This window comes from Pungitius pungitius, chromosome 10, assembly GCF_949316345.1.
Source record: "Pungitius pungitius chromosome 10, fPunPun2.1, whole genome shotgun sequence".
NCBI lineage: Eukaryota > Metazoa > Chordata > Actinopteri > Perciformes > Gasterosteidae > Pungitius > Pungitius pungitius.
In genome coordinates, this window is record NC_084909.1 from 10,891,496 (window position 1) to 11,131,741 (window position 240,246).

Sequence of the window (240,246 nt, forward strand, 5' to 3'; positions counted from 1 at the left end):
TATTTTACAACTACTAAAGTACTTTTGTCTGATCTGAAGTAGCATTTTTAAAACTGTCAATCAAACCGATTTGGTTAAAAATGTATTTATAATCTGTCTTTATGTTTCTTAAATGCTGTAATTGTCATTATACAAGTTTACCCAATTTCAGAACCTAATAATAAAACCTTACTTGAGCACAATTTTGAAAGCAAGGTTCCTTTTTTCAGTAGACATCATATATCCACACACATAAATAGAGGAATATTAATATTTTGATGAATGAAACACTTAAAAATAATTTTTAAAAACCTATTTTTGTCCCTATATGTCGCACACATTCTTTGAACCAGAAACACACTCTCCTGCTCAATTGAAAACCTTGCTCATAATTATACTTTCATAATAATGTAGCTGTGATTGATTTTTGCTCGATGTACAATATGTACAGAGTTTCATGTACATATTGACAAAATGCACTGCATGTTGCACTGCACACTGGGGAAAAAATGTCTTTCCTCCCACATCAGGATCAATCAACACAGCAACAAAGCATTTCCAAAGGTTGCATTTTGCACTGAGTATCAGAACAGAGCATATTCTAAGTAGATTACAGTAAATAAACACAGTACAAATAATTTCTGGAGAAAAAAGAATGTGTGGATTACGATTCACTCCGTCTTCTTTTTAAACAAGACCTTTGCTGTTCTGTCTGGCCACCGTTTCCTTTATTGAATTAACATTCCGGTCGACGAGACAACAATCAAGCAGCCCGATGGTTGTCCAGACGGGAAAATGTATTGCTCAGTTTTTCCGTGGCGGTGACAATTTAAATAGCAAAAAAGTGATGTAACAAAGTTTCTTATGAGGAGGACTATGAGCTGAACGTTGGCTCTCTAAGTATTTTGTGTTTTCTCCTCAACAATATTAATGTTAAATCCATATTTCACACACATGGAACCAAAGGACATGTATGTGGGATGTATGTGGGATGATTCATTTCACTAATATAGTAATTATGTTCTACTATGCAATATTTAACGCAGAAATTTGACTGCCAACCAATAATAAAGTGTTTTACAGTGAAAGGAAATTGCTTTGACCGTGAATTTCATGTTCTTATCAAATACAGGTAACTGTAATTTTAAATATTAACAATTTGGATAATTGTACATGTACACGAGTTGCCGTATTAAGTGTAAGTAGATACGCTTGTTGTTTTGTTGTCCTTTGTTATCATATAATATATCATCTAATTTTCTGCATAGTGTGAGTGTATGCTATGCTCTGCTATGTTTTGTCCATCTAAAAGAGATTCATGTGATTATGTTTGTTAAGTTCAGTGTCTTGCATGTCCTTGCTTTGGATGAACAGACTATAAGGGAGACTGATATTTGCTGTCTCTCCTCCTCTGGAAGTGTGACCCTCTCATCCTCTATCTTCCCTCATCCGCTATTCTCCTCCTCACCTCCGGCTGCTGAGCACAGGTATTTGTTTAGGAATCTCTCAGTGGAAATTATACTCCATCTCGGGCGCTCCCTATCAACACACAATTATCATGGGCAATCATGCAGAACAGTGCCGAATTCAGCTGGGAGTCTGATGACATTACTGACTGCAAGGCCCGGCTTCTTCTGGAGGTACTCTGCACCACACCTGCATAAAACCTCCCTATTTCTCTCTCTCTCTCTCTCTCTCTCTCTGTGCTCCATCACTCCCTCTTAATATCTCCCTCTCTCACATACTCTTACTTGGATTGAGATGTTGTTATCTTATTAAGACTTCATTTAAACCAGAACGTCCATTAGACAAGATCTTTTTTCACTGGGGTACTTTGTTAAAAGGACCTCGCCAATCAGACCCAAGACAAATCTAAATCGTTATCTCGTAATTTATTGATATAAGCAAACCCCTTTTGGCCATCTAATGACTTGTAGTTGTTTCCCTCGGTGTGGCTTCCCATGTGACTCAAGTGAAATTTGAGGCAGCTTCTCTTAGACTTCTCTTAGACTGCAGACAGATACTTGAAATTTCAGGAATTTGGAAGTGTGAATCTTGTTCCTAAGTGTCCTCTGTGAAGGTAAAGTCAATCTCACACAAGTAATCAATGCCTTACATTGTGTCGCACCCCCTGCATTCTGTGGCAAACCACAGATGCATTTCCTTATGTATGATAAGCATATTATAAAGCTGGAAAGGCACATAGTTGATACAGACACATGAGAATTGACACGGCAGTCCATTCAGATACTGATCAAATGCTCCATTCATGAGTGAAATTACCATGCGTCTGTCAACCAAGGTGTGAATTATTTCATCTACAGAACCTAACTCTGAAATTGTGATTAAATGCATAACGCCACATACTCCCCTGACAGACTCGATAAGCAGAATAGGAATTCTGCCTCTAAACTGAACCTTAAGTAAGACAGTACTGCCCTCTTGTGTTATATTTGCTGAATGTTTTGTGATTCCAGACCTTTGTTACAGTGATCGCATTTCATTGCATAAATACCAACAATAATTAATTTATCACATGTATAAAATGCGTCCCTTTGATTGGTCACTACTCTGACTTAATTCAGTCAATAGAATTGAATGGTCTTAAAAACTGTTGATACTGTTTCCTGTTGCACCAAGAAACCTCTTCCACTCACTTCAATAGAACTCTTGATTTTGGATGGACGACGTACCTGAAGCCTCCACTCAGGAGTGCACAATTCTCGGCTTTGGTCAAGTAAGAAAAGTTAGGACCTTTTTAAGCCAAAGCTTTTTAATTAGCAAACAGAAAACAAAACCAAAAAACATTTAGGTGGACAGACATGGTGAATTATTTCAGAGCCCTCACAACACACTTAACAGCACATGTAGATGACAAATCAGGCAACATGGATATAGCAGTTACATACATGAAAATAAATAATGCTTCAAACTCGATTTCTAAATAGAATAAGATGTACAATTCACATACTGGTTGAACAATAAAAAAGAAAAAATATATATTGATATGGACAAACTCCAATGATAGTAGAGCATACCTTTGCACTTCATACTGAGTTACTCACCTGATGAAAAGTGTTTGGTGCCGCTGACCACCACGCTGGCATCGATGACTCCGATTAGCAAAACAAAATACAGAAGGCAGAGGGTTTTTTACATTACAACAGGGCGATAATGAGTTGAGTCATGCCTTTCTTTCACGCTGACACCGCGTTGTGCACAAAGTACTGAGTTGAGACAAATGTGCTGTCCTACTGTGGTAAATAGTCACCAGAATATGAAACCAGGACAAGGCCACAGCTAAAAGTAGTCCCTCAACAAATGCACTGTCCTGTTTGAAAAATAACTATAGTGCCCGGACGTTTGAGGAATTATTTATTTATTTATTTATTATATTAAACTACTAGTTTGGATCTTGTCTCTTCCCGAGATTTGTGGAAAAAAACAAAAATGTAGAATATCAAGCATTTAAATGTTCTCCAAAAACTGTGGCCAACAAAAAAAAAACCTTAAGCAATTTCAGAACTTTTTACATTTTTCTGAACATACACTCATAACCTCCACAACCACCAACACATAAATTAAAGACACGTGTTACGCACCACACATATTGATGCTGTTGGTGCAGGTATACTGAGAATAGCAGACAACTGTGTGTACTATGACATAGCTCAAATAAAAGTAGCTCAGGCTGTAGTGATGATGTTACTCAGCAGTGAGTGGTCACAATGATTTCACCCTGGAACAAACTAAAAACACTCCAACCACCTCCAGCCCCCACCCTACTGTAACCTGCTGCTGCTCAGGAAGAAATCTGGACGGTCCGGCCAATGAGGAGGAAAAGAAGGCCGGCCAGGAGGCAGAAGAAGATGCCGATGGGGGCGAACATGAAGGACAAACCATAGTTGAGGGACAGATGGAAGTCTCGACCCCGAGTAGAGCGCTGGTGTTCTATGTAGACATCGACCACATCCAACACCTGCACCCACAGCACGTACATCACCACCACGCAGAGCAGGAAAAGACCTGGTGCAGAGAAGGGTGGCACGGAGAGGGATTTTTATACCAACCGATGAATCCCAAACAGGCCACAAAAATAATTATTCACCAGTAGTGGGAGAGGAATTTGGATCCTTACAGTAAGTAGGACTACCAACACATACAATTACAAGTAACAGTCTGGATAATCTCAGTTTTATTCATGGTACTGCTGCAAATAGCGACTACAGGTCATTTTTTATTATACATGACATCATTATGTTGATAGTACACCTGCATCAATGGCTGAGCAGAATTTCACTGTTGCTGGTCGAGGTGCAGTTGGTTCTAGCAAAAAGTCCAATGATAAGGCGTCGTGAAATGAAGTCTTTTCTGCAGCATAATTTCGAATTTTGGAATATTATACGTGGAATAACTTTTACTGTTAGTAAACCATCTGAGGATCCTACATAGGGAAATGTGTCTTTTGTAGAACTTCATACTTCAAATAGATAGTGTCAGAAATCTAAAGAAGAAGGAACCACCGGTGTACTACTAAACAATGCAATGGATAGAATTTAAAAAACTTGTTGTTTGTCAAAAAACTTTTTGGAAAATAAACTAGTTCCTAACTAAAATTATAAAATTAGGAAGAAATCTAAGTACCTCAAAATTCAAACAAGTGCACTTGGTTACTTAAAGAATTTAAGAGCCTTACCTGACGTCAGGAAGAGGCCGCCCCCTGCTTTATACAAGCGGCCGCTGGCGAACGGAGCAGCACAGATGATGAAGAACCCACCCAGCACTACAGCTGCAACACCAATCAGCATAAAAATGCTCCAGAAGCCTCTGTAGACTGGACAACCGAAATGTTAGTCAATTGTATCACTGAGGATAAATAACTCAATCTGTACAAATCTAAGTAGATGAACACTTACTGATTGCCGAATTGTGATCCGTGGCATTGTGTGTCTGCTGAGACACAGGGAATGGGAAGAGGTAGGCGTGCATGCAAACTTTTGAGTGAGGCTGATTGGCTGAAGAGAGATGGAAGAAATCCATGCAGAAAATAAATCAAATTTAAACACTGTCAATTTGCTTTGTTAGAGAAGACCAAGATTAGGATCATTTAGGGGGGACTGGAGGGTCTCACTGGTCTATTACACTGCAGAAACACTTGTAAGGTCACAATGTAAGATAACATACTTAACCCATACATCATAAAATGCTTCTTAATAAGGTATCAACAATGATCCATGTTGTTATTCTTATTTATAATAGTAAGAGATGTAACATCTTGCTATACCACTTCAATGCTGTGTGTTTTGAGATAACAGCGGGCCAACGAGGGTTAACCGTTGTGTCACTTACTGAACCAGAGATTCCACATCAGGTTGTCGTCACCTGCGTTACCTCGAAACGAACACTTCCAGAAAAAGCCTTCATGGTACAGAGTGATGTTACTACTGCCTTCCTGCAACAACAAAGAATTAATAATACTTTATCACATAATACATCTGGACTTGATTTGTACATGCAGATTCACAAATGGACCTCTAGCTCATCTGTGGATGTGATCAAAGACCAAGAGCTGTCACCATACCACGTGAGGCAGGTGTACAGTGTGTCACCACAGTGGCAAAGAGCAGCTGCTTAGTGAGGTCAAGGGTCGAGCTGAGCAAGCTCGTCCAACCTCATGTAGGTTTGGGATGGTGCAGAGCGAGCGTGCAACGGATCACTGGTGGTGACCTTTTTTGCACGGGAGCCCAAATTGCCGGTTATGTCTTTCATTCAACTCCTCTCAGGGTAGTAAAAGCAGAGGCTCCAGCCATGATGACATTGGACCTTAGTTTCACTAGTCAAGGTTATCAATCATATTCAGATTTGACTTATTTTTGAATTTTTGAAACCCAGTTGAACGAGGACATTTTTAAGATAAACTAAAGAGGTAAAAAAATTCTTACAATATAACGAATATTTTTTTTTTCTTTTGGTTATAGATATCTGAACAAAATAATTTAAGAGAAATTCACATAATTTAATTGTATATATAAAAAGAAAAAAAGTTGAGGACCAGTACTGCATGATGCGAATAATCGTACTAACCTGAACCTTTTTATGTAATTGCACAAAAAAAATGCTTTTGTTAATTGGCTAAAAAAACAAACAGATCTTCATATCGTATTAAAACTGTATACGTGCTACTTTTATTGTGGTGATATCATGTCTTATTTCCAGTTTCAGTTCCACTATGAAAAGCTAGGTATGTTTAGTCTGTGATATTTAATACAGTGTCATACCACTGGGACTACTGGAATTTGCATCTCGATCTCAGGGGCACAAGTTATTGCTCAATCACTGCAGAGCTGCACACACATTACATTTAACAACGTCTGATTACATGAAGACATCCTACAGGATAATTGGAGCAACTGATTACAGTTTCTATGAGAAGAAGTGACGGATACTATAGTTACCTTGAGAGTTTAATAATGCGTCTTCAAAACGTACACTAATGCTTATGTACTATACAAAATAGCACTGTGAACTAATATCAGTTCATGGGGTTACAAATACACTCACGCAAACTAATACTCTAGACATAAAACAAATTATAACACCCACCTGCACGGTCCCATCGCCAACAGATCCCTCCGAGCAAGTCTCTGAGGCAAGCAGCCAGTAATCAGTTCCAAACGAGAGCAGGATGAACACGGCTGCCAACGCCCCGAAGAGCCCTGCGAAGAACAACGCAACGCTAAGCTTCATGGTCCGGGGAGGACCAGCCACTCGGCTGCTGGGTGCACACGCTTGGACTGACTTTCTTCTTCAGCTACAATGAGAACGTGAGAAAAGCAGAGGTGGAAACTCGTGGTTCACCCACTGAGGTGATTGTTTATGCTGATAATGGATCTTGACTCTTCTCCTGTCTCTCTGTCTGTGTTGTGGGAGGACAAGGCTGAGCACATGACTCCTCTGGACCCTACCCGGGTCTGTGGTCGGCCCCTCAACCCCCACCCCCCGCGCCTCCACTCCCACCCACACCCTGGGGGCTATTTTTGGGGTCTGACTGAAGGCGGCTGCTTCACCCCCAACAAACCCCACTGTGGGGCTGAGTGTGTGAAGCAGTTGGGGACCGTGAAGGGAGGGGATCAACGCAGAAATAACTGGTGGCAACTGGACACCCATCGTCCGCACGGGAATGTCAGGGCAGGGCGAGACTGAAAGGACAGAAAAAGACACACATTTAAACACATATTTCAGATTAATTTCCAGTAAATGGGGGAGGATGACCGTTACTGTAAATGTTCCCTTACTTATTTTCAGTTGCATCGTACTCTATAAAAACATAGTTAATCATCATTTGGTACTTTATGAACAGTTAAATTGATCATTTTAGATATAATACTATAATTATTTCTTTAAAATGACTTGATGAACAACAGAAAAAACTTGTTTAGAAAGTAAAGTAACAGTAAACACTTTATTGTCTTTGACAGCAAAAAATATTTGGGACACAATGGGACTACAATTTTTGCTTTTCAAGTTGGTAAATGACGGTTTTTATTATTATGAAATCATAGTAATATATTGGTTCCTAGTTTTAACTCCATTGCACTCATTCACCGTATATAGCTGTTAAAATGTGAAACTCGGGTTGTGGAACTTTACTATTTGAGGTGCTTCATAAACTACAGTAAAGTGGCTGCAGGTACTTATACTTATCTTTTTTTACTTAACGCTAGAATGTGTAATTTTTCTGTAACAGTCAAATGTTCTCAATGGCAAACTTCTTGCCAGTAAGTCTTCAACATCATCCTTAAATCTTTGCTAGTGCAGATTATAATGGGTTGGACATCCAACATCGTCCAGTAGGTGGTAGAAAAGCGTCGTATCTCAGTTTATGTCAGTGCTCAAAATTAAAAAATAATTATGAACTTAATAGTATTTAACCTAAAACTGGTAATTTGTTTCGTGCTTATCACACACACACACACACACACACACACGTAGATGTTTATACATGTTTGTTTAGCCTTTCCGGCATAATACTAACGTATTAATTGACCGTATGTGCTTAGTCTTTGAATCTAAATTCACTGTTTTAATTCTAAATAGGAACCCTAAGTAAAAAAAACCCTTCTCAGCTGTTAATGAACCCTGGCTGCTCCATGTCCCTGAGCAAGCACCCAACCCCTAACTGCTCCCCGGGCAGGCCTTACCGCTGCACACGGTGCACAATGTTTTCAAAAAAAGAGAAAAAAAAAAAAGGTTAGAAATGCAAGGTAATTCGCGTTGGATAAGAGAGCTAAATGGCACGTATTAACCGATTCACTAGTGTGACGTCAGTGGGCGATACCAGCTGGCAGAACAGCCACGGGGAGATCGTAAAAAACTCCACGGAAGTTCAACACCTGAGAGAATAACTGCGCGTCGAATTGTCGGTGTCATTCCAAAATGTCACTATCTCTCTGAGACCCGCCATATTTCACAGCTGTGACATTCGGGCACACATTTAGCAGCGAGCCGTGTCTCCTCACTTCCTGCCCGGGACACCTCCGCCTGGAAAGGAGAGGAGCTCGCTACCGTGTCTGGATAAATCTGAGCGGAGCTTCCCTTCCGGCTCCAGCCGTGCTGTCACATCGGGAGGATGAACGACCAGAAATGTAGCGCCTTATTTCAGAAACCAAGGGGACGGACGCGGATTATACAATGCATCTATGTGGTGGGCTTCATGGTGAGTAGCTGGTGGAGACGTCACAAGGGATTTCAGGCTATGTTTCCATAACTCAGAGACGTGATGTAAAACAACAAACAAAAACGTTTCATTATTCACTTATTGGAAATATGCAGTTATACATGGGTGTTTTCAGGGGATTAAGAATGTATTGATGTCTTAAAGGTTGTGTACTATTCCTTTTAACCTTATTCTTACCCTTGCACATATGAAGGAATCCCTAAACACTCACCTGTAATACATAGCTGCAGTACTATTTCAAATCTTCATGCATGGTTTGCAGTTTTTGTATTAAGTTAACTATGTTACCTGGTGACAAACGTTTTCTATCTGTAATAATAATGTAATATATAAAAAAGTCCACTGGTGGCAACAAAACACCATGGTTGATCATGTACTGTTGTATTTTTTCCTTTAAAGATGTGTCAAACATATTTTTAGGGTACTATAAATTACATTGAATGCTATTCATGTTTTCATATCGATTCGGTTTGCACATGCAGTTTGAATGATATCACCTCATCAGGTCGGGAGCTACTAAATAAGGTATCTTATTTATCATGGCGGCATTCTTTTCAGAGGTTTTTTACAGTGAAATTATCATCTAATTAAAGGTAACTCCAGGCGGCTCTGGTTTTTGGCCGACACCAACCACTGAGTTAACAATAATGCCTGTGACAGTTAGGCAATTGGTTAATGAGCAGTTCCAGAACTCTGTATGAACTGCTGTGTGGCTTCAATAAAGAGTTTGGCAAGAGTTGCCCTCATCTCAGCAAAAGATCCTAGGTACCGGTTATACATGTTTTTCTTCTTCTGTTCAGAGGCGTCTGGTGTGATGGCCTCATTTCTGATTTCTTTCTGTTTAACTTCCTTGTTTGCTTTAGGACCTGTTTGGCGTGAGTATGATCATACCTCTGCTGAGCCATCACGTGAAGGCCCTTGGAGCAAGCCCCACTGTGGCTGGTATTGTAGGTAAATTGTAATTTATCCAGTTAAAATTTTAAGTTATAATTGGGAAGACAAGCTGAAAATGATCGACTTGACAGAGTCAAAATGGACAGAGAGGCAGATAATCAAAGGTTTGGTCAAAATGTTTCTCAAAAAAGTCACAATGTAGTGCAAACAAGTATCTCTGAAACCTTAGCAGAAACATTAGGGAGAACAACCGGAGACGGATTCCTAATGAGAGAGTTGATGTCATGTATTAAATTAGAAGGAAAACTCAATGATTTATGATATTATTTGATGATGGAAAATAATAATTGGTTTGAGACGAAATAAAAACAACATAGTGTTCCTAAGCTTTAGTGAGGTTTGACTTGAAGTTTGAGTGTGTGTGTGTGTGTGTGTGTGTGTGTGTGTGTGTGTGTGTGTGTGTGTGTGTGTGTGTGTGTGTGTGTGTGTGTGTGTGTGTGTGTGTGTGTGTGTGTGTAATAACCGATAATGTCCTCTTTTCCTGTTCTTTAAATGTAGATATTTTATTGTTGCACATTGTCTTCGAGTGGAAATTCAAACAAATTCTGTAACTCCTGCAGGAGCTACGTATGGGATCTTACAGCTCTTCTCAAGCACAATAGTTGTAAGTATTGACTTTGTTTTTTTCCGGAAAGTCTCTAACCCCCATTCAGCCTCTCCTCATGGACAAGGCATGCTCACTGTTAGTTGCCAAGTGGTTGCATTCCATGTCATCTCTGGCATTTTGTGAAAACAATAAACACTGACTGGTAACAAACCGCTCTCTGCACATTCACACAACCGACACCTGGTTAGCAGCAGACAAAAAAGCATCCCTCTATCACAGGAATATATATTTTTATCCTTCCTCTGACTGGACACGGTGGATTTGTTCCTCTCGGCGTTAATCCGTTTTTTCAAATGTTGGATGAAGTCGAAGCCTTGATGATTGAAACCTTGTCCCAACTGTTAAGTCGTCCAAAAAATGCAGCCAATGTACTTTACAACAAGCACAGCATCTGACACAAGATGCTCTCAGCTTTCCACGTCTTTCTCCTGCTGCCTGAAATTGGGTTAATTCTCGGGGGTCATGCGACCAATTAGACAGATAAGCAGTCAACTGTTGTTTCCCGCGTGCAGACCGGCTGAATCCTGATAAACGTAGCGATACATGAACAGCAGGGACTCAATGATAATCCCACCAGGCTACACCCAGAACACAGCAAACTCAATTGGTCCTAATTTCATTATTTCATCAGGTGCGCGTGTGTGTACGTGTGTGTGTGTTTGACAAAGAGAGAGATGGCAGGGTGCATCCTTCCACTAGATGTTTTTTTTACCGAATGAAAAATGTAGTTTGTGTTAGTGTGGCGATTATCTTTTATGCTGTGTGAAAGTTCTGGTGTGGCCACACAATATTCATAAGATGCAATTCCAACTTTGCATAGATGTATCACATTAAACCTCACTGTTAGTAACAATAAACTGCACCCGAGTCAGAGAGGACACTGTGATGTCAGATGAGATATTCCTTTATTAGTCCCACAATGGGGAAATTCACAGCATCGCGGCAGCAAAGTGGACAGTGCACACACAGATACTTGGTAAAAAAAAGAGCAGCAGTAATAAGTAAGTAGGTAAAGAAATTTATTATAATGATAGACAAAAATAAAAAAGAAGTGCGACCACAATAACTAAATATACTAGGACCTAAATAAAGTTTATGTAGACGTAGTATACCCCAGTGGATATTGCACATTGTGGTTCTTATTGCACATGTATTTCAGTGTTCTTGGTAATGTCCTGTGGTTCACTGGGTGCACACTTGGTTGTGCAACCTGACAGCAGCAGGAAGGAAGGACCTGCCATGCGTCTCCTTCACACACCGGGGGTGAAGGAGCTGTATAGAGCTTCCAGGGTGGTGTTGCTCATAGCTGATAGCTTAGCCATCATCCTCTTGTCACCCACCACCTCCATCGTGTCCAGTGGGCACCCTAGCACACTGCTGGACTTCTTGATGAGCTTATTGAGTCTTTTCCCGTTGGCCGCCGGCATGCTGCTGCCCCAGCAGACCACTGCATATAAGATGGCAGATGCCACGACAACAGAGTCAAAGAAGGACTTCAGGAAAAGCTTTGAACTTCTTCTGCACAGTAGCGTCCTCTGATGTTGATTTCCTGTGTGATTGTCAGGGGAGCTGGAGCGATGTGGTGGGCCGGCGCTACTCACTGCTCACCTGTCTCCTGCTGAGCGCTCTGGGCTACGGGCTGCTCGGCATGTCCACCAGCATCGCTTTGTTTGTCCTCGCACGGATTCCCGTGGGTGAGTCTCAGACTAGTGGAGATATTTTGTGATGTCGCAGTGGGAAAATTATTAGTTATTCACTTATATTCATTATTAGTTATTCCTGGGCTTTTTCCGAATACTTTGACATGACAAAATGGGTTCTGTGTAAATGTTCGATCTGTGATTAACACCTTCTGCTGCCTCAACCAGGGGTTTTTCACAAAAAACTTAGCATAAATCCAAATTAGAATATTTATTTGACCTTGTATGTTTTCATTACTGTCCATCCATTGTTGTTAAGTGCAACAGTTTGTAATTTGCGTTTATAAATAGACCTTTAAATAAAAATTCATTTTGTTGCTAATTTCTCATTCAAGTTATAGGAGGGAAAAAAAAACAATGTTACAGAGGACCTCGTTCTTTGCTCCTGGTAACAACACAATCTTAATTAGTGTTCTGAGAATGTACTGTGTCCAAAATCAGCGCATTCTCATCATTTTCACAAAGCCACAACCTCCATCTGTAAGGCGAGGTCAGTCACTCACTGTGCGTCGACTGTTTTCTGTCTCAGGGCTGTTTAAGCACTCCCTGTCCATCTGCAGAGCTCTGCTGTCCGACCTGGTCTCAGAGTCAGAGCGTCCTCTGGTGATGGGACACTTCAATGCAGCCTCCAGTGTTGGCTTCATTCTGGGTCCTGTGGTGGGCGGCTACCTCACGGAGCACGAAGGCGGCTTTTATACTTCCTCCTTTACCTGTGCAATCATCTTCCTCACTAATGCAGGTGGGTAGATTTAGGAGAGAAATAACAGGTTTATTGCATTTGAAGTCTTTATCTCAGATTATGTGTGTACCCTTACAGGGCTTGTTTGGATGATACCATGGAGCGAGACGCTAATTTACCTGAATGGCAATCACTCCAGGACCAACGCAAGTAAAGGTTGTCATGACAACAACTGCAGTAAGTCGGTTTGCAATGGCTCTCATTCAAATAGTCACGGCCGAACGTCGGCAGCGGAGACGGACCCGGACGCCAGAGCTCCGGAGACACGTGGAGTTGACCCCGGGGGGAGCAAGGCATCCCCGTTCCAGCGTGCCTGGAGACTGCTGTCCTCGGTGGGCTCCAGGATCCACATGGTGGCCTCCTCTGACATGTGGGACCTCTTCCTCATGCGTCTTCTGATGGCTTTAGCCATCATGCTTTACCACAGTAACTTCTCTCTGGCGATGGAGGAGCGTTTCTCACTCAAACCCAAGGTGACGGGTTATCTGATCAGCTACAGCAGCACCTTAGGGGCCCTGGCGGGTTTCCTGGTGGGGCCCGTCACCCAGCTGTACGGCAACAACATGCCTGCTCTGCTTCTCCACTCCACAATTCTCACCTGTTCGCTCATTTTACTGTACGCCGCGGCGCCCAGTGTGTCGCAGGTGCTGCTCACGTCCACATTCTTTGCCATTTCCACCACTATCGGACGGACATGCATCACGGACCTGGAACTGCATAGAGGAGGGGTCCAGGCCAGCGGGACTCTGATCGGGGCTGGGCAGTCTGTGACAGCCGTCGGCCGAGTCCTCGCCCCTCTCCTCTCTGGTCTGGCCCAGGAGTTCAGTCCTTGTGGCCCCCCCAGCGTGGGGGTGATCTTAGCTCTTGCAGCTGTAGGTTTAATGCTCATTCGGATCCCCAAATGGGACAGGAGAGGGATGACAAAAGAAAGCCGAACTGACTGAATTCATTCAAAATCATAGCAGATCTATCCCACAGAGATGTGCTCCTATTGAGGAGGCAGACCAATCAGAGGTTTTCTGCGGATAAATAGCAGAGTCGAAGTGGGAATGACGCGTCCTGTCCCGATGGACCTGGCCGTCTGTAGATGCAACCACATCACTCTCTAAATGGCTTGTCACCACCAGCACTGCAGCACATCGCTCAGGAAAAGCAGTTTCAAAACATTAGGGCCTGGTGTTAGCACATAGTGCTCCGGACCCCTTTGAAACAATGCACACTTTATTTTGAATGTAATTCTCTAAGCACTACCTTGTACAAAGTACTTGGAGTTACCTGTAGCGGTAGATCACACTGTTGTGTTTTGTTGAAAACACCTTACCTCAATGCCAGTTGTTTTTTATGAATGCACTGCTTCCAAATGGTTCCTACGGTGGTATGTGACCAAATCTTTGTTCCATAGATTTGTTCATTCTTAGGATATTTTTAAATTGTACAAATGCTAATATGCAGGCTTACTAGTGTACTGGTTTCCACTGGAACATTTTTTTCATGTGCTTATGTTCAAATATATATAATATCCTAATATACCTTTAGTCACCCTCTGTCTGAAAAGGTCCTTTTCAGGGCTTTCTTTAAGTCCTCCCCCACCTCACAAAAAAGCTGAATGGCTTTTTGCATTGTTTTCTGATCTAAGACCAACTGACTGGGTTGTCTTATTTTACGGTTAAAGGTTTAATAATCTGTCCCCTTTAAGTTAAATTTCAACTGTACTGAGACCCGCTCTTGTTAACTATATACATTTCTGTAAACCTGTCAGTGAAACCATGAAATACATGTCACATCCAGTACTAAACTTTTTGTATCAGAGTCTTGTTGTAAATTAAACTGATATAAATGCTTCATACCTCTGTGTAATATGACCTACTTACTTCCCATATCCTCTTGCTCTGTGGGCAGTGTCACATATTTTGACTTTAAGAATGCTTGATATCAGCTTCCAACAACATCATGTTTATTACAGAAACAAAAAACTAATAACAAAGTGGGCCCAAACTTGTGAGGTCCATCAATGTAATAGACTGACAAGGCCTCCAGTTTGTCCCAACAGGACTTTGTACTGCACCACAATAGTTCCTCATGTTCAGTTCATATAAAAACGTGTATCCTCAATCATACTCAAACACACATAGTATTACATTCATACCGTATAATATTTACATAGGAAAATGGATATAATTACTCCAAATAAAATTTCGTAGTCTATAAAATTCTACAGGAAGTTAAAGTTTTGAAAATCACATTAATGTGAATTGGTGAATTAACGGCAGCAGGCGAATTTGGCAGAATGGGTCACTGGTGATGGTTCATATTCTGTTGCTTCACTAGCGTGTTCTGTGCTTGTGCTTCTTGTGCGGTTGACACCTGACTTGAAGACATTACTATCCATTTTACAGGGTGGGTCACCTCTGACAAAGAATGAATGGACCTCCAGTCATCTATTCAGATGTTACATGGAGACCCTGGAGCTGCTTCACACCCGGAGTCTGTGGCGGTCCAGATGTTTTTATTTCTTCGGGTTCCACTGAGGCCGCCTGAGCAGAGGGTTTTGTGTGTTTTCTCGGGGTTCAGCAGCCCAGCTTGGAGGTGAGGACAAAGGCTGCAGCTCCTCCTCCTCCTCCTCCTCTTCGTCGTCTTCATGATGCCCTCTTCTAAAGTTATCAGCGTTGTCAGCCAAGGAGTGCTGACGGTGAGGAGCAGGAATGTGGGAATCTCTGGAGGAGGAGGAGCTTGTTCTGGAGGTTCCCCGACCCGCCCTGCGTCTGTCCCCCACTGTGCTCTCGTCCACCATGTCGACAGACTGCACCTCTGTGAGGGTGTCCAGCCTGCGTAGGGGCATCATGGCTCGGGAGGAGGAGGAGCGTGCGGGCTGGACGAAGCGAGAGCGCCTGGATGGTGATGCCACCTTCGACATTGTTTCCTCATCATCTGCGACATGGGAAGATCATAGCCAAATTATAAAAAAACCTCAGAAGTGAATTCAGGGAACGGCAAATAAATGTGGGCACAGAGATTTACCTCAATAATAAAGCTCATTAAGATGCGGTCAGTCATCACCAACGCATGTTGTGCAGCCAAACATCATTAAAAAGCTAAACGTCAGCATGCAGCAATGCAGCTCAGGCTGATGGGAATGTGGTTAATTTTTTGCTGATAATTAGTCATCAAAGAATCTTGTGGTTAGACGAGGATCTCTGTAAATGTCATTGGCGGCCTGTTAATCACACATCTAGATGGGCTGAGCCTCAGGTTTTATCATTTTAGTCTTAACGTATACAGTGGCTTAAACGAAAAGCTCGACCAAGCTGATAAACACAAATACATGATCAAGTTTCATTTTCTGAGAGACTGAGAAAACCGAACAAGAGAATTTTGCATTTAAAAAGATTAATAAAAACCAAGTAGGAGGTCTTTAACAGGGAAATCTGGACCTTAACTCACCTGCATAGCTCGGCCTCCTCGGAGGGAATTTTGAGTCCAGGCTTTTCCCAGCAGGAAGAGAGAAGTATTTATGGGATTTGGGTACCACCTGATAACATGGGAATCAAGAATTGAAAGACAAAAAGACAGACAGAAGAATTTTAGAAACTTGTTTCATTTGGGACGCTTGATCTCAGGGTAGCAGAGAGATAAACAACCTCACAAGGGTAAATTCGGCCCTCCCTGGCCTCTCTTCCCTACTTGAACTCATGCAATACCTCAAGTGGATCTCCCCACAGTCACAGAGCTGCTTACCGAGGACTGAAAGCTGCCCGGTCGGAGGCTGCGGCGGATGCTGGCGTGGCGTCTTATCAATATCTCCTTGCTCTGGCTTTCGTTGGGCAGTGCATGCTTAGTGGTGTACGCCACCGTCTGGTTAAAGAAAACAAAAAAGCACAACATTCAACATTATTTCACAGCAGATTTAAACCTTTCCGCTCACAGATTTTGATCAAGTTGGACGCGCCCATCTCAAACACATTTACAAGCGAGCCACAAGGATTTCCCATAGACCCAACTTCAACTAACAGACAAATGCAGTGTTAAAATTCTTTCAGAGGGGTGGGCCTTCCTAATAGCTCGGATTACTCGACCAAAACCGGCCACACCTGAACTGAAAGGGTCCGTGTCTTTGTTTGGTATTGGCAACCTGCCACTCCTTTGCTGCGTAAACTTCTGTCAGCATAGATCTTTTGGACCTGCAGCTGTTAGTTAGACCGAGAACTGACGAAACATGAGACGAACAGGGTCTTATTAGGACAAGATCAGAAGCACATGGTCCCCTATGTTTGTGTACACATCAAGGCGTCTCCGTGGGTGATGTCATTTCACTGATGGAAAAGTACTGGAGGCCCCGGTATGTGGTTATGCAAAACAGCGCTGACTGTCGGGACAAACACATTGGGTGCTATTAAGGCGTCACGGAAAGTCTACTGATCCAGTGAGACGTAAATAAAAATGTGTTCACCTGATAACAGACAAACGTGTCCAACCAACAGCGTTCTCAGCATTTTAGGTCAAATAGTTTGATGTGATATTCTTTCGTGACAATTTTTGTGCCACAACTCGATTTTCACGTAAAGAAAAAACAAAATGATTTAACTATAGAATATGGAATATTTGGAGCTTGGCTGAGGAGCACATTGATTTGTTGATCCATGCAGGTAGAACATCTGCATCTACTATGTGAGCAGCTGGAAGCTCACTACACAACAACAGCAAATGCGAGACTGGTGGCCTTTACTTTATCCAACAGCCCAATCGAGCAAAGTGGTTCTACTTTGTGTGTGTTGTTTGTGTTCACTGTAGTAACTGCTGCATTAGTGAAAGTCAGATTTCTTACATGAGGTAAAGGATCAACACAACATTTTTAAAATGAGCCATTACAATCCCCCCAACACAGCTAAAATATTCTGCAGTAATGTGACTTTTTGCAATGAAATTATCCATGAAGATGCATCGAAGTGTAATCAGGTGAACAGAGGAACTTGGACGTTTCTATTAATTACTATGAAATATTGGATTGTTTTACCTCTTTAAGATCCTTAAGCTGTTACTGAAGCCATTTGAAAAAAATGGCTTTGTGGAACTGGTAACAAATTAGACCCCAGGTGTAGACAAAGTAACCATTGGATTAATCTCTAACAATGTGCTCTATTTATCTCATCTCATCATTTGCTTTATTAAACATCTAATTACCTCACAGATGCATGGAGGACTATAATAAATATGCAACATAGCAAAGTACAAATAGATATTTTCAAGGAGAGGAAGAAGAGATGCACAATGCGTTGCACACTATTACACTATATTATTCAAAAGCTCACCCGTTGCCTGATTTGGTACATGTTCTTGGACAGGATGTCATGCATGTTCTTCAGGTCAGCAGCCAGGAACTTCTTCTTCGGTTTAGCCGAGCCCTTCTGTTTCTCACTAAAAGACACGTAGAAAGAAAAAAAAGACATTTCCTCTTGCACGTTGATCTGTAATGACGGTACAAACCACTGGTGTTATCACCAGAGCAACAGAGAGACGTGGAGACGGCTTCATACGAGGGAGAGACAAAGGATGTAGCAGAGCTGATGGACACATCGTCCAGGATCTCCATGGCGTTCTGCAGTTCCAGCTTCTTGTAGAGCGCCACAATACTGGACTCAGCGCGGTTGTCTCTGATCAGGATCTTCCGCAGTATTTTATTGTTGAACTTCATGAACCTGATCCAGAGAGAAAGGTGATGCCGTTGGTCAGCATGGACAGATATCGGTAAACGCCCTCTCGCAGGATGATGGTCAAAGAATTAGGTTTGTGTGGTTAATACAAACACAAGAGAAGGGAGAAAGTAACAGGAGGTAACAAAAGGTTTTAAAATATGAGTCCAATAGAAACAAAATCTGTATTGCAACTTGTTATCCTTATTTATTTGTTATTTGTGACTTGTTTTGTCTTGGTTTTCATGTTGACATTTTTATAATTACCAAGCCTTTAATGAGTTACTCTTCAATATTATGCGTCTGTTCTTGTTATTCTGCTGCTGTGACAAAGCATGGAATTATGATCTTCTCTTTAAATATTTCCCTGTTCTCTCTCCTGTTGATGTTGTGTCAGTACCCTAAATCCTAAAATTAGTTCAACGTAGCAGAGTATAACATATATGTATTGTATACTGTATGTGTATACTGTATATTTAGAGTGAAAACTACTTTTGAAAAAAGGTAAAACTCAAAAAAATACATTTACAGAAAACCATAAAGCAATACTTACAGCTAATAGTTAATGCAGGTAACTACTATGCCCTCAAACCCTCATTAAATGAAGTAAAGACGTAACATAAGATTTAAGAAACATAAAAAGGCCGGCACTACTCATGGCGGACGCTGAACCTTTCCCACACAGTCCAGGAGTGAACAATAGCATTGTCAAACTCAAGGAGGAAACTAAGAGCAGGTAAATATAACCGCCACCTCTCTTCCAGTTTCACTGCAGATTATTTTCTTTGAGTGTCATGACAGGAAGCTATGACTTCTTTAACACTATAAATAGGATATGTGGTAATAAAAGCTTCTTGTTCTAGTAGCAGAATGAGCACAATGCAGAGGGAAAGCTCTTACTTGTCCTTCCAGTAGAAGTGGCTCCACTGCCCACAGAGGTCCTCTATGCCAGCTATGGTGTGATCCATGAGCTGAGAGCAAAATGAGACCAGTCAACACTGTGCACAGAATAGTAGACAGCTCACCACGTTCACAACAATCACGATGTGTAGCGTACTCTGCGGTGAATCTCCACATTGATGGTGTCAAGATTGCGGTTGGTTCTGCGGACGTTGATGAACTCAATCAAAGGTCGGATACTGATGCCCTGTGGAGGAGGAAGGAGAAATTCAGCATTAGACAGTAAAATAGAAATTAGAGGACTTTGAAAATCCAAACTGACTCTCCAAATTAATTAATATTATTTATTAAAATGAATTAAGATATAGAAAGTCTCTAATGGAGCAAAAAAATTTTCTGGTTCTTTTGAGAGAGAAAGACTTGTATTTCTGAACTGGTCTGGAATTGAGTTGCATACGAGAGCATTGAAATCACAAACCCACAAAAATTGATTAAAGTCATTCTTATTTGAAATTCAAATTGTGGCATTTTCCAAGCTTCACATAAAACTGGCCAGTCTGTTTCTCTCTGACTGAGAGTATTTATTCAATTAGATCCAATACCGACAATATGTCATCTATAAAATGACAACAGCCTTGTCTGTTTGAGTAGCTGGCTGAAAGTAAAGAAGTAGTAGGCTTACCTTTACCTTTTATTAGTAACCTAACTGTTAGGGTTCATTATTTCTGAAATAAGGGGCCTGACTGCTTTGTTCACTTAAAAATAAAATATTAATAAAATACTGCACTGTTTGGCAATGTTGTTTTTCAGTAAAATAAAACATTTGCATAAAAGCAAGCCAATCCCCTTTTCCATGTTGATAAGAGCATTAAAATCAAAATAAAATATGGAAAAAAGGGAAAGGAAGGGACATTTAGAATAGATACAAATTTGTGATTAATTCTGATTAAATATTTGAATCGTTTGACAGCACTAATGCATATATACACACCAAAGTTAAAAATAAAAATGATTTACAGCCAACATCAGTGTAAAATGCTTATTACCTGGAGAAAGACAGTGAAGAGGATGACAGCGATGGTGGCAGTGACAAACAGCTGCTTGCGGCCGATGGTATCGGGGAGAGTGAAGACCAAGGCAAAAGAAATTGCACCTCGCAGACCACCGTAGGCCAAACCAAATTGATCCTTAAAGTTAAATGGAATGGTGCGAAAAGGGTTGATGATCTGAGTCAGCACCAAGACACCTGAGATGGCATGAAAAGCAATTTTGGGATGTTATTTTAATCTGAACTCATTTACTGATTATACGGTATAACAATGCAGCTTGTTTCACAAAAATATAAGGTATAAAACAACAAACAAATCTATTAATGGAGCTTTACACGAGCAACTTATAGCTAAAAAAAACGTTTTGCTGTCCTTCATGGCCTCAAGCCTGATTCAGGGTGCTTTGTTGCATCCCTGTAACAAGGCGAGGTTTAGCCAAAAAATGAGTGACCTTAATTAACTATTTTTATATTTTATTTTTCTACTCATAGCTACTAAGACAAACCGTTAAAAGAGGCCCTGTGGAGTTTTAATATGCACAAACTATCTCAGGGCTACATTCAGTGTTATTGACTGAAATAGTGTAGTATAGATTTGATGCCTGAAGAAGCACTTGAGTAGAATTTACACTTCATAATACATTTGCAAAGCTATTTTTAAAAATATTTAAAATCGTATACCCTTCAAAAACATTTTGTCTTCTTTTTTCTTGTCCTTATTGCAAATTGTGATTAGTACAGTAGGACCGACAGATGCCAAGACAAGCAATAACGCCCCCTGCCCTCTCCTTACCCAGACCCCTCCATACGAAAGCAAACAGCAGTGTGAGCAGGATGTAGCCCCAGTTCCACTCGTGATCTGTTGTTATGGTGACGACCCCCAGGAAGAAGAAGATGAGGGTCTCGGCGATGGAGCCAAGCATCTTGACCACATGGCGAATGGTTGTGCAGGAACGCTGGGAGACGTTTTCTTCCACGTAGTACTTCATGGTGAGCGCACAGGTCACAATGCTGCAGAAAAACATGAAGCTGCGTTTTCTGCAGGATTCTCGCATTGTGCCCAGAGAAACAGTAAGAAAATGTATTTCTACTCACGCCATGATGGACGAGAGGGTGAAGAGTTCGGCCACCAGATAGGCCAGGTAGCTGTACATGAATACGAACAGCGGCTCGATTTCTCGGACCTTGGAGGTGAACCTTGTGGTGAAGGCGGCCGCGAAGCCAAACAAGACGCCGAAACCCATCCCGCCGAGCCCGACCACGAAGAACCGCGCCACCCCGAGGAAAACATCCACCGGCTCCACCACCGGCATCTCCGCCACGAAGTTGAACATGTTGTACAGCACCTGATAAAAGATGTGCACACAGGCACGTTGAAGCACTCATGCACGCCAGCAACGTTTCACGTGCAGCTTTGCATGCGTGCAAACACGTGCACGAACATGCGAGGTCTCGGGCGGTGTCAGGGGCTGCGGCCTCTTAACGACGCAGTTGAAGATAACAGTGATTTTCTGGAATATTTACTCTGCGCTGTTTACATTTTGATAATCTCATTTCACCACACACACACACACACCAAATGACTCGGTGGTAGTGGAGATTTTTTGCCAGCGCAACCGGCTTCATTTCTCTCCTCCTGTTCTGACAAAGAACAAGGGCCACTCACTTCTTTTTCATGCTGTTGTAGTATTTTAAAATATGCAGTCAGGACAGAGCGAATATATTTGTGGACTTTTCTTTAAAAAGAGCTAAAGAAAATACTGCATGTGGGATGGTCTTTACAATAAGCAATACTAGTACATGTATTTAAGTACCAATGGAGGAACATGCTACAATTTGGCTCAGTGAAGCGTTTTACCAGTTTTTGGATCACATGTGAGCTGAATAGCACTTAAGGGATAGGCTCTATGACTATACACGGACGGTGAGGTCTAATGAAGAGAAATACAGAATATCAGACCCGCTCTGGGACGAGCCTGTCAAACCGGAGGGTTAACACGGTCAACATTCATCAAAGGTACATCTGCAGGTAGAAAACTTGATGTGATTTTCCGGCACTCACAATCAAGGGCGTAGCAATAGTAACTCTGGGACCTCAATATTTTATAAAAAGGAACCTATTGCAATGTCCGTGTGCCACACACCATTAAGCCCCTGTAACTTTTTGGAAGTATTTGTAATTTTGGCAAACAGTACAAGTTGATTCATGGGTACAGGTCTTCAAAAAGGTGTCTCGACAAATGTGTGTAACTGGGTCAATGTGTTTCTTCACCATCTGCATCTGCTACTGTGTATTTAACAAAAGGAGAGCCACGCCAAAGCTAAGAGTGGATGTGTGTGTGTGTGTGTGTGTTTCTGTTTGAATGCAACAACAAGAGGATGAAGGGGGAAATTTGAGCATGAACTCACTTCATTGAAGTTTCAGACAAAAGTCTGTCAGAGTTAACTCCTCCCTCACAGCCAAATGTTAGCAACCTCAAAAACAGGTTTGGCTGCATCTGAGCAAACAAGCATCCAACATGACACTGCTCTAGTTTTCCTTGTCCCTTATATCACTTCCAGTTTTTTGTTATTTATCTGTTCAGCAATCTTGCCTGTGCACAGACACCCTTTATGTTCTCATTTAGGCATATTAACCCTTAAAAGTAAGTGAACTAATCGTACGCTATCTTGAAAAACCTGAGCTGAGTCGCTAGAGAAAGAACAACAACATGATCTTTGCTCAGTGTTTTCATAACAAGGAGTAGTCCTGAGGACAGTGGGACACATGTGGCAGAAAGTCACAGAGTTAGAGAACTTTTGTTTGCATTGTTTTGTTTTTTTTAAAACCCACTAAGCAAAACTTTTTAAGCCTCTGCCTCGAGGCGCTCACCACAGTGACAGCATCGTTGAAGAGGCATTCCCCAAACACCACGATGTAGAGCTGCTCGTTCACAGACACGTCCTCAAACACGCTCAGCACGGCCACGGGGTCCACGGCCGAGATGATGGCGGCAAACAGCAGGTTCTCCTGGAGGTTGATGTCCTGCACACCAAACGCCTCGATCTGGCATATGGCATACAGGGACATGCCAATGCCGATGCTGTTCCACAGAGTCCCCACCACTGCAAACCACAGCACCTGCAGACACATGCAGGGGGGAGGGGGTCAAATGGCTTCAGAGGAGAAGGAAACATTCAATCCGGCTTGGTGAATCTGTGGCTGCTTGGTAACGGACCGTGCCAATGTTCTCAAAAAAAGGCCTGGTGGGCATGAAGTAGCCCGAGTCGAGGACAATCGGGGGCAGCAGGTAGAGGAAGAAGACGTTGCTGCGGAGGACAGCAGGTGGCTCCTCGTGGACAGAGTGCATGATGCCGCCCACGATCAGACCAATGGTGATAAGGAGGCAGGACTCTGGCACCCAGACGGTGATCTTTTTGTACACATGGAAACCTGAGAAAAAGAGATATGGTTAAAAAAAACAAGGCGACAAAAAAAAAATCCATCAGCAGCAAATGTTAAGGTTATTCACCAATTTTTGCGAATGAAGCCAGAAGCACCCAAAGAGTGATCTCAAATGGTATCTGTATTCTTGAGTAATTCATTGTAAACATTGGCATATTCTCCTTTTCGGCATCTGGATACGCCTGGGGGCCGCTGTCAGGCTTAATCGGTGGCAGAATTGTGACCCCGCCGGTTGGTCTGCCTGGGATTTCTCCCCTGGAGCCATGCACGAGACTTGAACATGTGAAAATGAAGAGTAAAATTCCTCTTTGTCTTGTTATGCTTAAATCCATTGTGGCCAAATCCATAGCCAATACACAGCCGTCCAACTGTATACTGATCAATTTATCTAAATTTGGTGTTGATAAAAGAGGGGGGGAAAATTGTGTGAAGAAACTTAGCTTCTCCTTTTAAAATTGATGACTTGAATGTTTCCCTGCTCTCACTCCGTCTTCAACCAAGCGAAGCCTTGATGGACTTCTTTTCGGAGCTCAAGGTAGCGTGGTCCGGGTAGGTCTCCTTCAAACTGCGGTACAACACACCTGTGGTTTACCTGCTGCGCGTCCTCGACTTCCGACACAGTCTGGGCGCGCCCCCGAGCCCCGCTCTGATTGGCTGTCACCTTGCGGCAGATTAAACGGGTGAGGCGCTGTGTTTCATTCAGGGACCACTTTTGAGTTTCGGTGACACTAGAATCCTGAAGAACACGAGTTTCAACTTTGTCTTGTAACTCAAAAAGCTTCAGAGATACCCGAAGTGGTTCAGACCCCAATTCATGCAACTGCCTCCCTATAATGCGAATAACTAAATGCATTTATCTTGAGTTCAATGCTCAACACAACATAGATTAAATCAGTGGTCAGAGATGAAAATATGTGTAGCATACACAGTATATCATAATCTAAAATTAATATCTAAACCATTTATGGTTTTATTGTTATCTTGACAACTTTTCAATACGTTTTGTGTCTCAGATCTTCAATTAGGAATCTCATGATTTATCTTCAGGGCCAGTATTTATCATACAATTACTAATATGTGGACTGGTGTTGAATTTGCTTTTTATCATTATGACAAACAATACTTCTTTACAAAAAACGAAATCATTCAAACAATTAAGCGAGATCCACGGGGACTCGCGCTAAGTATTTATCTATTATTCGCATTTTTCGTAACTTGTGCCTCCCTGATAATCGAATGACACATACGTTTCTATTTGGCTGTGTGTGAAAATACCAACGCTGTCCCCATGAACGCATACCCATAGTACCACGTGAGTTCATCTGAGGTGGGACGGTGGCAGCCCGACGGCGCCCCCCCGTGGAGAGCAGCGGGATGTGCTCACGGCGGAGATGTTACGTCTCGATGTGTCAGAGGGAGTCAGGGCGAGTCTCGACTGCAGACATCGTCGAGTAGCAGCCAGGACGCCCATCAATATGAAAAGAGAACATCGCATTTCTCCCAACGGTATGACATATTCATATTTGCGTGTGTTTCTCGTGTGACCTCTGGTTATTTAAAGGTTCGTCGATGCCGTTTGTGCGTATCGGTAGATGCTGTGTTAAAGGAGGGGACAGCAGCTCGCAGCAGCAGCGGAATAATACATGTTTACACACCATGGCGAGAACTCAAATGTCCATCTTTCTGTTTCTACTCATATTCATGGTATGTTTATTGTGCTGTAGGATCTGCAGCACCATGCGGCAGCCTCACCGAATGAGCATCAGCAGATATCATGACGCAATAGCTGTTATTGTCTTAGTGTCAGAGGATCATTTTGTATCCACTTGAGAAATGTATAATAATGTATTATTATTATAATATATATTTGGCCAACGCTGCCATAAATAGATTCCCATTCGGACAGCTCTAGTGCACAAATAGGCTCCTGAGAAGCCCGGATGACGCCCTGTTTCACGTGTAGTGTTGATGTAGGATTATGAGGGGAAATGTCACATACATGTTGGTTTTATTGGACATACACATTACATCTTAAACCGGATGTGTTGCTGACGAAGCAACGCATCGCCCTATTGCAGGCCGCCCAGCTGTCCCCAACAGAGCGGAAAGGATTATATTTGATCTGTTGACTCATTGTTTCAATCTTTTCATAACAGAGAGGGAATTAAATGGAGATTTGTGATCACCTCTTACAGCTTCCTCAGTTTGTCTGTCTCTCACCTCTGCGTGGGCTGTTTGTGTGTGTGTGTGTGTGTGTCTCCTGATACCTCGAGTAAAGACCTACTGTACAACCATGCACGTGGGATCCTATAGCATCATCCTGCAATTCATTCACCATTCATCATAATCAAAGGTTTCTCAGCGTACCGTTGTCTTGGTAACAACAGTGATGTTTCCTCCTCACGCTTTCGTTCGCATCTCATGTTTCTCCGTGTGGATAAATGTTTTCCTTTGGGAGTAAACACGTTTGCATATTCCATGCCTCTTTAATCAATCCAAGCTATTCATATATGTGTGGTTGTGTAGTTGGTTGTCTGCATGCTTACTACATCAAGGAGACAATTGTAGATCAGAGGCAGCTAAGCTCAGCTCTGGACCGGAACAAAATCAATAGATTGAAATTGAGAGGGAAACCATGGCTACGGTGGGGGGAAGGGGGGGGGGAGTCACAGGAAAGGAAGACGGCCGGAGAATAAAATGACAGAAAACGTGGAGAATGATGACAGAGCAGATGAAGGGGCATTCGGGAGAGATGTAAAGGGATGAGAAGGGGTTGTGTTAAGGACTTCTGAGAGAGGAGCACTGCAGTGTAGCCGGTACTGACAACATCGCCAGCCTCACTAAGTGGGTCTGTCTCCACTGTGTGCCTAATTTTACTACATAACTCGCACCCTTTATTTGTGTATTCTATCTCTTCTTCTTATTCTTCTTTCATTGAAGCTGGAAAACCAGAGTTGTCCCTCTCCCATTGAACTGTTTTGCCTATCTGGGGTTAAAGGTCACCTAGAGAGCAGCAGCTGTGGAACTGGTCAGTATTCAGCGTTTTGCCCAGATGCGCTTCCTCAGTGTGGCTGCCTGGTGCCCTTATTCAGAAATCTACATCAACGAATCTGAATCTGTCAACAAGAGCTGAATCGTTTTCACACCGTCCCTAATTATAGTTTTAGTCTTTTTTCAAGCAAGAGTAAACACATTATTTGGTTCCAGTTTCTCATGAATAAAAATGGGCTGCTCTTTACTGCATTAGATCATAATCATTTGAATATCATCCCCTTTGGGACTGTTTGTCAAATAAAACGAGCACCTTGAGGAATTCTTCACTTTTTTGGGGCATTTTCTAGACCAATTGATTAGTCAAGACAATAATAAACACTTTTTAATGAATACAAAAGAAACCATAACATTTTTACATTTTTACTTCATGGTTTATCAATATGATTATTTAATAACTCATTTATTCTCTAGAATGCCACAGGATGTCTCCACATGTTTTTAACGGTCTGACGTCCATCTATAGTGATGTAAAACAAATGAAAACAATCCCAGTATCTTTGTAAGGTGGAACCAGAGAATAATATTTCCATCCAATGATCAATTGATCGAGAGGAGGGTTCAGCTCCGCTCCCGGGCCTTTTGTCCATCATCAAGTAGACTTCATGCAGCGGACAGATGTGACGGCGATGATGATCTGAGGCTCCCTGTGGTTTTCCATTAGATCCACGATGGGTTTCCTAGAGAGCTTCCCAAGGCAGATTGCAGCATTTCAAAAGGCAGCTCCCATTGACAATGACTCCCACACAGCGTAATGAGGCAGAGCGTCAGCGGCGTAATTGTGATCGGTTATGGTCTCCCACGGAGGTGCCGAAACAGAGATTACACTGGCAGAGAGCCTCGCGCTCACACTCTGGACTTAGTGTGTGTGACTATGCAGACGCAGGGCCGGGTCTAGACAGGCATGTATGAGGGGGCAGCCACAAATCTTGAGGGGGCATTGTGCTTAGTTTATGTGCTTAGTAGATTTAGTTTGAGGGGGCACAACATTTATTTGCCCCTGCCTAGACCCGGCCCTGTGCAGACGACTTTGAGTTCGCCTGCGCGTGGCATGTGACGTCAAAACCCATCCACAGCGTTTAAAAATAGACCTCCGGTGCACAAGTCCTCGCGCGTGAACGTGTTTGTTCCCCTTTTGTCGGTGTAATGACGAATGGACCGAAAAATCACTGCAGCAGATGCTCTCAATCCACCAGGAATATGTATGTTACAGCGCAGAGGAGGAGAAATGTATGCCACGTCATTAATCTGAGCAAAGGCAAGTGTGTATTTGTGTGGCACACAGACACAAGCACCGAGGAGGAAACGTTAACTGAGCACTGAAAACAGTTCAATTTGAAGCACCTTTCAGTTCAAGTTAGTCATCACACAACCGCCTGCATCTTTTTTTTGTATTTCTTTTTAACCTTTCACATTTTCTTCACACACCAATGTTCCCCCACTTCCTGTGTGTGTGTGTGTGTGTGTGTTACTCCTCCTCTGATTCCCACTTGTGCTCATCTGAGGAAAAGAAAATCCAAATATCCTCACACTTACTGCACAGCGGTGTTTTCACCGTGTTCCACACTTGGCAGAGTCTCAGTTTCCTCTTCTCCCGCTGTTGAGCATAAGTTTGGCAAGAGCCGTGTTAATCAGGTACGAACACGAGCAGCTCTTAACGCCGCGCGCCCAGCAGAGGCATTAAAATGAGCATCGGACTAATTACTGTTACATAAGGCCTGTGTGGGTAAAGTGAGGTGTTTGTACCTGGTCCTCGCTCTGTTTATACGATACAAAACGGTATGTATGTAATCGTATGTTATTCACTACTTGTTTCAGAGCAGCATTTAACAAAACTGCAGATTAGTATCGAGTTTGCTATTTATATTCGTGGTCGGCGATCTCGGTGACCCGCTGTCTGTCCTCTTGTGTTCCACCACTGGCGGGTCAGAACATCATAATATGATCAGTAGTCCATGACAGAATATTATGGGTTATTAATGTGACATTTTTTTCTCACAAAAAATTAATTAAAGAATGACTTACTATTATCTTTCAGAGAAGAACCAACATATACTGTACATTGATTGTCATATCTTCATATCTTTTGGACACAAAAATCATCGTAAACAGAGACAAGATAAAAAAATACTTTATTATAAGTTAAGACTTACACTATCATAAAATATTATGTCGGGTGCAGATCCATTTAATGCAGAAAGTGCATACACTTACCCATTTAAATATCTGTCTTATACTGTTTTTTAATTAGTCAGTCAGAAAGGTGAAAAAGACACCAGTAAAGCACAAATAGCGACTGTAAAAAGAAGGTGAAGATTCAGTGTGCTGCAACACCCGATCCTGTGTGAAAAGTCACACTTTCCCCCCACTGGGCTCCTTGTATTATCACAGTAAGAAACTATTCCACTTTCAATCGTGCTCATCTCAGAACGGAGCATCATGCCAACACATCCAACCTCCCGTTAGTTATTCTTTGCATAAACACTGGAGACTGCATTGTTTGTACCTTCTTGGGAACAAGTCACTGTTGTGCAAGTCACAAGTAAGTCTCAAGTCATTGCCCTCGAGTCCCGAGTCAAGTCGAGTCAAAGACGAAGCAAGTCCCAAGTCGAGTCACAAGTCAAAGCCAACAAGTCTCAAGTCGAGTCACAAGTCGTACCATTTTAGTTTCGAGTCATTTCGAGTCATTTTATTATAGTGGGGACGGGGAACCCTGGGTGATGGTGCGCTGCCTCACAGACCTAGACTACGAAGGGAAGGGTAATGGTGGATCGACTGTGACTGTGTTATAGTACTGTAACGCTCACCCCAATGCTGTAGCGTAAATAAGGAGGCGATGACTGGCTTGCAACTCCGCTGCATTTATTTATATAAAACAACTCAACTTCGGTCACTGTTGGCCGTCACCACGCCGAACGAACACTTCCGCATACACGGCCCCCCAAAACTCGGGCTGTCTCGCGTAACTACAGCTGGTAACGGAGCATAACGTGAACACATGCAACATCTGCATAACTGATTAACTAATAACTTTAACTCAGCTCATTACACTACTTTAAAACGGACGTTGACATAATGTTGGCGAGGATTTCCATCGGAGTCTGAATCGGGGTTCAAAAATCCCGATTTTTGTAACCATGAACGAGCTGTCTCGTTGATTCGGTAAAATGGACTGCAGTGATTGGATGTTGTGCAGGCAGCGCGCGCTCTCTGCATACAGGTGGCGCACATTTTTTTGACAGATGCAGATAAACAGAGCGGCGCGGTGGTGTGAAAATGTTTTCCCCCAGTTTTCATGGGAAGTAGCAAGTCTTCTCGAGTCAAAAGGCTCGAGTCCAAGTCAAGTCACGAGTCATCGGTGTTCAAGTCCAAGTCGAGTTGCAAGTCTTTGTACGTATTGTCGAGTCGAGTCTGAAGTCATCAAATTCATGACTCGAGTCTGACTCGAGTCCAAGTCACATGACTCGAGTCCACACCTCTGGTAATTGCAGCGGTTTTCATAATTCTGTCTTACTGCTCTGAGCTCAGCTGCCATATGAATGAAAGGATGAACTAGATGAATCTGCCCGGTCCGTCTGTGGGGGACAGCAGATGATCACTCTGTGGTTTTCTTCTTTCAGATCTACCGTTACACGTAATAAACGCGTGAGCGTTTCAAAGAACTGACGGACAGAGTTTTGCGTTCCAATACTTCAGCCCTTTTCTCCTCAAATCCATCCTCGGCCCCCGCCGCCCACCCAACATGTCCGGCAAGGAGCGAAGCCCCCGCCATCGGCCGTGGTCGGTCTACCGGGCCAACACGTTTGATCTCTCGGCTGAGATGATGGGGCTGGCTCTCTCGGGTAACTAAGTAACTGCTACCATGGTAACCAGTGTACCTCATTGGTGATGAAAGGACAGGCCGTTATAAAGAGCTTCCTCTCCTCCTTTCATTCTATCCAACAGGCAACAGTCAGGATCCGGACGAGCCTGTGCTGGAGTTCAGTGTGGGTAAGTTCAAGGAGATGAGTACAAGGTAACACACACAAACACTTTGTCTCCTTTGTGGTGCATGGGCACAAATTCCAAAGCAAAAAGTAAATTAACACACAGACCTATCACCTCTGACTGATCATCTACTAGTGTTAAGAAAATGGACGCAATATTTTCAGGCCTTTTTTTCCCTTTCAGAATAAAATTGAGGAAGAAGCAACACATGCATTGCTGCTGAACTTCCACCTTATATGGACTGCTTCATTTACACCAGTAGGCCTAATGAGCTGAGGTAGTTGAGCGTACTCAAATCTCATGAACAGAACTGATCCTAGTTACTACACAGGAAAGCCCTCTTTGTTGGTGCTCCACACAGATACACATGAATGAGTAACACTGCACCGTTCATTCGTTATGATTTATTTTTATTTATTTACTCTGGTGTTTATTTTGAGCAATAATAGCCAAATAAACCAAATTTATCAGAGTAGTTGGCGGAGATCTAAACAGAGAGCAAATATTTGATTTACATTCAAACCTATGCTTAACTCCAAATGAAAGATCATGGTGTCCCATGTTTTTTTACAACTGCTGGCCAACATGTTCACCACATTAGTTTAAATTGGTAATTTATCCATGTTTACAGTTGCCCATAATCAGGCAGCTTCGGATGATCTTGACACATGATCGTTTATTAGCCAAAGCGACAACTTTCTTTGTGTGCAACGCCATGTTGTTTTGATCCATTGTTCAACCTAAAAGCATTACTGTAAACAGCAACTCACAATCACAGCATCCCGCTCCTCACACAGATAAGTGACGATCCCTCCATCAAATCCCACTGTCTGTCATCTCTTCCCATGTCTCTACGTTGCTGCAGCCTGCAGCGAGCTGGTCACGCCCTCTCTGGACCGCAAGCCAACCAGCTTCGTTGCTGTCAGCTGCACCACCCCGCCGCAGGCCTTCTGGACCAAGCATGCCCAAACTGAAATCATAGAGGTACAAGGCTCTCCGCTTCCCCTTGCCCCCTAACTGCCGTTGGAGACTTCCAAACCAATTTGTCTCTCTCCCTCCTTCTGTCTTCAGGGCACCAGTAACCCAATCTTTTTGAGCAGCGTGGCGTTCTTTCAGGACTCTCTGATCACTCAGCAGACTCAGGTCAAGCTTTCTGTCTACGACGTGAAGGACCGCACACAGGGCACGGTAAGGCCGCCGCCGCGAGGACCACGTCTCACAAGACCATCCTGTTAGGATGGGAGTACAATTCTTATCCAACAAATGCTTAAATAGTCTACGCTTATCTTGATGGAAATTCTATGAATCATGTGTGTGTGTGTGTGTGTGTGTGTGACAGATGTACATGCTCGGTTCAGCCATGTTTTCTGTGAAAGAGCTACTGCAGGACCAACACCACAGACTGCACCTGACTCTCAGGTAAGAGGCTGACACCACACACTGAGAACCGTTTCTTCCAAGGGTGACGAGATGCTACTCAGGTTCGGGGAAGTTTCATTTGGTCAACGTCCCTGTGGGTCAGGTCGGCGGAGAGCAACCGCGTGGGGAACATCACCGTCATCGCCTGGCAGATCGAGGAGAAGCGAGAGCAGAGAGCTCCCGTTGCAAGATTACAGAGAGGAGACACCGTCAATGGAAGGGTGAGCGGAAGTTTTACGAGTATTGTCTGCTGTTTGTACTTAACATTAAACTGAATGACATCAACGTTACATCAAAATGAAGAAGAGAAGAAGGCAATAGTTAATTGATGAATATAAAAGTTACAGATCTAGAAAATCTATTCATCCTCACTTTATTCTGCGCGTCTCAGTAGCAGCAGCCCCAACCTCTTTCTAGTTGAATCGCGGGTTGATAACATTGTTTTTTTATGTGTCAGATGGTTCTCCCTGTTGACGAAAGCCTGACTGAATCCATGGGCATCAAATCCAAGTCTTTGTCTCTGTGCAAAGACCCGTTGCTGAAGGCTGGTGAGTGTGTGTCTATTTGAACTGTAGATATCCTGTCAGTGGGAGTTCAGTGACAGTCTGATGCCACGTGATGGTTTTATTTCGGTCTGCTTCAGTGTTCGGGGGCGTCATGTCTCGAATGTACCGGCTCCCCACCACCGACGGCAACCACCTTCGGGTCCTGGAGCAGATGGCGGAGAGTGTTCTCTCCCTGCATATTCCTCGACAGTTTGTCAAGCTGCTGCTGGAGGAAGATGCTGTCAGGTAAACTATCGCTGTATTACCCATCAGAGGCGTTATCATCTTTGCAGAGGAGCAGCAGGTTGTTGTAGCGCAGTGACCCTTTTATGCAAAGCAATGTCAATTTTCATGTATCACGCATATCCTTTTTCTAGTTTTCCATTAATTGTCTTGTAAAAAACACAAATTTGTGGTGTATGTCATTTGAAAAGAAAAAGTCTATTCAAATTTATACGAGAACATTACGCTGCCATTCTCACCGATGGTTTATTGTAATGTGGGCGACTTGAGAAGTCGAACCTGCTGAGCAGACCTTCACTGAACAAGCAGTACTAACATCAAACAGCTGTGACATCATCGGCGCTGGGTGTCCTGATGGTAAAGGCGTGTGTGTGTGTGTGTGTGTGTTGCAGGGTGTGTGAGCTAGAGGAACTAGGAGAGCTGTCCCCATGTTGGGAGAACCTCAGGAGGCAGATCATCACTCATTATCAGACCATCATCCTCACCTACCAGGAGACCATAAGTGACCTGCATGAATACAAAGGTCAGAAACACAATGAATCAGTCACAGCGAGTACACGTAGACATACACACGCCGTTCTCCTCAGAGGGGATCCTTTCCACAGGACCCTACCTCAGTAAAACCAGCGCGTTGTGGAGCTTACGTTCTGGTTTTACATTCCTTCATGTTGGAATTTCACATTGAGCTTCTGTTAACGCACAATCACAAAAAGCTCTTTTTAAAGCAAAGACCCTCTCGTTATGTGGATGTGAAGGGCTCATTTTAAGCTGAGGAAAACACAATAATTATTAGTTTCAGGTGCTTATACACCGATTGCAGGGCGTTATATTACATTTGTGTCACAGGGTCCCCGATCTTTTAAACACTTTCAATCAATCATTTTTAAGAAAGGGCAACAAAATTGTTGAGTTCCCCTGGAACATCTTACACACATTATGTAGAACGTGTTACTTTATTCATAGATACAAAGCAAATCTTCCCTTTCTGCTCTCTCTCAGGTCCTTCTTTTAAGTCTAGTACCTTGAAAGCTGAGAGGAAGTTGGAGTTTATTCCTACTAATCTGCACATCCAGAGGATAAGAGTGCAGGGAGAGTCTGGCTATGGTAGGTTTATATACTGCAAACATATGGTTCTCTCAGGTTTTTATAACATTATTCGTCCAGTCTCTTATTGCGTCTTCTTCATTGTGTCCTCTGATCAGACCGGACGTACGACGTTGTGACTATTGGTGCACCTGCAGCACATTATCAAGGCTTTAAAGGCTGCGGCCTCCGAAAACTGCTGCATCGGCTCGAAGAAGCCAGGAAACAGTGAGTAGAGCAAAAAAAGGAAAACACAAAAGCGTCATGGTCGTGTTTGATTTAACGAGTTGTAATTCAACTTCCTTTGTTATTTGTTTTGCTTCAATCAATCAGCAAATACGAGGAGGAAAGGTGAGGTGACAAGTAGTGTACTGTAACATTATTCTGTGTTTTCATGTTGTTGCCATGTCTTTGATACTCATCTTCTTTGTCTTTCACACCCGCTTTATCACACACCCAAAGCTCTGCTGGTTCTGGCTCCAAAGGAATGGCATACCAGCCCCAGGATGTAGTGAAATCAAAAGAGCTCATCGGTCAAATAAACACTCTGAAGACACAAGTGTGTTACTACGCCGAACGCCTGTCGCGAGCCGCCAAGGAGCGCTCAGCCAACGCTCTGGAGAGAACCCTGGCTATCCTGTCCGAGAAGGTACGATGCTGTGAGCACAACTGCATCCCGTTAATCTAGTGCTGAAGTGTAGATTATTTTACTTCTTCATCTCCCTCTGCTTCTGTAAAAGAAAATGACTTATAAAATAGATGCAAATTCACAGAAGCATTGACCCCTTAACTGAATTGTGTCTGTGGATATATGTGATATATGTGATATATGTATAATAATAATAAAGTCGTCATCTTCTGCTAACAGAAAACAAACTGCATTTCATCCCTTATTTTATTGAACATTAAAGAGCTTGTTTTGTTTTTTCCATCAATGTATTGCCACATAGTATAACCACATGTGACCACACCGCCTCCCGGTGTCCTCACCTCTCCTCTCGCAGACCCGTCAGCTGGTGAGCGTGTGTGACTCCAAGCTGCTCTCCTCGGCCATCCTCGCCCTGGCGTCCGCCCGCCCGGAGACCACCCTGCAAAGCACCCCGTCCCCGTCCTCCTCCTCCCTGTCACCCTCCTCCTGTTCCCCGTCTCGCTCCCCCTCCCGCCAGCCAGCCTCCCCCTCCCGCCCCCCCATCTCCCCGTCTCGCGCCTCTACCTCGCCTTTCCGCCACGCGGCTCCTCCGGAAGGCAGCGAAGCGAGTAAAAACAAGCGCTTCTCCTTGCAGGGCGATTTACATGAGGATGACTGGGTAAGACAAGATCCATCCACCTCTTTGTTGTTTGCGTTCATTTGTTGGTGTTCTTTACTTAATGTGTCCGTGTGCAGGATAAGGTTTGGCTAAATGTGAACAAGAGCCTGGAGTGTGTGATCCAGAGGGTGGACAGTCTGCTGCAGCGAGACAAACTCCAGAGCGACAGTAGCTCGGAGGATGTCTTCCTGCTCGCCAGCGAGGAAACGGGTAACACCAAGAAAGGTACCCAGACACACACCCTCCCCTGAGGTATCCATAGTAACCAGGAACACCCATCATTCTCACACCAGACCCGTACATTCCTTTCACGTCTCTAGGTAGTCACGCTAACTTCCTGTCGCTGGATATTTAAAATCTAAAAGTCCTTTTTTCAACAAACTTTCTCTCAGCTGTAGATATCGGCACAGAGGTGGAAAAAAAGTCTCCAGGTGAGAGCAATATTTCCTCTACAATTGCTGTGATGATGACGTATGATATGAAGCCTTCCTGCCCCACCTGTGTGTAGGCATACTTGTGTGTAGTGATGTGCGGCGTGTCTGCAGGCGAGTGGAGCGACGCTCTGTACCCTCTCCTCACCTCGCTGACCGATTGTGCCTCTCTGCTGAGCGACAAGGCCAAGAAGGCCATGGTGTTCGTGCTGATGCAGGACAGCGCCCCCACCATCGCCACGAGCCTCCCCCTGCAGTACCGCCGCGACGTTGTCTTCTGTCAGACGGTCCGTCGGCGTGTGTCTTCGCACTCCCGGCCCTCCTGGCTTTTTCACACATACGTATAAGCATTGACGAATTGCTTTTGAAGACACGAGCGTATTGATACCGAGTTATGCTTCTCGCAGCTGACGGCGCTGATCTGCGGCTTCATTATCAAGCTGAGGAACTCTCTCTGTGACTCGGGCTTCCTCAGGCAGCTCCACACCATTGGCTTACTGGTGCAGTATGAGGGCCTGCTCAGCACTTATGGTAACCTCGACTGGAGCAAATGTGTCATCACGCAGACTTTGTGATATCAAGCAAACATATGTCAGTGTCTCCTCTGCGCTGCCTTTCTGTGATGGTTCTTTGTGTCTTGAAGGTGAGGAACTGGCCATGTTGGAGGATATGAGCGTTGGAGTGATGGACCTGAGAAATGTCACATTCAAAGTTACCCAGGCCTCTTCCGGCTTCGCTCCGGACATGCTGCCGGTGATCACCGGAAACCGCAGCGGCTTCAACGTCAGGGTTCCCATGTCCGGGGCGATGTTCGACACGCTGCCGCGAGATATCCAGAACGGGATGCTGCTGCGCGTGCAGCCCGTCCTGTTCAACGTGGGGATCAACGAACAGCAGACGCTGGCTGAGAAGTGAGTCCCTGAGATCAGAGGACGGGGAGGCTGAGGGCTGGAGGACAGAGAAACAATACAATATAACACGTCAGATTTATGACCTCAAGTTTTATTATAGTCAAACGGGAATTTTTCTCCTCCTTATTCAAAAGGTGTCATTGAGAACATGTAAAGTAAAAAAATGGTTTGAATTAGGATTGAATGGATGAAGTGATTAAGGCTCCTGGTTTAAAGATAATGTAACTGGGTTGAGAATATGACGTTTAAAAACATCTGTACCCTGAATAACACATTAAACCTGCATGCAGTAAGTCTGAAGTAGAAAGATGGAATATTTAGAAAGGACATTACTTTGGGAAGGGGAAGGTAGACTACGGAAGGACAAGTGGGTGTTTGTCATTAAAGACCTCCACTCTAAAATCCAAATGTGTATCCAGGTTTGGAGACACGTCACTACAAGACGTGATCAACAAGGAGAACGTGACTCGCCTCAGCTTGTACTACGACCAATTTAAAGACGTCCTGTCAGAAGACTGTGAGTTTACACACGCATACGTGCAAAGCACCTCTGATGACCTTTTTCTCATATTCAACTCTCCTCCTTACCTCTTTGTTCTCTCCTCAGGTCTGCCTCGCTCTCGCAGTACCACCAATCTGCCCGAGCTGCTCAAACAACTAAAACAGAATGTGAACGCCAAGAAAAGCAAGAACGTGGAGATTTTGTGGCAAGCAGCCGAGGTAGACTTCCCTCTCCCCTCGATGCTAATTTAAAAGCTCCGTCTTCCTCTGACCTCTCTGTCTTAACCCTAAAGGTATGCCGCCGCCTGAACGGGGTGCGTTTCACCAGCTGTAAAAGTGCCAAGGACCGCACAGCCATGTCTGTGACGCTGGAGCAGTGTCAGATCCTGCAGCAGGAGCACGCCCTCGCGCCACAGGTCTTCTACCAGGCTTTGGACTGCATGCGCAGGTCAGCCGATGACGTTGAAAAGTCACACAACCAGCCCATTTTATTGCTTGTGCGTTGTAAAATACATAGAGATGTAAATAATGCATAGCTTCTGCTTCCCCACAGTGAGGGCTGTAGGAGAGAGAACACCATGAAGAATGTGGGATGTCGTAAATACGCCTTCAACTCCCTGCAGCTCAAAGCCTTTCCCAAACAGTATCGCCCTCCCGAGGGCACGTATGGGAAAGTGGAGACCTAAGTGGACTCTTCTAAAAAAAACTAAAGACTGAGGAGGACAATGATGAGAGCAGCACGCAAACACAAATACTGAACTCTAACTGGAACAGCAGCCCTTCGTTTTGTGATTAGTCACCGCTAAGATGATAAATGTCCATGTTCCAGTGCTACTGTAGATTGTTTTATAGTGGTTTCAACCTCTCCTCCAGCAGTGCTAGGATCACACACTTCTCACAGCCACGCGTGGCATGGTCGCAGTGTGCAGACCACTCTGTTGGCTGCTGTACCAGTCGTAGCGTCAGGAAGCATTTCTTTTGTGGTCCGTTCATCGGTTATTCAGAGGATGACGCTGCTGATATTCTGCCTAATTGATCCAGCTGGCTGCTGACACAGCTTATTTCCTCGATGCCCAGAAGCTGATTCCTGCTGTAACGTTTGATGTCACAGTGCACAGCGGTTTTAGGAAATTACTGACTTGGTAAACTAGAGAGTAAACAACATTTGTTTCTGTTGTCTTTGTGTTTAGGAGGCATAAATGCATACATTAAAATAAATAAAGATTAATACCACATTTCTTCTCTAAAGGTACAAGTAAATTGAGATTGTGTAAATTGTAAAGTTGAGAGCCCATGACAAGACAAGAGGTGACAAATTTAAGGAATCTTAACAGCAGCAAGCCAGCGAGTGTGAAATGTCTTTTGAGATTATGTTTTTCAGGAAAATGCCACTTGGAGCTGTCTACATGAGAAGATGTTTAGCCTGGCTTTGATATGATGTCTTTGCTTGTTAACAAATGACGAAAGTACTTACTTACGTCACACTGTGTCTCCGTCTTATCTTTCTTCTTCAATCACACTATTATCCAACACTATCACTCTCTAGAAAAAACACAGCTCTTCTTTAGAAAATACATATCTCACACCACTTTCTGGCATTTGTCTCACAATATTGTCTCATCTCATGTGACTTCTGAGGTTCTTCTGGCGTTTCACAGGCAGCGTCAATGGGAACTTGTTCACAAATAGTCTGCACCAAAGTGCGTCACATTACTCTTCTACAGATATTAAGACATGTATTAAGGTTAAATACAGCACTAGCAGTTGGTTTTCCCTTCAAGCTTCAAGCCTCTTTACAGTGTGTGTTCTCAGTTTTACACAACTCAGTTGAATTATGCAGAATTTTATGACTGACATTGGATGAAAACTAAAAGAGTAATGATTTTACCGGCAAAGAAAAAACCTACTGTTTTATTTTATTGCAATTGTAGACTGTTGCGATTACTCATGAATACTTGAAAGATGCATTTTTCTACCAGTTTGACACTTCCAGGCTCCGATGTACTTAATTGTATAAAACTTACATAAACAGTGGATTTTATTTTGAAAATGTTATCTTGCTTACAGTTATTCAGGTTGATATGGCTGTTGTTGCCAAATGCTGTTTTAGTTTTTATCCATCGTTATTGAGGCAGTAGGAGCCTTGATTTGATCTGTTGTACATGCACATGGGTTGGACCTGTTTTTGAGTTTTTGAGTTTTGGAGAGGTCTGCACCCACACAGAGGTATAAAGTGAAACTGAATAATGAATAAAGGCTTGTCGGTGCCATGTGACTGCGTCACTGAATTAACTTCCAACAGTATGTTAAGTGAATTAATGAATCTCCTAAAATGTCCAAAAAAGTTTTTAAAAACTAAATTGCTCCGTGATCACTGTGGCTCCATCTATTAGGAATAGGCACAATACTGGGGGACCTAAACAGAAGCAAATTAATGCAATTAACACATCATTGATTGAATTATTTAATAACTGGTATTATAAACAAAAGAATCCTATGGTTGTACAGTATCGCCCCCCAGAGGAGACGTACGGGAAAGTTGAGGCCTAAATGGACTCTTCTAACTTGTGGAAAAAACAAAAGACTGGGAAGGATAATGATGTGATGTCCTTGCTCCTAAATGGTGGAATGAGCTCTCTGACGACATCAGGACCGCAAAGCGTCTTCACCCGCAAACTAAAGACACACCTCTTCAGACTACACCTTGATATAAAATACTAAAGAAATTGTAGCACTTAAAGTGTACTTATAATGGCTCTTATCTATCTTAGTTGTAAATCGGCATATTTGCTAATCTGTTGAACAAAAACAAACATTTCACTTTAAGAAAATCCCCGGAAGTGATGTCATTGACATAGATTGCATCGTTCAAAAGATAATCCCTTCACCGGTTAAACAATGACCCAAGGTCCCAAATAGGAATGAATGCATTCACCCACGCATGCGCGTATCGATCTTTATATAACATTGAAGGGACGGTTTGAATTGACCCATGTTTGTAGTTTTCTGTTTATATGTGAGTTTCCATCATTACCAAAACAAGTGAACAAATGCTCCCCTCCACTGTACTACTTCTCTGCAGTTTTTTGGTGCAAATAATTCAGGGCAGAGTGAGCCCTCTCTCTTCCTGCTCTCGGGTCATTTGCATGGCCCTGGCTGTAGTCCGACGTGCCGCGCCTCGGTTCCATGTTCACAGCAGCTCCTGCGTGGAGGTGAGACGAGACACGAGACACCTGGAAACTGGAGAGATGCTTGAGAAAGTTTACACGGACACCGAACTTGCGACGCATTAAATATTTCTCTCGAACAATTGTCATGTTGGCTCGTGCTGTGCTCTGTTGACCAAACAGATTAATCAAACAGCCGAAGACATGTGCATGCTCTAATCGATGGAATTACAGAAATGAAACTATATTTAAACATATTCACGTCATGAGTGTTTGATATTTTAAGCACATTTTGCCAATGATGCGCCTGTACGAAGGGTTTTACTAATATTAATAAAGTAGAGGCTCTTCACCTTTCACTGTAAATATATTGATTAATATGATACAGTTTGAATTGGTTTTGCATGTGATACCTGGAAGACAATGATTAACAAGAAGCTGAGTTACTGTTTTTTTTCTCCCCCTGTTGCATAACTCCCGTCCAGTCCACTCTCAAACTCATTTGTAATTTGCTTCTTGCTGCTCAAAGGTTGTTTGCAGCTGGCCGTCGTTGGTTCCCTTCACGGCGAAAGAGATTCTTCGAACAACACCGTTCATTGTTTTCCCACTCAGCTACAAGTAGGTGCGAGTTAAACGTCTCTTTGAAACAGTGATTTGTGGCAGATGGTGTGCCTGCAGCTTACTGGAGGAGTTAAACCAAAGCGTTTGAGTGTCAGTCAGGGCTGCGTGTGTTTTCTTCTTAATGGACTATTGCCCCTTTGCCCCTCAGGGTCCACGATGAGTAGGAAGCTGCTGGTGGATGTGGACTGTGGGGTGGACGATGCTCAGGCCATCATGTTGGCGCTGGCCGCCCCCAACGTGGAGCTCCTGGGTCTCACCTGTGTGCATGGAAACACCTCAGTGGAGAATGTGTGTAAGAACACGCTGCGAGTTCTGCAAGCCTGCAGTAGACTTGAGGTGGGCGCTGGAGGTGCTTTTGGTACAGCGTAGATGTTTCATGTTCCTGGCATGATTTACTTGTGAGGATTGTCTTTTCTTATTAACCATGTTCTTTCATGTGTTTTTTGGAGTGTGAGAGGAAATTGCTGGTGTCATGCAGGCTGTTTATTAGACTGCTCGATAGGCGCATAACATGAGGGGAGGGACTGGGCCAAAGTACACCACCGCTTTGAGCTTCATAGGCTTAATGTCATTGGCACTGCTTCAGTTTTACAGTTTACAGTTTTACACATAAAGTGCTTGGCTCACTCAATAGAAATGTCTCTTAATTAGATATGAAGTGAATTGACAAGACAATCATCAAACCCATCCCAGTGCCTAAAAACATAGATATTACATTTTTTTTCAACTTCTGTAATTATTTAGGAGCAGCGGTTCCCAATAAGGTCACGCACCCCCTTCTACATCCCGACCTCTTTCATGCATCCCCAATCCCCCCATTAAAAAAAATTAGAAAACAGAGCCTATTTATACCTGCAATAAACTTGGACCAATGAAAGAACAGTCTGCTCATACGTGGTATTGTTATCTAATATTTGTGTGAACACAAACCGAACAAAGGGGCAACTGCAACATTGTATGCATATTAAAAAAAAGTGTAAAGTTACACATCACGACTGAGGGAGGGGAATTTGAAATTATCTAAACAGTAACCACGTAAAGAACACATTTTGGGACATGTATGGTCTCAGAAACAGATATGAATAAAAAAAGGAGGAGTCCATCTGAGGATTTCACACGCAGTGCAGGGGGCTCCAGCGTAGGGAATTCATATTTTCACTTATGTTTTTCTAATTGAGTAATACATTAACAATATAACTACAAATTATTGTTTAAATATATTCAGTATTGTATACATTAAATGAATGAACTGTTAAAAAGATAACTTCACTTAGAATATATGAATGTATGTGAATATAATATGTGAATGATTTTCCTTTTTCAGATTCCAGTGTTTAAAGGTTGTGCCAAGCCGATCCTTGGGAACTGCATTGAAGCGGGACACTTCCATGGGCTGGACGGACTGGGAGACGCTCCTGACCCCAACGCCCCCGGTCTGGACCTGCTTCAGAAGGAGGGGGCAGTGTCGGCCATAATCAGAATTGTCAATGAGAACCCAGGGGAGGTGAGAGGAGTCTGTGTGGGGGAGGGGGTGGAAGGGTGAGTGGTTTCCCCTCTCAGGTCTCCAGTCTAGGTTTATTCTCCAGGTGTCTTTGGTTGCCACAGCACCGCTCACTAACCTGGCTCTGGCTGTGAAGATGGATCCGTCTCTACCGAACAAACTCAGAGGGCTCTACATCATGGGAGGAAACACTGAATGTCAGTAAAATCATGAACCAAAAGGTGGTGAAGTTGACAGTTTCAGACTACATAATATACGTACTATATTTTCATTTCATTCATCAATGCCCCTCGAATTGTATAACAGCAAGTGGCCTCTTGTTTAATGTCTGTTTGATTGCAGCTTCCCCAATGAGGATTGTGTACTTTATAAACGGAATATTTAGGGGTTTTAAACTGTCGGCTCAGATAATATTAATTATTATTAATAATTGAGATCTCGTATTATCCTAATGGACAAATGAGACAAGCAATCAAGATAATTCGAAAAGAGTGCCTGTCATCTGTAGCCCAACATTACAATGTTGTCCACATCCTGTTACAGTTGAGTTGAGTGAGTGATCAGAGTCTGTCTGTGCATCGCTCCTTCAGCTCGAGGAAACACTACAGTTTGCGGCGAGTTCAATTTCGCTGCCGATCCAGAAGCTGCGTACATTGTGCTGAACGACTACCAGTGTCCCACCTACTTGGCCTGCTGGGAGTTTACCTGCTACAGCAAGCTATCCTGGGCAAGGCATTTTTACAGTTTATAAACATATTAAGAAATTACAGCACATCACCTTTTTCAATTAAATAATCAATGTATTCATCATAGAAACGACCCTGCGCTGTGTTTACATTTTCCCTGCGGTTGACAGGAGTTTTGCGACACCTGGTTGGCGCAGGACACCGATAAGGCTCGCTTCATGGCGCGGATCTTCCGGCACAGCATCGAGGCGTCGCAAAGCGAGCGCCTCAAGAAGGAGATGGTCGCCGGCGAGGGTTTCGTTTCGTGCGACTCGTACGCCATGGCTGCCGCTGTCGACGATTCGTTCATCACAGAAAGCGACCATTTTCCAGTCAGCGTAGAGCTGACGGGCACACACACCAGAGGCATGATGGTCGTAGACACCGTGGGCTTCCTGAAGAAGGCTCACAAGGTTTACATCATGAAGAAGGTGGATATGGAAAAGTTCGAGCAGATGATGACGGCTGCTTTGAAATGACAGCTTTAAGCAATAGTGAGCAGGGTTTCTGTGGAGTTTTTATAACTTGTTGTACAAATAACTACAAACTGCAACTGTGCCCTGTCTAGTACAAGAAATTAATTTCCAATTTCATAATGTAATCTAAATGCTATGGTAGGCCTTAATTGTGTGGAATAGCTTTTTACACCAACAATTGTGCTCCAGACGCATGTAGTTTGACAGCCTCTCATTCAAATTGTAATAAACTTTAACATTTTATTAATTTTTTGTGATTACATTGAGTTTTTCACTCAGAAAAAGCTGACCTCAAAGGTTTTTCAGCACTACATGTTGCTGCTGACTTGGTCACCTTTACATTGTTCATATGTGCTCCAGAGGAGCTTCTGAAGCTGCACTGACCCATGAGCAGTGCTCATGGATGATTCATCATCATCTTATTCATAGTATTAGCACTTGATCTTCCAGTATTCCCTCCATCAAACGGCTGCATCAGATGGTTCCTCAATATCCTTTTCTTCCTCGGAATCTCGACCGCGTGTCCAGCTATTAAAAGAACACGGATAGTTGGTTAGTTAAAAGCTAATATACAGGATTATTTATACAACTATTCTGTGTGTAAACATTTCAGGCTTTCATTTTTCGATTTTCGGTAGACAGTGGAAAACACAGCTTACAGACAGAAAAGGAAAGAGGCAGATCAAATATTCATTTTACTCTTTCACCTCCCACAGGGTCCTTGTTGCACAAATGTTCTCAAAATTGCAACGTGAGCTGACTTACCATTGACCTTTTGCACTCAAAGAAGGACGTTTGCAGGGCTTTGCAGTGGCCTTCCTTCAAACACTCACTGGGCATCTTCCCCTCCTGGTACATTAATTAAGAAACCGGTTACAATACACTGGGCAGCTCCCAAAACCCTCTCAAAAATATTATATTTGAAGCTTAATTTAATTGTCTTCTGTTACAAGGTTTAACCCTGAACAACATGAACATCTAAGGTCGTAATGTATCTGATGTTTCAGATGGTGTGCGATCCAGTGACAGCTTAATCCAGCTCCATGATCGGAAGTAGTTGCACTGTGTTAGCAAGCAAACTAAGAACCACATATTCTGTGAGGAGTAATGGTGAGGTAAACAGCGATTTACGTAAATTTGATGGACAATTGGTCACATTTACTAGTCTTGTGGGGTCCCGATAAACCTAAAAGTGGTTAAGTGAGCTAACGTTGACGCTAGCTGGTAGCTAGCTGGTTGTAGGGCTGACCGGTTACGGTTCAATTTTGCGTTAAGTGTCTTCATGGGAACTCAACTCCAGGCGTTTGTAGAATGATCCAACAAAGAACCGTCTCAATTATGTAAGGTGACTTAAAATAATACTTATTATAATATATGTTACGACCAGAGGACGTTTTTTTTACCTTTACCACGCAGTCGTGCTCAAGGAGACATGCCCTGAAGTCCTCTCTAATCCCGGCGCACGCTCTGTTGTCCTCCTCTTTATCTTCGTAATATTTCGGCATTGTGCAGAATCTTTGACACCAATGTTCCGTTCTTCATGAATTCAAAAGAGCAGGACTGTTCTAGTAAACAATGTTATGAAAGCTGTCAGCCGCCATGTTTCTGATCCTGCATGATGGGAAACGGCGCAGTGCATGCTGGGTAGGTATCTCTTTTTTCCATGGAGACCATCATCCAGTTGTGAAAAGTACAAGAAAACTCTACCAAATGGATTTTCTGGTCAGCTATAGAATTACCTTACAGCCATTCTGAAATAAAGGCCTGTCAATGTAGATGGCATGAGTAAATGAAGTAGAACAAAATAAAAACAAGGAAAATGGCTATGACAACGTATCATTTATTTCAAAGATGTCCGTGAAAAATGAATTCAAAAACATCGATGGCAAACATGTACATGATGAAGGCACATGAACTGATGGGTGCATTTGGTTGTCAATCAAGTGAAGAGATCCTTTCTTTTTTTTCCGTAGTCCACTTGCCAAGAATACAGTGGGAAGGAGGGGAAAGAGCGACTCTTCATGCCATTTTCATGCATTCACTTTGTGTTTATATGCGAATACCAGACCACAGGGAGAAGACAATCCTGATAGCGGCACTGGAAATATATTTCCCCTTTCAAAATATTGAGGTGGCTTTCTCTCATCTTCTCCCAATAAAGAGAAAAACAATCCGATGAAGAGGCGGAAATCCAGCTTTCAACTTAAATGTAGTTTTCATGAGTACAGCCCTAGCATGGCTGCTTTTGATCAGGGGAGTCTAAGAGCTTGCTCTGACCAAAATACAAGCGTATGAACTACAAATAATAATCATGCACGTGAACATGATTAGCAAAAAATCTATTTCAACCAAAAGGCACATCACTGCCCTCTTTGATACACTTGGCAGATGTAGAATGAATCAGGTTTAACTTAACTGGCTTTCGCTCAAAACATTAGCCACACACAAAAAAATTCTAAACATGTCAAGTGAATTTCAATAACTACTTAAAGATGCAGGAGAGAAAGACTGAGGGAAATAAAGACAAATAATGCTCATTGATTTTTTAAATATCGGCAATCAGTGAAAGTACCACATTACAAAGGCCAAATCACACATCAAAAAGGCTCACTTAGCAATAATCAGTAGTCATAGTATTTTGTCCAATCACAAAAACAGATACTTGATAAGACAAAAGAGTGTTATGTAGAGGTTTGGATGAGTCTGTGAAATGAGCATTTTCTCTGGGATGGAAAGTTAGTATAAGTACAATGGTGAAGCATGTGGCGCTAACAAAAATAGTGAAAAGCAGTGCAAAACATGCCGTTTCAGATGGTTAATCTGGTACAAAATCCCAGTCTATTATCATTTTTACTTAGGGTAACACTAATCAATAATTGGACAGTGTATCATTTAAAAAAATATTAGAATATCCCTCAATCAAAGTCTAGGCAAGAGTGATAGATTGGAATAATGTCGATGAGACAAGTTCAAGGGACCTGGATATAAGGCACATTCGTTCCAATTTTGACCCACAACATCTTAAACAGAACTTATTGTCTATTCACAAACCTCCTTCCAGTTGGACTTTACCAAGTCCAAATGAATTGTTGCAACTTTTAGCCTAAAGTGAAAATAAACTGTCACAGGCTGAACCTGAACTGACAGAAGCTGTAATAATGGGAAAAAAGTACAATAGCAACTCAGAAAAAAAACGGCAAATAAAACATACTCTGAACAGCATAAACATAAACATCTCTTAATAGAATAAAAATATATTTTTACCTCTTGTACAAATTAAAGATTTTAAATAAATTAAGTCACCTTCATAGATCGTCAAAGCTGTAATAATATATTAATATAACAATATATTGCTTCAGGAAAATGACGCCAAGGCAATGTCTGATTGGTTTACTAGAAACGGACACAGAGGTCTTACACGGCCTGTCAGAAGGAGGAGAGATAGATAAAGTGTCATGGTACTTTTCTTGATGGATTGGGGTAGTTACCATGGAATCTGGCCTACAGTGTTGTTTGTACAAGTTGTTAATGACTGGCTGCAGGCAGGATTTGGGAACAATGAGCTCATCCTGATAGTCAAGGACAAGTGGAGACAATACTCTCGGAGTGAGGGAAACATTATGGTTTGGGCTGGTGTTGACCTCAAGCTCCAACACCTCAGTCGAGAACCGAAGACAACTGGCCATCGGTGAGCACAACATGCTTGACCACAGTAGGCTTTCGTTGAGGAGATAGTGACAGTGCAATGCCCCAGCTTGGAGGTGGCAACGTTGAGTAAAAGGAAGAGGATTTGGCAGCATCTGCACCAGTGGCCAGGTAACTGGTTCTCCCCAGATGTGTTGTATTGTATGGTGATGGTCCTTTATCCCAGCGTTTTTTCCCCCTGATTGAGTTCAAAACTGCTGAACAACAGTCACTTTGAGAACCGGAGCCGGGAACAGATGTCTTCTCACAGCGCACGGTTGTTCTTTAGGACAGTAGTACTCACATTCTTACAAAAGATTAAGAGCACAAGAGTGAGGGGATGATGCAGAAAGAAAAAATGTATCGATGAAAAGCAAAACATTAGCGAGGGTCAGTTCCTTAGACAAGCAACTCTTGCGGGCTCTCCTGGCTTCATTGCTGATTGCTGGGTGTCCAGAGGACTCGCGCAATCAATCTAGGAGATTTTGGTCCCCCAGGGGCCATATTCCATGTGCCTGCTCCGGAACAATCAGCCAGCTATCCGTTTTATATGTATCTGCAAGAGGAAAGCAAAGCACCACGTGTGTCACTGGATGAAAATAGAGGCAGTATGCATGTGGCAATACTGGCTTGTTTTTTAATCATTTAATTGGAGGAGAAAAGAACTGGCGTGGTATGTGATTAGCTTACTTCACTGATGATGGCCCACACCGCTGAGTCTTTGAGAACTGAAAGCCGAAGCGCTATGATGGGATTGAAAGAAGGATCTACAGGACCTTCGGCCACACCCTTCTCAAACTGACCTGTGTGTTTAAGCACACAAGTATTATGAATCATATTGATTGAGTACAATTAGTACAACAAGTACAATTAAGAGCCAATAATTAATTTGGGTACATAACATTGACTCCTTGATTCACATAATTCCACCTTTACATAAATAAAAAAAAAAAGCTCCAAAACAAGAAAAATATATATATATATAAAGAACACACAGCAACACACACACACACACACACACTTACCAATCCTGTAAAAGCGGTCTTCAGTTCGCTTATACTTTTCTTTGGTCTGAGGTCCAGGTTCCTAACATATGAACACATAGAAAAGGGAAGTAGAATAAGAAAGGAGACAAAAGGAAATTATTAATAACTGCTTAAATAATCAAGACGCCAAAATCTGGGCCTCGACTAGCAGCGTAAATCGCAATATCAAAATGTATTGCTTCTGGCGCAGCGAGCAACTCTGTCACGCTCACAATCTTGTCAACAATCAATATTCTACGTCACTATGAGCTACCACTCAATGTAATTGATCAAAACTGTTTGCACAGCACACCACAGTAGGGTGACAGAATGTGTGTGTGTGTGTGTGTTTCCCTACCGAAACAGGCAGTATTTCCACCGAGGTGTTCTGGATCTTGTCCCCCGGGTGCTCTTGATTACCACTACGAAACAGGAACCTGTCAATCAAATCAAGTATTGATTTAAACATTTAAGGGCATAGATTTGTATTCTTGCACTTGTGATAGAGACGATGCAATGGGGTTGAATGTAAATGATCGGTTTAGTGTTTGGCGATTGATCTTTACTTTCCCAGGGACTTTGCTAAATCCCAAATCTGCTATAAATTCTCTCTGCTCCATGTGTGATTATTGTTTTGTTGCAACATTCAAGTTACTCATGGCACTAGGTTACTCAGGCAAGTCATGTTTATGAAATTAAAAATTGGGTTTGCAAAAGTAAGAACTCCCCTTTAATCATTAAGGGTTAACTGTCAGTGGGATATATTTTCAAAGCTTTGATCTCTGATCTCATATTTACGTTATAGCTACAAGCTTCGAACATAAATTCCAGTGCGTAATCTACTTTAACCGGCTGATGAATGTCAGTTAACGCCATGGAGGTTTATTAGATTTCACAAAGCATGCACACTGTGTAGAATATGAGCATCATTTTTGCTCTTTTGGGTCACGGTTTGGAGTAAAGGTTGGCAAGATTTAGAGAAGAAATATACCATGTATCCTTCAGACCGCTGTGCACCGGATTTACTTGTGTTATATGTTAAACAGCCGGAGAGTAGGCGACAGAGAAAGAATTCCAGCCAGAGACAAAGACAGTGACATATTATATCGCATTTTGTATCCCCCGACCAACTGCTGAGATCTTATCTAATGACCAGAGAAAAACACTTTGAACCAGTGTAATTGGCGCAGACAAAACCCTCCAGAATCAGACACCAGAACACTGGATGGACCCTTTCCCACTCACCACCACTTACTTGCTGAGTGACTGACAGTCTCATACATTTTTCTCGCTGACTGCACATTATCTTTATGAGACCAGTGGATACATTCCTCGCCATAAAATGAATATCCCCATAACCAAATATTAGCATCCCTTTCAGGGCTGAGTCAGGCTGTGAATTTTGCTATCAGCTTTCGCTGTCTTTCTCCCACTCTACCCCGGCTCCACAGAGGGTAGGAGGCTGGCCCTGAGAATGCTTATTTTAGAGCACTCTCATTAGCGGAGCCTGATCCCCGAAGAGAGAAACACACACACACACACACACACACACACACGGATACACACCCACGGTGAAGCTAAACCTGATTCACCACAGGCAGATAAAATTGAAACCATTGTTGCATGAGCCCGTATGTGCACATGCAAGATGATATGAATATATCGCTCTCCTCACAAATTATTTGAATACAAGCAATAAGACACATCACAGTCCCATTAAGCCCGTAGTACGTACTTCTCTATGCTAACAGGTCGGTCAAATTTGAAGAGGACATAGTCTCCTGCAGTAGGAGTGATCGCCCAGAAGAAATCTTCTCCTAGGTACGTCTTCTCCAGTGTGTGACCCTGATACACCTGTTGAACATAGAACACATTTTTGTTTACACCCTTATGACTGCTTTTAGAGTTAGGGCTTATTAAAATCGATTAGTGCTTTTTATAATTGTTGTAATGAAATACAAAACATACATTCTAGAAAGGAACAATAATGAATAAATACGGACGACAAATGTCTGCTTAAAAGTCATTTTGTGTTGAATGGCTTTTCGCATTATACATTTTCTATATGGCCTATATGGGCATACAATTCCACCACTCAGCAGATTGAAAAGATAACTAACTGTAAAGTCAAGCTCCAGATCAAATATATTTCAGTTGACCCTGGCATGATACCTTCACTGAAGTGGACACCTCAGCCGGGGGGTTGACGTGCATCTTATGTAGCAGTGGCTTCAGGAAGTCCTTGTCCTACAGACAGCAACAGAAGGGAAACAAACATTACACAGGAAGTGTCTAGAATTCTGGAAAAAAAACAACTGAGGGCTTGATACTAACTGTGAGTTTTTGGATCTTTCCAGCAAGAGAAGAATGGAGTCCCACGTGTTGGAACAGGGAGGGTCGGAAACGCACCCGTAGGCCAGACTTCTGCCGCTCGCAGTGTTTCTTTAAAAAATAAAATTAAAAAAGGACACGGGAGGAATGAGGGCCGTTGTTCCCCTTACAATAAAACTCAGTCATCACCATGCATGCATGGATACATACCGCATCTTTCTCAGGATTGCAGACCTTAACCCAGAGTATATGGTCCAGTAGCCAATCGATGGGCTTCTCTTTGTAGAACATGAAAATGAACTCAACAATGAGGTTCAAGTCTGGCGCCTGGAACATTTTTCCTGTATAAAAGAGAATCAGGGTTTTACAGACATTTGTTGGCTTGACAGAGAAGCTCTAGAACACACGACATGATTAAACCATTACACTGCACTAAAATTGTACTCATTTACAAGGCTGTTAATAGATTTTAAAAAAAATTCTCACATTTTGAAATTCATTAATTGCAATTAAAAAAATGTATTCTAAAGATTAAAAGTAACTAGTAATTACTTATAAAATAAACATGTATTGTTTTTTTAATATATATTTTTGAAACACAAAACTACAGACATTTGTATATCTCCAAGGCAGAATCCCACTGGGTGGAACATGGTTAAACTAGCAGCTCTTGTTGCTGTCCTCGTACACTTTGCTTTGCTGTTGAGACGTTGAGATGGAAGTAGCCCAGCAAGCTTAGCCTAGCATCTAGCTTAGCCTATTAGTGCCTAAAGTGGTCCGTTTGACACGCCGAGGAATTCCTCTGCACAGTTCACCGCTGTTGCGCCTTTGTTAGTTTTACTTCAAATGCAAAAAGATCTTTCCATTTTAAAACTAGTGTCTCTGTCTCTCTGATCTTACTGACTGCATGCTTGCAGCGGATTCGTTTCATGGGTCATCGCACACCAGAAGTAAACAACGGTGTTAAAATTGCATTAAAAAAAATCATATACATTAACACATTAATTTTGACAGCCCTAATACAGAGTAATAATAACATGCTTTATGTATTGTACCAATGAAGCCCAGCTGAGAGAACTCCAGGATCATCCAGTCCTCTGATGAGAGCTGCAAGGCAAAGTTCTTCATTGTGGCAAAGTAGTTGGGCTTGGCCACAATGTCATCTTCCAGCTGAGGGAACAGGGGCACAGATACAAGAGAAATGCCTTAAGAGTTGAGGAATAATGTTGATACAGCTGGTGAGAGGTGAATGGGAGACTCCTCTACATTCACTCAGGGACTGTATTCAGAACTGAGCTAAGAAGCACGTCTATCTCGCTAAACTAGCCCAGAGTAGCAGTACCTCTTCCCTTCAGGTGAGAGCCACAAATGGAAATGACATAAGACAGAATAATGGAGTTTAAAAATACAGTGACAGTAATAAAGGCAATCATAGAAACATTCTCAAATTGGATGCCTAGTTTAGCTAAGACAGGGGCGTCAAACTCATTTCAGGTTCGGGCCAGATACTGCCCACTTTGACCGAACGCGGGCCACTGACGATCGGTAGGGCTGACGGGGGGGGGCACACTGGAGGGACTCCGGACACCGGCGGCGGGCCGCATCAGACGCTCAGCAGCGGGTTTGACATATGTGAGCTAAGAGGACCGTCTTACTCTGCGTAAAACTGGCCCCAGGCTGTTGTTGACACTGGCTCTGATAAAGGCTGCAACAACAGGCGTTTTACATAAAAAGCATAAAAGCAAACACTTGTTTGCATGGTAATAGGTTGCCCAACTGACAAGCTTACTAATGGACATGCATGAGAAACCAACAAGTTGATATGGAATCATTTGTTTCATTCACTCATCTATCGGAGGACATACCTGGACATAATAAACTCCTTTCGTCACAGCATACATCATCAGGAAGGAATAGTCCAGATTCTGCTTGGTTCGCCATCTAAAAAAGGAAGAAGCCATTGACGCACATCATGAAACTACACAGAAAGGAAATGTCAAATCACCCTTCCCTCTTGGATAAAGACACACAGGTTAAACACCCACATACAATAATAAAATCCTCTGGGTCTAAAGGGTATTAGCAGAGCATGTACTGTACATGACATGTCATTTAGCTGACGCTTTTATCCAAAGCGAATTACAATAAGTGCATTTCAATCATAAAGGATTCAAACCCAGGAGAACAAAAAACAAGAAAGTGCAATTTCCTCCTGCAAGTATGAAGCAAACAGAACATCAACAGATTTCTAATCAAGCTAGTAGTCAGTACAGAGGATAATTGGAGGGAGCACTACAGAGAGAAAGAGATAGAGGCTGCTGCTACTGACCTTGATCTGACTTTGAGAAATGCCTGTGGAATATTAAGTACCTAGTCAGCCTACCTAAAAGCTCTTGCCTGCTCACCCCCTCCCACTTTGCCCCTGACTCATCCTTCTACACAGCCCTCCTGATTTTATTTTCTCTCCAGACTAGTTTCACCTAACTAACCATAAGGATTATTTATTGCATTTTTATCCTAATTGGACATCAGACCAGTGAACATACAGAGAACACAAATGTCTTAGCTACAACAACAGCTTACTTGACTCTCTCTTTAGAGTCTCCAAAAGTCTCTTTGAGGTTGGCGAGTTCGGGGTAATAGGCAGCTGGCGGGGAGATCACCTCCAGCAGGCCTGAAGTCAGCTCTGTAGAAAACCTGAGGATAGAGTGTTATGTTGATATGGTGAAGCACACCACCACACCCTTCTACTCTCACTCACTCACAGATAATGTGTGTAGAAACTCTCAAATTGCACCTGAAAAGGTTTCTGTATTCAATGTCACCATTAGATTCATTACAGGTCATTTCGATGCTATTGTTACCACTGTGCTAATGTGGGTCAGTCTCCCTGGGGGTTTCCTCATTTGTGAGGATGGCAAAACAAGAGATGAGGCTTTTATTTCTTACAGTTAGATATGCCACATTAACACCTGCTTTGAGCTCAATTGGAATCAGTGAAATGCCCTGGATTCCTGTGTATAGGCTACCAACTAACCGGTCAGTTACTGATTAACCTTAGCTAAACATGCAACATTTCATGGCACTAGAAACTGGTGGTTTGGGGCAGAAGATCCTTTATAGACCATATGAATAAAAATGATTTTTCATTTTTGCTAGGACAGCTAGGACATTTGTGAGTATGCAAGGTGTGACACAAGCTAGAAACCAATTTAGGCCATAAAATGTGATGAGCACACGCTTTAAGGCCAGGTCTGTGCGATTGCACTGCTGAGGATTGCCTTTCTGTACGGGAAACATGAACTCACTCTTTCTCCAAACCAGCAACCACGCTGTGAACGTAGTCCACGTCAGTCTGTGCAAAACAAGAAAGACTTGTCAGACCCTTTGCCAGCACTTTTCTTGTGCAGAAACATCCGGCTGTAAAATGCTCTGCAAATGTGAGGTCTCACCTCCCCAACGTAGACAATAATGACGCAGTCAAGTTTCTCCTCTGGTGACAGCTTGTCGATGAGCGACCGCAGTGTCTCTGACAGATAAGACTTCACCTTCCGCCTCACTGTGGGGATCCCCATCACCATGGTAACTGAGGAACAAGTCTGAGGTTAGAACATAAAATAAAAAGGCTGCAAAAGGTGCTGATTTAATCGAGCGGAACGGAAACCAAATAATCGTTGCTCGTTACACAACGTCTCCTGACAAAATCCACAAGAGCCGAAATCCATGCCTAAACTAACAAAATCCACAAGAGCAGAAATCTGTGCCTAAACTGACAAATGGCAGTGGAAAGATGACAGATAGTGATAGGAATATGCGCAAACATGGGGCAATATTAGTGTCTTTAAGCTACAATATCACACCATGTAGGTGAAAGAAAGTCAATAAATCATTACAAAAAGCCAATAATATTTGGACTTCAGATCTATTAGATCTGAAACACATTACATAAATGACTTCATGAGCTTGTTCTACCAGCAGAGCCAACAGAAATGACAAGGAGAAACTAGAGGGAAGAACTGATATGTTTCAATAAGGTCCAGCCACTCTAATAAAGGTTATTATTTATAAAAGTAAAAAAAGTATTACATTGTTCCTTTGTGAGAAGCAAAACCAACTGATCCCATACATGGAGCTGATGAGACAACAATAGGACTAGGAAAGAGAGTGGCTATTGTCATCTGTGGTAGAGTCACAACAGACTGTTGCAGACACAAAATAACTTCCTTTTATTCACTAGGATACAAGGACCACTTTCACCAGGGAAAGTGAGAGGATGAGAGTGCGGAGTGGAGCAACTGCACCGCAATGAGTGCGGGTTTGTGGATTGTTTGACTATGAGCCTGCGTACTTTCCCTTCCTCGGTATGTGTGGTACACTGTGGCCGTTTCTGCATTCAAAACAGGTGGTGGTTTCAGAATCTAATTTTGCATGAATGTGCAATGGCGTTCAGACGTCTTGTCATATAGGAAGAGTTAGAGTTTAAGAAGTGGGAACATAGTGACTGATGTGGGGACACAAACCCCAGGTGCAGAATGGGTGAGCAGCGCAGTGGACTCGAGCAAGGGGGCAGAGTGATCTGTGCGGCGTGGAGAATCTGTCCCAGTTTTGCTTTGTGTTTCTAGCGCTAAGCTCCGTGTCGTATAGTGAGCGAAACCCACCACCACCACCACCGAGAAAGTAGGTCGAGGATGAAAGGGCTGTGTGGGAGGAAAGAAGAGCAATGGAGAGCGACAGAATAAGGGAAGGTGGCAGTGAAGGAGCAGTAAGGCGTGAAAGTGCAGAGGGAGTGAGAGAGAGAGAGAGAGAGAGAGAGAGAGAAGGGCCGACTCAAACACTGCCCCTTCCCTGTGTCCCTCAATCGGCCGTGTCCTTTTCATGTCCTTCAGAGGAAACAAAACAGCGCTCTGCATTTCTGTTTGCGTCTCCATCATGTCAGTAAAACTTTTTTTAAGTTGCTTGATTGTTTGCTTGAATTAGCACGTGATGGTTTTCCTGATTAGTGACCATAGCTAAACAAATATCTAGGGCTAAAGTTTGTGACACTACAAGGTCATTGTTTGAAGTAGGAAGAAGGATAATTTAAAAAAATCATTGTTACTCATTTTATTTAGTGGATTAAACATGTTTGTTTTCATATCAAATAAATATAAAAATAAATAAATAAAACCGAAGCAGTCTCTTTTGAACTATTGATTAAATGTTTAAGTAAACAATGTGTATATAGTCATATAAAAGAATCCCTCTCAATCATCACTCCTGACCCAAAGGAAGCATCTGTGTTTACAGACACACAAGCCAACCTGTATTTACTATTTCTTCCCATTTTATCCAGTGGATTTTATCTGCCTCTCCTCTAGCTGACACTGTAAGCGCTAGCATCAGAGTCGGAAGCTCTGCTAAATTCTCCTTTCTAGACACAAACATCTTACTTGGTCCGTTAGCTGGACTTGCGCTCACTGAAACCTTCCAGAGTACTCTGGGTGCTGTATTTTAAGATGCAGATGTTTTTTACTTTCATGGTCTTACAGAGCCTGACGCCCACCGTGTGCGTGTAAACACAATCCACCGATGGGTCAACATCACCTATAAAAACACTTTTATTTTCGGGAGAAATGTTACTACAGGATAGATTTATAGTCTATTAGTTAAGAGGTTTGTTCGAAGAATTTTAACACCTGGTTGAATCTAACACCTGGTTGAAAGAAGTTCTGTAGGCAAAAGGGGGTCCAACCTTTTACTAGCAAAGTGTACCTAATAAAATGGCCTGTAAGTGTATACCAAATGACAGATGAAGACTTAACTTTAATGAGTATCATAATTGAACATAATGGTAACGTTAACATTGATATCGCAAAATAACTAACCAGACCCTTTATAAATAGCAAATCCACTAATATGGTTGCTAAACCCTGGACTACATTTTCCATAAGGCAACACAAGAACCAGCAGCACAAAAGATTCCGAATAGGGGATAAAAAGAGTTCTTCAACTGTAGCTTGTGACATGTTAAATAGCTGGCCTGCCGCTGCTTGGCAACAGCATAAGTACCGCCTGTGTGCAAAAGGGCACATGTTAGCAAGCTGGAGGCCGCATGTATGTTTGGAACGAGCAAGACTGCATTTACAATAGTGCTCTTTTGTTTGTTTCAGTCTAAAAGGGTCAGGCCCAACTCAAACTGCTCGTTCCCAGGGGTTATCCAAACCGTTACTCACGTAATCCTCGTTCAATCTAAAGAGATTGGATGTCCTAATTTGCACAGCTATAAATATCCAGATATATGTCAGATATGATTAGACCGGTTGTGAAACAAGGGGGTGGGGGACGTATAGAAATACAAAATACATCGGTAGACAACAATGAAACAAATGGGAAGCTAAAGCACAGTGGATATCAAGTCACTTCCCAGTAGCAGCACCACCCGCTTGATTGTGCATTCACGTGAACACAACAGTCAGTCTTTTGTGTCAGGAAGCTGGTGAGAAAAAAAAAGCAGTAGGCGGCAAAAAAAACTCTGCATTCCCAGTGCTAGACCCTCTAGAGAACGAAAAATAGTCTTAATAAGGAAACAAGTGGCGGGCCACCTGTTATTCAACCAGACGGACATGTGATGGCTAAGAGCTGGTAATGAGAGGCCCTGCTTTTCCTTTTGTGTTTGCTTTGGGAATAATACCTTGCACTTGCTTCAGGCCAGGGACAAGAAACTCCGGTTTCTTCCTGACTTGTATCTCCTGACCTGTCTCTCCTTTCTTTCATTGAATTTACTGGGGCAGTCTCTGTTCTTCCTACAGAGCATTGTCCTTAAGAATGTGGAAACACCACTTGAGTAATTTAGACCCTAAACCCTCACCCACAAATTTCCTCCTCCTATCACAATTCCAAGGCCAGATAAGTAATCCTCTTAGAGAAAATTTGATGTGGCAGAGGTCAAAGGAATGGAATAACATCCAAAATATTGACCTTAAACAATGAATTTGTATAAAAAGAGCTAAATATTTCTTTTAAAAGAGGCTAATTAGAGACTTCAGCTTTGACAGTGTTGAACCTGAGCTTTGTAGAGGTTTTGAGTGTCTTCATTGGAGAATCTTTTCTGATGTAAACTTCCTTTGTACGGCACTTTTCTAAAACGGTTACACGGCAGCTCTCAGATACAATAAAACAACAGAAAAGCATTTGAACGCCAAGTTCTAGTACACGTCCTAAATCCAAAGTAAGATAGAGATGTGACTGAAAAAGGAAAGCTTCTGTGTCATCAAGCTAAGAGACGGGATGCATAACTCACTTCTACAAAGGAAATGACATAATCTTCACCACAATGATTCTATAGTGAAGCGCTGACCACAGGGGATACGTGTTGTTAACAAGTCACCAGTGGAAAACTTGTTGAGACATGACTCTCCCCCCGGTGTAGTAACTCTCTCTAGAGGCGTTACTCTTGTTTGTATAGCTTGTATATTCTGAAGAAATTGACTCATTCATCATGGAACATATGGTTCTACTGAATTTTCTGTGTGTGTGTGTGTGTGTGTGTGTGTGTGTGTGTCTCACCTCCTGTGCGGCCAAGACCAACCTGCACTGCGGGATGCAGGCTGCCCTCATTGTTAAGAAGGTGGGGCAGGTGGTGGTAGATATTGGGCACCTGGAGAGGCTTCCTCCTCGCGAGCTCCTTCAGTAGTTTCTGTGTCTCATCTGAAAGCAGGCACGTGATAAGAATACAAGTTTTTTCCTCTTCTTGGTTTTATTAAATGATGACAGGAATGAACTTCACGAGTACATCACCCCTCGCTGGCTGCAGTCTATGCTTGTGACTTATGCCATACTGCATGGAATACAAGTGCTTACTGGACTCTCCTCATGAAGCGCTCTTGATGTGTTGTAGTACTCAACTGAAGCCATAAAAAGCCAAATCCATCTAATCTATTTTAGTTTTCATTGTACCTTTGTATGTGCATTATGTATGAGAAAGGTCAAATCTGACGTAAAAAAAACTAAACAGGCAGACAATTTTCCATTTCAGAATCATTACAACATAGTATTTATGAAAAAATGTGAGGGTTGACTGAGGCAGATAAAAAAAGCTCTTTACAGGAACATTGCATTGTTTTGATTTTAACCATTGCGAAGGGTGATGGAGAGCCAGTAAAAGAAGGAGCGCTATTAGAGACACCCCCGTCCCCTGTGACCCAGTGAAAGTGAATGTATATTAAGAGTTTTTTACAGTAACCTGAGAAGTTTACAAGAGCATCTTTGCTGCTGTTAGTCTCGGCGATGGCACGTTTGAACTGCTCAAGGATGTTGTTGAGCTCCGACGAGCGCTGCAGCGTCCTGTGCTCGGCCACGCGAAGGCGCTCTTTCAAGGCATGGAACTCCCGCTGGTATGCCGTCAGCTTCTCTGTGAGAAGAACAATAAGCAGGATGCGTTAGCAGGATCTACAAAAAGTTTGAAATAAAATAAAAAAAGGTTTGGTAAAAGGACAGACCAAGGAGATTGGACACTCAAGAGGATTTGACATTGCTACACGGTGAGTCTAAGTTTGTCTGTAACACATGTGTTTGGTCACGATTACGTTACACTTCCTCATCCAAGTGATCAACAGTAGCTTGTATTTTACTGTATTACCACTTATCAATCCAAGCCGAAATGTCTCAAGTTAAACTATTTAAGGCTGATTAATACAAAGAAAAGAAAGAAAAAAAAACAGACAATCCAGTGTATCCGGTAGTTGTCATTAAACAACTCTAGGAAATAGAGACTATGGCCATCTCACAATGATAATGACATTGTTTTTTTTACACTTCTTGATTGTTAAAAATGATGAAGAAAAAATGGGCGGGAATGGAGCAGGGAAACACTGCTAGTTAGGTCTTCAAGATCATTGTATTGCTTTGTGGTTGTTCAACTACATAGCAACCTTTTACCTTTCTGTAGACAATGAGAAATTATTTTCAGCCAACAGAGCACATGGGTGGGGCTCATTGACAAACCTACAAAGCCTCACTGGCAGTATTTGTAGTACAGCCTTTCCAAATACATAAGTAAAGAGGGAGAGTAAGAACATCTCAGGTGTGTGTGGGAGTTAGGATGGGAAGTGGGTTTGGCCACTCTCTGATCTTCTTCCGAGGGTAGATTTATTGCGCCCACACGGCAACAATACACAGACTACCTTTATCTTCCTCTCACAATCACTCTCTCTCTCTCTCTGAGTGATTGTCCCGACCCCTTTTTCACACAGAACCACGTTGGTGCTCCTAAATGTTGATTTCTAAGACACACAGACAGATGTTGTCATTTGGACCGAAGCTTGTGTGAAGGGCAGCTTCAAACTAAAAACAAGACTTTCATCTTTCTATCAGTCCTTTGATTGTAGGACTCGAGCCTGCCGATATGGAACCCCACCTGTAGTTCCACTCCGCCAAAAAAAGAAAAAAAACACAGAGCGTTGCAGGAAGAGAAGCCAGATGCAGATATGTTTTGCATTTTGCGCTTTGAATATACAGCGGAAATCTAACTTGTTTTAAGAGTAATGCCTCTCCCACACAAATAGAATGACAAGGGAACGAACATTCCTGTTAAACGACACTCCTTTTCTCTGGAAGTGGTTAACGTTATGGCAACAAGACACTTCAGTGATTCATAATAATATATACATATATTATATATACACACACACACACACATTTCAGAAGTGACGTCTGCATGCACACACTAGATGCATACATGTCATAGAATCACTGGCTCGACGTTGTGATTAGTCACAAGCAGGTCCAACGAGGACTCTGCACCTTCCTACTAGCCATGTTTAGAGCTCTGTCCTTCTACAGTGAGAGGCGTACCTACAAATGAAAGCAGGGGTTCATACCCATTAGAAATAATTGGTTTTGTTTATACCAAATGAAAGTTCTAATAACAGTAAATGTATTATGTATCAACTAATAGTTAGAACGAGGAACCTCCTCTACTGGTTTACAGCCACTGGGCTACTAAATGGGAACAAAAGATGCATTAAAAAATTACCTGAGGTCCAGAGTATATCTACACAATCTTATTATTCGCCTTTGAAGAAGCAGGAGTTGTGGGGGAAGGGCTAAGTGGCTGTGCTTCTCCTCTGAGGCAGGCTTAAAAACATATTTTCCTAACATCACGTGACATCCACACATTTAAATGTTTTGTTTTTTTTAAGTTTCGTATATGTGTCTGACTTTCTATACGCACCATCCTGGCGCACACACGCAATTCTGAAAATCAGAGGTTAACGTGTTGATTCTCATAAGAACCGTTTTTAGTTTGAGATGATCTAATCCTTTAAATATGCTGATTCATGGAACTGTCCATTTCTACAAAAAAAAATTATGAAACACCACTCATGTAGAGAGAAGTCACGGCATTATGTATTGCATCACCCCACAAATGGATGGAAAGATCAAATCTGAAACAACATTGGACTGATCAGAATGGGTCCAAAAAAAGAGACTTCATGTCATCCAAATAAAAACACATCTGAAGAATGCTTTTTTTTTTTCTCAGAAAGAGGGGCATAGGTTTCCGAGCACCATAGATGTAACAGCTCATTAGCTGACTTGATTGCATCATAAAATATATGCCATCCAAAATCCACAAGTTACATTTGAAAACATGTGTGAATGCACTTATTGATATATAGTCACAACAGCCTTGCTTACTCATGACCTTAGTGGTGAGTTAAAGTATCTAGTGGAAAGGCAGAGGGGAAGAGAGACGGAGACCGAGCGCTAGGCCACATAGATCAATCCACAGGCCTCGTCTTAACTACTAATACTTCACCGTATATATATATATATATATATTATATATGTTTGTTGCAACGGGACCTTTTCCCTACAAAAACACGATTATAGTAGTGTAGGGGGAGTTAAACAATTTTCATTTAAGTAGTTGAATCCTCTCTATGTAAAACAGAATGGATCAGCATTTTATGTTAAACATTCAACCCTTGCAACCTCCATTTTTTGTCTGAAATATCTAATTAAAAATAGTATGTAGAACATTTTGCACAAAAAATGAAAACAACCAAACTAATTCCATTCTAGCCGTAGGTACCATTCATCCAGAGACTCTGCTTGTTTGCAGGATAAAGAATACCCCTGAGTAAAATAACGATCCAACATTAGACTTTATATTTGTTTGTAGTTGTTTTTTTGTTACCTTCGGACAGAGCAATGCCAGATGTTATCATAATGAAAATGGTATCAATGTTGTCCTCCAACTCTCTGCAACCAAGCCAATAAGCTCTCATCCAAACTAGAGTACTATTCCGTTCAGCTGGGTTCTGCCTGCCAAGTATGTGGACCTTCGCTGCAGCTGCTGCTAGCGGTTATCTCTCAAATAGGGCAGATGGTGCCAAACACAAATTTGAGATGTATAGGATAAAAACAGGAATAGTACTAATATGTTGGTTTCGCTCCAATTTACATTGTTAATCCAGCATGACTTGTGCAGTCAAACAGACATGAGCACACCACAACAAGTATTGATCTCTGGCCGCAGTCAAAGTAAAAAAATAAAATAAAAAATAAAAAACTCAAGTCTTATCCAAGTGTAAAAAAAAATATCCATGTGCTAACAGTTATGCTCACTGGGTAAAGTAATGCAATATTTCACTTCACACAGAGCAATAAAAAAACAAGCACTGCAACACAGAGTAGCAGTATGGATTTTTGGTGGTATTTTCCAAAGGAGAGGTGGAAGTGGATCCACTAGTTGGCGTGTGATACTCCCTGAACGCTTCTGTCTAGTTTGCAGAAAGAGAAACTGCACACCTTTGTCTCAACCTGTCGCTTTTCTTCTCTTCATGTACACCACGATCGTTTCACCTTTTACATTAAAAAGGCAAAGGGTTATGAGATAATAAAAAAAAAAGAAAATACAGCAGTATCAAAGAAATTGAAGCAATATTGGCTTTCTCCAAACCAGATTCTCAATTTTTACTCCCATTGGGCTCATTGTTCCTTCTGATCTAAAACCACTCTTCTTTGCTGTAGTCACAATAAGCTCCCGCTGCTTCTCTTTGTGAAAGAGCACGCTGCCCAACGGCACCGAGCTGAGAGCCTCGGCACCGCTTACTTCCACTTTTCGGCTCCACTTGCACGTGGAGGGAAACAACGACCAACGTTAACTCACTAAAGGCAGAAGACTCTTCCTGTTTGGACAGAATACGGGCTGCCTGGGTTAAAAAGGTGGTAGGTGTGTGTGTGTGTGTGTGTCTCTAGCGAACAAAATACTGAAACAAATAATTTTCTGCCTTGTCAGCACTTTAATCCTCTCTCTCTCCAACATACATCCCATCTAGGGCTCTGCTCGTCCTCTCTAATCTCTTCTGCCCTGCAGGCCACTCAGGAGTTACCGTACGGCACAGTGCTGATGTGATTAACGTATCTTGCATACATCTATATACAACCATACACTATAGAATGAGAAACCCCGACGTGCCAACCATATTCTCTTTCGTTCTAACTAATTAAGTCTAATAATGCCTTACGTTATCTGCTAGCTTACTCGCTGGCCTCCCCCTCCCTGTGCCTGCAATCACTTGTGCTATTTTAGGCCCATTGTATGAAAATTGCCTTGTTCCACAGTGGAGGAGGAGTGCAGGGGTTCAAGGAAGCCATGGAAAAATAGGAAGTTATTTTTTTCCAAAAAGTGAAGGCGTTTTTAGGTCTGTTAACCTCTACAGAAAGGATTCCCAAAATGGGGTGCGGGCCCTACTGGGGTGCACGATAAGAAACATGTAATGCAATACATTGAAACAGAAATAATCCTCAAAAGCAACTGGCGATATTGACAGAATGAGGTTGAGGCCAGCAGAAAAACATTTTCTTCACATGAGGTTGGCGGAAAACCAGGTGGCTAAAAACGGTTTGTATCAGGAGAGCTTTCTTGTAGATGTCCTGGTCATAAAACACGTCACAAAAATAATGATTGCACTTTAGTCCTAACCACATCCCGGACCCCTACGTCATTATTCATATCTGTCCTGTGTTAAAACCAATATCATTAAAGTCTGTTAGAGATATAGTCCGGCAGATACCAGCCTCTCACTGGGGGATGAGGCGAGCTCTCACAGACAAGTACTCATCTTGGAGAGCCATTGGACGAGGAGTGTTTGGACAGCTGACTGACATAGCTCTCCTCGCAGACCACAGACCAGGAACCAGACGCAAGCAAAAGGGATAAGTCAAATTAAAATGTAATTTATAAACTGGGCGTGATTGTTTCTATTCCACAACAGCACCGACCGGTGACAGGAAGTGAATGGTAAGATACAGCCAAGAGCGCAAAGGCCAACATGTAATGAAAGAGTAAAGCAGGTTGTGAAATGCCTAATCTTTCAGAACATCCACACAGCGCATCAATAGTAGAAGCAATCAAAGACCGTGGGTAGAAAAGATAAGGTACGTAAAAGGAGCCTTGTATGTTGAAACAGAAATGCTGTTTTCAAACAGTGGGTTGAGCTCCCTATGCTATAATACAGACTAGTGCTTTTGAAAAGAAGAAGTATTAATACTTTGCTCACAGGTCGTTTTCACTGAAGACATCTCAACACGCTGCCGTAGAAAAGCACAGGTGTGAGTAAAAACATTCAAGTGTACTGTTTTGTGAATGCAGGCTCATTGTCACACTGCCATGGCTTTCAGGAAAACACCAATACAACGGCTCAATCTTATTGAAATATGTACACCCATTGTCCCGATATAACAAGACCAAATTTCTGCAGTAAAAATGGCCCCATCGCCATCCTCGATGATTCAGTTGTTTAGGATATTAGGACAATCCACTAGAATTTAAGTTAAAAAGCCCACATTTACTTAGATGTTTTGCCCATAATGACACGCATACCCGAACAGTTTAAAGTTGTACATTTCACCATGTGCCAATATTATTGGCTATAACAGACTTAGAAAAACTTGCAGAAAACTGCTAAATGCTTATAATATCACTGCTCTGATAACATATGGCACAAGTCAGGTGAAGCACACACAGGTCATCGTAACTTGGCCTTTGCTTAGTACAAGTTATTTCATCGAGCCAAGAATCAATTCCGGCGTGCTTGAGTGGGGACTACTGGGCTCCATTTAAAAAAGAAAAATATTTCATCAAGCTGATAAGCTCTAGAGCGATCACAACATGAAGCCTTGCCTTGGAATTTATCTAAACTGCAATTATTAACACTCTGCTGATAAAAAACAACTAAAGCCATTAACCCCTCCCACAAGGATCGGGTCGAGAGCACTGTGCCGTTGTATGCCACATAAGCTGGTGTAATGGAGCCTTGATGTTTGACATGCTATACAAACACATTTATCAGATTACAGACATGGACGTTTCTGGCCAACATGAAATGGAATGGCTTTCTCAGGACGTGTTGCACACTGTGCCAGCTCCCTTACTGATGGAGGTAGGATGGAAACTGCATCATCTGCCATGCTGTCAGTGTGCAAAAGCCAATATTCAACAGATTAAATGTGCACTTATGAAATATAGGCGTGTGAACATAAGACATCAGGGAGGAAAATTGTGAATAGGTACCCATTGTGCAATGTAGATGTTTGTATGAGCGCTAATGGCATGAGTGAGGTGAATGGTGTGTGAGCCTTAGTGGTTTTGAAGTAACTGGTTTATGGAATGTGAAGGTGCGGTGGATGAGTGACACATGCAGCCTTCGAGGACAAACGAGTAAATCAACATTTCTACAGTGTCCTCCTCTCAGTCACATTGTTTTAGGGTATCGTTTGAAAAACTAAACGAAACTGTTAGCTGTAAAGAATGTGGCTGTTGCAGGTGATGTCACATCACGTATGTTTTCTACACCGGACATGGATCATCACAACGGTATTCTACACTGAGGCACCCGTCTGTCCAGATGAGACATGACTCTTCGCTCTCATTTTGATGCGAGAGTGAAGAGTGTGCCACACACATCAGCATCAATCTCCATTACGAAAATATATCACAAAAAGAGTAGCGCTCATTATATCCAACCTTTGACCTGTACCGTATGTACGTGCTGAACTACCTCCAAGTCACGCAGAAAGGCCGGTGGGCGAACAAACTATTGTAACTTGCAACAGTAGTTAATAGAGCCCATCTCATCTTCAACTGTCTCCTAATTGATGCAATAAGGGCTAGTTGTTGGTATATTGTGGATATATTAATAGATTGCAAGGTGACCATGGAATATAACCTAACTTGCTGAAGTTGAGGATCGATTTGTGGGAAGTATTGACTGCTGCGAGGCCCTACATATGTCGCTTCTTCTAAAAACAGCATGTGACGACAGACGTGTCAGACCTCACCTTTGCCATTCTGCCACGCTGTGTACCAGGACAGGCTGAGGAAGGACGTGAAGAAAATAATTGCAGTGGCCACAGTTCCATTTCTGAGCCTCATCTCATTTCAGCGAAGCCTCTCCTCGGCTGAGTTTGTGGGGACCCCGGAACGGCCGTTGCCTCCCTCCTTCTCGCTCCGTCTTCTGGGTGTTGCGACTGGCTCAGGACCCGGCACCCGGGGACAGGGATGCGTGAAACGGTAAAAAAAAATAATAATAATAATAATAATAAAACCCAGTAATAAATCGGACGGATAACGGACTTCAACTCGAAACACCCTCAGTGTCGGTGGGTCTCTTTCCTTTTAGTTAGCCTGGCTCCTCCCGTACCGCTCCTCAAACGGTCAGAAGTCAGCCACCTTCCGCGACAACATGGTCGGTGGAGAGGAAACTAGCTAGCTAGCTGCCGACACGACCCATGGTAATTGTTTCGTACCGCCAGTCGTCAGTCACAAGTTTAAGGCATTTCCAGTGTGTAACGATGGATCATCTCGATAGGCTGGCTGCTCTCTGACGGTGTCCGAAAGGCAACGCCTCGAATCACGTCTGCTGGCGCTTCAAAGGTTCAACTGGCAACAGATGACTTTATTTAAATGAGCAAGCAGCGTCTTGCCGCCTCCGGTCCCTCGCGTCAACGCAGCAGCCTTGAGCCGTGTAACCGACACGTACCACTCCTGGCTTCTTCTGTTAAATGCATCCCGCATTCTTTGTCTACTATGACTTTTACGGTAACGAGCCATGCGGCTTCATTCCATTATCACGGCAGCGCGTTTAGCGGAATGACCCGCGTAGTCGCGCGATATTTGGGTGCGAGAGTGAGTGTTCAGCAATCTGACGAATAATGTTAACCTCAAAAACGAAGCGTTATTATTAAGAAAGCGCTCTAGTGGCCAGATCCTCAATTGCATTAATGTTGATGTAATATGCATCCAACAAGCATATTCAGGGGCAATAAACTGCCCTACCATTTAATATCCCTTTCATTACCAATGCAGCTTCATTTCACATGCGAGATGACTGCAATCAGAATGTGTTCATTCAAGTTATTATTGTTAGCACACTATTAATGTCACATCCAGTAATTTGATAAAACAACATTTTATCAAACCTGCTATTTGACATGGCCCGAAAAATAAATTCTTTTAGATTGGATTCTGTTTTTTCCTACGCAAGGGTTAAAAAACATTTTATGAGTCGGACAACACTATCAGCAGGCTAACATGCTTCATTAATGTCAAAGTATGCCGCTTATCACGGAACAAAGTTTGTGATTTTCAAAAGTACATTTATTGTTTGAAAGCTCCTTGACAGCTACTAACCAGATCTTACCGTGAAGAATATACAACCGTGAAGAAAATACACTTTAAAATAAATGGAAGTATGCAAAAATACTTTGCAAAAGGCTGCGTTGACAAATTCTTGCCCATCAGAGTCTGTGGTGTAGACAGCTGAATCGATCTGTGCAGGCTGGCATGTTGCAGAGGGAGGGGTGTTCTCAGAAAGGCGTTGCTTTAAAGTAGTCCTCCAGCGGAATGAGCGATACTCCGCCGATCCAGTCCTGCAGCCAAACCTGGATTAACTCCATCTTCATAAAGAACCACTTGTGCCCCACTGGCCACTTTGCCATCACTGGATGTCTACAGAAATAAAGAAATAGTAGAGCATGAACATTTTGTTGTTATCTTCTCATCAGGGTTGAAGGAGCATAACATGTATTTATACACTGCACTTCCCTTAGCCAAGCTACCTTGAGAACATAGCCTGCTTTGCAAACCCGAGCTCCTCCGATGCCACCTCCACCATCTTGCCTGTTAGTGTGAGTCGAGCACATCTTGGATCTTCCGGGTCATACACCATTTGCCTTGAAAACACAGAAGACTGTTATCTTATCAATTTAATTCAAAGTCCTTCTTATGAGAAAAGGCCCCTCTTTAAGTTTAGTCTAGTTTTAATACCTTCATTAGTTACGCTTTTTTTTGCTTTGTTACATATTCCTCAAATAACCTTTGTTCAGCATCCAGAATTTTGGGACAAAGTAGAATTTAAGTATGGAAAAATATTACAAATTGTTTGAATTATGGAAGGAAATGGCAGTTAATAAGTATTGATTTTGTTCTTCTTTAACAAATTAATCTGACCATACATTCAGGGTGGTACAATTAAAGCTGGCCTTACCTGCAGAATTCTCCTTCAGCCTCCGAGAAGGTGAGTGAAGCATGGGGGTCACTTTTCAGGTCAGACACGGTGTAGTCCATTGGAGTCACATAGAAATAGATGACTCCTGTGCTGTTGTCTAGAGGCCCATCACTGACTGAGAAGATATTGCCAAAAGGGAGACCTTTGATCTGTTGATATCAAAAATGTTTAAAAAATAATTGTTTTCATCTTAATTGCAAAACATTAACTAAAAAGAGCACACAAGTTGTTGGTTCTTCAGGGGCTTTTGGGTTTGGTTGTGGTACAAGTTAAAACTGTGTCATTGTAATTAGTACAAATCCCCCTTAAGTCAATTCTCCTTATCTGCTTTATACAATTCCAAATAACTGAAAACCAATGAATTTTAAATTGATGACTTGAAAGTGGTTTGGTAAAATAATGTAATTAGTAGAGTGTGATGACGTGAAAATACTTAGCAAAACATGAAAATTGTACTAAACATAAAAGCCAGTCCTCAGTGTTTCTTATTGTTCTTTCTTGCTTTTAATAGTTTAAGCTTGACGCTTAGCCAATAGTTCTAGTGTAAATCCAGAAATGCATAGCTTGTGCTCACACATGGAGAAGGGCCCCGTAAGGAGCCCGCGGTGTCTCACCTTGTCTTGGGTCGAAATGGTGGCCAGGTGTCCCCAGTCACTGTTGTGAGCTATGTATCTGGCCGTCCTGGCGGTCTCCTGGTGCGGGGGAGGGCCGGACTTCTCGGCCTTTTCCAGCCGATACGAAAACAAGCGCGATGAAAGCTGCGCCACACTCCCGTCCTCCGGCTCCACACGCTCCCCGGGGCTCACCGCGCCGTCCCCGGGGACGTCGGAGGACGGATACGCCTGCTTCCACAGCCCGCCGGCGTTGTCCACCAACAGCGCCGGGGCCGCCTCCTCGGACAGGTCGGCGTCCTCCACAACGTCGTTTGAGGAGACGACCCAGGACACCGAGGTCCTCAGGGTGTAGCTTTGACACGACCACAGCACACCGGCGAGCAGCGCCAGAGGGAAGAAGCGGGCCTTCATGTCGCGGAGCTGTGGACGATGGCCGCCACTCGTTTGTTTACAAACTCACGTGCGTTGGCTCGCGCGAGACTGGAAGTAGTTTCATAATCGTCCGTTTGTTTCAGGTCTTGAAAGACTTACTGACATTTAGAGTACGTTTGTTCAAGAATCTATGTGCACTAAAAGTACACTTACTCAAATGCGATTTTGAAGTGAAAGAAAAGCTACATATTTTATTCTCCATCCCTGCTAGTTTTTGGAGAGAAATGCTTTAGTCTGAATTAACCCCAACGCATAACACAAGACTGGTTTCTACTCATCTGAGCGTTCGCACCGTAGATATATATATATAAATGCTAGATATCTCGCCCGCGTTGCCGCACATGGCGGCCATCTTGGTACAGTGGTACTCTGGGGCAAAGAGACACATGAATGATGAAGAGCTTTTTACAAATAAATTAATGTTTTCCTCACTTTGCTGTCTTCTGGTTATCACTATTTTAGTGGAAAGAGTTTGTCCTTTCGCCCTCTCTACACACAACTGGCTGTACTCAGGTGATGTCTCAATATAGTTAACGTACCCCTGACATAATCGTTTGCATCATCATGACAATCATTTTAGCTATTTATCAACAGGAAAACAGTATTTCATTATAAACAGCATAATTTGATGGGTGGTATGATTAGTATTCACTCACAGGATGTAATGAAGCTAAAGTTCAAACCCGTGTAATGGCTTCAAAACTCATTGATGACATGTAGACAGCGTGAATTAGATGTATTTATTAAACACAACAGGGCCATTCCATGTTGAATACAGAGTATTGTAGTTCCTGTCTCCTTCAGCATGTCCTTCTGCTAACTGTGTTTATAGAGCAGGAAGTGGAAAGCTGCTCCATCACTTGTGGTCCAACACAAACAGTCTCCTTCCTGTCTACAAAGGTCCAGTTGGTGAGGACAGCAGGACCAGAGACGGACAACGTGGCATCTATAAAAACAGAAGACAGAGTACAATAAGTCCTTCTGACCTACAGAATCATACACTTCTGTGGGTAAAAATATAATTTAATGTAATAGGGCTTGACCTACAAGTTAGTTACTTCTAATGTTACATCTGTGATATGAAACTAGTAAATAATGCAGCCAAACACAACTAACAGATGACGTGACACTAACATAAATGCATTTATTGTACAAAGTACAGTATTTATGACTGTTCTAAGTACGTTTACAGTATATCATGTTTAAACAGTATAAGCTGAACAGCTGGTGAGAATCTGTAAGATCTATATTCTAAATCTATTAAGGATCTATGTTAAATAACATACAGCAGCAAACGCTGCGCATTTATCTGAATAATTATTACCAGGGTTCGAAATGAGGGGGGTCTGGGAGGGTCCCGGACCCCCTATAAGAATTTATTTTTAGATTTTGGGGGGTCCTCGACAAATATTTTTAACATTAAAAATGATTGTGAAAAGGTCTTTAGTGAAGTTTTATATTTCTAACAATAATTAATTTATTTCCTAGCGATTGGGCAGCAATCAGGGCAGCCAATAGCATCACAGATTGTTGTTGTGGTCCTCCGGCGTAAACAGTACAGTCTGTGGCGCAGACACGTAGGTTGTTGTTGAACGCGTCAAAAACGAAGCCTCACAAAAAGTGCTTCGATTATGTTTATATCTCTATAATAATTGCTTATTATAGTAAAATATTTGGAGTTGGTGTTCCCATATTAAAAGTTGCATTAACTAACTTAGATACCCAGTGTAACGTAATGATTAGAAGAGTGCGCTTGTCAACGTTTCTTGTTGTATGTGTATGAAGCCAAACAACCTGCCAGCTAACAGCAGCACATTCACAAACATATTGCTGAAAATAAAACGCATCACAAATCCATTGCAGCGTTCACGATTGTATAAGTGAGCACTACATCACAACCACGTATGAAAACATGTATTTAAGAAAATATATTTAAAAATGACATGATCGATCGGGATTCGAACCCCGTCGGTCAAAACATGAATGGCAACTCTGATTTCGGGGCCTTATTTAAATGCCAGGAACAGTCTTTATAGACATCATTATTATTCAATCCAGCGGCTAGTTGTTTTACAAATTGCATTAACATAAGGGATGAGAAACGCCAGTTGTATTTCATCAAACCTTTTGAAGGTGCATGGTGCTGCCATAATGAGTGCACCGGGACAGGTGAAATTGTAAACTAAATCCATAAATAGTCAGTTGTTTCTGTTTTGTTTGTATATTAACTACATGTGTTGTTTGAAATTAAATTGTTGTAATGGTAATTCGTCATTGTGAAACATGTCCATTGTGTAAATACAATTAGTTATGGGCAACACTCTAATAAATGTTAGAATCTGTACTACTTGTCCTTAAATATAGCCTCACATGACTTGAGTATTTTCATATATGTATGTATATATTCCCCTTTGTACTATTATTCACTAACGATGTTACAGCAAGAAAATACAGTAGCGTCGAGCACAAAAAGTGGTTGGTTGAAGGTTTATTTATCTGAAAGGCACAAGCTGATAAATGAGTATCTTCATGACCATGGGTTCTAACTTTCTATTGGGAATTTGGTGAAACCACAACACAGCAACTTAAAAGTAGCTCAGCGTCTCGAATTGAGTGATAAATGTCTGGCTTCAGAAATGAACACAAAGGGATTTTCTCATAAAGCCTGAAACGGATCTGCATCCTTTCCCACTTTTTTAACGGGTGCGCAGCGGACTGAGAGCACCAGCGGACTGCCTGCTACTACCCCCCCTGAAGGGGAGACACTGCAGTCTACCTCAGCAATGGGAACAACGTGTGTGTGTACGTCTTCCGACTCAGGTCATTAAGCCGGAAAATTAGTTTTCGTTTTGTTAGTTATGTAGCAGATATATTCTGAATATCGCCATGTTCCCATCATCCATGTTCTATAGGCACCTTCCTATCACATGAACGGCAGGTTGCATCATCTGTAGGCACCTTCCTATCACATGAACGTCAGGTTGCCCCCCAGCAGCCCCCTTCCGATCATATGAAAAGCAGAACGTTAAGTCTGAAGGGAATGGCACCTTCAGATCATGAGGAGCCTGACCACTTTTGCACTCGGCATCACTCAAATTGGATCCATTCTTGCAGATTTAACTGGGTTAGGGTTTAAAATCATTAATATGAGCTCCATTTAGATCAATTACAACATTGTACCACTTACATATCAATACATCAAGGATAATGACATTAAATAGCCTACATACACGTCAGGTTGATAGTTAAGTGGACCTTTGAATACAGAACTTGTTATTTTATATTTGAATACTGTGGCATGTTATGGAATAAGTCTTCATAAAAACTGCCTGTAAATATTGTATCATGCTGTACCATTCCTACCAGTGATAGGATGAAAAGCAAAGGTGTAATTATTTTAAAATAACAAGAAATGAAATAAAATTGGAAAATAATCATTTTAGATTTATTTACATATTTTCAAACTAAAATGCTACATTTTTAGATGCTGTTATCTGGACTTGAAACGATAAATATAAAACAGTTCAGCTCTTGAATGAGACTGATTGATAGTAAGGTTGTTATGTATAATTGTTGTGGTTACAATCAGCTTCTGATCTGATTAAAGGTTTTATCACATATTGTATTTAATACAGTGGATGTTGATAAAGAGAAGCGGATGTACAATACCTGGTCTTTTAACCAATAGATCTCAGTTTTTCATTATGTATGATTGCTTTCAAGAAACATATTCTGAAGCAACATCACGATCATTTCTTTTAGATACAGCGGAAAATGTTAAACAGAACAGATTGAAATGCATGAAGCCGAATTACAGCTAGTTTATCTCTGTTATGAGTTGTCTTGATAAACAAGTGAAACTAAGGGCACAGCGACATGAGATCAGGAAAAGTAATCCAGATGAGTCTCATCTCAATGCATCACGATCCTAATAGTCAGTGCAAACTTACACACTCAGCAGTTCTGGAGTCTCATTTGAGGCCAGGAGTGGATTAGTCTTTTTTTGCACCTCCAATTAGTTGTCTGCTGTCTTCTGAGGGAGAGAGGGGGACTGTGTTGTTCTGCCGGCCGACACTGGTGAGACGGGCCGTGGTGTTTCTGTTCTATCGTTGACCCCCTCCTCCAGCTCCTCTTCCCTCTGCTGTACAGAGGAGAGGTACTGCTCCAGCAGGCTGCAGTCCGCACTGTCCACTACGGTGAAGCCGCTGTGAAGCGGGCTGAGGGCTCGCACCGTCTTCAGAGAATCTGCCGTCCCGCTGCTCAGGAAACTGTCCTCCTGCGCTGCCTGTTGATCACTGGTTGACTGGAAGCCAGAGTCGGGGAACGAGGCACCTGTGGAGGGTGGGTTCGCCGTGCTTGATGGGACAGGCGTGGCAGCGACACATAGTCCTGGAGCCGAGACCTGAGGCTGGGGGACAGCCTGACTAATGCTCGCCAGCTGCTGCTCCACAGACTGCTTCCACTGCTCCATAGACTGGAGCTACAAGGAGATCAGGGGGAACTGTTGAACTAGCTAAGAAGCCACGGAAAATTTACAATGCCATGAACAGACATTTGCAAGGTGCATCATCTCGGAAAAGCCATTTTTACCATCAACAACGGTAAAGTTTTCACCTCAGGAGTCTATGTGGGCACACACACACACACACGCGCACACGCACTGACCTGTTTCCACAGGAACTTTACAGCTTCCTCCTGGACTAGTCTTTGTAACCTCTCTTCCTCAAACTGCTGCTGGACCCTGCAAAACAAAACCCATATTTGACATATTGATAATCTTTGTAAAATATCATCAAATACATATCCCATATACTATGTGTAACATTTTTTAACAAAAAGTTAAACAAAAAAATAGACACATACCTGTCCAACTGTCCACACAGGGAGATGATGTACTCTTGCATCCTGCGCAGGCGAATTTCACTGCGCACCTCTTTGGCCATGGGGTGACAACACCGAGTGTGCCGTCCCCTCCACCATGACTGGATTTTGACCGCTGCCCTGTTTGCTTCCATCAAACTTAATTTACTGGCACACATACCAACATTTTCCTGTTTGGCAGCTTCTTTCATCTCTGCCTTCCCAAAGTCAGAGGATGTTTCCGGATCACTTTGAGGTTTGCTTACTCCGACGCCCAGTGGCTGAGCTGTTGGAGCTGCACCCAAAATAACATCCTCTACATGGCCGCTCTCTTGCCCATCCACCGGGGGTGAATGATGTGTCTTGTTTGTGTTGTGTCTTTTGGGCTGTGCTGGCCGTTTTGGAGCCAGGGAATCAGGTTCAAATGTCTCCGTCTCGTCCTCGCTGTCAGAGTGTACTGTCTGCTCCAGATCAGACGCGATGGGAAGAAAGGTGGACTCTGAGGAAAGCATGCTGCCGTTGAGTTTCTCCTCATCGGTCTGAACATCCTCCAGATAGATGTGCTCCTCTCCGAGCCGCGGACTGCGAACTACCGGCGGCGGCGGGTGAGAGGAATCACAGCTCATCCAGGTGTTGAACTGCACAACTGGCTCTGTACCAAAGTAATCACGCCAAATCGTTAATATTGTGACAAAGAGATGACATAATTTTCAAAGAGAAACTATAAAAATGTATGCACCAGAACTGTCGCATAGAGGCAAAGGCGGCCTCTTACCGGTCTCCTGTACTAATGGAGCAGCAGGTGGGGTCGGTGCACTGATATGCTTCACCTCTCTGGCTCCCCCCTGAGGGACTGGATGTGAGGGACTGTGTCCCTCCACGTCTAGCTGAGTGGGGCGAGGAGGGCTCGGACAGCCTTCCCGTGTCTCCTTTAACAGCTGCCTTTGGTGAAACCTAAATTTAAAAAAAGGTCATTTTAATACACGATTCCCATTGAGGGGGATTTATAGCAGGGTCAATGGGGCTATGAAGTGAGCATTGTGTAGGAGCCATTTTGTGTTTAATGTTGGCAAAGGATATTTGGTTTGTTAGGATGTATTTATATTGGCATCTTGGACACTTGGTGGCGGTGATTAGGTGCACAAGGGCATAGGTGACAGGAAGCAGGACGCACAGGTAAGGGGAGCAACAGTTCTCACCAGACCACGGAGACAGACCACCACAAAAAGGAGTATGTTCAAACGGTATGTTCATCGGTTTATACAATTCACTGCAATAAATCACAAACCTCAATCCACAATAATCTGTCCTTTATGTCCTTTATGTGTCTGTGTAGAAACTTCACTCCAACCTGTGCCTGATGGCAAAGAATCATTTCTCGGAGGCTAAAGGTACAGCAAAACAAGGATTGCCACTACACATTGGATGATAGTCTTTGGTGTCTGTGGTGTTTTTTGAGCTTTGTAGCCGTCTAAATTCAGATTTATACCTCTGCTTATTGAGGATCTTCTCCAGTTTGGCGTCTTCTGCCGTCTCCAGGGCTGGTGATGACGTCAGAGGGCAAACGGTGGCCAGGTATTGAACCAGCTGAACATGCTGACCTGGTCGATATGAACGTCCTTTCCCCTGACTGTAAAGCCACTCGGCTTTGAGACTGTAATTGACAATTGTACACAATAAATTAAATTTAATTAAATAATTAATTAAATAATTTGATGTCATTGACCATGACAAGCAAAAGTAACGGCATAGAAATGTACACACCCTTCTTTCTGTGACACAACATAGCCATCCAGAACCTTGAGGCTCAAGCACCAACTCATGACATACGGACGATAGTCAAAACCGGGCAATGAGGGTGTTGCCATAACACAAGGGTTGCTCATAATGGACAGCTGCTCCAGTTCACGGAGAGGGGCCAAGTAAGATGCCTACGGAATAAATCGGTCAAGGATAATTTGCATCTAGAAAATCAAATGGAAGGTAAAGTCATCAAGGTCAGAAAGAAGATTGTTACTTCATTAAGATCCCGTATCTCATTTTCTGCCAGGGAGAGAATGGATAAGTTGGCAGGTAGGTGAGCAGGAACAGCACGAAGTGTTGTAATGCTGTTTCCATGGAGTAACAGCGTCTGGGAAATTGACAGATTATCCATCAAAGAAACATTTGACACAGAAACTGTACAATATGGATTATTTGTCTTCTTGTTTACGCTTACTTTTGACCTCAAAGGCTCCAGTGCTCACCTTTAATGCCACCAGTTTAGTCACATCACCAATGGTGGATATGTTATTATCCGACAGATCCAAGTGTTGAAGGGAAACACAGTTGTTGAGTTGCTCGATGACCTGAGTAAAAGAGTAAAAAAGTAAATTAATATCTTAATGCATTGTCCTGAAATTGACGGTTTAATCTCTGAAACAACATTGTGTAAATAAATGAGATATGATATTTCAGTCAGGTTTAGGTAAGAATTTTTCCTCACTTTAATGTTGTTCCCAGAGAGGTTCAGCCATTTGAGATGAGGCAGGTCTCGGAGCCCCTCGATGTATCCAATACTGTTATTTGGAAGATTGAGGACTGTCAACTCTGTTAGCTGAGAAACGCCCATCATTCTCACCAAACGGTTACTGGCTACAGATAGCTATGGGGAAGAAGGCAAAGATTGTACACAAGGCCTTGATTCAAGCAATGTGAGTTATCAGTGAATATGCTATAAGCCTGTAGAAAAAAGTAGGTAGAAAACTGAGCAGAGTTTAATGGGTTTAACCACCTGCTGAAGGCCTGGGCTCCTTTCCAGATGGTCCAGTTTCATTATGTTGTTACGGTCCAGGATGAGAGTGTGTGTGTCCTCTGAGCAGGTGAAACTCTGATCCAGCTTTAGCAAACCCCTGGCCGAGAGATCCACCACAGCTCCTAACAAGAGCAAAGAGGGTCGGGATTAAAAGATAGTGAAGAACCAATTCTAGAAATACAAATCAACATAGCTACATATCACACAATAGCTAAAAGCAACCATACCCCTGCAGACACCTGCACTAATGCTGGCGGCAGACACTCTAATCGAGGTTAGGCTGCTTAAAACTCCAAATGGTTAACAGAGAGCTCGGCAGGCAAGTCCTCCAACTTATTTTGAAGAAAATAGTACTATAGAATACAAGATTAGGTGAAAGCTATCGAGTCAGTGTTGTAGTTAGCTAGTGTTACTTCAGTGTAAACACATGTATTAAATATCTACAAAATAAAATAATTGCATCGTAAGCATTTTAAACATAAGTATTTCACCGTCACACAGACAACACAATAACAAATAAGTTGGACCTAAGGTTACTACCCAGGCAATCCATAGGTTTGACCCATGATATTTTGATCCGCATCTTCTAACACAGCTGATGTTGACAACGTTAGCCAACAGCAGTTCTCTCAAGTATGGGATGATGCATGCTAGCTGACATTCGCCAGCCGGTAATCGTGGCTGTTCTGTAAATAAACACACTCAGAAAGGCTACACTTTAACTAATATGTACCCCTTACCTGCATTTGTATCGAATTGTAAATCTGATACACCCATCCTGTCGCCTACGGATACACCTAACGTTTGTTAACTAACGTTACTAGCTAAAAAGCTGCCGACCGTGGGGTCAAAGACGAAAAGCTTCTTTCGCGGTTTAACCGAGAAGGTTCTGGGATATGTAGTTCTAACATGCAGCCTCCCTCATCACAATGAAGTAATTGTGGTTTAAAAAGACTACAACTGTCGTCATTTCCTACCGCCAGCCAGGTGGTGATAAGTAAATTAAGAAATAAGCTATAACCGATAAATAACAAATACGCGTGGATGTTGTGGTAACTATTTTTTATTTAATTTATGAATTTGATTTCCATCTTTATTATCACTTTAATTAACCAGGAAGTACATTACAATTTTCCCGCTTACTGTTACGCTTGCTAGACAACGATCCGTTTGTGACGTTGGCCTATTAAGTGCATTTTTTAAAGTTTCATTTAACTAGTTTTTTTTAAAAGCAACGATTCTATACATATACATGCTATTAAATGTTATGCTCATGGTATTAACACTTCTTAGTTTTTATTTAATAAATATCCATTTGTTGTTTGCAAGTTCCGTTTCCGTACCCGTCATCTTTCTTTCCGGTTTGGTGCCCTCTCGTAGCCATCATGAAGTGAGTGTACAGAATACTATCAAAGCCCATCTTAACGCTAAAATAAACATTCTTGCTATAGTATGTCTTTAAAGAGTCACTGTATACCCTTTTCTTTAAGTAATGATTGCTATTTATTGTTTTCAGGGTCGAGTTGTGCAGTTTCAGCGGGTATAAAATATACCCCGGCCATGGCCGCCGATACGCCAGGATAGACGGAAAGGTAACCATTCGACCCGACAACGGTTTCCAGCCAGGCCGTCTTTGCATACGGTGTTAAGAACAATTTATCGGGTTTCACGTTTAGTTTCTGCTATGTCTGTAACCGAATTATTGTTCTGTGGAATCGGTCCGTCGACTCCTACAATGCTATGCTACTTGCTAACATTAGCGGCTAGCGTAAACTGATAATGTTACTAAGTTCGCTAACGTTACCAACCAGGTCTGTCTTTATCGATAAGTGAGAAGCTGTGTGGACGGCGTTCATGTTGTAACGCGTTTTAAGGGTTGTAATGTACACTTGTCCGGGATGTTCCTTAAGGGCAACGCTCTTTATTTGAGTGATGGTACTGCATGTCCACCATAAAAGGATTTGTTTCATTACTCGGTTTTATTTTTCTGTCTTTCGTAGGTGTTCCAGTTTCTCAATGGCAAATGTGAGTCAGCTTTCCTGTCCAAGAGGAACCCCAGACAGATCAACTGGACCGTACTGTACAGGCGCAAGCACAAGAAGGGCCAATCTGTAAGTATAAGGCTGTGTTAATAGATCTAGTCATGGCCTTAAATGATGTACCTTGGGATATAGCAGCCAGTATCTACTTTTAAAGTACAACTTGTTGCTCCGTTGTCTGGTGCAGATATTTGCTAGTTATGTTTCTTATTGAAGCTGTAACAAATATGAAACCGTTTAACTAGTCCTTTGGATTTGTTTTAGAACTTTTACGAACACTTAACATGTCATCGTGTCATCATGGCGGATGCGTAACAGTGTTTTTTTACACTAATACACCATATCGACTGGTCTAGTAAACACAAGTCAGTTCAGTTCCCACTCAAATACTTGTTTGGCTGCGGGTGGACGGCGTGCACGGCGACCGTCTGTGTTATGTGCTGTTGCCTGACTGTGTCTTGCAGGCTGGGCAGCAGTGCTCACCCCACACCTGCGGCCATAGAATAAGTGGAGATCATAGTACTGGTCCTTGACGTCTTTATCGACATTTCACCATTGGCCAGCCTCCAAATTCTCCTACATGCTACAAAACTTCTCACTATTGCTGTATGTTTATGTGCAGTATTTACTGTGTTTTAAATAAACTACGGTCACTTTCTGTTTTATTAACAGGAAGAGGTGGCAAAGAAGCGTACCCGCCGTGCAGTAAAATTCCAGAGGGCTATCACAGGGGCCTCCCTGGCCGAGATCATGGCAAAGAGGAACCAGAAGCCTGAAGTCCGTAAGGCCCAGAGGGAGCAGGCAATCCGGTAAGGATGCAAATCATGTTATATGGGTTGTTTTTCTAAATTGTTGTTCAACTTCAATATCATGGGGCTGTTGGTTATAAGAAGCATTTGTTTTATTTGAGTTGCCACTTCAGTGGACTCAAAGGGCTAATGTGGCATACTTTTTTTCTTTTCTTTTACAATGACGATCAGGACAAACAAAACCTCAGAATCAATTTGGTCACAGCCAAAGTCTGTTTTGTAATCAATGAGTTAATTATTTTTGGGAAATCATGAATATTGTGATGAGCTGCCAAATATGGATATAGCAAATCTGACATGGTCAATAAAATCCCCATACTGGCTTTTTTTTGTTCAAAACAATAGTGACAATGCGAAGGAAATTAACAAAAAAAAAACATCTTTGAGTTGTTGGCATACCTTTTTTAAAATACCATTGTACATATCCCTATATCTTAAGTTTATAAAATTAAGTGTTAAAATGTATAATGTAATGCGAATAGTTCTCACCATCTCTCCTGGTTTTTCCTCAGAGCTGCCAAGGAGGTCAAGAAGGCAAAGCAGGCAACCAAGAAGCCCGCTGCAGCAAGTGCAAAGGTAATACTTGAATTACCTATTAAATATTGTATATTTTAAGGTCAGTTTTATAAAGTGATTTGGTCACTACTTATTGTATCTCTTCTTCTGCAGACGTCTGCAAAGACCGCACAGAAACCCAAGGTTGCCAAGACCATGAAGATTAATGCTCCTCGTGTTGGAGGAAAGCGCTAAATCTGACTCACTGTTGGGGATGTGAATAAAACAATTTTGCTTAACCACCATATGTGTTATTTCTCATTTTAGAATCCGGTTGACGCAATTGTATTGTAATCCATGCCAATATTTTATTTTTAAACGTGTCAAGACGTGTTACAGTGGGTTTTTACTATCTAAAAATGGCCTCCTGCCACACTCGATAAATGCTGTTAATGTTGATTGGTAATTAAGAGACTGAAAAGAGACCCACTGGTTCTCTAAGTTTAGTAAATTTGAAGACTACAAACACTGGTCATGTGATTGGTCAGCACAGAAGCTTTGCTGTTATTCTAAAGAAGGCTGAAGCTGTGAGCTCAAGGGTTGGTTGAGCTGTTGTAGCTTAACCAACCTTTGCTCCTGCTGGATATGTCTTTTGGCTTTTACCAGTTGTAAATTACATTTTGAGCAGAAAAGATTCATGTTCTTAAGTCACCTCAGGACAAGAATGCAATTCCGATGTCACTGATCAAGTGCTGCCTGAGTGAAAAGTAATAATCTGATCTAGACAAAGGTTTATTCACTTGTACTGTAAATCAGCTGCACGTGTTAACAGGATTTATTAGATCAGACCCATCAAAGTGCCATTTGTTCAGTCAGAAAATAAAAGGAGTATTCTAAAGTGATAACACCAATTATTGCTAAGAAAAGGTAAGGTATGTTGTGAACTTGTGAATGAAGTACCTAGACAAAATATAACTTTCTAGTAAAAGCAGGATGTTGGTTTTTAAAATGTTTAAAAGAGCTGTTGGCATCTGTTTGCTTTGTTTACTAAATCAAAAAGCTGCACAGGATAAATAAGCCATGTTTACATTTTCCTGACACAATCAGAAATTGACAGCATCTTTCTATACAGTGTTGACAATGGGCAAAAAATGATCATGTGATTAATAAATTATGATTTGCTGTCACATTAAAGCATTTCAAATGGAAGAAATTATTCCATGGTTATAAATTATTTAATCACGGATACAGATGCCACAACTTGATTATAAATAAGACAATTAAAAGATTAATGTGACAAAATCCTTAATTTGGAAACATTACTTTAAACCGCCTTTAGATATATCCAAGAGTTACGCGCTTCTGGAAATCAATGCACGAGGTACTGATTGCTACACCTGAAGAAGTATGGACGAAAAAGAAAAAACTTCCCAAGTAGTGCACAAGATAAACAACTGGAAGAATTTACAATCATAAAAGTTGTTCAACTAATATTTGTGCGTTGGTGACGATAATTCTTGAGTATGTTGACGAAGGCTCAGCCTGTTTTTTTTCTTAGTTACACCCTGAGGAAGTTTGAAACTCGAGAAGTGCATCTTTCCAACAGGCTTAATGTGGTGGAACGATGGTTATGGCGTGGTCGTTATGGAGACAATGTGTGGACAAGATGGGTCGGCTTTGTGAGGCGTCTCCGTTCAGTCCACTGGGGCAAGTGGAGAAGCACTCAGGACTCTGCAGCCTCTTTGACTTCTGCCTTCTGATCCTGTTTGTACCTGTCCAAAAGAGAAGATTCAACACATCAGAGAGATGCAATAGTGAACAAAATCTCATGTGTTGACCGAGGAGGAAGTTGGGGCTTTGAATAGCAGAGGCCTTTCTGACTGAGCCCATAGGAGTGTCATCAGTCACATGATGCTGAATGTGCATTTTCCCCTTCTCTCTGTGAGAAGTGCAGAAGAACTCCACACTCGATAAGCAGTTTGAACTTAACAGCCGGTGCATGAATCTCCAGGACTTTTCATTTGGGGGTCGAGGGTTTTCTCGGATAACGTCCCACTTCCTTAACGTCTTTGTGTTTATTCTATGGAGTTCAACTGGGCAATGCTTCAGCTCAGATCCTCGACAGAGTTCTGTTAATGGTTGAAATGCCAAACAAAAAGTACAGATGAAGCACTGCTGTATGTTACACATTTACCACGACTCAAACATTAACTCGCAGAGCTCAAGCAATGTATTCACTCATTGCACGCTTATTGGAACTGATCTGAGATAATAGCCACTCTAACTGGAGAATTGACCACAATATAAAAAGGCACAAACCTCCAGATCCTGTAGAGCTGGGAGGATCCTGCGAGGCCGAGGAAGAAGTTGACACAGAACAGGTTCCAGTTCTTGGGGGTTATGACTAACGAGTATCTGGACCAGACCAGGCCTAGAGGAACACAGGAAGTGCGGCAGTTATGCACACTGAGGGTGAACCGGCGTGAGGACACTGTCCGTTTGGGCCAGAGAGCAACAGATGGAATCCAGTAGAAGACACACATTGCAAAAGCAGATGCAGCAGACAACCTTTGGCACAGATCGGTCAAAATCTCTCTGACCAGGGAACTGATAACCCCATAGTTTGCAAACGTGCCTCAATACCTCAAGGCATAGATAAATGACTGATGGCTCCATTCATCTGGGAGGTGATCCGCCACCAGTCGAGTTTCACCAGATGACGTGGATTTGTTTTAAAACCGTGTACATTTCAGAGGCATAACGGTAAATTTGTTTAAATCTAGTTCATCCTACCTGTGGCCGTCAGCACTGCAGACTGGGAGGTACTGAGCTTCTCTGCCGGTCGAGTCATATCAGCCAATCCAGCTCCAACCAGACCCTGTGGAGGTGAACACACAGGGTTTGTCACAGTGTTCATTCACTGCATGTTAGGGGATCCGTTTGCATTGATCGTAACGAGACGATGGTGTCAGGTTGAGCTCTTAAATTCTCTTAGAACCTCTAGTGTATACAGAAATACGAACAAAAGGCACTCACCCATTTAAACACCGGTGCCCAGAAGAAAACTGTTTTTGGACCTGAAAAGAAAAGGAGGAAAAAAACATGAAATACGACCACAGTATTTAGTTTAATTCTTCATTTGCTGGTTCTCTAATCATCTGCCGTCCTGGCCGTCCTCATAACAACACGTTTGTAATACTGAAGAAAAGAAAAATCTGAAGATGCATCGTGAGCATTGAGGGTGAATTAGTAGGACGCAGGTTCACTGCGAACCCGCCGCCGATGGAGGCGACTTTAGTCGACGCCTCTTCAGGGAGTTGTCCTTGACAACCACAAGGTGCCCAATGACGCCAGCAACTCCTTAATATCACTAACAGTTGAAAGGGGTGTCAACAAAATGCGAATGTGTGTGCGTGTGTGTGTGCTCAAGTCGGACTTGCAGAATAATGAAAATACATTTGGTTTCTTACGTACTCTAATCTAAACAAAACAGTCTCATGCAATGAATGCCACCTTCATGAAGGTGATAGTGTTCGGTTGCCGCTGTTTGTTTTTTTAGTTTCTTGGTATCATTGTTTGTGGTGCTGTTGAATTGCGTTGTGTTTAAGTGGTAAATGTGTCTACATTCATCAGTCTGCACAGTGTCCTCATTGGAAGTGTGTGGACAAAATATCATGAAGGTGAGATTTGAGATTTAAGGCGGGTGTCTTACATTGCATTAGTTGGAGAAGGTTGTGAGCCCTCCACTAAACTACAAAATTAATTTACGTTTAAATAAGTTTTAATTAGTTGAATGTAACAAGCAGAGACACACTAAATCAACTAACTGTAAGTTGACTTTTTTTTTTACATTTATTGTATCTTTACCTATTCTGTGGCTGCACTGCTGCAAAATATGGCCTCTAGGAGCCAATTCACGCTTATCTTCGTTATTGGTAACTTAAGTCCAATGGAATTAATAGGACCATTATTTAAGTGGGATAACAAGATCCGATATAAATTTCTTATTCAAGTTGACTGCGCTGGAAATTAAAAACATTCTGATAGGTTTTTCTTTTTAATCACAATACTTCGGAACTCTCCTCAAATCCAGAACTGAATACGCCATTAAACATCCTCGTTTTAGCAGCCTGTGAAACAAACTGTCTCCGTCCTAAACAAACATGATCTGCTGTTTGGCAGTTGTCATCGCAGCAGATCAGGGTCTCACTGAGCAATACCGACGCATCAAAAACAACAACTTCGCACAGTCGACCCATCAACAACATGAGCTGCCGTTTGATCATCCGCGTGAGATTCAACCAGAACAGCTGGATGGATCGTCCACCACATCCAGAACAGCTGGATGGATCCCTCATCGGCGAGCAGCCCACGGAGAGGCATCCCAAACACAGACGGAGCGTGCTGAGCAAACCCCCAGAAGGGAAACTCTACATTACCCGCCGGGTGGTTGTACAGAGGTCTCAGCTTGCTGGGCAGCATATGCTCGATCTTGTCCAGGATCCTGTGATAGTTCGCTCTCAGCGCAGCCATGGCTGTGACGTTAGATGTCCTGATACAAGTAAGGACACCGAGCGGAACTTCAAGCTAGCTCGCTAAATGGTTAGCAAGCAGTATGCTCGGCTTTGGTTAACGTTGGCCTTCGTGTGTTTGCGCTAAGTTGTCAGATGAATAGATTGCAGGTAACGTTGAACAAGGCGCGAGGATGCTGCTGTCCTACTATCGACCTTGGCGCTGAACCACTATAACCACGCTAGCTCTGGTAGCTTCTCGGGAGCTTCTGACTGACCGACACTACCACTACGAGGTGACTTTCTGTACGATGCAACCTACCGTGTGAGGGGCGGGGTTAGATGTGTCATCTGTTTTGATTGGTTCGCTTGGTGCCAAGGCCAAAATGATTGGTTCGAAAAGGAATGTTGCTTTTCTTGCCCGGCGTATCCCAATGAATGAAAGCAATTCACCGCTCCAAAGACTAACTTTATTGAGAATCACAAAATAGAAACATACATTTCTTAACATATTAAACAGGTAAGAGATGGTATAGCATAGTATCTTTTTAAAGATACTATGCTATACCATATACTATAGTTGAATGTTATGCTCCAAAAATGTCACCTGGTTATGTTGCTTATGTTGTATATTACATAATTGATAAAAACAAACTCTAAAATGTGATGTTTCCTCATCTTTTTTATTATATTTGTTTTCTCTCTGTGTTTTTTTCCTGTTATGTTTTCACTTAAATTAACCTTAAACCTTAAAGTAACCGTATTCAATGTTTGTCAGTTTCATGAGTTTAATTACGTTTTTCAGACTCACACTCCATTTTGGACACTTGATTCCCACCACGTGAGGATAATAAAACATTCATAACAAAACATTGGAACAGGGCAAAGCAAAAAACATCCCTCCAAACCTCCCAAAGATCGCATCAACAACAGCAGGTCTTGCAATAGTCTGATTTTACGGCCCTGTGACAAAATCTAGCTGTGCGTTCCAATATCCATACTACCACACCACTTATGTCCCAAATTGGTCAAATGTAAACCAAAATTGTCTTGCAGTCCTTCATTGCTATTTACACACAGCCCTGTGCGTATCAGGTGAGAGGAGAGCGTTTCAAAGTTCATAGTTCAAGTTTTCTGGGTTGTAATGTGTCACAATTGAACACATACGGCATACGGTATGCACTCTGTAAGGTAGCTGCAGTATGTGCTGAACGCGTTTCACAAAAGCCCTACACACGTTTTTTCCCTTTGGCCCCAAACAGGTTAATCTGGTTAATCTGGCAACATGAAGCCATTTAAGACAGCAGTATGTTGTCAAATAGCCAGCTTGGTTTTCTTTCAAACTTCAAATGGAAAAGGTGATTATCTGTAATACCAGGATGGATTATAACCAAGTCAGCATCTGCTTTAACCAGCATGATTTACTTATGTTAAAGACAAGAGCTGATAGATAGATGTTCAATTCAATTTTAAATGCAACCATTACAAGTGCAGTGCTAACTCCAGATTCCCTGGTAGTTCCAGTCTGTACAGTCTTAATGTGTAAACTATTTTCTATTTGGCTGAAGATTATTTTTGGAACAATAAAGGACTTAAAATACATGTTGTGATCAAATTGCCACACTGCCATCCAACATTTTATTTTTAGGGAAAATTCCTAATATGCAGTCAAATGTTTTAAGAAAAATACCACATTTGACTGCAGATTAACTAAGGTTTAACTAAATATTTGAACACTTCTTCCACCATGATTCCAAATCATTTTCTTCATTGCCTTCGAAGCATTCCCGGCTACACTGCTGCTTCGCGGCTGAAAAAACGAGCGCTCCCTCTCAGTCAAAACACGTTGTTTATCGCGTTGTTTTCGACACAGCTGACCGCTGCCTGGCTAGAAGAAATAAACCTGGCTAGCCTAGCAGGACGGACAGTTAGCGGCGCAGAGAGCCGGAGGACAGCGAAGGTAAACTAACGAGGACAGCGGGGACAGGGACAGCAGCGAGTCTTTCACCTCCGGCGATGCTGACGCGTAGCGTAGCAGCCGGCTAACGTTAGCGCCGTCCCGACCCTGCGGGGGACCGACATCAATGGCACAGCCGAACGACGATCAAATAAAAGGCGACATCAACGGGAACGCGTTAGCTTGGTTTCAATGTTATTGTTAATTCAAACCGTCATATGGTCACAATGTCCTGGTCTGGAAACCTGGTTTGGGATGTAAACAAACGTCTAATTGGATACAACGAGCCGAACGCCATCAGGACCAACTACTTAGGTAAGAACAAAACGACCCTCTCTGATGCTAACGGTATAATCTGGGGGGATACGGGTATTATTTTTTGCAAATTAACACCGGTAACTCCGCGGTACTGAATCCGATCCACTGACAGCCGATCTACAGAATAACGGAGAGCTGCTCTTCCTCCTGTGGAGGAACACCGCGAACACCCACCGTGCGTTTGATTGAAGCAAAACAGGAGTTATAAAACACTAGATAGATGGGGTTTCAATATTATTGTTATATTTATATATAATTATTTTTAATAGTGCTGCTTGTTATAGTGTAATAGCTACAGAAAAAAATACAATTGATCTCCCTCACTCAGATGATCCATTGTTTTTGCAGAGAAATTGTGGCATAGATGACATTTCTTTCTCTGCGTTATAAAGTATTTTTTGCGTTTATCCGAAGTGAAAGTGATCATCAGAACCTGGGAAAACAACAACATTTTTATTGGTGAGCAGCTGCAAACTGGCACAAGCAAAATGTAATTGTTTGATGAAACATGGCAACATGCGGTAAATGGTGTAATATTATTGAGGATGTCCAGCCAGTGCATCAAAACACAGCCCGCCTAATTGTTCATTTGTCTTCAAAGAAAGTGTCTACAGGGATTAAAAGAAGGCCGCTGCTTGTGCCCTAAACTTGACCAATCCACCTGCAGCGCCCCTCATCGAGACACTTGTGTGTGTGGCTGCATGTCCGCGTTCGTTATGAGAGCACCACGCACGATTCAAAACAACAGCGACCACGGCGTAAACAGAGGGGAACCAGAGAGGTCCACGAGGTCAGTGTGGCCCCTCCATCGGCCTGCCGAGGTGGGCCAGGTGCCACACAGGCTTAGTCAGCGCTGCATTTAGCTTGACTGAGATATGGTTGGAGCTGTTATTGTGTTATGGGTAGAAGATACATGCAGTGATGTGGCGGTCAGAGCTCTTGTAGGATATATTTAGCTTCAATGGGGTGGTCTGCATTGAAGACACTTCCGGGGAGGTTATGTTAAGGGGCTGTCTGTCAACTGAAGAGCGATTTAAGCAAAAATAAGTTGGTTAAGATGGTAACAAAGTTTTTTTTTTTTAACATTGCATCCAGACCTGCCTGTTTTATAGTGTCACACTATAAAACAGGCAGGTCTGGAAGCACATTGCCTCGAAGCATATTTTATAGTTGGTGATTTTTGGCTTAATGAAGTTGCTTACTTTTGCATTTTCATATTGTGTGTTTTCAAACCTTATTAATATTGTTATTTGTCTTTTTTTAAATGGGAGCTTCAGAGGAGCCTGTAGCTTATTCTTTGCAAATTCAGACTTAGTTGATTCTTGCAGCACTAATGAAACCTGTCGGTGCAAGTCAAAGCTCGTGGCTTTTACCACTTTTTGCTTTAACAAAAGAGAAAACATCCATCCTACATATAACGAAGGAAATTTATAGCAGTTATTATATGATATTAGCTCTGCGTCCCAGTGCCATCTATATTCAGTTTCAGTATTCAGTTTTTGCAGGTAGAATACAAAAAATCAACATTCTTAATTATTTCCGACCTGAAACTGTGCGATTAAGGATGCATTTTCAAATGGCAAAGTAATACAGAATGTGATAATGCATTATAACTTAAAGCAATGTAAAAATATAGGCTTTGTGTCTCTTTATTGGATTGGATTTGTGCGTCCTCTTTTTAAAAAATGAACCTGAACACAGACAAAGAGACTGATTTGACTAGATGATTCTGATAATAAATATAAACAGTGCACAAACATAACTTTAAACAAAGAGCAGCAAGATGAAGCTGCTGTTCTGTTTTCTCTGTTTCATTTACAAGTATTTTTTGTTTTTATCAGCCAAGAACACTTCCTCCATTTAGCGTCGTGCGTTGCATTGTGGGAGGATTGTGTCCAAAAAAAAGTTTTTATTTGAGTCTGGCGGCTGAGCGTTTTAAAAACCCTGCATTGTCTCGTTAGCCATGTGAAAAACGAGACGGAAGCTGTTTAGGGTTGTTGTCTCACATGTGGTGAGAAGTATCACAAAACAACTGATCATTGCTCAGGATGAGTTACAACTGTTTAAAGCAAAGAACTCCCAACAATTGTGCCTTTAATACGTGAAATATCTCTCAAACAATAAATCAGTTCAGTTATTGCTGGACGATGTATCATCATCATCATCAGCATCATCCCACTACTTTTGCCATTTATACTACTATATGATTTTAGATTTATGCTTCATAAAATTGCCTCTTTTATTTTTCTATTTTAGTTGTTGGTTCAAGGAAGGCTTTGTTGGCATGGATAATACACTCAGATATTTTAAACCAGTATGCTGTTGCATGGAACTAAAGTGAAGATGGATGCACAGATGATAGATGCAGCTGTTATTCAATAACATAATAAATTAATCCTGTAAACCTGTCTCTCTCTCTCTCTCCTTTTTTACAGGTAGAAGAGAATTTGTTCAAAGACTTAAACTTGAAGGGACGCTGAATGTACACGATGGCTGTGTAAGTGCTCCAGATTTGTTCTCCTTTCTTCCAAAAGAACATAAATCTTTGTTTCACCTTGAAAAGAGAGACCTCATCGTGTGTCCCCCTCAGTCCGTTAGTGAGGCCTGAGAGCAGTTCTTTGACTCGGGGCCAGGTGGTTAATACCTCTGAGAAACCCGACGCTGCCACAACAGTCACACGTCCTGTCACACTATCGGCCCGGACGTCAGTCCCGACAAGGCATTTATTTTATTGTATGTTATGAATATATCAGCTGTCTTTTTAGTGTAGAGATATATTTATATTTTTTATTTATATCTTAAAACTTTTTTGGTTTGGTGGATTTTTGGTTACTGCAGAAGATATAAAATAAAAACAGGAAAAGTAGATTTTGATCGTTTTGAGATCGAGCCTTGATTCCGGTGGGCAGGATGTGGTAAAGGGGCGTGCAGGCGGTGTAATTTCCCTGATTGCAGCAGGGTGAGTCTGGTAATCAAGAGCAACGATGACGAAATGCTGAAGATGCCACAAGTAGGTGGGAATGAAATATCGATCCACAGAGTGACTGCAATCGCTCTTGTGCTCTACTTTGGATTCACGGATGGATCACTGATGAATGAACCGTGTGAACAGGATTCTGGGGTTATTTCAGTCCGTTGAGTGGTAATTGAGTCATGGGAACAAACCAATATCTAGTGTCATTGATCCTCTGATTTAGTCGCTTTAATTTGTCACATTATCCCAGAGACAAAGGGATGTTTTCGAATCACATGTTTTTATTTTTTCTTCCGAACCTTGAATCAATTCATCCTTTTGGCACTACTGTTAACATCTGCATCTCTGCATAATCAAATGTATCGACTCTCTCCTCAGGTCAACACGATATCCTGGAATGACACCGGTGAATATCTCCTGTCGGGTTCAGACGACACCTTTCTGGTCATCTCCAACCCGTACAACAAAAAGGTAGGCGGGTCAACAGTCAGTTACTCCAGAATATGAGTAAATCATCAAATAAATACATCACAGATGAAGAAGCACCTTTTCATTTAGTAAAAAAAGTATTTTCCATACAGATAAAACGTCTGATTCTAAATTGTCTTTGCTGTTGTGTTTGGGACCAGAGAAGAAGTGACCGTTTCCTTTTCTCTCCCTTCAGGTCAAGAAGTCCATTCGCTCAGGCCATCGGGCGAACATCTTCAGCGCCAAGTTCATGCCGCACACTAACGACCAGGAGATCGTGTCCTGCTCCGGAGACGGCATCATCTACTACACCAACACAGAGAAGAGTCCCGAGCACAACCGGCAGTGTCAGTTCACCTGCCATTACGGAACGGCTTACGAGGTACCGAGCGAGAGGAACGCGCGGCGCTCGCCTTCCTTCTTCACGGGTTCCGTCTCCTAACACCAGGCCGCCCGTTTTGTTCCTTCAGATCATGACGGTACCAAATGACCCCTACACGTTTCTGTCGTGCGGGGAGGACGGCACGGTGCGGTGGTTCGACCTTCGCACGAAGACGAGCTGCACTAAGGAAGACTGCAAAGATGTACGGTGACGCTGGAAATGCGGCCACGGTTTTGGTGATAATGTCCTGTTTTTTTTGTTCTGTAAACTGAAGTTATTTCATAATCTCTTGTTTAATACATCACATGTGCGTTTAAAGATGATGACTTCCAGCTTAATATGCCTTCTACACTGTGTAATACCATGAAGAAAACAGTTTGCTTGGCTTGCGTGTGTGTGTGTGTGTGTGTGTGTGCGTGCGTGCGTGCGTGCGTGTGTGTGTGCGTGTGTGTGAGAGACAGAGTGAGCGAGATAAGCGGTGCCCTGAAGATTGCGTTGCATCTTCTCGTATTCCCCCCCGAGGGAGATCATTGCCTGGGACCTCAGCCCTCTCGTGTCGCCTCTCTCTTAATTACCCTACAGCCTGTTAATGTTTTCAAGTCAACATCCACAACTGGAAAATATTGAATTGAGCGGGACTTTTTGCTTTTCTTTTTAATGTTGCCTGCCCTATTTTTGTATTCCTGTAAACAATTATTTAATTTAAATGTTCCCTCTGTTTCTTGTGACATTAGCGTAGGACTCATTGACTCCAGAAACGAGAAGAAATTCACCCCTAAGTTGTCTTGTTTCTTTCTTTTGACTCCAGGACATTCTGATAAACTGTCGAAGGGCAGCGACCTCTATATCCATCTCTCCTCTCGTGCCGTACTACCTGGCCGTGGGCTGCTCCGACAGCTCGGTGCGGATCTACGACAGACGCATGCTGGGCACCAGAGCGACAGGTAAACACCACCCACTCGGTCGCATCGGAGATGGAGAGAAGGCGGCAGGTTGGAGGGGTTCCTCTCTTGGTTTTTAGTTTGATGTTTATCTCGATACTTCTGAAAAGCTCCAGACTACTTGAATTCATTAGAAACATTGTTTATAGAGCATCTTTTTATAGATGTTTTTTTCTACGCAAATAGCAAAAAAACAGTTTAAAAAGGACAGGTTTATTTGTGTAGAAAAGGTGCTTTAGATAACTCACAAAAAGATATTAAAGAAAAACTACATTTAGTTAGTTCTTGTCCCTGAGTACATTTTTTTGGTATCTCTCTATTCCATGCCGTGTTCAATGTGGTTTCACGTCATTGGGGATGTCAAATGAAACTAGCCATCAGCCATCAGGGACTCTCTCTCTCTCTCTCTCTCTCTCTCTTCGTCCGTAGGTAACTACATGGGCCGGGGGACGACGGGCATGTGCGTGAGGTTTGTTCCCGCTCACCTGTCCAACAAGTCGTGTCGCGTGACCTCTCTCTGCTACAGCGAGGACGGTCAGGAGGTGCTGGTCAGCTACTCCTCCGATTACATCTACCTGTTCGATCCCAAAGATGACCAGGCCCGAGAGCTGAAGGGCCCGTCGGAGGAGAGGAGGGAGGAGGTGAGCAGCAACATGAAAATGTTTCCCAATGTTTTTTTTGGGGGGGGGGCTGACATTGGTGGTTCTCTGACTGAGAATGAAAAGGCTCAATGGGTTACAGATTTAAACTAAAGTATTAACTGTGTCATCTTATCTTTTATTTGGTTTTTGAGAGGTATTTTGTGCTCTTAGCGCGTGTCTGAGTGAGACGGATCACGGTGCCGGTGTTTAAGGGCCTCGTGGTGAGCTCAGCTGTGTCGAGATGCAACCGCAGCACGCATTCCTTTCCAAATACAGCCGCCGACGCAGGCAGCGCTCAGCTACCCTCCAAAATAGTTCAGGCCCCCCGCAAACCTCCCCTCTGGCCTTTTCCTCCACCTGTAAGCTAATTCATTTCAAGTACGTTGCTCTCTGATATATTACTCTACTATCTCTCTCAGCCTGTGCTGCTTGTCACCACCTCCAGCCCACAATCAGACCTGAGGACCTTTCCAAAGTATAGCAGTTGATAGTCTTTGCACTAAGAGCCCCTTTTTTCTATTTCTGGCTCTCGGCCTGTTGCCCTGTAAAGAGAGCCAGGGGACTGGAAAGTGGAGGCAACCTCAGTTGTGCAGCCAGAAAGTGTGTGGGGGGAGGAGGGGGGGGGGGGGGGGGGGGGGCACTATAAGGAGGACACTGACAGAGACGAGCAGTGTTTTGCTCTGGCAGCAGAGCTATTTTTGACCATGCTTTGACTGACAAACTGCTAATCTTTGTGTGTGTGTGTGTGTGTGTGTGTGTGTGTGTTTCCACAGCTGAGGCAGCCTCCAGTGAAGCGCCTCCGTCTACGAGGTGACTGGTCTGACACGGGACCCCGAGCTCGCCCTGAGAGCGAGAGGGAGAGGGACGGTAAGATCACAGCAGTCAGCACAGCAGGCGACACTCGTTGGGTTTAGACCTGAGCTCTAGAACTACGGATTTGGCCTCTGAGACACCCGCCCCCTTGTTATAAATGTATTAATGATACATTCATCCATACTTATAAGCAATAGAGTAATTACGAAGTTACGGTTGATGCAAAGCTGCAAAATCACATCATAAAAATGTATTTTTCAATGAACAATGCACCCTTTGAATTGAATCAATTATTGGAATTCTCCAAATTGCAAAACATGAATCTGATTCACAGAATCAACATTTGAGAGTTGCGTTGAGTGATGACGAGACGTTGCACGCTGTCATGTTGGTTTGAATACGTTCCGGTGAACCTGTGATCATTTGTGTCTCGCGCTGCGGCAGGTGAGCAGAGCCCCAACGTGTCTCTGATGCAGAGGATGTCGGACATGTTGTCTCGCTGGTTCGAGGAGGCCAGCGAGGCCCAGAGCAGCAGAGGAACTCGGCCTCAGACACGACCCAGAGGTGAGAGATTCTGCATTGTGTAATGCCTGTCTAGGTGTGTAGATCAATCCCTAAATCTTCCAATTCTTAAAATCAAGTACTGCTATTTTACTTATTGAAGATCGTTTTGGGCTATTATTTTAACTTGTGTTAAATGTGTTCACTTTGCTGTAAGCTAGCGCTAGTTGTTAAACAAAAGGATCATTTTCTACCGTCTTGTTACTATAACTAGTGGATCAATAGATAATGCCACGCATGGGATGATTTACAATGGATCCTTTTACCCGTTGCATGTGAAACTGTTAATAGATTTTGTAGTGAATGATATCAGCTCCTCCTGAAGATTGTTGACTATGTCTATTTATTCTCTTATGGAATTCATGGAACAGCCATCGGTCCCGAAGGGGCGTCGACTACTCCAGCTGCCGCCGCGGGCGGCTCTGGTCAGGAGTCCAGCGCCCCCGGTCGGCCCGCGGGGCCGATCGCCCAGGAGGTACCAGCCGCTGCCGACGCCGCTGCCGCCGTCCCTGAATCCACCTCCTCTTCGTCCTCAGGGTCGTCGTCAACGGTCACGGCAATTCCTCCTTCCAGCTCTTCATCAGTGGAGAGCTCGGCTCCCTCCTCCTCCTCCCCCCTCACCTCCTCGCCTGACTCTGAGCAGAGTGGTCAGGCGGCTGCGACCGTGACCTCCACGCCCGCACCTACGCCAACCTCAGAACCCGCTCTCTCAGGTAAGAAAACAGTGTGCCAGCTGTTGACTTATGACTCCTCAGTGCGATGAGGAGGTAGCCTTAGATCGACTGTTGGTGTGTATGCGTGTGTGTGCTTGTCGGAGCCACTCCACTCAAGCAGCAGCCTCACGTCACTTTCTTTCCTGCAGCATCCTGTTGTGCTCTCGCCCTCTTTCTTTACTTCCTGACTCTTCCTCTCTTAATCTCCCTCCCCCCCTCCCCTCCATCATTCCTCTAATCGTGCATTCCCTCTGCCTCTCTTCCTCTGCCTCTCTGTCAGAGTACGGTCCTCATCGGCTGCCCATAAGTTTAGTGTGTAGGCGTTTGCAGAGGTTACTGCGGCTGGCCGACCCCCCAGGACAGGGTCCGCGTGCTGCCCGTTCTCCTACTCCTTCTTCCTCCTCCTCCTCCTCCTCCTCTCCTGCAGTCACTGAGGGGCAGTCACAGGGAGCTGCCACTACTGCCGCTGAGACGCAACCCCTCACAGGTTACCCTCCCCTCCTAATGTAGGAAAGGCGGACATGTCTCGTTTGTAGAGACAGTTGGGCCGCAGAAAGACCCGGCTTTGATAAAACTGACCACTAATCTCTCTGTGATCCTCTTTCCATTCCCCCATGATGCACCTTGTACCAATTAACCTCTGCAGGCGTCACTGTGTCGCCTCCCCACTGTTTGCTCAGCGCCTCCCTCACTAACGCTCTCACTTCATCGCTCCACGTGTTGCTTGAGTTTTCACCAAAGTGGTGAAACAGTATGAACCTCTGCCTCGCCTCATGTGATGTTCACACGTAAACAATAAAAAAAAAAAGATTGTCTCTCTAGACCAGGTGTCCCCAACCAGACAATATTCCGGTCTTGGAGGTGTGCCGAATAAACACAACGAAATGAGCGGCCAACAAACGGGGTGGTGGTAGAAGGGGTGGTTGCAGACCGACCGACGGGAGGGGGGCGTAGGGGGGGGGTGTAGTTGCTGCGCGGCTCTCTGTGCGCTGGTGGGCGGAACTGCCGTGTGCAGCGAGTAGTGGACAATTGCATAAGATGAAAAACAGTGACTTATCTCAAGGGGGACGAGCGCACGTAATTAGGAGAGAATCTGGTCGATTTTCAAAATGAAACCTTTTGGTTGGGGACCCGCGCTCTAGACTGCTGGACCTGATTCACTATGGTTTGATCCGAGAAGTGTAACTAAAGCTCCGAGTGTTACGCTAAAGTGATTTGTTCATCTCATTCATGTAACAGGGCCTTCATTGGACGTCCAAGACCAACTCGTCATTAACTGAAGGGCCATTGTTTGCATTCTTTATGTTAAAGATCGGGTTGCACTGATGACTAGACTACATGTAGGCTTTTGTTTGGCTGTCACGTTGGATGGTGATTGAAACCTTGCAGGGATTAATCCCTTATCAGCAGGACGCGCAGCGAGCATGAACGAGTGAATTTTTGAACTTAATAATCTCATTTTGCACATGGAATGATCAGATGAAGCCCCCCCCCACCCGTGCCCCCTTTGGCTTATTTTACAGCTTCTCCTGCTTGGCCTTGGGACGTTTTTTAACCCATCGTGCGCCTTGACTTTGAGCCGTCAGGTTCAACGTCCCTGTCCGATGTTTAGTCGGTCTCATTTGTGTTCCAGATTCTCCCTCGTCTGTGGTAAACAAACAGCTGGGATCCATGACTCTTGATGAACAGCAGGGTGCGTCTCTCCCCCTCCCCCCCCCCCCCCCCTTGTTCCTCCCTGCTACATGCTTTTCTTCCTCACCCTCCTTCATAAAACACCAACACTTCTCCCAGTCGGTCCTGTGTTGTTTTCATGCCTCTTAATTCTCTCCATACACTACTTTACTTTCCCATTATTACCATTATCTATCCAGAGTTAGTGAATAATAATAATAAGAATAATAAACAACATCATCATCAAGGGAATCCTAATCTCTTTTTAGTGTGCTAGTGGACACCCATCATGACATAATGTGATAATATATTATTGACACGTTGATAAGTAACAATTCTCTGTATCTATTTATGTTATATTTTGTTTTACAATGTTTAAGTCAGACCTGATGTTGCCTTACACATGATGGAACAATCCCAGTCTTTTCCACACAGTGAGGCCAACAGCTTCTAAATTAACACTGGTATCGATCATTAGTTTGTGTCTTGTAGCTGACGATAGTTCACCTTTGTCTGCCCTGTAAATGTCAGCTGCATGTTTGTGTTGTTTCTCAGTGAGAAGCAGTCTTGCAGCAGATGGTGGCATGTTATGGAAGTAAATCTGTGTCATTGGATTTTAAAAGAAAAAGGTGATTGAATTTCTAGCACTAAATATTTATGCATGTTGCTACAATCCGGTCACCATGCTGCCGACAAGCCGAAGTTGTATTGGGTGCTCGCTCCTTTTGCTTGATGCACGCTCCTGATCTTGAATCTAGAATCAATTGCTCTTCTTGGGATTCCCGGATGTTGCAGTTGAACTTTTTGCAGTTGAATATTTTAACGTTGAAAAACATTCAGATACATAATTTCAATGTATAAATTAATCAATTTAGAATTAGAAATGCAATCACCTTTTTCTTTCAAAATCATGACACAGATTTACTTCCATAACATGTTGCAAACATCCAATATATGCCAAACTATATACACTATAGCTCTGAGGTACCGGCAGGACAGCTTTACAGTGGATCCTCTGCCCGTGTGTGCAGAAGCCGCAGGTTCAAGTCCCGATCAAGCCGTTCCTGCACCAGTCAGCACCAGCGCACCCACCACCTCCACCAACATGGCCGGCACCAGTCGACCCAGCGCCGCAGAGCCAGTGCTCAGCCTTCACTACAGCTCGGAGGGGACCACCACCAGCACCATCAAGCTGGACTTCACCGATGAGTGGTGAGTGCTTTGAGTACAAGGAGATAAAAGACCTATTGAAATCAGTGTGTTTATATAGTTGCCCTTTTATTGGTGAAGCATGTGATAATGGACCCCTTCAGGTTGTCTTATCATAGCAAATCAATTAGGGGGGTGAAGCATAAGGAGGTAATCTCTCATACTAATTAAATTCAAACAAAGCAGGCATCAAAGCAGGCGGCAACCTACGATTCTGAAAAATGAAGCCAAGGTCATAGTGCCTTAAAATTCAATAATAAACATGTATTCTTTAAAATAACCAGCAGAGGGCGACTCCTGTTTGCAAAAATAAGTGATTGTATGAAAGTCCATGAGACCCTACTTCTCACTTGCTTTATTACCACAGTACATGAAGTAAAGAGTTTATGGTCTAAATCGCTAGTTTCGATTCCTCTTCAATACAGCATGATGCTCGTTTAGTAAACTATGGTCCCTGATATTCTCCCACAATCAAACATGGAATCATAGTGAAAATGTGTTATATGTACATTGTGGATGATCATATTTGCGTAGCTTTGTCAACCTTGGTTGACCAACACTGTTCATCCCTTCGGGTTCCTCAAGAGTTTACAAATAATGAACATGGTGCAAGAAGGTCCTTATTGAGGAATAATTAAAACCCCTCAGAGGCTTCAGAGACTCTGTCACTGTCTCGTCTTCCTCCACAGGAGCAGTAGCACATCCAGCTCAATGGGGAGTGGAGGTCCCAAAGCATCGGAGGCCGTGGCCATCCAGAGCAGAGACACTCTGTCGACGGGGAGTTCAGGGTCGGAGCAACGTGAGTCCTTCGGCATCAGGAAACCTGCTCTGACACAATAGGAAATCTAATAGAAAAAGAAGATGTGAAGTTAATCATCTATCAAACAGCCCTTCACCAAGGGGGGCTGAACGCAAAGATAACATTAAATTGCAGTGTACACTTTTGATTTAACAAAAAACAACTAAACTTTAGTATAACATCTTAAATGAATATGAAATGCATACAAACGCTGATGCAACAACGTCCCACATGCAGCGATGTGTTTTCCCCCCTCAGCTGCGCCCGTGTCCTCGGGGCAGCAGAGCGCCCTGGCCGCCTCCACGGAGGCCCCCTGCAGCGCCTCCTGCTCGGCGGCGGGCTCCTCTCGGGGGGGCGCCGTGGCTCCTCCACCGGTGGAAAGGAGTCAGCCGGAGGGCACCGAGGACGCGTCGGGAGGCTGCAGGAGAGCGGAGCCGAGGGGGGAGGAGGAAGACGAGGGCCAGAGTCAGCCCGCGCGGGGCCACCAGGACTCCGACGACAGCGACGACGACCCGATTCTCATCCCGTCCACGAGGTTCCGAGGTCAGGGACAGAGGTACGCGAGACCGCCCTCGTTTCAGCTCACTCGCTGCAAGCGATTTATTTATTTATTTGAATGCAGGTTATTGTATATCTGTAACGGGAGGTTATTTTGATTTCCTTGTGATGCCTTCCCATTGACTGTTTTACTACAAATATAGATTAAATTCCAGAGGATCTGCAGTAGGAGATAGGATGATCAGGTAAAGTGTTTGCACTAAAAACCATCTAACCAGGTGTGTGCCATGCAGCAGAGCATTACAACTCAACAGCATAACGTGATGAAGAAAGGCGGTGTTTTTTTGCTTTGGTTCGGTCATTTCACTCACAAAGAACTAACGCACACACACACACGGCTAACAGCAGCGTGAGAGTGATGTGCATGTGAGGCCCGACTCCACAGAGGGCGCGAGTAGCAGCGTAACGGCCGCATTTTGAAGATTATGAACTGGAGATGAATGATCAAAGAAAGTGTGCATGAAGGAAAGCCAGACAAATCATTTTTGTCTTTGATTTCATCTGGAGGAGGCAGATTATTTCTACATGCACAGTGTTAATTCCATTAAAGACTTTGCACAACAACAATTTAAGGAGCTTGATTCAGTTCTGATTTAATTTGCCTTTTTAAGTGGCCGCTTTCCAGCTTGGAGTTTGTCATTTGGTTGAATGGATTTTTATCGGCACAAATTTCACTCAAGACTTAAAGCATGAGGTTCATCAGCATCAGAGGCCGCATGGATTTGTCATTCTTTTTTCCTTTCTTCTTTCGTTTACTTACTTTATGATCACACATTGTGTTTTACAGGCGCTCAGCCGCCGCTCGCATCCAGGAGCTGTTTCGCCGGAGGAAAGAACGAAGGGAGATGGAGGAGAGCGAGACGCAGAATATCAGGAGACCCTCAGTGAAGATGGTCTACAAAGGCCACCGCAACTCCAGGACAATGGTACACCTCCATCGTATATACTTTAGAGACCTCCTTCATATAGCTTAGCACTAAATGTTGGGCCATGAATAAAACTAAAAATCCTTTGTTGATGTGCAGATAAAGGAGTCCTGTTTTTGGGGGAACAACTTTGTGATGAGCGGCTCAGACTGTGGCCACATCTTCGTCTGGGACAGACACACAGCGGAGCACCTCATGCTGCTGGAAGCAGACAACCACGTGGTGAACTGCCTGCAGCCGCACCCATACGACCCCAGTGAGTCCCCGCCCCCCCCCCCCCCCCCCCGCTCCCCCCCGCTCCCCCCACCACCTGAGGTGATCTGACGATCTCATGGAGTATGTCATGTTTATTTTTTGTGGTCTTTTCAGTTCTGGCTTCTTCAGGGATTGACTACGATATCAAGATTTGGTCGCCACTGGAACAGTCGGCATCGTTCAACAGAGCCCTGGCCAATGAGGTACCACAGTGGACTGATCAGTTTAATCGATTTAATTGATTAAAATGCGTACATTTTACATAACTGAGGTGTCCGCTAAGGAAAGAACGGTTTACTTTTCTATTGATTTCCCCCCCCAAAAGATAACTGATGGGTTCTTCTGAAAGAATATTTGTAGCTGTTCTCAAACAACCTCCTTCTTTGGGTGTTTGACCTAAAGTGTAGCTTAATTTTATCCCCCCCCCAAAAAAAAGATAACTGAAAATGATCCTCACCCGACCAAAACAAATCAGGACATAGTGAACTCTCAGGACAAGATGCAACACATTTCTAGTCTTTTGCAGGCATAGTATTTGGTGGAGGATATAAAGTACAATTATTTAACAATATGCTAACTAGTGGACTTAACATGTTACATAAAGTTTGAGGTGCAGGTAGATCACTGGAGTTTTATCAGGGGATCAAAGGCTTCTTCAAAAGCTATCAAACCTTTTTAGGTGATGATTATATTTTCCAGTAGCGGATGTCTTATGTACGGGGGCCAATGGGGGAAAAAAAGTTTTCCCTTTTTAGTCCAGTCATTTGTCAATTTCAACTTGCTTCACACTCGCTCTTCATCATGTTTCCTTTCAAGGTAATAACTCGGAACGAGCTGATGCTCGAGGAAACCAGGAACACAATCACAGTCCCGGCCTCGTTCATGCTCCGCATGCTGGCCTCCCTTAATCACATCAGATCAGGTACACCATTGGTTTGAATGTTGGGGCCTGTGAAAGGGCGGGTAGTGCGGACAATGAATGCCCACCTTTTTTTTGCCCCCCCCCCCCCCCCCTTCTTTAACATCCGCCTTTGCCCTCCTGCAGATCGACTAGAAGGTGATCGATCCGAAGGTTCAGGACAGGAAAATGAGGACGAGCAGTAGCCCGCTGGCATTTTATTTTAAAGAACTTTCTTCTCGCTGTATAGCACTTGAAAAGAAAAAAAAAAAGATTTGTACAAGTATAGTGTAGAATATTTCCTTTTGAAAATTAGTGTAATTTCTAGCCCCGTGTTTTTTTAAGATGACTTTCTTACTGATGTTTCTGTATGAGGATAAAGTACATCTGTGTGAATGCAAAAGGCAACGTCAGTATATAAATATATTAAGTGTGAGATTAATGGTGGCTGGTGTGTAAGGATGTTACGTGCAATATTATTTTGTTAGGAGAAAGTGAGCTTTGATCAGTGTTAATGTGTGACATTTTGAATTTGTAGCACAAAGCTGAGAAATGTCGATGTGCTGCTCCAGGAGTTCCGCATGTATACAAGGACTTTAAGTAAAAACATACTTGGAGATTGCTTTTAATTTTATTGTTAGAGAGAAACAAAGCTGTGGTTCTATCTAAAGGGGAGATGTCAATACACTAATCTTTCAGGATTTTGAAATAATTAAATTAAAGCCAAAGATTAATGCGCTTTTTAAACAATTTTACTGCAGAAACTCCTCAGCAGCTGCACCTGTGTAGCAGCTAATGTAGCAAAGAGGAACAGGTTAAAGACGTGTGTTCAGGTCGAAGGAAGCAGTGAGCCGGATCAGTCTGCGCTGAGTTTCTTGTAAACCTGCACGACTTAAATAGTTTTGTGCGTTATCTGACCCCGGAGGTACTGACAAGTTAGCATTAAGAACTATACAGAAATAACTAGAACAGTATTTATAAGGTCACATTGAGACTCAATATATTCATAAATAGTTATAAATTCCTCACTGTGGCTTCAAGCTCCTTTCAAACTGATGGTCTTCAGACACCAGCTTGAGTAACTGGGTATTTGACTTTAAGTGTAAATAATGGGAAAACAGCTTCAGTTTATTACTGCTAGGCAGGTGGTCGCTGTTTAAACATCACACAAGCTTCACAACAACGAAAAATGGAAATAGTTCAGAGAATTTTTACGAAAGCCTTTTAATAGAACAATCTTGATACAAAACTTTATGGCAAATATTTCTAACACTTTAAACTGTATAGTGAAAATCAAAAGGTTACATCACTTTTTGTGTATAGTACCATTCAAAAATATAAAAGATGGAGGTAAGACTGAAGCGCTCAACTCATTAAATACCAGTTTCTTACATTACTTTAAAGGGAGTGATGGCGTACTGAGGTAAACCACATTTACCAATGCTTATCGAAGACCAGCTTTTTATTGAGACGATGCAACAAGCAATAAATTCCTGACTGGTAAGCGAAAATACTGACTACAGTAATACTTGATTCCTGACACAATGGGAGTAGTTTATGTGAGCGATCACATACTGCACATTCAAGTGCAATTACTGTAGCGGTTAATAATGAAATGTCATTACCATTCCAGTTTCTTCTCTTCTAACATAGGTGTTTTCCTATTAAGCTGTGGAAAGTCTGATGTTTTTCCATAATGAATTACGGATTTCCAATGAATATTCATACTTTCCTATACAACATTGCCCCTGGGGGTCATGGTTGGGAGGTTATCCCAGCATGCACTGGGGAAGGAGTCAACAGACAAAATCGTAAAGGTTATTTTGAGTCTTCAACCCCCATCAATAGGCCCTTTCCACAGCAAACATTGAGACTCCTTGCAGCAGGAAGAGCACAGGTGTTAGTGTTATCAGTAACGGGGGCTCTGTTCCAAGTGTCCCAATAGAACAGGTAATTATGGCCCCCGTTTCATTTCGGTCAGCCACTGGAATGACTGACATGCTAAACAAATTGGAACCATAATTAATTGAATCCATTCACTGGCATTTAATCTGCAATGACATCTCAAAAGGCCTCTTTGATTTAACCCTGATTAGAAATTGATTGTTAAAAGAACACTTCATTTTAAAAAGGCTTAATTCAAGAATTTGGATGCTAATCTTTACTGACAGGCCTTTTGCTTACTTTATTTTAAATAAACATTAAATTTAGAGCCTATCATAATTCATTTTCCAATATATTTCATTTTGACACTTTAAAAATAAATACGGACGCAGATCATTCAAGCTAATGAAAACCCAAAGTAATATTATTCCCACTGTCAATGACCAGTATTTGAACTCACATGTCGAACTGCATGCAGAAAACACACACGTGTGTGTGTGTGGAGCGTTGTGTGCTCTACCAGCACACTGTCTGTACCTGAATAAAGAATTGGGCTTTGAGATCTTCATGTAATGAGTTTAAAACCTGAAAACATAGGGCAAATTCTCAAGACCTTTTAACAATACAGAGTAATCCTTTAGGTTACAGTAGTTAAGGCTTCCTATTGATTTACATGAAACCACACAAAAGCTTTCAAAGACACTGATGGCTTGCACCTGGTTCAACATAATGGAATTAATGTGCCTCTTTGTTTCCTAATCATTTCAAGTATAGAGTACCCATGTGCAGACAGATCACCACTCTAAAATGGTCACCTGTAGAAGTGTTTGGGGTGTGTGCACAGTGTAAAAACACATCACCAGACCTGCTTGTGTTCCTGCTGGTTTTTCCTCCACCTCCTATTCTTCTCTGTCATCTTTAACGATCCCTTCGTCAATGCTCTCCAGCCTCAGTCTCTGACCGTCCAGGTATCTGGGTCTTGGCGCCGCTCTGGTCGTGAACAGTCCTCCCGGGAGCGCCAGACCTTCCCCAAACAGGGTGAGCTTAGCGTCGCTCTCTATCGCCTTCGCCAGGCAGGAGGCGAAGGTGTCGAGCGACTTGTGCACCTCTGCGTGGACTTGAACCGAGGACGTGTTTTCGGCTGAGGAGAAAACCACTGAAACTATCAGACAACTGTTGTTTGGTGTGGGGTTCTTTGATGTTACTGGCAGACTACAAGAAGCGTTTCCAACCCCCAGTGAGTACGGAGTGAACTCCCTTCCCCTCTAATCTGTTTGTGTAGCGCTGGAAATGATACCTTTGGCTTGCTCCACCTGGTCTTCAAAGGTGACCGAGCTCCTCCTCTTTCCGGACGGATTCCCGTGTTGTTGTGGGTGGGAGGAGCCGTCTGTGGAGAAGTCGTTTAGCAGCATCACGTCTGTGCCTGTTTGCGAAACATAAAGGGAGGGTTAACCGAGAGCAAAATGGAAAAGTAGACATATTCTTAATTAGAAAGAGAGCTGTGCTGCACTTGAGAAAGAGATTTCATCAACTCATTGTGGGGAAACTTCAGATAAGATAATAGAAACACAAACACAAGGACATCCAAGTTGATTTCTCAAACAAATTTATGTTTTTTTAATGTCTGAAGAGAATATACACTGTACTTTTAATTTGTCACGTCATTTAATTTCAGAGTAAACCATGTCATTATTTCAATCCAGCTTTTTAAATGGATCATTTTGTTTATCTCAACCATGCGTATGTTTTGTGGTCTGTATTCAATCGAACATCAGTCGCAGAAGTTGTGAACATTTGTTAAAAAGTTGTAAACTTAGTTTAAATTGAATGTCTTTGAGGGATAGGATGTTGGTCCATTTTTATAGGTTTTGAGACATATGACTGTACTATAGAGCTCAATTAATTAACAGGAAATTAATTGAAAAATGTTGATTGGCAAGTTACAGTTCAAGGACCGTTGATTAGTCAAAACAATTAATTGACCTGAAGGAGGTTTAGCATGCAGCACTTACATGAGTCCTGAGTGAAACTGAAGCCAGTATCTCCAGTGCTGCTGCCTGGAGCCAGTAGATGACCTCCACCGGCCAGCATAGCAGTCAGGTGGGGGGACATACCCAAATCTGAAAGAACACAAGCAAGATCTTGTTGAACAACTTTATACAACTTGTTAAATAAACATAAATAACAAAAACAGGCATTTGATATGAACCACTTATTACACTAACATCTATTCCAGCAAACTTTGCACACAAACACTTTACTAGTGTGTTTACAGTATACAGAAACAGTGTAGTCTGTAAATAAACAGTGTAACTACCTTCTCTGTACATAATCGTTGCATTTTTAATCTTTGTAAAGCTTTGTTGTTCTTGTGATAACTGTATGTCTATTTTTATCTTCCCACCCATCTTTTGGTCTACGAATTGTTATCTTTTCATAAAGAGGTCATAAATAAATGATTTTGAAAATGACCTTCTATGATTTATTTGCATGACAGAGCGAGCGACTGGCGCTCCCCCACCTGTGATTCTGTTGGAGATGCTGAAGAGGCGGGACGTCCTTTGCCGCGTGGCGAATGACTCTCTGTAGTAGCGATCGCCGAAGCACATGCCCAGCAGCTCCTTCCTCACAGTCTTATTCCACAGGCCGTAGATGAACGGGTGGCACGCGGCGCTGCAGAACGACAGCCAGGCCACTAAAGTCTCCAGTCCCTGAGACACACTCCCGTGTCCCCATAAAGCCTCGGTGCACACCACCGCGACATACGGCCCCCAGGTCAAGAGGAAGGTGCCGACTACCACCAAGATGGTGACGAAGGCCTTGCACTGGCTCCCTGCGTACACGAGGCTCCGCCGGCTTCCATTAGAGGAGGTCGAGGTGCTTGAGTTTTTACGTCCGTTCTTGTGAGCGCCAGAGGAGTCCTCGTGGGCCACAACCACCGTCCCACAGTGTACCTTTCTGGCTTTAATGCGGGCAACGCGGAAAATGACACCGTAACAGGCAAGCATGATAAATAATGGGGGGAGGATGCACCAGATCACCCAGAAGCCTGTGTAACTCGGCTCTCTGTGCCAAGACGCCACACAGGTCCTCTTGAAGCAGTCAAACTCAAAGGAGGACCAGCCAAACAGAGGCGGCAGACAGCCCACCAGGGAGTGCAGCCACACATAGGCGATGGCAACGACAGCCCGGTTTCCCGTGATCTTCATGGGGTAAATCATCGGGTAAAGAACTGCGTAGTACCTGTTCGGATGAGAGGTGAACACAGTTAGGGAAGGGTCACCCTGGTCCAACTACGAGGACTGACTCAGATTTCAGTAAGTAATACAGAAGCTAAGAGCTGAACTCAACCCCAAAACAATGCTATTAAGTGTTTTCCAAAAAGCTGCATACAACAGAAAAGGAGGCTTGGCAGGAGAACAAAAGCATGCACTGTGATCAAACTCCCAAAGGTGACGAGGGTAATTAGGAGAGCAGAAGGAACAGTGAGTGCTATATGCTACAGAGCTAATTTACAGTAGATCTTAACCACACTTTGCACTGATCCCAATAACAGGAACAATGTATTTTACCCAAATTAAAGTTACATTTCAACCAACCTGGAGTGCATGTACAAAAAACTAAATACAATTGTGTTCACTAGTGCAAAAAAACAGATTAACAAGAAGATTATTTTCTCAGAATATTAGTTTAGAATTTCCCAGAGCCCTCCGGGGACATTGTCAAATCTCTTTAAGACTAAACAACTCTGGAGCTATGGAATGTTTGATTAGACTAATTTTGCTTGATAAATGACCCAAATAATTATTTCAATAATCAAATTGTTAACAAAATGTTTTTTAGAACATTGAAACAACTACTCTTTCATCTGGGCTTTGTGGAGACAAACATCTTTTGCTTGGATTAATTGAATGCATGTGGTATTATTTTCCAAAAGTGTGTAATACGAGGGACCTGCCAAGTACCACCACTGGCCAGTAAGCAGCTGGCCTACGTGCTTAAGTGACCTGCTAAAAAACAAAGGAACAAAGTCCAGAAGCAAGTTTGTTTTTGTAACCATGAGGTCAGTGGATAAAAGTCAGGATAAAAGTTGTAATATAGTGCCATGTTTAAACTGAAAGCTGCATCAGTCATTTCTATCAAACAAAGGATCAACGTACGAGATGCCCACAGTGACAAACTATAATAAGTTATCATCATTATCTGTACTTTAGACTTCAATAATCATCGAGCACTGACCTGTCGATGGCAATAGCTCCGAGGGTAAGCATGCTGGCAGAGCTGATGAGCAGGTAGAGCAGGGCAGTGAAGTTACACCACACGACCCCAAACACCCACTCCCTCTTCACCGAGCTCACGGCCACAAACGGCAGCACCAGCGTGGACAGCAGCAGGTTGGACACGGTTAGACTGAACACAAACTTGTTGCTGGGCGTGAGCAGGTAAGGCCTGCGATAGAGGGTCGCCACTATCAAGAGGTTCCCCAGGCAGGCCAGGAGTGTGATGGTTACAATGGAGACCGACTCCAGGGCGGCCAGACCCTCACCATTCCCCACAGCGGTGCAGTTCCTACTGATGTTCATGGTGTGAGGCTGGGCCACCAGACGGGTGCAGGAAGGGTTGGCGACTGTTAGTGGAAAGATGCAGTTACAAATGTTAATATTTTCATAGAAAATGTAACTTAATTTCCCAGACGCAAAGTGGATTCTTTCCAACTTCTTGTTTTGTCAAACAATGTTTCCAAAGATATTTAAGTAAAAGCTGCAAATCCTCATTTAAGAAGCTGGAATCAGAATTTTTTTTGATGATTAAATTAAATGAGAAAGTATTTATCAATGGCAGTACATTTCTCATTTCAGCTATACAGACACGCTGAATTGTATCACCTGCATTACCTCATTACAATAATTTAACTTAAATAATATCATTAGTATATAGTATTGTACGCAACACAGTACCATGGTACTTGTGTTTTCCATGTTGTGCTACTTCACACTTTGACTACAACACATTTAAAAACAAGTAAGTTATACATTTTACTCCATATTAATACAAGAGATTTAGTTTCTTTGAAGATTGTTGGCATTTTACAAATCATAGATTTAACCATCCAGCAGTATGCAATCAATAGCAGCAAAAAGATGTATTATTGTGGCTAATAAACAATATTCAAGTTAAATTCCCTCTCTATATAAACGGGTTCTGATAACACCGCTGTGATGAAGCTTGAGACTTTAATGGGTTTTCTCAATGTTGTGCGCTTACTTTTAAGGGTACATTAAGTACATTTTAGCACCAGTGAGCATCGGTAATGTTGAGCGGAGGTTGTAACGTTGAACATGTAAAGTTATCTGGGCAATTACTTAGAGGTTTTTTACGTCAAAATAAAACAAATGGCACGTTTGCAGTTAAAAGTTGATGGCAAGAAAAGTAACCTTAACGTCAGTGGAAGTGCTTTTCAAAGTTAAATCCACGGCTAGCTAACTTATCTACCCTTAGCTTCACTTAACATTAATTTAACAGAAATAAAAACATATTGTTTGTCCTCTTCCGCTTCGACGTTAACGTTACTCGGATATCTTAACAGAGACACACGTCTATCCCATTAGTCCATCTAAAATGAAATAGCATTTCCCTGCTGGTAAGCGTTACACTTGGTTAAAGTGCTGGTTTCTGCTCGCTAGCAGCGGCTAACGCGTCCAGCCGTTAACGTCCGTTAGCCCGGGCTAGCTCTAACTTTCTCCCCATTGTGCCCCCGAAACACAGCTCTGCCTCTCACACTTTTTACCTGCTTCGGTTCGGCGCGGCGGCTCCACATTCCCTCCTCGTGAAAAGGCGAAGCGTCCATCGTAATTGCCCGCTTTCACACTAGTAACCGGGCAGCGGGCTGAGGGTCGCGCCGCGGGGAAAATGTGTAAATAAAAAAACAACGCTCCTCGACATTGCGGAAGTGGATAACGTTAGTCCCTCATTAAGCCACGGACGGCCAGCTGCGGCTGCAATGGCGTCCTCCCCCTTCTCCTCCTCTTCCCACCTCAGCTTCTACTCGCTCTGCTCGCAGACTCCTTCAGTGGGTGGGTGGTCGTTTCCCTAAACTGAGAACGGTCTTCGCCATTGTTGTCTCAGTGACACCCCCCATGTGCATCTTTCGTTAGTTGTGTCACTGCATACAAGTTATGCGCCTTTTTAATCGTCATGACACGAACATTACGTTAATTGTTATTCTGTTTCAGATGCAACGTGTAGTTAGTGTAGGTATTTGTATGGATGTCACAAAAGAATCAAGGTGAGCGTGTATTCTTCCATAATGACAGGCCGGTCGTGTTTATGAATGAAGAGGTTTGTATAATTTTTCATCTGTATGGACCACCCACGTGGATCAAAGATTCCCGCACATCAACAACGCGTCATTTGACGTCCTCCAATCAACGAGCCCGGACGCTACCGAATGCTTCCATCAGGTGGCGCACTTTCCCCTCCATGCGTCCATGCAGGTATAGAAAACCATTAGAAATGAACTTCACAATGTAAAAAGGTGATCACGGTCATAGAAATATAGCAGACATTTCTATAACGATATAAAAGCTAAGAGAGTTATGGTCTAAAGGGCAACAATAAGAGATGTGAGAAAAAAGTCATACACAGAAAAAGCTAAACAAAATAATCTCCTGCTAGCAGCGATGCAAGAAATATTCAGATCCTTTTCCTACAAGTACACATTTAATTATACTTGTAAGAGTCACAAATTCAAAAGGTTTCAAAAGTATCATCAGCAAATTACCATAATGGCTTCTTTCACAATGGTAAACATTTATACAACATTTATTATTTTTACATTGTCAATATTTATATTACAATAACTACAGGTGTCAAAGAAATGACAAAAATGTCCTCTGACATAGTGTGGTCAAATTATAAAGCAGAATAAAATGAGAACTCTGAGAGAATGAGAAATCGAACACTGCTAGTAGACGTTGACATTTATTGTTCATGTATAATTATCACAGAGATCACATCTTTTCCATGTCATATTGTTTGTTTTCTGCTCAACGAACCTGTATTTTTTAATGAACATACTTAATAATTAAAATAGTTGTAATGTATTTATTAATAGTTTTTATACATTCAGACTTTGAGAAAAGGAAATGACATTTAACCATTCGGGTGTATTGTAGTATTGCAACACAAGTTCACTTGCTTTTGTTGTGTCCATTTCCTAAAATGTTTTTTGACCTTAGTAAATAGTAATACTCTATTGCCGTTTAAAAAACAATTGGTACACCGAATAATAAAGAAAATGTTTTTGCCATTTTGCTTTTGGTAGATCAGAGAAACAGACGAGTGACATGGATGGAAGAGAGAGGTTTTTGAATGAAAACCGTAGATTTTGTGGTTATAAATCTTCGAGACAATTAGGTCACCAGGATACCCACACCATACAATTTGAACCTAACTGTGATTGGTATGAAATATGTGTTGTCCATACTGCAATGATGCAAGACAATTTGTACTTATTTACAAATTAATTATCTTAGTCTTCCGATTTGACAATGTCAAACTTTTTCCCCAATAAGTCCCAATCCCCATTTTTATCACAGTAAAAGTAGAATGTAAACATCCATCTTTGAAACAGAGAGGAAAGGTAAACAATGCCACACATGCTCCAAAGCATTAAACTATGTAAACACAGTTACTCTCGGGTAACCCACCCAATGCTGTGCCAGATAGTGAACCAGATAGTGAACTATTCAGAGGCACCTGAAATAGGACTTTTCACACTTCATGAAGTCCACCTTATATTAAAGTTAAAACTTAAGCATGGGGTTCTGTGGAACGTAGTCAGTCAGAAGAGACACCATCAGACCCTAAAAGAGAAGACAGGTGGGACGATCAGCTGTTGGAAAATCATCCAGGCAAGCGATATTCTGACAGGAACACCTGAACTCGTGCAAGTATAAACTGTGCATTCAATTCATCATCAGGTTACTCACCATGATCGTCCACTTTCTATTCTCTGCCTCAGAGAAGACGAGGGAGCGGGACGAGTAGAACACCTGGTCGTCCACCTCCTCCATTTTGCGGGGGAGACAATGTAGGAAGGTCCAGTTTGGTTCAGCCACACTTCCCGTCTGTAGTGGAGCAAAAGCAAACCGGCTTTAACTCAGTGACATCAGGCAACGTTAGACTTTAGCCAGTCGCCAAGTATTTTATACTGTAAACCGTTTTCAGACAATTCTATCTATTCTATCGTTTTATTTAAAGCCTGCTTGCAGATGTATGAGCCAGGTAAAGTTTGTGATTCATGCTATACATGTGTACCATACAAACAATTAGAAAATGTGACCACTGTGTTTTTAAATTACCTGCATTGTGATCTGGTAACCTTTAAAGTCTTTGAGCCTCTTTTTCTTTTCCTCCTCCTGTCCCATGCTCACCCAGGTGTCAGTGACCAACACATTGCTGCCGAGGGCAGCCTCCATCGGGTCGGAGGTCAGAACAAGCTGGGTCCCGTGCTGAGACAAAATGCAACGTTATGAATAAATAAGAAGTCCTAAGCCTGTTTTTAAAATAATGACATTTGCTCACTTCTTTGGAGAGTCTTTGTGCCTCTTCAATAACACTCCTTTCTGGCTCATACCCCTGTGAATCAAAATACAGCATTAGCTTTGGACATCACAAAACAAAACCACAGGCCTTTGTTTTCCAAGAGACTGGGAGGGATTTGATGCTTGATGTTGACAGCATGCATCTATTCCTGCCAACTACAAAATAAGGATCTACAAAACATTAGAGGTGGCGTGCAAAAAATAAGGCTAAATGTACCCTATGATAAAAAACAAGGCAAACCTTTGGTGTAGCAATCTTAAGATGAACTCCCAATTTAGCTGCAGTCATCATGAAGGAGTGGAGGACGTTGTTCCCATCTCCAATCCAGCTCACTGTTAAACCACTAAGGGAACCATAATGCTCCTGGGGGAGAGTGGTAATGAAGAACACACAATGTCATCATCAATTACCGGATGGAAATTGCAGTATACGTAGGAGTCGCAGTACCTTTAAGGTGAGGAAGTCAGCCAGGATCTGGATCGGGTGGTAGAGGTCAGACAAGCCGTTAATAATGGGGATGGAGGCCTCCTTTTCCAGATCCTCCAGGGTGGAGTGGCTGTACACTCGGGCCAAGACAATATCGCAGAGCCCTGAGAGAACTCTGAGGCAGCAGTTTACAATTTCCAAATGTGGACATGTAAGTGAGACAAGAAATACCATGCAGCTTAGGACTTCTTCAGATACAGTACAAAAAGAAGGCTGGTTTGAAGCAACTGACTGACAGTAATTCAATCTTATTCCCATGAGAAAAAACCTGAATATGAAACTCACCTTGCTGTGTCTGTGCTACTCTCATTCACTCCAAGGTGGATGTCCTGAGAAGTGAGGAAACAGGGGTGTCCACCCAGCAAAGCCATACCTGCAATAATGATATTGAAACCACTTCAATTTCCCAAATGGCCAGCTGGTGCATAAATACAACAAACACAAGCCTGTGTAAGCGTAGATGAGGAGCAGTGCAGGGAAAAGAGTAGTGGACCGCAGAGCGCTTTGGAATCAGGATCAGGAATCAGGAAACGTTTATTGCCATAATATGTTAGACATACAGGGAAATTGACTTGGCGGTTGGTGCATAACAGAAGACAGTACAATAATGGCAACATAGTGCAGCAATAAGATAAAAATAAAATAAAAGTATAGTAAAATATATGCTATGGGTTAGTACGCTAAAGCTAAAGCTATGGGTTTGTAAGTAAGAAGAGATAAAGATAAAATTAGAAATAAAGATAAGGTGCACCAGCTAAACAAAGTGACGAGTGACAAGTGAAAGTGACAAAGTGAATGAATGAACATGGGAGTCAGAGTCACTCAGGGGGGCCCCGGGTTCTGTTGATGAGCCCGACTGCCGAAGGGAAGAAACTGTTCGTGTGGCGGGAGGTCTTAGTCCTGATGGATCTCAGTCTCCTGCCGGATGGAAGGGGCACAAACAGTTCATGTCCAGGGTGGGGGGGGTCGGCTACAATCCTTCTGGTGGGAGGGGTCGGCTACAATCCTTCTGGTGGGAGAGGTCGGCTACAATCCTTCTGGCTCGCTTCAAAGACCTGGAAGCGAACAAGTTCTGGAGAGACGCAGATTGCAGCCAATCACCCTCTCTGCAGAGGCGATGACACGCTGCAGCCTGCCCTTGTCCTTGGCTGTGGCTGCAGTGTACCACACGTTGATGGAGCAGCAGAGGATGGACTCGATGATGGCCGTGTAGAAGTGCACCATCATCGTCTTTGGCAGGTTGAATTTCTTGAGCTGCCTCAGGAAGAACATCCTCTGCTGAGCCTTTTTCGTGATGGAGCTGATGTTCAGCTCCCAATTGAGGTCCTGGGTGATGATGGAGCCCAGGAAACGGAAGGAGTCCACAGTGGTGACGGGGGAGTCACACAAGGTGAGGGGGGAAGGTGGGGCTGCGTTCTTCCTGAAGTCCACAACCATCTACACTGTCTTCAGGGCGTTGACCTCCAGGTTGTTCTGGCTGCACCATGTCAACAGGTGGTAAGACTCCCACCTGTAGGCGGACTCGTCCCCACCAGAGATCAGTCCAATGAGGGTGGTGTCATCCGCAAACTTCAGGAGCTTGACGGACTGGTGACTGGAGGTGCAGTTGTTGGTGTACAGGGAGAAGAGCAGAGGAGAAAGAAGGCAGCCTTGGGGGGAACCGGTGCTGATGGACCGAGAGGCAGAGACGCGTTTCCCCAGCTTCACGTGCTGCTTCCTGTCAGACAAGAAGTCAGCGATCCACTTGCAGGTGGAGTCGGGCACGTGCAGCTGGGAGAGTTTGTCCTGCAGCAGAGGCGGGATGATGGTGTTGAAGGCAGAGCTGAAGTCCACAAACAGGTTCCTGGCGTAGGTTCCTGGGGAGGCCAGATGCTGAAGGAAGAAGTGGAGGGCCATGTTGACAGCATCTACAGACCTGTTGGCTCTGTAGGCAAAGTGCAGGGGGTCCAGGAGGGGGTCGGTGAGGGTCTTCAGGTGGGACAGGACTAGCTGTTCAAAGGACTTCATGACTACAGAGGTCAGGGTGACGGGCCTGTAGTCATTCAGTCCTGTGACCCTGGGCTTCTTGGGAACAGGGATGATGGTGGAGGCCTTGAAGCAGGCTGGGACGTGGCATGTCACCAAGGAGGTGTTGAAGATGGCGGTGAACACAGGAGACAGCTGGTCAGCACAATGCTTCAGGGTGTGGGGCGACACCGAGTCCGGACCGGCTGCTTTCCGGGTGTTTAGCCTTTGTTCCTGGGATGGACTGAAAGTCGCCTTTCAGCAGTTCTTTTGTGTCCATATGCGCAATGACCTTAACACTACTGAACACGAAGGCTAACAGTATCAACCCAGCTAACCGCGTGATATGCTACATTTTAATTAGCTTGATCTCATTCATGTGCATTGCTTTCTTTTATAAATCTTTATCATAAAGGATTAGTAATATCTCATTACCACTATTTTAGTTGATGTATCATTATGTTTATAATTGACTTCTACAAGTGTATTTGCATGTATATTTTTCTCTACTTTATTTCAAATCTATTTTCAAGTACATTAATGCAAATCACAGTTTACAAATGCACAAAACATTGTTTTAATTGTGCAAATTAACACTTACAAACTGTCTTTGTTGACATTTTACCATCTACCTAAAATCAGTTATTTGTAGTATTCACACACCTGTTTCTGTGGAAATTCTTGTCCTGGTGCTCCTCTTCTCAAATATCATAGCAATCGACTTTCCCTGCAGAAGAGGGAGATACTAAAATAGAAATGACAGTTAGCTACATTTAAATGATCCACCCTGAGGCTGCACAGTAAACATGAGAACACCTACCACAGGCACACTACAGCAGCCATTACTTGGCGTTAGCTACCTGTTTCTCATGCTTGATCCGATGTTTTAGATCCCCTGACACCCACAAGAGCCTTTTGATTTCATCTGAGCTGAAGTCTTTCAGAGTGAGACAGCTGCGACCCTTTAAGTGAACCGAGCCGAGGGAAGCAGCCCCGGTGCTGAGAGAGCAACACACGAGGACACAACGCGGATCAGTTTAGTGGTTCTTGTACTGACAATAGTAAGGTTACTAATGGAAATGACCAACCTAAGTAACTTCATGCTAATTTCGAAATAAAGTTATCTGGAGATTCTTACCTGAACCCTCGTGACGAAAGAGTTTTCAAGCATTTGAAGACGGTGTTGTTTACAGATAGTAGTTTAATAGACATTGTCGCTCAGGTTAACTTCAATGGAAAAGAAACGCAGTGGGAATATTTCATCAGAGTAAACGTTCATTCGCTCGGTCTCAGAGGGTTCGCAGCCAACCACCACTGGAGCTGCCCATGACGTCACAGCAGAACCAGGAAGTGGGGAGTGGCCTTAACCATTGTGCTGAACATTTTTTTGTTTGTTTTTCATGTTGTAATGAATGGACTATTAAATTGTGTTTTGGAGTGTATTTCTTTTACAAAAAAAATCCTTAATTGTGTGTGTTAGCTCTCTATAATGCATTTTGTATTACATTTTGCATACAGTCTGCCAGTAAAAAATAAACAACCTGCAAATATAGGCCACGTGTTTCTTGTTATATATAAACTTTTGATACATATAAAAAGATATAGATGTATAACTTAAAACCATAATTCGTCTTTTTGTTGTCACTGAATAATTACACCATGAATTTCCTCTTTTGATCACTTAGTAGTCGGCAAAAATATATATGTTGATATACTTTTCACCTATGAGTAACCATGTTGAGTTCTGATATAGCAGCCAACTGGCTCTCACCCGTCCCTCTTTTACGTCATCCTGATCATCCGGTCAATCAGCACCGGCCGGGGCGGTGCAAATGAGGATGTGTGAGGGGGGAGAGCAGTGGAGATGACGGGACAGGATGATGTGGACATACCCGGTGAGAGCACTTAATACAGTTAACCAGGATATACATATATCTGGATGAATGGTATACTTATCTGCCCATTGTACTAGCGGTTTCCACATACCCCATGTGTGTGTGTCTGTGGCTGACCTGTAGTTATTTCTGTCAGGCAGCTACTTAAATGGCTTGACATGAGACATCAGGTTGGGGTTTAGCCGGTGTTAAATTAGAGGAGATTGTGTTAGTGCTTCCTTTAAGTCCTGCAGGGTTAATTCTACCTTTTAATGCTTCTTTAAAAGATCATACCTTTGTCCTCAGCAACAGGAGCCATCTTCACATTTGGAAAGAGCAGTTTTGGTGACAACGTGCCTGGTAAATTCTGGTTGAAGAATGACCAGCCAGTGCATCTATCTTGTGGAGGAGAGCACACTGCTGTCATTACAGGTGCAGACAATCCATGCACATTTTAAAAGGACACACATACTGCCTTCAACGTTAAATATTTGAGTAACTAAATAACTATTTTTCCAGCAGAAAATGGCAGGTTGCTCATGTTTGGTGGTAACACTTCGGGCCAACTGGGGCGTGGATTTAAGCCTGCAGCTACCAAACCTGAAACTGTGAAAGGTGAGTTATTTGACAACAAAACTGTAAATAAGGATTTCAATTATTATTACATACCATACTATATAATTCATTAACTGTTATTTTTTTTTCAGCCTTAAAGTCTGAGAAGGTGAAACTTGTAGCTTGTGGGAGATATCACACAATTGTCTGCACATGTAAGCGGATTAACTAATAACATCTGAATTTCAAAAATATTTCCTTAAATACAGAACAGAAGGGCCCAGAATTGTTTGCGTTAAATTAAGTTTTGTGTATCTCTAGGGAAGGGTAGTGTGTTTGTTACCGGCAGTAACCAGGAGGGGCAGCTTGGTTTGGGCCACTGCAACAACACCACATCCTTTCACCTGCTGCATTCCTTCTGTGACCATGCACCAATCAAAATGCTTTCTGCAGGATGCAACACCTCAGCAGCCTTAACAGGTCCGAACATTGATACTTAATAATGTAACAGAAGCCTCCGTCAGACCAACATGCTCTGTCCAAAGTCCAAACTCCATGTGTGTGATATTTGTTTTAATACTGTGTGTGTGACTGTGTGTTGTGTTGTTAGAGGACGGGAGGCTCTTCATGTGGGGAGACAACGCCGTGGGTCAGATCGGTTTAGGGAAAGAGAGCTTTGCAGCAGAACCCAGACAGGTGGATGCTGGTAAAGCAGTGATGTGGGTCTCCTGTGGGTACCACCACTCAGCATTTGTCACAGGTAGGACACAGTCCAACCAAAGACAGGACAGGAGGTGTTTGAGCGCTCATTTAATAAGCCTCTACATTCCAGTGTTGTGTCGGCTCTCCTTTAGCGGATGGAGATCTCTACACGTTTGGCCACAGTGTCAATGGAAGGCTTGGTCTCCAGGTGGAGCAGCTGGCCAATCACAGAGTCCCTCAGCGTGTGCAAGGGTTTCCGGGTCATGTCACCCAGGTGTGCTGTGGAGGTGAACACACGGTGGCCCTCACAGGTATTGTAGGTTTAGACGTAACATTTCTTTTACTGTTTATATTTGATATGTATCAGAAATACACTCATGTCGGTATTGAACGAAAAGTGGGAATACCATCATGAGAAAAATGCTCCTTTACAAGTAAAAGTCCTACATGTAGTTTTAGCAGTAAGAAAAACATTATTAGCAAAATTAAGTACTAGTTTGAATAGTAATAGTAAAAGTACTCATTATGCAGACAGGGCTTGTAATGTAACCATATATATTTATATAGATAGAAGAATTCATTTTGCACATTTTTAAAATAATAAATCAAAACGAGAGTAACTAATAGAATAAACAATATACAACAAAATCCTAATGAATCAATAATTCATCTGTAAATTAGTAGGCTGACGTCAATACTAACATGGTCCTACCCTTTTTCATGACTTAAATTGTTAAAATGCATAAATTATAGTCTTATAATGCTTTTTTAAGTGTGAGAATCTTTAAAGAAGACACAATACAAGGAAATAAATAAATTCGACTTTTATCAATGATAGACATGAATTACTTGGAAGATGAAAATACTTTAATACTACTGCTGTTCGTCAAAGCGGTCCATCACATTGTGTCTATTTTGCCGTGCCAGAGGACAATGTGTACACGTTCGGCAGAGGCCAGTACGGCCAGCTGGGCCACGGGACATTTCTGTTTGAAGCTGATTTGCCAAAACCACTGGAGCACTTTTGTAACAGCAGCATCAAACATGTCGCCTGTGGAGAGAACCACACCGCTGTGATCACAAGTAAGTCATCTCTGAAGATCCTCATGATGGCATTTAAAATCACCCTGCCTGTTTACCTTTGTGTGTATTACTGATCATCTGAATGAAATGTGAAGCGATTAAATAGAAGTGTCAAACTTGATATAAAGCGCTTGTCCTCCACAGACAGCGGGCTTCTCTACACGTTTGGTGATGGTCGCCACGGGAAACTGGGATTAGGAGGGGAGAACTTCATCAACCAGTTCAGACCCACACTCTGCACACGTTTTCTCAAGTACAGTGTTCAGTTGGTAAGTGAAGGTGAGGAAAAGGCTCAGCGTGGTCGCGTCCTCCTCAGCTCCACCTGTGGGTTCGTCAAATGAGCGGCTTTTCCTGTGTGATCCTCGCCAAAAAAGCAACACGCAGTCATTGTGTGTCCCACGTTTAGGTGTCGTGCGGCGGTAACCACATGCTGGTGCTGACTGAACCCAGACTGGACCAGGACGTCCCAATCAGAGAGAGCTTTGTGGAACCAGGTTACACGGAAATGCTGCTGCTGGACTCTTTGATTGATCCTAATCCAACATTCCCAATCCCGGCCCTCGCTGCTCGAGCCCGCCACAGAGTCAAAGTGAGAATCTGCACCGTGGTTCTTATTCTCAGATGGTTGCAACCTGTAAAGTATCTCGATTCTGGTCTGATTAATTTCACTATTTATATAATTGGGAATATTTTTTAAATACGGCTTTGAAATAGGGAAAATATGTGACACAATAAGAAAAAATTCAAGGCCCATTAGTGCTTTCTGGTTTGACATCATACTTTTATACCTTGAGCAGTATGATTGTATGTGAACAAGTGTTAAATTGTTTGTATGTTGTATCAGAGGGAACGTTTGTTGTCTTATCATTGTAATCACAGTTAAACTCCAGTAGGAAGCAGTATTACACAGTATTAAGTTGTAGCTCTGCTACAGTGCTGCTGAGTAGCCGGTTCGAGGAGCGCCATCTATGTTCTTCAAACCGTTTACTACATTTTTGTTGCTGTTTATCCTATCTTTTCCTTCAGGTAAACTCTGTGGAGCATTTTGGAGAGATGTTTCACAACCTTCCACGTCTAAATTCAGATTTCCTCAACACTTCCTGGAAAACGTCCAGAAATATCGCAACTCCAAAAATGCCCTCAAAGGATTTAGCCACCCCTTCATCTCACCCAAAATCAGAAGTGAGATCAAGCCCACCACCCTCCCGCGGATCTCAAATCTCATCGAGCCCACGTTCTCAATTATCAAACACCTTTGTGACTAAATCATTTACTGCTGCTTCTTCTAAGTCCAATTTCAAAGAGCTCCCTTCTGCCTTACCATCGCCAAAGACTATAACTAAACATAGCACCCTAGCATCTCATAAAAGGTCTTCAAGAAGAAGACTGTATGGAGCGGCAACCGCCAAAAAGGCCTCAATTGGAGAATCTCCTTTAACACCGCAAGAGCCCTGCAATCCCACCAGACCCTCCAGTGATATTTCCAAGCACCATCATGCTGCCTCGCCTGAAACAGGTATCTTAAACCCATAATTTCATCCTGTTTTTACCTTTTGTTGGATACTCCTGTGTGCAGCCGCTATAACCCAATCATTGTCAGTTTTTGCAGAGGGAGAAACTTCTCATGGAAGAATTGCAGTAGAAGAAGTGGATGAAAATATTTCAGAGAAAGGAATCGGCCCGGACTTTTTGCCAAACATGGTGAGAGAACTTTGGTTTTATTTTGAAAGTTAGTTATACAATATATTGTCCACAAAGTCATGAACACAGAGTTAGTTGATTTTTATTTAGGGTTAGTTGAATGTTATTTCCCTCTTTAGGCCTCTTGGTTGCAGGCTTGATTATGTGAACTCCAAGGCAGGAAGCAGCTCACTGACTCACTGGAAAAGTGCAGAGGTCAGCATACATACTGTCTGTGCATCTGCAGAGAACTTTTCCATTTCGCATAACATTGAAGTGAAGTATAAAATTAATTTCAGTGTCTTCATTTTTCCTTTTTCATTTCAAAATGTTAATGATGAATTCCCTCAAAGCAGATTCTGAGATTATGAATGCCTCTTCAAATCCACAAACAGGTTTGGCCTGTAGCCAAGATACACATATAAATATATAGCAGATTTACACAACATTACACACACACACACACACACACACACACACACACACACACACACACACACACACACACACACACACACACACACATTTAATGCTGTGGGAAAGTTTGCAGGAATCTCGCCCCATCTCATCAGTGTTTCCACAGACAGAGATAAAACAAGCTGCGTTGTAACACGTGGTGCTCAGCAGCCCGTCCCTGCCGCTGGATGGGCTATTGTCTTTAGTGGTGGAAGGGATAAAAATTGTATTACCACACAAAACAATTCATTGTTCATTACAAATAAATGCCTTCAAAATCTTACTAGACTACTTATCTTGTAGGCTGAAATTTAACATGTTTTGAAAATAAAATCTTGCCATAATAGAAACTTCAGGAGTAAAAAATAAGATTCCCTGAGTCCTCAAGTACATGTACTTCAATATTGAATTGCATTGCTTGCAAACAAATGCAACTCGGTGCTTATGTTCAGTCTTGCGTGGGTTTGCATGAATACCTGAAGATGTGCACCACAGTTATTGAACATGCATTTTAAATTCTGCTATGACTGAGAAGAAATGTCTTTTTTTACACCCCAGTGACCCCCACTGAACCACTGTCAAATGCAGACAGAAAAACAAGGATTCCTTGAATCTTCTCTCCACTGTCACCAAGGTTTCCTTTACCTCCCACCCACATCTGTATTTCAGCCTGACGACAGATATGTTGATGACTAATCAGTGATCAGCATCATGTGTGCCCACCATGCTCATACTGCAAACAAAACGCATTGTGCTTTCTGTGCTCTAAGCCGTGTGATGCAAGTTTAAAGCTGCAACAAAGAGAAACATCTCAAATTCTACTCATTACACGAGTAAATAGACTAATTCTAATTTATACTATGCTGCAAAACTTTTGTATGTTTGTAATTATAAATCATTTTTATCCAACTACGCATGCAAAATCTACTGCAATCTACGTCAAGATTTTCTGATGTAGTTTGAATTTTTAATAATAAACAAGGAACAGCTTCCTCAAAGTAGCACTGTACTGCTTCTGGTAGTAAAACACATAAACTATTAAATGCCACAAGTACAGATCCAGTATGGTTGAATACAGGTCTGCTGGTTCAAGCTTCATTTTTTATAACACACAAAATCAGACATTTTACCTTTTTCTTCCACTTTTAGTATCAATTTCACATCCCTATTTCCTTTGTGATTTGTTTTAGGAAAAGAAGAAAGGCCCAGCTCTTAGAAGAACACCGGACGAAGGAGAGTTGTTTCAGTTCAATGGGAAGCCAGGACAAAAGCCTCCCGAGGACTCACCCACAGTGCTCGTGAAAAACAGTTTGAAGAGAGAAGTGTATCCACTGTTGAAAAACACATTTAAAAGCATCTCACCTAAAGGCAAAGAGAATAACACCAACAATGTCAGAAGTCACGGACAAGCTCACAAAGAACCCTCCGATTTTGAATCACCAAAACTATCAAAAGATCCACAATCTGTCAGGAAGACACTGACTGAAGCACAACGGGGACTGAATAAAGTGAAAGGAAATGATAGGAGAAAAATAATTATGAAAAAATGTAATATAGACAAAGAGGAAATGGAGGCCATCACTTTAAAGAAAAACTTGGTGGGGGCAACAAAAAAGGAGGAAAATAAATCAGCTTTTGAAAAGACATCTAATGGTATCGAGATCACTAAAGGAAATGAAACAACAAGCCTCTCTGTCCAAAGTGGAAGTGGGTCTCCTGTAGAAAAAGATGCAGAAATCCAGAGTGAAACCACAGAAGTCAAACCTGTTGAAGTGCAGATGCAGAAAGAGATGCAGAGAGTTAAATCCACTGCACTGGGAAAAGGTCAAAATAAAGCACCGGATTTAAAATCAGCACTAGTGGGGAAAGAAACCAGATCAAATCAGATTAATACTAAGAAAACTGGAAGGGTGAAATCCACACCTGTGAGAGTTGAAGGTGAACTGCAAGAAGTGCAATCCACACTAGTAAAAAATAAAAGTAAATATGTAGGAAACACTCCAGATAAAAGTAAAATCAAAGGAAACATTTTAGAAAAAGAGTCGAACAGTCAGAAGATACCTGAAGGTGACAGTGCTGAAGTAAGTTATAAAATGAAGTCAATGGAGTCCAAGCTTAAGGCTAAAAGAAAAACAGGAAGTAAAGGAGCCGACAAAGTCGGAGTGAAAGGAGAGGCTGACTCTGAAGATATGACCAGGGCCAAACCTTCCAGCTCACTGATATCACAGCAGGATACACCGCTTGAACTCCGGAGTAAACCCATTTCCTTCCCAAGAACCCGGGGAGCGGAGGTGGTTTCCGCCAGCGGAGCGAAATCCCTGCAAGGCTCAGCACCTGTTGGGGATCTGATTATTTCTGGAACGCGCACAGAGGAAACTCAGAGCCTCACTGAAGAAAAGGCGAGTTGGGAAGAGATCCTCAGTACCGCAGCCTGTCTTCTCCCTGCTGCTGGGATGGCAGGTGCAGCTGTCGGGCTGCTTAGTGAGGCAGTGACAGGCGTGTTCCAGTCTGATTGTGACCCAGTTACCTCCACACCCCCCAAGACACCGGGTCGAGTGAAACATTTTACAAAGCAGGGTGCAGTTATGCAACCTTCATTTTCCCCAACGTTGTCACATTCTTCTTCCACAGAAGGTTCAAATTCAGCAGAAGGAAGCATAAGGAAAGACGGTCTGGTTAAGAAGAATGTAGTTCGAGAGGAGGAAGGTCATGATACCACTCGGTCACAAGAGCGGGTGAGGAAAAGGGACGGGGGTGAAGACTTCTCACAAACAAATCAAAGGAACATTGGCACAGATGAGAGAACTTCCCAGCAAGAACAAGAAAAAAATGAGAAAACGCACACAGATCACGATGGACAAGAAACCAATCCCGTAGATGAAGAAAAGGAGGTGGATGAAGAAAGTAGAAGCAATGTCAAAGAGAAAAAAGAAGAGGATGGAAGTGAAATTAGCAATGACTTAGAGGAGAGTGTTACAGCAGCAACTGAGGAAGAGCAAGATCATGGTACCCCAGAGGCAGATGGTGAGGGAGAAACAAGTTCAAACAGTGAGGAAAAGGATGAAGGAATTCAGAAGGCTGACTATGGGGAAGAAGAAAGCAGTGACAGAGCAGGGGAAGGAGGAGGTGAGTCAGCAGAGGAGGATGAGAGTGAAGAATCTAGTGAAGAAGACAATGAAGAAGAAGAGGAGAGTGAGGTGAGTGAGGATGAGGACGATGTTGGCGTTGAGGACTCAGGCAGCAGCAACAGCAAAGAAGTGGAGGAAGAGGACGGACACAGGGGTGACACTTTAAGGTCAGATTCGGAAGAAGAAGAAGAAAACATTGAGGATGAGGAAGATGAGGGACAAAGCAATCTTCCTAAAAGTGAGGATGAAGAGGACAACTCAGAAGAAGGGGAAGAGATTGAGACACAAGACGAAGTGAGTGATGACGAGAAGGAAGATGATGAGCTTGATGAAGACGAGGAAAACCAAGATAAAAGTAGTTGTAAAGGGAAAGAGGAGGAGGAGGAATGTGAGACTGAAGCATCTATGGAACAGGGTGAAGATGAGGACAAAACTGCTGATGAGGAGGAAGAGGGTGATGATGAGGAAGAAGAAGAAGGAAATGAAAAAGTTTCAGAGAATGAGGAAGAAGTCGAGGAAGAGGAAGAGGAAGAAGAGCGTAAGGAGGGAAATTATGAGGGTGAGGGGGAAGAAGAGGGTGAGGAGGAAGAAGGAAGTACGGAGGAGTTTACAGAGGAAGAAGAGGGTGAGGAAGAAGAAGAGATTAAGCAGGAAGAAGTAAGTAAGGAGGGGTTTACAGAGGAGGAGGAAGAGGGCGAGGAGGAAGAAGAGGGTCAGGAGGAAGAAGAAAGTAAGGAGGGGTTTACAGAGGAGGAAGAAGAGGGTGAGGAGGAAGAAGGGGGTCAGGAGGAAGAGGAAAGTAAGGAGGGGTTTACAGAGGAGGAAGAAGAATATGGCAAAGGAGAGTTAGCAAAGGAGGAAAGAGAAGAGGAAGTGAAAGAAGATGATGAGGAGGAAAAAATAAAGATGAATGAGAGAAGTATTGAGGCCAGAAAGATGATGGTGGAGAGCAATGATGATGATGAAGAAGAAGAGGAGGAGGATGAAGAGGAAGAGGAGAATGAAACAAAGGCTCAAAATCTCAGAAGTCAAATAGGAGAAACAAAACAGGAATGCCTTGAAGAAAAAAAAGTTAATGATTCTAGGGAAAGTGAGGAAGAAGCTAACAAAGACGATGAAGATGGAGAAGAGGAGGAGAGTGAGGAAAAAGTAAATGCTGCAAGCACTATACGTGGTAAGAAACACGCTAAAGAGCAAGATGATGAGAAAGAAAAAGAGGGAAATTCATCTGTGGAGCAGGAAGAAGAAGAAGAGGAAGAGGAGGAAGAGGAAGAAGAGGAAGAAGAGGAAGAAGAGAATGAAGAGGAAGGAGAGGAGGAAGAGAATGAAGAGGAAGGAGAGGAGGAAGAGAATGAAAAGAAAGGAGAGGAGGAAGAGGATGAGGATGAGGAGGAGGAGGAGGAGGAGGAGGAGAAAAAGGTCCAATCAACAAAAAACAAAAAGATGCAGGATTTGCCTCCCGACAGTAAATACAAACACAGTAAAGAAACACCCAAACCAGCAGCGAGGACCAAGCGGAGCGCTGCAGGAGAGAAGAAACCAGACGACTCGCAGCAGTTCTGGGACAACGTTCTGCCTCAGTACCTCGATCTGCACTGAACGTGTGAACAAAGTACAGTTCAACTGGCAGGACAAGGACTCATTACAAAGGCCATGGAGGACCCCTGTTATATTACTACTGTCAACAAATTCAATATAAATACCAGAACTCAGAAGCATTAGTCCGTCTTTCAATATGTACAAACTTTATCCAATGTTCAGACTGTGAATTCTGCATCAAAATCCTACCCCACCAAAGTGTCATTTGCTGCCTGAGAAAATCTCTGCACTCATGGGCGTAAATATAAAAAGGTACGAAATGAACACTGTTGCTGAATGTAAGTCTGTATAAACAACAGTTAAAGACAATTAAACGTAACCCAGACAATCTTATTCTTAATCATTGGCTGTAACACCACATCAAAGTAAAGCAAAGATGAAGTCAACGGACGTTTTGATCACCTGACCTCATGAGAACATTCATGTCACCAATTCTTGTGCAATATTGGCAAAAACGATTGGTGCACTTTAGCGTATGTACATATTGTATGTATATATATATATATACATGTATAGCCTGTATATTTCGCTGGTAACCGTGTTATAAAAGCAATTAGGTACTTGAGGCAGTACTTTATCTTCAATAATGTAACAGTTCGAGGGTTGCTTAACTACATCCTCAAACTGTTTATTGGACATTATTGGCTGATAAAGTACAGCCTGTCATACCTTATTGCTTTAATATATATGTATGTATTTTTCTTTTTACATGTAGCTTTGTGGAAGGAGGGCATAGCAAAATAAGAATTTCATTGTAAAGAGTAACCTGTTAAACTGCATCGCATAAATAAAAATCTTGAATCTTGAGATGCTTTCACGGTCTCTTCACCAAACGTCTCCACTTCCTGTTTTCTGACCAATCAAAAAACCCTTCAACACCTTCATGCGTGAACTCCCCCCACACCCGTACACACACAATCAGCTTCATTGCTGTGTTTTTGTGTTAGTTAGTGTATGAAACTGATTATCAGGTGTAGAAGAGTGCCGTGCATATTTTAATACAGAATACACAAATATCTATAATAACATGACAACGTGAGATGATCCGATCTGTGAAACGATCCTTATTTCAGGCCTCCAGGCCTGTGATGGAGTATTTTTTTTTAGCACATCGTATTTCTATCTTTATCATTCTTCCACCACTCCTTAAATGTACCTTAGACTTTTCCTTACAGTAAGTAACTCGTTTGAACACACACAAGAGCCTCTAGAAGCAGTCTATTACATTAGCAGATAGCCGCGTCCTGCGGGGGGTTCGTTGGGCCGACTCCGCTCGGAGAATCCTCCCCGGTGTCCGGATCGGGAGCGAGAGGCGGGCCTTTGGGAGGCAGGAATGCGCTGGAAGGTTTCCTGCGAGAGCTCCCTCCTTCACACGCGCTCGATATGGACGTGTGGCCGCTGGTGCTCCTGTCCGTCCAGCTCTGCCTCTGCTGCGCTTACGAAGGTAAGGAAGTCACAAAGACCCTTCAGTCACCTTCCCGGACGTCCCGAGGCCGTGTCCCGGGGACCGCGCACGGGGACCGCGCACGAGGGGACATGATCGAGCACATTAGACCGTCTGGTGGGAGCGAATGGGATGGGATGCATTTTTAGGGTAAACATAAACGGAACTCTTTGTATTGGGTGAATGTTTTTTATGTTGCATTCATCTGAGGCTCCTTGTCCTCACAGCTGTTTTTTTCTTGTATCTGGTGAAGGGCGGGGGTGTTTCCGTGGAGTGGGTGGACAGCGGGGGGAGTGCAGTGTGCATCTGGGGGACGTTTCACTGCACAGAACTCAGTCTGTGGTCCCGATGAAAGCCCTGCGACTGTAGTGTGGGTGCTGTGTTACATTTTGGCCCTCTTTGTAGTGCTCACAACGAGCTTTTCACCGAATCTTCGGATTAAACCACCGCAAAGGGGCTGTAGTTTTGTACTGATGAATTATAGTTGGTCATTATATTAATCAGCAGGAAGATTTGGCTGTTGTTTATCCTGCAATCAGTCTTCTGAGTCTTTTTTCCTGCAAAGTCCCCAATTATATATTTTCTGGGTTTTTTTTCCTGTTTAACTGTATTTTTTCATCATTGTGAGTTCATAATCGTTGGGGTTTCAAATGTTCGGGTCAATAAAACAACACATACGATGACTTTACCACGGACTCCAGGATATTTTATGAGTGACCCTTCCTCACCTTTTATTGACAGTTCATTGATTAATGTGGTTTTACAACTGACTGTATCCGGCTCACACTGAGGAAAGGCATCCAATGTAAGAACATAGCGACCATGCAGATATCGTTGGTTAGACAAGAGCTTGTCAGAGAGGAGCTGAAAACACTTCAAAGCTCAAGTCTGGATGGAACAGTGTGTGTGTGCTTGTGTGTAGTCACAGTGGCAATGTGCCCGTGAATGGTTGGAGAGTGACTGCTGTATGATCATACAGGCTGAAACATGAACACAAGGACTAAAAACTGCCTGTTGCTCTGAGAGTCGTCTCTGGTCTGTACTTGTGTGAGTGTGTGTTTATGAGGGGTTTATTTTACAGGGGTGTGTTTGGTTTTTGGTGGTCAATTAACCAGTCGAATTGTTGAGCCTGCGTGTGCATGCTTCAAAACTGACCGCCCGGGCTTCAGAATGCCTTTTTTTTTAGATTAGGTTCTACTTTGCTTCATACTGTTAAAAAGACCTCTTCAGCAAGTAGTCATTAAAGTCAGATAACATTTTCCACCAGGATTCTTGGGCTGAGTCAGGGAATATACATCCACACTCGGGGAGTAAAAAAAGCGAACGGCCACAACGTTCCAGTCCCTATAATAAGTGTTCAGTTGAGCCAGAAATAAAGACTTAAAGTTACTTACCTACGTATCCATCACAAGCAACATCAGTCTTCATCTGAAGCCTGTTGGTCCGGTGCTCACTCTGCCAACTGCAGGCAATTCACTGCGTGTTTGTTACAATCAAACCCATTCATGGACTTTGTCCATTTTTTATGCAAATATATTGATTAGAGCAGCTGCAGCAGACAGATAAATGCTGTATTAATCAAGCAGCCTAATGCAGGTTTATAACTCTGTATCTACTGAACACTATCTAAATGAATCATTCCCAATGAACTGTGCTAACCCTTGTTATTAAATGTTGTGTCTCTCAGGCAAAGTGACTCCTCATCCTACGCAAGCAACACGTTCAGAAATAAATATTGTTGAAATGAAGCATCAGTTATGATTTCAATATATAAATACAAATATGGCTCATTAGTGTAAATACTCACCTACTGTAGTAAACGTCACTGTAGTCCAGAGTGCTATGAGAGATAAAAATAGCAGTTTGTTCCTCAAGGTCAGAAAATGCTGATGTGCTTGGACACATCATTAGTGCTCCAAAACGAATAATGTCACTCTGTAATCGCAGCATTTTGAATCCAGCGAGTAAGGAATGGGATCCTCTTTTATTTTCTGCTCTCTTTGGCCTGTAGCTACTCACAGGGAATGAGCTCCCACATGGTGACGGCTTGTGTTACAGAGCCGCAGAAAAAAAAGCTAATTTGGCTATCGGTCCCTGTAATTCAAAGCTCCCAGAGGTTCGTCAGGAGGATGAGATTCATACGCTTACTGCATCATTAACATTTTGACATCTTTCTTGCCGAGATCCAATTTGCAGAAGATGAACAGGAAAGTGATGTTGTCTGCTGATCCCAACTCATCACCGGATCAACTTTTCGTTTTTTTGTATTGTTTGAATCTCAAGTGCTTTTATTAACAGGAACTAGTCAGGCTTCGACAATTCAATCCAAATGCAGTGTCATGGTTGTATCTCCAGCCCAACCTCGCTAGAAAAGTAACAGCAGCAACTGTTTAAATATGCGTACTACCATTAAGGAATGGTCAAGGAAATGTGGATAGTGCCACCTAAATTTAAAAATGCGTGGGTGTCTTATTTCTCTCAACCCTGCAGAACAAATTTGTTTGAGTTTTGTTTAATCATGCACATTTTCTGCTTCATACTTGGACAATTACCTTGGGAAACTCTACTTCAACACAAGTTGAAATATACCTCTGTTCCATTTGATATCCACTGGAGGCACAATTGATTTATTCTAAGATATTTAGACCAGAGTTTAGGGCCATTTTCTTTAAGAGAGATATTTATTAAATCATCCTGGGATTTATGCCTACTGCTACTGACTTTGTTTTTTCTGCATTCCATTGATTTGGCTAAACTGAATTGGAAAAGACTACCAGTTCCCAAGGGACGTAAATATGAATAAGATAGTGAACAAAATACAGTTCAAAAACAGTTGTAAACAGTTATGTGGTGGTTATGTCAGTCTTCAAATACAGAAATATTATTGCTGAGTATTGACAACTAAAACACACAAGTGAAAGAAACAATGCTGTTAAAACGGGTGTCTGCAGGGGTTTATGGTTTTAAACACTGCAGCGTCTCTTACTCTGCTTACCCATGTCAACAAAGAACAACAAGGGGTACCGACTTCATGCTCTGCTCCGCCAGACATTTTCCCCCTTTATCTTCATGTTGTTGTTATGTTTCCTGGGGGCTGCTTCAAACTTGCATGTTTTTAATGTGAAGCAGCAGAAGGAAATATCAGCTTTGCATCAGTGTTGGCTTCATACAGTTCAATCAGGGTGTTAACAGAGTTGTCAGCAAATAGTAGGGATGATATCAATGAAACAAAAACACGTGGGAAACCATTGTTTCCTGTGAATCCATCATTAAATCCAGAGCACAATGGTTGACTTGGCACTAAATACATGAAATGGTTATTGTAGGAAAAGAGCACATCAATAGTATCTGCAGCTTTATGGCAGGATCATGACTTAGTTTCTTGAGGGGATTTTTGCATCTTAAGAAAAGAGAGAAAGCTTATCCTCTCAGCCAATTCCTTTCCAGATCCTTTTGGCTTTTGTATCTTGTTTGCTTGCATGGAATTGTTACAGAACTCATTATTTTTCCGGCCCATGAAGCCCAAATTAATGTTGACTTTGGAGGAGACACACACACACAATCTCACACCTGTAATTCCTTTTCCATACCTTTCTCTGTCTCTCTTACTCCCTCCTGTAGGAAGCAGACGTTGACGTTTTCCCATTAGAATGCTAAATCTGACTCACCCAGTATGTGGGTTTTCTCTGTACAATCCATGCTGTGTGACCCGAGTTGAATCCCTAAATCCTGTGTGTGTGTGTGTGTTTGCGTGAGAGAGTTTGCATTAGATGACTTTCAGGGTTTCGGTCCAGACAACTTTTATTGAAGTGAGAGAAAAGCCTTGATGAGGAATGGAGGGAACGGGACGTGAGGCGGGCTCTTAGTATGAGGTTCATTGACCAGCATGCGGCTGGTATAGGAAGCTGAAGGAGGCTTGAACACTCCTCTCTTGAAGATCCTGAACAGAGGACACATTCACTCTGGGCTTCATAACATCCCAGACCAATGTTGAACACCCTTCCCCCTACTTTAACCCCTTCCTCACACATTTCCTCTTTACTCTTCATTTCTACTGCTTCCTGACGCCATCCCTTTGTCCTCTTTTCTCAAATAATCCTGCTTGCTCATTGCAATTCCCCTCACATTTGTCTTTTAGGACAATCACTGAAGTGTGTCCTCCACCACCGTACCGCAACCACCACTGAGAAATATTTCACTTCCCCTTGAATGCCTCCATTTTATGGTTGCAATGTAATTTCTCTGTCTGAGTCATCTGTTCACTGGAAAAGTTTGATTAAAATGGTAAGTGTGATCTATGGGAGCTATTTTGGAACAAATGCAATAGAAAAAATGAAGAAGAAGAAAAATGCTAATCTGGATTGATAAGAATGAATGTGTGTGTTAAACAAATTCATTTTTCCAAACCAGGTGGGATCTTTTGTGATGTATTACTAGTGCATGCTGCCCGTCTAAAAGATCCAGATCCCCCCCAGAGTCTGGTTCAGCTGACAAGTTAAGCAATATTTGTAAGCGTGTTTAGATGCTGTTTGCAATGAAGAAAAAAGGCAAAGAGGTCCAAACAGGAACATGCTTTCAAACATTGCTTAAGGTCTTGGATGCGGCTCTCGTCGTTGCATTAGTGGCTTTTTTCTTCTTTTCTTCCATCCCCAGGGTCAGGACAGTACCCAAATGGAGACGATGAGGACTGGTATTCCCGTAGATATAAAGGTGAATTCATGCTCAGTCGAACACGGCCAATGCATTTTCAACATATACCACAGTACGAAGCCATGAGAATGTGAGCTGGCAGCCTCATCGCCGTAAAATCGGAAAAAAGGACAATAGATGAATAAATACGTCAGAGATAACCCATAAACCCTTATTCACATCGCCTGACCTTTGAGTCAACCCAATGGTTGCCCGTAATCACATTTGCTTAAAATGTGTGGTAAAAAGGGAGATATTTTTATACAATTGCATACTTTTCTGATCAAATAGTAGGATTATAAGGAATTGTAGCTGAACAACACAGACATCTAGAATTAGAATTAGAAGTATGTGTTTAAAAAAAAATCTTTAAAGAAACATAATTCAACAGTCAAAGTAGCTTCCAGCTTCAGATTCGGGGTCAGTAAGACACGGAACATTGTCGTCCAGGCCAAACCAAACTGTGTAAAAGTACAAACGTAGTTCTATTTTCTCTTACGCAAGGGTGGTGGAAACTTTGCCAACACACAGGCACACACACACTCACACACACACACAGAGGCAGCGAGGGAGGCTCACTGTGTAATGAATACTCGCTGTATTCCAACTGGAAATCAGCCTAAACTTGTGTGTTGATCTGAGTGCCAGTCCTTAGCCAGAAGGAAATTAAAAGCAGATTTTGATCAAATTTGTACAAATACTTTGTATATAATAATGAATCTTTGTTATAAGTTTTCTTTTAGAGATGGGCAGAGCTGTCCACCAAGAGAAGAGCAAAGTTAAAGGAAGTATTTAAAGACTGGTCTTTATATTTTAAACACAGACGCCACGTCTGTATCAAACTCTTTATTTAACTTTTGCAAAAAGGACGTAATCGTTTCGGAGTGAAACTGATCTGCGGTCTGCATAGTGAACGTCATGTTTTGACGGACTAAATCGAGGGATAGCAAAACCAGTGTAAAAACAAAAGAGCTAAACTCTCAACACAACTATGGGTGCAGAGGTTTCCTCCCTCTATCACTCACAAACCTTAACCCAACATTCTTCACATCGTCATGTCTTTTCCTCAATTGAGACGATCTTCTCTGGCTCATGGGACACGGTTGGATAATGGGATTGCAGATAAGGTAAAAAGAAATTCTCCGTATCATATCAGTTTGAACTGATGGGAGGATTTTCCAAATTTTCCAAACTTAGTCAGTCTGTCTTGCCTTTTATAGTCATCAGGTAAGAGCTTTTTATCAAACATTAATAATCTCTCTCTCCAAAGCCTCAGAGAAAAACATAATGGCCTTGGTGCTGTCAAAGGACAGGTCACTGCAGCTGTCTTCCCCTGTTTTTTTAGGGACCCCCTGGTGTGCGCCCATTAAGGTGAAGCATGGGGACGTGAGCTGCCGTACGCCCAGAGGAGAGAACTACAGGAACGTGATGGGGACTCGCTGCAAAATCCGCTGTAAGCAGGGATACGAGTCGAAGAGCTCAGAGGTGGTGTGTATGGCCAGCAAGCACTGGTCCTCCAGCTACGCCTGCCAAGGTAAAAACAGACATCCACACATACGTTTATACACTCACGGACGGTTCTAATGTCACAAATTCCAGGTTTTGGGATTCCCAATGGTAATTCTTTTAAAGAAGTTAATCTTGGCTGTTGAGTCCACGTTCTGACCTTCTCTACAGGCGTGAACCACATCTGACTGTCTTCATCAGAGCAGGTGTTTTGACCTAAATTAAAACTGCCCTGATGTTCAGTATTTCAAAATTGGTTTACAACAAATTTGTAAATGACTGCAGTGATGAATCTCATCTACTGGATGTTTTTATTTTTGAAAATACTATTTGCACCGTGGCTCACTAAATCCCTCCGTGGAAGGTTATTGCCAATATTGCTACTACTATTACTAATACCTCTGCTCAGGTTAAGGGGTTCACATCGTTTTTTTCATTCTGGGTAGCTGTGTAATTCCCATTTAATCCAATTGGACCAGTGACGATAGTCAATATGACTATATGACTGTGAAAATCATCCCTTTACAAACCCTTCAACACGGAGTCCTTTTTCCTGACAGAGATCCGCTGTGCTAAGCTCAACATGCCCCCTAATGGCGGCTACAAGTGCTCGGACGGCTCCTACTTCAACTCGCGCTGTGAGTTCTTCTGCTCGCCTGGATATGTTCTGATGGGGCAGAAGACGGCAACGTGCCAGTACCGCAAGACGTGGAGCGCTGGAGTCCCTACGTGTGTTGGTAAGAATGTGTGTATTGTAATTTTTTCATTTCAGAAAGAGGAGGACTGTAGCCTGAAGAAACACATGGTACATGTAATTATTTGACCATGGTTTAATGTGAGCTGCAGTCTACAATGTATTCCTCATAATATAAGGTTATATAATTGTTGTTTGGAAGAAAAACCAAGCCTCTTGACTTGTGCATGTAATCAGTCACAGAAATCGTCACCAGAAAATGATAAATGTTTTTCATGCTTTTGCAGCTGCAGTCTGATGATGAAAATGACTAAAGCCGGGCTCTGAGACCTGCACTTACAGGGGATTTTAGAATTGGTTGAGTGCCCTTGTGTCCTCGGTAACAGTGGACAATCACACCGTACCACAGCTATTAAAACTGTACCTGCCTTTTGTAGAGAAATCAAGTTTCTCAAGAGCAATGATTCACTTTCATTCTTTTGACCCTGAAAGCAAATATTTGAATATTTGGTCAGATCCCTTCTAATCACAGAAATGTGTCTTGATGTCTCAAATCATTATGCTTTTAATGCTTCCGGTGACCGAAAAGTACAGCTGTTTTGTAGAATCGATGTGCGTAGTTGTGTTTAATGGTTCTAATTTAAGCTGCAATAGTTTTGCAGCTTAAAGTCGCAAGCCAACATCACCTGCAAGGCAACGGTAGTTATGGGTTACTGCATTTCTCTACACTAAAGTACACAGTGTTTCTTACATGGACCACAAAATTGGGAGGATGGGTACTTTTTGTCTGGTCTCAGTCCTTTGGGATTAAATCTAAAATTCCTCGTCTAAGTCTGTGAATTGCCACCGCGTGCATATTTAAGATACACATTTGTAGTATTAGTCCTCATTAGTCAGTCTCTGGAAACAAGTAACCCGCTAACTGCTTTCTCAACCAACACAGAGGTGTAGTTTGCTTATTAATTAGCCACAGGTTATCAAAGTGTTTTGAAATAAGAAGGTGCTTTTGTCAACTTGTCTGAAATCAAATTGTTTCATAAATGAGTATAAATGTAGGTGTAGTGCAAGGCAGGAAAAAATGGCTCCTCTCCGGACAAAGAGAGTTCACATTTCCTATTCTTTATTTTTTTCCTGTGTTAGACATACATTTAAATTTGATACTGTATACAGTATATATATAGTATTCTCTTTGTTTAAAAAATATTTCTCTCTCCTTCTCTATAGATGTGGATCCTCCAAAAATCAAGTGTCCTAATCTGAAGGATAAGTGGGCAGAACCAGCAAAACTGACAGCGAGGGTGACCTGGGAGACACCCGAGGGCGTGGACACTGCAGATGGCATTCTCACAGAGTCAGTCTCACTTCCAACACCCTTCAATGCACCCAGCCTGTCTTATTGTTGGTTATTATTCCGCTGATCCGTGATCAGGTAGATCACTGTGAAAGATTAAAGCAGAGGCTGTCTTTTGCAGTGTTATCCTGAAAGGGAAACCTTCGAAATCAAACTTCCCGGAGGGGCTCCATAAGATGTCCTACACCGTGTTTGACCGCGCAGGGAACAAAGGATCCTGCCGCTTCTCAGTCAGAGTGCGAGGTGACCTAATAAAAGCTTTTTGATCATTTTGTGGAGGAGGATTTTTGGTAATTTTTGGAAAAAAAGGCTGTTCCAATTATATTACATTTATTTATAGTGTAAGCTACATGTTTTGTTATAATTGCACAGTCAATCAACTATAGTACAATAAGAACATAGGGAGAATAAGAAGATCTAAATGGACTTCCTCTGTCATGGCAATTCCTTTAATTTCCAGATAATTACAACTAATTTCTTTTTTAACAGAACTCATTCCCAAATAGGACTTAATTTGTTTTAGTATGGCTAAAAACAAATTCAATTCCCTAAATGTTGTGTAATTTGTGGAATGCCAAACTTCATCTGTCTTTTCTGATGTAATGCCATCTAGCTGCCTGTCAGGTGCCCTGACATTTTATGTGAAAAGTACCTCTCTTTTTTCGCAGTGCGCCGCTGCAACGCTCTGTTTCCCCCAGACAACGGTTACATGAAGTGTGACAGTGACGCAGACAACTATGGTACCACTTGTGAGTTCACTTGCACCGGTGGCTACGAGCTTCGGGGCAGCGCTGCCAGAGTGTGTCAGTACGGACTCACCTGGTCTGGCACAGACACCACCTGTGCAGGTACACACTGCATGCGGATGGACACACACGCACACACAAACATATTTACACAGACACAGCTATCCTCTATCTTTTATTAACTAGTCATCTTATGTGTTTCTTATTTTTCATTACTCATGGCAGTTTGTAAAAATGAACCAAACAAAGAAAACACCACAAGAGAATCAGTGAAGAAATAGAGGATTTTTAATGTCAGAGTTTGAATATGTTTCAATATTATTATTAGATTTTATTTTTTTCATGCTTTCATACATTTACTTCAAACTACTTGCCCACTTCCCTCGATGTAGTTGCATCCTCACTATACGTATTGACGCCTTCAGTCTTCAGGTATCACTCCCAGTACTGCAGCATTAGGATTTATTTGGAACAACCCAAAACATTATTTATTAAAAAAAGAATGAAACATATCTGTTAATAATTTCCATTTGTATTTTTTCTTTGCATGACTAACAGGTCCTTGCAGTATTGTCAGATTGAGCTCCTCTTTCCTATTTAAGTTAATATTACCATTGACATGTTACATGTTATGTAAAAGATATGCTTTACTATTAGATCGTTTTATGACTCAAATTCCCCACAGCTCACAATGCATCGGCTCTGAGTAAACAAAAAAGCAACACAGTTTGACATAGAGAATCAAAAACACAGCTATTTTGTGTGAGTCAATTCTGGGAACAATTTCCATGTCTCATTCAGCGAGCTCAGTCGACACAACAGTCTTATGCTACATGTGCTGATCTGGGTCCACGTGAAAGGAGAAAAGGGCTCAAATTATTCTGTATGCCTATCTATCAAATGTTTTGTTTCTGTGAGATAAATGATCAGATGGGACAGAATGTGTCGCAATAAAACTAATAATAACTAGTAATTTCTACCAAAAGTTGCAGCTTTCTTTCGATGATGATCTGCTCAACAGACTGAAATAATCAAAGCATCTCGCTGTGTTGAATATGATTTTGTATTCTTCTCGTCCTGTGCGTCATATCTTCTCATATCACTCAATTGTACATTCAATGTCATCACAGCCATGAACATCAACGTGGGAGTGCGTACAGCTGCCGCACTGCTGGACCAGTTCTATGAGAAACGGAGGCTCCTCGTTATCTCGGCTCCAACTGCTGCCAATCATAATTACCGCTTCCAGATGACAAACCTACAGGTGAGGCACAACTCACAGTTGCGTGTTGGGTGACCAGGATGGACGGAATAGGCGATGGAAGTCAACGCTGCAGTGATTTGCGTCTCCAAAAGGGCAGTAGATGTGTGTTTGATTTTCTCTCTACGCTTTGCTGCGTAAGTGGGACAAAGCAGAGAGACAAATGGATAGGAAGGGATGCGGGAGAGGGGGAAGGCTGGGTATGGCGTGTGTGTGTGTACGTGTGTGTGTGTGGTGGTACAGAAAATGTCAAAGCAATGATTAAATGATACTGACACCGGCTTTGATAAGGATTATTCTGAGGCTGGATGCTTCCACGGCTCGTCACAAACCGTTAGCTCTGTCTTTAGACGCCTGACCTTTCAAAGTGACGAGATGTCAGCTGAGACCTTGTTAAAAGTTTGTGAACAACCTGAGTGATCCGTCGGGGAATCTGTCTGCCTGTGAGTTGTTCTTTCTCCTTCAGAGCAGAACCGATGATCTGATCCATTGGTAAGTTGATCAAGAAGTGGGGTTTGGCTGCTATTTTATTCCATTGTAATGGCATATCTTTGGGTTTAGGGTTGTGGTTTGGACTATTATTGTTTTTAATAGTCAAATGACCTTTTTAAAAGGTCTTAATATTATGTGCACTCAGTTTACCTTATTATACAACCCAGAATATGTGAATATGCAAATATTGTTCATTTTCAACTCAATTTTTCAACTCTACAAATAAATTATTCAGACCAGGGAAGGCCAAACAAGTCAAATCTGGGTGAACTTAACTTAAATAAATCAATATAAATGTATATACCCTCAGGAAGACAGTAGACATAGAAATCAATAACAAAGCCATGAAAATGCTAAACGTACCCGTTTCTCTCTGCATCTTCCTCCCAGCATGCTCAGTGTGGACTTGACCTGAGGCACGTCACAGTAATCGAGGTGGTTGGCACCTTCCCAGCACAGATCGGCCGAATTCGACACAGGCTGCTTCCTCCAGCACTGGCCCTGCAGCTCAGGTAAACACACACACACACACACACACACACACACACACACAGCAGCACCAAAAGTGAAAGTACTCACTGTGCAGTAAAATGGTCCCTGTCAGTGCTTTCGGCTTAATATTACTGCTGCATAAATGTCTATGTTGCATTTTCATGCTGTAGTAGTAGATGGTAAAGTTTCTGCTGATGTTAATTTATGGATATGTCGATGGGAGTTTAATCTGCAGCCATGCATCAGATTCTATAAGAGCATCATATTTTTGTATAGTAGCTGTCCTGTGAGATCCCTATATTTCTAAAATAGAAACAGACCATATTTCAGCCTTGTGGTGATAGATTTTCCAGCTGATTAAAGTGATTTTTGTAGATGTTTTGTTTTGATGGAAATTTGATCTGCAAATCATTAAGCTGTCTATCAAATGTAGAAGAGTAAAAATACATTTACCACTGAGGTGTAGCGGAGTAGAAGTATTTACTCAAGTAAATACCAGTACCTAGAATGTGTACTTGAGTGCAACACTTGAGAGTAAATGTACTTTGTTACTCTTCACCACTGCTGCTCACTGAGCTGATGTGTGTTTCCTAGGTTACTGCTTCAGATTTCTCAAAGGTCTTTCCAAATGGTGCTGGTAGATAAGCAGGGAATGGACAAGCAACGCTACCCGTTCCCGATTACAGCAGCTGAATTATTCACCACCATCGACACCTTCCCCCTCCGTAAGGACGAGATGGTGCTGCAGCAGGAAGCGGGCCAGACCTGCCAATCATAGAACACGGACTGTCAGCCATCTTTGATCCTTCTCCTCCTCAGTCACAGCAGACAGATCTCCTTCTTTTATCCTCTCATGTCACACCCGCCCACCGGAACTCATCCAGTCCTGTTTGCAGAATGTGTGTGTGATCTGAAGCATTACTGAAAGAGATCACTAAATGCAATGGGTCACATAGTACTTTACAATCATATTGATTCCTATGTCTTCTGTATCTTTTATTATTATTATTGATATTTTAAAGCAGAATCTTTTTTTATTTTTTACAAAAAGATAATGAGCTGGCACGCATATTTTCCCTGTCCAATATTTATACTTCACATCCTTCAATAATAATGTACACTATTTGGAATAATGTGTGTGTTTTTAATGTATTCGGGATATGTCTATCATTTATGATGTAATCTTCAGTGTGAAGAAGGGTACAAGGAATTCCAGGTGTATTTGCCATCTCACTGCTAAGTACCACTTAATCCTACACACACTTCCTTTAAATCATGTTCTTGTCCATGTGATGCATTTTTTTTGCCCAAAACACTAAATGAAAGTGTATGTTTTAGCATCAAACAACCAGCAGAAACTCCTTAGAGGGTTGGTTTTACTACCTTATGTGAACTTACTAAACGTAATTGTTATACTCATGAGATAATAGAAAATAAAACGTCTTTTACTGGCAGACATTTTATGCTCCAAAAAGCCAGTAAAAATGTTATGATGTTCTCAGTAAGGACGGCTCCTCTTGAGAAAAAGCAGTTGTGAAATCTTCCGACATGTGAAGGATCACATTTTTGTGTATGTAGAGAAGCAGGATGTAATGTGGATTTGTTTTCAGTTTCACACAATTCACAGACTAGCTGTAAAAAAGCTAACCTTATTGTGGATTCATTTACAAGATAATCCTGATTGGATAAGTGGAAAAAAAGCTAGAAGCCAAAGAGTGTCATTCAGAGAGCACTTTTACAAACTCTCAAAGTCACAGTTATTTAAATAAAACAAACGTGTGAGAAATCCATTTCCTCGTTCAGTCCTGATTAAATGTTGCTTCATATTTAGTGGAATTTAATAAACATTTTGCTGGTTTATTGACAGTTTTTGCTCAGAGTTGTTTCTTATCTTTACAAGTAAATGTGCACTTCTAAGACTCTTTGGACAAAATAATATTTGAACAATCCCTACACCAAGACATCTCTCATCTAAATACTCTTTAACAGAAAAGGCAACCAGTCTATGGAAAGATGGATTTATTTCAAAATAACAGATTTTAGATGTTTAGATACAGTTTGATGCTTGGAAACCAGACACGACAGAGATACATGCTGTATATCAAGAGCTGCTTCGGTGATCAGGTATTGCACAAGCCTCTCATCTAAAGTATGTTGTACATTAAGCATCATGTATTATTACTATAATTGTGCTTTGGGAAACAGTTCAGGGAGTTCAGAGCAGAGGGCAAGCACGACAAAATTAGCATTCCATTTGGTGAAAAAGGTTGTTCAGGGATTAACTGTTGAATGGTTATTGTGAAATTTGTGATTTCTCCCAAGAGGGTGGATGGCAGAGCCCCGGGCAGCAGGGACAAGGTGAGTGACACTTTCTCATGATTAAGAGATGGAGGCAGCCCGCCTCAGTGCTGACTCACTCCTTAACCAGCGACCTTTCTCTCAGGGTTCCTGCACTTTCTTTACTGATGATCCGTTTGATCAGGGCTCTGCATGACTTCCTTTTGTTCCTCTACCTGCGTTTCTCCAATACCTTCCTGTTATCACACTGATACAGTGATCATTTACATCCACGTTAGTTATTGTGTGACCTTTCTAGGTTCTTTTTTTCTGACAATCAGAGGTGGAAAGCAAGCACTCTTCAAAGCCTTTAAGCAACTTGATATTTGATCAACAGAAAAATAATTAGCTTACGGTTTTAAATGAGTTAAAAGGCCCACGAGTCTACCGCTACAGCCATGCTAGTAGCTTTGTGAGGCTGTGGTTTGACATGTTTACAAAACAATATAATGATACCATATTACCATATTAATCAACTTTGTTTAGCCTGTTAGCATGCTAGTATTCAACATTTAGTACAAACATTGTCATTAGATTTTCCCTAATAAAAACGCTAAAGACACTTCTTTACCTGGGATTGGGGCCAATAAATGTCTGTAAAAAATGGAATGACAATACCTTTAAATTGTCCGTCTTGTTCATGAGGGATTAAATCATCAATATAATTGCTAGTGTGGCTAAAAATGCTCAACATTCAATGGCTTCAGCTTCTCAAATCTGAGGATATGTTATCTTGTGCGGTTTCATTTCTGTGTAATTCCAGTGTCTTTGGGTTGGAAACTGTCGTTTTACACATTTTTTGGCATATTTTAAAGTGACTGATGAAAATCCACAAGATCTCCTACAAATTTAGCTTCAGTCTTTGTTTTTGAGGACACTCCAAAGTCAGTATTTATACTTTTACCTCACATTCAATATCAGAGCAGCCTGTAGGCGGATACTCAATTATTAATACTACTACTTTAGATCTAAAACAACACTTATAAATAAAATATGGTCACTGCTATGAAGATTAAAGGCTGAAAAATTTGACAAGGTTGTAATTTCGACTTAGTTGTTATCCTCTGTCTACTACTTGAGGAGGACATTAGTACAAGAGTTGGTCACGTTCCACCTCTGTTTATAAGGGAATGACTCCCATCCCCGTCTTGTGACCCAGGATGCAGCTGGTTGCTAATAAAGGGAATGTTAAAGTCTAATTGCAGATCAGTGTCGGATCTAACGGCTTAACTAAAAGGTCTCCGTCGGCTCCAACTACATGCACAAACGACTCTGGTTCACGAGGCACGGAGACGAGGACGGACACATCTGGGCCCACAGTGTGTGCTTAATCCACTAGCTATGTTACACACAACACATGTTTATCATTTACAGTTGTAAACAGCAGTGCTTGGTCAAAGACGGGATGCTTTGGAGGGCAGGAAATATGGATGTAAGGAGTATGTAAGGCATGACTGGCTGAACAAGGTAAATCAGGGGGCATAAGTGGGCAGAAGCACCATCTCTATTCCCTAATGAGTGAACAGTCCTGGACACTTTTCTTTTTTCTTGAGCTTTCCACTTCTCCAGCCCTCTGCCTTCACGTCACATCTTCTTCTCACATTGGTTCTACTTTGTCCTCTCTCGACTGTTATTCCATCCGGCTCATGTGTTGCACTTGCGCATGCTGGATCGTAGCATCAGAGTACACTCGTGAGGGATTTCTGGGTTTTCAATCATGCGTTGCCACAGCCGCTGTTCCTCCCCATATGAATCCATCCAGTCCACATCATTACCATAGCTTTTGCCTTATGGGGAACAAAAACACAAATATTTGTGTTACTAGCGAGCCCTGAGGTAAACACTTCTGGATAAAACATGAAGTCCTGTTAGTAGATCTGTAGTTAACTTCAAAACAATACAAAAAGAATACAGTTTATAGATAGATGCATATGCATAGATGCTCAATACGTGGTTCCTTTAAACACATATTCATTCAATAAATGACATTTTTCAGTAAATCTCATCAAAAGTTCGTGTTTATGGAGAAAACATTACAGCCCAGATTATTCACGCAGATAAGAATCAGCTTCCTCAAAGTTCTCAAGCCAATGGAGAAACTGCAAAGTTACAAAGGCTTCTATCATCTTATTAGACATTCAGTACAAAACTCTATGCTTATGATGTCTTGTGCTGTCAATCCTTCACACACCTGTACCAGCTCCTAGCCTGACTCCGCCCAGGAAGACATTGCTGGCCAGGGCTTCCTTGTCCCACACGGTGAGCTCCAAGCACACGTTGTTGAGGTCTCCTGGCTGCAGGCCGCAGTAGGTGAAGGTGTGGTTCCACTGCGGGTTCACAGTGCGTCGCTCCACCACCGTCTTGTGCTTAGTTGACTTGTTGGTGTCAGGGAGGAGGTATCTGGGAAAAGGACAATTTTAAATCATGACACTCAAGGTTGGGATTTTACAAAATCTCATTTTATGTAACAAGGGAGGCACGGGGAGAAAAACGACAGGGCAAAATGGGCACAACATCGTTTAGTCTCTGTGTTTTAGGGCGAGGACCCATTGTCTCTTTATCTTTACATGTCTTTGCAAGATAGTTGGAGTTACAAATAGTACCTATTTATTCCATTATGGGACATGTTTATGTCTGTATTTGACAGGGACAATGGAGTGAAAGACATGGAGCAATGCCTCCATGTGGAATGCACCCCAACCACTTGGTTATCAACTCTGCCCTATTTGGAATTAATTTACTACGAAGAACAATTGCATAATATATCAATTGTAATTTCTTAGAATCGTCGCTTTAAAAGTGAGGAGATTTGACTTAATTTGTGCCCCCCTTCTTTAAACCATTCAGTAGTCTCACATTCAAAAGTTTACAACCCCATGAAGAAACCATCTCACCCTTTCACAAACGGATCTGAAGTGCCTCCAGACTTGACCGCAGTGAGATTTTTGGCTCCTTTGACCAGCAGCTCAACCATGCCCCCTTTGGGCAGAGTGAAGCTGCTCGTCTTCTTGCTTTTCAGGAAGCCTTTTTTCACTACGGGAGGAGGGAGCAGCGTATTCAGGACATAGTATATATATTTATATAATAATCATGTGGTTTTAACAAAGAAAAGAGTAACTTATATTTTAATCTTCAACAAGCTACAAATGTATAAATGAATTAGATCGTAATTAGAAGTTTATAATTTATGAATTTCTATCAGTTACAATTTAAAGGGTGTATTTTATCGGTCATCACATTTATACATTGACCTTGCACTTGGTCCAAGGGCAGCATGAGGTTTTTCTCTGCAGGTATGTACTTCAACACGACGGTCAGTTCTCCCTTGTACTGCATCGAGGAGTCCATATTACTCTCCGCCTATACAAACACAGTTCACATTATTCATGATTCACACTACAGCTTGTAACGTAGCTGAAACGAACCCCAGCATGTGTGATAACGCCCTGATTCTGGTTTCTACCTTGGGCTGCAGAGCGTACCAGTCCTCTAATTGAGAATCAAACTCCCAGGAGTCGAAGGTCAGCTCCACCTCCCCCAGGAAGCTATTGTGTCCAAACCGGTCGTGGTGCCACACGGACACCTGCAGCGTCCGAGTCTCCAGCTGAGAGTGGCTGATCACGTACTGCACAACACAGAAAAAACACACTTTTTGGTATAAAAGTTTGAAATACTTTCAGTTTGATTCCTCGTTCTAAGTTCATTGAGATTTTCAGCCACTGACCCTGAGATTCTCATTAAAAACAGGGTTAATGGTGTTGGCCTTGATGCTCGTCTTCCTCTTGCTCTGTCGTGACGTATCCGGCAGCAGGTACGTCTTCACATATCTACCGTGGACAGAACACAGTGACTCAATAGTGCTCTGCTGGAGGAGGTGAATCCTTGTTAAATCCAACAACATGGACAATCACCTGGGCCTGCATGCTTAAACACATGCTGGACCAGTCACACCACTTGGAAATGCGAGTAAGCCATCAAGAAGACTGATTGTGTGTTTGCACTCTCACGTGTCAGAGCGTTGCCTCTTCTCGTCTCCTGTTGCCAGGTTGTGACACTCTTTCACCAGGACGTTGAGAGCACCGGTTTTGTAGCTGTAGCTGATGTTCAGCAGGATCTCGCCGCTCACCCGGGCGTTGCCATAGTCACCAGTCTCACTATACATGCTCATCATGCTGTTTATACTACTCTGTTAGGAAAAGAACAAAGATAAGAGAGGTGGCGATGAAGCTCAAGGAGAGATGAAGAGGGGAGGAAAGGAAACAGCTCATGAGGTATAAAGCAAAAAAGAGAAAGATAACAACAACATCTAAAGCATTAAAGAACGCTGATGAAAGAAATTATAAATGAAACAGTTGCATCCTTTTATGAACTTCAATCTGTTGCAATACATGGTAATGTTGAGTGTAAGACTTATGAAAACAAGATTCATTTTTACATTTCTGCATCTGCATCCCCAAAAGATTGTATACTGATTGTCTACTGTAATGTGATTTTAACACCGTCAAAAATATATGTTGCAATGATTCTTAGTGAAAAAAAAGAAAACAAATAGTAATAGGAATAGAAAAAATAGTAACAAATATTTGTCAGCTTTTCAAAATGTGTTAGAAGAATGGAAGCTGGCAATCATGTGGTTTCATTATTAGCTGTGCCAGCCAAAAGTTCATTTCTCATTGACAGTTGGACACTGAGTTTTATAGATTGCTGAATTAAAGATGTTGAAGAGGGCATTATGCCTCCTCATGTTGACTACTTGCAAAACCCATTTCATGAATAAAAGACTCCAATCATTACAAAGCCTGCAGGTGGTTTCACGCACGGCTGTTGTGGCTTTGGGAAGGATTTAAATGGTACAATCCACTGATAATAATTTGACTATCCGGAGGGGGCAGCAATAAGAAACCCAGATTTAAGCCACAGTGTGTTTCTCCTGCTGTGACATTCCACCTCACTTCCATCATGCTGGGAGCCAGTGTGATTAATGACCAAAAGTTCAATGTAGGGAGCAAAGACTTAAATAGATGTAGCTCTGATTACATAAAAAAAAACAGGTGTGAGCACAAACTGAATTCAACATTACACGCACTAAAAAACTCGGTATACATTAATGAATGCTGGATATGTGTGGTCTGATGGTTTGGTTGCTCCATTGTATTGTTTTATCATATAGTGGTGAATAAAAAGGCATGCACAGATGTGGAAACGGAAGACTTACAGTCTCAGCATCAGAGTCGGGGATATTGAGGTACCCCCACCTTCTCTCTGAGCCAGGAGTGGAAGACTAGCAGCATTTTAATTAATAAGATATAGAGGAGGGAAGGAAGGAAAAAAGGAAGGAAGGAAGGTAGGAGGACGGATGTAGACAGGATAAAAAAGAGGAAAAAGAAGACAGGTCTTAGATCTTTGATCCATGACAGCAGACTCAGAGCACAAGACCCCCACGCCCCATCCCCTGAGGAGAAGATACAGGAGCACAGCCAGAAACTATATAACATATGGTTACCATGGTGATTATCAGATGAAACCACAAAGATTACAACTCTTCTGTAACCACTCGACATAAACACACACACCCACAAAACAGGGCAATAGTCAGAATAAGGAAGATGGGTAGTTCCTTTGTGATGTTTACTATTTCAATAGGAAGTAATTATTTTAAATGTTTGATTCATATCCCTAAGCCACAGTAGTTTTGTAGCCCAAGTAATGATGGAGACTGAGATATACCTACAATGGTTGTAATTGCATTTCCTACAGACCTTGAAAGTCCCAAGAGGATGAATCCTATTGGTTTCTGTAATCTACGGACACTTTATCGAGCTCCACCTGATGAAGGAAATACTTTATGCAGTTTGGAGTAAAATGCCTTCAGAACTATTCATCCTATTATTCCGCCAGTTGTTTTAAGACCAAATACCTAAAAACCAAATAATTCTAAGCTTTTGTATCAGCCCACTGATACTAGTATTTTGTCCACATGTATAAATGAGAGTAGTTTAAAAATAGCAAGTCTATAGCACCTCAAACTACATCCCCCATAACAATCATTTTTAGATGGACCAACACCTTTCTTAAAGGTTTAATTAAACATAATAATCTTTGCTAAGGTAAGATTGACAACAGTCTTAATTAAGTCTACTTAATAAACTGGCAAATATCTTGTATGTGTATTGCTCAAATGTATTAATTCATTAATAGAATAACATCAAGGCTTTCTGTAAGAATGAAACAAAGGAGTCTGGCCGGTGAAGGGAACTGTACTATTAAATAAATGACACAAGTTCTTATTTGGCCTTTCATTACTTGGACAAAGCCCTGCTTTATCAAACACACACACACACACACACACACACACACACACACACACACACACACACACACACACACACACACACACACACACACACACACACACACACACACACACACACACACACACACACACACACACACACACACACACACACACACACACACACACATAATAGCTAATAGCCACAGCAATCTTTCACATTATGAAATGTTACGTGAACCCAGCGGGCTTGATAAGTTTACAACGCCAGAGGAAGTTGTTTGTGAATCATTGTTTACACTGTCCACAACAGAACGTAGGCAGTGAGCACTACACCACACATCAGGTGATGGGGAGTGTTTCAGCACATTCACATGTTTGCACTGTATGCGAACACACATCGCCTCCCAGAATCTGCTTTTGATAAGGTTATGTTTGCACTGGGTTGTTCATGGGTGTTACCGTCGACACAGCGTTGCTGAGGCGTCGGCCGGGAGTCTTGCTGTGAGCTGACATCAGGGCATCAATGTCTTCCTCCACATCCTCATCAGAAAACTCCTGCGAACAACGGCATTCAGATTTAATCAGAAAGGAGACGCCATTTGGGAAGCAGGCCAAAGCGTCTTGGTACAAAGGGCAGTTTTCCACACAGCAGCTTTGTGTGGGCGGAAGCAGCCAGCTTCCATAAATCCAACCAGACAAGTCAGGGCAGGGTACTGTAATTTGTTTACTTGTTTTTTTACATGAAAAATCCCCAATCCCATTGGGTTTCCATCAAAGTAGTGACAATAAATGGATGAGCAAGAAAATAAAATGTAGCTCTGCGTGTGTGTGTGTGTGTGTGTGTGTGTGTGTGTGTGTGAGCTTGCAAATGATCATTGCGTAAAAAGGAGACAAAGCAGCCCTATACCGACCATCAGATCCTCCACCTGTTGTCAGCCTACAGCCATTTAGCAGCTTGTTGTGGTCTTTGAAGTGAGCTCTGGGGTTAAATTAACATCCATCTACACATCTGAAGCCTCACGTTGATCATCAGCTCAGACCTAGAGCTCAATACGGACACACGGCTCAGTGGATGTATGCGTTAAAAGGCTACTGGAAAATCTATGCGGTGTGAGGAGTTACAGCTGAAGGAGGAAGATGGAAAGCACCGGAGCGGCTCACCGCTTCGTTGAGCCCGGGGACCGAGCGGCTCCTGAGACTGAAGGCGTCCTCGCTGGGTTCAGACCCGGCAGCTGACAGGTCCATCTCCGAGCGGCTGTGATCTGGTGCAGGGAGGATGGAGAGGGAAGCGGGGGTGTGGGATGGACAAAAAAAGATTTTGAAGGGAGGGAGGGACCCGGAAGGCAAATAGAGAAACAATGAGCGCAGACAGTAGAAGAGTAGAAACTAATTATTCTCTGCAGGTTGGGGGAACATCATGAATGTTGAGAGCAGCTAGGGAAAAGCTGCATTTCACTTCTAGTCGGTAGCTGTCAATTATAACTTAACTTAACTAAACTTAAATACATTTTAAAAATTGTTGTATGCCCAAGGAAAAAACTAAATCAAACATGTGTTATTGTACATGCACACACACACACACACACACACACACACACACACACACACACACACACACACACACACACACACACACACACACACACACACACACACACACACACACACACACACACAAGAAGCTTTTGATCTGTCTCTATAGAAGAGTGTTTCTTGGCAGATTACAGTGTTTTACTGTGGTTTCTATTCACGATGCTACAGGAAGCAGTGGTTAGCTAAGGGGAACCAGAGGGTGTGTGTGCTACGCTGACACACAAACGCTGTAGGTCAGTGAAGCCTTACTGACTGTAACAGCCGTTTGAGAGGAGGCATTAGTGCGCTCTTTGCTCTGAACTATGTTTATTACACCTTCCTCCACTTTGCTTGGCTTGGGTTTTGTGGTTTAAAAAAGCTTTTTTTGTATTCAGATCAACTACAAATTCATTTTGGAGCTGTAAGGCATATATTAACCTTTAGAGCCAGCATACTGCATATCCCAAAATAAGCATTCTTGAATACAAATGGGCCCAAAAAAAGGGAAGCGGAGTACGATTTTGCAATGTAAATAAGAAGGAAAATCTGCAGCAGGCAGCTTATGCATTAATCTTTGAAAAGAGAGAATCAGAGCATGAAGATCTGAGGTCTCTTGCAGAGACAAACTATATCTTTGGAGCGCATTCAAACGACAGTTATGGCACAGCACTATGAATACAGTCAGAGACAAGTGCAAGGATAGTGGGCTATTCAAAATATATCATCCAACTGGAAATACAATGACACATCAAAATGGTCAATACTGAGCGTATGATCTGACACGAGCACGAGCATAAGTGGTCACCCGCCTCTCTTCCAGCTTACGGCACTAATCGAGCCACTTAGAGCACATCCTGACACACAAAGGATCTGAAGCTGAAATAGACAAAGTGGAGATCGTCACACTTGTGAAAAAGTGGAGAGTTTCTAGCAGAGCAGCAGCAGTCCCGGGGCTGTAAGCTAATAATGTGAGCCGCTGAGTTTTTGTGCACAGCCTTCGTTGTACCGTCTCACGCGACCTATGATATGATGCGGCTGCCTCTGACTCACCGGAATACTGTGACTCAGATATTGAAATGGTTGTGAGCTAATAAGCTGTGAGACAACATGAAGCAAAATTTTAAAAAAAGGCATTGATACCTGATGAAACCGATGCCCTGGACACGGAGATTGTCGGGGTGCCAGAATTTGTTCTGTGATGGCCGGGAGCTTTTTTCTCCGGCACACGGTCACCAGAGTGACCGCTGGCAACGCTCTCCGCTCCATCAGGCTGTGTGCAAAAACGAATCCAACACACCCAGGATGTTTAAACTGCACAGTTCCCCCAGCGCGGTGCTGTACGTGGGTCTATGTGTGCGAGTGTGTGTATCAGTTGCTGACCCTGACCCTCCGGGTGTCGCTGGGAGCATCTGGAGTTTGGGAGCGCAGGTTATTGAGCACGGTGGGCGTCCCCGAGGACTCCAAAGCGTTGGAACCGGCCCTGGAAACACAACAGGAACCAGTCATCAAAACATTTAACACATGGGACATTCCCTTCATCTTTCATCATGAAATGACATTACATTTAAGGGTTACATTTTTGTGAAACACTTAACACGAGATACTAATAGATTTGTTAACGTGACACTTCTCTTTTTATCTGTAACCTACATTTCTATTGAAATATTTGGCTTTTACGTGTTGACTTTTTAAAAAGACATTTTTTAACAAGGCACCTAAATGCACAAAATAAAAGTCTCTAGTCACATGTTGAAGTGCCACTGATGAGAGAATTCTTATCTATCCAAAAACATACATAGAGATCAAAACAATTTTCATCTAATTTATGTCACTCCTTATAAGATCCTGTTTTGGACTGTATTTTTTTGAATAATATATTATTTTAAATATGCTGTATACAGCACACACATCAGTCTGTTTGTAGGTAGGGATGGACACCTGTTGGAACGTGGACTCGGTGCAGAGCCAACACTTCTCATGCTTTGAGCGTCTCCATCCGATACAGACTTGCCACTTGCGCTGTCGACACCATTCTCCGGCTTCATGGCCGATCGGCTGCCTTTTTTATCCATCTTCATCCTCCTACACACACACACACACACACACACACAGGAAGCCTCTTATCTACTCTTTACTATAGATAGTCAGTCATGTCCATTGTTGCGGAGTTATTACACAGAGTGTCTTTGCTTCATCAAGATTATCTAAGTCCTACCTCCAGAGGGTGCATCCCGCAGGGGAAATCTAGAACAGGCCGCCGATACATTATTGTGATTAATTACTTCCACAACATAAGTGGTTTTCTACCTGCTTAACATCAAGGTGGCGATATGTTCATTGTGAGTGTCAGACTCAATGAAGGCTGACTTAACAGGGTCTCACATTTAATAATGTAGAAATTAATAAATAGAAATGTAGAATTGGAATACTTTACATTTCCAATAACATATATAAATGTGCAAGTGATTTCATGTAAATAGAAATCTGTGCCACACCAGCATGACAGAAAAATATAGAATTTGAACCAGCACTGTGCCAAAGTACATATTATTGAAGTTTAATTAATTGGCTCTTGCAAGTGCAATTAGTTAATTGTCAAAATTCTGGCATATCGACTGTTTGTGGATGATGCAGATCTAGATTTATATAAAATGAGTCAATATTGTTCATTCATTCAATATTGAATGCTACAATATACTTATAATATAGTTATTCATGATCTTTAATATCTTTAATGATCTTTAATATTTCCTTTAATGACAACATCATTAGTCAGATCAGTCACTTATGAAATAATCACAGCTTCTTATTATTTTTAACGATGTTGGACTAAATCACTTTGATGCCTTCATGACGATGGAGAGTGCATCTGTGGAGCGGTAGAAGCTGGTACAATCCAGTTGTTGCTTTGCCAAATATATAATATATAAGTGTGGTTAAGATCAAATGAGTGCCCCCGTGATCTTTTCTCATGCCTTTGAGCTGAGGCAAGTTTGATTTCATCCTGTGAACTCTCTTTACTGCACATGCTGTGTTATTCAAACAAAAGCTATTATTGGGAACCTCTACACGTATGTTTGGCTCTTCCTGTGCTTACCCTTTCCTCCTGGCAACAATGTTAACTATCGCACTTCTTTTGGATCTTGGGGTGTCGGCTTTCTCCAACTCAGAAGGTGTTGACAGGTTCTCTGTTGACTTTTTATCTGTGACTGGTAATCAACAACATGTTATTGATGCAGAAAATATCCTACTTCTACTCGACATAATCCTTATAGTTTGGGAAACAGGACCCACGGGGGGTGGAACTCACCGGTCAGGCTGCTCATGATTGTCTGTTTGATGACGTCGCTGCTCGGCGCTCCCTGCTCAAAGCGCTTGGACCGCTCCTCCAGGAACCACTCTCCTGTCACCTCCTTCAGCTCCCTGCAAACACACAAACACCCGCCTCAGCTTGCAGGACGCCACTCACTTAGACACCACCAATCAGCGAGTTATTTTGTGATCTCAGAGATTCTGCAGTACTCGATGTGCCAGATGTCTTTTTGTGTCCCAGTGAGACCGGTCTAATTTTAAAGATGATCAACAAGCAAGTCGGATTGTTTGAAGTTTTTTTAAGTTTTACCAAGTGCATGAAGGTATTGACAACTGTCAGTACATGCTCAATATATACTGTATAACCCATTCCCAATAATAATATTATTAATTAAACATTTTGGCAACAACTCAAACTGAATAAAGACAAAATGGATCAACCAAAAATGTAAATACAAAAGGTGTTTCTAGACCACATATTTACAGTATGCTCAGACGTATGGAACATTAACACATTTTATAACTAGCATTACTGAATACTGCAAGGTACAAAATAATTTAGGCCTTAGTGACTTTTGTTTCCTTTCGGCCTTTGGTTTTAAGACTTTTAATGGAGCCGCAGATACCTTGGATGAAGATTGTCTGATTCAATCACTTTCTCTACTTCCGCTTTATCCGCTTCCATTTCACTAATTTAGTTAAATTCTTCACTTTAATATCTATTGCTTTTAGTTGGAATGAGCCAAAACATTGCTACTAGCACACAGAACGTTTTACTTCTGGTGTTACTTCTTCTACTTACACAAAAAAAATGTCATGGTCACTGTGTTCTTATTCAGCGAGGCGGGAGTGCAAAAGTAGGTATCTGTGCTCCAGTAATTCTGAGATTGATGGATTTATTGTGTGAATGTTGAGTGTGCAGAGCGATTGCAGAAAGATCAATTATTTTTCTTGAATGTATAAACCCCTGTAGTACTGTAGGTATCACAGAAAAAGGTCTTTAGTCGTGTTATTCAAGCCCTATTAACCCCTCGAAGAAGACGGCACTGAAAAGGCGGGAAGTCCTCACTCAGAAATGGAGATCGATGTGGTGTCATTAACTATCTGATCCAACCCTTCTGGGTTCTGTTGCCCTTTTATACAATAAGCTGTTTTGATCGCAAGGCATCGCACTTACGAGATCTTGGCACAAACGTTACATCTCCACTGGTGTCTTTTGGTAGTGGTAACGCGGCACTCGTCGCAGACGCGCAGCTGACACTCCTTGCAGAGATCTCCGCGGCCGAAGATGAGGCCCAAACTCTTCATGCAGCGAGCGCACTGTCGCTCCTCCGGCTCCTGGGGCCGACGGGACCCTTTCCGTTTGATCTCCAGCAGCTCATTCTTTAGCTTCCTGCAGGGAAGTACGGGGGAAAAGCTCAAGGGTCATTAAAACAATTCACTAATATGAACGTCAAAATGGCAATACTGAAGTCCTCACCGTATCCTCTTCTCCTCTCGCTTCCTTAATTTCTCATCTTTCTGCAGCACCTTGAGAATCATGTCTCTTTCATGTTCCAGGAGAAAGGAGAGGTTCAGATCCTCCCCAAACTGCTCCATTTGTCCCTCAGTTTATACTTGTCCGGTGAATTCAACAGAGCAAAGATCTTGCAGGAAAAATGTCAGAATGAGCTACATCGTGCTTCAAAAAGCTCCTCTTTGGGAACCGTTCTGCTAATAGTCGGGTTGTTGTTCTTTTAGTGATTGCATACTCCAAAGTGTGTCTCCAGTGTTTCCTCCTCTGATCTTTTGTTTCTTGGGGGAGCTGACACGAGTGGACTGCTCTCAGGAAGTCTAGATGAGGTCAAACAGACACAAGAGAAAATGGGTGAAACATGACATTAATAACAAATTAAAAAAAGATTAAATGGGTTGACAGTAAAGGTCCTGGTTTAAATGCTTTTATATAGAAAGTCAGTTAATGCATTTATTAAAAAGGGACAATGCTTTACAAGATAAGTAATTGGAAGACATTTGACAGCTCTACTGCAGCCTAGCAAGCTCCCAATTAGGCTCCAAACCTGACATTCAGGCCACAACAAGCAAAGCCGTTTCCTGAAATTCATGCCACGACTTAGACGACGGTCTAATGATTTGCACACCTGAATGTCAATGCACTCTTAAATAACATTAATTTGGCAGATATTTTGTAGAAAGAGGGACGGAAATGTCAGTATGCAGGTGCTTCACTTTTGGTCCGGACTGAAATATGTTTTAGCAACATGGATGGATGTAGGGCTTTTTTGGGGGGGGAGGATAATTGACACTTTTTGTCTTTATTGATGCTGAGCGAGATCAAGAGATCTCCTTTTCCGTTCTCCTTTTGCGTGAACCTTTGTTGAGAAACTCAGTTTTACAGATCTGTCTATTAAATCAAATAATCTAGTCAACAAGTCAACAAAGTCGTTCAAATGTTAAATGTCAAATAACAATTTCTCTGGTGGTTCTTTGGTCTGAATACTTAAATGAACACAGAGACAGGATTTACAGTAGTTTCTATGCCTGACCAAGTGAACTACAGTGAATATCCTGATTTGCACAGAAATTGCTATCCATGCTTTGAATAAAATCGACTACGGAGATCAGAAACTCGTACATATGGGAGGACAGGGACGCAACTCTGCCGTTGCTTCTGTGAATTAAGTTTCAAAAATGTAAATTGAAGTGGAGAGATCTGCATAAGCCCAGAGCAGCCTCCTTCAGTCCTTATTCATTACTGTCTCATTCATCCTCGGCCTTTCTTCTCTTGCCTCTTCCCCTCACTTAACATAAATTAGCCATAATGAACCGGCAGACATCATCTCGGCTTCCTTAGAAACCAAAGGCACACCATGACATTAGTGATGATAGAATTTGAAGATAAATTGTAGCCAATAAAGAGATTGTCCTTTACAGGATTTTATTCAAGAAATTATGCAGATTTAGCAATACGGTTGGATTTAAAATACTTAAGCTCAATGTAGACAACCCTTATGATTCCCTGACTGTGACGTCTCTGGAGAGTCCAGAGTCCAGCTCTGACGGGCTCTTTTAGGCAGAGGGGTGCATTGAGCTGAAAACTAAAGGCAGCATCGACAACAAGCTTATAATGGTAACATGTTGATGTTAAAGGATCTGTGTTGTTTGTGTAATAGCCCGCTAATATTAGCTAATTAGCGTTAAACAGAAAGTACAAAGCATGGCTGAGTCTGACGGGATGCCATTAGTTTTGCATGTATTTGTTCAGATAGATCAGGACACATTTTGGTGTCACTAAAATAAAAATGTCATCACTCATACCAATGCATCCTGTAGGGCACCTGAATGTACAAACCAAATATCTTTGCAGACCATAAAATGGACATTGAAACATTTTAATCTGGACCAAACTGATTCAGAAGCAGTTGTTGCCATTTATAGCCAGTGAGGATAAATAAAAACAACATAAAGTAGCTATGTAATAGGTCTTTTGTACCTCAAAGCAAGTCGGATGCATCCTACACCGTTGCATTACACTGAATTATGTTTTTAAAAAACGGCAAGTTGTAGTTCATGTAAAGCAAGGAAGGTCACCACAAAGACAACTCCAGTAGCCAAGCAACCGTGCCACATGACACTCCTGCCGCACTGGACTGACGTCAACAATCAATGAAGCAAAACTAATATTTATCTGAGCATCTTTCATTTTACAGTTGTGCTGCGGGAGCACAACTGTAGCTCAGAGTTTGAGTTGCGTGCTGCAGTAGGCGTTCGCCCTCCCTGAGCACACACTGCACACATTCCCGCTGCTGCCCTCGCTGCCTTCAGCAAACACCAGGCATGAGACAGTTAAACTTGGCAATGGACTTGTGTCTCAGCTCTGCACTAATAAGCTACAAGCAAAGCTTGGTGACCTTCTCCACAATTCACATTGTTCAAACAGGAACTGGATGGTTTGTCTTTGCTCCACCGGAGGACGTCTGGCCACAACGCCACTCTGTAAACTGCTTGATTTTTTGTAACTATGTGGCCTCCTACCACCTGTCAGTGTGGCGTGATTGTGCAGGTGGCCAGACTTGTAGACAGCAGAAACAATCTGCAAAATAAAGAACCCGGGATGATGAGAGCAGCTGGACTCCAGCTGGTGGTAATGCATAATAGACTTGGATGAGAAATGAACATGATCTTAATAAAATGCATTTGTTAATGAACAGTCAATGGGTGGATGCAGGAACAGAGAAACCAGGCACAATGTGGGTGTTTCCGTCATTAGCCATGGCCCACAATGCTTTGGGAACAGCTTCAGTCTTCCAATATCTTAGCCCTGGATTGTACAAGATGATACGAGGTGTTTTTGCCTTAAAATGTTTTACGAGGAATCCAGTGTAACCTTTTTTTATAAATACGAATCTGGTCTATAAATACGAGCCGCCCCTTCTAGTTACTGCTGTGATCATTTCTAATGCTGTTATATTGGTATCACTTTGGCATGTTGCCGTAGCATAAACAATGTCTGCCCTCCAGGCATCAATGCTCCTGGGATTTAAATAACAAACACCTGTCCAGGTGTACATTGTGTATTGCATTAATATTGTAATAAAATACCATACAAACAGAGATGGGGATGGTGAGACCTCTTGAAGCTGAGAGTTGCTGCTAACTGGGACTCTGGTTTAACAGGAAGTCTTTGTGGATGAGATGTGGGCACTTGAGCCCTGCGCTGCAGACAATATTCATTTGTGTATACGGCCACATCCGAACTAACTCAAAGTTAAGAAGCGGTTGAGAGAAGCGTGTCCCATCCTTCACCATTGTGGGTTTTCCACTCCAAACTGTAGTGAATGTGAATAATTGCCTGTATCCCTGTGACATGTCCTGCGTCTACGCCTCCCCCATATTTTAAAACAAAAATGTATTAGCTGTGACTTGAGCCTCCGTGTTGCTATTTCAACGAAGGGCAGAGGATTTCTTCCTTCTCTTAAAGATAATGAATAATTCAGTAGCTTTTTATCCTTGTGTCAGCATATCCGTTCTCTCCTGGGAGGATAACACTTTTCCAGATAATTTACTTTTTCAAGCGTATTCACTACCAAGCAATGTTGAAAGCAGCCTGGCCAGATAATTATACAATTATACAGGTCAATGCAACAGAGAGCTGCACAAATGTGTAACCGTTATTCTATCTCAATGTGTTTTTACAGGTACCTTCACACCACTGCTCTCCTTCGTTTTAATGTAGGACCCCGACATCTCCCTGTGGTAAGTACGTTTTCCTCTTGACTCATTAAATGTGACACGGCAGTAGACAATGAGTGGCAGAGAGAGTCTGTGGACACCATTAAGCAGCAGTTCACTACAGACCAGCCAGAGACCTCAGTCTGCTGGCTAGTACGGACTATTACCTGCTACAAGCACACAGAACACCAGACATGTATTAAGTGTCGAAAATGTGAATTATTCATCAGAAAACGTCCAACAACAAGAACTCTCACAGCTGCTCACACCGGTGCCATGACACACACTCACACACACTAGAGAAAATCACATATAGTAATACTTGTATCTCTGGTAATTCCTGCTATATCAAGTTGGGGCTGCTTTCTTTTACTTAACTCCCTATCCAACATCCATTTATATAATAATAATAATAGTTATCATAGTTACCTGCAAACCACAGACTTGTAGGCTGTGATTACAACCGAAAAAGAAAACTCGAATATGTCCTACTTGGTGGTGTGATGCACTGTATATTTGTTGTTTGCAGATCCAATAAAAAAAAAAAAAAACATTGATTGGCTAATGAGTATAGAGTGCAAATGTATCTTTTGCCTGAATATCATCACAGTAACAATCATGCCGATCAAAGCAGCACAGGGGACTTCAGTAAGATCTCTTCATATAAACCTTATAGAGTCAGATGTACCTGTAGTGAGTCAAAAATCTCTTCAGACTGATGGGGCTCTTAATAAAAGAGTAAGCACGTTGTTTAAGTGTAACTGTATGTGCAACTGCACTTCAGGTTGGGGCAAAGAGCCATATGGTCCTTGTTATACCTGAACAGCCTGCACAGCTTAACTCAATTCAGAGGAAATGAAGCAAATAAGATTCATCCTGCCATCTCAGCCGTGTAGCTTCCTGCATGTAATCTGCTTCATGAGATCGGATGTGGGTACTGAGTCCACAGCAAGGTGTGAAATCGATAGAAGACCCCCCGCTCTCACAGAGAGCTTGAGATGAGATCTATCGTGCTGGAGGAGACTGGAGAGGTTTCTGGGAAGAGACCTCTGTGAGGAGGAGGAGGCACGTTCAATTATATACGACCCATTTTACAATGTGTATCCTTTCTTATGTGTACTCTGCACCGACGGTGTGACCCCCTCTGTCCGCCTCTCTTTTTTTCTGTTGCTTACCACAGGGTAGATAACAGATCTGCACCACTGCAGTGCTTTAATAACCTTCTCTCGCAGCCTGGAGACCCGTCAGACACCCTGTTTGTTTCACTGCTAATCAAGCGAGGACCTGTCTGCAAATACTCCTTTTCATCCTCCGGACCCTCTCGCTGTCAATAACTCTGCTGAGACATGGTGACCATCATGGTTGCTCAATCCGAATCCAATTTGAAACCCCTAATTACTTTGCAGGCTCAAAGGCAATGAAGCAACTTCAGACTGCAAAATAAATCACTGCTGCTGTGTGCAATGGTGACCTGCATTTTGTCCTCCCCCCGTTTGGCCTTTTGTCTCTGAATGTAGGTCTACTGGGAGGGTGAAGATGTCAGACTGCATCTGAGGGAAAGATCGAGCTGAACCACAAGCAAGCCTTTGCCCTCATCTCTAAACTACACATTTTCCATGCTTTGATAATCACAGCACAGGAGAGTGGGTCAACTCTGTAAAGGCTGCGGTGCACTTGAAACAAACTGCTTTAAGTGACTGAAGACAAAATAGATTGTTGTTACTATGACGCAGATGCAAAGTGTCTGTATGCTTCCATTGTGGTTCATGTTGGTGAGAGATCTTTCCAAAGACGGAATTAGGGAGCTGGATTGGACAATCGAATGTTCACGCCAAATTCGTGGTTGGAGAGAGAATCCAGTTTCAAATACATCTACTCACATCAGATCGTGTGCATACAGTTCTACACCATGAATCCATTTAAACCGAGGCAGACACACAGTGTGCATTGTTAAACAAATTTCAACAATGATCTAATCTAATGATCTGCTCTGACAGCCAGCTCTGGCGTGGACGTTTGGAACAACAACAAAAAAAATAATTCCCGACATCCTTTGTATAAACTGCTTTGTTTGTTACTTATAACAGCCAATCCCCAACAAGTGTGATTCCTCCACGTCCGTAAGGGTTTCAGGTAGTACCTTTTTTGCATTGAATCATACTGGGATGTTTACTGAAAATGGTTGGCTGGCCCTAGAAAAAAAACAATCCACTAGCCGCCACCATTTAGTAGAACTAGTTGAACCTGGACCACCTTTAGCAGAATAGTAAGCAACAATAAAACACTAGGTGGCCATTACGTTGGACAAAGTTATTTATTTTGACAATTTGCATACTTTTAATCAAAGGACCAGTATATAGAATTAAAGAAGTTAATATGAGTGGCACTTTTATTTACATGATGTACTTCTGTACTTACCCATCCAGGCATTTCAGAGTTGTTTTTGTTTAGTTATGTTTTTTTTGTGTTTGACCAACGCCGTTGTTTGAAGCAGTTCGATCACAACCATGACAAACATTTGAAGCGATGCCCCTGCAGGTAACATTACAGCTCTCACAGGAGCCGTCACCAGTAACCTATCTAGGCTGCAGGCCTCTACAGTTCCCTGCATGGCTCAACGGAGCAGAAAATAGGGAAAAACATTTAGTGCTTCTAAAAACCTCGTCCAGAGCTACTTTTCAAATGTCCTCTCATATTATTCCAGCACTCCTCCCACCTCCACCCTGCATTCGTCCAATCCCAACGCAGCCTTGTTGTCCTCACACTAATGGTTTGTTTGTTCCACTTCCCAAACTAATTAAGAGCAAAGGGCAGCGTGGGCTCAGGAAAAAGGCTTCAGCTGCACAGACGAGCAGAGAGAAGGCCGAGAGCCAGAGATAAATTGGTTTCTGTCATGTTCTCTGCAGAGTGTGAATGGAGAAATAAAAGATAATATCGAATCTGGACTTCAAGCACAAGGGGAGGAAGAAGCTCAAATCAGGTGTTACTGTTCAATGATTACTTCAATACCAGTCAGGTACTGTGAGCTTTACTTTAGCTCTGGAAGTCACACCTGCTAACTTAAGAAAAATAATTAACTTTTAACCTTCTCATGGATGAAAACACATCAAAAGTACTTTGGTTACTGTTGCATGAAGTTAATACTGTTAATACTGAAGTTAACATTGTTTTGATACAAATTGCATCATCAAATATAGAAACCACACCTTTGACTGAGCTCTGAGTCTGATATCTAAAGCCAGCTTAAACAGGATTTCCAGATTTGAAGCCTTTGATATTTGAATATTTTCATATACTCCGAGATAACCATGACCAATAACCACTGCTCACAAATGTCAGACAACGACCAATCCCATCTGCATGATTCTAAAATTAGTCCATGACTAATATGGATGTAAAATTGGGTTTAATTTGTACAGTGACCGTCTGGTTACCACCATGTTTGTAACTGATTTCTTCAGTGTTCTGTGCCGAAGATGCTGATTGGTAACATATTTATTATAGCATGCTAATGTTTGTTGATGCATGTGTAAGAATCAACAAACAAACTCTCAAAGGTGCAATTTGGTTTTGCACTGCATCAAAAATCCTCATAATTAAAATTAAATTCTTAAAGCGTATCAAACAATGTCCTTAATTCATCCTCAATAAATCCGCTTATTTATTAATGAGTTTAACTACATACAAGACAAATTTCTGCGTGATTGGAGGAAGTAATGGAGGCATCAAACACAAGCGGATTCTGTTTAATCAGGCCTTCCCACGACTGCAGAGTGAAACGGACCAATATCCCCTGCCAGAAACACCAGTGAAATGTTCCAGTTTTCAAGCCGCAGCCTGCCTTCTGCTCCACGGACCCGGCACTGTTTGAGCTTATGATGAAAACTGTGAGACAGTTCAACTAAAGACAATCTGGTTGTTGGATAAACACACACACATATTCAATGTAGAGTATCTAAAAGTGCAAAAAAAAAGAGGATGTAGGGAAACGCATCTTCAAGGAACTCTGTAAGACAGCATTAACAGATATAACTAAAATACACAAAGGATTAGTTGATCTTTCACGACATGAGTTTTTTAGGATAACTGAACTAAAACCTTGTTTGTCAGCGTGTTAAAGATTTCCACACTTCAAGAATAAGAGATGAGAGGTTTCTAGATCGAGGCTGGTACTCATTAACCCAGTTTCAGTCGAGGCCTCTGCTGCTCCTTCACAGAGAATAAGAGAGGCGTTTGGTTTATAAACAGCTCGCTCTCCTTTCACCAACATGGCTGAATATTTCATAGCAGTCTTTCCCGTTTAACTGCTGCTTTCCACATTTGACGACGCTTTGATGCACTGCTGGCTCAAGGAGAGGGGAATCCTCTGATAGTGTGTGTGTGTGTGTGTTAATCAGAGTGTAACACCTGAACACCACATGTAATTTTAAGCTGCAGCGGACACTACTGGATTAAGATTTTATTTCAAACTCATCCCTGTGTCTTTTAAGTTTGATCATACTGTGTGTTGGTAAACGAGCAAAGTTGGAACACCGAGGACACAAATGGACAAGAACATTCTGTGTTTGGAGGACTTTGAAGTTTCTGGGCTGGATGTCTGGATCAGTGAATATCCTGCAGGGAAGACTAGCTGCTGTTTCAGCCAGATGGATTCCAGGTTTGGAGCACTATTAGATTTTTACAAGGATGTATCAACAGTACCAAGTCAACGAAGCATGTGGAAAGATCCACTCACGCCGATCAGAAGCCAGAAGAATTCATTTGCTGAGGAGCATGTTGGTGAGGGGATTTCAGATGGTCAGGCCATCTGCATTCAAACACTGAAACCTCAGTACAAAAGACCCAAATCATTTGAAGGAAAAATATATCCAACTCAAACTGAGAAATCCACAGGAATTAAAGAGGAACAACATTTGGACAGAATCCTGACAGCATTGAAAGATGCTTCAGCAGCTTGGGGCTTTGTTAGTGGCAGGCCTTAAAAAGCCCCCGCCAGCATGGCCTCAGTCCCCTTTGGTCTTGTGCTGTACAGGTATGTTTGGTTGCATGTTGGTGTTAAATTGTATGTCTTAAATTCTGTATACTAACACAAAACCTCTACCTTGGTTTGACTTGATGAGGAATCAAAATCATCTTATGTCTTAAATAAGGAGTTCAGATACACAAGCTCTACCTTTATACTCTTTGCCTTGTATTATCTATTTAACAACTATTGTCTTGCCATGCATTTTTCTCTCCAACGCAGCATGTTAAATCTTTTAAATAAGAGTTGTAATAATATATTTTCAAATGCCTTGATTTAAAAAAAAGGATCCGCTAACTTAAAATAACAAAAACGTCAAGGTTGTGACTCCCACTCATTTCCTTACAGCTGTCGTTAATCTGCTCAAATACACATACTGAATAAACACCTTGATGTGGACGACTTGCAAACAATTAATCTAATGTCAGTGTTTGATGTACGTTTTGCCATATTGACTTTTCCACAAAGCAAACCCAGTAAACATAGGAAATAATAAAATAATGTGGTCGTTATGAATAAAAAGGCTCATTCGGTACATGTGTGAATCCACACTTGTCCTATCCTCCTATTAACAGCCCCGCGCCTCCCTCAGAGGTTCAGTTCAACGTGACACAGTGCCGAGTGTACGTCATGACACATTCAGGGTTTAAAAAGGGTGCAACAGAGGCATCACTTCCTGACCAGAAATGTATTACCCAACTGAGTCATTCCTCTCAGCACTGCTTTCAAATTTCATTTCTGCTTGTTTAAGTGTTTTCTCCTCCCTCGCACATCTGCAGTGTCGGTGTATGGACGGGCTTCCACTGATTGCCTCGCCGTAGCCGTGATTGAACGGGTATGGAGTAGCATCTCTGAGGCCGCAAGGGGCTATAGGCTGCATACCAAACGGGATATGCACTAGGGAGCCACAGATAGAGGGAAGCATCGGTGAGTGGGTGGGAGGGAAACCCTGCACAACAAAGCACTACAGAGTTCAGAGTTATTGAATGCAGCAGCACAGACAAGCTTTGTTGCAGCAGCTGAGGTCATCGACAGAGTTAATCTGGATATAATCAGGCAGAACATAGCGGGTGTTATGCGCTAATATTCAATGTTTTAAGGGCAGCTATTATACGTGTGTCTCCATTCGACGTGCCAAATTAATTTTTTTTGAGAAGAGGGAGAAGACAGGATTCATGTGAGGGACTGATGCCTTGCCAATATTACTGCCATTTCAATACGGAGAGCCGTAACTTCAAAAGCACTAGTGCTAACAAAAGGGATTTTAGGTTTTTTGTTTGGTCGGACAATTTATTTAGACCAAATGCCGACATTTAAATGCTGCATCGCTTTCTTTTTAGGCTCCATAATACCTAGATACAGGACCGGCCAAAAGAATGTGTTCTTTTAGTGTGGCATTTGGAAATGGAAAACATTATACAAAACCCATTTCCATTTGTGTATTATCTAGTGACCCAGAGACCTGTTTGGTTGTTGTATTTCTGAAGGAACCCTTCTTTTCTACACAGGGGCGCTTGCCGCAGAGTACAAAACCGTGGTGCCGCCAGCTGCCGCCTGATGGCTGTTGCTCATAATATATTGCTGTCATAGTGTGGATGGCCACTAGGCAGCTCATGTTACCGTACTCTTGAAAAGGTGGGAGATGATTTGAGGGGAATTCTGCTGGGTGCAAGCCAACAACCACACTGCTAGATGCCCCCCAACTCCTACACGCTGTCCCTTTGAAGCAGGGCAGTCAAACTCATTTTAAGTTGCGGGCCACATACTCCACATACTTTATCCTGCTGTTTTCATGGAAAATATACATTTATGTGTAAATCAAAAAAGTAGTTAAACAACATTTTTTTTGTGGGTCAAAGTACATCGTCTTGCACCACAAGCTGCAGCCTGTCACAGAAACGTCTGCCATAATGACGTGTGACTATATGTGCCTGCCCATACACACACACACACACACACACGCACACACACGCACTTCTACTATGTCTTGCCAAATTTTGAAGACGTAGACGTCTAATGCTGTGTGACTTGACTCCCCGGGGCTTCTTTGTGCTCCGCTGGCTGAGCGCTGTCTGACTGCATGGAGAGAAATCAGGGAATCCCTGCGTTCCCTGGCTTCTTTCTCCATTTATTCCCCCTCCAGCAGCCTTGTGTGTGTGTGAGCTGTATAAAAGCTTGGTTGTCATTAGGGAGCCATTCTCCCAATGACAATGATAAAACAGGCGCAGCAGACACTGCATCTACTGCTTCCATGAGCCAAATGAACCAATTTAAAGATGTGTCACGATGATGAATTACATGGTGGCATGATTTACGCAGCAAAAAGAAAAAAAACAAGTAACCAAAAAACAGCAGTGTAGAATTGGTCAGGGATTTGTAAATGTATTTCTTTTTTGGGAAGCTTATACTGTATAAAACCTGCAAGACGCTTCTTATTTTAATAGTACATTTACTTATATTGTTTCATAATGAAACTGTGCATAATGCATGAACTCATGGGCATCATCATCTTAACTAATTATCTCAACTGCTTTGTTTTAATTTACAGCTGTTTCTATTCTCCGAAACCTGAAAACGCTGGCTAAAGGTTGCCGTTGTCAGAGTAAGTAGCCACATAGCCGCCAGTCTGACAGGTTTAATAGCACCTTTAATAAGAAGAACTGGCATTTTCAGACTACATTGGCTCTCTGAACTGGCCAATATAAATGTAGCACTTGCCACCAGATAACTGCAGTTAACTGCATCGAAGTCTACTATTTTTGTATATATAGTATATATGATAAACATTTTGGGACAATCAGCTCATTGGCTATAGTGAGAGAAGTACTAGTTGTTTCATGCAACGAATAAAAAAACTCTTCCTTTAAGCACTTTATGTGATCCATTTGTATACTCTATCAAATAGAGTATCTTTCACATCTAATCTACTAGTAAGATGATAAAGTTGTTATTTAAGTATAATTCTATGTTATTTTCTGTCAATAAATATACAATTTAAAGCTGAAATGGAAAATTGATTGTCTTGTCTGGATTGTTTTCTGACATTTTCCAGGATAAACTATTAATCAAAAACAGTCATCGATGACGAGTTACAACCATTAGCAACTGCCTTATTTGATTAAATAAAGGACATGTCATCCCAAAAACCCTAATCAAATTTAAACATCCTGCATGTATTCCAGACGCAAACTCTTCTGGTTCCTCAACAGAGGTTTCAAACGTCTGACAACGTCTTAGCATCTTCAAAAGAAGCTTCACATTTATCTTGATCCTAAACTGCATATCACGTCTGTGCTGTGGGAAGCAGCATCAAACACAAGCACAACACCAACTAATCCTAGGCAAGGATGAATTGTAATGAGGGGTGCACCTGACACGTCTCCAGCCCGGGTGCATGTTCAGAAAACAGAGCAAGAAATTCAGCCAATGCTGCAGACATTAGGCAGCATCACGGTGAGTCTGCCACCTCTTCAGTAACACCTCCCCGAGAAGCACAGGGGTATCCTGGTGATTCCTCATGAAACCAACACAGACATCATTAATCAACTACTGACAATTACTGACATTATAGGGCCATAAAGTTGATTTGAATGAAGTCCCTCAAACCCCCAGTGATTGATGAATCTAAGCCTCTGCCCGTCATGTCATGACATCATGGCTATGGGTTTCAAACCTCTCGGGACAAGTTAATTCAGGCAACATATTCTCGGCAGATTATCAAATACAAGTGAGTCGACTTGAATGCAGATTAATATACCTTCGACACAGCGAGAGGCAACAAGAAGCCACAAAAGGAGCGTTTTACTGCATTGCACCTGCCCCTAACGCGCTTAACTTTAGGAAGTGGGGCTGTCGGGACCCGTCGATCCGTGACTAATCCCCCAAGGTCGTGGTCGTGATGGTGTACAGACAGCTCCCCTCCACACAAAAAAAAACTAGATATGGAAAAGACACCAACCAAACAGCGCATGAAACGTGGGGACGAGCAGGCAGCGGCTGGCTGTGCCATATGCCGGAGGAAACCCGGGGGTGTCGGGTGTCCCGGCGTGTTACCGGGTGCCTCGAGGAGCGGCGGTGTCTTACCTGATGCCCGTCGCCGAGAGGAGGACCCGGGAAGGGGAGCACGACAGGCTGGGAGAGTCCGTCCCGGGATCAGTGACTGTACGTCAGCGTGTCGGTGCGCCTCAGCACCGTCTGAAAGCTCATATCCACAGCCAGGGTGTTCCCGACAGAAGGGGGCGTGGTGTGCGCGCGCGCGCGTGTGTGTGTGTGTGCGTGAGAGAGAGTGAGAATGTTTGTTCGTGAGTACGTGCGCGTGTGTCACTCAATACTCACAAATAGGATTATTCCAGACAATGCGACAGCTGTTTCTTCTAAACTCAGACTCCTGTGTTTTCCGAAATTCACTTAACGACCAATTAAACTATATTGTAGAAATTCAACCAAACACAGTTAAGTTGTTCTTTGCTCTAAATAGGTTCAGGGAGACTTTATGCTGTCACCGGTTCTGAATTATCTCATAATTATTCAGTTATTATGATTTAATAATGAACCAAATGGTTTGGTCATCTACTCAACTCGGACCATTAGAGCTTAAAAAATCGGAAGATGGCTGGCAAGACAACTGTATTGCAAATCAACACAGCTCCTTTGACATTATCTTTGCTTGTTCCAGTCATTACTCAGGCAGCCATTTGGCCGTATTGCAGCTAAGTGTCGGCTGACTCGGATGTGTTCCGGTTTGATGTGGCCAAAAGTTAGCCAGCTTTGGTCCAATTCATTTTTTGAAGTAGCTGTTACAGACATATGCCTCGGCAACCAGCACTGAAAAAGGTTTTGGTCCATTGATGGCTGCCATACCTGGGCCGAATCTGGCATTGTAGAAACGGAACTATACTGGCTGAGACACATGGCAGCAGGGTTTATTGGCAACCATCACTGAAAGAGGCTCCAGCCCATTAATGGCTGCTGAATCTGGGCTGAATCTTGGATTATAGACGGCCTAAACTATAACTGAGACATGTTGAGAGAAAGAAAATTGGTTGTGGTCTTTCGGGTTACTAAGGCATGTAGGATGTTAAAAAACAAATAGAATGTAATCGAATAGAATAATATCAATGTACAGTTATGATTGTATTCAATGTTATGTAATCTACCGAAATTCATTCATGTAATACATGATAACACCACACTGATATTGACTGAGAGGCCTTCGAAATCCGAGCTACATTGAACTCACCAGGAGACCACTCCCAGGGGGCGTGGACACTGACTTTCACACCTTTACTGATTTATATAAATACTTAGGCAACAGGTAGGCAACCATTGTTCTTAAGTTCGCTGGTGGAGACAACAGACGGGCGCTAGGGATGGTCAAAGTACTGCCCTGTGGTCTGTTGGTTGGTTGGAGAGACCAGCTGCTCCTCAGCCGAGATGTTCTTTTCAGCACATTTGGAAGAGTAATTAGCGCGCTAGACGCAGTGCTTTTGGCAACTGCACCGCGGTTGATGCATATCTTTTGTGATTCTGGGGCATCATTGATGCCGAGTCTCAGCCGAGACAGCAACCGGACCCTGAACGAATCAGCAACGGGACCTGGGCCGAGTTGGAAACCGGACCTGGGCCAAAGCATTTCTTTCCGCTGTTCCCTGGTTCTTTTGGATTATGGCCCAGTGACGTCGTACATCGGAATCCGGCCTGACATTGTTGATTCTGTACACATGGCATCCATTGCAGTCTGTCCATCCCGGGAGAGGGATCCCTCCTCCGACGTTCTCCCTAAGGTTTCTTCCCTTTTTTCCCCCATTGAAGGGTTTTTTCATATTTTGGGGAGTTTTTCCTGTGCCGATGTGAGGGTTTCAGGACAGAGGATGTTGCATGTGTACAGGCTGTAAAGCCCTCTGAGGCAAATGTATTTTGTGATCACAAAAGCATTTTGGGCTATACAAAATAAAATGAATTGAATTGAACTGAATTCTGGGGTATCATTCATACCAAGTCTCAACCGAGTTGGCAACCGGACCCAGGGTGAATGCGTTTCTTTTCGATACTGGCCCTGGGTATTTTTGATTATAGCCCAGACGGCCTGATTCTGCATCCCGAGTGTTGAAACATCATAATGAGCTCAATGAGCTCCTTCACATGAGGAGGAGAACAGCCCTGATGTATTCACGTACAGGTTTAAAGTCATGGTAGGAAAAACTAGATTTCTTTTTCAGCAGTCATTAATGTGCCCATGCTAAAAAATAAGGAATAAAATAAATTTCTCATGTTTTCAAGTATTCAATAATCAAAGGCTCTATTGATGCCATACAATACATGACTGCCCAATGAGCTGCACAATACACAATGCTTGCAACAACCTACGACTTGCACTATACGGTGCAAACCAAGTGCCATATAGGCATTAGGTTTACTAAATATTAAGAACCTAGTTTTAAATATTTTTAACTCGAATGGCTGCTTTAGTTTTCCTGATGATTAATGGTGGGTTTACAATATTTTGATGAATGAGACGTCCGACAATTATGACGCTAGTTTTTAAGTGCGACTTTCACCACTGGGAGGCAGCGCAGGGAAATCAGTGTTGTCTTTTCTGCGCTCGTTGACTCAGGAAAACAGGAAGTAAACCGGAACAGAGTAGCTACAAGGAACTGTAACCGAGAGCCGGATACATTCATGTAATTAACTTAACTTACCTCTGTGTGAATAATGATGGAGGAATATAACTCTGGAGATGAGGTAAACTTGTTTTGAATACCACTTTAATCCAACTAATTAGATCTCTGCCGTTAAGCTCAAGAAGGCTGCCTCGGCATAGCTAACGTTAGCTTCTGTCAGCTAAATCCGCAGAAGCTAACGGTCATTTCCATCGAGGTGTGGTCACTGTCACCCTAACGTTAACAATCAAGTTGATGTGAGGTTTAAATGGGTATATTACCTAGCGTTTATAGATAAAGAAAAAAAATCATGATGGAAATATTACTACCTTAATTTTTAATGAAAAGTAATTCATCCAAGTTATTGAAATTAACATGTCATTTCTTTTTTAATTAACACAGATCTCTGCAGTTTTGTAAATATGTGATACAGATTTAGTCCATAGGGTGGTTCATTTGTGACTGGCAAATATGAAATAAAACACACCCGATGCCACCGACTGATAAAGTTTTTCCTTCTTTTTGAACTTTGACAGCAGGCTGTCTTCAATGCTGATGATGTCAACATCTCGGTTAAAGAGGTACGTTTTTACTTCTGGAAACATATTTTAATGGTGAATAAACTATCTAGTGTGACGCCAGCGGACATGTCTCTCTCTCTCTGGCTTGGTCTCAGTGTATCGAAGGTGTCATTGGTGGAGCAGATTACAACCAGAGTAAAGTGAACCAGTGGACGGCCGGTATAGTTGAGCACTCTCTGACTCATCTGGTGAAGCAAGGGCGTCCGTTCAAGTACATAGGTGAACCAACTTTCCTCCATGAACAGTCACCTGAGACCTAGGGACGCAACGTTGACACGTGACACATTTCTGACTGAGTAAGACTGCTGTCCGATGTTTTACAGTAAACTGCACCATCATGCAGAAGAGTGGTGCCGGTCTCCACACAGCCAACTCCTGCTACTGGGACACTGCCGCTGATGGTGAGAGATGAGATTTATAATTCGAGCTGGAACGCGTTGGAAATTGTTTGGGTTTCACTGCTGTTACCAAAAAAAGGTCTTTTGTCTTTTGTTTCGTTTTTCACAATACTTCTTTGCAATAAATTACTTGTTTAATTGGGATAATGTCAAGAGAAAGTGCTGATCATCTGTACAGTTATACCAATGGTAATGCTTGCTTTAGGTAATACAGAAATGGTATGGTTATTTATCAAAAATGCCACAGTATTGCCACTGATTTCTCCCACTTGTTTGTGTCTTTCAGGAAGCTGCACAGTCAGGTGGGAGAATCGCACCATGTACTGTGTGGTCGGAGTGTTCGCTGTGGCGCTGTGAGCTCCTCTCTCTGGACAGCATCATGTCTGATGCTTGAAACCGCAGCATGACCATGAAGCCATTGAGATCCTCAGATGTTTCCCTCTGTATGGGCACATCACTTTTTCTCCCACAGGATTGAAGAACATAATGGCAAAAAAAGGGTTGTGGTTTCTGAGTTGACAGCCTACGTTCGATTGAGAAAATACTGCTTTGGAAGGACAAAGCAAGTATTTTCAACCTAGAAGCAGTGCATTAAAATCTAAATGGATGCTAGTAATGTGAAACTCTATTCATTTTAAGCAGCAGGGCTCTTAGGATGACGGTGTCCGTTCATTCCAACAACTATTTGATAGATTGCCCCGAAGTTCTCTACCCATATTCAAGCCTTTGTCAGGATAAATTGTTTGTAGTTTTGGGATGAATTACTTTGCTTTGTCAGCAAATACTTGCAGGACTAAACACATTGTATTTAAAGCTATAAACTCAAATGTTGATGCTCAGATGGTGAACATGCTAAGTATACACGTATACTTGCTGAACATCAACGTGTCGTCTGTTGATGGTAGTGTTTAGCTCTGGGTACGGCCCCTGCTAGCAGGGCTATAGACTGCCAGTCTTGTCTTTTATTTATTTATGTACATTCCTAAATGTTACAGCTGCTGTTCTGGTATTTTTGGTGTTTAAGGAAATCAGACTTTTTTTCGTAGCTCATTGACTACTTACTACTACTATAAATTGTCTCCTAGTCTGAATTTGTGCTTTAGCGATCAGTCTGTAACTGAATATGACATATGTATTTCCAGCATGGAGTTCATTGGTCAGAAGGATAAATGCAATTTTCAAGACATTGTCTGTAGAAGTCCTCGATTTCTTCTTTAAAACTGAGTTTATGAAGACGTTTATTGGAACATTCTGTTCACAGCCTGCTTTTTTGTATTTTAGTGTTCTCTTCATATAAGAATGTGATTTGAATTACGCAAAGGTAATAAATATGAATCTTTCAGTTTTGGTGTTTGTCCACTAGATCTCCGTACAAGGTTAATGCGTGCGATGGTGGTAGTGTAGTGCACTGGGAGCCGTAAGGTTGGTTGTTCGAATCCCGGCTGCTCCATGTGCCATGTCGAAGTGTCCCTGAGCAACACACCTAACCCCTAATTACTCCCCAGGCAAAAATGTAATGCATGTGTTATAATGCAATGTAAGTTGCTTTGGATAAAAGCGTCAGCTAAATGGCATGTAACGTGTTGTAACTTAATAGAAAAATGTGACAATTTCCACATAGAAATATAGATTTATTTTTAAGTAGTATTATAGGCCTTTATTTTTGCTCTGTATGGGAATGTCCAATTTCTGCAACACATTTTTTTTGGCTCATCTTAAAAAAAAACAGTTAATTAATTTGATAAATGAGGCAGTCATCCTTCTGCAGATACATGGCGCAAAGGAGTAAGTGCAAAAACAAACACATTCTCTCTCATACACAATTATACATTTAAGGTTGCAAAAATACTTGATGCCGTCTTTCAGATGCTAAGATAATACATTTTAGTGTGCACTCGGTGTAAATATTCTATACTAGTGATACACAGACTTAGAGCCAACACCAACATTAGCTCTAATTACAAAAATGCAAACACATCTAAAAGCCTTTCACATCACTGCAACTGTTGCTCAGCAGTTAAAACAAAGCCACTTAAGTCCCTTTTGTAAACGTGCAAAAACATTACGCCAGAAGAAGGTCGTAATTTACAATTAATGTGTGATCAAACAGGCTCTTTACATAACGTGTGGAGATTCACATCTCATCGCCAATCACAAATACATCACAGAAGCAGCGCGTATTAATGATAAAGCTGTGATCAAGGAGTAAAAAAGCTGATTGCTTGCAGCCAGAAAACTACACAGAGTTTCAGAACACTCCCCCCTCCCGCCCTCTGTACAAAACAGATCCTCCCTCGTGCAGAAGTTCATCTGAGGCTCAACACATGCACACCTCCATGCCAGACACAGATATTAAATACAATCAATTCAAATGCATGGCGCCTTGGGATCAGTAATGCAGCATAGAAGTAGACACATTGAAAACAATAGAAGTAATTGCTGGGTCCATGACTTTATTTGTAAGCCTATCAAGAGCTTGTTGGTACTTCGGCTGATGAGGCATGTGCGCAACACCTTTGCTTCTGTTCACAACTGAACATGGTGTGTTGAGTTGAGTAGAGATGGACATATGATGAGGAATCAGTGGTGGAGGGGTTCATGTGGCACTTGGAGGGTTAAAGCGAGTCTGATCAGACTGTCCTCTCCTCTCTCCTCTTGGTGGCACGTGTTCGCTTTAAGCATTGCAGGATACGCTGTGGTTAATGTCACCGTTGATTCCACCGCATATATTATGACCCAGTTCATTAGCATTCTCATAGATTGTATCAGTGAGCATGTCGTACGACGTTTCATTAGGCACGTCGTCTGCGCTGTCGCTGGCGGAGTCGGGGGCCTCGTCATTAGGCGGCCCTGTGCTTTTGGTGGGACGGGGCGCCTCTCCCATCGGCCTGTTCTGTGGGGAAGCAGAATTGTACATGAGACAAAGGAGAGACGAGCAGTTCCAAAGTCCCTGGGTCATGCTGGAAGAGAAGAGCCTCCGACACGGGTGACAAAACTGGTAGAAGACCAGCATGAAGAAGATGGCGATGGCGTAGGCGACCAGCAGCTGCAGCACCAGCAGCGGCGCACAGAAGAACTTGTAGAAATCCGTTTTGTAGATGTACCACAGCAGGAGCAGCGAGGCGTTCTCCACGAAGCGCATCATGTAGTACACGGCCATGCGATACCAGTTCTGGGACTTGTTAATGAGGTCCGGGTCGTTGAGTTTCACCTGCACGGCTGACCAGCAGAACATGTTGATGCCGGCGTAGAGGAAGGTGAGCAGGCAGAGCACGATGGTGGTTCCCACCCTGGTCAGAGTCTTTTCGATATTCTCAGGGAACGGTGAGTGGCTCTGCCAGAACAGGATCCACGGGTACAGGAAGAAAACCAGGAAGTTGAGCAGAACCACAGGCAGGACCCAGAGCTGCAGCACAGAGCTGAACAGAACCAGAACCACCACGCGAGTGGCGATCTCAAAGCTCCTCCACAGGAAAATGCACACGTAGGCCATGGGGCGGACGTCCACTTCATAGTCATCATATTTGATCTTAATGGCCAGGATGTTGCAGCGCAGTGCTCCGTACACAATAGACAGGAGGGAGATCACCATCAGAGTGCCTGACAGTGTAAAAAGAGAGATAGATAATTGAGCTATGCGTGTCCTCTAAAATTCATTTGGGTTCATTTTTTTTACTTTGTCTTTGTTAGCAGATTACAAATGGCTGGTATCATGCATGTTTTTCTGTCCCGAAAATATAGGGCAACACAAATACATAAATAAATCAATATTACAGTGTATGGTGTTTATGCGATGTGTTGGAAGCCCCACATCAGCACTTTAGAGGGGCTTTCTCAGCTTAGGACGAAATCACATTTTTGTTTATTAGTGCCCAGCAGTGGAGGGATCATAACAGAAAACATTTGGTACTAAAAAGACTTCAGATATACTTGATTTTGTTTTTGTTCAAAAGCATGACTGTGGATTTGCCCCCTTGTCCCCGCCATAGATAATAATGTACAATAATGTACATTTCTGCCTTTGTGGACCTCTCCTTTAAAAAAGGCCCTGAAGCTCCCTTTCATCATGAAATCGGTAAGCGTGAAATAGAAGTGTCAGACGATCCGGAGCAGAAGAAAAGATTTATGTATCCAGAACGCCATTTATCTCATCTAACTTGAAGACCAGATGCCTTAGTTTGACCTTGTGTGAAACTTCTATAAATCTCTCTCAGAAACAGAACTACTGGCTCCCTCAAAGTGTTGGACAGCCAGGTGTGCACATACTGACGGAGAGAATCACCATTTTCCCTCCTCTGAATCAGAGAGGTGGTTACATAACACCTCTTTGACTCATGAAAACACCATCCTCTTATTTCCAATACGGCTCTTAGCTGATCGGCCCACATCGCGGTGGAGCTGGGTGGGGGGGTGGATTAAGTGGACATGTGACATAAGTTTAAAGAGTCAAACCTCCTCCTCACCTCGTCCGATGGAGACCCCCTGCTGCAGGATGCAGATGTAGAGCTGGAGGGTGAGCTGGGGGGCCGATCCCAGGAAGGCCTGGATTACCGAGGTGCGGGCGAAGGCGGCTCGGTGTGTAAACAGTTTCCCCTCCGCCTGCCCCACTTGCCGCTCCACCTCCTCCGACTGGCCCCGGCGAGGCATCTGCTTCTTCCTGATGATGCTGACATAGGGCTCCTCCACACGGCCCACACTGCCATAGATGCAGAACGCCTCCAGACACCTGCAGCAGCACACCATTAACAGCAGCCACTGGTTAAACCACGTTTAACTTTTTACAAAATAGAAGGAAATGTGGAGAGAGAAAGCGATCAAATGCAGATACAAAAACCAGATTCACGCTTATTCAAAACATTTTGTGACATTTCAGCGTAGTGCGAGGAATGTGATTTTGCTGAAGTTTCTCATAATAATCATTTTCAGCATACCGACCTCCCGGAGTGTGCACATTATAAATATTGGAAAAGAAAGCAGCTTTAACCAGGTTTGTTCTGAAAGACAAATGTATTCGTGAAAATGTGAATGTTTTATCCAGGGCGTCAAATTATCCCAATATTAAGTGCTTTTAATATTTAATATATAATATTAAGTTTTAATCTATTCAATTCAATTCAATTTCCATTATGATTACAGAGCACATCTTTAAAACTGTCTGTTCGTTTAAAACCACGGTCCAAATTTAAACGCTCACATTTGCAGCTGTCCCCCACTCATTGAAATGACTCACCCCAACCCGACTCTCAGGTCTTCAAACAATACCAATTTGAACACCAAAAAGCTACAGTAAAAGGTTCATATAAAGCCTTTTTTTTCAACACTCGCTCAGTTAGGCCAGGAATAATTTATGAACGTGTAAGATCAACATGTTTAGCTAAATGTTCACGAGCATTGAGCTGTCTGTTAATTTGAATGTCCAGACAGCCGTCACATGTGTGCAGGTCCAGACGAGGTCGAGGCTGCGCTGGTGCACAGCATCGCTTTAACACCGAGCCAGGAGGGTTTAATCCACAGGGGAGCTGAGCGGCAGACGGTTTATCAGCTGGAGTGGCACGCACCACCGACTCCATTAAAATAGAGACAAATAAATAAGAGTGGAAAGGTTGAGTCCGTCGGTGGCTCTTTCAGATTGTAGAAAACAAATGATCTAAGACTCATAGAAGAATGAAGAGATGAAGATAAGTCCCAAACTGAACTGATCTTTATCCTGTTTGAGGTGAAAAGAGGAAGTGCAGACAGATTTTGACTGAATAATCTTGATTTATAGCAGCTTTAATCCATTAGGGGTGCAACGGATCATAAAATCTAACGATTTGGACTGTATAGCCTCCCAGAGCGGATCACAGATCATCGCAAATTAAAAAACCAAAAAACAATAACTTAAGATCTTTTAGATAACGTTATGAAGTTTACCAATTGTCATGGATCTTTCGGATGTTTAAATACATAGCAGCTGGTCCACATATCATGTCCAATATCTATTAATGCGGTTGGGAAAACATCTGCCTCAAACGACTGGATTTTATGAGATCAAATGTGAACACATGAGGATAATGTTATTTTTAAAGGAGCCCAGCCCTGTCCAGTAAGCTACTGGTGCCTCGTGGAACAAGGCCAATCCGTGTCTTCACCCCAACAACTAGAAGCACAATGTGCAGAAACACATCAAGGGTCCCAGCCAAAGCGCTCAAAACAACTTCCTGTTGTTTCAATCAGCAGCGACAACTATCTTTAGCTAAAAAGCTCTGATGGCCTACTGTGCCGATTCAAGGTGAGCCCAGAGAAACTTAAACAAGCTTCTGTTATCAAACTCTGCACATATTATGTTGTAGCATTAACGATAAGAAAACCACCTTTTTGAGGGGGTGGGGGAGTTTCAACGTTACAAAAGATGCAAAAAACAAAGTACGCAGACCTTGAGTCAAGATTGTTTAGTCAAACTCCAGCAATGCATTTTTAACCTCTAAGACAAAGACAAAATGATCCAACCATCCTATCCTAGATCAGATGAGTGGTTTCAGCCTCGACAGCAGTGTCGCTGCATTTATGATGCTAAAGAATAAGCTGATGGATGATATTTGACAAGTGTTGGTTGTTGAGGAAGTTGGCAGTACAGACAGACGCTTCCCTCCCTGCTTGTGTTGTCCGAGATAAGGAGCTGCAGCCGCTGTGTGCTATTCTTAGATATGCTCTTCACTGAGGAAAGATGTTAAAGTCTGAACAGTAATCATCTGAAGCCACTCGAGGGGAAACAGGCCGGCCGGGGTCACATCCACAGAGGCCTCGGCTGGGGCGTCAACATGTTTGCTCAACTGGTCGAGCAGAGAAAGCCATGAAATATGGATGTTTCTGTGACGCTGTGAATATAGCGGCCTCTTTCAGTCAACGTTCATCCTCAAGCTGAAGGCTTGCTGAATGGTGAGAAGCCTGCATGAAGTTCTGCATGAAAAAAAAACGTACTGATCCATCGAGTCCAAGCTAAGTGCATTTCTTGCCTCTTTTATATTTCAATGATGACTTGCACAGAGATGAAAGACGTATGCATACTGAATAAACTCATTTTTGGATATATTTTTTTGTGTTTTATAATGTTTAGGCCTGTGGTCATTAAGTTACTTGCTGCCACATGCAAATATTTGACTAGAAATATATGAAAACCACCGATCCCAAAATTTGCTGCCGGCTGAAAGTTTCATTTTCATTTAAATCTCATAATGGTTTTCCAATGGGGCTGCAACTAACTTTTATATAGTCCAAGGTTAGGTTCTTAATGTTTTTCATTCGCCTCTAAACTCAAAGAGATTCAGTTTACTTCGAGATAAAACAAAGAAAATCACCAAATTGTTAAATTGGAGGACCAAATGTTAGGACGTCTTTTCTTCAACAATAGCACAAAAGCTTTATAAATACCAAAAACGACATGCTGATCGATCAATCCACTTGTCCTTTCAGCGTTTGTCTCTGTATATTTTAATCTCCCCATGTGGTCTTTTGTTTGATATGTGACAACATGGTTGCTCTGACAGCAGGGAGGCTTTAAACATGCAGGATTAGGCTGCTTCAACTGGGGCTGATGGTCCCTCCACATCAGGGCTTACACCGATTAGGCCTGTTAGGGTCCTCCGTCATAACAGCATGTGGAGGCTTCTTCTTCTCCATGAATACATCAGCCGCAGCTGAACATACACGAACAGCAAAAGAGGAGATGTCAGTGAAAGCTGCTCCTATTCGCAGGAGTGGCAGCCGGCTGTGTGGTTTATGGAACATATCGATACGCTTATTGATCAGCTGTTTGTCCCCGAACTCGATGGGGGAGTCAATCCCTGCAGCCGCATGTATGCAGCCAGCTGGAGACACACACACACACCAAAAAAGACCGAAGTGAATGAAAACAAAGAGCATGTGCGCCATGCACTCGGTAGAAATTACACAAATCGGCCCCTTTCAATCGCGTGATTGGGGGGGTACAGCTGGATCACAGCGGGGGGCGCGCAACAACCACCCGTGGGAGATATTGAACACGCCAGCACTGACCTGACTACGGGTCCGAGCTGCAGGATGTGCAGCAGCAAGACGAGCGGTCGGTCCCTGCTCAGGTCCCGATGGATGAAGGTGAGGGTGAGCTGCACCAGCACGGACGGCACGAGCGTGAAGAGGAGCGTGAGACCCTGCCAGATCTGGTCTCCGGCGGAGCGGTACGTGGAGCTGAGGTAGAGCGCCGCCGTGGTCTCGGCCGTGAACAGAGACACCGACACAAAGATGGAACTGGGGAGGCGCATCCTCGCTCACTCCGCCATTTGGGTCCGGGCGTCCATACCGCCGCCACCGGGGAGTCGGTCAGCCCGCCCTGCCGGAAGGGACGGCGTTGTCACGGTCCTCCCGCTGCCCCTGCAGCTCATTTGCAGGCAGAGGGTGTGTGTATTTTTTCCACGGAGAAGTGTCGTCCCGAATGGAGTCTGTGGAGGGCGCACGGGGCGCTGCGGTCTCCGTAGTGCGTCGTGTGCTCGCGAGAACCGTCGGCCACTGAGGCGAGACCCCCTGCTGTGGGGTCTGGAGATGTCTCTCTCTCCCTCTCTCTCTCTCTCCCCCCTCTGGCATGGTTTGTATTCGGCAAGATGTGAGACTAGTCTCCCTATATTGGGAATACATAAATAGCACAAGAGTAGGCCTACAGTGTGATTGTCTGATCCCGTTCACACAATTTGAATGAAAAGATAAAAAGGAAGGACAACAAGAAAGTGTTACAATATAATTCTAATTATTATTACAATAACTATAATATAATTGTTTGCGTGCGTGGACGTGTTTCAATAATTCAATCAATTCGAAATCCCAGGAACTCCTGTTTGTAACGCGTATTTGTTCAAGTGTAAACAAAGTGTTCTCTTCCACTCACTAATGACATGTTGTCCCTTTGGTGTGGAGGTGACCAATGGAGAGCTGATCAATCAGGAAGTCCTCAGAAGGAGGGTGGCACAGATGGTGACACCTAGGATTATATCATTCAAAGACAAAAGACTTGATGCATGATCTTTATGTTTATTCAACTATGCTGCAAGAATTTTAATTTCCTGTTAATGATTGTTAACGGTGTCGAGTTCAATCTTTCTTCAAGGAATACACACCAGATATTTAGTTTAGTTTACATACACAAATAATATATCTTAGGATTTATTTAAGAGAGTTGATTGACATAACTATTGCTCTTTTGAAATTTCTGATAATGTAACATTTGAGTTGTTTTGTATTACATTTTAAAATGTATTATTTTACAACGTGGGGGTTGCATTAATCTTTCAATAGAAGCCTTGTATCATATAATACTTTATCTACCACACTTCTACAAACGCTTTTGCCCACTGCATGTATTATATTGTACTATTGGTAGTCATATTTTCTTTTTTTTAATCAATTATTTCTGATGTATTTCTTTGTCCAAGATGTGAAATTTCAATTTTCATGGACGATATGAGGTTTTCTTCTCTTGTCTGTCAAATTACTGCTACGCTTGATCCTCCCTCACTGAGAGCAAACCACTCAAGATCACTGTCATTGTTCCTAAATAGTGGAATGAGCTCTCTGATGACATCAGGACTGCAGAGAGCCTTCACATCTTCCACCGCGAACTATAGACACACCTCTTTAGACTACACCTCGACTAAAAACACTAACAAATTGTAGCACTTCAACTGTACTTGTAATGGCTCTTATCTATAATAAGTTGTAAATCGGTTTATTTTATGAAATTGCACTTTCTTGTTTCTTATTCTTCTGAGTTTGTATCCTTATGGTTGAAGTGCACCTAATTTGCTTTAGATGGAAGACATGTATTGTAATGTTCCTTATGCAATAAAACATATAGATCACGATGTAATGTAAGAGTATTGTCAACGATTCAATAGGTAATGTTTTAATTTGAATGCATTTCATAAAGGTCTCATTATAGTCATGTGAGGCTGTGAATCCAGTTAAAATCAATGATGTTACATTGAAAACAAAATCCCTTTTTGCCTGAAGGATTTTCAGTTTTTAATGTGCTCATTATTTTTTACCATCAGAAGTAGAAACGAGTTTTTATGGCTTTTTATCATATTTGTGAGGGAGTCCGCCACCGACTGTGCTTTGAACTTAAAATGATATTCTTGAACTGACACTATTTTTTCGCAGACTCATAAAACTGCAGTCCAACCAACTTTGTTTACTTGAAAACAGGGCAGCCTGAACAAATTAAATTTGTTGAACAATTAAAATTCACTTCGATCACAGTTTCCATCTCTGTTCTTTATGCTTCTTCTTCAGTGCAGCTCTTGGGCTATGGGCAGAGGGGGTGTGTCTTTTAAGGTCAGTGAACAAAGCAGCAGTAAGCCAGGCTCCATTCCTACAAAGACACTAAACAGAGAGGACCCCGGTCTGCTCGGCTGCAGGAGTCGGACCAGAAAACCAAACTGTCCCCGACAGGCCTTCAAACAGATTGTGGCCATTCATCACCAAGCAGGAGCCGGTTTTTTACTCTCCCGCTTGTTTAAATATTTTAGTTTACAGCCTTATGGGGGTGTACGAGGTTACTCAAGTCCAGGGATCACAAAAGTCATTAGAATTCATGTTTTATTACATAAGTGCATCCCCCAGAGCCACAGAGTTAGTGTTGGGAGGGTTTCACTGGTGGTGTTTGACCTCATGACCTGAGAATATAGCCCTGTACTAAACAGTGGTCTTTGAACGTGGCACGTGTACTTTTAGCTATCTGTGTCACGATAAGAATAACTAATTTCTCAAAAGAAACCAAATAATGAACTCCTTCATATTCCGGCAGTTCAGCATCTTGTCCATGAGGTGGCGACAAACGCCATGGTCTGCTCTCCTTGGTGCTGACGGAAAAGTCCAAAACGGGTTTGTCCACTCATCATGACCATTGAATACAGCATTTATTAAACAAATACACAGTAACGTATCTTTATGTGGAATTCTTTATTGTTGTGATTTTCCTTAACTTTAATATTACATTATCTGAAGTACTGTTGTCGACTCGAGTGCACATTTAAGGTATTGTCAATCCCTCTTCTGTCATAATGTCATAATTATAATCCAGTCTTCACTACATTTCAGATGGAAATGTTGAACTTTTTACTCCACTACATTTATATCACAGCTGCATTCAATTTGCAGATTACAATTGAACTTGATTGAACACTCATTTTTGAAATATAACTCTTTAAAGATTAAACCACTGGTTGAAAAAAACGTCAATTCCACTTGTAAGACATGAACCCGGGATGTCTGACATAACCCTGTATCCTTAAAACTTAATTTTCTGCTGATACATTGATTACTATGATACATCCAATAATGTCCAAATAATAATAATAATGTATCAGACACAAGGTTTCTTTCCAAACCCAAAACAATCTCATAAAATAAAACATGATGCATGGCTCACTTCTTAAGATCACTTAACACGTGAAATAGTGCTAATAAGCATCACATATCAGACTTCTCTACAGCTTTAATCATTTCCAAGGTGATACAAATTATTTTCTGAGTTGAGTTTGTGTCACATAATTTGTCTTTATCTTTATTCAGTTGAATGCCAAGGGAACATGTAGAAGCAAAGGTCATTATGAATTTAGAGCTAATTGGGTGAAAAAATAGAAAGAGCATTCAAATTGAACAAAGAATTTTCTATTTTTTATGTTGAAATGGAAGGACACTGATGATGGAGAGAGCTGTGGTGTCGAGGAGGTCGACTCTTCATCACAGAAGAACAGATGTGGATGGAGTTGCATTCAGAGATTTGAAAAATATAATTTGGTTCAAGGCGGTTGATGTACATAATACTTGAAATAGCAGGCAGTGCAATAAGCAGCAGCTTTCAAAGAGTGTCACATTAAAGTGTGTATCGAGTCCAAGCAGCCTTTTTACTTTGATTGATGTTTTTCCCAGAAGTTATTTTGTTTTTGGTGGGGCGGTACTTTAAAGAACTACCAGCCATTTCGTTCTTTGAAATCAAATTTGGCAACAGAAAAGTCTGGAAAATCCAATTGGTTTAGAGAAGCATATTTTCATCTATGTTATCTAATCCTTTGATACGGAAAAACTGAATTAGCATTTATATTAGAAAATGATGTTGAGCCTAATTGGCACCATCTGATGCACAAACAACAAATAAGGACCTTTAACAGTATATAGATTTTTGACATTTCGAACAAAAAAAAACACGTTTTGACCTTTTAAGAGACCCCTGAAAGTCAGTAATATCATTTTGGTCGTACTCTTTCACTTTATTTTATGGATTAGCTATTTTAAAATGCTTTGCAATGACAACACACACATATCTAATAATATACATTGCTTATTGTAAGGAATGATGTAACTGACGCAGCCCACACGGACAACCCTTTGTTACACAGCATTGGGTACACAATTAAGGCGTTGACACCGTTTTTACACAAAAAAAAAGATTTTTTTAATGATGAGACTTATATATAATTAATACTGTTGTGAGAACAGCGGCCACCTGAAGATGTCCTCCTCCAATGCAACTGTCTTTAAAAATAAGATAGCATTTTACTCTAATGGGTCCTTCAATAACTTAGGAATTCAGCGTACCTCTTCATTCTTACTTCCAGCTACTTCCACTGGCATTTAAACGCTGTTCATCTCACAACGAGCCGGATGTAGTGAGCAGGTGATCCCTCCAGATTACATCCAGGGACCTCTTGGTGTAACTTTGGACATTTTCCCGATACATTTAGACGAGTTTGAGGTTTTAAAACTCTTGAGCCTTTTTCCCGCCCCTGTCCCTCGCAAAATGACGCGCGCAGAGGCGGGAGGTCACATCGTTTATAAAGTCTCGTCTCCTGCTGGAATCACCCGTCTGTCCGTGTCCACCTCGTCATGAGCCCAGAGGACAGCGCGGCTCTGGTCCTCAATGTTTCCACCGAGGAGCCTCAGCCCTACAGCATCTGGCTTCCGGGCATCCCGGTCGCCGCCGTCTACGGGATCATCATCGTCGTGGGTCTGGTGGGCAATGTGACGCTGATGAGGACGTGTCTGACGGTGAAGTCCATGCGGACGGTGCCCAACTTGTTCCTGTCCAGTCTGGCTCTGGGGGACGTGCTGCTGCTGGTCACCTGCGCCCCGGTGGACGCGAGCCGCTACCTGGTGGACGAGTGGCTCTTCGGCCGCGTGGGGTGCAAGTTGATTCCGTTCATCCAGCTCACCTCGGTGGGGGTCTCCGTGTTCACCCTCACGGCGCTCTCCGCTGACCGGTAGGCTCCTCTTACGCAGTGACTTATCTTCTGGATTAGACATGCGTTTTACTTAGATTCCATGGATGTATGTATGGTATGAGGATGTGAGTAGGGAGAGAGGGGGAGGGAGCTACTTCACTTTCAACCTCAATATCGAAAACTGGCTATTTCATCATTTGTATTCGGTTGGGGAATTTACAGGTTATAGGAGTATACGTTTTAGACTCAAAGGAACAAAGTAGCACTTTTTCTTACAACACGTTTTTTAAAATTTGTGTCACAAATAAACAGAAAGTTGACAAAAACAGACAAATGTTTTTCCTAAATGAATATGTCCCACTGTGACGTCACTGAATATCTGCTTACCCAGAAACCTATTTTGTGCCCCCTGTTGATACTGTGATGAATGCATTGCTAATTGAGTTTGTCACTTCACTGCATTTCCATTTAAAAAATAATAATAATGGAGACTGACGGAAGATAGCACATTTCCATGTATTAGACATTTCTTTTTCTCTGATAAATCTACATCTACATGAGATTGTAAGCTTAAAGTTAGACCACTAATTTCAGTTTCAATACTTATTTCATTTAAGCTCAACACATGACCCAACCCTTGCAAGAAGGAGGAATTTGTACAATTAACAATATTGTTCCTTTTACATTTTGGTTTATACGACAACTTGATATTAGTTACTGTAAGGAGGCACCACAATCTTGATTTCGTTTTTTGTCATTTAATTTCCTTACATAACAGTTTCGATGCTGCTCCTTCTCCATACCTAATTATATTTGACCATATCTGTGACCTACGTCCAGATCAAAGCCTATTCTAGAATGATGTGATCAGTTCAGATCATCCACAAGTTGGGGGAAAAAAACGGTGCCAGTGATGCTCCTCTGTGTCCAGGTACAAAGCCATCGTCCGACCTCTGGACATCCAGCGGTCCAGCGCAACACTCAGCTTCTGTTTTCGAGCCGGCGCCATCTGGCTGCTCTCTGTGACTCTGGCCATTCCCGAGGCTGTCTTCTCCGACCTGCACTCCTTCACCAGCTACACCAACGAGACGTTTGTGACCTGTGCGCCCTACCCCCACACCGGGGAGATGCACCCCAAAATCCACTCCACCGCCTCCTTCTTCGTCTTCTACGTCATCCCACTCCTGGTCATATCTGTTTATTACTTCTTCATCGCTCGCAGTCTGATCAGGAGCTCTGTGGACGTCCCGGCTGAAGGACACCCGCACCTCCAGAAACAGGTCTTGATTGCAGGCTTTCATTTTTTTGTAATCTCATTTACAAAGAGATCTTTATAGACCACTCTGTATTTACATCGAGAGAACCTTGATTGTCACACATCGAAACTCTCTGAATGTCAGTAGAATAGTGTAACATTTCAAATGATACTGTACTGATGATACAGATCAGACTATCCGATAGGTCTTTAGTCATAAACCAACCCAGTAACGATTTAAATGTTGATCCGATTAAGGAGTTAAATGAAAAAAAGGATGAACAATTAGATTTGGATGTTTTTGTAGGGCTAAATTGTATAGCAATCAGTATCTACGATACAAGCAGCAGACGGAAAAAAGGAACATGAATAAACGTTTCCATTGTTGTAAAATGATGCGTTTTGAGAATGTGTCGGTGGAAAAGCACCACTAAGGTACGTAGGAGCCATGAGCGTCTGTTAAATGGTAGAAGCCGGTCTCTCTCCTCTCTTCTCTTCTGTCAGATCAAGTCCAGGAAGCGTCTGGCCAAAACTGTGCTGGTCTTTGTGGGTTTGTTCGCCGTCTGCTGGCTGCCCAGTCACGTGATCTACCTGTACCGCTCCTACCACTACGGCCAGGTGGACACCTCGCTGGGCCACTTCATCGCCAGCGTTGGCGCCCGCGTACTGGCCTTCACCAACTCCTGCGTGAACCCGTTCGCCCTCTACCTGATGAGCAAGCGCTTCAGCAAACACTTCAACCAGCAGCTCGCGTGCTGCACGTCCCCCAGACGCCTGTACAGTCAAAGCAGCGGCAGCACAAACATCACCACCGTCTGACATCACCCGTGTGTTGCACGGACTCGAGGTGTGTTTGTTGAGATCGTTTCACACATGTTCACCTCTGATTTGGGCATTTTGAATGTTACAATCATTTGTCTTTTTTTAAAAGTACAAAAACACCTTGAAATGATGTGAAGTGATTAGCGGTCAACTATCCACGTGTAACAATGCGTCACATGTACTATACACTCTAAATGTATGAATGTACCCTATATGTAAAGTCACAACAGAAAAGTGGCAACAAAATGACGGGCTTAATAAAAACAATAACAACAAACCTGCAATTAAGACATATGGGGCAGTTCAATAAAGAACAACAAATCCTCCCTCCTCACAGTCAGGAACACCATTTCCTAAATATTCATTATTTATACATGTATGTCTGAAAATATCTAATAATGGAGAGGGATGGTTCGCAATGGAGATGCCTACTGCTGGAGCTAAAGCAGAAGGTCCTTCTGACATTTGATGATGCAATGTTCTGAACATCCGCTGCTCTGTGCGGTAGACGTGGTGACCTAAGAATTGTTTGTCAAATGTTTAATAGAATTGTCAAATGTCGCATTTTGATTTAAATATTATTTTTTCACAGTGAAAAAGATGAAAGGAAAAGGATGAAAGAAGGATATTCAGAGACTGTGAATATTTTTTCATGTTTTGCATTTTTAGTCATAGGCGTCCACATCTCAAAAGCTCTTGGATGTATTGCCATGATACCTGAAACTGTGGTTTATTCATTTTATGTTGACCAATGATTGAAGCTTGAGTAATGTATGGTGATAGCAGTTTAACAGTGTAGTAGATAATATGAATAACGTGTAACTCACAGAACTGCGGTGTACACTTGTGGTTTTATTATGGTCCTCACCTGGAATATGTTGATATTTATGTTGAGTTGATCTTTTCATCTGGTCATCATATTTATGAGAGCGTTTTGCGATTGAACTTTAAGCTGTTAAAACTAAATAAAAAATAATCTGAATGGATGTGAAACCCAGACGGGATTCTGTCTCTATGCTACATTTCTCTCCGCAGAGTGAAAGACTGCTGCACATCTGACCTTTAAACACGGAGCAACACGTGAAGTGAATGGAGCTCAATATTGAAGCAATATATCATTTGAACCATTAATTTAATGACATTGTAAATTCTCTTTGTATTTAATCTGTAACCTATAAACCCACTGTGAACTGTGGTGTCAACGTTCAAATTGCTTAATCCAGGGGGCCCTCTGTTTTCAACACCTTCCGAGGTGGCTTTAAAGGTGAAGATGAAGGAGTTTGTCACAGGTAGAGCATGTATCCGCTGACTGAAGAGACGCCACAGAATCACAACACAGTGTCTCTCCCTTTCGATTCTTCGGCTGAAGGTCGAGGCTTTTCTTTGCTGTTTGGATGAAGACACGTCAAGTTAAATCAGATCAAATACGATTTTTTCAGGGCTTTGGGGAGGTGACCTTTCAGGGTGACATTTGAAGGCCGGAAATTAATTTCCCTTCAGCAGTGCCGCCTTTAAAACCCAGACCATCGCTCAGTTCATCAGATCTTTTTTGTTTCACATGTACTTCCTTGAGTCTGCCTTCTCCTTTAATGTCTCAGATCTGACAGCGCTTCTCAATCTGGGCAAATTCCTAATACAGTTTTTTTTATTATTCCTAAGTCATAAAACTGTTGGTATAACAAAGACTGTGGTCATTGAAGGCAATTTAGCGAGTTATGGGTGGCCGATAAGAATAATGTTCACAGAATGTGGGGAGGGAGGATCCTCGGCCTGGTGGATTTCATTGTGGGAAAGCCAGAGGATAGACATGTGTGCACATATAGCAGGTGGAAGAAACTCTCCTTGAAAGTCCTCAAATCACTGCAGATGTACTATATTAAGGATTCTAAATTACTATTCATAAGCCACAATATCAACATCCACGGCAACTAGTGCCACACAAATCAGACTTCTGACTTCAAGCAACAATCAGTACAGTGTCCCACGGAGCAATTGTGGAATTGGGAGCCAATTGCAGACAAAACAGTAAAAACCTCACAGCTAAATGAAAATGCAGCTCTTATTGTTTTCATTTACGCAAAAACAGAGGCACACTGTGCACAGCAGTCCACGACCACTGTCCGTCATGCTCACGTGTCACCACAAGAATACAATCATCTCTTCAACATGCTCTTTATAAAATACAGAACTTAAGTGGATACAGACATTTAGACTTTATAGTTATTTTGTGAGAATCTGCTTATTAATATGAGCCATAAACAAGTACCGACTGAATCAGCTGTGTGAACAGAAAACCCCATAGATATTTTCTTTTTGTTCCACACAGTGGTCTTCCTTTCCTTAAATGACATGTTCTGAGTCAGGTGCGTGGCTAGCAGTGACATCGTTAGTCCTCACCACGCACCAGTATGTGAGGAGTCGGGATAATTACGCTGTGTAGCCTTGCAAGCTCAACAGAGGAGCGAGGAGCCGGCTACAGAGGTCAAGTAAGCTAAACCAGAATTCCTTTTCAATTACGAACCGAGATAATTAGTTATTATTATCTCACTATGCAAAACCTGCAAACAGACGTGTTGCCATGGGAACATTTTTTAATGATAAAAAGTACATGGACACAAATGGCAAAGGACGTCATTAAAAGTATAAAATATAAAAGCTGATACATCAAAGTTACAGCAATATGAATGTTTTGGAACTCAAAATGCTTTTATCTAAGTCGCGTTCTCTCGGGTTAAACACCTTCTTTCCACTTGAAGGACAGCACAGTATATGCGGCACAGAGGGAGCCTCGGTAGCAGAGATGGATCATTTGTAGAGGAGAAAGTCCGTCACACTGTGAGGGAGGAGGAGCCCAGTGACTCTGTGGAGGCGACTTCTTCCCAGGCTCCGGCGAATACACAACCGACAGAGCTGACACAGAGAGCGGGGACCTTAAAAACAAAGAAATACTGTCAAATAAATCATACGGGTTCATGTAACGTGCATGAATATCAAGACCTCACCTTTTTTCTGTAGTGCTTCTCTCACTGCGCTGTTTGGCGAAGACAGATCCAGAGGAGTCTTTCCCTCTGAGTTCCTGCGACACTCATCAGCCCCAAAGTCCAGCAGGAGATCCACCACGTCGGCTCCCCCTGCTTGGACCGCCGCATGCAGAGGACTGTCCTGACCACACCCAATACGAACATCCGCTCCTACAGGTGCACACACACACACACACAGGAATGGTTCAACGCCTGAGGCCTGCGCACTAATTGGTACAGATTGTCCTTGTTCCATATGCTTTGTATAAATGATGACATTCAAATGTCATGAACTCCGATTTGCTTTTCCATATTTCACGGTGACAGCGTAGGCGTTACGGACCTCTGGATTGTTTATTTGTTTCGACCCCTCTCTGTAAAACAAATGGCCCCTTAAGGAAATTAGGAGGTTTGGAATCGGACTCTAACAGAGACAAAACAGACAAATGATCTGGTTTAGGGGAAGCATCTTTTCTTTACAGTGAGAGAGGAGGTTTGCTGCAGCTTGGATGTCTATATCTTGGAACAAAGACCCTGAGGAGCTCTCATGTTTAAGTTATTGTCCTGTGAAACCAAACAAGGAAAGTATTTGATGTTTCATTAACCTTATTTTACTGTTAGAGGAACTGACGGATCGCTTATGATGGTGCTGGACCTTTTTCTGACTGACCTGACTGTAGCAGCAGCCCAACGCAGGCTGCGGCCCGGGCCATGCAGGCAGAATACAGCGGCGTCCCTACCACAGGCGACTCCACGTCGATGTGGGCTCCATAGGACAGCAGCAGCTCCACACACTCTCTGTGACCTGATGGAGGACCAACAACATCAGAATCTGGGGACTGACCGACCCGGTCTTGACACCTACGCACGTTTGCACACGCACCTTTCTTGGCGGCTTCGTGGATGGGGGAGGCCAGCTGGCAGGGGGTGTGGGTAGAGGCCCCGTGCTGCAATATGAGCTTGACACAAGCAGCACTGCCGCTGCTGCAAGAGTTGAACAGAGGTGTGGCGCCATCTGTTGATACTGTCTCAACCTACGGGGAGATTTAAAAGAAATTCAAATATGTTGGTACCCGGCTCCCGACAGTACAACCCAAACACTGACAGAACTAGAGATCCGCTCTGGGTTTGCCAGCAGGCGGTGAACTCCAAGCACAATTGTAGTCTTTGAGAAAACAACCGTATTTCTTACTTGATTTATTCCCACAGTGAACATTGTACTAATATGTTTATAGTTTCATGTCAATAACTTCAGGTATCTTTTGAGTGGCCATGAAGCGTTAGGGCCAGCTAACAGTGATCAACAGGCCACTATCAGAACCATATACAGCGTCACTATGTCACTTCATTCAAAATATGGTAACGTCTGTCCATTGGTTGCAAAAAATAAACACTAAACGATGGCCGTATTTCAAGATGGCAACGGTGAAATGGCAAGCATCACCTATGTATATTTTTCAGATTTTGGCAGCTCAGAAAAGGCCACAAATTGCCTTACATATACAGTACTCATTAAAACCCAAGGCTATTATTAAATGTGTAATAATATGTTTTGTATGTGTTTATGTCGAAGACAACGTAGTCAATCAAAAGAAAGGAGAGTTTTTACAACTTTTTTAAAGCTTCCATAGTCAAATTGTTGATAATGAAATATAAGTTGCGTCAAAAGTTTCTCTCTCCGGAGAAATACCTCAACTATATACGATGCCCAACTATTTACCTTTAGTCATTCCCAAAATAAACACAAACACCAAAAAAAACAAGCTTTGTCTTCAAACAGAAAACACAATGTTCTTACATTTGCACCATTCTCCAGCAGGAACTTAGCACAAGCATAACGGCCCCCAAGGCACGCCTCGTGGAGAGGAGAGACTCTGTCCAGGGTGAGCGTGTCTACGTGGAAGCCCTGCAGGGGAGTTGAGAGCGGAGAACAGTGAGAAACAGCCGTGAATGTGCTGTGCATCGCGTGCACTCACCGGTGGAAACACAACATTACCTGAAGGATGAGGCTTCTCAGGTGTAGCAGCCTCCCTTGGTAGGCGGCTTCATGGAGAGGAGTTCTGTCGGACCAGAAGTCTGAGACACAGAGAAGATCAGGAATGTCTCAACATTTAGAAAACAATCGTATGCACTACTGGCCCACCGCATCTATCTGTTCATTGTAATGTTAAGATGACCAAATTTAAATACACGTTTATCCAGTTTCCCAGGGTCACTCTAAACCCAAACAGACTGGAAAATACAACCATCTGCTTGGTGTTGGCTATCTGAGACCCCAGGCAAAAATACTTACATGCAAAGTTTGAATAAAGAACCAAAGCACTGTGAAACTAATTCAAAATACGTGCACAGCAAAACCACACTGAATCGAATGTTTCTCCATTTTTGTAAGAAGTAACAGAAGTAATTCATTTGTTAATCTTAATTTCTCCAATATTACAACCAAAGTGAGCTGAAAGAGCTTAAAATGATAAAGAAATAACTCACCAGCCATCAGCGGGTTGCATGCTAACCCCTGGTAGATGTACAAGGGCCTGTGCCAAGGTTGTGAGCAAAGGGAAACCGCTGTCTGAACATCGGCCATTATGACGAAGAGAAACAGCAGAAGACTCCTCAGGACTTCAAGGCTGACGCACAAACCTGACGGCGGCCTTCCTCCCTCTTATCTGGGTCCTTGGCCACTTCCCCCACATTGCCACCTCCCGCCTCCACCCTCGTCCCAGCCCATGGAATCCACAGTATATCCATAACAATGCATCTTTGGAAGGGTCTGTACTGATGATACAACTTCACTTGAGCACAAAGAAATGTGCCTGCATACAGCCAAAGGCAAAGGGACAACAGGATCTGACAAGTTTCAGTTTGGATATCTGGGTAAACAGGAGTGTAATCCAGCTGCTTTTACTTACATACTTTTGCCACTTCTAGACTCAAGTGTTCCCTAGAAAAAGGCTCAATCTCCCACTACTTTTAATACGTTATTTGTTTTAGATGTCTCCATGGGAAGCGATCATGACGCAATGCAAATCTCCTTTAAAAGACAACCGGTCTCTTTTACCTACGTTTTCACAAATGTGTGTCTTGTCATGCACTCTGCATTCCACAGAGCAGTATCACTTATCACAAAATTCTGAGAAAGTAGTTGTTTAGAAAGATGAAACTGCTCAAATGCTGTGGACAATCTCAATAAGATGCATAAATCATTAGAAAGTAGGGTTTATTTCTCAGTCTGAGTATTTAATAAATACGAAACTTCTTAAATTATTAAACAAAGGAGTGGTAATCATTTTAAAAGCACACAAATAAACTCATTTGCCCATATCGTTATATAGCTTTCCACAAAACCACTGATTTATATAAAGTGTGCATCAAACTGAAGTTAGTTTATTGCAATCATGTTTCCCAGTAACAATACAATCAAGCAGCCCTGTAATCCCTCTGCTCAGTTCCATTTATACCAAGTCTGATAAAAAAATGCTTATTGAAGCTCCCAGAAGTGGCACAGAATTCATTTGAATGATTAAATATAAAAATAGCTCATTCGAAGTCTTGCTCTCACAAGAGGTCCCTTTTGATAAGTAAATGTAAACAATGTCCAGAGTTACCAGCACATTCAGGGAGCCACGTTTATAAGTTTCCACCCCACAGAGAACATATGCCTTCCTGTCAGAGTTACGGAGCCATCACATCGTCGTCATTCTTGGTTCTGCCGCTTGCTTGCCGGGCATTTTTTCGAATGAGCCCCGACTTCACCGAGTGGTCCCTGCCTCCACAGTCCGTGACGGCCGGTAGCGTCCACAGCGATGTCCATGACCCGGTCCGGCACCCACCACTGCAGGAGCAGCAGGAACAGAAAGTCCAAAACGGCCACAAATGCAAAGATGGAGCCGGCCACGGGGCCACAGTGGGCCCTCAGTCTCCGCAAACGTCTGTCCAGGGGAAGCACCTCCTCTCCGGCTACGCGGTCGTACACCTTTGGAGGAAAGCAGGGCACATGATGATCAGTGGGAAGCCCCCAGCTGGGTGAACATGCACAGAAGAAAACCGATTACAATTGGAAAGGATGTTTACATGTACTGCAGTAACCCAGCAACTCCTTCATACTGCAACTGTATTAGTGATACAAGATGCAGCTGCTTGATGACTTTAGTTTGTATTGTCAAAATAGTCAATTGTTTCTCTAAAATAAACAATAAAAAAAAAATTGTTACTAGTAAAAATGTGTTGTCTGTTGTAAACATGGCTGACAAAGAGGATAGACATTTTTTTATTAAAAACACGATTTAAGATATATGATTTAAGATGACTTCAAACCAGTTCCTTACATCTTACCCTTTAATCAAACATCTGCGTTAACACCCTGAAACTAAAGCTTTAGCGGTAGCTCGCATTGTTCTGTAAAAAAATAAAAAGCTGAAGAAGAAGAGGGTGGGAAGAACATGCAAAAGATCTGCATGCAATTGGGAGGAACACCAGGTTTCAACAATAGAGAACTGACCTTTTCGGTCCTCTCTGCAACGTTTCTCCAGGTGTAGAGCTTTTGCACACGAGCATGGATGGAGGCGGGGGAGGGGACCGTCCCTGCGCGCTGCCGGGCGATGACCGTCTCCAGACCGTCACATAAGCCCCGCACAGAAGCCTCACACATGGTAATCAGCTCCTCAGGCAACACCTCTGGAATGCCCCCCACACGAGTGCTAACCACCTGAAAAATAAAACAGTAGACACACATAAATAAGACGTGCGTTAATGTGTGTTTTCTACTCAACTTTGCTGGTTTCATCAGTCCGTGATGGACTTTTAATCAATTGTATCTCAGTGTTGCATAATGGTAACTATTAGCTATGGCCCATTTTTCCCTTTATGAATGGAAAACTTATTTTAAGCAGTGCAATGATCTTTGCAATAGGTTGAGCAGCTCCCTACATGCCCACAGCGACAGGAAATCTGTGATGATCCAGACGAAAAGGGCAGTTTCTGTAAAGCTGGTTGTTTTAAAATTAGGAAAGAGTCTTGCGGTACTGTTTTGGGGCCATCGTCAGTAAATAGTTAAACATGGTATATACAGTTGAAACAGTTAAGAAAACAGTGATTGATCATGGTTTGTGTTATTGTATTCTATTCTTTTCTATTGTAAAATCAAAGGACAAAAGAATAACGGTTTTAGAATGTAATGAAAGCAAATTTCACTGAAACAGGCAGTGAGAGAGAGAGGAAGACAAACCGGGAGACAGTATTCTTCTCTCGAGTTAAAGTTTGTTGTTGAAAGTAAAAATGCTGCTTCCATTCTTTCTTAGATATTGGAAACATTGCCTTTAATATTTAAAAGAATCATGATTATTACATGAATACAATAGCCATCATTTACTGCTCTCCAGCAGAGGGTGCTATCAGTAAAATCCTCAGCTTGCCTTGTAATTTAACTTTGAAAATGAAAGCTGAATGATCATTTTCAATCCTTGAACTATTGTGTGAATGCCGACTTACCTGCAGTCCACAGCTGGCTCCTTCTACAATGGCCATGCAAAACGCTTCGGTGAGAGACGTGTTGAGGAAGATGTGACCCTGCACCAGAACTCCACGAACATCTTTATGCTCCAATGCCCCGAGCAGACGGACCCTGAGAGGCACCAATTCAAAAGCACAAATAATACAGTAAGGGAAATGCCATTTGAATGGGGAACTTGCTTGAAAAAAATATATATTTTCAAATCCTCATTTTTAAATAATTTTTTACCAGAACTCTCTTCTATGTTGAGAGTTGCATGTGAGCAATACCCATCAAGCACAGACAAGTTGATGAGCTGTGCCACTGAGCATTTCATTTATCGTGGAAACAGGAGTTCATTTGGGCGGTGTTAAGAGGATGTGGGGGAGAGTCGTGATTAACTTAAAGAAAAAAGAACAATTCATTCTGGGTAAGTGGATTTCTGAGCAAGTGAAGAAGAAAAAAAAGCATCATTGTTTGGCGCTGCCGTCACCCACAAACCCAGAAACCAGACTGTTGGTCCAGGCTAATTCCTGCATCTTCACGACAGAGTCACTAATCATCGTATTTCCACACACATCCCTGGTTTGTATTTGCATTGTATGAATATCTAACTATGAAGAAAGGAATTCCTCGAAGTGCCGTTTGTGTGTTTTACACACACTGCTCGGGGCTAAAGGCAGTGCTTTGTCAAATGTTATTACATTTGGGTAAATTAGATTGCTATTTCAACAAACTTTATGTTTTGCTAAGTTCAGAACTGTAAGTCAAAAAACCAAGATGATCATTTTCTCCCCTGGATTTGACAGGTTCAGACAAAAGCCATGTCCACTCGCATCTAGGTCCTTTTTCCCTCTAGATGAGTTGGTGTCAAGCATTCGGCCCGCTGCAGGTGCTTAGTCCCCAAATGTGCACTGCACTAGTGAAATATTTGTTGAAGGCTTTGTCAACTCTGTTCACAGCCGCATTAAAACATTGTCGCAGAAAGATGTTTTAGTGGTACCCATTAAAAAAACATTCATGCACCAGTACCTGTCGTGTAGTTGGTATTTCTCTCTCACTTCCTCCAGCACGAGTCTTTTCGGCCCCTCTCCACCAATTAGAAAGTGCAGATCTGGATGCTTAAGGCAGAGCTCCGGGATTATTCCACCAAGAAGATCTATTCCTTTAGAAGAATAAATTATGAACAGTTATTTAGACAATGATGCAATAAAATACATAAATGAAATTAAATGTATTAAAGCTAATTATAGTATGAGGATTCAATTTATATTGGCAATACTAATATTAATATTCGAATGCTAAAAAAAACACATATTATAATGGCTTGTTTAACCATTTTAAAACCATCCCATCAGGTGTGACTTACTTGTGTCAACATGAGGGCTTGAACAAAAAATGGCTTTGTGTCTTATTCACAATGACATTCGGCTGCACCCACTGTCCAGCAGAAATATGAACTTATGAGCTAAAATGGAGTAAAATATATAAAACAATATCTCTATACCTTTGCGGTACACAAGGCGGCTGACCACAACAATGGTGATCCTGTCGTCATGGCGCTGGGAGGGGTCGGGGGTGAAGTCTGTAGGGTCAACAGCGTTGGGAATAACAGATACTATCTTTGGATCGAGGGCTGCACGGAGCACAGTGTTCTCCTTACTGGTGTACGACACGCACACAGTGTGGTTGGTGTCGCACAGCGACACAGTCAGAAGCTTGTTGGTCAGCACGGAACTCACATCAGCAAAGCCGAAGAGCGAGTGGTCAGTGAAAACCTGTAAAGGATAACACGCTTTAAATTTATATCTGCATATTATCTGCGACATAATGATTTTGAGACTTGGCACGTAATAAGTCATGTACCGTGTTAAGGCCCATGGTCTTGGCGTGGAACAGTGCATCGTGCCCCATAGCCGAGAATGAGCTGTGTGCGTGCACCACTGTGATGCGTTCCCTTACAAACACGCAGCGCATCAGTGGGAGACTGTGGAAGCAAGTGGTGGCTGTTGACTGGTTGTACATCACCTGCAGGGGGAGGTAGTAGACCTTCAGTCCGTTGGTCAGGTGCCGGACACCCTTCCTCCTGCCATAGGCATGCGTGACAATTACCACCTTGTGTCCATTTTCAATCAAACACTGAGATAGCTGGTAAATGTGGCTCTCTACTCCTCCCATATTTGGATAGAAGAAGTCCGACACCATGCAGATGTTGTGCTTCCTGCTGGGCACCAGGGCAACGTCTTTATGAGCTCCAGAGACACTCTGGGTTGAAGGGTTGTTCACAGCATGGGATCTCCTTCGTTGACCCATTGTAGATATCTTGTGTGGCTGTGCACCTCACTGAAATTAGTCAGTAATTAGTTTTTAGACAGCAAGAGTGATTTTTTTTCACAAAAGGTTTCAGCATTCCCTTTTTTCAAAATCATAAATGTGAGAATTAGCTTGTTTCTATGTGAAATGTCACCAGAAATTCTGTATTTTGGGGTTTCAGCTATTTATTTGTTGATTGTTTAGGTTTCTCTGAGCCCGAGGTGAAATCTTGTTTTTTGCTTCAATTGGACCAACATTATAAAGCTCACACATAATTAGGTTAGAACAAACGACCATCTTAAACCAAGAATTTGCAATCTCTTTATTCGGAGATTAAGGGTAGCTGCTGTAATGTTAACGATATTTGACTATTAGCCAACTATTCTAAGCTACATTAACATAACGTGAGTTAATAATACATTATACATTAGCATTAAGCTAACCAGCTCTGTTCACATTGAATCACTTTACAGACAGGAAAGCAATTTCTATATGTACGAATTATCTTACCGTGGACAAAATGTCAATCCTGTAGCAGCCTATGAAAATACACAGAACTCATCTTCAGATTTTGATTAATTTCTACTCGCGAGCTCCGAGATAGAAACCAGTTACCCGCCTGTAGCACTTCCTGTTGCGTGACTGCGTCACACGCAGTGACGTAATGATACTCCCATGGAGCTCTCGTGCACATATGCTGTAGGGACGTTTGAGGTTTTTATATGTTATTGTACAACACGGCTTCCACACGGATTTTGGATTATATTCCGCCATTTGCTACAGAGGAACAAAAACAAACAACGACCAATAGCATTGTATGTGGAGGGCGCAGGATGAGTTAAGGGCCCTTTCTAAATATGCATTCTTGTGTGGACTTTTGTTCTCGTGGACTCGTGAAACGTCATCAGTCGCAGCCCGAGTACTGTTCCAATTCTAAAGTCCGCATCTGGCCGAGAACGGTCACAATACCCGGATGTGACTCGCCCCGCCCATTTTACCGGGCATGCATCGGAGCAGGCTCGTCTGTTCTTGTGAGAGCCAAATATCCCAGAATGCATTTCACCTCAGCAACAGGCAACGACAGAGGAAAATAAACAACTTCATGTCGAAGTTTATAAATACTACTTTATTTAAGTAACGTAATGTAATTTTATGACTGAAGTTAGTTGTTAAAGCAACTTTTGTTGTTAAAGTAAATATTTGTCAACATTCAGCCTTCGTAACAGTCTGCTCCGTGGATGGAAATGTGAGGTGTAGTTAACGGACCGTCAGACCCTCCAGCACCGGGCGGTCAGCTCATCTCAGCCCAAAGAGAGCAGCCTGTTTTCGGCGAGTCTTCTGTGAAATGCTCCGCCGGTTTTCACGTCTCCGTAGCGGTTATACATGAGATATAACTGTACTATAACGAGTCTTCATAAGTTTTAATGTGGTGTCAGAGACTGATGTTGTTCACCGGTTACGTCTGTTTGAGGACAGAGTTTAGATTCATAACTTCATGTTTATATGTAACTTTAACGTATTGTCTGTATCCGCAGAGTGCAGCTTGTTTATTATCCATCATTGTGCATTAAAACTAACGATGTTTTAATTAAAGCACACGAGGAGACCGTCCTCGAGACTCTAAACCGGCAGCAGAACTTCAGTTTCAAAGAAAATCTGATGCTCTGAATTATAATAATAATGAATAAAAAAATCCACAGATGAATTATTATATAGTTTTTTGTAAGATCTTTGATATGTGGTCAGCAGCTTGCTGTACGAGGACCACTACACTGATTATCAGCCTCTTGATGTTTGAGTAACAAACGGTAGGTGTGTGTGCATTCAAATATTTTAGTATAATAGTTTATTTTTTGTTACTGTATCCCACCTCCTCCTCCTAAAATGATAAAGCTAATTATTTTATAACTGATTATATATATATATGGTGCTCAATATTATATATACCATTTCTAATTTTAAATGAAAATGAGACAAACGCTTGTTAATAGTAAAATATTTAAGTCAAAAACTAAATTAAAACGTATTAGCAATACCAGCTGACGTGGTGACGTCATCAAGTCAGCTGCTGTTCCAATTGCGGAAATGACCGTTCTCCCGAACCTGCGAGTCAGGACTCCCGAGTCTGTCTCCCGAGTCTATTCTCGCGGGAACGCAAGTCCGTTCTCGCCGTCTCAGGTATTGCGAAAGGGCCAAGGGATGCCAGGGGAAGTACGCTGTTATGAAATCCAGTTGTTCGGCAGCTGATACATCTGTGTCTCTCGTAGATGGTTGAACTGGCTTGCTTGTGTTTTCGCTTTCAATTTCCCCGTAGTGCTTTGCAGGCCCCTCTTCTGACCATTATCACTGTTACTCAGAAGATTTAATGCCAATGATGTTCTGGTTGGTTTTATCATACCGCTGTAGAGCCTTCTTGTCCTGTACCGTACACACCCCATGCCAGTTTGAATGTCCACCATCAAGATTTTGTCTATTGTTCCTTGAGTTGGCGAGAAACTTTGTCTCCACCAAATAATATTTCCAAAATTATTATTTTTTAAATTCAAGTGTTTATTAGATATTCAATAAAAAACATGTTAAAAAACGACATTTTTTTTACAGATTCTTTTAATATATCACATTTGAAACATCAGGCATATTTATACAATTTGACGAGAATGTTACATGGAAATTTTGCATTCTAAAGTTTCCTTATTAAATACGGCTGTTTGTAATCTTTTTTCACCAGGATGGAGAGGTGTGATGAGCAAGAAGCTTTTTAAAGGATCAATATCATCTCTTTGGGGTTTTTCTGAGGTCCACTCGGAAGGTTGTTGTTTTTCTGCCTGTATGAAGTCTCGTTGGTGTTTGTTATCCGGCGGAATAGTGACAACAGAGATCACCTCATGTGTGGGTTTGCAGTCGTGTGTGAACAGCAGGAACAGCAGGGTGCTGAGCACACAACCCTGTGGGGCTCTGTTGTTCCAACATTTTGATTTCTATGATAACTATCTAATTTAACTCGTCAAAACACATCAATTCATAGAAAAAAATGACAAACTGGGAGGATAAAAAACGACAAGACTCAAAAAGTTGTGACAAAGAAGTTGTAAGGTTTGTGGATAAATGGTTTGCAGAGGTTTTCTTCACCGACAACGCATTTTTAGTTTACATTTCAACCCACCGATGAACTTAAAAAACACACACATTCAGGCATATCACATGTCATTTGAATATCTTTTTTTGCTTTGGATTTGTGTGCTTGCCTGTCTGGCAAAGCAACAGAGACAGAGACAGAACTAACAGATTGAGGTAGGCTCTACAATACATTTTTACAGTATTCATCTTTTTTCCTCATTTTAAAGGGTCTAATGTATATACAAATGTATTTTTTTCGTGTGGTGATTTTTTTTTAATGATAATGATAACTAATTACATTTAAATGTATCACTACATCTTCACATCAGGGAAATCTCTTTATAGTCGGTAATCTTGAAGGAAAGATGATCAACACATCCCGGGAAACATCCATAAAAGCTTCCAGGTTAAACATAAACACCACATTAACATTATAAACATCACATTTCGGCATAAACACAAGATGAAACCAGCTTGAAGGCCGTATTGGAGTGCTCACAATGCCAAATTCCTAACCAACCACAGTTTGGTGGGAATGTAGAAGTCTATATTGTGACAGTTTGGTTATTGAGTTTGTATCTCTACGGTTGAAATGCACTTACCGTAAGTCGCTTTGGATAAAAGCGTCAATTGAATGAATGTAATCTTATTCTTATGTCTTTAGAAGTTTGTTTGTTTTCACTTCATTTGTGTCCTCTGGAAATGCCTATATAGGATAAAAGACACAAAAAGAGAGATCCAGTTACAACAAGACATTTCTACACTGAAGAGCAATAGGGGTAGGGCTCAACTTAACATCTGAAAGAAGTATTGTGTAACTGTGGTTTACAGCTCAAATACAAGTACTCTTTGAATAAAGGCCTCTGATATTATGGCAAAAACTTACTGTAAAACAAAAAGAGGCAAAGTCCAACTGCCAAACAAATGGGGACGACTTTTATGGACCGTATGCGTTTTGGAATTTCACGGATAGGTTCTGTGGAATAAAATTACATTAATAAGATGCTTTACAAAATAATTGCAAACAAAATAATTTGAGGTCACATCATAAACAACATTTTACAACATCTTGTGTTATGATTGTTGCTTAAAATAACTTTTTCAACAGTAAATGAATGGATTGACTCCGTATAGGAAATGTTTCCTGACCCAAAGTGAAAGAGTTCAAGTACCTCGGAGTCTTGATTGAAATTGAGGGGAAGATGGCAGTGTGAGTTTGGCCGGAGAATCGGAGCAGTGGGGGGACGGTATCGAACTAGCTTTACCGCAGCGTCGCAAAGAGAACTGAGCCGGAAGGCAAAGCTCTCAACCTGTCAATCTTTCTTCCTACCCTCATGGTCATGAAGGATGGGTCATGACCGAAAGAACTAGGTCACGGGTACAAGCGGCCAAAATGGGTTTCCTCAGGAGGGTGGCTGTCGTCTCCCTTAGAGACAGGGTGAGAAGCTCAGCCATCCGTAAGGAGCTCTGAGTGGAGCCACTGCTCCTTTGCGTGGAAAGGAGCCAGTTGAGGCACAGCCAGCTGGGAAGAGGCCCCGGGGAAGACCCAGGACGAGGTGGAGAGATTACATCTCCTACACTGTCCTAGGAACGCCTTGCGGTCCCCCAGTCACAGCTGGTCGATGTGACCATGGAAAGGGAAGTTTGGATGTCCCTTGCTGGAACTGTTTCCCCACGTGATGCGACCCGGAGACTTAAAAAATTGTAATGAATGGTAATAACGGGCTGAATGTAAGTGTAAATACTTTTTGAAATAGATGGAGAAAAAAAAAGTTACCAGCCGATCCATCACAGACGTAGTTCAGGATGGTTGATACGTTGATGGCTTTGACATCACACATAGGTTCTGAGGTCCAGTTGAGGTTGGTTCTGAGTTTGCTGCTGAAATTGTAGATGCCCTTAACTGCATCTGTGTGGTTTTTGTGGGATATGTTGGTTGTGGCTGAATTGGATAGAAGCTGTCCATCCAAAGTCCACTGAATCCAAGCCTCTCTGTAGCGCCCTCCCGCTTTACACTGGAAAACCTTCACACCTCCACTCACTCCGTCTTCTTTCTGACAGACACTGTAGCTCGCTGGTGGGAAAAGACTCAAGATCAAATTCTGCAAGATGTTGTACCAATGATTTAAATTGGTGGGTGCATTAATGAGTGATCAAATACTGCAGGTCTGTGTAAGGAATTAATGAGTCACCAGAAACGATGAGATATACGCTGGATTTCTCGTAGATCCTGTTTGTGTGAAAACAGCATTCGTATATCCCCTGGTCCTCTGCTGTGATATTGGCAAGGAGGACAGAGCAGTTATTTCTGCTCGTCTCCCAGGTGGTCCTGCCCGTGTACCTATTTGACTTATTTGACATAAATGAAAGCGTCTCGTTGAAGACCACCAACTTCTCATTCCACTGCCACTGAAAGTCTTTGTCATACTTGCATCTGCATGGCAGGAGGACACTGTCTCCTAAGACACCTTTAATAGTCGTGTTATCACCTAGAGAAGAAAAGATAAATTAGGATAAGTTCAGTTTTGAGACTATTTCTGAAATATTTTTTTCTGTAAAACAGGTCTGCCTTGAAAACTTGAGTTAACTGAAATAAATTGAAATATTAAATATTAAATAGCAATATTCATTATTGTTTTAAATAGACAACCACGACTGAACATGTTTCAACGGCTAATGTAAGCTTACGGTAAAAAGTAATCACAAGCAAATCGTCTGATTTGCTGGTGGAACCTGATCAATTCTCTCCTTTACTGTACTTAAGTGTTAAGTTTAATATGTCACTGTACATTTACAGTTTCTAACAAACAGGAATGCATTAATAAATGGATTTTAATTATGTAAAAGGGGCACTTCCCCTCTTGTTACTCAAAGTTATTTTCTTCTTTCTGGTTTTCTATCCCATTAATCATCTCACAATCCCCCTGGATCAGCTGCAACAGTTAACACTTATACATTTAAGACGTGCTCATCTGAATAACATGTCAGTCACATGGGCCCGTTTTTAAGAATGAGTCCTTTAAAAAAAAACTGTGGCCAAAGAGTTGAGACCATTACAGCATTCAATATCACAATATCCACTTCTATTGTTATCTTGCCGTAACATTAGATCTGCTGGTGGCCTCTTTTTGTTTTTTTCTTCTATCAAATTATTCTTATTCTACTTACTCACTTTTACTTGAGTACGTTTTTTATTTAAGGATGTATTTCTTTGTTATCAACCACTGGCCCAGTTTCTGTAGAAACATTGATGTGTGGAGTGAAATCTCAACAGTAACAGACCACACTGTTTACTTTCATTCTCTTCTACTTTTTAATGCAATGTGCTGGAATTTTACGTGATTTTGTCTTGTTTAGAAAAATAATCGTATCGCTTTAACATTTTCAATAACATCTTCATTCTAGAAGAAATAACTTGTCCATAAAGAATTTATGACAGTAATAACTGTTATCTGTGATTCATGTTAAGCTATATTCAAGTAAGGTCATATTATGGACTTGCAATCTATTAATTACTGTGCCGGTTTCACTGAGGTTACCCGATTGAGTAATGTCTGAACGTCAGTGAATAGAACACTGTCACTTTATACTTCTCACTGAAGGAAAAGCAATTGTTTATCCCCGAGGTCATGTAAACAATGTTAAAATATTAAACTAAATAGCGCACTAGTCCTGGCGATATCCAATACAAGAAACAGTGTGGTTTCCAACCAAAACAAATGGTTTCAATGATTTGAAGACTTACCTGAAACATGTAACACCATTAACAGTGCCAGGAAGGTCCTCATGTTACGTCCTGCGAAGCTCGACGATTAATGTCTCTGGAGCGTATTGAGGACTATGCGTTCGAATTGCTAGATAACTGTTTGTAAAGGCGGTCAATATTCCGATCTGTTCCGTAACGTGTGGTTGTCTTAAATGCATTGATCCAAAGATCCGCCAAAATGTGGTAGAAATCTCAGCCCGTGAACATGGAAGCAAATCGCACAACTACGGTCAATTGGTTAATCAAGAACGAGAAAGTGAAACTAAGTCAAAGTTCAGCGCCGAGTTTCCGGATAGGTTCAACATTGACCAATCCGACATTCCATCAGGAAAATGCAATAATAACCTCCAGAACAGTAACCATAACGCTCTGTGATAAATACCCTATAAAGGGATGAATAGTTATAGCGCAAGAATCTGAATCAGCTTTATTAGAATGTATTAGAATGTAGGACAACAAAACTATTTAACAACAATACGTTATACAACATAATTATTTGTAAACGTATACAAGGACACAATATTATTGGCAGAGGCTCTAAGGTTACACTATGCAATTAGCTTGCCGTGAAAGCGCGCACACGCAGTCAGACGCGCTCCCTCCGCGCCGCCGATCAGCACGGCCACCACCGAGAGCATAACACGGAGGGATCATCGGGATCCGAACACTGCAACCGCCGCCGGAGTCGACACACATTATTGCCTGCGTTGACATTTCCAATTCCAACGGGAAAATCGGGAACATAACGAGGGTGTTGGATACCGGGAGGACGACATGGGGGAGTTTACGGCGTTCTTGCTGTTACTGGTGGCGACCTTGACGCTTTCATCCGAGGTGAGCGACGTACCGGCGGAGGAAATCCTAGCTGTGTGAGGGGGGCAGTCGGTGAGCCGTTCCCTGGCTTTGCTGGTCTGCGGGGGCCTGTGGCCACAGCGGCCATCGAACCCACCGCAGCGCCGCACCGTCGGGTCCAATCTGATTAAAGACGTTAAAAAATAACTGTTCCAACGGAGATTAACGCGTTCCGCTGGTAACACGGGGCCGTGCGGCCACCGGAGATATCCCGGTAACCGGGGCTAAGGGCCCGCTCTTTGTCCCATCCAGTAACGGGATCAGTTTTTTCCCCGTGACAATTTTGAACATCTTGTTCTTTCAACATGGAAAACAGCTTTTTTTGAACAGATTTACTGGGTAGAATTAGCAAACCGAATATTATCCCTGATGCTTCCAATGCCTTCCGTTAGATGTCAGTGATTGACAGCTTCGCCCTATGGTGTCGGACATGTTTTGATGGGTTCAGGGATGGAAGAAAAGAAAATCAGTTTATCATTCTGCGACTTGTTGTAATCAATCGCTGTTGTCGATGTAGATGTTAGATTGCTGACGTTACGTTAATTCACCAGACCAACGCACTGGCCACGGTCTCTAAGGGCCAACGCCAATGTTCGCCTTTTCCAGAATAGGACACGGATTGGCATGGTAACGGTAGCTGCTCGTTGCTAACAACGTCGTGTGCAGTCAGTTTGTCTTCTAGTGGTCGGTCTGCGGTTCGTCCTTTTCAAAGGGTGACGGTTGGAAATAGGTAACATCAAAACACCAGCTATAGCTGACAACCGCAGCACTTCCAGCACACATGGTTGGAAGTTAAGCCCCCTAATGCAATTTTTTTTAGCTTTGCTAATTCGCAGTGCTACTGCGTCGACCTGGCCCACTTCGACTAACGTTCGACCAACGTCACAGCTGCAGAGTTGCTCAGGAGAATGGAAAAAACAAACAAAGATGCAGCCCTTTTTTCCTTTTCAGTTTGACACGAGCAAGATGGCGCCTGCTGCTTGCTTCTGGTGCTGTGCAGGGAGAGGGAGACACACCAAACCGCTTAGGATCAGCTGGAAATAGGACAATCCGGGTCGACAATGCTTAATACAAAAACCGATGCATGCATCGACGTTTTCATTCCATGCAACATTTAGAATTGCAAATAAGTTATGGAGACACTACTCTGAAAAAACTAACCCATGGGTGCTGCAGAGAACATGTAGATGTGCTTACACAACAGGCTTGCACTACAACACGCCGATGTGATGACCTGCTGCAACGCTACACTTCAGTCACGTGATTTTTTAAAAGCTTTTTCTCAGAAGACCAGGTTTGACTGGTTGTCCCAGTGTAATACGATACTAGCGACCATAGAAACAAGGTAGCTTTGTACCTGGCTTGATATATCTGTGTATTGTTTTCAACAACACTCGATTAAAGGACTTTTGCTAGTGCCCATTGACTGGTACTCAGACCAGTGCAATTTAAAGCACGGGTTGGCAGGTTAACACCTTTTTTTCCTTTCCATTTTAAGCTAGCCACAACTAGAACTAAAACATGGATGACATGGTACAATGAGCTAAGGTGATGACCGAACTCAAAGGAGACAAATATCAATTCGATCTTCAAAAGAAAACATCATGAAGCCATAATTCGTAATTAGTTTGTCAGCAGATGGTTTGAATGTTATCGCGTGGCATCTGTCTAGTTGATAGCTGCCAGAACAATTCAAGGCCCAGAACGCAACACATTGGATCTCCGATTATTTCCACCGACAAAAAAGATGGGAAAATAATAAATGCAGACCGCTATCCAACATCCTTTTGGAAGTTCATTTGAAAGAATTCAGTTCAGTTCAATTCCTTGTTATTCTTTTATATATTTTTAATAGCTTGCAATGTTCAATAAGTATTAGTTGCAAATTCCTCTGTTTATTTATATATAAATTTCTACCTGCTGCAATATCATAGTCAAAGAGGCCTTTAACACTATAATTGACTAATCCTAGTATCAAGACAGATGTATGTGCAGGATTGCTAATTATACACAAGCTGCATCAGGAGATCTTAATGGCTTAGTTATACTTTAGCCAATCTAGTACCATCATCTTCTTTTTCCCTCGTCCAGGTGCCCGCTGATGACTCCATGGGTTTGCTAACGGAGCCCCAGGTGGCCATGTTCTGCGGGAAGCTCAACATGCACATCAATGTGCAGAGTGGCAAATGGGAGTCTGACCTCTCGGGCACAAAGAGCTGCGTCGGCACCAAAGAGGGAATCCTGCAGTACTGCCAAGAGGTATCCAAACTCAGGAAGACTGCCATGCATTGAGAGAGCGATAGATACACAGACAGTAGACAGGAAGACACTGCTAATGTATGTAGAACCACCAACAAAATCACTCACTTTTCCCCAGGTGTACCCAGAGATGCAGATTACAAATGTTGTGGAGGCCAACCAGCCCGTCAGCATCCAGAACTGGTGCAAGAAAGGCCGCAAACAATGCCGCAGTCACACACACATTGTGGTCCCATACCGCTGCCTGGGTAATTGGTTTTGGTGATATAGTTGCATTTTACCATGCACGCTTTTCTGTACAGTTGATAATGGATATACACAGAACCTGTAATGTGCAAAGGAATGTTCATGTTGCAGTTGGGGAGTTTGTGAGCGACGCCCTGCTCGTGCCTGACAAGTGCAAGTTTCTGCACCAGGAGCGCATGGACCAGTGTGAGAGCCATCTGCACTGGCACACTGTGGCCAAAGAGGTGAGGCCACCACAGCATTCAATATCACAATATCCACTTCTTAAAAAAAAAAAATATATAATTATTATTATGATTATAATCTGTGCATCAAAGCCAAGGTATTATTTCTGGGCTTTTCTCCTTATCTCCAGTCACAGAGGTTTACCACAATAAGCTCTCGCATCTCACATCATCATAACCTTATGACCTTATCGAATGCTGCGCGGTTTTATTTTCTCTTTGTATAGTGCTGTAGGAAGTCATGATTATTGCCTGTTTTTTTTTTAGTCCTGTGGAGACCGCTCCATGAATCTCCATGACTACGGGATGCTGTTGCCATGTGGTATTGATCGTTTCCGAGGGGTAGAGTTTGTCTGCTGCCCGGCAGAGGCTGAGCGAGACCCAGACAGCACAGCGCCAGAAGGGGAGGAGTCAGACGTCTGGTGGGGTGGAGCTGAGGCCGAATACTCCGACAACAGGTATCGTCACTCGCACACATTCATCCAGCATGACGGACACATCACTGATGAGACATGGACTGATCTAGACGCTCTCCCTGCAGCATGCCACACCCGGCAGCACCAGAGGCCGTGACTGCTGAGGATGACGACGACGATGACGACGAAGAAGATGATGGTGATGACGAAGAAGACACTTTTGAAAGGGATGACAATGGAGGTGGAGACAGAGATGATAATGAAGATGAGGAGGGCGACGACAACGACGTGATCGATGAACGGGATAGCGATGAGCGCAATGCCAATATCGCCATGACAACCACCACTACCACCACCACCGAATCAGTTGAGGAAGTGGTTCGAGGTAAGAAATGAAGCGCATGCACCCCTTTTGTTAATTTGTATTTATTTTGGGGTTATTTGTCATGTGTTTGTTGATTACTTTACTAGCTCATATTTTCCGTTCATTTAAATTTGACATTTAATTTGCTTTTGCCTGTGTGTACATATCTCAGCCGTTTGTTGGGCTCCTGCTGAGTCAGGCCCCTGTCATGCCATGCTGGAGCGTTGGTACTTCCTGCCTGAGAAGGGCCGCTGTGTTCCCTTCTTGTTTGGGGGCTGTGGGGGCAACAGGAATAACTTTGATTCGGAGGAGTACTGCCTAGCTGTCTGCAGCAGCTCGTGTAAGTCCCAGGGCCGGAGCCGTCTAAACCGTGATGTTTACCCCGCCACGAGCCTGATTCCTGTCCCCAGGCTTCTGCAGATGTTTCCGTCTCATTCACTTTTCCTGCCTCTCCCTTTCCCAAGTGTCTGATGGCTTTTAGCCAATTTGAGCTCCGATGAGTGGATTTGTTTGCCCGTCTTGTGTGGAGTCTTGTTTTCTAAGCAGGATAAAAACATATCGTTTGCATATATATGATTGCATTATTATAAAATGTGATCCAGACCTAAAAAATCTGACTGTAGATGTCAGCTAATATTATTCAAACAGGAGTAAATATAGATAAAGATAAAAATGATAAGTTGTAGTGATTTATTGGTTTCTTGACAACAATGGAGGACTATATCAGGCTTTGACTAAACCGATACAGATGTTGTATCAGCCGTTTATTACATTCATTTGATTTTTTTGTCCATAAATGGAATATTCTTAGCCGTAGAATTCTCAATTGACGACAAGTCATTATAAATCAGTAGTTTATATTGTGGAAAGCGGCCATGATACCCTACCAGGGATTTACTTCAAATCCATTTAATTACAAATTTCATAATTTCAACCCTAACTGATACTCTTTCCAGCATGTGGACGATGCAGCGTAAATATTACTAAGCGTTGAATGTCAGTGTGTGTCGGCATGGATTTCCACACACACACACACACGTTTGTCTGCATGTTTTGCAGTAGGAAGGTCTCTTTCTGCAGCTCTTTAATATCTGACCTGCCAGCTGTGGCTCTGAGGATGTCATAAATATGTTCTAAGCAGCTGCGTGTTGCAGTATGATACCGGTGACAGTGAGAGTGTGAATGGGGGAGGGTGTCACAAAAAGGTAATGGATGGGTTGATTTGTTGTTTCTACCCATACTCCTCAGTGGTGCAATCGCTGCCCTTATCCTGACTCTGCACTTTTCCATCTTATCTCAATGCGCCCACATTAAATAAGGACACATGCACTTGGACTGGAAAACCAATCACCCTTTGTGCCCTGATGATTGGCGTTTCTTCTAAACCCGGATTTGTCTCTCTATTCAAACAATCTGGATGTAACACATGGCACACATCACATGGATTTTCATTGGTGACTGTTGTCTGTCTTGCCTCTGTAGAATGCCATGTGTGTTTCGGAGGCACTGGGATAAATGCTTTTTCACCTGCATTTACGTTTCATGCATCCTCTTAACTACCCTGAGTGCTCTGCGTTTGATTCCTGACTCTTTGATCTCCTCCAGTGCCCACCGTGGCCCCCAGTCCTCCAGACGCCGTAGATCGGTACCTCGAATCTCCAGGGGAGGAAAGCGAGCACCCTGACTTCCAGAAGGCCAAGGAAAGCCTTGAGGCCAAACACCGTGAAAAGATGTCCCAGGTATGCTTGTCTGGGATATTGCCTGTATATTGGCTATTCAAGCTGTCCAAATGTCTGACATGACGAGACAAGGCCTACATTTGGTTTGGTTTGTGTGTGGCGCTTCGTTTCCAGGTGATGAGGGATTGGGAGGAGGCTGAGAGGCAGGCTAAGAACCTTCCCCGTGCTGACAAGAAAGCTGTCATCCAGGTAGGACACAAATCTCCACTTCTTTTTGCATTTCAACAGCATTTGTTCATTTCTACGTTGATTGTTGTGAGAATAGTTCCAATATCTAGGCCAAAATCAATGAAAAGCCACCAGTATTGTTGGATCGAGATGTATCAATAAGGATTTTGACAACTTTCTTTATTATTTTAAAACCTCATATGGCACTTCGAGCTTCAGATTACAAAGTCATTGCTCTTCTCGCTGTAGATGCATACACACTACCAGGCAAATGGGGTTTTATGCATTACTTTGTATTGGATAAATTTATAGATGACTATGAGTCAACTCTTTTATGCTGTAGAATTGATTTTAATAGATTTTTATCATATACATTTTGTGTACATAAATGCATACATTATCGACGTATCAAAATAATTTCAGCAAACATAATAGTTTCCTCCAACTTTCTCTATGGTAAATAACACTTCTGGGTGCATCGTACCGTATTTGCAGCACTTCCAGGAGAGGGTGGAGGCTCTGGAGCGGGAGGCCGCAGGAGAGAGGCAGCAGCTGGTGGAAACTCACATGGCCCGGGTGGAGGCTCTGCTCAACAGCCGCCGACGCCTGGCTCTAGAAACGTACCTCGGTTCCCTTCAGGCCAATCCTCCACGGGTACGCCCACAACCCCACAACCATGTCCATATCTGGACTTTTGATTGAAAACCAAGCTGTTGCAAGAAGTCGTGTGTTTGTATTTTTTGTAGCCTAGAGCCAAATCACAGCTGTCTCATGTTCCTGCAGTCACAGCCGGCAGGAAGCATAACAAAGCATTTATGGACTAAATATCTGTTTTGATGACGTCATGTCCAGCCTCGTCAGGTGTTGAGTCTGCTGAAGAAGTACGTCCGTGCCGAGCAGAAGGATAGGCAGCACACGCTGAAACATTATGAACACGTCCGCACCGTTGATCCCAAGAAGGCCGCACAGATCCGACCTCAGGTACTCGACTCCACATGCGCACAGTCGAAAAAGCTTTTAGCGGTTTCAAATATTTTAATGCGTTGAATGATTTTAAAATGACGATATTCGTGAATTGTTAGTACGGCCTGAAATGAAATCAAACCGTAACTGGTTGACTTTTTTTAGGTTTTGACCCACCTACGTGTGATTGATGAGAGGATGAATCAGTCCGTTGATCTGCTCTACAAAGTGCCCAAAGTGGCGAATGAGATCCAAAGCCAAGTCTGTAAGTGTCTATTTATACGATTTTGTTTTAAGTTAAGGTCTGTGTTCTATACACTTAAAAGACTAAAAGTATATTAATTGATTAGTTTGTCAAGAGAAAATGTGTATGCATAAATGGTTTCAGCTTCTCGTACTATCATCCTTCCTCTGTCCGTTTACTTTTAAGGAGAGATGAGCTTGTTATGGAATACTGTCCAATCAAGACTTCATGTGCAGTCCTAACTTAGTGTTCCCTCACAACCTCTTGTAGTGCTGATCTACTACTGTTAGTTTGTCACTTCAGTAGTCAGGACACGCCGTTTCTCCCTCCGTCCCACCCATCATCTTCATCCTGCATCAATCTCGCTCACTCTTTTTTCCTTTTCCTTGCCAGCTGTTATAATGCAGAGAGTTCAGTCGGAGCTGTCGCAGCAAGTCTCTTCACTGCAGAGCGACAGGCGGGTGAGTCCAGTTGCACTCACTCACCTGTTTATGGAGGTTGGCCCATGGGAACTGTGCCTTCTTGCTGGGTGGGGGGGGAAGGAAGAGTTTAATTCATAAGCTTGGGGACAATGTCATTTTAGATTTAGTGTATTATGACATATTGGCTATTTCAGTCTGTATGTCTTCATACACGGCAAATGCCGAAAATGTGGCCAACAACCGATTAGGTATTTTCTTTTAGCCTTCTTTAGCCGTTTGCAGGAGATGCTTTTGCCATTAGAGCTGTTGTTCAGTGCTTGCGGCCCTACCGGCACGTTGATGGGAGGAAGAAACCAGCAGTCACAAAACAAAATACTCATCTGGATTAGATGGGGTTATCAAATAAAAGAATGGTGCTGTGTGTGTTGCAGGTGAACGGCAGGGTGAGCTACGGTAACGACGCGCTGATGCCTGATCAGACCTACAGCTCTGCTCCGATGGACCCCGGCCTGGACCGACTGGGATTCATCCACCCCGAGAGCTTCAACCAGCCCAACACAGAAAACCACGGTAACACAAAAAACAACTCCGTACTAAGATATGTTTGAGTATCATGAAATGTATGTGGAATGTGGATGTCAACTTGACTTTGGAATTTTCCATGTGTGATCCCCCCCTGCAGTTGAGCCCGTTGATGCTCGTCCAATTCCAGACAGAGGACACCCCACACGACCTGGTGAGTGCGAGGGTGCGATCAGGTACCTTGTGTCTGCTAATAACCGTTTCATAACAGACTCTTACGAAAATCAGTTGAGTTTACCTTTTGGATTTTTCTTGTAAACACGAAAAGAAACGAAAGAAATGTTTCCATTCAGTGTTAAACTAAATATTTGAGAGCTTGGCTTTAACGACTTCTTAAATGTTGTATCTTGTATTATCAGGATTTGGCTGTGATCTTTATTGCCCATATCACTTATATCTCTGTTGCAAATACCTGTCACTTCTGTTTATAGGATCCTAATGGACAAAGTATATTATCCTATGAAGGACAATTTCCTCATGACAAAGTCAATGGCTTTTGATTACGTTTTTTTTGTGTATCTTATTTCAGTATCTGCGGTGAAGGCAGAAGTGCGGATGGAGAGTGAAGAGAGGCAAAGTGCTGGTTATGAGGTTTACCATCAAAAACTGGTACGAAAACACATTTTGTAATGAAGTTACAGTCCTGAGTTGTTGTCTTTGCTTTGTGCACAAGTTTAGTTTTTGTTCTCAATGGCAGGTATTTTTTGCTGAGGATGTGGGGTCCAACAAAGGTGCCATTATTGGACTTATGGTCGGCGGGGTTGTCATAGCAACTATCATTGTCATTACTTTGGTGATGCTGAGGAAGAAACAGTATACTTCTATTCATCACGGAGTAATTGAGGTAAAGCTTTTAAGTGGAATGGAGCAAAGTGTATTCATTTGTTTGTCAACATTAAGTAGGAAAAACACATTGCCTTACCGATCTACTTTTATTTTGGTAGGTGGACGCAGCTGTGACACCAGAGGAGCGTCATCTGGCCAAAATGCAGCAGAATGGCTACGAGAATCCCACCTACAAATTCTTCGAGCAGATGCAGAACTAAAGAGCCGCCGGTCCACATTTCCCCCCCAGACGTGACCGCTCACTCTCCCCTCGTAGGTTCCATTCTGGTCCTTGCGCTCAGCTCCTGCTTCCTCATTTTCAGGGCCAAGGAAAGGTGTGAAGAGTGCTGCAAAATTGTTATGCTTTTTTGACAAAAAAGATAAGTGAAATCTTTTAACAGTTTTTGTGCCAAAGGTAAAATGAGCATTAAATCCCCAGATGGCAAAGACCAACACATGAGCTTGTATTTAACTGCAATTGATCTGACAAAGGTACACCTGTTTCACCTGCACATTTCAGCCAATCGCAACCAAAACTTCAAAATGTTTGTACTGGAAAAGAAAACCTGGTGATGATTGATATGAAGTCCCGAAGCAGAAACCGTCAACATGTAAATCCAAGCAGTTTAATTCCCGGCCCCCACCCTCCTCTTCTTTCAGACACGCACGCACACACACACACACACACACACAAAGAGGCCCTTTGCACAATTGGAGCCCAACTATTTCAGGTTTGTTTTACAAAAAAGTAGAAAAATATGCAGAAAAACTAAACATTATCAAAGTATGTAAAAGTTTAAGCATATTGAATGTTTTTGTTTTCTGATTTATTTTTATTTTGTATGTGTAATATATTAAGACAGAGATTAGCTGTAAGTATATGTAGTGCATGGCAATATTGATTGACAGATTCAGTAAGTTAAGGTTCAGCGGAGTGTCCTCTTATTAGATATTTTAGCGAGATTGTACATTTCCCTTGCGTCTTCTTTGTGATCTTGTGATATGGAGAAGAAAACTCATATTCAGAACCTGGTCTGCTTTGATGTCCCACAGACTCGCTTTAACGGAATCTCGGCTTGTTGCGCTCACCCCCATGCTTCTCTGTTGTGTCAGCTGCATGGGCTTAATGCTCTGTGTGTAATATATGAAGTGTAATGGTATCCAAAAGGAGGACTATTTTGTTAGTTTGCGTTCTATGCACTCTTTTCATTTAAGCGTGATCACCAATTTTTTTGCCGTTTATGTCCTCGATGACGATTCACGCTGTTGCTGCACAACGAGGAGGTCAAACTTTAGGATGGAGGTTTTCTGAAAGTGTATAATTCCAGATTCATCATTCCATTCTCTTGATTGTAAATAAGATTGGAGAGCCCGCTTTCAACAGCCCACTTTAATTAGGAAAATCAGCCTCTCTTTTAGTCTTGTTCACGTCCTTTTTCATTCTTGCTTTCTAGCCCTCATATGTCTGTTTACCCTCTTTCTGGCTGTGTCATCTATTTTGTACAGTGTATGCTTGAAATGACTTGTCAGGCGTTCAGAGATCTAACTTTTTGTCCTCTTCAATACATTCCATCATCAAATATTGCATCCGCAGTCTATTTTTCTACATCTTCCATATTTGGAAGTGGTTTGTCAAGTGGTGGATTTCTTTGCCCCCATATCATAAAGTATTTTAAGTCCTCCATTAGAGGTGAACCATTGCCATCAGCACAGGGGAGGATGAGCACAATTAAGTTAACACCACCTCCAGTACATGAATGTGACATGCTTATTGTACTTTTATACCACAGAAACGACATATCACCTCTCTGCACATTACACTCACATGTGTACAAATACTAACTTAAGCTCTTAATCAGGTGAATGTTTAAAATTTGTATCAATCTTCAGTCTGGGTGTCTTTGGATGCTTACATTTAAACCTTCCCCCCACCCCATTGATTCAGACCTTCCTTGGTGTGTAGTTAAATGAACCATTTGCTTAGAGTAAGACAAAGCTTTCTACACTCTGTATATCATGAATAAAATTTTGAATGTACGTAAATCTTGTTCTGTTTGTCCTTCTGAATCTGCTACTATAATTCTTTAATTCAAAACAAGGATTAAAGTAATGTAATTACTTTAAATAGTCCGATGAAAAGACAGAATCGCAGACGTAGAAAAAAGCTTGCCACTTTATTCCCTCTAGTGGACAAAAAAGGGTCCAGCCATTTGGGGAACAGACACTAAATAAAATACAAAACAGGTCTTCTATTAATGGAAAGTATGAAAATACACTTGTCCTGGTGGCTATCAAAAACATGACACGGGTATATACAGTGGAAATGATCCTAAACTACAGTCAATGTTTCACTCACTCATTCACGCATTCAGTAAGATGCAAAACATTTCTCACATTCGCCCACCACATTCGTTAGAGTTAAAGAAAAAGAAAAAACCTGCCTCTGTAAAACTTCCAAACTGTTAAGAGAATGATAAAGTTGATAATCCATGCTGATCGGGGATCAGCCTTGCATTTCGGATCCTGATGGACACCCCTGTGTCCAAAAAGGAAAAAGCAGAGTTTTTTTTTTTTTCCAGTCAGTGGTGAAAAGCAAACTTTGGCAGCCTGAGGGTGCTTTAATGCGACCTCCTTTAACTTTCTTTTTCAAGCGTGGTGGCCAGCGTCACTGTGGTGATGGGCTGTCCGATGCCGTGCATCTGCATGCGAGCCAGCTTCTTCTGTTCACAGTCGGTCACCAGGTTGTTGAGCTCGGCGGCACTGTAGCCGATCAGAGTTCTCAGGTCACACACAAACTTGTAAACGAAGCGCTTGCCCTGCACCTTGCTGATCATGTCCCCGTCATAGTAGTACCTAAATGAGAATGTGAAAGTGAGAATCTCGCTGCATGAATCCCAAATAAACTCCCAACAGTATGATTATTATTCTATTTAATGACAGAAACCGACCTGAGGGCTCTGCTGAGTTTCTCGTAGTTCATGGTGGGCTTGTTCTTGCGCTGGCCCCATTTCTGTGCCACAAGCTCCGGCTGGTTGAGTTTGAACTCGCCCTCCTCGCCCACCCAGGAGATGCAGTCTCTCGCATCCTTGTCCGTCAGCAGCTCCAGCAAGAACTGCCAGAGCTGGATCTGGCCGTTGTTGCCTGGCAACAGAGAAACACAGCATTTAGTGCGAGAAAACTTACATTTGTATAAAATGAGATAAATTATAAATATTAATTTGTTCAGGATGAATTTTACAATCACCCAACACAAAGAAAGCAAGAAATATTTCACATTAAGAAATATTTCACATTTGAGATCCTTCTGTCAGATAAATTACATAAAAAACTGAAGTGACCGTCGAAGGTGTTACTAAGGGAGTACTACCTGTGCGGTTACCGGGCGAGCTGCGCTCTTCTCCTCCAGATATACGGGGAGTTCTGGGGCCGCGGTTATGCTTCAACACCTTCACGACAGTGGGTGTGCTCACTTGAGCTGGGATTATATGCACAGCTGGAGATACAGAGAAGCAAAGTTAAAGAAAAATGGAACATCAATGATCAAAATGAGCTTTTCTATTTATAATACATGTTTTCAAGGTCTAGCTTTGCTCTTTATCACTCTCCTGTAGGCTGATACAACACTTCTGTGTTTCATCAGAACAAATAATAGGCATAATGTAGTTCTGAGCAGACAGTGTCTACATGGACTTTTCAATCCAGCGCTTACGTTGATCAATAGTGACGGTAGCGTCCCCTCCAGACTGGTCCTGGCTCGCCAACACATCTGAAATATATACAAAAAAGTTAGGACCAATTCATCCCGCCATAATAGAAAGAAGATGCAACTTTGGCCTTTGTCTTGACACATAAGGCTCCTAAAACACCTTTATGTGACTCACATTTGCGCAGAAGTTCCAGATGACTCCAGAGAATCTCTCCGTTGGGCACCTTCTGAAGAAACTCGTCCTGGCTGAATAAGCACAGATCCCGACCCGGGATGTGAATGCTACCGATTTCCATCTCGTCGATGTTGAACTCTTTCATTACCCACACGGCCCAGTGGATCACCTGGTCAGCTGACCAGAGCACAGGATCTGAGGATCAAGAGAGGGGTATCACACACAATCCCATTTACTTGTTACCGTATTAAAGATGGCTGTATAACATAACTATCTTATCTATAGTTGTCCTCACCGTATGGGATGCCCAGGCGAACCTGCTCTTTGCGGTAGCCTTCAAGTGCTGCGGCCCAGCGTGTAACTTGCTCCGACGTCTCGTCCGAGAGGCCCGATCGCTCCACAGCGATGAGTTGGCCCTCCTCCACCATAGTGCCCTCCTCTCCCGCCGCATCTGGATCGATCACCACCTCTACCGTTTCCACCGGCTTCACGATTTCCAAGATGTTCAACTTCTCCTCACCTGGATGAGGGGGGGAATGTGGCACTTTGAGTTTGGACAACACCATATATAAAACTTTTACTTTTCGGACCTGTGAAGCATCCTGTCATTACCTTGTTTGGTTATTATTTGCAGGCTGAGCTGCACGGTGCCATCTGTCTTTACTCCCTGGTCGAAGAGGCTGTGGTCAGGGTGAAGCTACAAGGAGGAAAACAACAGTGTTGATTCAGAGCTCAAACGAGAGGCAACTCTGCACCAAAAATAAATCTTTGATTTATGTGCACATTGTAACCTGAATGTCCTGCAAGCAAATATCGTATGCATCCAGTGAAATTTGGATACGGGGCTCCAAAAGCTTCTTTAAGTTGCCAATGGGCTCATTTATGTCGATATCTTGTTGAATCAAGTCTGATGCAGTGATGGTCTGCTCCTCGACACTATTTGGAAATAAAGAGAACGGAAAATGTATTTAAATGTGAATTATTTGCAAGAGCATGCAGTTTAAAGTCAATGTTATGTAGCTTACCCTTCCTCCAGACATGCCTGTTTCTCCCGTTCATCGATCTCGATCTCTATCATCTCTTCTTGTTCACTTTTAGACATTCTGCTTTATACACAGAGCCAAACTGTGAGAAAGTAATGAAAAATGTGTTTTATCCAAACTGTAATTCTTATCCTCGTCTTCAACCAAACCATTTGAATGACTTTAAAACAGTTATTAACCGACAATGACTAAAACATGTTAGGGAGGGCCCTAAATTAAAAGCGCTATTGCATTATAAGGGTGGTAATACACTCATTTTGTGAGCTTAATTCCATTCAACACAATACATGTGCTGTTTGTAACAACTTAACATCAAACTATTTCACTTTTTAGAGGCCAAAGGTGACGTCCTCCAATGCCAGTAAAGAAACCCAAAAATGGCAATACAACATAAATACAAAGTTGACATGAATGTCTGTTTTTCACCATACTGAATGTGCATAACACTGCACGGTCCTTAAATGGCTACACGCTCACTGCACTTATCCTGCAGTTGGAAAGTTTAGTAGCATAAAACCACTTAGAGGACATCTAAAAAAGTTGAAAACATCATTGTCCCAACTATAGAGATTATTTCATCTCATGTGTGTAAATGTGGGTGCAACTGCAATTGGGCTTTTTCTCCAATAAAGGCCTTCCAGCCTCGACTCCTCTCGGACTGAGCCCACTGCTAACGTTAGCCAACTCGAGGGCGAGGCTTTGGCACGTTGAGGCCAACTGCTAGGCCAAAGTCACCAAAACGAGTAACCAAACGTATTCAGAAACCATAAACACACGTCGTAGGAACAAATAAAAGTGAAATGTGTTCATCGGGCCACACGTGTCGGTGCACTGGATGTGCTCGACACCGAAGCAAGTTAGCTACTGTTTTCGCAAAGGAAAGCCCCGCGGGGCGAGGCAGCCCGTCACACAACGGTCGATCCCGGTGCACAAGCCCCCCGTGAAACATCGCGCTTCGTGACTTCAATTCACGTTTAGCAAGAAAGCACACTTTAAATCTGCGCGTAGAAAACTTTTAAAACGGAAATAGAATAAACGGAAACAAAACAGCATAGGGCAAATGGAAAGGAGCCGGAAATCCTGGCTAAGGTTTACAGAGTACGAGACTTCCGAGAGCAGCCGCGATGAATGCGACACAAGCTTCCGTGGAAAAAATAAAAACAACTCCAGCTTGCGACGCGGCAAAAAAAAGACACGGGACCACCCAGCTAAATAGCAGCTGAAGCCAGCCAGACCAGCGTGGAGTAAAAGACCGATTTTGTTTAATCGTCTCTGGATGTGTAACGCACCGTGTTTTCAGGCTGGATCCGGTGACTGGTGCCACGGCAGCCGTCCGCTTTACCTCTGTTAGCGCACAGGCTAACACACTTCTGCTGCGGCGCTGACTTGAGAGTTTGTTGCTTTTTCCCTCCTCAAACCTGACGGGTGTTTATAAGATTAAAGAGGAAGTCCCCCGAGAAGCGGTGTTAACCAGCGTTAGCCTAGCCGTAGCGGAAGTTCGCTCCGTGAGTGTGTTTTAGACGACTAGCTAGCTCGATGGTAGCCGGCCTCTCCCGAAGAAGCTAAGTGATCAACAACAGCTAACGCGAGCTAGTTAGTTAGCCACAAAATAGCGGGAAGGGTTCCAATCGCGATCAACTGAGCCACAGTATTTCCACGACTTCCGTACTTTCTTCCTTCCAAAAAAGGGAAACTATACGTATCTCAAACACATCCGTACCTCTTTAAACGTCGGCCTCAGAAGATAGATAGAATAATGTTAAAACTGTGGTAGAGAAGCAGTCAAAACTCACAGTCGAGTCGTATCATGCAAGTTTTTGGTCAACTACACACAGTCTGAGGAGGGGCGGAGACTAACTGGAAACACGTTAACGCGACCCCAAAACTTCTATGCGAAAAGGTAAACTTGTGAACTTGTCCAAGGTATCAACCTAAGTGTTTAATTAATTAGGTTTGCACATCAAATTTAAATCTGATGGTAGTTATTTGTTAAAATTACCGTCTCTTCAGTTGTTTAACAAAATAACTGTCAATAATCCCACCGTGTACCTAACATTTGATGTTTCCTCCGCTGACACATTTTGTTTTGATATCATCATTTTGCTGTTCAATTGAAAATAAAACGTATACAGATTGTAAGAGCAGGCCAGTAGTTTGAAATAAAGTGTTTTGATTACTAGCAACAAAGCGAGGTGTGTGTCTCCATTCAGCCCATCACTAACACATTACCCACAACATTGTTCCCTGTTCGCGCAGCACAGTAATCATTATTGAAGGTACGAAAACTTACCCACCGCCTTCCTTAACATTACTGTGCAGGCCCCATTCAGTATCTGTGTGTGAGGTTCAAGATGTGGCTTTCAAGGCAGTCCCCCTTTCCCAAGTTTTTATAAAGGCGTTCTGTAAATTTCAGAGACAAAAACGAACATATGGCTATCTACTAAGAAGCTCTTCCTTCAATATACATCATCTCGACTTGTGGGTTTCTGGAATCATAATCTGCTGTATAGCCAACAACAAACAGATATTGAGCAGGGCCTCGTTTTGTACATCATTTGCATGTTGTCATGTTTTTAACCCTTGAATTGAATTGTCTCAAGTTAAAAGCAGAAATGTGTTTCCTAATAAACCTATCTGGGAAAATAAATATGTATTGTTTGTGGCTTTAACCTTTTGACCCAAAATATTTTTAAATATCTAATTCCCATAGATATACATAGTAGATCCCTGCGGATCACTTTCTAAAACAATGGAATACAATACTGCGTAAATATTGTAAGTTGCGGTGAGTAATAAAGATAATTTTAATCCTATGGCAACATTAGTATATTTTATGCTTTAATCAGAGTTTTAATGTCCACTTTTTAAAATGTATCACTTAGTGGCAATAAGAATTTTCCTCAAATAAGTTCATATTTCCACGTTTAAATACAACATTGTAATCGTGATTTACTTTTTAACTAAAGGGTTTCGAGGTCGGGGATGCTACACGTGTGTAGGTACAGTATGAATGCAACTCTTATCTCGAAAGTCACGCTAAAGACGGAAATGACATGTGGATGATGGTATTTACAAATTTCCGGTTATTGTTTCCTGCCTTCAGAATAAAGTATTGGTCATTTGAAAGCACAAATGATTAGGACGTTTGATATCTCACGTTCCGCGACTTCTCATGAAGAACTGAAATCAAGGAAGCTTTTTTCACAAACGTAAATCATTCAACGAAGGTTTAATGATTTACGAAACAATACACGTTTTCATAGATAAATTGAATCGTAGAGAAATATTTTTATTTTACCATAATAGTAGTTTCAATGATAGTGGGAGGGTAGTGATAGGGAAATCGTATGTGTTTCTATTTAACTCATAAGACCAGTACAGTGGACATGCTGGACTAACCAACACATTTGCAGACAGCTTTATTGGACATGTATGCTTTTGGATGGATTTGGCCTCCAGTTTTTCCTTTGCTTTCCACATACTTTTCATTGGGCAAATAAAGAAAAAAAAATATTTTTAAGAAGATAAAAACAAAGTTTAAACCTTTAGCATCTATACAACATATATAAATATTTCCTAATATATATGTATGTAAGTATATATATATGAGCATAACTTCAAATACAACATCATAAGTGAAATGTTTATTTTATTTTTTACATACGAGCTTCATATTGTTAGTTGTAAAAGTTTGTCTCAATTTGATCAGAAAACGCTGTTTCTCTATTTGTAGATTATACATTTATTCTGAAGGAGACGAGACGGATGTCTTGTCGGTGTTGCTGCAGCTTGAGCACAGGCGAGCCAAGATGGCAGAGTACCTGGCGTCCATTTTTGGGACAGAGAAAGATAAGTAAGTAGTTCACGTTTATTTAGTTTATTTTTCCACATTTGTGTTATATTGTTCTGCTTATGTCCAGTCTGACTAGTAGCACTGTACTCAGCGGGGATCCCCGTCTACAGCAGGGAACGGTACACCGGCTCCGGCGACCGACAGCTAAGCTAGCGAGAGCACGCTAGCTAGCGTTTGTAAAATACCGCGCTGCGACTGTTAGCCTCCACATCGGGGTCCGGAGCGGTGCGATTTGGCCTGAAAAATACGTGTGACTTTTGAATTAAAATGAATCACTCTACACCCTACATATAATTTAAACGGATTTGCGAATCACCAATTAACGGTGCTTTAGCTAACTATAGTTTGCATTGTACGAAAACCATAGAAACCTTTGTTTCCGTGCGAAATACACGGGTAACGTTTGCCACTAACGAAGCAGGCTTCTCACGCTGCTATAATGCGAACTAAAGGGGAACTATACTCATTAAAAAAAGTTATTCCTATGACCCGAGATAGCACAACGTAAATAATGAAATAACGTTACATGAACAACTCTTAAAAATCCCAACCCATCCAGAATTGTGACGTCATCCCGTTTAAATTCGGGAACTGTTACTATAACGTAACCGATAACGGTTTTTGGAATCAACGTGGGTCAGCAATTTTATTTTTAAGATCCAAAAACACTGCAATAGAATAAGGTGAATTTGGGTGTAAATAAAGAAACAAACTGGTGCTCATCAAAATACGTTCATTTTCTATGGAACTGGTCAAGATGTTTTTTTTTCTTCTGGCACTTCTCTAGTAGTAGTACTACTACTACTACTACTACTACTCTAGTCGTTAGCCACGTAAATAACACGTATGAATGAATGTGGTCTTGGAGGGTACCTTATGTGGTCGACTCTTCGTTTCTCTGAAATTATCTATACCACTGAAAATGAATGGTGCTCAACCCAGCCAAAATTAAATCAAATGTGATGAATGGCAAAAGACCCAACACACTTTGTTGATGCATTCAATATCTTCGATTGAAATGGATTTCATTTCAAAACTTTCTTTTTAATCGATTTATTATCTTAAACCTCGTGCAAGCAAAATGGAGACTATCCCTGCAACAATAGAGGCAATAAAGTCTTTATTTTTTCCTCATCCACAGTGTTCTCACTTTTTCCCCAGGGTCAATTGCTCCTTTTATTTCAAAATTGGAGCTTGTCGACATGGCGACCGCTGCTCCAGATTACACAATAAGCCGACATTCAGCCAGGTAAGATTGTAAATTTGTTTTTGTCTATGGTGTCCCAAAATACGTCAGCAATATTTTTCTAATTGCAAATTATGGCAGGATTTAGGTCTGAAAATGTCTGGGCAGTGGCTCAATGGTTGGAGTGCGGATTGTTTGATACTCAACCCCTACTGTTACCTGTGAAGTGTCCTTAAGAAGTAAAAACACAAACCACATAAAACAAGTTGCCCCCAGGTATCTCACAACAATCTAAATACTTAGGATGGGTGAAATGAAGAGGTCAAATGTCATGTCAATTTGTAGTGTTCCAGCTATTACAATGTACTTTCACATATTGTATCCATTTTTGAAATATTTGGCTTACAGGCAGGCAATAATGACTTCAGATATTTCATTCCAGTAATTGGCTTGTTGGCTGTCTTGCTGGGAAACTACAGGAGTGCATTTGTTGCAATTTTAGACTATCAATTCTTTTTATATTAACAAACTTTGAATTAAGAGAACAGCACTCGGGTCGGCCTTGCGCTTCAGGTCCCGGGGAAGAGCAGTGTTGCTTTTGAGGGTTTTTTGACACCACAGGCCAAGCTTTTGGATTCAGAAGCGGCACGGCCCAAGTTTACCAAAACAAAGCACTGAAACTGCTCCATTTACGGTTTATTTTTATGTACTGGTCAACATAGGATTGCAAAAAAAAAGTTTTCTTGTTGCATATGAAATCTTACTTTTGTGCTTTACGAACTAAATATGGTATTTTCTTTTCATTGCTTTTTGATCTTTTGACTGATTTAGTCGGTACCAAAAAGATCAATGTATGTCAATACCAACTTTTTAAAATCCAATAAAATCATCCCAATAATTTGATTTATTTATTTTCAGACAATTGCCCTCCTGAACATCTACCGGAACCCCCAGAACAGCGCCCAGTCTGCTGATGGCCTCACCTGTGAGTGTCTCTATACCGTCTTCTGAGTATTGATATGATGTAAAGGGGGATCAAATATATTTACATGTACCAATATGTTAGTAAAAGCCTTCTTCGCGGAAAATGAGTAGAAATTACTTATTTATGTAGAGACTTTGGCCGTTACGGTCCTTCCAGACTGAAGTTGTTGCGATAGGCTTTTACCGTCTTTTTCTTTTCTTTTTTATAAACCGATTTATTGAATCAATTCTAAAATAAATCATCTTCTCTTTCAACCACTAGGTGCCATCAGTGACATGGAGATGCAGGAGCACTATGATGAGTTCTTTGAGGTAAGTTCTGAACATCCCATGTAGGGAAGGTCAGCATCACTTTTTGACATCCCCACCGTAGTTCTGGTTCACTTCAACTCTTTGTCTGGTACGGAACAGGGAAAGCTCGTTGAAAGTTTTTTAAGTTACATTTTTATATCCATTCAACAAAGGACTGTTGCTCAAGCTTCCATCAATTGCAAATAAGTCACGTTATGCAACACTTCACTTTCAGGAAGTCTTCACTGAGATGGAGGAGAAGTATGGAGAGGTGGAGGAGATGAACGTATGTGACAACCTCGGGGACCACCTAGTAGGAAATGTGTATGTGAAGGTGGGTGTCTCAGTCTAAAAGCCATGCAACCACTTGTGTAATGTCTTTTGGCTTGGGATTTTACCTAAAATATGTTTTATATATAGTTCCGTTACGAAGAGGATGCTGAGAAGGCCGTGATAGACCTGAATAATCGGTGGTTTAATGGACAGCCTATCCATGCTGAGCTGTCCCCCGTCACCGATTTCAGAGAAGCCTGCTGTCGGCAGTATGAAATGGGGTGAGTGCTGCAGATCACAATCTGATTATAAGAAACGAGGCCCAATGAAACACTCGGCCCTTAAGATGAGTAATGACCCTAACACCTAACCCTACACGGGTGTGACTCACCAGAGGCCATGACACAATATCATAATGAACTTGTGATACAATAATATTGCTGTTTGGTGGTATGCAGAGTTTAGAGATGTTAATTGTGCAATATATTGTGATTTAGTCCTTATTTCATAATTGCAAATTGCATTTTTCAAAATCTGTTTTTATTTAATAAGATACAGTTTTACCCCCAACTTCAGTCCATTTCTGAAAGGTCTATGAACTGAAACATTCACTATTAACCATTTCCTTTCACTCATTTAAAAACAAACCTTCAAATTATTAGCAAATTACAGATTGTATTATTAAAATTAACCTTAGTAACACAAATGATTGTAGTTATAAGATGTTGACAGCAGTTGTCACTCATATTGGTTACATCAATCCTTTGTTGGATTATAGCAGCTGGTCACCAAGGCAACAGACTCTAAAATAATTTAATCTGCTACTTTGTTATAGTTTATAGGGTTTTCTCATAAAAACACTCATTTCAAATAAGGAAATAACAGATTTATTTTGATGTAACAACAGTATTTAATTAACAGTGGTCCGTTTTGCTTTCATTTTTGTCCTGTTGTAATTAAGTTTATACGGCTTGTTTATTGGCCTCCAATGAGCAGTGGGTCAAACATCTCAGTGATTTGTAGGTTCTGAACCAAAGCTTCTGCACAGAAAGTAGCCATCAGTCTGGTTCCCCTGTGCTGTAACTGATGGGCGTCGCCCTCTCTCCACAGGGAATGCACTCGTGGGGGCTTCTGTAACTTCATGCATCTGAAGCCCATCTCGCGTGAGCTGAGGAGAGAGCTCTACGGACGCCGGAGGAAGGGGTACAAACACTTCTTTAAAAAACATTTTTTACATTCAGGAACTTCAATAAACCTAAAAGAAAAATAACAATCACTCCTCCTTAATTCCCACAGCCGCCATAGGTCTCGGTCTCGATCGAGAGAGAGGCGTTCTCGCTCCAGGGACAGGGGTCGGGGAGGCGGCGGCGGGGACAGAGGCGGCGGCGGGGACAGAGGCGGCGGCGGGGACAGAGGAGGAGGCGGGGACAGAGGAGGAGGCGGGGACAGAGGCGGTGACAGGGGCGGTGGGGACAGAGGCGGCGGCGGCGGAGGTGGCCGTGAGAGACGCCGCTCCAGAGACAGAGAGCGTTCTGGACGATTCTGAACCACAAGCCATGACTACTTGTCTTTCCCTCCCCGTATCCATCCCTAGTCTTTCTTCTTCTTCTATTTTTTTTTTTTTTTAATGTTTGTACCCTTTCAGATCTATTGTAGGTATAATTGGAAGGTACCTGATTTTGAAGCTGTGACAGCATTGATGAACCGTTTTTTCTTGATTTCTGAAAATGACTTTCACCTCATTAAATTTCACATTTTTACTTAACATGACTGATTCATGTATCGTATCTGATAATACAAAACTTAAATTATTTTCTTCTATGCTGGCCATGCTTGATGGGAAACAGTAATAACAAAATGTGCACACTGATGATGATACATTATTTAGTTGCTTAATAGACGTATTCAATTGCACGGAGGTCGTAATTTTGTTTTCTTTAACTCCATTTCTTACATCACTAAGCATTCTGGGAGTGGAACGTCAGAGTAATGTCCTGGATATTTATTTTAAACACATGGCACCAACCAAGAATATGTTTGAACCATTAAAACCGTAAATAAGAACAAACACAACTGTTATTTATATTGTTACACGGAACGTGCTTACGTCTCTACAACCACAGACTTTGACATTTCCTAAATGGGCCGCGTTTATTCTAATGTAACATTTGAGTTTTTCATGCAGTTGTAAGACAGAAATTTGATAATTCTCGTGACAGCGATTAATAAACACCCCCATCAAACAAAACACCTCAATATCACATTACATAACATAACATTCAGACTGCTCCAAAATAATATCAACCACATAGCACAGAGGTAGAGAGTCGTTCTTTCCTTACAAGGCAATGCAATGATAATCCAGTTTCTCAATGGAATGGACCTTTTTGTTTAATTGCAAAATAACACTATATTAGCAATAAGTTCGATATGAGCAACAGTGCGTGCGTGCGTGTGGGGTCCTGAGCCTCAGCGGCAGCTATGGCCCCGAGCGGACCGGTCTGACGGAAGAGACGGTTTGAGGCTTCATGTCGTCCTTGCAGAAGGTGGCCGGTTTAAATGCCACAGAATGAACACGACTAGGGACCCGTTTTGTTTTCCCATGTCAGAAAACACCATTCTGTTCTGACGCTGTGCAGTTGTTCGGCTGGATGTTAGTTTCAGATCAGAACATCAGGGAGTGAAGTCGAACCTGGTTAACAGTCTCTGGGTACTGAGCTAAGAAGCACTTGTTTTAGGTATTAAGGCATGCTGACCTATTAAATTGCATGCAGAAAAGTTGTCGCTTTCATCCTTTGTGCCCGCCGGCTTCCTGCTTCAGAGGAAAAAAGGCTGCTGTTAAGAAAGGAACTTTAAGGTGTCATGTTGCTTGTGGCCCTTCATGTTGGCAGCTGTTTGACTTTCATCAAGACAAAATTAAACTTGTTCTTCTGGCAAACAGTGCAAAGCACAGCAAACTATCAGGTTTGGTGCTGCATGTAAGGGACAGTGAGGATCTGTTAGAATACATTGGATATATAAGGATGTAGTCTGTCTTCTGTAGTGTATAAAAAGTTTCAGTTGGTTGCACTTTGCAGTCCCGCCACTAGATGTCGCCCCATCTCACTGCAACTGCAAAGAGATTTCAGCTCAGTTCAGGTTTTTGGGCTCAGTGAGGCAGAAACCTCAGTTCAGGCCTCCTGAAAAGCTTCTACTCAACGGGAATTTGGTATTCATCCCAATATTTTGTGTGTTTCCACAGTGTGAGTCTGGGAACCATTTTTTTGTGTGAAGGTCCCGACTTTCAATGTTGTCAGCAAGGTTCTCTGCAAGGATTTACACACAGTTCAGTAGAAACACATGCTGTATGTGAATACTGGACACATAACATACATTCAAAGTTAATGAATAGACATGTTTGTCTACTCATTTAAAAGGTGTTTTTTTTTTGCTCAAAGAATACACATTTTACCGTGTCCTCCTTGTAGCTGCAGAAATGTGTGGCCTTGTAAGTATTTCCATAATAAAAGTATAACCACTTTGAAATATACTTTAGTTTATGTTTTTTCTTCTGCAATTCAATGTATGGCGAGTGTAACCGTATTATCCATACTGGGTCTCTCCATGTAGATCCTGCAGTGCTCAATCACCAATGTCCTTTATTACATATACTTTTTACACAGCAAATTTCAGAGAGTTAAATTCACTCTGTGAGATTCAATTTGAATGAAGGTAGATTTGTGTCTTTATTATGCAAACAAAAAAATTGTTTTGAGAGCAGATTTCTTGCATTGCAAGCAAAAATAAAGCATTTTTGACACACAGTGTTTACATTTTAGCCCAAGGAGCAATTCGGGATTAGGTGTATTGCTCAGAGACGCTTTGACATGGGACATGGAGCAGCCAGGGTTCAAACCACCAACCTCATGGTTCCCAGGCGCACCCTCACCCATCCATGTGCCACAGAATGTAGATTTAAGCCCTACACCACGAAGCATGACACTGTACACATACATTTCAAACCCATCAAAGTTAGTTTAACTCTACTAAGTGTTGCAAATGAATCTGATCTTGACACTGGATAATGACTCCAGCTCTTTTGTAATATTGACCCTGCAAGAGTTTAATCTTTTTTTTAGTGTGATTTCAACTCTGCACTTCAACACTGGAAAATGAACTCTTAAGAATTTTGCTGTGTCCATAGCCTGGATCTTTAGTTTCTTTATTGTGATAATACAGACACACCGTGGTCAGTTGTTCCTGGCCTCACGTCCTCATGTGGTCATCATAATGTGTAGTGTTTCAAACAACCATAGGGTGACAGCACTGTACTGAATATTTGAATCCTGGTGAAAGCACTGAGCTCAGTGGAATTCAAAGGGCTGACTGGCGTTCTTTCTTCTTACAGTACAAGTCAGTGCCTCAAAGCAGACAGGCAGAATCTGTCTTTATGATACTAATATTGAAATTCTAAGAGGCTTCACTGGCCATGTCTTTCAAAGAAAAAGGGGTCAGATGAAAAATAAATTAAAAAGTACTAAACACAGGTAAGAAAATGATTCAACCGAACTGGTTGTGTTGTGTATTTGTATGTAAACCAAAAATTAAATAACACAAATAATAGCACAGTTGACTGGTCAATTTATTTGTGAATATATGAATTCCCTCGCTTACGCAAAGAATAGTTAAGATAAGATCTTTATTTCATTAAATGAATCCCCTCTTTCTCTTTGTGAGAGTCCTGTGATTTACATTTTTTTGGTTAATTCCTTACTGCCTTTAAATCTTCACAGCTTTAGTTTTTTTTTTGTCTTTCTAGAAAATGATTTTTTCACCAACCCATCATTCCTACTGAGAAGAAAATGAACAAACAGCTCAGTGAATATTGATCCCACACGGGGTGACACGCACACGTTCATCGAACTCACAAACCAGAGGGCAGCTGTGTCTCTTGATTTGATTTGTGATGTCAGTGAAACACGTGAGAGGTGAATCGCAAAATGGGCTTTTTCAATTCAGTAAAATTGCAGATGAACAAGGATTTCATGTAAATCATGAAACGTGTTACAGTGTATAAGTTATAAATACTAAACCACAATTGCAGCCTTTAAACTCATGATTCCTCTTCGAACAAAAAAATCAAATCAACACTGCTCTAAAATATTTACTCTGTAGAAATATATTCATAATGACTAACAGAATCCTCATTGTCAAATTGGACAAAGATGTTTATATTTAAGCATTTTATCTTGATTCCATTTAGTTGATTACAACACTATGACCTCCTTCAACATGCTTCCACCCAAGAGAGACTATAAATGCAATTTAAGGTTTTCCATTTGGCCTGTGATCAGGTTAGTTTAGTCCGGCCTCTGACTGCTTCATGGTGTTGGAAAATATGTTTGGTGCATGTTTATTCTCAGCCTTTAAATGTTTTTCCTGTTAATAATTGCAAAATTACAGTTTAATTATTTCCCTTTAACCTGAGGCTTTATATGTGGCGCAAGAGGAATCAATGTACAAGAGCCTGAAGCAAAGCCAGACTAGTTCAATATTTATCCCCCACTATAAATAAATCAAAATCATAAGTAGTACATTACCTAAGTACTACTGGAGACGATTAATATCATGGGAAGAAAAGGGCTTCCTCTGGTTAGCTTTGTTTAGCACAAAGAGAAGAGCAGGGTGGAACAGAATGTGATAACCAGCACCTCTAAAGCTCATCGTGTAATAACTGATGTACGATGGGTTATTATTGTTCTTTTTATTATTGAGCAAACACGTGTACACAAAAGAGAAAGAAAATACCTGCATTGGAGTCACCGTGTTCAGTATGACCTTTGACCTCTGAGTCTGTAGAAAACACCACATGCAGTCTCCACACCACGTTAAACATGTCTGCAGCGCCTTTATCTCTTCTTGTACCCCTTCCTCTCCTCCGTTCACACATGCTGGATAAGCACTGAGTCTGACCCGTAATGCTTGCTGACCGCTCTACGAGCACGTACAGCCACTGTTCAAACACGGGCTACGTGCAAGAACACACAACCTTGTTTGAACCATTGGCTGTGTGACATCAACCACAATGTAAGCACATCCTCTGAGTTTTCTCCACTGTTTGGAGAGTGCGCTCTATTGAGTCACACTACGGACCTCAATCAAAACAAAAAAGGTGGTTAGTACACAGAGAATATAAACATTTAAAGCATGGTTATGACCCGGTTCTATGGCGTTATTGGCATGTTTTTGTTCAAGTAAAAATATCTCAACCAGATCAATCCAGATGGTGTTCTGTACCGACATTCATTGTACCCAGAGGACAAACCTTATTGATTTGGTGGTCATTTGACTTTATATTAGGGCCACCAACAGGCAGACACTTTTGTCTTTAATTGACTACGGGGTGGAGTGCCATGAAATGTGTTACCTGAGTTCACAGAACCCGGAGGACGTGTCCCAGTGGCTTGAGTAATTCTCTGAAAGTCACCGTGCTGCTATTGATGTAGAATTGTTATTATAGGCGCATATTTGCCAAGTTGCCCAACAGTGTGAAGATACATTTACAGTAATTCTTGATACCGGATATGACATTGTTCCTTAAGTTGTGATAAAACGTATCAGTTTAATACGTGGGTTTAACTTGTTAGAAGGTTGTGCAGTCATTAGAACACAATAGTGTCTATTTCCTGTTTAGAGTGCATGAAATCAGACGAGATCCACAGCAGGCGTAACAAATGGGCCTGTCAACACTCGCTTAATGGAGGCACACACCCACAAACACGCATGCACGCACACGTCTGCACACACTGGTGTGAATGACACGTCCTCTCTAAGTGGCACAAGTTGAGCCCCATAGGTTTCTAAGCCAGTGACGGAGGACCCTCGTCAGCGGGCCGTTGCCTACGGTTATGTCACCCAGAAAGACCTCCGGCCCCTCGCCGCCGCAGACAGCGTCAGTAACAGCGTCAGTAACAGCCCTGCTGGTGCCGCCCGTCACACCTCCCGGCCCCCATTATCTATTCCTCGGAGGGGAGTCACTGGGTCTCGCGGCACCTGCTGTCGCGACCCCTCGCCGAGAAAATGACACTTGCGTCAGCCCTCCAAACAGTTCGGACTCTGAACTATTACCCTTGTCCTTGCCTATTGAACGGAAATAGCCCAGTTTGGGGTGTAACCGTGAAGAATACGACATGTTTGGAGAGCCACCGAACAATTAACTGTGTGTTTACTGCTGAACGACCCAAGGGTTTGTTTCAGTCATGCAAATAAAGAATTAGAGAAACAAAGTTCAACAGCTTCACAGGTTCCTAGAATCAACCAATTCTGAGAAATGAAATCTTCAAAGAGAGAAAAACATTTCCTCGAAGAACAGAAGGGATGTGCCTTGAGAACCATTCAAAGGGAACGATTTGGAAACAGCTCCGTATTAGTGGAACAATGGTTTCCTGAGTAACTATTACATTTTGAAATTTTAATTCTGAGCAATTATCAAATTCTAGCCAAAAAAACAGAAATCTTTTCACTTTTTTATACAATCAGTTATTGGAAGCACACACAGGTATCCACACGCTCACCACAAAAGACAACGTGTAGTCTACTACATCTATATCTATATATATAATCATTCCTGTATTATAACAACTGAAGACCTCTGCGGCAAACTGATATTTGATAATGTTAAAATAGCACTGCATCCTCTCCTGTGAGACCACAAGTAGCGCATTCAGCTTTCAAATATAAAGTTCTCTCGGTTCAGAGTGAAAGTGAAACGGCTCCTTTCTTTCATCTTGACCTTTCCGCCGTGCGTAGGCACTTGAGGTCTTACTTTTATCTGCGTATCTACTCCTGGTGAAGAAGGTCAGAACAATCTCAGCGTGATTCTGATTCCAGCTTAGATGACTTTGCCCTTCACATCATTCATTTTGCTTTCATAAAAGGGTTCCTGGGGTGGACTCCCGACAGGAAAGGCCTCCTCTGGCCAGCAGGAACACAGCACAGTGGTAGAACATGGGGAGGAATCGCAGGGTTGTAAGCGAGGCCGTGCGAGCAGGAGGTTGCAGGGAGGAAGTACACTTTGTGGTTTTCATTTTTTAATCTTGTGTCATTGCTCCGTCAAAAGGTGACAAAACCGTCGTCTTGTAAAACCCTGTGGCCTCTACTAAATGTCCACTTGAATTTGTATCATATTGTTACCCCGCAGCTACGTGAAAATGCGTTTTTAAAGAACTCATTTTAATAAAAGAGATATAGCTGGAATGAATACAGATTGAAAGATGGGTAAAGGGAGGATGCAATTAAATAACTGAATTAGAGACAAACGTCAAACGGACGGAGGGCAAAGCAGCTGTTTGCTCTGATTTCGGTTTTGCGTCACAGTCAAGCTCCCCCCGGGGGGGAGCACAGCAGTTTCAAAGTGACCTTTGCACTCTGTTGGGAGGGGTGGGAGGGGGTTGCGGCTGCAGTTTGCAGTTGTGTTGTTTGCTGAAATATGTTTATTGTTTCGCACACTTTGGAGAGACTAAAAGTTCAACTATTCGAGTACAAGAGGCACCAAGAGCTTTCCATACCACCAGAATAGATGATATTTATTGTGACTCTTATTGTAACATAATGACATCAGATGGTTTGTACAGGCTAAGCTTCTTGTTTTTGACAATTTATTACAGCTTCAACCAAATTTGTCACAAAAAAAAAAGGCCAAGGAGACAAACTCAAGGATGAGTTTACATTACAGTGCTAGCCGCAGTACTGCAGACCAAAAGGAGGAAGCTGGCTAACAGATGCAAACCCGTACTGGCATGCAGAACAACAAACACACGCACACACAGACACACACGCAGACACACACAGACTAGCTGCTAGAAAAAAAGTAAAAAGGGTGTATGAAAAATGTGAAAATGATGGCTGGATACATTTACGGGCACTTTCTTTGTGCTAAATATCAAAGAGTGTCAGGAGTGCACATGATAAGCGGCTCACGGAGCTTGAGGCTGATTTGCAGTGAAGGGCGTGCATTAGATGGAGCGTAGAGCTGCCGTGAGTCAGTGCCATGTCAGCTCGCTCAGAGAGCCGCTGCTCTCCAGGCTGCGTGGACGAGTCTCTCAGGGGGACAGGCGCGTTTTTTCTGTTCCGAAAACCCGGAGTTCAAGCTGCTTTTCAATACTTTATGACATGCGAGGGGCCTCCGGTAACACAAAGGAGCTCTCCGTCCGAAAGGGGGTAAAGTGACTTCAGAATGAACTGTTTCATAAATCAGACATCCATTAACAGATTAACTCTGCCCCCATTGTTTTTGAATGGCTCGTTAAATGATATTCTCACAACAAGCGCTTTAGTCTGTGTTTCAGTCAAAAATACATCGAGGTCTTTATTCAGTCACCAGATCATGAAACCTACTGATTGGTGACTATGAGCTGATTAAACAAAATACATGAACACTTCATTAACAAAGACAACTGTCACAAACACAGACAAGCCCAACATATCACTACACACATAGTCTTAAATGTATTCAACATCGTATACATGAATATAGCAGATGATGATAATTAGCGTGGAGCAATGTTTTTGAGCAGAGGATCAAGTCAAGTTGTTGTCAATTGTTTTCTCTTTTCACCGTGTGCAGTAATTGATACAAGGATGGAAACCTTTGGAGAAACCCCATCACCCTTTGAAGCCAACAGGTTGGTCTCTTTGTTGGTACAGCTAATGTCTGCAGCGATGGCTCTGTGGGGGCTGTTGACCCTTATTTTGTGCCTCATTATGAACTCACAGTGCCCCTGCTTTCAGTGACCTTGCATACTACAGCTTTATGTAACCGTAATACTCTCTGTTTTCATAGACGTGTCACATGAGCTCCTCCACAGAAGCCTAGAAGTGTATAGTGTGCAGCATGTGCTGCCTCTCACACAGCCGCTATTAAACACATCTTCTATCCGTTTATAGCAGCTAGGTGGCGGGTTGTTTGGTGTTGAATTTAAGTATACATTTGCATTTTATGGTATATTTTATACTTCTACTCCCCTACATCTAAGAGAATGTATTTTTTTAATATTTAATTACTTAGTTAATAAGATTACATTTCAATTTTTTCTGATTTAGAATGAGTGTGATACACTGAAGGAGAATCCTAAAGCTCAATAAACTATTGTAAAACGTGTGCAGAGGTGTTTTATAATGTCTCTGCGCCAGAGGATGACAGAGATGCCGAATCGGGAGCCTTTCCATTTCGGGAGCCCCTGTCCTCCCATCTGTTTTATTCATGTCTTACGTCAATGCCTCCACGCTGTCACACAGTGAAAAGGGTTTTCCGTGCTCACTGACCCCCGAGAGCTGCTGCCAGCCTTGCTTTGTCGCTGTCGGCGTTTAACAGACCGGCTCCTGGACCAGTATTTACAGGAGCGAAACTTCCTAGGAAATACTGAATCAGCTCCATGATGAATTCTCTCAACTTGCTTGTCTGTTTTGTCTGGGTCATTTTCCAAAGAGGTTTATCCACTGAGTAGTAGACCAACTTATAATTGTTTCCCCTCAGGGAAACGGCAAGAAAGGAACACAGGACCATGACGTACACAGGACGTGCTCTCACTTCCTTTGAACGGATTGCTTGTTCCTGTCATTTAACTTGAGGTCATTCAATAGCTCTGTGCAGCAGAGCCTGGAAAAACGTGATAGAACCGAGCCGCCTCGTGACTACTGGGCTGGATCAACTACTTGTCTCAAACGTGCGCTGCCGAAGCCAACCCCTGACCTCATACTCAACCCACTCCCCTGCCCTCTGTGCAGTTGTGCAAACACACATGACCCACTTAGACAAGCTCACATAGTCCGTCTCTCTCTCTCTCTGTGTCTGTCTTTCTCTCTGCGTGTTGTATAACCAACCGTTCCGAGGGAATGAAAGAGAGACTTGTAAACATCTTTACAGACTGTTGGCTGTATTGTGGAGCTGGAGTAGCTGACGTCAGTGCAGGCTGATGACTTAATGTGTCCCCTCCAGGCCAGGGAGGTGACGGTCAGAAAGACAGACAGAGAGGTGACACAGATTAAACAGCAAGCCGCATTAGGCACCAGTTTGGATCTACAAACTGCAGGAGAAAAACAAATGCAGAGTGCATTGTTAGTAATGTTAAATGCCAAAAGGCCAAAGGAGTCGGCTGCTGACGCGTGTGCGCATTTCAGTGTGTTATCATATGAGACTGCTGAAATGTATTGTGCATTTTTCTTACCCATTGCCAGTATCTCATCTTCAGTATTCTATTTTTCCACTCTGCCTGTTTGGAATGATACTTAAAATCAGAATGCGTGGCATTCAGTTTGAATGTCAGAAAGTTAAAATCTAAGCTACCAAGTTTAAATCCTCTTTTGACTTTACAGGTAAAGTTTACATGTTAGCTAACCAACTCACTGACAGCATAGAGTAAAAAAAAGAACTCTTTCAGAAATATATTTACGGGAAAAACAAGGGTTTAAGAGGTAATGGATGCCTTATCAGCGGCAGCAGTTGTATCTGGAGAGTTTTCCTTCCTGAGAACTGAAAGTAATCTTTGATGCGTGGGAAGGAGCCAGAGGCAGCCGGTGACTCCCAACCATTAGTGATACCCGTGATGCCTTCGATACCTACCTGCAACATGTGGCCATGGAGCAACAAAGCAGCAGCACTGTCTCTGGTGTCACAAGCCCAATGAAAGGGGAGCTGGCGGCCTCGGAGTCAGGCTCAGTGACGCACCTACCATCTGACTTCAAGTCCTTCAAGTTTCCACAGACACACAACTTCTGACACGGCTGTGTCATCATTCAACCACGCGCTGAAGCGAGGCACTGTGACTCCTCTCTCTCTGATCATTCTTCCTCATATTTCCTTACAGTTTCGGTGGAAAGAGAAATTAAACACCGAGCTTGGAAAACAAAGAGGCTTTTACAAAGATAGAAAAGGGGAAGCTCATCACATGATATCTGGGCCAATCTCACTCCATTTATGAAGTGAGAACAGGGAAGATATCTCTTTGGTGGGTCAAGAAGCTGCAGTATTGGTTGCTTGCTAATCTTTGGGAGAAATGCGTACAAAAAAACACATTATAATTGCATTAAAGCCTTTGCCAAGTCTTCCCCCATTGGTTACTGAAGGGTCTGACAAGCTTTGGCAGATTTCAATTAAATCAGTTAGAGACATTGCAAAGCAAACAATAGCAGATTGAGGTCTTGGGGCTGTTTTCAGCTGCGTTGATGTGTTTCTCGAGTTAACTATCATCGGACATTCTGGAGTATTTGATTGTTTTGGTCTCAAGAAAAAAGGCAAAACAATTCATGCAAATGCAAACTCTTTAACTAAAATTGCACACTATACAACTGAAAAGGACATGATGCATTGTTGGCTCGGCTATTTCATTTGTTAGAGACAGAAGTTGGGTGTGTAATTTAACACACACACGCACGCACGCACACACACACACACACACACACAGAGGGAACTGAGTGTGAGAGAGCAATGGAATGTAAGGCCTGTAATGGAATGCTCACACACAGGCCTAAGCCAGCTGTACAATATTAACAGAGCCCAAAGTGCGTCATAGCTGCCACAGCTGACACCCTGTGTGTGTGTGTGTGTGTGTGTGTGTGGGTTTGCGTGTCTGTTCTGTGCTTCCCTTTAATCTCTCTCTATTGCAGTGCCACACCAGTCTTGTGCTGATGTATGAGCCTCCAAATTAAAAGTCCTGGGTGGTGCAGGAACAATGTCAGAACATTAACACAGTGCGGTGTGAGTGGGAAGATTGGTGACTGGATGATGAATGGAGCATGAGAATGAAGCCAATTGGTTTCATTGTGTCATATATTTCAGCTTCTAGTTGTTCTAAACTTGATGATGAGAATATTTACAGTTTTATCCAAGTAAATGCAGTTTTGAGCTTTTTTTTGCCCGTCCTCTAGATTTAATATAACATTTTATACAAAAATATTTGAAACATCATGATGCTGCTCAGCTACCATCTTTAGCTATGCTTTAATTCTTGGTATGGGTGTGTGCATGTAAAGATCAGGCTTAACCAGCGCCTACTCCCAAAATGAGCCACTCAAAGGTCACACTCAAAGGTACAGAGTGTAACATTTCTCCAGCAAGTTGCGCTCAAACACCTGACCAAATGATAAAGTGAAGAAAACCTAATACTTAGAATTAGTTGAAATGTTTCTCAAATTGAAACACAGGACATTTCATTCCTGTGTAATGCCATGTGATCACCAGCATGTCCAGCATTGTTTTTGTTATTCACCTCCTCCAGCGGTCCCATGAGCTTCAGGCGAGTCGGTTTTATTACAGTCATTGGGAACAAGGCAATGCGCCCGTATCAATAGATCATTTAACTTATTTTAGCAACTGATCAAAAAATATTTAAAAAAACACCTATTTTGAATGACACTTTGAGATCCTTACAAAGGGAGGATACAAGGGAGGAAACCAAATAGTCTTAACTGTCATCATGGATTGAATATAGAAACATGGGGACCAGCTGGTGTGTGTTGAATGACCCCGCTTGGCCCAATCACTCAAGACAAACGTCCAATTAGCTGAAAATATATTTCGCTGAGATGCCAAACTGCTTTGCAAGTCCTCGGGCGCTATCTTTGACAGCCAGCCCGCCTCCCGTTAGCTCGCTGATGAGCCACGATTCAGGGAGACACGATTCACCGATTACGCATCTTTACACACACAACCTCCAATAGCTTTGGGGCTGCAGAACCCAGCTGTGAACGCACATTAAATACCTGCACTATTTCACTTAATATGGTGAACTTGTTATGAAACATCTTATTTACAAATCCAGTAGTTGCACAGCAACATGATGATTGTGTTTGTGGCCATCTGAAGAACGTACGTCCACCATTAGCTAACATGAGGCTTCCCAGATGTTCGTAGCAGGATTCTCTTAGAAGAGTTGTATCCTGTACTTCAAAAAGTTATTTATTTGCTTTGTTCTGAACCTCCTCAAAGTTCACAAATCCTCTGTTGTTCACACCCGTCATCCAGCCAGAGAGCTTGAAAAATGGCAGTGACGCAAGTGTGCCTTTTCTCACTCCCTTAACTACAGTTAGAAGAGTGCTAAAGTCAGTGAGGAGAGGAATCCAAAAAGGCCTCTACAAAGGCTCCCTGAGTGTAGTTCCCATGTGTTTTTGTTCAGGCCAGTGGGACTTATGTGTACCTGTGCCACCAAATAGTTTTGCAACAGATCCTGTGACCGATACGACGTAGTTTACACTCCAAGTCGAAATCTCTCTTTTGTCATCAGACTTCATTTGTAATCTGTAGCTTATCCCTGAGGAGGAAAACTATTTTTACAACTTTTCTCCCCCTCTGTTTTAAAAACAAAAGAAAATACTAATCTTCTGTCTCCTCTGTGTTTCGTCCACACAAATGGATTCTGGGAATGTCTTTCCATGCAATGAACGTCACTTTTGATAACGCAGTTAATTAAATGTTTTGTGGCATGCTGTCTCTGTGCGTAAACATAGGATTCTGGTCACTTCCTGTGTTTGTTTGTTTGTGTATGCGTGTGTGGGAGAGCACAGAGGCTGAGAGAGCCATCCAAGTCACACTGACTTGCGTACTCGTCCGGTCGAAGCTCCCGAAAACGTTTGCTTTTGCTGTTTCTTATCGAAAAGTTAAATGAACCAACTAGACACGTATAAAAACACACTGTTACTCTTTTAATATGATCGTCTTCTAAAAACTAAGATGACGAGCCACAACGACACGACCAATAAGAACAGCAACCATGTTTTACGTTGTCACAGGTTACCTCACTTAGTTATGCTTTATTACTCCATGTGAAGTTTTCACTGTGCACCTATGCTGACTTATCTGTGGTATGCTACTATCAGCTCACATGTCAGTCCTGTCGATTTAGGAGTCAAGCTCCGTTAGAACTTGCAATATTCCTTAAACAGAAAACCCTTTTCTGAGTAGTTTGCCATTACTTCCTGCTGAGGTGGGTGGAAACTGGGTGTTTGAATTTTGCAAATGAACAAATAAAGAGAAAATAGACAATTCACAGCAAATCAACTGTTGAAGTTGTCCTCAAGTTGTTCGAAAGAACAATCCGCCTCAGGCGCACACATTCCGCCTTTCTGTTTAATGTCAACACCGCAAGCTGAAGGTTGACCACGAGTTATTCCACAAACATGAATCCGACGGTCACCGAGTGCTGTCGAGAGCGAATTACAGAACAGCTGGTTTGTTAATTCAAGGTCACGTCCGCAGCAGACAGTGGCTGATGACTGGTTTGTTTTGGGTGACTGCGTGTCAAATGCGTGGCGTTCCTTTTGCACCGAATCCTCGGGAGCAGCTGCCTGGGGGTCACACGCCGAATGTCATGTCGTACGTTAAATGCGTGTATCCATCAACACATGTAGGTGTGGAACATGCAGGCCTGCTGCAGGTGTTGAAACGGAGATAACGAGCCAGCAGCTCAGAGAACAGTAGAGTTCACGTGGCTCACGGAGGGTTTGATGCAAACACCTTTCCGCTCTCAGTTCTATGACCAGCAAGAGGGTCCTCGGGGGCCGATGCATCATCACTGTGCATCTCTCATAGGGTGCCAGCGCGGATTAAGGGTTATTAAAATGCTGTCGCACCCATTTCTACATTGTCCAGAAATATTTTTTAACTCTGTATTAAACATTGATTCAGTTGTTTATGGATATATTATGAAACATCTGTACAAAATAGTATAACCATAATCAAACCAATCTGTTATCAATGGATTTTATGATAAATAAAACAGTATTTGAGAATACAACAGAATGTTTGGCTGCAACAGATTTATTACTAGTAGTCCTTGTTGTCACGGATAATTGTCACTAATAGAAAGTTTCATTATTTTAGACATGCTGCAGAATAAAATCACAGCATTTCATCATATGGATCGTTAGATTAAAAAGTCGTATAAGCTTTTTTAATGTTTGTAGATAGATGCATATGGTTGTGCTAAAAGATGGGTTGTACAGCTTGTAAATGATAGTCAGAAAGAAATATACAAAGGATAGATGATTAGATTAAAAGTATCTAAAATAGCTTATGCTGTTTTACAGCATATATAAATATTAGAAGTACTTCGGTTGTGATGAATCTTCCACTTGACTCAATTCATTAACTGTAAACAAATGGACAAAGATGCTTGTGAAAAGTTGTAAGGATTGTTATTAGTGAAGTGAAGTGCACTGAAGTTATGTACAGTCAGTAAATATATCCAAGTTATGAACATAAAACATTCAAACCGATAGTTTAGGAAGTGAACTTTATTTAAATAAATAGCCACATAAATAAACAATCTTTCTTGATCTAACAATCTCTTTCTTTCCTTTCCTTGTTCCCTTCACACAATGACACACACACACACACACACACACACAGATCCACACACTCACACAATTCAATTAACAAATCAGATAAAGAAAAAAAAGACATAGTTCATCAAAAAGGTCATTATACAGATACAGATTGTTTTGCAAAAAGTGTGTTTCAATTGTTTTATGAAGTTTTTCCATCATGGGATTTTTTTTAAATAAAGTGCTTCTGTTTCCACAGCTAATTCAAAGGTCAGAATCAGGGGAGATAGAGAGTTCAGAGTAGATATTGAACTCGTTCCTCCGCGTAGTGTTCGGAGATGTAGACCTCTGACCACGAGTTTGTTCAAAGGCACAAGTGTTGCGAGTGAGTGCAAAAAGTAGCTAATTAAATTAAAGAACTAATTGAGCTTGCAATTATTTATTATACATTTATTGCAGTTCTCGAATATGTTCTCCTAGTTAGACTGCACTAATAAACCAGCTTAATGTAGATCATTTATAATTATGGACAACTGAAAAAAGTTCAACTTCCAGCACAACTTGGTATTGCTATGTTCTGATTTTTTTCCGTCTTCTTTTCTAGAAAAGTAAAAAAAAGAAACACCAATATGGTCCTGATGGTAAAAGCTAGAAATGTCAACAATATGTGTAGCATCAGCGTTGATGGAAGCGGGAGTTTTCTCAAAGCTAAAGCTAAGGAGATAATTTAAGATATATGCTTGCTAACCACCATGCTACAGTTTGACACAGCATTCAAAGTGAAAAGTCAGTAGTGTATCTGTGATGGATCACCATCTCTTGTGCTGCTCGCTCTTTGGTAAACCCATATTCTTCCTTTCAGTTTCAAGAACTATAAGCAAACTGTGAAGAAACAGCATTTTGAAATTCTATCAATTTTACAGTATCAAGTAAATATGCTATATATCTAGTACCTGTTATAGTCAGCTAGCTAGCACAGCAAACAC

General features: G+C 42.3%; 26 protein-coding genes and 1 non-coding gene across 42 annotated transcripts; 12 read left to right on the forward strand and 15 right to left on the reverse strand.

Annotated features, from left to right (window-relative positions):
• Positions 1-2,730: 2,730 nt before the first annotated feature.
• tmem182a (transmembrane protein 182a) lies at positions 2,731-6,964 on the reverse strand. Its single transcript, XM_062565244.1, has 5 exons — positions 6,583-6,964; positions 5,329-5,431; positions 4,896-4,994; positions 4,676-4,813; positions 2,731-4,005 (listed from the first exon to the last, which is right to left on the reverse strand). Exons 1-5 carry the CDS (start codon positions 6,724-6,726, stop codon positions 3,782-3,784), a joined length of 708 nt encoding a protein of 235 aa, XP_062421228.1. The 5' UTR covers positions 6,727-6,964; the 3' UTR covers positions 2,731-3,781.
• A 1,387-nt stretch (positions 6,965-8,351) lies between these two features.
• Positions 8,352-14,562, forward strand: mfsd9 (major facilitator superfamily domain containing 9). 2 transcript variants are annotated; one of them, XM_037489382.2, is made up of 6 exons: positions 8,352-8,695; positions 9,580-9,667; positions 10,231-10,274; positions 11,842-11,971; positions 12,507-12,716; positions 12,795-14,562. In XM_037489382.2, exons 1-6 carry the CDS (start codon positions 8,609-8,611, stop codon positions 13,658-13,660), a joined length of 1,425 nt encoding a protein of 474 aa, XP_037345279.2. In that variant the 5' UTR covers positions 8,352-8,608; the 3' UTR covers positions 13,661-14,562. The 2 variants fall into 2 exon arrangements, with proteins under 2 accessions (XP_037345279.2, XP_037345280.2); XM_037489383.2 differs by having other exon boundaries at positions 12,538-12,716.
• A 45-nt stretch (positions 14,563-14,607) lies between these two features.
• slc9a2 (solute carrier family 9 member 2) lies at positions 14,608-24,410 on the reverse strand. The gene is made up of 13 exons (XM_037489381.2): positions 23,864-24,410; positions 23,570-23,784; positions 23,224-23,472; positions 21,447-21,697; positions 21,145-21,362; positions 20,350-20,549; positions 19,461-19,550; positions 19,304-19,374; positions 18,248-18,409; positions 18,023-18,128; positions 16,452-16,568; positions 16,158-16,245; positions 14,608-15,644 (listed from the first exon to the last, which is right to left on the reverse strand). The coding sequence occupies exons 1-13, from the start codon at positions 24,141-24,143 to the stop codon at positions 15,223-15,225; spliced, it is 2,469 nt and encodes an 822-aa protein (XP_037345278.2). The 5' UTR covers positions 24,144-24,410; the 3' UTR covers positions 14,608-15,222.
• A 761-nt stretch (positions 24,411-25,171) lies between these two features.
• inpp4aa (inositol polyphosphate-4-phosphatase type I Aa) lies at positions 25,172-38,756 on the forward strand. The gene is made up of 24 exons (XM_037489032.2): positions 25,172-25,302; positions 30,468-30,689; positions 30,793-30,837; positions 31,700-31,818; positions 31,906-32,022; positions 32,174-32,253; positions 32,357-32,474; positions 32,711-32,801; positions 32,897-33,044; positions 33,434-33,564; positions 34,041-34,145; positions 34,244-34,352; positions 34,458-34,475; positions 34,587-34,773; positions 35,129-35,431; positions 35,509-35,656; positions 35,824-35,862; positions 35,977-36,149; positions 36,270-36,393; positions 36,506-36,773; positions 37,193-37,290; positions 37,381-37,493; positions 37,568-37,722; positions 37,828-38,756. The coding sequence occupies exons 2-24, from the start codon at positions 30,590-30,592 to the stop codon at positions 37,958-37,960; spliced, it is 2,922 nt and encodes a 973-aa protein (XP_037344929.2). The 5' UTR covers positions 25,172-25,302; positions 30,468-30,589; the 3' UTR covers positions 37,961-38,756.
• Positions 38,757-40,260: 1,504 nt separating this feature from the next.
• On the forward strand, positions 40,261-44,285 carry si:dkey-4e7.3 (uncharacterized protein LOC402865 homolog). Of its 2 annotated transcripts, none has more exons than XM_037487895.2 (7): positions 40,261-40,486; positions 40,971-41,059; positions 41,211-41,398; positions 42,387-42,566; positions 42,649-42,760; positions 43,154-43,290; positions 43,420-44,285. In XM_037487895.2, exons 1-7 carry the CDS (start codon positions 40,461-40,463, stop codon positions 43,765-43,767), a joined length of 1,080 nt encoding a protein of 359 aa, XP_037343792.1. In that variant the 5' UTR covers positions 40,261-40,460; the 3' UTR covers positions 43,768-44,285. The 2 variants fall into 2 exon arrangements, with proteins under 2 accessions (XP_037343792.1, XP_037343793.1); XM_037487896.2 differs by having other exon boundaries at positions 40,465-40,486; positions 40,971-41,063.
• Positions 43,979-45,405, reverse strand: LOC119228402 (cytochrome c oxidase assembly factor 5). Its single transcript, XM_037487899.2, has 3 exons — positions 45,168-45,405; positions 44,530-44,613; positions 43,979-44,292 (listed from the first exon to the last, which is right to left on the reverse strand). The coding sequence occupies exons 1-3, from the start codon at positions 45,267-45,269 to the stop codon at positions 44,251-44,253; spliced, it is 228 nt and encodes a 75-aa protein (XP_037343796.1). The 5' UTR covers positions 45,270-45,405; the 3' UTR covers positions 43,979-44,250.
• Positions 45,406-45,584: 179 nt separating this feature from the next.
• mgat4a (alpha-1,3-mannosyl-glycoprotein 4-beta-N-acetylglucosaminyltransferase A) lies at positions 45,585-66,945 on the reverse strand. The gene is made up of 16 exons (XM_037487893.2): positions 66,132-66,945; positions 59,026-59,193; positions 58,350-58,490; positions 54,257-54,390; positions 54,113-54,159; positions 53,388-53,501; positions 52,670-52,745; positions 51,860-51,974; positions 51,015-51,145; positions 50,808-50,915; positions 50,646-50,720; positions 50,209-50,327; positions 48,832-48,910; positions 48,474-48,534; positions 48,139-48,251; positions 45,585-48,004 (listed from the first exon to the last, which is right to left on the reverse strand). Exons 1-16 carry the CDS (start codon positions 66,223-66,225, stop codon positions 47,978-47,980), a joined length of 1,602 nt encoding a protein of 533 aa, XP_037343790.1. The 5' UTR covers positions 66,226-66,945; the 3' UTR covers positions 45,585-47,977.
• A 482-nt stretch (positions 66,946-67,427) lies between these two features.
• On the reverse strand, positions 67,428-69,687 carry creg2 (cellular repressor of E1A-stimulated genes 2). The gene is made up of 4 exons (XM_037487897.2): positions 68,974-69,687; positions 68,339-68,508; positions 67,911-68,024; positions 67,428-67,800 (listed from the first exon to the last, which is right to left on the reverse strand). Exons 1-4 carry the CDS (start codon positions 69,382-69,384, stop codon positions 67,659-67,661), a joined length of 837 nt encoding a protein of 278 aa, XP_037343794.1. The 5' UTR covers positions 69,385-69,687; the 3' UTR covers positions 67,428-67,658.
• Positions 69,688-70,162: 475 nt separating this feature from the next.
• cep97 (centrosomal protein 97) lies at positions 70,163-77,935 on the reverse strand. Of its 2 annotated transcripts, none has more exons than XM_037489391.2 (11): positions 77,800-77,935; positions 77,039-77,181; positions 76,751-76,909; positions 76,512-76,613; positions 76,283-76,396; positions 76,030-76,196; positions 75,755-75,919; positions 75,041-75,219; positions 74,269-74,917; positions 74,071-74,146; positions 70,163-73,885 (listed from the first exon to the last, which is right to left on the reverse strand). In XM_037489391.2, the coding sequence occupies exons 1-11, from the start codon at positions 77,834-77,836 to the stop codon at positions 73,421-73,423; spliced, it is 2,256 nt and encodes a 751-aa protein (XP_037345288.2). In that variant the 5' UTR covers positions 77,837-77,935; the 3' UTR covers positions 70,163-73,420. The 2 variants fall into 2 exon arrangements, with proteins under 2 accessions (XP_037345288.2, XP_037345287.2); XM_037489390.2 differs by having other exon boundaries at positions 75,005-75,219.
• Positions 77,936-78,412: 477 nt separating this feature from the next.
• Positions 78,413-80,707, forward strand: rpl24 (ribosomal protein L24). The gene is made up of 6 exons (XM_037488595.2): positions 78,413-78,449; positions 78,576-78,651; positions 79,060-79,170; positions 79,771-79,907; positions 80,420-80,483; positions 80,577-80,707. The coding sequence occupies exons 1-6, from the start codon at positions 78,445-78,447 to the stop codon at positions 80,655-80,657; spliced, it is 474 nt and encodes a 157-aa protein (XP_037344492.1). The 5' UTR covers positions 78,413-78,444; the 3' UTR covers positions 80,658-80,707.
• LOC119229386 (small nucleolar RNA SNORA23) lies at positions 79,502-79,682 on the forward strand. Its single transcript, XR_005121610.1, has one exon. It is a non-coding gene; the product is annotated as a small nucleolar RNA SNORA23 (small nucleolar RNA).
• Positions 80,708-81,219: 512 nt separating the features above from the next.
• mpc2b (mitochondrial pyruvate carrier 2b) lies at positions 81,220-85,234 on the reverse strand. The gene is made up of 5 exons (XM_037488596.2): positions 84,842-85,234; positions 83,439-83,479; positions 83,196-83,280; positions 82,722-82,833; positions 81,220-82,174 (listed from the first exon to the last, which is right to left on the reverse strand). Exons 1-5 carry the CDS (start codon positions 84,933-84,935, stop codon positions 82,126-82,128), a joined length of 381 nt encoding a protein of 126 aa, XP_037344493.1. The 5' UTR covers positions 84,936-85,234; the 3' UTR covers positions 81,220-82,125.
• A 1,523-nt stretch (positions 85,235-86,757) lies between these two features.
• dcaf6 (ddb1 and cul4 associated factor 6) lies at positions 86,758-101,614 on the forward strand. 5 transcript variants are annotated; one of them, XM_037488098.2, is made up of 21 exons: positions 86,758-87,185; positions 89,624-89,685; positions 90,541-90,633; positions 90,827-91,012; positions 91,101-91,214; positions 91,821-91,956; positions 92,383-92,594; positions 93,368-93,461; positions 93,852-93,971; positions 94,340-94,681; positions 94,962-95,168; positions 96,315-96,374; positions 97,384-97,564; positions 98,251-98,360; positions 98,598-98,916; positions 99,062-99,103; positions 99,706-99,844; positions 99,944-100,100; positions 100,214-100,302; positions 100,916-101,021; positions 101,145-101,614. In XM_037488098.2, the coding sequence occupies exons 1-21, from the start codon at positions 87,089-87,091 to the stop codon at positions 101,201-101,203; spliced, it is 2,925 nt and encodes a 974-aa protein (XP_037343995.2). In that variant the 5' UTR covers positions 86,758-87,088; the 3' UTR covers positions 101,204-101,614. The 5 variants fall into 5 exon arrangements, with proteins under 5 accessions (XP_037343995.2, XP_037343996.2, XP_037343997.2 ...); XM_037488099.2 differs by having other exon boundaries at positions 98,619-98,916; XM_037488100.2 differs by lacking the exon at positions 99,062-99,103.
• Positions 101,615-103,780: 2,166 nt separating this feature from the next.
• Positions 103,781-108,798, reverse strand: gpr161a (G protein-coupled receptor 161a). Its single transcript, XM_037488103.2, has 6 exons — positions 108,670-108,798; positions 107,121-107,508; positions 105,403-106,124; positions 104,894-105,001; positions 104,179-104,304; positions 103,781-104,022 (listed from the first exon to the last, which is right to left on the reverse strand). Exons 2-6 carry the CDS (start codon positions 107,462-107,464, stop codon positions 103,781-103,783), a joined length of 1,542 nt encoding a protein of 513 aa, XP_037344000.2. The 5' UTR covers positions 107,465-107,508; positions 108,670-108,798.
• Positions 108,799-109,849: 1,051 nt separating this feature from the next.
• On the reverse strand, positions 109,850-115,267 carry otc (ornithine transcarbamylase). The gene is made up of 10 exons (XM_037488104.2): positions 115,117-115,267; positions 114,839-114,977; positions 114,642-114,723; positions 112,260-112,347; positions 111,936-112,089; positions 111,729-111,851; positions 111,468-111,521; positions 111,245-111,394; positions 110,873-111,010; positions 109,850-110,746 (listed from the first exon to the last, which is right to left on the reverse strand). Exons 1-10 carry the CDS (start codon positions 115,188-115,190, stop codon positions 110,687-110,689), a joined length of 1,062 nt encoding a protein of 353 aa, XP_037344001.2. The 5' UTR covers positions 115,191-115,267; the 3' UTR covers positions 109,850-110,686.
• A 575-nt stretch (positions 115,268-115,842) lies between these two features.
• On the forward strand, positions 115,843-125,785 carry rpgra (retinitis pigmentosa GTPase regulator a). Its single transcript, XM_062564898.1, has 13 exons — positions 115,843-115,873; positions 116,159-116,284; positions 116,375-116,467; positions 116,560-116,622; positions 116,729-116,887; positions 117,018-117,167; positions 117,262-117,420; positions 118,037-118,192; positions 118,337-118,461; positions 118,599-118,781; positions 119,219-119,708; positions 119,793-119,893; positions 121,519-125,785. Exons 1-13 carry the CDS (start codon positions 115,843-115,845, stop codon positions 125,053-125,055), a joined length of 5,373 nt encoding a protein of 1,790 aa, XP_062420882.1. The 3' UTR covers positions 125,056-125,785.
• Positions 125,786-126,348: 563 nt separating this feature from the next.
• srpx (sushi-repeat containing protein X-linked) lies at positions 126,349-139,596 on the forward strand. 2 transcript variants are annotated; one of them, XM_037488388.2, is made up of 10 exons: positions 126,349-126,499; positions 131,153-131,209; positions 132,534-132,722; positions 133,255-133,431; positions 134,613-134,739; positions 134,861-134,982; positions 135,408-135,587; positions 136,616-136,749; positions 137,629-137,750; positions 138,325-139,596. In XM_037488388.2, exons 1-10 carry the CDS (start codon positions 126,439-126,441, stop codon positions 138,506-138,508), a joined length of 1,353 nt encoding a protein of 450 aa, XP_037344285.2. In that variant the 5' UTR covers positions 126,349-126,438; the 3' UTR covers positions 138,509-139,596. The 2 variants fall into 2 exon arrangements, with proteins under 2 accessions (XP_037344285.2, XP_037344286.2); XM_037488389.2 differs by lacking the exon at positions 131,153-131,209 and having other exon boundaries at positions 126,368-126,499.
• A 136-nt stretch (positions 139,597-139,732) lies between these two features.
• On the reverse strand, positions 139,733-165,717 carry sytl5 (synaptotagmin-like 5). 3 transcript variants are annotated; one of them, XM_037488386.2, is made up of 18 exons: positions 165,585-165,717; positions 152,727-153,079; positions 152,424-152,639; positions 151,245-151,357; positions 151,032-151,143; positions 149,873-150,016; positions 149,321-149,414; positions 149,075-149,204; positions 147,524-147,624; positions 146,822-146,917; positions 145,283-145,348; positions 144,075-144,253; positions 143,792-143,894; positions 143,531-143,692; positions 143,319-143,427; positions 142,962-143,100; positions 142,259-142,467; positions 139,733-141,854 (listed from the first exon to the last, which is right to left on the reverse strand). In XM_037488386.2, the coding sequence occupies exons 2-18, from the start codon at positions 152,843-152,845 to the stop codon at positions 141,712-141,714; spliced, it is 2,235 nt and encodes a 744-aa protein (XP_037344283.2). In that variant the 5' UTR covers positions 152,846-153,079; positions 165,585-165,717; the 3' UTR covers positions 139,733-141,711. The 3 variants fall into 3 exon arrangements, with proteins under 3 accessions (XP_037344283.2, XP_037344282.2, XP_037344284.2); XM_037488385.2 differs by having other exon boundaries at positions 149,315-149,414; XM_037488387.2 differs by lacking the exon at positions 145,283-145,348 and having other exon boundaries at positions 149,315-149,414.
• Positions 165,718-168,096: 2,379 nt separating this feature from the next.
• On the forward strand, positions 168,097-170,481 carry LOC119229287 (dynein light chain Tctex-type 3-like). Of its 2 annotated transcripts, none has more exons than XM_037489532.2 (5): positions 168,097-168,242; positions 168,697-168,741; positions 168,837-168,960; positions 169,065-169,142; positions 169,426-170,481. In XM_037489532.2, exons 1-5 carry the CDS (start codon positions 168,213-168,215, stop codon positions 169,494-169,496), a joined length of 348 nt encoding a protein of 115 aa, XP_037345429.1. In that variant the 5' UTR covers positions 168,097-168,212; the 3' UTR covers positions 169,497-170,481. The 2 variants fall into 2 exon arrangements, with proteins under 2 accessions (XP_037345429.1, XP_037345430.1); XM_037489533.2 differs by having other exon boundaries at positions 168,099-168,242; positions 168,700-168,741.
• Positions 170,482-170,749: 268 nt separating this feature from the next.
• Positions 170,750-178,084, reverse strand: xk (X-linked Kx blood group (McLeod syndrome)). The gene is made up of 3 exons (XM_037489230.2): positions 177,174-178,084; positions 173,603-173,865; positions 170,750-172,739 (listed from the first exon to the last, which is right to left on the reverse strand). The coding sequence occupies exons 1-3, from the start codon at positions 177,416-177,418 to the stop codon at positions 171,814-171,816; spliced, it is 1,434 nt and encodes a 477-aa protein (XP_037345127.2). The 5' UTR covers positions 177,419-178,084; the 3' UTR covers positions 170,750-171,813.
• A 3,648-nt stretch (positions 178,085-181,732) lies between these two features.
• Positions 181,733-185,439, forward strand: LOC119228300 (gastrin-releasing peptide receptor-like). The gene is made up of 3 exons (XM_037487655.2): positions 181,733-182,407; positions 183,300-183,648; positions 184,128-185,439. The coding sequence occupies exons 1-3, from the start codon at positions 182,034-182,036 to the stop codon at positions 184,440-184,442; spliced, it is 1,038 nt and encodes a 345-aa protein (XP_037343552.1). The 5' UTR covers positions 181,733-182,033; the 3' UTR covers positions 184,443-185,439.
• A 1,531-nt stretch (positions 185,440-186,970) lies between these two features.
• Positions 186,971-190,072, reverse strand: asb11 (ankyrin repeat and SOCS box containing 11). The gene is made up of 7 exons (XM_037488772.2): positions 189,953-190,072; positions 189,462-189,541; positions 189,264-189,371; positions 188,349-188,499; positions 188,136-188,270; positions 187,448-187,636; positions 186,971-187,375 (listed from the first exon to the last, which is right to left on the reverse strand). Exons 1-7 carry the CDS (start codon positions 190,047-190,049, stop codon positions 187,251-187,253), a joined length of 885 nt encoding a protein of 294 aa, XP_037344669.2. The 5' UTR covers positions 190,050-190,072; the 3' UTR covers positions 186,971-187,250.
• Positions 190,073-190,662: 590 nt separating this feature from the next.
• Positions 190,663-195,936, reverse strand: piga (phosphatidylinositol glycan anchor biosynthesis, class A). 2 transcript variants are annotated; one of them, XM_037489512.2, is made up of 8 exons: positions 195,777-195,936; positions 195,069-195,296; positions 194,820-194,981; positions 194,461-194,731; positions 193,986-194,118; positions 192,953-193,085; positions 191,964-192,170; positions 190,663-191,438 (listed from the first exon to the last, which is right to left on the reverse strand). In XM_037489512.2, the coding sequence occupies exons 2-8, from the start codon at positions 195,264-195,266 to the stop codon at positions 191,160-191,162; spliced, it is 1,383 nt and encodes a 460-aa protein (XP_037345409.2). In that variant the 5' UTR covers positions 195,267-195,296; positions 195,777-195,936; the 3' UTR covers positions 190,663-191,159. The 2 variants fall into 2 exon arrangements, with proteins under 2 accessions (XP_037345409.2, XP_037345407.2); XM_037489510.2 differs by having other exon boundaries at positions 194,820-195,296.
• Positions 195,937-197,846: 1,910 nt separating this feature from the next.
• Positions 197,847-202,602, reverse strand: si:dkey-192g7.3 (putative butyrophilin subfamily 2 member A3). Its single transcript, XM_037489311.2, has 5 exons — positions 202,129-202,602; positions 200,576-200,872; positions 200,161-200,457; positions 199,270-199,359; positions 197,847-199,089 (listed from the first exon to the last, which is right to left on the reverse strand). Exons 1-5 carry the CDS (start codon positions 202,169-202,171, stop codon positions 199,067-199,069), a joined length of 750 nt encoding a protein of 249 aa, XP_037345208.2. The 5' UTR covers positions 202,172-202,602; the 3' UTR covers positions 197,847-199,066.
• Positions 202,603-202,669: 67 nt separating this feature from the next.
• On the forward strand, positions 202,670-213,490 carry appb (amyloid beta (A4) precursor protein b). Of its 2 annotated transcripts, XM_037489303.2 has the most exons (18): positions 202,670-202,983; positions 205,093-205,260; positions 205,379-205,508; positions 205,618-205,730; positions 205,998-206,188; positions 206,272-206,531; positions 206,683-206,850; positions 208,116-208,249; positions 208,364-208,438; positions 208,913-209,071; positions 209,270-209,398; positions 209,546-209,645; positions 210,018-210,085; positions 210,478-210,616; positions 210,729-210,782; positions 211,158-211,237; positions 211,326-211,472; positions 211,573-213,490. In XM_037489303.2, the coding sequence occupies exons 1-18, from the start codon at positions 202,924-202,926 to the stop codon at positions 211,672-211,674; spliced, it is 2,277 nt and encodes a 758-aa protein (XP_037345200.2). In that variant the 5' UTR covers positions 202,670-202,923; the 3' UTR covers positions 211,675-213,490. The 2 variants fall into 2 exon arrangements, with proteins under 2 accessions (XP_037345200.2, XP_037345201.2); XM_037489304.2 differs by lacking the exon at positions 206,683-206,850 and having other exon boundaries at positions 202,680-202,983.
• Positions 213,491-213,604: 114 nt separating this feature from the next.
• gabpa (GA binding protein transcription factor subunit alpha) lies at positions 213,605-219,025 on the reverse strand. 3 transcript variants are annotated; one of them, XM_037489309.2, is made up of 10 exons: positions 218,668-219,025; positions 216,360-216,459; positions 216,126-216,270; positions 215,947-216,031; positions 215,630-215,854; positions 215,335-215,529; positions 215,163-215,219; positions 214,821-214,946; positions 214,402-214,594; positions 213,605-214,306 (listed from the first exon to the last, which is right to left on the reverse strand). In XM_037489309.2, exons 2-10 carry the CDS (start codon positions 216,434-216,436, stop codon positions 214,087-214,089), a joined length of 1,323 nt encoding a protein of 440 aa, XP_037345206.1. In that variant the 5' UTR covers positions 216,437-216,459; positions 218,668-219,025; the 3' UTR covers positions 213,605-214,086. The 3 variants fall into 3 exon arrangements, with proteins under 3 accessions (XP_037345206.1, XP_037345202.1, XP_037345203.1); XM_037489305.2 differs by lacking the exon at positions 218,668-219,025 and adding an exon at positions 218,098-218,216; XM_037489306.2 differs by lacking the exon at positions 218,668-219,025 and adding an exon at positions 217,667-218,081.
• Positions 219,026-220,110: 1,085 nt separating this feature from the next.
• On the forward strand, positions 220,111-224,731 carry u2af1 (U2 small nuclear RNA auxiliary factor 1). The gene is made up of 8 exons (XM_062565068.1): positions 220,111-220,230; positions 221,392-221,479; positions 222,335-222,401; positions 222,663-222,712; positions 222,927-223,025; positions 223,112-223,245; positions 224,075-224,167; positions 224,261-224,731. The coding sequence occupies exons 1-8, from the start codon at positions 220,187-220,189 to the stop codon at positions 224,508-224,510; spliced, it is 825 nt and encodes a 274-aa protein (XP_062421052.1). The 5' UTR covers positions 220,111-220,186; the 3' UTR covers positions 224,511-224,731.
• The last annotated feature ends 15,515 nt before the right edge of the window (positions 224,732-240,246 follow it).

What these genes read in the sequence shown, in the direction of transcription:
- piga (XM_037489510.2), bottom strand. Translation starts at nt 195,266, where the DNA reads ATGGGTCAACGAAGGAGATCCCATGCTGTGAACAACCCTTCAACCCAG. An exon ending in AGACCATGGGCCTTAACACG is followed by an intron (nt 194,732 to 194,819) that starts GTACATGACTTA and finishes TATCCTTTACAG; the next exon opens with GTTTTCACTGACCACTCGCT. An exon ending in AAATACCAACTACACGACAG is followed by an intron (nt 193,086 to 193,985) that starts GTACTGGTGCAT and finishes GGTGCCTCTCAG; the next exon opens with GGTCCGTCTGCTCGGGGCAT.
- si:dkey-192g7.3 (XM_037489311.2), bottom strand. Translation starts at nt 202,171, where the DNA reads ATGAGGACCTTCCTGGCACTGTTAATGGTGTTACATGTTTCAG. An exon ending in CGTATATCTCATCGTTTCTG is followed by an intron (nt 200,458 to 200,575) that starts GTGACTCATTAA and finishes TTTTCCCACCAG; the next exon opens with CGAGCTACAGTGTCTGTCAG. An exon ending in CGTCTGTGATGGATCGGCTG is followed by an intron (nt 199,360 to 200,160) that starts GTAACTTTTTTT and finishes TTTATTCCACAG; the next exon opens with AACCTATCCGTGAAATTCCA.
- dcaf6 (XM_037488098.2), top strand. Translation starts at nt 87,089, where the DNA reads ATGGTCACAATGTCCTGGTCTGGAAACCTGGTTTGGGATGTAAACAAA. An exon ending in GAGTTCAGGGTCGGAGCAAC is followed by an intron (nt 98,361 to 98,597) that starts GTGAGTCCTTCG and finishes TCCCACATGCAG; the next exon opens with CGATGTGTTTTCCCCCCTCA. An exon ending in GCCGCACCCATACGACCCCA is followed by an intron (nt 100,101 to 100,213) that starts GTGAGTCCCCGC and finishes TGGTCTTTTCAG; the next exon opens with TTCTGGCTTCTTCAGGGATT.
- gpr161a (XM_037488103.2), bottom strand. Translation starts at nt 107,464, where the DNA reads ATGAACATCAGTAGGAACTGCACCGCTGTGGGGAATGGTGAGGGTCTG. An exon ending in GGAGCTATTGCCATCGACAG is followed by an intron (nt 106,125 to 107,120) that starts GTCAGTGCTCGA and finishes TCATCCGAACAG; the next exon opens with GTACTACGCAGTTCTTTACC. An exon ending in CCAGGTGGAGCAAGCCAAAG is followed by an intron (nt 104,023 to 104,178) that starts GTATCATTTCCA and finishes TTTTCTCCTCAG; the next exon opens with CCGAAAACACGTCCTCGGTT.
- otc (XM_037488104.2), bottom strand. Translation starts at nt 115,190, where the DNA reads ATGTCTATTAAACTACTATCTGTAAACAACACCGTCTTCAAATGCTTG. An exon ending in AGTAGCACAGACACAGCAAG is followed by an intron (nt 112,090 to 112,259) that starts GTGAGTTTCATA and finishes CTGCTGCCTCAG; the next exon opens with AGTTCTCTCAGGGCTCTGCG. An exon ending in ATAGAAAGTGGACGATCATG is followed by an intron (nt 110,747 to 110,872) that starts GTGAGTAACCTG and finishes CTTCTCTTTTAG; the next exon opens with GGTCTGATGGTGTCTCTTCT.
- si:dkey-4e7.3 (XM_037487895.2), top strand. Translation starts at nt 40,461, where the DNA reads ATGTTCACAGCAGCTCCTGCGTGGAG. An exon ending in AAGCCTGCAGTAGACTTGAG is followed by an intron (nt 41,399 to 42,386) that starts GTGGGCGCTGGA and finishes TTCCTTTTTCAG; the next exon opens with ATTCCAGTGTTTAAAGGTTG. An exon ending in GCTACAGCAAGCTATCCTGG is followed by an intron (nt 43,291 to 43,419) that starts GCAAGGCATTTT and finishes TGCGGTTGACAG; the next exon opens with GAGTTTTGCGACACCTGGTT.
- xk (XM_037489230.2), bottom strand. Translation starts at nt 177,418, where the DNA reads ATGCGCCTCCCCAGTTCCATCTTTGTGTCGGTGTCTCTGTTCACGGCC. An exon ending in CAGCTCGGACCCGTAGTCAG is followed by an intron (nt 173,866 to 177,173) that starts GTCAGTGCTGGC and finishes GTGCTGCTGCAG; the next exon opens with GTGTCTGGAGGCGTTCTGCA. An exon ending in GGGGGTCTCCATCGGACGAG is followed by an intron (nt 172,740 to 173,602) that starts GTGAGGAGGAGG and finishes TTACACTGTCAG; the next exon opens with GCACTCTGATGGTGATCTCC.
- mfsd9 (XM_037489382.2), top strand. Translation starts at nt 8,609, where the DNA reads ATGAACGACCAGAAATGTAGCGCCTTATTTCAGAAACCAAGGGGACGG. An exon ending in TCTATGTGGTGGGCTTCATG is followed by an intron (nt 8,696 to 9,579) that starts GTGAGTAGCTGG and finishes TGTTTGCTTTAG; the next exon opens with GACCTGTTTGGCGTGAGTAT. An exon ending in CCTCGCACGGATTCCCGTGG is followed by an intron (nt 11,972 to 12,506) that starts GTGAGTCTCAGA and finishes TTTCTGTCTCAG; the next exon opens with GGCTGTTTAAGCACTCCCTG.
- mpc2b (XM_037488596.2), bottom strand. Translation starts at nt 84,935, where the DNA reads ATGGCTGCGCTGAGAGCGAACTATCACAGGATCCTGGACAAGATCGAG. An exon ending in TCTGTACAACCACCCGGCGG is followed by an intron (nt 83,480 to 84,841) that starts GTAATGTAGAGT and finishes TTTTCTTTTCAG; the next exon opens with GTCCAAAAACAGTTTTCTTC. An exon ending in CAGCTCTACAGGATCTGGAG is followed by an intron (nt 82,175 to 82,721) that starts GTTTGTGCCTTT and finishes TCTTTTGGACAG; the next exon opens with GTACAAACAGGATCAGAAGG.
- u2af1 (XM_062565068.1), top strand. Translation starts at nt 220,187, where the DNA reads ATGGCAGAGTACCTGGCGTCCATTTTTGGGACAGAGAAAGATAA. An exon ending in TTTGGGACAGAGAAAGATAA is followed by an intron (nt 220,231 to 221,391) that starts GTAAGTAGTTCA and finishes CTTTTTCCCCAG; the next exon opens with GGTCAATTGCTCCTTTTATT. An exon ending in GTCTGCTGATGGCCTCACCT is followed by an intron (nt 222,402 to 222,662) that starts GTGAGTGTCTCT and finishes TTCAACCACTAG; the next exon opens with GTGCCATCAGTGACATGGAG.
- inpp4aa (XM_037489032.2), top strand. Translation starts at nt 30,590, where the DNA reads ATGTCCGGCAAGGAGCGAAGCCCCCGCCATCGGCCGTGGTCGGTCTAC. An exon ending in CCCAAACTGAAATCATAGAG is followed by an intron (nt 31,819 to 31,905) that starts GTACAAGGCTCT and finishes TTCTGTCTTCAG; the next exon opens with GGCACCAGTAACCCAATCTT. An exon ending in ACGTTGTCTTCTGTCAGACG is followed by an intron (nt 36,150 to 36,269) that starts GTCCGTCGGCGT and finishes TGCTTCTCGCAG; the next exon opens with CTGACGGCGCTGATCTGCGG.
- rpl24 (XM_037488595.2), top strand. An exon ending in AGCACAAGAAGGGCCAATCT is followed by an intron (nt 79,171 to 79,770) that starts GTAAGTATAAGG and finishes TTTTATTAACAG; the next exon opens with GAAGAGGTGGCAAAGAAGCG. An exon ending in CCGCTGCAGCAAGTGCAAAG is followed by an intron (nt 80,484 to 80,576) that starts GTAATACTTGAA and finishes CTTCTTCTGCAG; the next exon opens with ACGTCTGCAAAGACCGCACA.
- LOC119228300 (XM_037487655.2), top strand. Translation starts at nt 182,034, where the DNA reads ATGAGCCCAGAGGACAGCGCGGCTCTGGTCCTCAATGTTTCCACCGAG. An exon ending in ACGGCGCTCTCCGCTGACCG is followed by an intron (nt 182,408 to 183,299) that starts GTAGGCTCCTCT and finishes CTCTGTGTCCAG; the next exon opens with GTACAAAGCCATCGTCCGAC. An exon ending in ACCCGCACCTCCAGAAACAG is followed by an intron (nt 183,649 to 184,127) that starts GTCTTGATTGCA and finishes CTCTTCTGTCAG; the next exon opens with ATCAAGTCCAGGAAGCGTCT.
- slc9a2 (XM_037489381.2), bottom strand. Translation starts at nt 24,143, where the DNA reads ATGGATTTGGCCACAATGGATTTAAGCATAACAAGACAAAGAGGAATT. An exon ending in ACCCTCTCGTCCATCATGGC is followed by an intron (nt 21,363 to 21,446) that starts GTGAGTAGAAAT and finishes GTTTTTCTGCAG; the next exon opens with CATTGTGACCTGTGCGCTCA. An exon ending in ATGTGGAGATTCACCGCAGA is followed by an intron (nt 19,375 to 19,460) that starts GTACGCTACACA and finishes TTTTGCTCTCAG; the next exon opens with CTCATGGATCACACCATAGC.
- LOC119228402 (XM_037487899.2), bottom strand. Translation starts at nt 45,269, where the DNA reads ATGCCGAAATATTACGAAGATAAAGAGGAGGACAACAGAGCGTGCGCC. An exon ending in AGCACGACTGCGTGGTAAAG is followed by an intron (nt 44,614 to 45,167) that starts GTAAAAAAAACG and finishes TTAATGTACCAG; the next exon opens with GAGGGGAAGATGCCCAGTGA. An exon ending in TTGAGTGCAAAAGGTCAATG is followed by an intron (nt 44,293 to 44,529) that starts GTAAGTCAGCTC and finishes TTCTTTTAATAG; the next exon opens with CTGGACACGCGGTCGAGATT.
- cep97 (XM_037489390.2), bottom strand. Translation starts at nt 77,836, where the DNA reads ATGGGTGTATCAGATTTACAATTCGATACAAATGCAG. An exon ending in CTAAACTGGTGGCATTAAAG is followed by an intron (nt 76,397 to 76,511) that starts GTGAGCACTGGA and finishes TCAATTTCCCAG; the next exon opens with ACGCTGTTACTCCATGGAAA. An exon ending in CTGTGTGGACAGTTGGACAG is followed by an intron (nt 74,147 to 74,268) that starts GTATGTGTCTAT and finishes TTTGTTTTGCAG; the next exon opens with GGTCCAGCAGCAGTTTGAGG.
- creg2 (XM_037487897.2), bottom strand. Translation starts at nt 69,384, where the DNA reads ATGAAGGCCCGCTTCTTCCCTCTGGCGCTGCTCGCCGGTGTGCTGTGG. An exon ending in CCATTTCGACCCAAGACAAG is followed by an intron (nt 68,509 to 68,973) that starts GTGAGACACCGC and finishes TGATATCAACAG; the next exon opens with ATCAAAGGTCTCCCTTTTGG. An exon ending in GCTGAAGGAGAATTCTGCAG is followed by an intron (nt 68,025 to 68,338) that starts GTAAGGCCAGCT and finishes TGTGTTTTCAAG; the next exon opens with GCAAATGGTGTATGACCCGG.
- appb (XM_037489303.2), top strand. Translation starts at nt 202,924, where the DNA reads ATGGGGGAGTTTACGGCGTTCTTGCTGTTACTGGTGGCGACCTTGACG. An exon ending in CCTTGACGCTTTCATCCGAG is followed by an intron (nt 202,984 to 205,092) that starts GTGAGCGACGTA and finishes TCCCTCGTCCAG; the next exon opens with GTGCCCGCTGATGACTCCAT. An exon ending in AGGTTTACCATCAAAAACTG is followed by an intron (nt 211,238 to 211,325) that starts GTACGAAAACAC and finishes TCTCAATGGCAG; the next exon opens with GTATTTTTTGCTGAGGATGT.
- LOC119229287 (XM_037489532.2), top strand. Translation starts at nt 168,213, where the DNA reads ATGATGGAGGAATATAACTCTGGAGATGAG. An exon ending in AATATAACTCTGGAGATGAG is followed by an intron (nt 168,243 to 168,696) that starts GTAAACTTGTTT and finishes GAACTTTGACAG; the next exon opens with CAGGCTGTCTTCAATGCTGA. An exon ending in CTGGGACACTGCCGCTGATG is followed by an intron (nt 169,143 to 169,425) that starts GTGAGAGATGAG and finishes TGTGTCTTTCAG; the next exon opens with GAAGCTGCACAGTCAGGTGG.
- sytl5 (XM_037488385.2), bottom strand. Translation starts at nt 152,845, where the DNA reads ATGGAGCAGTTTGGGGAGGATCTGAACCTCTCCTTTCTCCTGGAACAT. An exon ending in CAGGGCATCGGTTTCATCAG is followed by an intron (nt 147,625 to 149,074) that starts GTATCAATGCCT and finishes TCCCTGCACCAG; the next exon opens with ATCACAGCCGCTCGGAGATG. An exon ending in TCAGCAACGCTGTGTCGACG is followed by an intron (nt 145,349 to 146,821) that starts GTAACACCCATG and finishes AAATGCTGCTAG; the next exon opens with TCTTCCACTCCTGGCTCAGA.
- srpx (XM_037488388.2), top strand. Translation starts at nt 126,439, where the DNA reads ATGGACGTGTGGCCGCTGGTGCTCCTGTCCGTCCAGCTCTGCCTCTGC. An exon ending in GTATTCCCGTAGATATAAAG is followed by an intron (nt 131,210 to 132,533) that starts GTGAATTCATGC and finishes CTGTTTTTTTAG; the next exon opens with GGACCCCCTGGTGTGCGCCC. An exon ending in CACAGACACCACCTGTGCAG is followed by an intron (nt 135,588 to 136,615) that starts GTACACACTGCA and finishes ATGTCATCACAG; the next exon opens with CCATGAACATCAACGTGGGA.
- rpgra (XM_062564898.1), top strand. Translation starts at nt 115,843, where the DNA reads ATGACGGGACAGGATGATGTGGACATACCCG. An exon ending in GGATGATGTGGACATACCCG is followed by an intron (nt 115,874 to 116,158) that starts GTGAGAGCACTT and finishes CTTTGTCCTCAG; the next exon opens with CAACAGGAGCCATCTTCACA. An exon ending in GAGCCCGCCACAGAGTCAAA is followed by an intron (nt 118,782 to 119,218) that starts GTGAGAATCTGC and finishes CTTTTCCTTCAG; the next exon opens with GTAAACTCTGTGGAGCATTT.
- tmem182a (XM_062565244.1), bottom strand. Translation starts at nt 6,726, where the DNA reads ATGAAGCTTAGCGTTGCGTTGTTCTTCGCAGGGCTCTTCGGGGCGTTG. An exon ending in TTGGCGATGGGACCGTGCAG is followed by an intron (nt 5,432 to 6,582) that starts GTGGGTGTTATA and finishes TTGTTGTTGCAG; the next exon opens with GAAGGCAGTAGTAACATCAC. An exon ending in GATGTGGAATCTCTGGTTCA is followed by an intron (nt 4,995 to 5,328) that starts GTAAGTGACACA and finishes ATCTCTCTTCAG; the next exon opens with CCAATCAGCCTCACTCAAAA.
- asb11 (XM_037488772.2), bottom strand. Translation starts at nt 190,049, where the DNA reads ATGGCCGATGTTCAGACAGCGGTTTCCCTTTGCTCACAACCTTGGCAC. An exon ending in TGAGAAGCCTCATCCTTCAG is followed by an intron (nt 189,372 to 189,461) that starts GTAATGTTGTGT and finishes ACTCCCCTGCAG; the next exon opens with GGCTTCCACGTAGACACGCT. An exon ending in TGCTGGAGAATGGTGCAAAT is followed by an intron (nt 188,500 to 189,263) that starts GTAAGAACATTG and finishes ATCTCCCCGTAG; the next exon opens with GTTGAGACAGTATCAACAGA.
- gabpa (XM_037489309.2), bottom strand. Translation starts at nt 216,436, where the DNA reads ATGTCTAAAAGTGAACAAGAAGAGATGATAGAGATCGAGATCGATGAA. An exon ending in TTTGCTTGCAGGACATTCAG is followed by an intron (nt 216,032 to 216,125) that starts GTTACAATGTGC and finishes TCCTCCTTGTAG; the next exon opens with CTTCACCCTGACCACAGCCT. An exon ending in TACCGTCACTATTGATCAAC is followed by an intron (nt 214,947 to 215,162) that starts GTAAGCGCTGGA and finishes CTGTATCTCCAG; the next exon opens with CTGTGCATATAATCCCAGCT.
- mgat4a (XM_037487893.2), bottom strand. Translation starts at nt 66,225, where the DNA reads ATGAGGCTCAGAAATGGAACTGTGGCCACTGCAATTATTTTCTTCACG. An exon ending in AGGTGTCCACTTCAGTGAAG is followed by an intron (nt 50,328 to 50,645) that starts GTATCATGCCAG and finishes TATGTTCAACAG; the next exon opens with GTGTATCAGGGTCACACACT. An exon ending in CGACCTGTTAGCATAGAGAA is followed by an intron (nt 48,911 to 50,208) that starts GTACGTACTACG and finishes TTTGATTGACAG; the next exon opens with GTTCCTGTTTCGTAGTGGTA.